General features: G+C 41.2%; 3 protein-coding genes, 1 non-coding gene and 2 pseudogenes across 29 annotated transcripts; 4 read left to right on the top strand and 2 right to left on the bottom strand.

Annotated features, from left to right (window-relative positions):
- Window positions 1-20,366: 20,366 nt before the first annotated feature.
- On the top strand, window positions 20,367-22,128 carry LOC118650516 (annotated as a pseudogene).
- A 10,256-nt stretch (window positions 22,129-32,384) lies between these two features.
- Window positions 32,385-37,012, bottom strand: LOC118650515 (annotated as a pseudogene).
- Window positions 37,013-40,794: 3,782 nt separating this feature from the next.
- On the top strand, window positions 40,795-90,054 carry SUPT20H (SPT20 homolog, SAGA complex component). 22 transcript variants are annotated; one of them, XR_004966105.1, is made up of 26 exons: window positions 40,795-41,158; window positions 43,059-43,150; window positions 45,866-45,901; window positions 46,572-46,630; window positions 46,895-46,961; window positions 51,363-51,492; window positions 53,221-53,324; window positions 55,548-55,664; window positions 55,781-55,834; window positions 60,140-60,279; window positions 62,235-62,388; window positions 62,486-62,542; window positions 66,885-66,956; window positions 71,480-71,628; window positions 72,974-73,000; window positions 73,563-73,595; window positions 74,169-74,286; window positions 78,505-78,604; window positions 78,735-78,893; window positions 80,585-80,891; window positions 81,386-81,540; window positions 84,451-84,506; window positions 86,648-86,767; window positions 87,274-87,379; window positions 88,697-88,846; window positions 89,583-89,722. XR_004966105.1 is itself a non-coding variant. In XM_036299915.1 (26 exons), exons 2-26 carry the CDS (start codon window positions 43,148-43,150, stop codon window positions 89,718-89,720), a joined length of 2,562 nt encoding a protein of 853 aa, XP_036155808.1. In that variant the 5' UTR covers window positions 40,795-41,158; window positions 43,059-43,147; the 3' UTR covers window positions 89,721-90,054. The 22 variants fall into 22 exon arrangements, 17 of the variants coding, with proteins under 17 accessions (XP_036155808.1, XP_036155811.1, XP_036155813.1 ...); XR_004966106.1 differs by having other exon boundaries at window positions 89,586-89,721; XM_036299915.1 differs by having other exon boundaries at window positions 88,743-88,846; window positions 89,586-90,054.
- On the bottom strand, window positions 89,986-99,492 carry EXOSC8 (exosome component 8). 2 transcript variants are annotated; one of them, XM_036299934.1, is made up of 11 exons: window positions 99,330-99,492; window positions 97,714-97,750; window positions 97,418-97,481; window positions 96,753-96,826; window positions 93,582-93,627; window positions 92,611-92,716; window positions 92,486-92,531; window positions 91,121-91,217; window positions 90,732-90,852; window positions 90,531-90,637; window positions 89,986-90,188 (listed from the first exon to the last, which is right to left on the bottom strand). In XM_036299934.1, the coding sequence occupies exons 1-11, from the start codon at window positions 99,452-99,454 to the stop codon at window positions 90,073-90,075; spliced, it is 939 nt and encodes a 312-aa protein (XP_036155827.1). In that variant the 5' UTR covers window positions 99,455-99,492; the 3' UTR covers window positions 89,986-90,072. The 2 variants fall into 2 exon arrangements, with proteins under 2 accessions (XP_036155827.1, XP_036155828.1); XM_036299935.1 differs by lacking the exon at window positions 99,330-99,492 and adding an exon at window positions 98,765-99,032.
- On the top strand, window positions 99,447-222,634 carry ALG5 (ALG5 dolichyl-phosphate beta-glucosyltransferase). 4 transcript variants are annotated; one of them, XM_036299932.1, is made up of 10 exons: window positions 99,447-99,578; window positions 104,040-104,211; window positions 105,475-105,521; window positions 107,109-107,177; window positions 112,307-112,399; window positions 119,040-119,153; window positions 163,930-163,989; window positions 203,132-203,283; window positions 220,386-220,471; window positions 222,432-222,634. In XM_036299932.1, the coding sequence occupies exons 2-10, from the start codon at window positions 104,073-104,075 to the stop codon at window positions 222,545-222,547; spliced, it is 876 nt and encodes a 291-aa protein (XP_036155825.1). In that variant the 5' UTR covers window positions 99,447-99,578; window positions 104,040-104,072; the 3' UTR covers window positions 222,548-222,634. The 4 variants fall into 4 exon arrangements, with proteins under 4 accessions (XP_036155825.1, XP_036155823.1, XP_036155824.1 ...); XM_036299930.1 differs by lacking the exon at window positions 99,447-99,578 and adding an exon at window positions 100,364-100,521; XM_036299933.1 differs by lacking the exon at window positions 99,447-99,578 and adding an exon at window positions 100,568-100,586.
- LOC118652253 lies at window positions 177,590-177,693 on the top strand. The gene has a single exon (XR_004966520.1). It is a non-coding gene; the product is annotated as a U6 spliceosomal RNA (small nuclear RNA).
- Window positions 222,635-225,042: the final 2,408 nt, after the last annotated feature.

Raw genomic sequence — 225,042 nt, 5'->3', positions numbered from 1 at the left:
AGAAAAAAAAAAAGAGCGAAAAGAGAGAATGAAGTGGAAGAGGGGAAGAGACTTTTTTATATGAGGAGAATACTCCTATAGAACAGCCATTAATCCCAACAAATTCCAGCAACAGCTCCCTGGAGATGAATGCAAACTAGAAACAACCAATAATATAACGATGAAAATAGAATGGAGAACACTAATCCCAAAATAAAATAAAGAGAAAATAAAATGGCACTTTAAAAAAAAATGGTAAAATGGTAGCAGTAATAATACTGGTTAAAAATAAGAAGGTAGTAATTAAAAGGGTAAAATCAGGTGATGGAAAAAAGAAGAAGAAAAAGAAAAAAAGAAAAAAAAAGCAGAAGAAAAGAAAAAAAAAGAAAAAAAATTGGTTTCTTAGTTAAAAGGTGAAAAAAGAAAAAAAAATATTGCAGTAGTGAAGGTCCTTCGGTTCTTCTATTCTTCAGTGTGGCTCGCTTTAGACCTGCCAGGTATTCAGGAGAGTGTTGAGTTTCCCTGCGATACACTGTTCCTCTGTGTTGTAAACCACAGTCCTTATTTTAAAGCAAGCCGCATTTGTTTCCCAGACTGCCTTATTTTGTGTTTAGCAAAGAGTCAGTTTGTGGGTCAGCCTCTGGGTGGCAGTGTTCTGGGGTTGGCCTCTGAGGCTATAGGGCCTCTCTGTCCAGTGGAAGTTTACTGCCCAGAGCTGGCTGCGTAAGAGTTACCAGTGCTGTGTTGTTGCTGGGATTGAAAATCCCTCTATAGGCCAGACCCTGTTAACTCCCAGGGACTGATCAGGTTATTTTAATCCTTGATCTCCTACAGGGTGGAATCTGGGTGTGGCTGTGCTCCTTGCCTGGGGGCTGGGGGGAGGAGTCTCACTCTCCGGAGAGAATGGCTGCCTCAGCCCTGGGCTCAGGGGTGTCTCAGCACTCAATTCGCTGCCACCTCTCCCTGCCCCCCTTCTCTCCTCAGTCTCTCCCCAGATTCCACTCCTCCGCACACTCTCCCTCTCTTCAGCACAGGTGAGTGTCTGTATCCGAAATGTCCCATGAACAGGGTTCAGTGAAAACAAACAAACAAATGCTGGCCGCGGAAACGGGGAAGGCTTGGTTTCTGTAAGCTTCTTCTCTTACCGGGACTGCATGGTCTGGTCAGCTCTTCAGGCTGCCCCCTTTAGGCTCAGTCCTCTGTGATCACAGACCGAGCTCTCAATTCCCCCGGCAGCGCCAGGAATCCCGCGGTTCTCCTTTCCCCCGTCAGGGGCTGTGCCTGTCCCAAGGGACGCGGCTGTCTGCCACGCGGTCTCCCTCCGACTCTCTGGGCTCAGAGGTCTGGCGAACTTTCCTGCCCAAATCCCTGGTTTTTTTACCTTTCCAGGGGAGTTCTGCTCTTCCCGGCTGCAAACCGTCTCGCCAGCTGAGGAATTTCGCCAATTCGGGGTGGATGTTACTAGTTTCAGCTGCTCACTCCATTTGCTCAGGGACACGACCTGGGACGCGTCTGCCTATACCGCCGCCATCTTCCCTCTCCACTACATTTTTATTTTTAACCAGTATTATTACTGCTACCATTTTACCATTTTTTAAAGTGCCATTTTATTTTCTCTTTATTTTATCTTGGGACTAGTGTTCTCCATTCTATTTTCATCGTTCCTTTAGCATCATTTTTCTCTACCTCAATTTTGCCTCTGTGCTAAAACCCTCTTCCCCACTTTTACCCCTTTGTTGTCCTGTTTCTCTTACCCTATTCCTGCTTTAGATTTTCCCTATTCTTTTTACCCCCTGTCAAAATTTCACCCTACTTATATATCCTATTTACAATCCCCTGCTCTAAATCCTTATACACCTTTCCCTATCTTTCTTCACTATCCAAATTTGTTTTCTTCTTTTCTCTCTCTATGGTTTTGTTGTTTGCTTGATTGTTGAGTATATTGGGGGTTTTTTAGGATTGTTTGTGAGGTTGTTCTGCTTTTTCTTTTTATTTTTCTGTTTCCCACCCCACCCCCCCACACCCGGGTATTTTTATGCTTCTGTTTTCCCTTGCCTCGCTTGATATTATTGGTTGTTGGTAGTTTGTATTCATCTCCAGGGATCCGTTGCTGGAATTTGTTGGGATTAGTGGCGGTTTTACTGGAGTTTTCTCCTCATATAAATAGGATCCTCCCCTCTTCTAGTTCATTCTCTTTTCTCTCTTACTTTATTTTTGTTTTCTCGTCTATCTTTTTCTCTTCTTTCTTCCTTATTCCCCAACTCTTTTAGCTCGGGTGGCCACCTTTATTTGGGGTTATTAATACCATAAATACATTTGTGTTCAGTGCTTGGTACGTTGTGCCTTGGTGTGTTGTATTTTGTGCCTTTAAATCAATGCAGCAGATCCAAGCAACAGCGGCCTCCTGATCACCACATGCTCTGTCTGAGGAACAGTTGCTGTGTGTGAAGCCTCCCCCCACCAGCCAGAAGAGCCACCACAGCTGTGAACAGCACCCAACAGAGGACCTGCTACCAACGGAGGAGCAGCTGCTACTACAAATGCCCAAGGAGCAACCACAGCCCAAGGAGAAACTGCCACCCAAGGAGCAGCCACTGAATGACTCAACATCTATATATGTTGGTGAGATCAAACATGTGTAGACAAAGAAGCCCCCAAAGGAAAGAAAAGGAGGACTCACCAGAAAAGCAGCTAAGTGATACAGAGGCATGCAACAAGACAGAAAAAGAATTCAGAATAAGGGTTCTAGAGTGCTTAAATCAGATATAGAGAAAAATCAACAACTTATGCAAGAAGCAAGAAGAAACAGATGAAAAAAAAATGAATAACTTATGTAAGACCCAAGAAGAAATGAAGAGCGATATAGCTGCAATAAAAAACACCATTGAAAGTATCAAGAGTAGACTAGGAGAGGCAGAGGAACGAATTAGTGAATTAGAAGACAAGGAAGCAAAACACACCCTAACTGTAATGCAATTGGAGAAAAAAATTAAAAGACAGGAGGAGAGTCTAAGGGAGCTTTGGGACAACATGAAACAAAACAACATATGAATAAAGGGTTGCCAGAACAACAGAAACAGGAACAAGGATTAGAAAACCTATTAGAAGAAATAATATCAGAAAACTTCCCTGAGGTGGGGAAGAAAAAAGTCACACAAGCCCAGAGAGTCCCAAACAAGGTGAACCTGAAAAGACCCACACCAAGCCACATCATAATTACCATGGCAAATGTTCAGAACAAAGAGAATCTTACAGGCTGCAAGAGAGAGACAGAAAGTTACATACAAGGGATCTCCCATTAGATTATCAAATGACTTCTCAACAGAAACACATCAGGCCAGAAAAGAATGGACGGAAATTTACAAAGTGATGCAAAGCAAAGGACTGAATCGAAGAATACTCTATCCAGCAAGGCTATCATTCAAAATTGAAGGGGAAATAAGAAGCTTCACAGACAAAAAAAAAAAGGCCACGGGAGTTTATCACCACTAAGCCAGCCATTCAAGAAATGCTATAGGGACTGGTGTGAAAAGAAGAAACAAAAAGCTCAGAAAGAAAACAGCCACACAAAAAGAGAAGTGGCTACAAACAAGTACCTTTCAATAATAACTTTAAATGTAAATGGACTAAATGCTCCAACCAAAAGACATTGAGTGGCTGAATGGATAAAAAATCATGACCCATACATTTGCTGTCTACAAGAGACCCAACTCATTAGAAGGGACTCACACAGACTGAAAGTGAAGGAATGGAAAAATATCTTTCAGGAAAATGGAATTGAAATGAAAGCTGGGTAGCAATTCATATATCGGACAAAATAGACCTCAAAGTGAAGGCCATAAGAAGAGATAAGGAAGGTCATTTCATAATACTAAAGGGATCAATACAACAAGAAGATATAACCCTGGTGAACATATATGCACCCAATGCAGGAGCACCCAAATACATAAAAAAAAAAACTGCTGGAAGATATCAAAGGAGAGATCGACAACAATACAATCATAGTAGGGGACTTTAATGAACCACTGACATCACTGGATAAATCCTCTAGACAAACAATCAGCAAAGAAACAGCAATCCTAAATAGCTCACTAGATCAGATGACTTAATTGACATCTTCAGAACACTTCACCCCAAAGCCACGAAATATACATTCCACTCAGATGCACATGGGACATATTCAAAAATAGACCACATATTGGGCCACAAGCAAAGTCTCCCCAAAATTCAAGAAGATTGAAATCATACCAAGCATCTTCTCAGACCACAAGGGCATAATATTAGAAATAAACTACAATAAAAACAACCCAAAATACTCAAACACCTGGAAGCTGAATAGCATGTTATTAAATATTGATTGGGTTAACAATGAGATCAAAGAAGAAATTAAAAACATCCTGGAGACAAATGACAATGAAAACACAACAATCCAAAACCTATGGGACCCAATGAAAGCAGTCCTGAGAGGGAAGTTTATAGCTCTACAGGTCTACCTCAAAAAAACAAGAAAAAATGGTAGTAAATCATCTAACTCTACAACTCAAGAATTAGAAAGAGAGCAACAAGAAAACCCCAGAGTGAGCAGAAGGAAGGAGATAATAAAGATTAGAGCAGAAATAAATGACATAGAGACCAAAAAAACAATACAGAAAATCAATGAAACCAAGAGCTGGTTCTTTGAAAGGATAAACAAGATTGACAAACCTCTAGCCAGGCTCACCAAGAAGCAAAGAGAGAGGACCCAAATAAACAAAATCAGAAATGATAGAGTGAAAATAACAACAGACCCCACAGAAATACAAATGATTGTTAAAAAATACTATGGACAACTCTACTCCAACAAACTAGACAACTTGGAGGAAATGGACAAATTCCTAGAAAAATACAACATTCCAAAACTCAATCAGGAAGGATCTAAAAATCTCAATAGGCCAATAACTATGGAAGAAATTGAAGCAGTCATCAAAAATCTTCCAGCAAACAAAAGCCCAGTGTTGGGGTCCAGCCCCAGCAGGTCCAGGGGTTCCCAAAGGTGTGGACGGAGTCGGTGAAGAAGGAATGACACGGAGACAGCGTTCAGTTGATCAGCAGCCTAGCCAGGATCTCTAGCCAGGATCTCCAGCCAAGTTCTGGTCTGGATCTCCAGCGAAGTTCTGTGTCCATGTTCTCTTGCTAGGTTCGCCAGCCAGGTTCTCCAGGTTCTCCAGCCAGGTTCTGTAGCCATGTTCCCTCGCTAGGTTCTCCAGCCAGGTTCTATCCAGGTTCTCCTGCCAAGTTCTGTTGCCAGGTTCTGTTGCCATGTTCTCTCGCTAGGTTTTCCAGCCAGGTTCTGTCCAGGTTCTCCTATCAGGTTCTCTCGCTAGGTTCTGTCTCTAGGTTCTGTGGCCAGTTTCTGTCTAGGATCTTTTGCCATGTTCTCCCGTTAGGTTCTGTCTCTAGGTTCTGTGGCCAGTTTCTGTCCAGGATCTTTTGCCATGTTCTCTCCAGCGAAGTTCTTCTGTCTCTAGGTTCTGTGTAGGCTCTGTGTCTAGGTTCTGTGTGTTGTTGTCTTGTTACATCTGTATTTATACCAGTTGATTCCAATCCTATCAATCTCTATTACAAAGGTTAGGGCGTTTCTTATCTCCATTCCAGGGAGTAAAGATTATGTAGCTTAAGCATGATTGTTCATATTTAAAGTGATTAATTACCCGCCTGGCACTTAGTTAAGGGGTTTTATTCCCTCCCTAACTTCAGGGAAAAATCCCTACCTGGGGAAACCTTTCTCAGAGAGGTGACCTTGGTTAAAACACATAGTGCCAAGAAGGTGAGAAAACATATTAAGAACAGTATGCCCTATATGCCAGGTCCCTTGAAACAGCAAGGATGGACCGGCTCCCGGCAGCCCAGGACCAGACGGCTTCACAGGGGAGTTTTACCAAACATTCAAGGAAGAACTAAAACCTATCCTCCTCAGACTACTACAAAAAATTCAAGAGGAAGGAACACTTCCAAGCTCATTCTTTGAAGCCAGCATCACCCTAATACCAAAACCAGGTAAAGACAACACAATGAAAGAGAATTACAGGCCAATATTCCTCATGAATATAGATGCCAAAATCCTCAACAAGATCTTAGCAAATCGGATCCAGCAGTACATCAGAAAGATCATACACCATGACCAAGTAGGATTTATCCCAGGGATGCAAGGATGGTACAATATCCACAAATCAATAAATGTGATACGTCACATAAACAAATTGAAAGAAAAAAACCACACAGTCATATCAATTGATGCAGAAAAAGCATTTGACAAAATCCAACACCCATTTTTGATAAAAACTCTCAGCAAGGTGGGAATAGAAGGATCATACCTCAACATAATAAAATCCATATATGACAGGCCCACAGCCAACATCATACTCAATGAACAAAAACTAACACCATTTCCCCTAAGAACAGGAACAAGACAGGGATGCCCCCTCTCACCACTCCTGTTCAACATAGTCCTGGAAGTATTAGCCAATGCAATTAGACAAGAAGAAGAAATAAAAGGCATCCAAATTGGAAAAGAAAAAGTAAAACTGTCCTTATTTGCAGATGACATGATATTATAAATAAAAAACCCTAAAGACTCCATCATAAAACTACTAGACTTAATACGTGAATTTGGCAATATAGCAGGATACAAAATTAACCCCAAGAAATCTGAGGCATTTCTATACACCAATACTGAACTTACAAAAGAGAGATTTAAAAAACAATCCCATTTACCACCGCACCAAAAAAATTAAGACACCTAGGAATAAACTTAACTAAAGAGGTAAAAGACCTCTACTCAGAAAACTACAGGATGTCCAAAAAAGAGATAGAGGAAGACATAAACAGATGGAACAACATACCGTGTTCATGGATTGGTAGAATCAACAGCATTAAAATGTCCATAATATCCAAAGCAATCTATAAATTCAACGCACTTCCCATTAAAATACGAACGGCATACTTCACAGATCTAGAACGAACTCTCCATAAATTCATCTGGAATAAAAAAAGACCCCGAATAGCTGCAGCAATCCTGAGAAAGAACAAAGTAGGTGGGATCTCAATACCAGATATCAAGCTGTATTACAAAGAGCCCCTGTTCTCAAACTGCCTGGTACTGGCACAAGAACAGACATATAGATCAATGGAATAGAATAGAAAGCCCAGAAATCGACCCGAACCAATATGCTCAATTAATATTTGACAAAGGAGGCAAGAACATACAATGGAGCCAAGATAGTCTCTTCAATAAATGGTGTTGGGAAAATTGGACAGATATATGCAAGAAAATGAAACTAGACCACCAACTTACACCATACACAAGAATAAACTCAAAATGGATAAAGGACTTAAATGTACAACGGGAAACCATCAAAATTCTAGAAGAATCAAAGGCAACAAAATCTCAGACATATGCCGAAGCAATTTCTTCACTGATACAGCTCCTAGGGCACTTGAAACTAAAGAGAAAATGAACAAATGGGACTACATCAAAGTTAAAAGCTTCTGCACAGCAAAAGAAACCATCAACCAAACAACAAGAAAACCCACTGCGTGGGAAAACATATTTGCCAACGTCATATCTGATAAGGGCCTAATCTCCAAAATTTATAGGGAACTCATACAACTTAACAAAAGGAAGATAAACAATCCAATCAAAAAATGGGCAAAGGACCTAAATAGACACCTTTCAAAAGAGGACATTCAGAAAGCCAAGAGACATATGAAAACATGCTCAAAGTTATAATCATCCGAGAGAAGCAAATCAAAACAACAATGAAGTACCATCTCAACAAATGGTCAGAATGGCTATCATCAACAAATCAACAAACGACAAGTGCTGGAGAGGATGTGGAGAAAAAGGAACACTCCTGCACTGCTGGTGGGAAAGCAGACTGGTGCAGACACTATGGAAGACAGTATGGAGTTTCCTCAAAAACTAAAAATGGAACTCCCATTTGACCCTGTGATCCCACTTCTAGGAATATTTCCCAAGAAACCAGAAGCACCAATCAGAACGGATATGTGCACCCATATGTTCATAGCAGCACAATTCACCATAGCTAAGATCTGGAAACAGCCTAAGTGCCCATCAGTAGATGAATGGATTAGAAAACTCTGGTACATCTACACGATGGAATACTGTGCTGCTGTAAAAAAGAAGGAACTCTTACCATTTGCAATGGCATGGATGGAACTGGAGAGCATTATGCTAAGTGAAATAAGCCAGTCAATGAAGGAAAAATACCACATGATCTCACTCATTCATGGATAATAAAGACCTTTATAAACTTTTGAACAATAATAGATACAGAGGCAGAGCTGCCTCAAACAGATTGTCAAACTACAGCGGGAAGGCTGGGGAGCGTTGGGGGCGGGAGGGAGGGGGATAAGAGATCAACCGTAGGACTTGTATGCATGCATATAAGCATAACCAATGGACATAAGACACTGGGAGGTAGGGGAGGCTAGGGGACTGTCAAGGTCGGGGGGGTGGGAAAGGACACATATGTAATACCCTTTGTAATACTTTAAGCAATAAAACAAAAGACACTGGTGGGTAGGGGAGGCCAGGGGATTGTCAAGGGTGGGGAAAAAAAAGGACACATATGTAATACCCTTTGTAATACTTTAAGCAATAAAACAATAAAAAAAAAACGAAAACCATCCCCACATGTCACAATACTTTTAATTTAATTTAAAAAATAAATTTGCAATGAATATTATAGAAATAAATATATTACAAATCGGGTGTTCTTAAATATTTTAGTTGAAGATAATTTTTAAAGCATCTATAGATGGTTATGGCATACAAAGGGTTAAGGTTTTTATTGATATGTACTTATTTATTGACATTTTAATTCTGTATACCTAGGTTTCTCTCTCTATTTCTTCTTCTCATTACAGCAGTCCCTTTAGCATTTCTTGTAATGCTGGTTTGGTGGTGATGTACTCCTTTAGCCTTCTTTTGTCTGGAAAGCTCTTTATTTGACTATTTTGAATGGTAGCTTTACTGGATATAGTAATCTTGGTTTCATATCATTGCTTTCCATTACCTTGAGTACTTCATGCCATTCCCTCTGGCCTGTAGAGTTTCTGATGAAAACTCAGGTGTCAGCTTTATGGAAGCTCCTTTGTAGGTAACAGTTTGCTTTTCTCTTGCTACCTTTAAAATTCTCTCTTTGTCTTTAATTTTTGGCATTTTAATTATGATGTGTCTGGGTCTGGGCTTGTTTGTGTTCTTCTTGCTTGGAGTTCTCTGTGCCTCCTGAACTTGTGTGACTTTTAGATTTACCAGGTTAGGGAAATTTTCTGCCATTATTGCTTCAAAATTATCTCTTTCTCCCTTTCTGCCTCTTCTGGTACACCTGCTACTAGAATAGTTACATTTCACATTGTCCCACAGCACTCTCAAGCTGTCCTCCTGTTTTTAATTGTTTTTTCTTACTGATTCTCTGATTGAATGATTTTTTAAAAAATTAATCTTTATTGTTGAGATTATTACAGATGTCCCTCTCCCCCACCCCATAGCTCGCCTCCACCTGGTTCCCACCTCACCCCAGGTACTTGCAACCACATCATCTGTGTCCATAGGTAATGCATCCATGCATATAAGATCTTTGTCTAATCTCTTCCCACACCCCCCAAACCCCCTTCCCTCTGAGAATCGTCAGTCTGTTTCATTTCCATGCCCCTGATTCTATTCCATTCACCCATTTATTCTGTTCATCAGATTTTTTATTCATTTGATTTTTAGATTCACTTGTTGATAGATATGTATTTGTTGTCATTTTGTTGTTCATATTTTTTATCTTTACCTTTTTCTTCTTCCTCCTCTTCTTAAAGAATACCCTTTAGCATTTCATTCAATACTGGTTTGGTGGTGATGAACTACTTTAGCTTTTTCTTGTATGTGAAGCTCTTTATCTGACCTTCAATTCTAAATGATAGCTTTGCTGGGTAAAGTAATCTTGATTGTAGGTTCTTGCTACTCATCACTTCGAACATTTCTTGCCACTCCCCTCTGGCCTGCATAGTTTCTGTTGAGAAATCAGCTGACAGTCATATGAATGCTCCCTTGTAGGTAACTAACTGCTTTTCTCTTGCTGCTTTTAAGATTCTCTCTTTGTCTTTTGCCCTTGGCATTTTAATTATGATGTGTCTTGGTGTGGTCCTCTTTGGATTCCTCTTGTTTGAGGTTCTTTGTGCTTCCTGGACTTGTGAGTCTATTTCTTTCACCAAGTAGGGAAAGTTTTCTGTCATTATTTCTTCAAATACGTTTTCAGTATCTTGCTCTCTCTCTTCTTCTGGTACCCCCATAATTCAGATGTTGGTACACTTGAAGTTGCCCCAGAGGCTCCTTACACTATCTTCATATTTTTGGATTCTTTTTTCTTTTTGCTCTTCTGTTGGGTGTTTTTTGCTTCCTCATATTTCAAATCATTGACTTGATTCTCAGGATTCTCTAGTCTACTGTTGAACCCCTGTATATTATTCTTTATTTTAGTCAGTGTATGCTTAATTTCTAACTGGTCCTTTTCCATTTTTTTGACATTCACAAGAGATCCTTGAAAGTCTCACTAAGTTCCTCGGAGGTTTCTAGAAGATTCTTGAGTGACCTTATAACTGTGGTTTTGAACTCCAGCCAGTAGTTTGCTTTCTTCGATTTTTTCATTTGTGACATGTTTCTTTGTCTCCACATTTTGGCTTCTCTGTGTTCGTTTCTATGTATTGGGTAGCTGCTAAATCTCCTCGAGTTGATAGAGTGGCCTTGTGTAGTAGGTGTCCTATTGGGCCAGTGGCTCAGCCTCCCCAATCACCTGAGGTGGGCACTCTTGGTGTACCCCTTTGTGGGCTTTGTGCACAGTTTTGTGTAGTTAAACCTTGATTGCCGTTTGTGTCACTGGGAGGAATTGACCTTCAGACCCATGGGCTGTGGGGACGAGCAGTGACTACATTGGAAGAGCTTCTGTTCAGGAGAAACCCTTATGAAGCAGAACTTGCTTCTGTGGGACTTTGGTGCTCACTGAGTCTGCCCCTTGAGTGTGTCACTTATGGATGTGAAGAGTTGTAATCTGGTATGGTCTCACACTGACCACTGGGTACACTGGCTCTTGGGTCTCAGGGATGTGCAAAGTCAGCCACTGCCTGGGGCCACCCAGCAGGAGCTACAGAGAGATCTTCAGATTCCTCCTCTTTGTATCAGGTTTGGAAGTGCCCAGACGCAGCCCAGCTGTGAAGCAAGGCCTTTTATTGATAGGTTTGGGGCTCCCTGACCCAGCTTCAGCTTGTTTGACAGAGTTTTAGCCAGAGAAAGGACAGATCATTCATATGCAAAAGCCACTGCACAGAGCTTGGATGGGGTTGTAAATTGGGTGGGGTGGGGTCTCAGGGAATCACTAGGGCAGAATAAACAGAAATGGCTGCCAGTCAGCCCTGTACCTGGGAGGTCCCAGCACAGAAACAATGACCACTGCAGGCACCTCAGTCTGGAAGAAAACCACCCCCAGGTTCCTGCCTTGATGCCAGACAGTCCAGTTTCTCCCCATATTTTCCTGGGTCCCCTAGAGCCTCGCCTGACACTGGAGCTCAAAGAAAGTGGGAGCTTGTAAGTTCAGTTCATGATGTTGGCCTTTTAAAAGGAGCAGCTGAGTCTCCAGCAGCCTGTGTGCCACTCAACCCCAGTCTGTGCTGATTTTTACAGTCCTTAGTTCTTACTTCCTATAAGGACTTCTTTCCCCAGCTCTGAAACCCTGGGCTGGGGGGCTGGTGTGGGGCTGGGACCCCTCATTCTCCAGGCAGCCTTCACAGAGGCAATCTCCTCCCAATTAAAAAAGCTGCACACACAGATGCTGGACCAGCCCATTCTGCGCCTCCACACCTCCTACCAGTCTCAATGTACTTCCTTCTTTACCTGTCTAGTTGTAGTATTTCCACTCAGCGAGCTTTCCCATGGTTCTGTATGATAGTTGTTCTGTAATTTAGTTGTAAATTTGATGTGGTTGTGGGAGGCAGCAAGTACGGGCATTTACCTATGCCACCATCTTGATTCTCCCAAGTGATTTTTTAATCCTATCTTCTAATTCACTAATTCAATCCTCAGCTTCCCTTAATCTGCTGTGTATTCCTTCCAGTGTGTTCTTTATTTGTGCTATGTCATTCTCTATTTCTGTTTTCATCATTAGTATATCTTTTCTCATGCTGTTGAGCATCTTTACCATCATTATTCTGAACTCTACATCAGGTAAATTTCTTATCTCCATTTCACTTATCTCTTCTTCTGGAGAATTCTCTTGTTCTTTCTTTGGGGGGTTGTTTCTTTGTCTCCTCATTTTGGCTAACTGTCTGGGTTTGTGACTATGTATTAGGTAGATCTGCTACATCTTTCAATCTCTAGTGCAGGACAGTATCAAATACAGCTTCTTTCTAATTAGATCAGGCAAAGACTCAAAGCCTCTAAAGCAGTGGTTCTCAACCTTGGCTGCACATTAGAATCACCTGGGAATCTTTTTAAAATCCTGATTTCTGGGCCTCATCCTCCAGAAATCCTGTTTCTTTGTTCCTAATGTTGTGACCCCACCCCATAACAAAGAAACAGAATTTCTAGAGGATGAGGCCCAGAAATTAGGATTTTAAAAAGATTCCCAGGTGATTCTAATGTGCAGCCAAGGTTTAGAACCACTGCTCTAAAGACTCCTCTGCCTGCAGACTAATAGGATTGTCTTGAATTGCCCTCAGGCAATTGTTCACAGGTGGGGCACTTGCTTCTGCCTGAAGGCTGATTGTTATTCTCAGTCTCTTATTGAGCCTCAGAAACTCCTCACCTTGGGGCAAGGTATTTTCCAATAGGAAGGGTCAACTATCTTCCCCCCATGCAAAGCTGCCTGTATAGCAAATGTCTGCATGAGAAAGATGACCTCCACAGCATGAGGTAATGACAAGCACAGGAAACCCTGGTGTCGGACTTTTGAGCTCTAACCCCAGAGCCCCCAATCCTTGCTTCTGCTCACACAGCTCCAGTCCACTCTGCCCTCCCTCTGCCGGAGCACAAGGTGAGTGGCTCCATAGGAAATTTTGTGCATTGGCCCTCTTAATGGGTGCCTGAATTTCCAGCCATCTCTCCCTGGCACACAGCAACCCTGCTGCTTTTCACAATCATGTTGTATGGGTACTCTTTTCAGCTCTGGTGCTCTCTGGTGGGGGGCATGGCTTGGGGATTAAACCCCAGAGTTCACAGTGGCGACCCCCACATTGAGATATCTCTCCTGAACTTCAGTTGCTGTCTGTGGGAGCCTGCCAGCCCTTTCTCACCTCCACCCCTCCTACCAGTCTCTATGCAATCTCAATTTGCCATTATCTCCAGGAAGTCTTTCATTGATTATTCAGGAAATTTGGTCCCGAGAGTGTGTCCATGTAGCATGCACTTACTCCGCTGCCATTTTTTGAAATTGTTTTATTGCTTAAAGTATTACAAAGAGTATTACATATGTCTCCTTTTTTTCCCCGCCCTTGACAATCCCCTGGCCTCCCCTACCCACCAGTGTCTTATGTCCATTGGTTATGCTTATATGCATGCATACAAGTCCTTCGGTTGATCTCTTACCCCCCTCCCTCCCGCCCCCCAACCCTCCCCAGTCTTCCCGCTGTAGTTTGACAGTTTGTTCGAGGCAGCTCTGCCTCTGTATCTATTTTTGTTCATAAGTTTATAATGGTCATTATTATCCATAAATGAGTGAGATCATGGGGTATTTTTCCTTCATTGACTGGCTTATTTCACTTAGCATAATGCTCTCCAGTTCCATCCATGCCATTGCAAATGGTAAGAGTTCCTTCTTTTTTACAGCAGCACAGTATTCCATCGTGTAGATGTACCAGAGTTTTCTAATCCATTCATCTACTGATGGGCACTTAGGCTGTTTCCAGATCTTTGCTATGGTAAATTGTGCTGCTATGAACAAAGGGGTGCATATATCCTTTCTGATTGGTGTTTCTGGTTTCTTGGGAAATATTCCTAGAAGTGGGATCACAGGGTCAAATGGGAGTTCCATTTTTAGTTTTTTGAGGAAACTCCATACTGTCTTTCATAGTGTCTGCACCAGTCTGCATTCCCACCAGCAGTGCAGGAGTGTTCCTTTTTCTCCACATCCTCTCCAGCACTTGTCGTTTGTTGATTTGTTGATGATAGCCATTCTGACCATTTGTTGAGATGGTACCTCATTGTTGTTTTGATTTTCTTCTCTCAGATGATTATAACTTTGAGCATGTTTTCATATGTCTCTTGGCTTTCTGAATGTCCTCTTTTGAAAGGTGTCTATTTAGGTCCTTTGCCCATTTTTTGATTGGATTGTTTATCTTCCTTTTGTTAAGTTGTATGAGTTCCCTATAAATGTTGGAGATTAAACCCTTATCGGTGATAACATTGGCAAATATGTTCTCCCATGCAGTGGGCTTTCTTGTTGTTTGGTTGATGGTTTCTTTTGCTGTGCAGAAGCTTTTTATTGTGATGTAGTCCCATTTGTTTATTTTCTCTTTAGTCTCCAATGCCCTAGGAGCTGTATCAGTGAAGAAATTACTTTGGCATATGTCTGAGATTTTGTTGCCTTTGGATTCTTCTAGTATTTTTATGTCCTTTATCCATTTTGAGTTTATTTTTGTGTATGGTGTAAGTTGGTGGTCTAGTTTCATTTTCTTGCATATATCTGTCCAATTTTCCCAACACCATTTATTGAAGAGAGTATCTTGACTCCATTGTATGGTCTTGCCTCCTTTGTCAAATATTAATTGAGCATATTGGTTTCGGCCAATTTCTGGGCTCTCTAATCTATTCCATTCCATTGATCTATATGTCTGTTCTTGTGCCAGTACCAGGCAGTTTTGAGAACAGTGGCTTTGTAATACAGCTTGATATCTGGTATTGAGATCCCACCTACTTTGTTCTTTCTCAGGATCGCTGCAGCTATTCGGGGTCTTTTTTTATTCCAGATGAATTTTTGGAGAGTTCATTCTAGATCTGTGAAGTATGCCGTTCGTATTTTAATGGGAAGTGCATTGAATTTATAGATTGCTTTGGGTAGAATGTACATTTTAATGATGTTGATTCTACCAATCCAAGAACATGGTATGTTCTTCCATCTTTTTATGTCTTCCTCTATCTCTTTTTTCGACATCCTGTAGTTTTCTGAGTAGAGGTCTTTTACCTCTTTAGTTAAGTTTATTCCTAGGTATCTTAATTTTTTTGGTGCGGTGGTAAATGGGATTGTTTTTTAAGTCTCTCTTTCTATATGTTCACTATTGGTGTATAGAAATGCCTCAGATTTCTTGGCGTTAATTTTGTATCCTGCTTCATTGCCAAATTTACTTATTAAGTCTAATAGTTTTATGATGGAGTCTTTAGGGTTTTTTTATTTATAATATGTCGTCTGCAAATAAGGACAGTTTTACTTTTTCTTTTCCAATTTGGATGCCTTTTATTTCTTCTTCTTGTCTAATTGCATTGGCTAATACTTCCAGGACTATGTTGAACAGGAGTGGTGAGAGTGGGCATCCCTGTCTTGTTCCTGTTCTTAGGGGAAATGGTGTTAGTTTTTGTCCATTGAGTCTGATCTTGGCTGTGGGTTTGTCATATATGGCTTTTATTGTGGTGAAGTATGATCCTTCTATTCTCACCTTGCTGATAGTTTTTATCAAAAATGGGTGTTAAATTTTGTCAAACTCTTTTTATGCATCAATTGATATGACTATGTGGTGTGTTTTTTTTTCAGTTTGTTTATGTGATGTATCACGTTTATTGATTTGCGGATATTGTACCATCCTTGCATCCCTGGGATAAATCCTACTTGGTCATGGTGTATGATCTTTCTGATGTACTGCTGGATCCAATTTGCTAAGATCTTGTTGAGGATTTTGGCATCTATGTTCATGAGGGATATTGGCCTGTAATTCTCTTTCATTGTGTTGTCTTTACCTGGTTTTCTGCTGCCATTTTTAATCTCCTCTTATGTGTCACATTTGCTAGGCTATAGTACCCACTTATCTAATTAAACACTAATCTAGGTGTTACTGTGAAGCCATTTTTTAGATGTGTTTGTCATTTAAAACTGGTTGACTCTAAGTAAAAGAGACTACTCTTAATAATGTTGGTAGGCCTTTTTCAATCAGATGAAGGCCTAAAGAGCAAAAACTGAGGTTTCATTGAGAAAAAGAAAATCTGTCTCAAGATTACAGAATCAACTACTGTCTTAGTTTTCAGTCTACCCGCCTTCCCTACCAATTTCAGACTTGCCAGTCTCCACAATTACGTAGGAATTCTTTACAATGAAAAAATTACTCTAACCAGAGTAATTAGGCAAAAGAAATAAATAAAAGGCATCCAAGTTATAAGGCAGAAGTACAAATATCTCAATTAACTGATAACATGATTCTATATACATAGAAACCTAAAGAACACACACAACTATTATGGCTAATAAACAAATTTGGCAAATTTTCAGAGTACAAGATCAACACTCAAAAACAGTTGTTTTTTATATACCAACAATGAATAATCCAAAACAGAATTAAGTAAAAATTTCACTTATAATAGCATTTGCTATTGACTCAATTGTGTTCCTAAAAAATTCATATGTTGAAGTCCCAACCTCCAATATGATTGTTTTTTGAGATAGGTCCTGTAAGGAGGTAATTAATGTTAAATGTGGTCATAAGGCTAAGGCCCTGATCGGATAGGATAGTATCCTATGAGACAGGCAGGCTACTCCCTGGGCCCAGCTGGCAGGAAGCCAGGAACTCATTAATTGCCCTAGTTGTTTTTACCTTCTCCTAACAATCAATTAGCAGCTAGAATGAAGGAAAATGCTGTCTGAAAGATTTACCTTAGTGGGCTTAAATGTTGTTCCTTTCACTCACACATATGTGCTAGCAAGAAAGACTGTCCTGTCCATGAACTTCCCTCATTTAAGTGTTAAAAATCATACTCCTATGTAGACATTTAAAATGCTAATGAAGCATGCAAAACTTGAAGAAGGATGTACTGTACTGTGCAAGCACAAAAGAGTCCCCATCCTATATGATAAAAGGGTAATATGCAAATTGACCCTAACAGCAGAAAGACTGGGAATGACTGGTCACTATGACACACACAGACCACCAGGGGGCAAATAGTCAATGCAGGAGCTGCCCCCTGGTGGTCAGTGTGCTCCCACTGGGGGAGCTCTGCTTAGCCACAAGCCAGCACAACAGTGGTGGTGGGAGCCTCTCCTGCCTCCTCAGCAGCGCTAAGGATGTCGGACTGCATCTTAGGCCTGCTCCCCACTGGCAAGTGGACATCCCCCGAGGGCTCCCAGGCTGCCAGAGGGATGTCTGACTGCCAGCTTAGGCCCAATTCCCCAGGAAGCGGGCCTAAACCAGCAGGTGGTCATCCCCCAAGGAGTCCCAGACTGCGAGAGGGCACAGGCCAGGCTGAGGGACACCCCCCCCCCCCCGAGTGCACAAATTTTTGTGCACCAGGCCTCTAGTCTCTATATATTTAGATATCACACTTAAACATATCTTGCCCACCTCAACTGCTTTAAAACTGTTCCCCAGCTTTTATTTGGAGAACATTTCTCTTTCTCCCTATGCACATGAGCTATATATAATAAACCTCTCACCTGAAGACTACTTTATTATAAAGAACTCTTTTGATTCCTACCTCAGGAGTTCCTAAGATCCCAGGGTGGGTCAATGGTATGATTCTTACCTGCCATGTGGGAAACCTGGGTTCTATTCTTGGCAAATCCAATGCACTAAGCTCTATATTGGACTCTGGTAATCTCTCTTGATTTCTACCTTGAGAGATGGCAAGACTCCCACGGCACCAGTAACACTTATAAGAAGAGACCCTGGAGCTCACTCTTCCCCCTCACTCACTGTTCCTCCCCATTATGTGGAACCTAGTGAGAAGACAGCTGTCTATAAGCCAGGAAAAAAAAAAACTCTCACCAGAAATCAAATCAGCCAAGACCTATCTTGGACCTTTCATTCTCCAGAATAGTAAGACATTTTTGTTGTTTAAGGTACCCAATCTGTGATATTTTGTTTTGGAATCAAGAAGATTAAGATAGCTTTCAAAAATATGAAATAATTAGAAATAAATTTAACGAAGGAGATTAAAGACTTGCACACTGAAAAATATAAAATATTGCTGAAATAAATTAAAGACCTAAATAAATGGAAAGATATCATGCTCATGGATTAGAAGACTGAATATTTTAAGATATCAATAATTTTGAAAGTTACCTATTGATTCAATGTAATCCCCCTCAAAACCCCAATGGCTTTTTTTGCAAATAGAAAAGCTAATCAATATAATAAAATTGCAAGAGGGCCTGAATAGCCAAAACAATATTGGAGGAAAAGAACAAAACTGGAAGACCTCTCAATTTCAAAACTTACTGCAAAGCTACTGTAATCCAAACAGTATGGTAATGGCATAAGATAACCATCTAGACCAGAGGAATAGAATAGTGCAGAAACAAACCAATACATCTATAGCCAATTGATTGTTTTGCAAAAAGGTCAAGATTATTCTTTGAGGAAAAGAATAGTCTGTTCAACAAGTGGTTTGGGACACATACAAAATAATGAAACGGGGTCCTACCACACAACCCATATAAAAATTAACTGCCCTGAAAAACCAAGATGGCGGCGTAGGGAGTGGACCTGTGCGTGCTGCTCTCTCACAGCATCATTGAAACTGCCAACTATGAGGCAAACAACCACCACTCAGAACCATGGGGAAGTTGGCCCAGTGGGAGATCTACAACTGGAAGGAAAGAAAGAAGCGCAGTGAGACTGAGTGGGAGCTATGGAGGCGCCAAAAACAGAGGTACGCAGTCACACGCCAGGCGGGCTGCAACTGGATTCGCGGGGTTTTTTTCAATCAGAAGAGGTTATGAACCCTCGAATCCTCTGGGCTTGCTCGGGGCAGGTCTCTGAGGCCCCAGATCCCACGGGGAGAGGCGGCCACGGCCTTGCAGTGGTTGGAAAGTGAGGGAAGCTCTGACGCGCGGCTGCTTGCCGGCACTGAGGGACGCGAAGTCCTGGTGTCCCGGGGAGGCGAGGGGCACGGAGACGCCACCATTGCTATTTCCTCCATGCTGGTGACTCCCTGAGACCCCGCCCTACTCAATTTACATCCCCATCCGGGCTGTGCCAGAGGCACAAGAGGAAATGTCTGTGCTTTTACAAACTCTCAAATCCACTGAGCTGGTTCGGGCGGGATCATGAGGCACCAGACCCTACAGGGAGAGGCAGCACGGCCTTGCATCCGTCAGAAAGCGAGGGAGGCTCCGTCGCACAGCTGCTCGCCAGCACTGGGGAACGCGAAGCCCCGTTGTCCCGGAGAGGCAAGGGGCCACAGAGACGCAGCCAGTGCTATTTGCTCCGCCCTGGCGACTCCCTGAGACCCAGCCCTAATCAATTTACATCCCCATCCAAGCTGTGCCAGGTGCACAAAAAGACCCACCTGTGCTTTTGCAGCCTAACTGAACAAATTGCAGACTTCAACTACTCGCAGCCATGGGAGACACACTCAAGAAGCAGAACCAGGAGAACCAAGATGGCGGTGTAAGGAAGAGACCTGTGTGTGCTGCCTCACACAACATCGAAACTACCAACTATAGGACAAACAGCTATCATACGGAACCATGGGAAAGTTGGCCCAGTGGAAGCTCTACAACTGGAAGGAAAGAAAGAACATTGAGACTGAATAGGATATGCAGAGACACTAAGTACAGAGCCCAACCCAACAAACTGCAGATTTCAACTCCTCACATAGAAAGAAGAGCATTGAGACTGAGTAGGATGTGCAGAGGCACCAAGTACAGAGCCCAACCCAGCAGGCTGCAGATTTCAGCTCCTCGCATCTGGAGGGATGCAATCGGGGGGGGGGGGGGGGCAGAGTCGGGTCGGGGCAGAGTCGGGTTCGTGGCAGGCCGGGGCTGGGCCCGGCTGGGCTGGCGTTGTGGAACCGCTGTACCAGCAGGTGCACAAACATGCCCACCGGTTCCAGTCTCCCGTGGGGCACTGGGGGACGGCAGACGGGCAGTCTGTGCACTTGGTTGAGGGCGTGGTCCAAGCAGGAGTGCTGGATGTTCAGCCACCAGGAATGTCTGGAGATTTTGTCTGGCGGGGAGCCGCTTGGCAGGGGACAGAGGGCCAAACTTCGTGTTTCCCCGGTGAGGTCAGGACGGCCCCGGTGAGGTTGAAACGGCCCTGGTGAGGTCGGGATGGCCCGGTGAGGTTGAAACGGCCCTGGTGAGGTAGGGAAGGCCCCGGTGAGGCTGAAACGGCCCCGGTGAGGTTGACACGGCCCAGGTGAGGTCGGGATGGCCCTGGTGAGGCTGAAACGACCCCGGTGAGGCCAGGATGACCCTGGTGAGGTTGAAACAGCCCCAGTGAGGTCGGGACAGCTCCGGGCCCCAGTGAGGTTGGGAGGGCCCCGGTGAGTTTGAAACGACCTGGTGAGGTTGAGACGGCCACGGTGAGGTTGAAACGGCCCCGGTTAGGTTGAAACTGCCTCGGTGAGGTCGGGACGGCCCTGGTGAGGTTGAAACTGCCCCGGTGAGGTTGAAACGGCCCCGGTGAGTTCGGGACGGCCCCAGTGAGGTTGAATCGACCCCGGTGAGGTAGGGACGGACCCGGTGAGGTTGAAACGGCCCCAGTGAGGCTGAGACGGCCCCAGTGAGGTTGGGACTGCTCCAGTGAGGTTGGGACAGATAATGGGGACCAGTATAGACTGATGAACAGGGGTAGATGCAGAGGCAGAGCAACATTGAACAGACTGTCAAACTACAGTGGGAAGCCTGGGGCGGGTTTCGGGGGGGATTAAGAGATCAACCAAAGGACTTATATTCATGCATATAAGATTAACCAATGGACACAAGACACCGGCGGGGGGGGGGGGGTAGGGGAATGTCAAGGGGGGGGAAAAAAGGAGACATATGTAATATTCTTTGTAATACTTTAAGAAATAAAAATTATTTTTAAAAAAATTAACTGCCCTAACCAGTTTGGCTCAGTGGATAGAGCGTCAGCCTGCGGACTCAAGGGTCCCAGGTTCTATTCCAGTCAAGGGCATGTACCTTGGTTGCGGGCACATCCCCAGTAGGGAGTGTGCAGGAGGCAGCTGATCGATGTTTCTCTCTCATCGATGTTTCTAACTCTCTATCCCTCTCCCTTCCTCTCTGTAAAAAATCAATGAAATATATATATAAAAAAATTAACTGAAAATGGATCAATTATCCTATATAATAAAAGAGGGATATGCTAATTAGCCCAGATATACTAATTAGTTATGACCAGCCAGGTGCTTAATAGACACGACCTGTCAGGCGCAGCCCAGGAGCAGCCTCCAGTGGAAGTGGCCACCGGTTGGGCGGATGCGTGCTTCCCAGCGCTGCCCAGACCGGAAGCCACCCTGGCCAAAGGTCACGAACAGGCACACCGTGCTGCCTGGCCTAGGAGCGGCCCCTGGCAGAAGTGGCCGCTTGTGAGGCCATCATGATCCTGTGCTCCGGTTCCTGAATGCCAGGCGGAAATGCCGGAACTTCAGCAAACAGGCCACCAAGATCCTAAATGAGTATTTCTATTCCCACCTGAGTAACCCGTATCCCAGTGAGGAGGCTAAGGAGAAGCTCGCCAAGAAGTGTGGCATCACCAGCTCTCAGGTCTCCAACTGGTTTGGCAACAAGCAGATTTTCTATAAGAAAAATATCGGAAAGTTTCAAGAGGAGGCAAACATCTATGCCATCAAGACCGCAGTGTCTGTCAGCCAGGAGGGCCACAGCCGCACCAGCTCCCTGACACCCCCTTCCTCTGCAGGCTCTGGCGGTTCTTTCAATCTTTCAGGATCCGGAGACATGTTTCTGGGGATGCCCGGGCTCAACGGAGATTCCTACCCTGCTTCCCAGATGGAATCACTCGACACTCGATGGGCCCAGGGGGCTACGGAGATAACCTCAGGAAGGCCAGATGAGCAGCCCTCAGGAAATGAGGGCAAATGGCAGCTGGAAGGAGGCTGTGACCCCATCCTCAGTGACGTCCCCAACAGAAGGACCAGGGAGCGTTCATTCTGACACTTCCAACTGATCTCATCTTTCAGGGCCACAGGTGGGGGCTCACGAGGTGACTCCTGATGAAAGGACAAAGGCATCCAGAGGACAAGCCCCAGACACAGGAGAAGCACAAGATGGAAAGGGCAAATGGGGGTCACCCTACCCGAGCCGATTCAGTGCTGGGGTTGCTGACTACATGGCAAGGAGAAAGGGGTCCCCTAAGGGGAAGGTAGAGTCTGTCTCCCCTTTTTCCCCTTCTTTTCAATCTTTTTCTCTCCCCATATCTTACACAGAAACACACCCAGAACCCTATCTTTCAGATCCTCTCTCTCTCTCTCATAGATACATACACAACTATTGTTTCTCTATAGACATATATACATTCTCTCTCTCTCTCTCTCTCTCTTTCTCTCTTCACCCATTCTCTCTCCCCCACCCCTTAACTGCTCTGGGATCTGTGGAGATGCCAGCCTTGCCCTACATACCACAGATGCCAAAAATGGGGACATAACTTCTGGACTCCCAGATTGGAGAGGGTGCAGGTCGGGTTGAGGGATCTGCCCCGACCCCCGCACAAATTTCATGCACCGGGCCTCTAGTTTAAATATAAGAGCTAAGCCCTGACTAGGAAACTCAGTTGGTCAGAGTGTCGTCCCAATTCACCAAGGTTGCTGGTTTGATCCCTGGTCAGGGCACAAACAAGAATCAACCAATGAATGCATAAATAAGTGGAACAAATCAATGCTTCTCTCTCTCTCTCTCTCTCTCTCTCTCTCTCTCTCTCTCTCTCTCTCAAAATCAAACAAGAAATAAATATAAGAGCTAAAACCATAAAATCCTTAGAAGAAAACTTAGGAGTAAATACTGTATAACCAAAACTAAATTGGAGTTTCTTATGTTGGTGACAAAATGGAGTTGACCAAGATAAGCACATTAAAGAAACTTAACCTTGCCTAATGTAAGTTTCAGGATTTATAGCTCTTCTCAAAAATCAGGACAGGATGCCAGCTAAGCCCCACACACCAAGTCTGTTCATGCCATCTTTGGACTTTCTGTTCTTTGAACTCAGCTACCTTGATACAAATAAAGAAGAAGACTACTAGGAAAACAGTAAGTGGAAAAAGCCAAACACCTTCCGCATTTACCCTTTAGTCTATTAGCAACTTGAAAGTTATTGCTCCTTAGTCTTGAGATTCCAGGTTTGTAGGTAAAAACTTGTAATAAACTCCTTTCTGCTTTGTTTTATTCAGTGTGAAGAGTTGGTTTTTGAAAAATTTGGATTTGGGAATGGATTCTTAAGTATGACAAAATAGGACGAGCCACAGGAGAGAGAAAAAATAGATGAATTAGAACATCAAAAATGAAAACGTTTGTGCATCAAAAGGAATTAGCAAGAAAATGAAAAGATAACCTACAGAATTGGGGGCATTGGATATTTGTGAGTCATATATCTGATAAGGATCTAGCATGCATATATGTAAAGAAGTCATAACTTAAAAAAAGACAAACAACCCAATTTAAAAATGGGCAACAGACTTGAGTAGATAGTTCTCCAAAGAAGATATACTAATGCAAACAAGGACATGAAAAGATGTGCAACATTAAGGAAATGCAAATCAAAATCACAATGAAATATTTTATACCTACTATGATGGCAGTGAAAATAATAATTTTAAAAGCAAGTGTTGGGGAGAATGTGGAGAAATTGGAACTGCAGTACAATTCTATTAGCATGTAAAATGTCTCCATCACTGTGGAAAGAGTGTATCGATTCTTCAGATATTTAAGCAATTCCTCCACTTATTAACCAGCAGTCTCTTCTTCACTAAACTTTAGCCATGCTTCTCTAAGCCAGCATCCACCGTGTGGGACCTGCATCAACCAGTGGTAGCAAGAACTGATACCTTGATATCTGTTCACTCTCAACATCTGATCAAATTCTTCATCCCCTCCCCCCACATTCTTGGAATCTGAAAAGCCTGATCTGTGTTGAGTCAGAATTCTGTCAAGTATGTTTATCCAGAATGCCCCCTTACTCCTGATATTTCCTTTTAGGAAATTTCCATCCATTTACCCCACCCTGTTCCTTGGTTCTAAATTCCCCACTTGCCCATGGTGTATTTGGAACTGAGTCCAGTTCTATACTGAGGTCTCTCTTCCCCTAATTGCAATAGTTCCTGAATGAGATAAAGTTTTTACCACTTAAACAACTGGCAGGCTCTAATTTTCTTTCTTTTTTTAAATTATTGTTTAAGGTACTACATGTCTCCTTTTTTCCTGATTGACCCTCCCCCCCAGGCCACTCCCACCCCAGAGGATAAGCCCCCACCGCCCTGGTGTCTGTGTCCATTAGTTACGCTAATATGCATGCAAACAAGTCCATTGGTTGATCTCTAACCCCCCCTCCCCTGTCTTCCCTCTGAGGTTGGACTGTTTGTTCACTGTTACCTTGTCTCTGGATCTATTTTTGTTCATCAGTTTATGTTGCTCATATCCCACATATGAGTGAGATCATGTGATAATTACCTTTCTAAAACTGGTTTATTTCACTTAGCATAATGCTCTCCAGTTCCATCCATGCTGTTGCAACTGGTAAAAGTTCCTTCTTTTTTATAGCAGCGTAGTATTATTCCATTGTGTAGATGTACCACAGTTTTCTAATCCACTCATCTGCTGATGGGCACTTAGGCTGTTTCCAAATCTTAGCTATTGTAAATTGTGCTGCTATGAACATAGGGGTGCATATATCCTTTCTGATTGGTGCTTATGGTTTCTTGGGATATATTCCTAGAAGTGGGATTACTGGAGCAAATGGGATTTGAATTAACTTTCTGAGGAAACTCCATACTGTCTTCCACAGTGGCTGCACCACTCTGCATTCCCACCAGCAGTGCATGAGGGTTCCTTTTTCTCCACATCCTCACCAGTACTTGTTGTTTGTTGATTTGTTGATGAAAGCCATTCTAACAGGTGTGAGATGGTACCTCATTGTTATTTTGATTTGCATCTTTCCGATGATTAGTGACTTTGAGCATGTTTCCATATGTCTCTTGGCCTTCTGTATTTCCTCTTTTGAAAAGTGTTTATTTAGGTCCTTTGCCCATTTTTTATTGGATTGTTTATCTTCCTTTTGTTAAGTTGTATGAGTTCCCTGTAAATGTTGGAGATTAAACCCTTATCTGAAATAGCATTGGCAAATATGTTCTCCCATGCAGTGGGCTTTCTTGTTGTTTTGTTGATGGTTTCTTTTGCTGTGCAGCTTTTTATTTTGCTGTAGTCCCATTTGTTTATTTTCTCCGTAATTTCCATTGTCCTAGGAGCTGTTTTGGTAAAGATATTGCTATGACATATGTCTGACATTTTGCTGCTTATGGAGTCTTCTAAGATTTTTATGGTTTCCTGTCTTACATTTAAATCCTTTAACCATTTTGAGTTTGTTTTTATGTATGGTGTAAGTTGGTGATCTAGGTTCATTTTGTTCCATGTATCTGACAAATTTCATAGCACCATTTATTGAAGTGACTGTCTTGACTCCATCTTATGCTCTTGCCTCCTTTGTCAAATATTAATTGAACATAATGGCTTCGGTCTATTTCTGGGTTTTCTGTTCTGTTCCATTGGTCTATATGTCTGTTGCTGTGCCAGTACCAGGCAGTTTTGAGAACCATGGCTTTGTAGTACAGCCTGATATCTGGTATTGATCCCTCAAACTTTGTTCTTCTTTCTCAGGATTGCTATGGCTATTCAGAGTCTTTGTTCATTGCAGATGAATTTTTGGACAGTTTGTTCTAGGTCTGTGAAATATGCCATTGGTATTTTTTTTTAATTAAATCTTTATTGTTCAGATTATTACAGTTGTTCCTCTTTTTCCCCCCATAGCTCCCCTCCACCTGGTTCCCACCCCACGCTCTGTCCTCCCCCCACTGTCCTCATCCATAGGTGTATGATTTTTGTCCAGTCTCTTCCTGAACCCCCTATACCCCTTTCCCCGTGAGAATTGCCAGTCCACTCCTTTTCTAGGCCCCTGATTCTGTTATATTCACGGGTTTATTCTGTTCATCAGATTTTTTATTCACTTGATTTTTAGATACATTTGTTGATAGATATGTACTTGTTGTTCATAATTTTTCTCTTTACCTTTTTCTTCTTCTTCCTCTTCTTAAAGAATACCTTTCAGCATTTTGTATAATACTGGTTTGGTGGTGATGAACTCCTTTAGCTTTTTTTTTTTAATCTGTGAATCTCTTTATCTGACCTTCAATTCTGAATGATAGCTTTGCTGGGTAAAGTAATCTTGGTTGTAGGTTCTTGCTATTCATCACTTTGAATATTTCTTGCCACTCCATTCTGGCCTGCATATTTTCTGTTGAGAAAACAGCTGACATTCTTATGGGTACTCCCTTGTAGGTAACTGAGTGTCTTTCTCTTGCTGCTTTTAAGATTCTCTCTTTGTCTTTTGCTCTTGGCATTTTAATTATGATGTTTCTTGGTGTGGTCCTCTTTGGATTCCTTTTGTTTGGGGTTCTCTGCACTTCCTGAACTTGTAAGTCTATTTCTGTCACCAGGTAGAGGAAGTTTTCTGTCATTATTTCTTCAAATAGGTTTTCAATATCTTGCTCTCTCTCTTCTGGCACCCCCATAATTCAGATGTTGGTGCGCTTGAAGTTGTCCCAGAGGCTCCTTACACTATCTTCATATTTTTGGATTCTTTTTTCTTTTTGCTTTTCAGGTTGGGTGTTTTTTGCTTCTTCGTATTTCAAATCTTTGAGTTGATTCTTGTGATCCTCTAGTCTGCTGGTGGAACTCTGTATAATATTCTTTATTTCAATCAGTGTATGCTTAATTTCTAGTTGGTCCTTTTTCATATCCTCGAGGGTCTCACTAGATTTATTGAGGGTCTTACTAAATTTATCGTCGGTTTCTAGAAAATTCTTGAAAATCCTTATAACCGTGGTTTTGAACTCTATATCCAGTAGTTTGCTTTCCTCCATTTCTCTCATTTGTGACCTGTTTCTTTGTCTCTGCATTTTGGCTGCTTCCTTGTGTTGATAGGGTGGCTTTCTGTGCTTGGTGTCCCATAGGACCCAGTAGCTCAGCCTTCCCAGTTACCTGAGGAGGACACTCTTGGTGCACCCCTCTGTGGGCTTTGTGCACAGTCTTGTTGTAGTTAAGCCTTGATTGTTGTAGGTATCACAGGGAGGAATTGACCTCCAGGCCAATTGGCTGTGAGAATCAGCTGTGTCTGCAGTGGGAGAACTGTGCTGGAGACACCCTTCTGGGGCAAGACGTGCTTCAGTTGGGCTTTGGTGCTCACTGAGTCTGCCCCCTGAGTGTGTCCCTTATGGATCTGAGGAGTTGTAATCTGGATGGTCCCACTCTGACCACTGGGTACACTGGCACTTGGATCTCTAAGGAGGTGCTAATTTAGCCTCTGCCTGAGGCTACCCAGCAGGAGCTATGGAGAGATCTGCAGATTCCTCTTCCTTGTTTGGGATTTGGAGGTGCCCAGATGAGGCCCAGCTGTGAAGCAATGCAAGCTGCTGTGGGGTCTTGGGCCTTCTTTTTGATGTTCTGTGTCTCTCTGACCCAGCTGCAGTTTGTTAGGTAATTTTCAGATTGCAAAGGGCCAGGGCATTCATATGCAAAAGCCTCTGCACACAGCTTGGGTGGGGTGGGGTCTCAGGGAATCAACAGGGCAGGAAAACAGCTATGGCTGCTCCTCAGTCCTGCCCTAAGAGGCTCCAGTGGGTCTCAGTGTCCCATGGTAATTGCTGCAAGCACCTCTGAGAGAAAACTGCCCTCAAGTTCCGCCCACTGCCAGACAGTTCAGTTTCTCCTCGTATGAGTCTGGGTCCCCAGAGACTCACCCAGAACTGGAGTTCAGAGCGGGAGCGTCTGTCTCCCTCCCGATTGAAAAAGATAGCGTGTCCTCAGTTGCCAGCCCTTTCTGCGTGCGCGCCTCTGTACCTCTGCACTTTACTTCCGCATCTCCTCTGAGTCTCAGTGTGCTTTTCTCTTTCCTCCTAGTTGTAGAATTTCCACTCAGGTAGCCTTCCTGTGGTTCTGGATGATGTCCGTTTTGTCTTTTAGTTGTATTTTTGAAGTGGTTGTGTGAGGCAGCAATTTCTGGTGTTTACCTATGCCGCCATCTTGGTTTCTCCTGCCATTGGTATTTTAATGGGAGTTGCATTGAATCTATAAATTGCTTTGGGTAGTATGGACATTTTAATGATGTTGATTCTAGAAATCCATGAGCACATTATGTTATTCCATTTGTTTATGTCTTCCTCTATCTCTTTTTTCAATGTGTTGTAGTTTTCCAAGTAGAGGTCTTTTACCTCCTTAGTTAAGTTTATTCCTAGATATCTTAAATTTCTTGGTGCAGTGGTAAATGAGATTGTCTTTTCAGTTTCTTTTTCTTGAGTTCATTATTGGCGTATAAAAAGAGCCATAGATTTCTGGGTGTTAATTTTGTATCCTGCTACATTGCCAAATTCATTGATTAAATCTAATAGTTTTTTTATGGAGTCTTTGGGGTTTTCCATGTACAGTATCATGTCATCTGCGAATAATGACAGCTTTACTTATTCTTTTCTAATTGGGATGCCTTTTATTTCTTCTTCTTGTCTGATCACTCTGACTAACATTTCCAGTACTATATCGAACAGGAGTGGTGAAAGTGGGCATCCCTGTCTTGTTCCTGTTCTTAGGGGAAATGAATTAAGTTTTTGCTCATGGAGTATGATGTTGACTGTAGGTTTGTTATATAAGGCTTTTATGTTGTGGTATGATCCCTCTATTCCCACTTTGCTGAGAGTTTTTATCAAGAAGGGGTGTCAGATTTTGTCAAATGTTTTTTCTACATTGATTGATATGATTATGTGATTTTAGTCTCTCAGTTTGTTTATGTGATGTATCATGTTTATTGATTTGCGGATATTGAACCATCCTTGCATCCCCAGAATAAATCCCACTTGATCATGGTGAATGATCTTTCTAATGTAATGCTGGATCTGATTTGCTAGAATTTTGTTGATTTTAGCATCTATGTTCATCAAGGATATTGGCCTGTAGGTTTCTTTCTTTGTGGTGTCTTCATCTAGTTTTGGAATTAGAGTAATTCTGGCTTCACAGAAAGATCTTGGAAGTGTCTTCCTCTTGAATTTTTTGAAATAGTCCAAGGATGATAAGGTTAGTTCTTCTTTGAATGTTTGGTAGAACTCCCTTGTAAAGCTGACTGGACCAGGGCTTTTGTTTGCTGGAAGATTTTTATTACTGCTTCAATTTCTTCAGTAGTTATTGGCCTATTCAGGTTTTTTGATTCTTCCTGATTGAGTTTTGGAAGCTTGTATTTTTCTAAGAATATGTCCATTACATTTAGGTTGTCCAGTTTGTTGTAATAGCATTATTCATAGTAGTATTTTTTCATAATCTCTTGTATCTGTGGGGTCAGTTGTTACTTCACCTCTTTCATTTCTGATTTTTTTAATTTGGGTCCTCTCTCTACTTCTTGGTGAGCCTGGCTGGAGGTTCATCAATTTTCTTTATCCTTTCAAAGAACTAGCTCATGGTTTTATTGATCTTTTGATTTGTTGTTGTTCTTTTGGTTTGTTTGTTTTTGTCTTTATGTCATTTATTTCCACTCTGATCTTTATTATTTCCTTCCTTCTGCTCACTCTGGGGTTTCTTGTTGCTTTCTTTCAAATTCTTTGAGTTGTAGGGGTAGATAATTTATTACCATTTTATTTTTTTTAGGTAGGCCTATAGAGCTATAAACTTCCCTCTCAAGACTGCTTTCTCTGTGTCCCATAGATTTTGGATTGTTGTGTTTTCATTGTCATTTGTTACCAGGATGCTTTTTATTCATATTTTGATCTCTTTGGTAACCCAATCATTATTTAATAGCATGCTATTTAGCCTCTAAGTGTTTGATTTTTTTTCATTGTTTTTATTGTAGTTGATTTCTAGTTTTATGCCATCGTGGTTTGAGAAGATGCTTGATATGATATCTATCTTCTTGAATTTTCCTGTGTCCCAATGTGTGGTCTCCCTTTGAAAATATCCCACGTGCACTTGAGAAGAATGTATATTCTGTAGCTTTGGTGTGAAATGTTCTGAAGATTTTAATTAAGTGCATCTGATCTAGTGTGTCATTTAGGATTGATGTTTCTTTGCTGATTTTTTTTTTAGATTTTTTGTTTATCCAGTTGTGTCAATGGGGTACTAAAGTCCCCTACTATGATTGCATTGCTGTCAATCTCTCCATTGATATCTTCCAGAAGTTTTTTTTTTATGTATTTGGGTGCTCCTATATTAGGTGCATATATGTTTACTAGCGTTATATCCTCTTGTTAAATTATTCCCTTTAGTATTATGAAGTGGCCTTCCTTATCTCCTGTTATGGCCTTCACTTTGAGGTCTAATTTGTCAGATATAAGTATTGCTACCCCAGCTTGTTTTTTTTTGTTTGGTTTTTTTTTTTTCATTTCCATTCACCTGAAATTTTTTTCCATCCCTTCACTATCAGTCTTTGTGATTTTTGTTCTGAGGTAGGTCTCTTGTAGACAGCAGATATTTGGGTCATGTTTTCTTATCCATTCAGCTACCCTATGTCTTTTGATTGGAGCATTTCATCCATTTACATTTAAGGTTATTATTGATAGGTACTTGTTTGGCACCATTTTTATTCTTTATGCCTGTGTTCCTTCTTCCCTTTCTAGTTCTTCTTTTTACAGAAGTTCCTTTAGCATTTCTTGCATTGCTGGCTTGGTGGTAATAAACTCTCTTAGCCCTCTTTTGTCTGTGAAGCTCCTGATTTCACCTTCAATTTTGGATGATACCCTGCTGCGTATAGTATTCTTGGATTCAGTCCCTTGCTTTGCATCACTATGTTTATTTCATCCCATTCCATTCTGGCTTGATGTGTTTCTGTTGAGAAATCAGTTGATAGTGTAATGGGAGATCCCTTGTAGGTAACTTTGTGTTTCTCTGGGAACCTTTAAGATTCTTACTTTGTCGTAGGTGTTTGCCAATTTAATTATTATGTGTCTTGATGTCAGTCTTTTTGGGTTCATGTTGTTTGGGACTCTGTGATCTTCTTGGACTTTTGGGAGGTTTTTCTTCCCAATATCAGGGAAATTTTCTTTCATTATTTCTTCAAACAGTTTTTATATTCTCTGCTCGGTTTTCTCTCCTTCTGGCAACCTTATTATGCAGATGTTGTTCTGTTTTTTGTTGTCCCAAAGCTCCCTTAGGCTCTCCTCCTGTTTTTTAAGTTTTTTTTTTTTCAGTTGCTGCTCTGCTTAGGTGTTTTTTCCTACCTTGTCTTCTAGCTCACTGATGTGGTCCTCAGCTTCTTCTTGTCTACTATTTATGCTTTCTATTGTGTTCTTTATTGCAGCTAAGTCATTCTTAATTTCTTCTTGGTTCTTCATTTCCTCTTGATTCTTACACATGTTGTTGAATTTGTCTTCCATCCTTTTCAGTGTCCTATGACCATTGCTCTGAATTCTTTCTCTGATAAATTGCTTGCCTCCATTTTGTTTACTTCCATTTCTGGTGACTCCTCCTTTTCTTTCATCTAGCAGCTGTTTCTTTGTCTCCCCATTTTCACTCCTTTCAGGGCATCTGGTTATGTGGCTCACTGTCTACCATGTTGACCAAAAGGTATAAAATACAACTCGAGAAGACACAACACAGAGGGAATAAAATACAAGTGTCTTCACAACACCAATAACCCCAAATAAGGGTGACCACCAGAGAAAAGAGAATTAAGGAAGAGAAAAGCGTGCAAAAATGATATTAAGAAAATGAAAAAAGATAAGAGAGAAAAGATAAAGAAGAAAAGAGAAAGGGAAAATTAAAAAAAATAAATAAACATATATGCTGGGAAACCTCCACAAAACCAACAACTAAACCAAAAAATGCAAACAACAAACTCCCAGAAAAAAAGGAGGGGAGCTGAATCTGAAGAGGCAGTGCTTATTTCTAGAATGTAAGGTAAAGGAATTGAATGAATGGGGGAATGGCCAGGATTCAGTATAGAGGAGATAGAAAGGGAATGAGTGTATAAGAAGAAAAATAAAAAGCAAAATACTCAATAAAAAATAATAATTTAAAAATAATAATTAAAAACATATTAAAAATACATATTTATATACATAAAATAACAATAATAATAAATTTTCCCTTTCTTTAATCTATCTATCTATACATTCATCAATTTTTGGAAAAGGAGAATAGAGTAGGGAGCAGATAGGCCTGAGTTGGTGAGTGAAAGTAATTAAGGTATTAGTAGAAGAAGAGAACAAGCTAGGAGAGAAAAAACAAAACCATAAAATAAAAAACAAAAACAAAAACTAACAAATAATCAAAAAACAACACCAATAAGGAAAAAAATTGGCTAGCAAAAAAAGAGAAAAGAGAAGGGTGCATGAACTTGGAGCAGGGGAGAGGAAATTAGATATATGAGTAAGCCAACAGAGATTACTATATAGTAATGCATCAATAGAGCAGATAAAGAATATCAATTTTTAACAAGGAGTAAAAAGAAAGGAGAGCGAAAAACTAAAGCAGTAACATGAAAAGAGAAACAGGATGAAAAAGTGGGAAGTGAGGAAGAAAGGGTTAGCATAAAGGAAAAAATTAGATTAAAATAATGATAAAAATAAAAAATAATAATAAAATAAAAATAGAATGTAGAACACTAATCTAAAAAAAATATATATATATGCCTAAATGACTGGCTGACTGGCTGACTGGCTGGTAGCTATGATGTGCACTGACTACCAGGGAGCAGATGCTCAATGCAGGAGCTGCCAAGCACAACAACTTTGCAGAGTGCTCTCTCACACTCTAGGATCCCTCGGGAGATGTTGGACTGCTGGCCTCTGCCGGATCCTCTGTAGGCCAGGCCAAGGGACCCCACTGGTGCACAAATCTTTTATTATTACCACTGGGCCTCTAATGGTAATAATAAAATAATAATAATAATAATAATAATAATAATAATAATAATAGTGCAGAACCTCTCTGGAGATCCAGAACAGAACTTGGCTGGAGATCCTGGCTGGAGATCCTGGCTGGAGATCCTGGCTAAGCTGCTGATCAACTGAACACTGTCTCCCTGTCCTTCCTTCTTCGCCGACTCCGTCTACGCCTTTGGGAACCCCTGGACCTTGTCTCGGATTCGCAGAAATCATCATCTGGATTATTCTAGGGAAGGTTGACGGTAATACAACTCTCACATCAGGAAATCTGGAGAGAGTGTCTGGCTTCTTCAGAGTGAAGCTCTTAATCCTTTTTATGATGCCGTTCACATTCTGCAGCATCGCTACTGTGGACCCCTGCAACGGATGCTCTGGATCTGAGATGAGATCCCGCAACAACTGCCTGTGATGGAACAGCATGCTCTCAGCCCGAGCAGGTCAGAGAGATCACCCCCCTCCTCTTTCTCCAGCTTTTGTAGCTCCATCTTTTCCTCACGATCGTGGATTCCTCTTAGTTGTTTAAGATCATCCTGGACATATTTTCTCTTCCAAGAAGTTGTCTCTTCTTTGAGGTCAGCTATCTGTATCTCAGTTTCCTTCTGCTCTGCCCTCAATGTATACAGAGCTTCCCGGAGCTCATGCTGGCACAACTGGGCAATGTCCTCCTCGAGGCATATGTGGTGACCATGGTGCTCTCGAGGCGGCTCACAAAGCCAGCACATGACCTTCCCATGCTCCTTGCAGCAGAGCTGGAGTTTCTCTCTGTGATGCTCACAGAGACATCTCCTCTTGTGAGCTCAACTTTGACTTCCCTAAGCACCTTCACGATGTTGGACGCAGGTTCTCAGGCTGGTAACTGATCCGGCACACAGGGCAGCTACTTCCTTTTGGGCTGATCATGGACTCTGTTGTTTGCAGTGATGCAGGCTTGGCAGAAGCTGTGCCCATATTCCAGGATCATGGTGGTATTTTTTGTTTGTTTGTTTGTTTGTTTGTTTGTTTTTAGGAGATCCAAGCAGATGGGGCAGGTCACCTCCTTCTTTATGTTCACCAGGATTCCCAAGCCATCGCAGCTGCTCCCCTTCTCCTTCCTACCTGTTCTGATATGAGACTCCTCTTGCTCACTGATCTCTGCTTATTCTGGAGTTTCAGCATGAGGAGCAGAGGTGGTGAATCCTTGCCTGAGGTCCTCAAAGAGGATCTTCTATAATTATACTTTTATTTCTATAAGTTTTGTCCCTAAATTTCCCATTTCTTTCTGACAGTCTCTTATTGCTATTCTCTGAAATTACATTATTTACTTTTTTAAAGTAGTTCATGCAAAGCTCTTATAGCTACAGATATTCTTATCTGTCAGTTTTAGTATTGGCAACCCATGTGAAGTCCATGTTTGCTGCTTGTTTATGTTTGTTTTGCCTTGCTAACTATCGTTCATAGTTTATTTCTATGTTTGATGCTATTTCATTTTAAGGTCATTAATTCATGGTAGTCATGCCAATATAAATTGGAAAAGTTCTTTTCTCTAAAGCTCAGTTTATTTATTTTAAAAATGAAGTTAATAATAGTACCTATTTTAAAGGTTTGTTGTGATGTTGAAATAAGATAATAACCATAAAGTGCTTAGCACAGTGCTGGGAACATAATAAAGGCTCAATAAATGTTATATTTATTTGTTAAATTTCAAATTTTGGACAATATTTGATTTAAGTGATTGTTTCTGCTTCCTCCATTAGAATGTAAATTACATGAATCACACAAGCTTTGGGTTTCTGTCTACCATTATATTCCCTCAGTGTCTAAAAGAGAGCTTGGTATATTTAGACACTCAGTGAAATACTTGTTGAATGAATGAATGAATGAATGAATGGATGGATGCCATCAACATGAAATACAGTAAATGAAGGGATTATTTCTAAGAGTCTTTCATGTCAACATAATCTACATTCATGAATGGAATAACTATTAAAAATACAGCAATAATTTTGTGAGATAAAAAAAAATAATAATAATAATAGTTAAAATAATACAATAAAGAAAAGAAAAATTTTTTTTAGTTTCTTAAGTAAAAGATAAAAAAAGTGAAGTAGTGAAGTTTGCTTGCTTCAGCTGAGTATTTAATGTCCTGAGGGCCTGGTCTAAGACCCCTCTCCACTGTTCTGTCTGCCACATCTCAGCTTCCTGCTAGATAGCCAGCACCATATTGAAGCTCCCAGCGATCCACTGCTCCTCTGCATCAGATGCCACTGCCTTGGTTTCAGCCAGCCAGGACCAATCTGACCACTTTGTCTGTCTGCCTGCTTTAAGTCGTGTTTACACGTGTCTACTTTGACATGGCCTCTAGGTGGCAGTGTTTCTGTATTAGTTTCCTGGACCAAATGACCCCTCAACTCAGTCCAGGAGGGCTCCCTGGGGGTATTTCAAATCTTTGTTTCCCTACCGAGCTCAAGGCTGGGTGCGGCTGCGCTGCTTGGAGGGGCCTGGTCTTCAGGAGAAAAATGTCTGTTCAGGTTTGGAGGGATCAGACTGTCCCAGAGCTGGCTTCCTGATTGCCTCTCCCTATTTTGTTCCCCAGCTTCCACAAAACCACCTTCTGCTGCACTGCAGCCTAGGTGAATGTTTGTAATCGAAAGATTCTGGGGTAAGCAGGTAAAAGCAAGGAAAATATAAAGACAGAGCAATCGCATCACTGTGCATCTCTCCCCCCGCCACACCCACTCCCACCCAGCACTGCACAGCTGGTGAAGAACTTCAGGCTGCCTTTCTGGGCACAGCCTCCTATGGCTGTGGGCTTAGATCTAGAATCCCCCGCTGCCAGCAGCTCTGTGGACACCCTTCCACAGTCGAACACTACACGTGTCCGCAATGTATGTGGACTTGGTGCAGTGCAGTCTCCCTCTGACACTCTATACCCAGCTGTGCACATTTCTCTCTCTAGCCCAGATCCCCGATCCCCGATCCCACTTCTCTCCAGGTGACCTTTGATCTTTCTATCCATGGATAGATGGGTTTAATTCGCCAATTCCGGGTGGATATTATTCAATTTAGTTGTTTCTCCTATCTGTTCCTTAAGAAGCCACTGGACCTGTCCACCTATTAGGCTGCCATTTTGTCTCCCTCTGGACAAACTTTAGGAGCCTGTGGCCCAGGAGGCTGGAGTCGCGGTGCCTGTGAGTTTGCAGCCAGCAGGTGGTCCCTGGGTGATGTGGCTGTAGGGTCCCAGGAGGTAATTGAGTGCCCTGACCCGCGGGACAACAACGGGGGAACGAAGAGACACCCTAGGAGAATGAAACAAACAAGGGACACGAAAGAATGGAGGCAAGACAAGTTCTGATCAAGCCTCAAACTTTATTCTCACAGCGGCAGGATATATACTGTTTTAGGAACGGGGGGGGGGGGGGGGGGGGCCAAAGGGGTCTATGGGCAGTAACCTATTACTAGAGATTTATTAGACTCCTGATGGCTGTGCTTATCAGTGGAGATGTGTGATTTAGCGGCTGTGTGAGGGTAGTTTATCTTTAACTGCTGGCCAATTTGCAAGACACAGGTGGTTTCTGGTAATTAGGAGTTTTGGAGGAACCAGAAACTTATAGTTCTTAAGATGGCTTTGTCTAAGCCAATATCTCTAATGGCTCCCAACAATTGAGGTCTCCCCAGGTGGAGGTGAAGCTTGGGTCCCAGTCACAGCCACGCTCCCCTTCAAGATGGTGCATTCTCTGCGGCAGAGCCAGCTGCTGTGGGAGAGATTTGCAGTGGTAGTAGAGGCTGCCTGGCTAGGGGAGCCTGGTCTGCCAGTCCCCAACAGTCCTGCGGAATATAACTGTCCCTCACTCACACATATACACATATCCCACATGTCCATGCACTCCCCTTTCGCTCTCTCACTCACTCACATTCTTTCTCAATGCTGTCCTGTTGGGTGCCATCTTCCATCTCCCTCTAGTTTTCTTTAATAGAATATACACAAAAGAATTGACACACTTCCACACAAGCATTCATAGCAACACTATTCACAACAGCTCAAAAGTGTAAATAATCTATATGTCCTTGAATGGATAGATGGATAAAATTGTGGTATATACATATAGTGGAATAGTATATTATCCATAAAAAGGAATGAAATATTGATACTTGCTACATGGTTGATGAATCTGTAAAACATTATGCTGAGTGAGACACAAAAAGGTCACATATTTCATTTATGTGAACTATCCAGATTAGGTAAAACCATAGAGTCTGAGAGTCTGAAAGGAATTGGTATTTGCTGGGCCCTGGAAGAGGAAAGAAAAGAGAATAACTGCTTAATGGGAATGACAAAAATAATCTGGAACTAGGTAGAGTTGATAGTTGTGCAACATTGTGAATGTACTAAATGCTACTGAATTGTATAGTTCAAAATGTTTCATTTTATGTTCTGTGGATTTCACTTCAATAACATTTTTAAAAAGTTTATAACCCAACAACCAAAGTTGTTTAAAGGTGCAGAATTACAAATATTGCAATGTGTGCTTGTTATTCAGTTTCTGAATTTTACAAACTATTCAGTGAGGGTTTTTTTTCCCCCTTCAACATTAAATTCATTGGCGCTTGATATACTATCAAAGGCTACATGGCTTCCTCTAAGACTTCCTTTAAACACCCAGCCTTTAAAACCCTTGACAATGACAGTCCCAGCATGCCCCTCCCATTCCCTTCCCTCTCTCCTTCCCTCACAGCAGGGGTCCTCAAACTTTTTAAACAGGGGGCCAGTTCACTGTCCCTCAGACCGTTGGAGGGCCGGACTATAGTTTAAAAAAAAACTATGAACAAATTCCTATGCACACTGCACATATCTTATTTTGAAGTAAAAAAACAAAACGGGAACAAATACAATATTTGTATTTGCATGTGGCCCGCGGGCCGTAGTTTGAGGACCCCTGCCTCACAGGCAAGTATCTCCTAAACTCCAAGGGAGCCCATGAGACTTGCAACCAGGAGAGCAAGAGATCAACCAAAGGACTTATATGCAAGCATATAGGCCTCACCAATGGACACGGACAACAGGGGGGTGAGGGCATGAGTGGGGGGTATCGGGGATAACATGGGGATAAGGACACATATGTAATAACTTAATCAATTTTTTAAAAAAAGGCTACATGGCTTGGACTGGTAAATGTAGGAATCATATCATTCCCTTTCCATTGGATGGGCTGGGCAACAAAAGCTAGTCCCAAGTTTTTTCACCCTAGAAATTCTACAGGGCACCCTACACCTCAAATAACAGCCATATCCTACTGTTACAGGACAATGAAAAGCTAGCAAAATCCAGGACAAGTGGTATAGGGAAACTGAGGTAGGAAAATTAAACAAAGCTAAAAAGTTTTGCAGGCTGCTTGTTGCAGGACCTTATCTTAAGGACAAAGGGTTAAAACCTCTCCTCACAGAAGAATGCAGGAGAGAAGGGGAAAGGGAAGGAGGAGAGGAGGAGGAATCTTAATTCAACTAGAGAATACATAATTTCTTTATTTTTATTTTTTGTTAATCCTCACCCAAGGATATTTTTCCATTGATTTTTAGATAGAGTGGGAGAGATGGAGGGAAGGAGAGAGAGACAGACAGACAGACAGAGAGATAGAGAGACATCAATGTGAGAGAGCCACATTATTGGTTGCCTCCCGAATGCACTCTGACCTGGGCCTGGGATCAAACCTGCAACTCTGGCACATGCCTTTGACCAAGGATTGAGCATGGGACCCTTCTGTGCACGGGGCCAACATTCTAACCATTAAGCAACATCAGCCAGGGTGAAACACGTAATTTAAATCACTCTAAAACCAACTAAAAGACAGAAGAGAGGAGGGGGGAGGGGGAGGAGTGCAGTCTTTTCTCATCCCACTGTATAAACAGAGAAGCCAACAGTCTCGAGATTTAATTGCCAAGTGCTTCTCATAAATTGAAAAAGCCATAACAAAGAAAAGGGAGACCTTCAGAGTTAATCTGTACCAGGATATCTAACAGGGGAATTAAAAAAACAAACAAACAGGGAATATAGTCAATAATCTATACTAATAATAGAAGAATATGCAAATTGTCCAGGACACTGTCATCATAACAGTAATGACCAGCAGGCTGCCTGGGGCGACAAGGCCGGCAAGGGGGGTTAGTGAGGGACGACCAAATGATTAAACAGCAGGCTGTGTGGGGCAACCAGACTGGCAGGGGGATTAGTGAGGGACAACCAAACGCAGGCTGTGTGGGGCAACCAGGCCGGCAGGGGGAGCAGTTGGGTGTGACCAGGCCTGTGGGAGGGGCAGTTGGGGGTGACCAGGCCAGCAAGGGGGCAGTTGGGGGCTATCAGGCCAGCAAGCAGAGTCAGTTAGGGGTGATCAGGCTGGCAAGGGGGGAAGTTAGGGGCAATCAGGCAGGCAGGCAGGTGAGCAGTTAAGAGCCAGAAGTCCCAGATTGGAGAGGGTGCAGGCTGGGCTGAGGGGACCCCCCTGCCCCCATGCATGAATTTCATGCACTGGGCCTCTAGTCCTATATAATAAAAGGGTAATATGCAAATAGACCAGATGGCAGAACAACCAATCAATCAAAGCGTAATATGCTAATGATATGCTAAGGCTACTCAACTGCTTGCTATGACATGCACTGACCAGCAGGGGGCAGATGCTCCGACTGGTAGGTTAGCTTGCTGCTGGGGTTCAGGCAATCGGGACTGAGCAAGATGGGCCAGCTAAGCCCTGGAGCCCTCTCTTGGTCCCTCCCTGGCCCGATCATGCACCACTGGAGTCCCTCAGCATGGCCTGTGCCCTCTCACAATCTGGGACCCCTCAGGGGATGTTGCAGATCTAGTTTCAGCCAGATCCCACAGGCCACTTCCCTTGGGAGGGCTGCCAGATGCAGGGCTCATGGCTGGTGAGTGCTGCTGCAGCAACGCGAGCCTCTCCCGATAGGGACTGGTTGGGCATGGGTCCATGGTGGGGCCGGGATGAGCAGGAGAGGCAGGTAGGAGCTGCAGGTGGCATTGGACTGCAGGTTTCGATCCAGTTCCTGCAGGCCACCCAGAGGGACACCACCCGTGCATGAATTCGTGCACCAGGCCTCTAGTATTATAATAACTAGGTGTGGTGCTGGATGGGTGCGGGATTTATTGGGATGATCACATAGTAAGTTGTGTAATATCTGGTCACTGGAGTGTACAAAAAATAATAATATCATAAAGTATAAATTACTTTAAAAAGCCTTATAGACATGAGGATATATAAGGCAGAAACCCCACCCCACTTGCTCTTCAGAGGGGTTTATAGCCCATCTGCACTGCATAAGCCAGATGTATAGGTTTGCTTGCCTCGCTTCTTTAATAAACGTGCATGCTTTAATTTTTTTTAAATAAATTCACTTTAAAACAACACAATCAGGGCCTCTCCTTTAAATTCATTTATATGAGCATGACAAGAATTGAGGTGGAGACAGCCCTCTCCCTCTGACTCATGGGACTGCCAGATAACACCTCTCCCAAGTCTGTAAAAGGTGCCTGTAACACTACCTGCATATAAGCCAGGAGACTAGGCTTGCAGGGCTTGGAATCAGGATGAACCAGGACAGTGGGTGGGGGTGGGAGGTGGATAGTGTTAACCAAACCCTGGCGGCCACGCCCCCTGCCACCCACGCTCCCAACCGCCCTGTCCTCTAGCTCCACCTTCTCCTTTCGCTGTCGCCAGCGCCCGCCCCGCAGCAGCCGGACGGAAATGGGGGCGCCGGAACAGGCCCTGGACCGCGCCCACTAGAGGGCGTGCGCGGTGGCGGCAGGGAGCGAATCCCCTCGCCCTCGCGAGTCCCAGCCAAGCGGCGGTCGGCACTAGTGGGCCACAGCCTGCGGGGTAGTCGCGCGAGAGTCGGCGGCCGAGGTCAGAGGTGAGCGAGCCGCTTCCCGAATAGCGTTACGTCGCTTTCCGGAGGCCGGAAAAGGAAGACGGTGTCCCCGGAGACTCGGGCCAAGCTGAGCCAGCCACCGTCCCAGAGGCCACCTTCGTTGACTTTCACGGTGCCACGAAGCACGCTCTTCACTTTAGTTTGACTTTTGGGTTCCAGTTACAGGTATTTTGAAGCGCAGTAATTTCACGTAGCGCTACTTTGGGGGCGGGTTTCTTGGTGTCCATATTGAATAAAGGCTGTTCCTTCGCTTTTGAGTTGCGGCGTATTGCAGGTAAAGCCTAAGTTGTTACAAAAGCTCGAGCAGTTGGAGGAAACTCGGGTCTATCACAGAAATCGATGGAATCGATTGTGATGTGACAATTATATTAATTACTGGTTCTCGCCATGGTTACCGGGAGTTGAGAAACGATCTTGGTGAATAACTGCCCCTGGAAGCCATCCCCCGGAACCACCGTGTGGGAGGGACTGTATTTCTCTGAATACAATACATGAAATACAAAATGTTTAGCATGATTTTCCAAGTTAAATTAAGTACAGTACGGTGGTTTAATAACCATGATGTAAACTTACAGCAAAATTAAGAAAAAAGTTATGTTAATCTGAACAGAATCGGGTCTTTATTTTAAATGCTTTGCTTTTAAAAATCTAAAAACAGAAGCTGGGTTGACTGGTCTGAAGGTTGTAAGATTTAGTAGAAAGAGTCTAAAATTAAAAATTGTTAGTGATCTGAATTCCACTAGTGTGACCTTGGGAAAGTCACTGGTTCTGAGTGCCTTATTCTGTAAAGACGAGAATTACAATGGTTTTCTCAGACTTCTAGTATGTATATCCAGTATAAAGTAAGAATGTTTGGTTTGTAAGTGATAGTAATTGGTTTTTGTCTATAATACTTAAATAATTTAAAGTCATTAAGCCTTCCTCACCCCATTCCCCCAGTTTAGTGACAAGAGATCTAATTTTACACTTGATGTTAGCCAAAAGACTGAGAAGCTATTAGAGATCTAATTTTACATTTTGCCTGTATGTATAGTATTTCATCTTTAGATTCATTGGTCAAATTTTTCATCTTGACCTGAATTCATATTAAATCTCAAACTCTTTAAGAGTAGGATTAATGTCTTAATCATTTTTTAATGATTATTCCTAGTTTGGGTCGTTTTTTCCCTCCACCTCCACTCTACTCGCCCCCCCCCCCCCCCCGCCCCTTTTAATAAACCTAAACTGGCAAAACCTAAGCTTTGGATTCACCAAAACAAGCCAAAAGAATTTTACATGGAAAATACTATTTTCTGAAATTTGAAGATGTGCTTTTAGTTCACCTGTATAGACAGACAGACATGGGTTACAAGGAATTAGGTAAAGAATTTGATTGAAAGTAAGCCTTATTTATTTAGCATCACTCTCAGAGCAGACATACAGCAGTGGACTTTAACTCTGACAGCAACTTTGAATCACTTGGGGAATTCCAAAAATGTTGATCCCTGGGCCCTACTCCAGATCAGTTAATGAAACTCACTGGAGGGTGATACATGGGTATTCCATTTTTTTAAAGCTCCTGAGGTTACTGTGTTTTGCAGCCAGAATGAGAACCCTTGTGTTAAATGCGATTCTTCAGGAGTGTATCCAGTTTGCTTGAGGGACTGTAGCTGCATCTGGAAAATGTAGCCTTTAGGGTATTTGGGGGAATTATCAGCAGATATGATGAAAGTATGATTTGTAAAGTGAACTGTAGAGCAATCAAGGCCAGTGGAAAGGTGGTTACTAGAGAAACCAATGAGACCAGTAACAGTGAACTTTTATTCTTTTCTCTCCTGGGTATTAAATATTTTTGAAGAAAGTAATCATTTTAACTTGCAAACTGTATTTTGCCCTACCTAGTTAAAAGTGTACTTTTCAACCGTGAATGGATAGATTGTGGCACATGAATTTCATTATTGCTGATTATTAAAAAGTGTGTTAGAAAAACACATATCTCAAATAATGTTTCTTATTACTTACTAAATTATATCATTTCTCTTATTAGCTTTATGTTAATATGGGGGTTTTGGTTTTGCTTTTACAGTGCTATATAATTTATATTAAAGGCATGGTTTTCACCCTACTTCATCAACGCAGTTAAATTTTCATTTTGGACCCCTATTTTATACTACAATGGTAAGCTACAGCTCAGTATGTTATTTATGTTTTAGATTGTTCTCTTTCTTTTATTTCCATAAAAATATCTGTATTATAGATATAGAAATCCTCTTGTAATCTGTTCAAGTTCCCTGAGAAATTACTTAGTAATTACATGCAAAATTTTCTCCACAAAATAGGGGGCTCATCTCAATTCTGTGTTAAAATTATTACATCCAGGTTATACAGATAATCCACCTGTCTTTATCTTTATGAAACATTAAATAATATGTACTTCTATTTATCATAGTCCAAATCATTGGCAAGGAAGATGGGTATAAATATGATAGTTGTGGGGGTTTCTCATATTTTAAAGTTTCTCTTAATTTAGATTAAAAAAAATTTTAAACGAGTGTAATGTGCTTACTGTAAATAACATTTAAGAACATCAGTTTTAGTCTTCTAATGGCACATTTCTGTTCACTGACTTACAGTCACTAAACATATGTAGGGCTGGGCATTTAACTTTTGTAACTAAAAATTAAAAACAAAGGGGGGAAAAACACTTTCTAATGTTTAAATAACAGAATAAATAAACACTGACCACCATGTTGAATTAGCCTCAGAAAACATTTGTCTCCCTTCTTCCTTGGGATCTTGCTTCTCTACCCCTGCTCTATTAGAGACAAGAAGAGCAGTTGCAGTGAGGTTCACACCTTGCTTTATATTTTGTATTAGCTAATCATTTCTTTCTAAAGTATTTGAAGAAGGTAGTATATAAATGATGTTTGTATTTAAAGATATAGTTATATCTCACTAAATTTTTTGAAGTTTTGATTTCAGAAGTGAAATATTTACTTGAGAAGATTTACTATTTTAAATTGTCCTAGAGTGTATGTTTGACTATGTTTATTATAATTCTTTTATATAAATTTTAAGGTTTTGTGACCAAATAATTAAAAGAACCTTATGTATTTGTCAAGTATATATATCCAGAATGATGTTTTTGTGCTGGAAAATGTTTTATACTCAGGAATGTCATCTTGCCCAGTTTTGTTGGGAATCTGACCCTCATAAGATTTTTAAAATAAATTGCAAAACATTTATTTTAACTGAATCTTTTGAAAGTATATATTTCACTTATTACATTTTAGGTGTTTGATAATGTGGATTGTTTTTTATTGCAGTCTAAATTAAAAGGCCAGCTATTTTTGTAATCATTTGATTTCTTCATCCTTAGGACTAGGGTGGCAGGATCACTTAAACCTTTCCATGATTTCCAAAGTCTGGCAATATTTATTCTCCCTTTACCCTTTTGGGTTTTGGTGGATGCTGAGAGATTTTACCCCATGCAACTTGGTAGATTGAATTGTTGGAGTCTACAAAATAAAAGAGAACATTTTAGATCCTTGTAAATAAAAAAATGAAAGTTCTGTGCCTCTCAGTCATTAAAAATGACTATCATTGTGAATGAAAAATACAGTAACCCTGTACAGTACCCAAACCACAAAACTAGGAATAGAAATCACTGGCGGTATATTTGCTTAATTTTGTTTAAAACCTAGTACTTTTTTATTTTTTTGTGTCCTTAAAAAGAAACTTTACAGATAGGAAAGATAGAAATTATTTTCTCATTTTTCCCTCTTACCTTAAAATAAGGGTCTCCAAATAACAGATGAAGGATGGGAACCAACTAGTAGATCTTAAATTGTACATGTACTAATAATACTATATTTTATCAACTCTAAGGTACATTCATTCTCTTTTACATTTTAATATTTCTGAATTGAGGATGAATCTACAATCAATGACATCTTACAATTATAACTGATAGCACATTTTTTAAAATGTTACCTACATTAATGATGTGTGCTTATAGTTGATAGTATCTTAAAGTTGTTGAAATATGATAATTAGCCATTATTTATTGAATTCTAGGCACTGACCTAAAAACATGTTAAAGACTCTGCATTAATATATTAGGACTTTCTAAGTTGATGATAGGTATCAACATAGTAAGCACCCCCAATTTTCAGGATTCTTAGAAGATTAGGAGAGTTTAGTCTTTGCTTTACTTGAATTGCATACTTGATGTCCAATATATTTTACTGAATGGTGCTCTTAGAATGTTGAAGAAGCTAAAGTTTATAAAATGGTAGTAGTTACTATATCTAGCCCATTACCCTGTATCAGTCTCATGCAGTGGCCAAAGAAAGCTATTTTAGTATTTATCTAATTTGTTGTCATAATCAGGTGCCTAAGACTGCCATATTTTTTTCTTTATAATATACTAGACACCCAGTGCACAAATTTGTGCGTGGGTGGGGTCCCTCGGCCTGACTGGCCCAATCGGGGCCATTGGGGCCGCAGGAGGTTAACTGGCTGGGGAAAGGACTGCAGGAGGTTAACCAGCCGGCTTGATTGGGGCCGGTTGGCTGGCCAGGGGGAGGGACCGTGGGAGGTTGGCTGTGGGAGCACACTTACACCAGGGAGCAGCTTCTCCATTGAGCGCCTGCCCCTGGTGGTCAGTGTGCATCATAGCGATCGGTCGACTGGTGGTTTGGTCATTCGGTTGCTTAGGCTTTTACATATATAGATATTGAGCATACAGTGGGGGATGTGGGGGAGAGAAAAGGAAATATATTAGACTTATTTTAGAAAATTAAACTTACTTAATTACAAATGTTACATGTATATTATTATTTTTTGTGAAAATAGCTAACATTGCCAAATACACTATTTACTTTTTTACAGCAACAAGCTTTAGAACTAGCTTTGGATCGTGCAGAGGTAAGATGTGACTAAGTTATGTATTGACATAGTATTGACATTAATTGACAAAACTGTTTTAAGAGATTTTTGTCTGATTGTCAAAGGAATACATGAATATCATTTTATGGCAAATATGCACATTTTCTATAAATATGTATAAATATATAAATATATGTAAATATATAAATACTGGGCAATGTTTGAATCAACTGTTACTTGAAGTTCTCAGTTAATGCTATAGAATAAAAATTAAATAATACTTCAGTATAAATATTATTTAAACAGACATAGAATTTCTAAAATCATGTTTTCCTATTTTGACAAGTTTTCTGATTGCTCAATTGAAGGGGGAAATAGCCAAAAATAAAGTCCTTGCAATTGGATATGCTCTGCTTATTCTGAACAACCATAAAATATACTGAGAATATTTCTGAGTTGTGAAATCACATTTGCTTATAGCATTGAAATCTTATGCTAAATTTTAGTGCAGTTTAAATTTTACTTATTTATAACATACTTAAACTATTTAGAAGTTAAATAGGTTTTCTTACAATGTATAATTTAATAGGAATCAGAGACTTGAGTGACTGAATAGCCTTTTTAGCCTTACATGTGTTTTAAACATACTTAAAACAGTGTTCCTTCACTAAGTAAAAGGCAAGCTATTTCATAAACTTTTCTTTTTTAGTATGTCATTGAAAGTGCCCGACAGAGACCTCCTAAAAGGAAATACTTATCTAGTGGAAGGTATGAATACTTCATTAATTGATGACTTTAAATTCATTGAAATGTGATGAGAGCCACCATTTATTGCATTCTAAATAGGCACTACTAGAGATGTTATATTATAGGTACTTTGCATATATTAAAACTTTCTTAGTTGATGTTAGCCATGTCCACTTCACCTCCAATCTTTGGGAATTTGGGGGTGGGGAGGATGAGAAAATTTGATAACATTTATTTTACAATGATTATATTCACATTTTTTATATTGTCTTTATTAAATTTCAGAAAATCTGTATTTCAAAAACTTTATGACTTATATATTGAAGAATGTGAAAAAGAGCCTGAGGTTAAGGTAAGTATACTTTTTTTTATATTATTACGGCTTTTGAAATGTAGAGGGGGAAAAACTGTAGAGGAAGAGGATAATTTGAAAGGGTTACATTTGAAGCAGATATTTATATTTTTGTGAATGAGCTAACATCTTTTCCAGCCAAATTCTAGCCAGTTTTACAGCTGACTCAGAGCTCCGGCTAAAAGGTAGAGATCACATGCTTAGGCTAAAAGGTAGAGATCACCTGCTTAGGTAGGAGATGGGAACAGTGTATACTGAGTAACAGAATATCCCATTGGTAAATCAGAAGAAGTATACTAGTATATTGTGTGGGGCAAAAGGAGGTTTACAGTTCCAAGTAAGTGAAACAGAGTTTATTCTTATACATTATTACTTACTAGCTGTATTATTTTCCATATGAACAATTGTAAATCTATTGCCCTACCCTGTGTATTCTTTATTTATGTGTGTGTGTGTGTGTGTGTATCCTATCTAATAAAAGAGAAACATGGTAATTAGCTGTACCTCTGCTACCCTTCCCATTGGCTAATCAGGGCGATATGCAAATTAATTGCCAGCCAAGATGGCGGCTGGCAGCCAGGCAGCTTGAAGCGAACATGAGGCTTGCTTGCTTCAGTGACGGAGGACTCCAACTTTCCCGCCTGCCTTGCCGGCCTTTGAGCTTGCAGTTTGAAACATTGTAACAAACATAGAAGCTAAACAAAACCCCAGAAACCTGCTTTCAGCCAGCCGGGATCTCAGAGCTGGAGTTGAAACAGTGTTTCGATTATAGAACCCAAACAAACCAGATACCTGCTTTCAGCAGCCAAGGCCTAAGAGCTGGAGCCAAGCCTCAGAGCTAAAGCTGGCCCAGATTAAAAAAAAAAAAAAAGAAAAAAAGGAGTGGTTGGGAGCTTCAGTCACCCACCAGCCTGAAAACAGCCCTCAGCCCCTCACCCAGACTGGCCAGGCACCCCAGTGGGGACCCCCACCCTGATCCAGGACACCCTTCAGGGCAAACCAGCCGGCCCCCACCCGTGCACCAGGCCTCTATCCTATATAGTAAAAGGGTAATATGCCTCCCAGCACTGGGATCAGCGGAGCCGAGAGGCCTCCCTTGCCCGGGATCAGCGTGACAGGGGGCAGCGCCCAAATCCCCTGATCACCCTGCGGCTCTGTGACAGGTGGCGGGCCCACAACTTCCCTATCTGCCCTGCTCTGTTCGTGACAGGGGAAGGTGCCCCAGCCCCCTGATCAGCCCTGCTCTGTGCCTGATACGGGGGAGCTCCCCAACCCCCTGATTGCCCTGCGGCTCTGTGTGTGACAGGGTGCGACGCCCCAACCCCTTGATCAGCCCTGTTCTGTGTGTGATGGTGCAGCGCCCCAACCCCCCCACGGGCCCTGCTCTGTGTGTGACGGGGTAGAGCCATAACCTCCCCATCGGCCCTGCCCTGAGTGTGACAGTGGCGGCGCCCCAACCCCCTGATCGGCCCTGCTCTGTGGGTGATAGAGGGCAGCGCCCCAACCTCCCCCCCCCAACGGGCCCTGCTCTGTGAGTGACAGGGGGTGGCATTGCAACCTCCCCATCGACCCTGCCTTGAGTGTGATAGGGGGCGATGCCCCAGCCCCCCAATCGGCCCTACCCTGAGCGTGACTGAGGGTGGCATCGCAACCTCCCGATCCGCCCTGCTCTGTGCATGACGGGGCCGGCGCCCCAACTCCCCAATTAGCCCTGCTGTGAGCCCGACCAGGGGCTGCACCTAGGGATTTGGCCTGTTCTCTACCACCCAGGAGTGGGCCTAACCCAGCAGGTCGTTATCTCCCGAGGGGTCCCAGACTACGAGAGGGCACAGGCCTGGCTGAGGGACCCCCCCCCCACCCCCCGAGTGAACAAATTTTTGTGCACCGGTCCTCTAGTGTGTGTGTGTGTGTGTGTGTATAAATAAAATTGATATCAGAGAGGAAGGGAGAGGGAGAGAGAGAAACATTAATGATGAGACAGAATCATTGATCAGCTGCCTCCTGCACCCCTCTTACTGGGGATCAAGCCCTACTGCGGATGTGCCCTTCACTGGAATCAAACCTGAGACCATTCAGTCCATAGGTCAACACTCTGTCCACTGAGCCAAACTGGTTAGGCCCCACCCTGTATATTCTTTGTTTCTTTTCCCTTCTGAGAAAGCATTTAATGACTGAAGACAGGAGGAAAGTAACTTGTTTTCCTCATGGTAATTTGTACTGGAAAGTTAGAGCTAATATAGGGCATGTAGAAAATTCAGTTGTAATAAAAGGTGAATTTGGTCACAAAATTAGTTCATGGCCAGGTTAAATTAATTTTTTTTATTTAACATAAAAATATGGGCAGTTGAAATGTAATAAAAATTGATACCTTGATATTTATTGTGCTCTTAAGTTGTAAGGACCTTAAAGGGCTTTGTGAGCTTCTGTTATCTGTCCATTTAAAAATGAGTATCATTTTACCATTTAGGTTAAAAAAAAATCAGTGGAATTCCCAGTGCCTAACCTTTGAAATCTTCACATTAGGAGAAAAATGATTATTAAACTATAAATAAATCTTACAGTAAGTTTTGCATAAGTTTTGTTGAGGTATAATTGATGTATAATAAATTTTACATTAATAAAATAATAAAAATACACATTTTATAATTTTTGACATGTATACACCCATAAAACTATCACGATAATCAATTTAATGAACATTATCTTCACCTCAGAGACAGAACTAAGATAAGAGAGATATATAAAGATTCTATATTAGGATTGGCAACCATTGTCCACCAGCCAAATCTGGTTTACTGTGTATTTTGTAAATAAAGTTGTATTGGAATCCAGCCACCACCTATTGGCTTATGATATCTTTTCTATGGCTGATTTTACAATGCAATGACAGACCTGAGCAACACAGGCCATATGGCCCTCAAGCCTGAAGATACTGCTTGTCCTTTAAGAAATTTTCTGTCCTCTGATATGTATGTTCACTCCAGAACTACATGGGAACCAACTTGTTTTGTTTTTGTTTTTAAATTGAGGCTGGGGTGGGGGTAGGCCGGGGGGGGGGGGGGAGGGAGGGAGGGAGGGAGAGAGAGAGAGAGAGAGAGAGAGAGAGAGAGAGAGAGAGAGAGAGAGAGAGAGAAGGATCAATTGCATCCCACATACACCCTGACCGATGATTGAATCTGCAATCTGGGTATGTGCCCTGCCTGGGAATCAAACCCAGCATGGGATGCCACTCCAGCCAACTTAGCCACACCATTCATGAACCAACCGGTTATCTTGAAGAGTATGCATATTGTCAAAATTTATCTAACTATTCTGTCTAATGTCAGATTGTGAGGTTTTTTTCAACATTTGAAAAGACTTTAAAATTTTAGTAACCTTAGTAGTTATTTTTTATATCAAAGTGGTTAAAACTTATTTTGCCACTTTTTCAAATTTGAAAATGCAGTGTTTTGAGTCTGTGGTGACAACAGATCAAGAATTTATAATTACTTTCTGCATATGACTATAACTTTTTAATATATGATACTCAAAACATGTTTTTTGAGATCATGTAAAAATAAATATTCTATTGACTGATATCTTTCGCAAATAAGATTTCATGGCAGGAATTGTTTATGTGTAATTGGGCTTTATTTTAAGTCATGTACATTTCTAAAATAATGGATTTTGAAATATGCATATTATATTTTCTAATGGATTTTTTCTTTGCTTTTTAAAAATTTTTAAATTTTAATTTTTTTTAGAGAGAAGAAGGGAGAGAGAGAGAGAAACATTGATTTGTTGTTCCACTTATTTGTGCATTCATCGGTTGATTCTTGTATGTGCCCTAACCAGGATCAAACCTGCAACCTTAGTGTATTGGGACAATTTTCTAACCAACTGAGCTAGGTGGCCAGGACTCTGATGGATTTCTCTCTAACAGAGTGGTTTCTAAGGAGTAGTTAAATTGAATTTACAGAAAATTGCTTTAATTGCCCACTTCCTCTTAACAATTAGGTATTTTTTAGTTTAACATTCAATGAATTTGAGCTGTTGAACTTGTATAAATCAATTTAGGCCATAAAATATTTAAGAAATGTGCTCCTGTAACAGTACAACCAAAGAGAATGCCCCAAGTTCTTCATTTGTTTATATAGAATTATTTCACTTTTTTTGTTTTATAGATCACTGTTTTTTTCTTTGTGATATAAATTACTTTGCACAAAACAGCAATAGAAAATTAAGTTTACATAGATGTTATGTACTTGGCAACTATAGTGTTTGTGACTCTTCCCTATGTATTCAGCATCATATTGTGGAATGAGCTCTAAAAGATTAATTCAGGTCTGCTTTTGTTAAATCATAGTATTTTTTGTTAAGATTATGCTGGATTATTTTCATGAGCTCTGCTTATTTTTAAAGCAGAAATTAAGAAGAAATGTGAACTTGTTAGAGAAGCTTGTCATGCAAGAGACATTGTCATGCTTAGTGGTCAACCTATATCCAGGAAATGAGGGATATTCTTTGATGCTCAGGGGAAAAAATGGATCAGGTAAGAACCTCCAGAGGGCAGCAGCCACAAAAGTCCCTCTGCCTGGCAGAATGTGCTTTTTCTTTTAATATATTTTTATTTATTTCAGAGAGGAAGAGAAAGGGAGAGGGAGAGATAGAAACATCAATGAGAGAGAATCATCAATGGGCTGCTTCCTGCACGCCCCTTACTGGGGATCAATCCTGGAACCCGGGCATGTACCCTGACCTGAAATTGAACTGTGACCTCCTGGTTCATAGGTTGATGTTCAACCGCTGAGCCATGCCACCTGGGCAGATGTGCTGTCCTTTAGAAGGATTTTCTTAACCTGGTAAATGGTCTGTCCTTCAGATCAGTGATGACATGATAAAAGAAGACTTTTATCCCAACTTTTCCTCTGTATTTTGTTAGAATATTAGAAATTATCTCTAATATGATTAACCTTCCTGAAATATGCATTTGAGGAGTGTTTTTTTGGCGGGGGGGCGGGGAGAACTTCAGATTTTATTCTTGGTGCAGTGGAAGCCACTGAAAAGTGTTTTTTTTCCCCTATTTTTTAATTGTATTTTATTGTTTAAAGTATTATATATGTCTCCTCCCCCCCACCCCCCCATCGACCCCTCCCCGGCCACTCCCATCCCCCAGGACAATCCCCCGCTACCCCAGTGTCCAGGTCCATTGGTTATGCTAGTATGCATGCATGCAAGTCCTTTAGTTGATCTCTTACCCCTTCCCTCCCCCTGCCTTCCCTCTGAGGTTGGACGGTCTGTTCCGTGTTTGAGGATTGTTCTGATTGAGACAGGTCATTGCAGTTAAATTGTAAAAGATGTAATTTAAAAATGTCAAAACCCTTTCATTCAATTGCTGTTAATATTTTAAGATAGCATAAGGTGTTTTAAGTTATGTTTTTCTTCTACAGTTTGAATATACTGAATCTGAAACTTTAAAAATTAGGCAGACTTATTGCCTTTTGAGTAATTTACATATGTTAACATTTTAATGTGAATATGAAAATAGAGTTTTAAAATATATATAATCTTAGATTTCATTAAAGGGCCATCACAAATTTTGGTATAGTGATATTATGAGTTCTACAAGGAACTCACCTGGTTAAGTGTTGATAATTGTAAAATGTTACACCGAGAGAATTTTGTTCTGTAATGACCATTTTTCACATTAGGTACCAAATTATCACTGATTTCCAGATTAGATTAAGCAGTCTTCAATGACTTTTCAGTTATTAGACATTGGAATTTTGTCATATTCTAATTATTGTACTGCTGGTCATAATTTGTATTTTGATTGTTATGCTAGATGTTTTCCCATGCTAGATGTTATGCTAGGTGGTTTTCTCCTTTTTGATCTAAAGTTCTTTTTTCTTTTAAACTATGTTTTTACTGATTTTAGAGAGAGAGGAAGGGAGAAGGATAGAGAGATAGAAACATCAATTGGCTGCTTCCTGCACACCTGCACTGGGAATGGAGCCAGCAACCTGGCAGGGAATCCAACTGGTGACCTCTTGGTTTTTGTTCAATGCTTAACCACTGAGCCATACTTGCCAGGCACCCTAATCTAAAATTTAAGTCTTTTAGCAATATGTAAAGTGATTCTTTTATAAGACATGCAGAAAGAAGGCCTTTAGGAGAGCCTTTTGGCTTTATTCTCTTTGGATTTCTTTTTTAGAAAACTCATTTAAATTATGCACCCAGCCTCATACTTTTCCGAAACTTTTTTTTTTTTTAAATTAAGATTCTGAGACCATTCGACTGCCTTATGAAGAAGGGGAATTGCTTGAATACTTGGATGCAGAAGAATTGCCTCCTATCTTGGTTGATCTCCTAGAAAAATCTCAGGTGCAAATTTTTTCTTTTAAACATGTCCTTAGATTTGTCAACTATGTTGTTTTATAATAAAGGATATTTATTTGTATTCTCAACAGTGCTTAGGACATGAAATGAAACATCAGAAACAATATGAAAATTGGTTTATTGTGGGTTATGTATCCTTTAGGCTATACTGAAATGTGTAGATTTAGTTGATTCTTTTATAATTGCTATGAAAATTAGCTCATCCCCAGGAAATCTCCCTTTGACTTCAATAAATAAATTATGGAAGAAACCACTTATTTCCTTGGCTTCACCCCAGCCATATTCTGTTCTTTACTGAGGAAAAGGAAGCCATCAGATGAGTGCTAGGAGATGTTTTCTTCCTAGCACTAGTTTACCAGCATCTCCACATCTCTGTCCCCACTTTCTGCCTGCCTTCCTATTGAAATGGATGAAGTAAGCTGTTCCTAAGGCATCTCCTCCTTTTTTTTTTCTGGATCCTCCTCCTTTTCAGTGGCTTGCTACTATGACCTTGCTCCCTCTCTTCTATCATCTGTTCTCTCTCTTTTAGTTAAAAAAAATACGGGCATATTAGTACTATCTCTTAACTTGAAAAATCCTTTTCTGTTTGCATCTGAATTGGTCTCTTTGCAAAACTCAGTGCAGATGACTACTTCCTTCTTGAAATAACTTTCTTTTGGCTTCTGAGACATCACATTTGTGGTTGTCCTCTTTTCTCTGTAATGCTTCAGTCATCTTTGCTGTTAACTCTTCCACCCATAAATATGTGTGATTTTGGGTTCATTCCTAGCCACTGTATTCTTTAGTAACACTCTCTCCCTGGTTGATTTCAACCAGCTTTATGAAATTTAAAATGACATTTAATTTCTTGCTTATCTCTCTCACAGTTACCATTCCAAACACATATTTACTAGGATATGTAATAAGCTCTTTAACTTAACATGACAAAACACAACTTTTTATTTTACCTCCTAAACCAGTTTTGTTGCCAGTATTTTGAATCTTTAAAGGGCTACCCTACTCTTACCTTTTACACCTAGCTCATATGCAAATATCAACTGTATCTTGAAAATATATGGTCATGACCTGCTGTAGTTACTTTGCTAAACTTCCTGCTTTCATTTTAGAACCCGAGAAATAAATTTTCCAGAGATTAAGCTTACAAAACAAAAACAAAAAGAGGTCCCTGCTTGAAGTTCTGTAGTGTCCTCTCAATGCACAAAACCCCTGCCTTCCTCTTCACATTCTGATTCTCATTTCCACTCATTACACTCCAGTCATGTGTGCCTTCTTTCCAAACTAAAACACCAAGCTTATTGATCTGCTATTCTTTCTGTCTGGAGTGATCTATTCCACATACCTGGCATTGTTGCGATTCAGATCTCTGCTGAAACATCACTTCTTCAGAGAGGTGTTTATCTCAGCAAACAATCTAAATTAGCCCCTTCCTGTTTTATTTCCTTTGTAGTATTCATCACTGTCTAAAATTATTTTGTTTATTTTTTTACATGTTTATTACCTGTCTTCCCACACTGGAGAACAAGTATTGTCTCACCACTGTATCTGTGAAGCTTTTTGGATAGTGCCTGGCACATAGTTCATATTGTAGTAACTCAATAAATATTTGTTAAAAAGCATAACAGATAGCATGGAGGTCACAGTTCCCACTTAAAATCTGAATGGGAGAAAAAACAATACTGTGAGTGATTGACAAGTGATAATTAGGAAGATTTAAGCCATAAAGGCTCTTTGGACTTAGAAAAAGGACTAGGAAACTATTTTTAACAGAAGATTATTTTAATTTATAGTTAGCTTTCTTCCTTTTATTAATAAAGACCGCTGGAAATTTTAGCAAATAATAGCAATTTTATCTCTAAGCTGAAACTCTAACAGGGTTGATGGACAATAACTGAAAAAATTAGCAAAGTATAAATGAGCCAATTAACAGCAATTTCAATGATCTGTAATATAAAATACAAATACCAAAAGTCAGTCTATAACTAGAAATCATTTTAAATTGCTTCTTGGGTCAGAGTAATGAACAGGAAATAGTTCCTTTTAAAGGGTTTATGTATGTAGTGGTAAACCCTCCAAGAAAAGCTGTTTAGGAGTATGTTAGGGAACAGAAACACTGCATGAGAGTGTAAAGAATCCGAAACATTCAATATAAACCCACTTATTTAGGCTTTTGAAAAAGGACATTTACTCAAGTATTTTCACTTAAAACAGGTTAATATTTTTCATTGTGGATGTGTCATAGCAGAAATACGTGACTACAGGCAGTCCAGCAATATGAAATCTCCAGGTTACCAAAGTAAGCACATTCTCTTACGTCCAACAATGCAGGTAAGGCATGTTTAAGAAGTATTATTTAGAATTTATTTGAAAAATTTTTATTAAATGTCTTCATATATTTGTATGCCTATACATTAATGTGTTTTTAAATTTTTTATTTGTTCTAGACTTTAATCTGTGATGTACATTCAATAACAAGTGATAACCATAAATGGACCCAGGTTAGTTGTGTTGTTTTTAAATCCCATACAGGCAAAATAGAGGATAAAACGACACTTATCATTAAGTTAAGCGAAGGATACTTTCTGCTCATAATTTTATTCATGTGTAAAGTTTGGGATTTCTTTTTTTTTTTTTTTTAAATATATTTTATTGATTTTTTACAGAGAGGAAGGGAGAGAGATAGAGAGTTAGAAACATCGATGAGAGAGAAACATCGATCAGCCGCCTCCTGCACACCTCCCACTGGGGATGTACCCGCAACCAAGGTACATGCCCTTGACCAGAATCGAACCCGGGACCCCTCAGTCCGCAGGCCGATGCTCTATCCACTGAGCCAAACCAGTCAGGGCAAGTTTGGGATTTCTTTATAAGCTTTAGAAGTTAAGGGTCTCTGTATGTGTAGTAATACCTCAAGGAACTAAAACAGTTTAATCCCATTTGCTTTAGGACATGGTGAAATAGGGTCAGGTTGACTTTATCTGCCCAATGTGAAACTTAGTTTTTTAAACCCCTCTCAAAGAAAAGAAAGATGTTTTGTTTGTACAGTGGTTATAAATAGATACTGATTTTCTATCATCTAGGATTCTAAAACAGGCTTAGTCTGTCTTTACCATTCATAGTGGGATACTCTTGCTCCTGAGAATAGCCAGTACCCCTCCAGTGCTGGCTCAATATATCTGAAAGGCCCACTCACAGGAATGTTCACTTATTTCTCTGCTGCTATAGAGAGAAATAGTTACTAAACCAAAGAAAATATCAATAATTAGAATTACTTAATCTATGAAAATATTATAAAGTAAGATTCAGTTTATCAATAACTATCAAGTGTTGTGTTGTACTTTCGGACTATAATCTTTCTGTTTAAAACAAAATATTAAAAACATTAAAAGAATATTCAAAAACAAACTCGTTGAGTACCACTGAAGGTTGTAAGGGCATTAGTTTCTTACACTGAAAATTGATAAATAAATCGACAAACTATAGTATTTATTCTGTTTTTCTGTAGGATTTATACATTAGATAGCCCAATAGTAACTAAAGGTAATTCTTCTTTAGAACAATTTCAGCTAATAGCTACAAAAGAAATGATAGACTTGAAAATATCATCACTTGGCTATCTCAATGAAATAATGAATTTAGACAGCTGAAATTTTCAGATTTGAAAAAAACCATTAGATTATAGGTTAATAGGAATTTTTATAATGGAGAGATCTGACTAAACCCACTGGTCTAAAAGTAGGATAATCATTGTGTATGTCCTGGTGTGATGCCTGAAAAGGTACACAATAATACCAATGAACTCTTGTCTAAAAATATAGAACCTGAATTAAGTCTCTCCTCTACATCTAACAGTTATAGAGAATTTAGGGAATAAAAGAAATAAATGGCAAGATGAAGCAACCAGCCAGATTCAGTTAAAAATGGTATCATGGGGAAGGAAGTGGTCAAATCCAACAAATCAGTTATGTTAGAAAAGAAAAAATGTTATCATTACAGAATAAAAGAAAGATGTTTAAGAGAGAAAAACTAAAATACAATGTGTAGGTCTTATTTGAGTTCAAATTCAAACAAACCAATTAAAAATACATTTTTGAGATAATGGGAATTTTGTAGACTGGATATTAGTAGTCCTTATCAGTTAACAGTGCATGCTGAAGTGTTTTCGGGTGAAATAATAGTGTCAGAGATGTATTTTAAATTATTCCAGCAAAACAAAAACAAAAAAATTTAGAGGGGCAAGTAGTTAAATAAAATTGGGTGTTGGTACATCCTATATACTCTTTGGAATTATGTATGTAGGGTTTACATAGTATTAGTGTAGTCATCTATACTGATAAAAGGGTAATATGCTAATTAGACTGGGAGACCTTCCGGACAAAGCCATGGTGGCAGGGCCGAAGCAGAGACGGTTAGGGGTGATCAGGCCAGGAGGGGAGGGCAGTTGGGGGCGAGCAGACCAGCAGGGGGGACCAGTTGGGGGTGAGCATGTTGGCGGGAGGGCAGCAGTTGAGGGCGAGCAGGCTGGCAGGCAGAGTGATTAGGGCAATCAAGCAGGCAGGCAGGTGAGCAGTTGGGAGCCAGTGGTCTCGGATTACGAGAGGGCTGGCCAGTCGGACAGCCCCTGAGGGGTCCCAGATAGGAGAGAGTGCAGGCTGGGCTGAAGGACACCCCCAACCCCATGCATGAATTTTGTGTACCGGGCCACTCGTCTATATATACATATATATATATATATATATATATATATATATATATATATATGTATGTATGTATGTATGTATATCCTATCTAATAAAAGAGAAACATGGTAATTAGCCGTACGTCTGCTACCCTTCCCATTGGCTGATCAGGGCAATATGCAAATTAACTGCCAGCCAAGATGGCGGCCGGCAGCCAGGCTACTGACACGAACAGGAGGCTTGCTTGCTTCAGTGACGGAGGACTCCAACATTCCCCGCCTGCCGCTGCTGGGCTTTGAGCTGCTAAGAAACATTGTTACAAATATAGAAGCTAAACAAAACCCCAGAAACCTGTTTTCAGTCAGCCAGGATCTCAGAGCTGGAGTCGCAACAAAGTTTCAAATACAGAAAGTAAACAAAGCCAGAAACCTGCTTTCAGCAGCGAGGTCTCACAGCTAAAGCGGGCTCTCAGCTCCAGTGACAGCCATAAATCCAAGAATTAAAAAAAAAAAGGAAAAAAGGAGCGGTTGGGAGCTTCAGTCACCCACCAGCCTGAAAACGGCCCTCAGCCCCTCACCCAGACAGGCCAGGCACCCCAGTGGGGACCCCCACCATGAAGGGGGTGTGACCAGATGCAAACAGCCATCATCACCTCATCCAGGCTGGCCAGGCACCCAAGCGGAACCCCTACCCTGATACAGGACACTCTTCAGGGCAAACTAGCCGGCCCCCACCCGTGCACCAGGCCTCTATCCTATATAGTAAAAGGGTAATATGCCTCCCAGCACTGGAATCAGCGGAGCCGAGAGGCCTCCTGGCCCCTGGAGCAGCGTGACGGGGCAGCGCCCAAACCCCCTGATCACCCTGTGGCTCTGTGTGTGACGGGGTGGGGCCACAACCTCCCTATCCGCCCTGCTCTGTTCGTGACAGAGGAAGGCGCCCCAACCCCCTGATCGGCCCTGCTCTGTGCCTGATAGGGGGGAGCTCCCCAAGCCCCTGATTGGCCCTGCCCTGAGTGTGACAGTGGCACCGCCCCAACCCCCTGATCGGCCCTGCTCTGTGCGTGACAGGGTGGTGCCACAACCTCCCCATCCACCCTGCCTTGAGTGTGACGGGGCGGTGCCCCAACCCCCCAATCGGCCCTACCCTGAGCCTGACTGAGGGTGGCATTGCAACCTCCCAATCCACCCTCTCTGTGCATGACAGGGGGCGGCGCCCCAACTCCCCAATCAGCCCTGCTCTGAGCCCAACCAGGGGCTGCACCTAGGGATTGGGCCTGCCATCTGCCACCCGGGAGCAGAACTAAGCCAGCAGGTCATTATCTCCTGAGGGGTCCCAGACTATGAGAGGGCACAGGCCGGGCTGAGGGACCCCCCCCACACAAGTTCACAAATTTTTGTGCACCGGGCCTCTAATATATATATGAAAGCCAAGCGACTGGAACAGTGGAATGACCAGAACAACCAGTTGCTATGATGTGCAATATGGTGGCCAATTGCCCCCCGCAACTTCCCATGGCCCCACCCCTAGCTGGCCCCACCCCCAATTAGCTCCCCCAACCCTAATTGGGGGCATTGCCAGCTGGCCAACCACCCACGACCCCTCCCCTCAGCCAGCCTGGCCCCAATGAGCCCCCATTAGGGTGGGCTGGCCGGACCTCACCCGTGCACGAATTTGTGCACTGGGCCTCTAGTTTTTTTATAATGAAATGAAGCTGAGTATATAATTGGGACTATTACTTCCTAGTTATTAAAAATGCTCTGATCCCACCTTGATCACCCTATAAGCCTTGTAGAAGAGGATTTTAACTGTTTTGTTCACTACTTTATCCCCCACTCCTAGAACAACGCCGAACACATAGTAGGTGTTCAGTAAATATTTGCTGGATTAAGGAGAAGCATCCTTACAATTTGACCACTTTGTATACTGTACTGATTACTGAATTTCTATTAGTAGTTTCATTATGATGTCAAGTTTCTGAAGTTTATCCACTGAATTAGAACTTGAAATAATATATTTTCTGTAATCCTTAGCAGAGCTCAGAGGAATATATTCTAGATTAAGTGATATGTTTGATTTGAAAATCTTAAGTTTGGTACTGACATGTGCTCTTACACATTTCAGGAAGACAAACTTTTGCTTGAGAGCCAACTGATCCTAGCTACAACTGAACCACTGTGTCTAGATCCTTCTATAGCTGTAACATGTACTGCAAATAGATTGCTCTATAACAAGCAGAAGATGAACACACACCCAATGAAACGGTAATTACCTTTGTGGAAAGGTAAACCAAAAGATGCTCCTAAATAAGTAGCTCTAAATTTTGCTATTTCTGGTACCTTATCCCTCTCAAAGTATGTAAGTGCTGTGTATTTGTTTTTTAAATAGGATTTTTAATTGCTTTGTATTATTTTCTTTGTGTATTATAAGTTTCTTAATACTTTTGGTTTTGTATTGAAGTGATGCATTCTTTGTATTTTTTTAAAATATATTTTTATTGATTATATTTATTTCAGAGAGGAAGGGAGAGGGGGAGAGAGATAGACACATCAATGATGAGAGAGAATCATTGATCTGCTGCCTCCTGCACACCTCCCACTGGGGATTGAGCCTGCAACCCAGGCAGTGTGCCCTTACTGGGAATCGAACCACGACCTCCTGGTTCATAATGTCGATGTTCAGGCACTGAACCATGCTGGTGAGGATGTATTCTTTTGAAGAACAAAATTTCTATAAGTTTAGAGTCTATTCACCAAAACGATAAAGACATTTATGAACAGAAATAATTACTTTTTTTTTACTTCCTAATCTCCAGTAACCAGTTTAAATTTTGTTAATATTACTTTTAAAGAAATGATAAAAAATTTATTTTGAGATATAGAAAAATACAGTTTTAGAAGTCAGTTTATAACTAAATGCTTTTTTATAACATGGTAATTTATCTTTAAATGTTTTATTTCTTCTTAATAAAACTAATGCATATAAATTTGGACTGCAGTTATAATTGGTTCATCATTAAGTTCTCTTTACATAACTGTTTGAGTTGCCCATTTTGGATCTTCACCAAATTTGAAGGAGCTTAAAACACCTATGCATTTTCTAAATCTTTGACTTATTATTGAAATAAGATATGCTGAGGAAATGATATGTCTTTAGAAATAATGAAATAAAGCTATATTGGATCTGTCAGAAGCCCTAAAGAGTCTCCTTGTATTCTTGTCCACATCTCTTCATGCCCAATGCCATTACGTTGGTCCAGGCCACCATAATCATCATAGCTTCTATAATAAGCTCTTTCCTGATTGATTTTCCTGCTTTCACCTCCGATCCCTTCTGGTCTATTCGTTATGTAAGCAAGCCAGAGTAATCTTAAAACATCAAAGCAGATCATGCTACCACTTGTCTAAATTTACCTAAAAGCATTCCATCACTCATACTAAATCTAAACACATTATCATTGATCTGTAAGGCCTTGTTCTCTGACCTCATCTCCTATGTGGACCCTGATGCACCTATCTTTTCTGCTTTTAAAACAAAATAAGTTTGTTTCTATCTCAGCACCTTTTAAAATTCTTTCTACTTCAAATACTAATATCCTAATTTTGTATAGCTGGTTCCTTGTCATTCATGTCTCCCGTCACATTTCATTTCTTCAGTTTTTTCCTTCTCTAATACTGCCTTTTTTTTTCTTTTTTAATATATTTTATTGATTTTTTACAGAGAGGAAGGGAGAGAGATAGAGAGTCAGAAACATCGATGAGAGAGAAACATCGATCAGCTGCCTCCTGCACATCTCCCACTGGGGATGTGCCCGCAACCCAGGTACATGCCCTTGACCGGAATCGAACCTGGGACCCTTCAGTCCGCAAGCCGACGCTCTATCCACTGAGCCAAACCGGTTTCGGCTAATATTGCCTTTCTTATCTCTTACTGCAATATCCTGTTTTTCTGCTACTGCTTATTGCTATCTGAAATGATTTTACCTGTTTATACCTGAATGTCTGTCTTCCACACTGGACTGTCAGCTCCATGGTTGCAGGAATTTTGTTTGTCTTGTTCATTTTTATTTCACTGGTGCCTAGGACCATGCTTGGCAAGTGGTGATATTCTACAGATACTTGTGATTTCATTACATATTTAATGCTTACTTATTTAAACCCATATTTATTCTGAATTTCTTTTATTAGCTTAGTTTATTTCAAATCTCTTAATATTTCAGGTGTTTCAAGAGGTATTCCAGGTCCTCTCTGAATCGACAGCAGGATCTGTCTCATTGTCCACCTCCTCAGCTAAAGTTACTTGATTTCTTACAAAAAAGAAAGGAAAGAAAAGTAGGTCAGCATTATGACCTCAAAATTTCTAAAGCAGGAAATGTAAGTAGTATATTTTTAAAATGAAGCTTATTATTATGCCAAAATCCTTGCCTTATTTTGAATTTTCAGAATCTTTATACTGTTTTTAATTTTTCAGTGTGTAGATATGTGGAAAAGGAGTCCCTGTAACTTGACTGTACCTTCTGAAGTGGATGTAAGTTGATTCATGAATTTCACTTATTTTTATATAAGGTTCCTAAGTTTAATTAATAGTAGCTTATACTTTGGGCAAACAAAGAATCTTACTTTTTTTATAAAAAAAAAAATAATGAATTGTTCTTTAAACAAGCTGCTCAGTTTTAGAAGGTATATTCTTCTTTTACATTTACTTGTGTAATAAGACTGTAACTCTTATTACTGTGTTTAGAGCAGGAATAATAACCAAAGAATTTTAAATCATGGGAAAAGTTGATACATATTATATAATATGCATAAAATGCCTTTTTTTGTTTTTAATATTTTATCATATTTTCTAGCAATGCTTCTTCCTCAAACTGGGTAAATTTAAAAATTAACAATATTAGAGCAGTGGCCAAGATGAGGAACCTTGGGTGGTATTCTTTGGTGGTCTATAATATGCATGATCAAAGACAGGAAAGGGATCTTCTGATGTCTCTAGTTATTTTATTTTCCTATTCCTTTCTTCTGCATTTTTTATTATTTACTCAACTTTTTATAATTGGTTAGTTATTTTAACAGATGTTTGTTCTTCTGCATTCTTTCCAAGCTAACACATGTACTATTCTTATTATCTACTAGAGGCCTGGTGCATGAAATTTGTGCACTTGGAAGATCCCTCAGCCCGGCCTGTGCCCTCTTGCAGTCCGGGAGCCCTCAGGGGATGTCCGACTCCATGGGGAGCGGGCCTAAACCAGAAGTCAGACATCCTTAGTGCTGCCACGGAGGCAGGAGAAGCTCCTGCCCCTGCCGCTACACTCACCAGCCGTGAGCCCGGCTTCTGGCTGAGCAGTTCTCCCCTGTGGGAACACACTGCCCACCAGGGGGCAGCTCCTGAGTTGAGTGTCTCCTGGTGGTCAGTGCACGTCATAGCAACTGGTCGATTTGCATATTAGCCTTTTATTATATAGGACTAGAGGCCCGGTGCACAAAAATTTGTGCACTCGAGGGGAAGAGGGGGGTACCTCAGCCAGGCCTGTGCCCTCTCGCAGTCTGGGACCCCTCGGGAGATAACAACCTGCTGGCTTAGGCCTGCTCCCGGGTGGCAGAGGGCAGGCCCAATCCCTAGGTGCAGCCCCTGGTTGGGCTCAGAGCAGGGCCGATTGGGGAGTTGGGGCGCCGCCCCCTGTCATGCACAGAGCAGGGCGGATTGGGAGGTTGCGATGCCACCCTCAGTCACGCTCAGGGTAGGGCTGATGGGGAGGTTGGGGCACCGCCCCGTCACACTCAAGGCAGGGTTGATGGGGAGGTTGTGGCGCCACCCTCTGTCACGCACAGAGCAGGGCCAATCAGGGGGTTGGGGCGCTGCACCCTGTCACGTACAGAGCAGGGCCGATCAGGGGGTTGGGGAGCTTCCCCCGTCACGCACAGAGCAGGGCCCATCAGGGGATTGGGGAGCTCCCCCCTGTCACACACAGAGCAGGGCCCATCAGGGGGTTGAGGAGCTCCCCCCTGTCACTCACAGAGTAGGGCCAATAGGGGAGTTGGTGCACCGCCCCCTGTCACACACACAGCAGGGCGGATCAGGGGGTTGGGGCGCCGCCACTGTCACACTCAGGGCAGGGCCGATGGGGAGGTTATGGCTCTACCCCGTCACACAGAGAGCAGGGCCCGTGGGGTGGGGAGGTTGGGGCGCCGCACCCTGTCACACACAGAGCCGCAGGGTGATCAGGGGGTTGGGGAGCTCCCCCCTATCAGGCACAGAGCAGGGCCGATCAGGGGGTTGGGGCGCCTTCCCCTATCACGAACAGAGCAGGGCCGATAGGGAGGTTGTGGCCCCGCCCCCTGTCACACACAGAGCCACAGGGCGATCAGAGGGTTTGGGCGCTGCCCCCTTTCACGCTGATCCCGGTGCCGGGAGGCCTCTCAGCTCCGCTGATCCTGGTGCTGGGAGGCATATTACCTTTTACTATTTAGAATAGAGGCCTGGTGCATGGGTGGGGGCCAGCTGGTTTGCCCTGAAGGTGTCCTGGATCAGGGTGGGGGTCCCCACTGGGGTGCCTGGCCATCCTGGATGAGGAGATGATGGCTGTTTGCAGCTGGTCACACACCCTTCAGGGTGGGGGTCCCCACTGGGGTGCCTGGCCAATCTGGGTGAGGGGCTGAGGGCTGTTTTCAGGCTGGCGGGTGACTGAAGCTTCCAACTGCTCCTTTTTTTCTTTTTTCCTTTTTTTCTTTTTTTAATTCTGGGCCAGCTTTAGCTCTGAGGCTTGGCTCCAGCTCTGAGGCCTCAGCTGCTGAAAGCAGGTATCTGGTTTGTTTCGGTTCTATAATTGAAACTCTGTATCAACTCCAGCTCTGAGATCCCAGCCTTCTGAAAGCTGGTTTCTGGGGTTTTGTTTAGCTTCTATATTTGTTACACTGTTTTTTAAACTGCAAGCTCAGAGGCTGGCAAGGCAGGCGGTGACGTTGCAGTCCTCTGTCACTGAAGCAAGCAAGCCTCATGTTCAGTTTAAGCTGCCTGGCTGCCAGCCGCCATCTTGGCTGGCCGTTAATTTGCATATCGCCCTGATTAGCCAATGGGAAGGCCAATTACCATGTTTCTCTTTTATTAGGATGATTTAAAAAAAAATTGTGAAAAGCACAAAGCCAAAATCATTAAAAGTAGACTGAATATGTAACTCAGAGTAAGCCACATTATCTTTTGGTAATTTATGTACTCCTCTAGGAATGCAGCCTGCGAAAGAGATATTTAGTGTAACTACCAAAGGGTGAAATATAGATTTAGAGGGCAGGCTGGATATCTAAAGCAGTGCTTACCAAACTTTAATGTATATATGAATCACCTGGATTGCTTGCAGATTCCAATTTAGCAAGCTTGGGCTCAGGCCTGAAATGCTGCAGTGCTGACAAGCTCTTAGGTTGTGTTGTACTGAGGTCCACAAACCACACTTTGAGTAACAAAGCCCTAATACACAGTTTCTCGATCTGGCTTGATTAAATGAAATCGTCCAGGATACCAGTTAAACATAGATTTCAAGCTTCACTTCATACCTACTTACTGAATCAGATCTCTAGGATAGGGACATGGAAATCCCAATTTTTACCAGTTACCCAGGTGAGTCTAAGTTACTCTTAAGTTCATAGTTAGCCTTAGCCAGTGGTCGGCAAACTGCGGCTCGCGAGCCACATGCAAATCTTTGGCTCCTTGAGCGTGGCTCTTCCTAAGCCTTAGGAGTACCCTAATTAAGTTAATGACAATGTATCTACCTATATAGTTTAAGTTTAAAAAATTTGGCTCTCAAAAGAAATTTCAATCATTGTACTGTTGATATTTGGCTCTGTTGACTAATGAGTTTGCCGACCACTGCTGCTGGTTTGACTCAGTGGATAGAGTGTTGGAGTAAAGGGTCTTGGGTTTGATTCTGGTCAGGGGCATGTACCTCAGTTTCAGGCTGCTCCCCGGCCTGGGCCCTCTTTAGGGAGTGTGCAGGAGGCAACCAATTGATGTGTTTCTCTCACATCGATATTTCTCTCTGTCTTTCCCTCTCTCTTCCACTCTCTCTAAAAATCAATGGAAAAATATCCTCAGGTGAGGATTAAAAAAAAACATAAACAAGGTCATGGTTATCAGAAATATGAGAGCATTTGACTTGCACAGACTAGTAGGAAATATACAATATATATGGCCCAAGTCTGACTAAAAACTGGGAAAGATTCATATAGATTTGATCAAGTTTAATGTAACTTCCTTAGGTCCCTTCCAGTTTTGTCCCCACTGTTACATGCTAGCTCCTGTTTCGTTAAAAATCCAACCAATGGGAAAGATGCTGATCCTAATCACCTCTCAGACATTCTGATTTTCCTAAAGGACAAATGTGATACAATTTATGGAATAAAAAGAAGAGGCACTGTCTAAGAAAGTACTGTATTTATGGTGTTTGTTTAATGGCAAATAATTTGATTCTAATTTTGTTTTATTTTAAAAACCAGTTAGTGTAATTCAGGGGTCCTCAAACTACGTCCCTCGGGCCACATGCAAATACAAATATTGTATTTGTTCCCGTTTTGTTTTTTTACTTCAAAATAAGATATGTGCAGTGTGCATAGGAATTTGTTCATAATTTTTTTTTAAACTGTAGTCCGGCCCTCCAACGGTCTGAGGGACAGTGAATTGGCTCCCTGTTTAAAAAGTTTGAGGACCCCTGGTGTAATTGAATATATCAGGAAAGTTTTAAACTACTTAAGATGGTAGTCAGTGATATTAGTGACTCAAGAATTCTTGTGCTAAAAAGTATATAGTATTGTTACTTAGATTCTTCTCTTTGGTCTTAATACTGATTTCATTATATCTCGTATCTCTTGATTTGATTGCTTAGGTGGAGAAATATGCTAAAGTGGAAAAGTCTATCAAATCTGATGACTCACAACCAACAGTCTGGCCAGCCCATGTAAGTAACCATTATAGTCTTCATTTCTAATGTTCCTAATCTGGGATCTGAATTTTTTAAACAAAGTGTGGCTTCCAGTTTAAAAGGTAATTTTAATTTTAATGCATAACTGCATTTTTACTTTTGCTTTGGTTGCATATTGATGGTTCTGATTTGTTTTGCTTCAAATTAGTAAGTAGTAAGTTATTTTAAGTATGTTTCCTAAGGAAGTATTCTATGTAAGTTTCCCTATTTGTAATAATAACGGGAGAAATGGGCATAATTTATTAAATAAAGTAAATGTGGAAGTGAAATGTCTTCCTATTGCCAAATCTGTTAGTATGTCATTTATGTCTGATTTTTGTTAATTCTGATTGTGTCTACTAGAGGTGTTTGTCTGGAGTGTAGGAAAGAACGGTTTAAAGAGTTTATCTGAGCCAAAGCTAAAGGCTAGATCCAGAAGCAAAATCTCAAAAGATTGAGAGAATACCCTAAAGAATAAGTTTTATAGCTTACTTTATATGTTTTAATCAAAGGGAAAGACAAGAAGGAAGGTTACATGAAAGCCATTGGTGGTAAATTAAGGAAGCAGGAGATGGTAAAGCAGGGAAATCTCTTGAATTGGATAAAAAGTAAAAGAGTGGTAATTTTTTTTTTCCACTGGTGGCTGCAGGATAGTTAACATAGAATATAACATGGTTTACAGAGGTATGCAGGTGAAAGATAGGAATGATGGGGTTATTTTACCCCAGGCCTTGGGTGTTTATCTCTGGAGGTTTGGGGAAGAGATCATTCTGACATTTTAAGTATGTTATCTTAGACGTGCAAAAACAATGGATAAGGTAAAAGACTAATTTATCATAAATAGGTGCTAGGACCTGACTTTCATTATAACATAATCAGTTAGGAGTTTTTATGATCAGAACATTCCATGTGGTTACCTTCACTTATTGAGTTTGTCAGGTCTGCCAGGTAGTCCCCCCCCTTTTTAAAAACTTTTATTTATTGATTTGTTGTTGTTTTCAGTGAGAGAGGAAGGGGTGGGGAGAGAGAGAGAGAAACATTGATTTGTTGTTCCACTTAATTTTTGCACTCATTGGTTGATTCTCACATGTGCCCTGACCTGGGATCCAACTCACAACCTTAGTGTATCAGGAAGATGCTCTAACCAACTGAGATACCTGGCCAGGGCCAGTCTTTAACCATTAAGTATGTTAGCCATAGATTTCTTTATTTTTTACTTTTGTAGATGCTCTTTCTTGAGAAAGTTTCCTTCTATTTCTATTTTCCCAGTGGTTTTTAGAAATCATGAACAGATGTTGAATTTTCTTGTGCACTTTTCCTGATATCAGCTGATATCTTGAGATTTTTCTTTAAAAAAACCAAAAATCTTTATTTTTGAGAGTATTATAGATGTCTCCCTTTTTATCTCCCCATTGCCCCCCTCCACCCAGTTTCCATCCAACCCCAAGCCTTCATCACCTTATTGTGTGTCCATAGGTAAAGTGTATATGCATATAAATTCTTTAGTCAGTCTCTTCCTGGCTCTACTACCCACTTCCCTCTGAGATTCGTCAGTCCGTTCCATGTTTCCATGCATCTGGTTTTATTTTCATTAGATTCCTTGTTCATTTATTTTGATTTTTAGATTCAACTGTTGATAGATATGCATTTATTGCGATTTTACTGATCATATTTTCTCCTCCTCCTCCTCCTCCTCCTTCTTCTCCTTCTTCTTCCTTCTTCTCTTTCCTTCCCTCCTTCCTTCCTTTCCTTCTTCTCCTCCTTCTCCTTCTCCTTCCCCTTCTCCTTCCCCTTCTCCTTCTCCTTCTCCTTCTCCTTCTTCTTTTTCTTCCTTCTTCTTTCTTCCTCCTTCTTCTTTCTTTCTTTCTTTCTTTCTTTCTTTCTTTCTTTCTTCTTCTTCCCTTCCTCCTCCTCTTCCTCCTCCTCCTCCTCCTCCTCCTCTTCTCCTCCTTCTTCTTCCTTCCTTCTTCCTCCTCTTCTTCCTCTTCCTTTTCTTCTCCTTCTTTCTTCTTTTTTCTTCTTTCTTCTTCTTCTTCCTTCTTCCTTCTTTTCCTTTCTTTTTTTCTTTCCTCCTCCTCCTCCTTCTTCTTTCTTCTTTCTTCTTCTTCTTCTTCTTCTTCTTCTTCTTCTTCTTCTTCTTCTTCCTCTTCTTCCTCTTCTTCCTCTTCTTCCTCTTCTTCCTCTTCCTCCTCTTCCTCCTCCTCCTCCTCCTCCTCTTCCTCCTCTTCCTCCTCTTCTTCTTCTTCTTCATTTCATATGATACTGATTTGATGGTGATGAACTTCTTTAGCTTTTCCTTATCTGGGAAGCTCTTTATCTGACTTTCAATTCTAAATGATAGCTTTGCTGGGTGGAGTAATATTGGTCCTTTCTTTTCATCACTTTGAATATTTCTTGTCACTCCCTTCTGGCCTGAAAAGTTTCTGTTGAGAAACCAGCTGACAGTCTTACAGGTGCTCCCTTGGTAGGTAACTAACTGCTTTTCTCTTGCTGCTTTTAAGATTCTCTCTTTGTCTTTCATGTTTTGCATTTTAATTGTGATGTGCCTTGATGTAGGCTTCTTTGGTTCATCTGTTTGGGACTCTGTGCTTCCTGGACTTATATGTCTATTTCTATCACCAGATAGGGGAATTTTTCTGTCATTATTTTTTCAAATAGGTTATCTTGATCCCTCTCTTCTCCTTCTGGTGCCCCCATGATGTGAATGTTGGTACCCTTGAAGTTGTCCCAGAGGCTCCTTACACTAAGTTCATATTTTTGGATTTTTCATTTTGCTGTTCTAATTGGGTGTTTTTTTGCTTCCTTATATTCCAAATTATTGATTTGACTCAGCATCCTCTACTCTACTGTTGAAGGCCTATAAATTATTCTTTATTTCAGTTAGTGTATGCTGCATTTCTCTCTGGTCCTTTTTTATGTTGTTGATCTCATTAAGTTCCTTAAAGTTCTCATTAAGTTCCTTGAGTATCATTATAACCATTGTTTTGAACTCTGTATCTATTAGTTTTTTGCTTCCATTTCCTTTAGTTCTTTTTCTGGAGATTTCTTTCATTTGTGACATATTTCTTTGTCTCTGCATTTTGGCTGCTTCCCTGTGTTTGTTTCTATGTATTAGGTAGATCTGCTATGTCTCCTAGACTTGGTAAGTATCTTCTAGGGCCCAGTGGCTCAGCCTCACCAGTTTCCTGAGCTAGGCACCCCAGCAGCACCCCTGTATGAACTATGTGCACTGTCATAAGATAGGTGAGCCTTGATTTGTATTGGTATCATTGGGAGGGATTGACCCCCATGCCAATTGGTTGTGGTAATCAGCTGGGACTATAGTTGAAGGGCTGCTGTGCAGGAGCCAACCCTATGGAACTGGACTTGGTTCAGTGGGGCTTTGGTGTTCACTGTGTCCACCCTTTCAGTGTCACTCATGAAAGTGGTAGGGTTGTAATCTCGTGTGGTCGAAGTTGATCACCAGTTGCACTGCCTCTGGGCCCTTCCAGGAGGTGCAAAGTCAGCCTCTGCCTGTGCCCTACCAGGGGCTACCCAGTATGAGCTACAAAGCAGTCTGTAGATGGCTGCTATTTATGTTGAGTTTAGAGGTGCCCAGGAGAGGCCAACCTGTGAACCAAGGCGGGCTGTGGCGAATGCAGGGCCTGGGACCCCTTACTGAGAAGTACGCTGATGTCAGCTGCTACTTGATGAGAGATTTTAGGAAAATCCAAAGAAGAGGCAGGAGAGGCCAGTTATATGGAAAAGCCACTGGAAATGGCTTGGATGAATCTGCAAGTAGGGAGGGTGTCTCGGGGATCACCAGGGTCGGTGAGAAGTGTAAGCCATGTTGAAGGAGATTCAGATATGGCCCAGCCTGTCAGCTCTATGATAGGGAGAGCTCAGCACAGAAACACTGGCCTCTGGCAGCACTTCTGTCTGGGAGAAAGCTACCCCTCCAGCTCTTGCCTTGATTCCAGACAAGTTAGTTCCTCCCCAAATGTCCCAGGTTCCTTTCAAACTGCAGCTCCAGCACTGGAGCTCAGAGGGAGTGAGTCCAAGTAAGTCTATGCGTGGGCCCTATAAGAGGAACTGCCTGGGACTCCCGCCGCCTTCATGTCACTCAACCACACTCCCTGCTCGTTTTTACAGCCAGAAGTTATGGGGACTTCTTTTCCCAGCTCTGGAACCCTAGGCTGGGGGCCTGATGTGGTCCAGCAACCCTGTATTCCTCAGGGAAACCTCCATGGCTAACATATCCCTCCTAATTTTAAACTGCCACACATGGGTGTGGGACCAGCAGGTCCACAATTCCGCCCCTCCTACCAGACTTGATGTGCTTCTTCTTTAATTCCCTAGCTGTAGGACTTTCATTCAGCTAGATTTCAGGTGGTTCTGAATGATGGTTGTTGTGTGTGTTAGTTGTAAATTTCAATGTGGTTGTAGGAGGCGGGGAGTACCACGTTTGCCTTTGCCACCATCTTTACTGGATGTCTCCATAGCCCCCTTTTGTTCATAATGGGATGCTCTATATTTTTCAGGATGTCAAAGATGATTATGTATTTGAATGTGAAGCTGGTAATCAGAAAACAAAGCTGACCATTTTGCAGTCACTTGGTGATCCACTTTACTATGGTAAAATTCAGCCATGTAAAGATGAAGAGATTGACAGCCAGATTTCTCCATCCCAGTGAGTTCTGTTAAATACATGTAATTAACAAAAGCAATCATCAGAATTCATTTAGCAACTACTGATAAACCATTAATGAATAAAACTCCCTTGGGGATTCATTTGTTACTTAAATACATTAATTAGATTTGGCTGCCTAAATTTATGAACTACATATATTTAGTACAAGGTACCAGTATTTAGTTTTGTTTTTATTAGTTTTCTGTTTTAATCAAGTTGATAATGTTTTGAAAATAAGAAATAACAAAAAGGAGAAAAAAGCAGGGACCAGATCTGTGTTGAATTGTTTATAAAGTCTTTATGTACACAAAATACTAATTGAAACTACAGCAGAAAGATGGATTTTAAAGAATAACCTCACAAATATCTAACTCAGCAGTTTTCAACCTGTGGGTCGCGACCCCCAAAGACCCTTTCACAGGGATTGCCAAAGACCATCGGAAAACACATATATAATTACATATTGTTTTTGTGATTAATCACTATGCTTTAATTATGTTCAATTTGTAACAATTGAAAATACATCCTGCATATCAGATATTTACATTACGATTCATAACAGTAGCAAAATTACAGTTATGAAGTAGCAACAAAAATAATTTTATGGTTGGGGTTCACCATAACATGAGGAACTGTATTAAAGGGTCACGGCATTAGGAAGTTTGAGAACCACTGCTCTAAGTAAAAGTCGATGGGAGGAAACAGTAGCGGTCAGGAGTTCTCTGCTAATTTTTTTACATTAGCAGTTTCTATTGTATACTAATTTAGAAGGATCCGATATTTTTATTACCTTTATTTGTATAAATCTTCCCCTTAAAGATATATAGTGGTCATTTTAAATCAATTCATAAACTTTTTTTTTTTTTTTGATTTTTTACAGAGAGGAAGGGAGAGGGATAGAGCACTAGAAACATCAATGAGAGAGAAACGTCGATCAGCCGCCTCCTGCACGCTCCCCACCGGGGATGTGCCCACAACCAAGGCACATGCCCTTGACCCGAATCGAACCCGGGAACCCTCAGTCCGAAGGCCGACGCTCTATCCACTTAGCCAAACCGGTCAGGGCAATTTATGAACTTTTTTTAAACACAAGGGAATAACATATATTCTTATTTTTTAAAATTAGTTAAGAAAGCTACCCAATTAGATTTGGCAAGAAGAAAATAAAATTTTTTTGCCTTTATATTAGGAAGTTGCTGCAAAAATGCTGTATGGTTTATTATCTTTCAGCCATTCTCCATATTCATAAATTATTTGATTTAATAACTATGAAGTTAAAGTTTGAGCTGCATTAACCAGGTTTTTTTTTTTGTTTTGTTTTGTTTTTTTACATTTTGTATTTCAGCTCCTCCACAGAAGATCATTCAAATTGGTAATTAAAAAAAATAAACTCACTATTAAAATCTGTTAAGAAAACACATAAATGTCAAACTCTTTAAAGACGTAGCGAAGACATTTTTTTCTGAGTTGCCAGTAAACTATCTTCCTTGTCTAAAATATATTGTGTTCCTGCTATGTAGACTGATGACTTCTGAAACCATTGGTTGCAATAATCAGCTGGGACTATAGCTGAAGAGCTGCTATAGGTTAAAGCTTGAAAAGAAGGCCTTGCACACAGTTCAGTGAATTTTGTTGTAGAACAGACACTTGTAGGGTTGTATAGCACTTGGTAACTTTCAGCCCAGATTATATTTTGATACTTAAGTTTTGTGGCAAAATAAATCCTCCTTAAATTAAACCAGCCAAATTATTCACAATATTATTTATTTTGCAATGCCAAATTTTGCTATATATTTATTTTAAATTTGTTTCATATCTTGGTGGATTTTAATTTATTAAGTTACTGTCAGTAAAATATGGAAGCCTTCAAAAGTAATCCCAGTGCTCCCTAAGAGAACTCTTATCTAATACTTTTCTTTCTTTAAATATTTTAGGTTCATTATAGGATCAAAGACTGATGCTGAACGGTAAAAATACTAGCTTCTTTATTTTTGATCTAGATAGATATGAAAATCTTCCCTCTTAGCGGATAAAGACTACTTCATTAGGAATCAGAAGTTTGATTTTAGTTATGCCATAGGTTTTAGTAGCATTTAAAAAAATAGAATTAGGTAAGTAACAACAAAAAGAATAATGTTTAAAATAGAGCTTTAGTTTAAATAAAAAAATGTAGACATATCTATGGTAGGTAAGGAAGATGCTTTCTATGTAGCACTTTAATCAGAATGTTAAGTGAAGGGGGTAATTTTTTGACTGCTTATTGATTAAAAAATAACCCATGTAATTTCTGTATTTGAAATAAGATACTGAAAATATATTTTAAGATTGCTAATTTAAGTGCAAAAGATTTTGAGCATTAGCTTGTCATTGAAAAGATTAAAAGAGTACTTTTAACAAAAAGGTAACTGTCAAATTTTAATTTTTGTGTTAACTTGATGCAACTTTTTAATTAACACTTCTTATTTTCTACATAATAAGTTTATGTTTAAAAGAGTTAAGTAATTCTTACCTGTTGTTTTTTTCTTTTTCTAATATTTTAGGGTAGTTAATCAGTACCAGGAATTGGTCCAGAATGAAGCCAAGTGTCCAGTCAAGATGTTGCACAGCTCCAGTGGCTCAGCCAGCATGAGTCAGCTTTCTCCAGGGAAAGAAACAGAAGTGTGTGTTTGTTTTCTTTTTTTTGTTTGTTTGTTTATTTTTTTTATTAATTAAATCTTTAGTATTGTTCAGATTATTACATTTGTTCTTCTTTTTTCACCCCATAACTCCCTTCCACCCAGTTCCCACCCCACCCTTCTCCCTCACACTCCACCCACTGTCCTCATCCATAGGTGCACGATTTTTGTCCAGTCTCTTCCCGCATCCCCCTCACCCCTTTCCCGCCACAAGAATAGTCAGTCCACTCCCTTTCTATGCCCCTGATTCTATTATAATCACCAGTTCATTCTGTTCATCAGATTATTCACTTGATTTTCAGATTCACTTGTTGATAGATGTGTATTTGTTGTTCATAATTTGTATCTTTACCTTTTTCTTCTTCCTCTTCTTAAAGGATACCTTTCAGCATTTCATATAATACTGGTTTGGTGGTGATGAACTCCTTTAGCTTTTTCTTATCTGTGAAGCTCTTTATCTGACCTTCAATTCTGAATGATAGCTTTGCTGGGTAAAGTAATCTTGCTTGTAGATTCTTGGCATTCATCACTTTGAATATTTCTTGCCACTCCCTTCTGGCCTGCAAAGTTTCTGTTGAGAAGTCAGCTGACAGTCGTATGAGTACTCCCTTGTAGGTAACTGACTGTCTTTCTCTTGCTGCTTTTAAGATTTTCTCTTTGTCTTTTGCTCTTGGCATTTTAATTATGATGTGCCTTGGTGTGGTCCTCTTTGGATTCCTTTTGTTTGGGGTTCTCTGCACTTCCTGGACTTGTAAGTCTATTTCTTTCACCAGGTAGGGGAAGTTTTCTGTCATTATTTCTTCAAATAGGTTTTCAATATCTTGCTCTCTCTCTTCTTCTGGCACCCCTGTATTTTGGATGTTGGTACACTTGAAGCTGTCCCAGAGGCTCCTTACACTATCTTCGTATTTTTGGATTCTTTTTTCATTTTGCTTTTCTGGTTGGGTGTTTTTTGCTTCTTCGTATTTCAAATCGTTGACTTGATTCTTGCCATCCTCTAGTCTGCTGTTGGGAGTCTGTATAATATTCTTTCAGTCAGTGTATGCTTAATTTCTAGTTGGTCATTTATCACAACCTCGAGGGTCTCATTAGATTTCTTGTAGATCTCATTAAGTTTATCGGCAGTTTCTAGAAAATTCTTGATAAACCATATAACCGTGGTTTTGAACTCTATATCCAGCAGTTTGCTTTCCTCCATTTCTGTCATTTGTGTCCTTTTTCTTTGTCTCCGCATTTTTTCATGCTTCCCTGTGTTGATAAAGTGGTTTTCTGTGCTAAGTGTCCTCTAGGGCCCAGTGGTTCAGCCTCCCCAGTGACCTGAGGAGGACAGTCTTGGTGCACCCCCTTGTGGTCTTTGTGCACAGTCTTGTTGTAGTTAAGCCTTGATTCTTGTAGGTATCACTGGGAGGAATTGACCTCTAGGCCAATTGGCTGTGAGAATCAGCTGTGTCTGGAGACTTCTGTGCTGGAGACACCCCTCCGGGGCAAGGCTTGCTTCAATGGGGCTTTGGTGCTCACTGAGTCGCCCCCTGAATGTGTCCTTTATGGTTCCATGGACCTGCAAACTGGATCCTCCCACTCTGACCTCTGGGTACACTGGCTCCTGGATCTTTAGGGAGGTGCTAATCTAGCTTCTGCCTGAGGCTATCCAGCAAAAGCCTCCCTGCAGGGCTTGGGCGGGGCAGGTCCCACGGGATCAACAGGACGGGGCTAGCAGTTATGGCTGCTCTCAGAGGCCCAGCTTCTCAGTGTCTCGGCAATCGCTGCAAGACCCTCCGAGAGAAAGCTGCCCCCGAGTTCCGACCGATGCCAGACAGTCCCGCTTCTCCCGTATGAGTCTGGGTCCCCAGAGACTCTCCCAGAACTGGAGCTCGGAGCCTGAGACTCCCTCCCGATTGAAAACGACAACCGTGCCCTCAGCCGCCAGCTCGCTCCCTGTGCTCCTCTGTACCTTAGTATTTTACTTCCGCACTGCGCCTCCTCTGAGTCTTGGTATGCTTTTCTCTTTCCTTCTAGTTGTAGAATTTCCACTCAGCCAGCCTTCCTGTGGTTCTGGATGATGTCCGTTCCATCTTTTAGTTGTATTTTTGAAGTGGCTGTGTGAGGCAGCAAAGTCCGGTGTTTACCTATGCCGCCATCTTGGTTTTTCCTGTTTTCTTTTTTATGCCAAATATTGTTTATGTTGTTTGTTATTTGTGCCTAATTATTTCTCAGGTAATCTGTGATATGTTTTTTTTTTTTTCTTAAATCTTTATTGTTCAGATTATTACATTTGTTCCTATTTTTTCCCACCATAACTCCCCTCCTCCCAGTTCCCGCCCCACCATCCGCCCTCACTCCCCACCCACTGTCCTCATCCATAGGTGCACGATTTTTGTCCAGTCTCTTCCCGCATCTCCCACACCCCGTTCCCCCCCAAGAATAGTCAGTCCATTCCCTTTCTATGTCCCTGATTCTATTATGATCACCAGATTATTTATTCACTTGATTCTTAGATTCACTTGTTGATAGATGCATGTTTGTTGTTCATAATTTGTATCTTTACCTTTTCCTTCTTCTTCCTCTTCTTAAAGGATACCTTTCAGCATTTCATATAATACTGGTTTGGTGGTGATGAACTCCTTTAGCTTTTCCTTATCTGTGAAGCTCTTTATCTGACCTTCAGTTCTGAATGATAGCTTTGCTGGATAAAGTAATCTTGGTTGTAGGTTCTTGCTATTCATCACTTTGAATATTTCTTGCCATCAAAGTTTCTGGCCTGCAAAGTTTCTGTTGAGAAATCAGCTGACAGTCGTATGGGTACTCCCTTGTAGGTAACTGAGTTTCTTTCTCTTGCTGCTCTTAAGAGTCTCTCTTTGTCTTTTGCTCTTGGCATTTTAATTATGATGTGTCTTGGTGTGGTCCTCTTTGGATTCCTTTTGTTTGGGGTTCTCCGTGCTTCCTGGACTTGTAAGTCTATTTCTTTCACCAGGTTAGGGGAAGTTTTCTGTCATTATTTCTTCAAATAGGTTTTCAATATCTTGCTCTCTCTCATCTTCTGGCACCCCTATAATTCTGATGTTGGTACACTTGAAGCTGTCCCAGAGGCTCCTTACACTATCTTCGTGTTTTCGGATTCTTTTTTCATTTTGCTTTTCCGGTTGGGTGTTTTTAGCTTCTTCGCATTTCAAATCTTTGCCTTGATTCTTGTGGTCCTCTGGTCTGCTGTTGGGAGTCTGTATAATATTCGTTATTTCAGTCCGTGTATGTTTAATTTCTAGTTGGTTCTTTATCATAACATTGAGGGTCTCATTAGATTTCTTGTAGATCTCATTAAGTTTATCAGCGGCTTCTAGACAGTTCTTGAGAGACCTTAAAAGTGTGGTTCTGAACTGAATATCCTCCATTGACAGTTTTGTCGTGTTTCTTTGTCTCCGCATTTTTTATGCTTTCTTGGTGCACCCCCTAGTGGTCTTTGTGCGCAGTCTTGTTGTAGTTAAGCCTTGATTGTTGTAGTTAATACTGGGGGGATTTGACCTCTAGGCCAGCTGGCTGTCTGATATATTATTTTTTGAGGGATGTAGCAATTGTTTTTGTTTTTACTTTTAACTTTATATTTAACTTCTTATAATGGAAATTTTCAAATATACACGAAGGTAGAGCAAAAGGTGTAATGAATCACCTGGCTTCAATAGTTACTACTTTTCTGGAAAAGATTTAAGGATTAAGCTTTGTTTCCATCTTACTCCTCTGCCCCTTTCTCACAAACTCTTTCTCCCCATTCTCTTACTTGGAAATTTTTCCTTCATTGTTTCTGCATAAGATGTCCTTATTTGAAATTTATTCTTTTGTAACATCTGTAATATTCAATCTCTATAACCACTGAAAGTACTTTGCAGTTTTAAAATGTTTTTTTTCTGCCCAGCTCAATGGATAGAGCATCAGCCTGCAGACTGAAGGATCCTTGGTTCTATTCCAGTCAAGGGCACATGCCTGGGTTGCGGGCTCTATCCCCAGAAGGGGGCGTGCAGGGGGCAGCCAGTCAATGATTCTTTCTTATCATTGATGTTTTATCTCTCTCTTCCTCTTCCTTCCTCTGAAATAAAAATATTTTTAAAAAATAAAATGTTTTTTCTTCTGGGAATTATAGTGGTATTAATTTATGAGATACTGATTTGACCTTAATTGTAACAAGTATACTTAATGTCATTGTTTTTTACAGCCTGAGACTGTTTCAGTTCAGTCTTCAGTACTAGGGAAAGGAATAAAACATCGACCTCCACCCATCAAACTTCCCTCAAGCTCAGGAAATAGTTCCACAGGTATTACATTCCTTACTTTTCTGTAATCTAGTATAAGAAATAGCATATGGTCATAACTTGTTTTTAAAATTTTACTCATATTTTGATTTTCATAAAATTTTGAATTATAAGAAACAATTTTATATTCTAGGTAACTATTTTACGCCACAACAGGCCAGCAGCTTTCTTAAATCTCCAACTCCTCCTCCAGCTTCTAAGCCACCAAGTCTTTCTCGAAAGTCATCTGTGGATCTCAGTCAAGTTAGCATGCTTTCTCCAGCTGCCCTGTCACCTGCCAGTTCATCACAAAGTGAGTCCTGATTTAAATTCTCACATTAACTTTTCATAAGCTTTAGCAGTAGTGTTTCTTAGATAGCTTTTTTGACCAGTGAAATAGTGAAATCTGGATGAACTGTGTACCCAAAATGTATAAGTTTTGATAATCTTGAGGCAAATCTCTTGTTGATTGTATGTATTATGTGTTTAATATAATTCTATTTGTTTTTCTATATTTATGTATGCACCTTGTGTAAACCTTTCTTATAGACTTACAGCCTATACATCTCCTTTTAAAAAATCTGGTAGTTAGATATGGCAATAAGATTCCAAAATATTTTTTATTTCATTTTATCCTAGGGTCACTTTACATTTTATGTAAACTATGGGGCTAATATGAAAAAAATGTCATAAGAGTTCTTGTTGCAGTCCTGTCTTTGTATATGTAAGAAACCAACTATTTCCAAGGTGGTGATACAATAAACCGAAAGCCAATTTTTCTGAAACACTCTACACTCTTATAAATTGTCAGCTAGTAAAACGTGATGATTATAAAGCATTATTCTGAAGATAACTAAAATGTAATTTTTAGTACTGAATACTTTTTTTATCATTAAGAAGAGTTTTATAAGAATTCTTTTGGGAGAATTTCTTCAAATTAATAAATATCTGAGATATTTCAATCCCAATTTGCAAGAAAGCATTCCAGTTTTTTAAATTTTTTTTTATAGGTAACTAAAGTGTGCTGAAAGTTTTAGTACACTGCACAGTGATAGGGTGGTCTTCTCATTAGATATAAACATCTTCATCTTGATAGCTCAAAAGGTGTAATTTTTCTGCCTTCTTGTTTTGCACAAAGAAAAATATATCAATTTCCTGAAAGTCTTATTCACACTTCTTATGTTGTGGGTATGAATTATGCTAATCTGCACACAGTTGTTACTTTAAGTAAGGGTTGAGTGACAGCTTCTGGACATTCACATTTCTTTCCTTTCTTTCTGCAGGACATGAAAGCTAAAAAAGAAAACACCTCAAGAGCTTTTGGTTTTACTTTTTTGGTTTTTGGTTTTTGTTTTTTCTTAAAAAGTTGATAAACTGTGCATACTTCATTCACAACAGATTTTCTATACATTCTACAATTAAATAGAGTACACAGTTACTGTTAAAGATGCAGTATTATCTATCAAATATTTGCTTTATTGCTGTGTTTTGTAATTTGCTTGTCAGGATAAACGTGATGTGTTAGGACCTAAACATGTATATTTAGGTGCCAAATATGACTGTTAACCATATGTAATTTATTAAATATGTTCAGTGTTTATCTCAGACTGTTACAGAAAATAAGCAATATTTTTAAATGAAGTCCTAAATTAGTGAAATTGTGAATAACAAAAAATTAATTTGAATTCCTTTTAAATTTTTTAGACCAGAGGTAGCATATAGGAAAATAACTTAAATGGGTAATGTGGTAGAATACAAATGTATATTTTTACTATTACTATAATAACATCTGATGGGAGTTTTAGGTGATATACTGCATCCTTAATTGTAATGAGTGTAGTAACACTCATGTATCATGTGTAGAAATTAACACTTGCAGTTAACTGCTTTAAAAAAAAAAACTGAAACAAATTGTCAGTGCTAAGTAAAATTCCATTAACCTTATTTTTAAAAAGACTGGCCATTTATAACAACCTAGCAATTTTTATTTTTCTCAATGAGCAGGATCTGGAACTCCTAAGCCATCTACTCCTACACCAACCCTTTCATCGACCCCATACCCTCCTGATGCTCAGAGCTCAACTCCTATTACCCCTTCAACTACCCCTACTCCCCAAGATTCAGGCTTCACCCCTCAGCCCACTTTGTTAACTCAGTTTGCTCAGCAGCAAAGGTCTCTGAGCCAGGCAATGCCTGTAACGACCATTCCTCTTTCCACCATGGTAACATCTATAACCCCAGGAACCACAGCCACCCAGGTCATGGCAAACTCTGCTGGACTTAACTTCATCAATGTAGTGGGCTCTGTTTGGTAAGTCTTCATTGATGCCCTGATTTTTTCAAAAGATATTCTCACCAATCTGAATGAATTCTCATTGTGAAATTAAGAATAAAATCATGTTACTGAAACTAAAGAAAATACTTTAAATATGGATAGAAGCTATCTCAACCAAGTATGTTTTAATTTTAGGTAATACATCTGTTTATATGCACTGATACAATACTATTACATATTGACAGTAGCTTAGATTTTTCTGTTCGTCTTCTGTTACTATCTTTTAATACTTTACTCTTTGAAATTATATTATAACCTTGATTAATATGCAGTATGTGTACTTAATTTTAGCTAACCTTGCTGTAACTTTCTAGCATAAAAAGGAAACAGCCTTGAAATTAATATTTAGGATAGAATTATCTAATTGGTTTAATAGTGGTGGTGTTTTTTCTTTTTTTAATGTAAGGAATTAAGTCTGATTTTTTTTATATATATATTGTAAGTTTAATGCTTTGTCTATTCTCCTGTAGTGGAGCTCAGGCTTTGATGAATGGTTCAAATTCTATGCTGGGCTGTAACACTGGTGCCATAACTCCTGCTGGAATAAACCTGAGTGGCCTTCTCCCCTCAGGAGGTCTGCTACCAAATGCATTACCTGGTACAATGCAGGCAGCTTCTCAAGCAGGTCAGAATATTGAATATAATAATCTCTTTAAAAAATTAAAATACATGCTGATGTAAAAATGTCATTTTAATGCTGTTATTAAAAATATTAAACATAGTATCATGTCAAAAAGGCTCTTTTTAAAGGAAAGGCTAATGTTGAAAGCCTTTAAAGTTCTGATATTTAAATTAAAAATCATCTAGCAATCAACTTCTGGAAAGAAACTTGATAAGCCTATAAATCTTTGCAAATTATATCTTTGCCTTCTACACATTATAATAAAGTTAACATTGATAGTCTTATTATTATCAGTGTAGTCTTACTCCAGGTAAAAGGAATGTATCTTGAAAACATACATTGTGCAAAAAAGGTGACATAGCGTGACTATTAAAATCCCAGGTTCTAGAGGCAGACGGCCTGAGTTTGAATCCCAGTTGTGTAACTTAACTTTTTGTGTAATCATGGGAAAGTTACCTTTGTGCTTCACTTTTCTCATAAATAAAATAGGGATAATAATAATACCTTATTGCCTCTTAATTATGAGCATTAAATGAGTATATACAGATGAAGTGCTTAAATTATACCTTAGACCTAAGCATTAAAAAATATTCGCTACCATCAATAGTAGTTTTATTGTAGTAGTAACTGTTAATTCATATACTGGAAAACAGCTATAACAGCTTGTGCTATTTTTTAATGCTCCTTAAGAGAATGTAATGTAATATCTTGGCACAATCCAGTTTTCTGCTAAGAAAAAATTTAATAGGAAAAACAAACTTGACATAGTAAGAAAATTAATCAAAAACTTTATATGATTTAAGATAATAATTTTCAACCTTTTTCACTTCATGGCACACATAAACTAATTACTAAAATTCTGTGGCAGGCACACCAAAAAATATATTTTTGCCAATCTGACAAAAAATAGGTATAATTTTGATTGATTTACAAAAAGAAATAATGATAGTAATTACCTACCCTTTTTGCTACAAAGTATCTAGCCCTGGCTGGGTTGCTCAGTTGCGTCACCCCATACATCAAAAAGTTGGGAGCTTATGGGGGAAAAAAAAGGAGAAATATGTACTACTATTTGTAATACTTTAAACAATAAAATAAAATTAAAAAAAAAAAGTTGGGGGTTTGATTCCTGGTCAGGGCACACACAATCCCCAGTTGGGGAACGTACAGGAGTTAACCAATTGATGTTTTGCGCTCTCTCTAAAAAATAAAAACATATTCTTGGGTGAGGATTAAAAAAAAAAAATCAGGTGCCTATACTTGTATATAAGGATTTCTGGTACCAAGAATTGACCAATCAGATGCAACCTTATGATACAACTCTATAATATGACATATATTTATGGTTCAAGACAGAGCATTCACACCAGATGGCTTTTGTTGTGTAGGCTGTTGTCATTTGTTTTATTGAACAATCTAGCGAAAAGAGGTCCGTACCCCTTGCATGTCTTAAATATTCTTGCAGCATATCAATTGAAAATCACTGACTTAAGAGAGCCCAAAGAATATCATACAAGCATGTTAACATATTTCTGTAATTTCCTAATTTTGGCTGATGTTATTTTAATGTACTATAGTGGTGGAAGCACTGGAAATGGAATCAGATATTGAATTTAGAATGTTCATGTTTACATGGCTTCAGATGCTAAAACTGTGGGTCCTGAAAGAAGTCAGTTTTTCTTCCTTAGATTCCATTTCATTTGATGTAAACTATGGGTAAATTTCTCTAACTACAATAGGTATTTCAGATTAATAAATGAAGTGCCTTTGATAAGCAATAAGCATTATATAGTTGTTATTTACCTTTAAAGGGAGTTTTGTCAATTCTTTTCATGAGAATTCCCAAAAGGAAAATCAATAGTGTCATATTTTCATCTGATTATGCTTTTTTTAAGTTTCTTATACAAAAATTTCCTGCCTCTTACCTTTTTATTATTTACTTATTTATCTGTTTATTTATTTACTTATTTAATCTGAGACTGTTTTTTATTGATTTTTAGAGAGAGAGAGGAATGGAAAGAGAAACATCTATGTGAGAGAGAAACATTGATCAGTTTCCTCCCTTATGTGCCCAGACCAGGAATCAAACCTGCAATGCTCCAACCAACTGAACTACCTTGCCAGGGCCTGCCTCTTACCTTTTAAAATAAAATTTGCTTAGCAGACTAGATACATTTTTAATTAGTGTTCAAATTGGTATATATCGTTTGTGAGAAAAATATACATGTACTTTGAGACCAGGGTCAGCAAATAAAAAATCTTACAGTCTAAAGTAGATTTTACATTTTTAAGGATGTGTTTAAAATGTAAAGAAAAATGAAGAGGAAGAATATCCAACAAAACTTAGTCAGTTGGCCTACTGAAAAAGTTTGCCAACCCCGATTTATGATGTGCTCTATGTTGTCACAAAATCAACAGTATTATTTCCTATTAGTTTGACCCTACAAACAAAAATCATTGTACTTTAGTATTATTCATATTAGCATTTGTACTTTAAAATAATTGCATGGAGCACACTGGTTCTCAGAGATATGGTTGTTATGATTATTGTGTACTATATAGTGTATAGCACTTAGGAATGTCAATAGAAGCCAACACCTGAAATGTGTTTGCCATAACTGTGCTAGTTTAATTATATTTATGGCTTCTGCCTATGTCTAGATAACTTTTTCCAGCTAACAGTCAAAATAGTGATAAAGAAGTCTCAGTTTCTCAAATATAGAATAAAATGTACATGTATTGCTCACATCTTTGATCTCAGTATTTGATGGGTATTGTTTTTAAGATCATTTTAAAAGTATAGAAAATAAAGCAAATCTATGCAGAAAGTACTTAAAATGCTATATTAGTATAAAGTGTTTTCATGTTTAATAGTTTTAATTCCCTGTTATAACCAGGAGTTGTATTTAATAGGTGTTCCATTTGGTTTAAAAACTACTTCGAGTCTCAGGCCCTTGAATCTACTTCAGGTAAACCTGAAACACTGCTCTTGATTAAAGTTTTCATACTTTGATTTTTTTGTAACAGTGCATACCTATATATGTCAGCATTTGAAATTTTGAGATGGTTCAGAATCTTCTGAGGATATGATTATAATTGCTACTTTTGTATGGTTGAGAGGGTAGGAAGAAAGAATGGGTATCCTACATATTACACTTTCATTGACCTCTGTCAAATCAAGAACTCAATGTTTTGATGCAGAGAATTGACAACTACAAAGTGAACAGTTGCCTACAATAGCAGTAGTACCTATACTTAAAAAATAATTCCTCTCTCAATAAATATTTTGTGTCTACATATATGTAGTACTTTTTGCTTACAAAAGATTTTGTACTTGAATAGAGGATTTAAAAATAGCTTTGTTCTTTTCCTGAGGAGAATGATTTCTTAACACAGTGCCAGGCACCTAAGAATCATTTGGTAAATATTCGTTAGAGTACAGTTTGTATCTAATGATGAGGCTTTTCTTATAAATGATATCAATGCCAACATAGACAGCATATAAAGAGAGATCAAAAGTGGAGATTTCATACATGTTGAGTGTGAACTTAAAATATTTAGGGTGTTAAGCTCTAGGTCCTTTGTAAGGTTTGGACTCCATTATTATCCCAGGTTGGAAATTTATAGGATTATCTACAGAGAATTTAGAAAAGGTAGACAAGAATATAAAGATTTAGAGTCACAAAATTGGGAAATAACAATAAAAGACAAATCAACTCAATCTGGTATCCTATATAATAAAAGCGTAATATGCAAATTGAACAGCAAAATGCTTGGTCGATATGACACCCGGTTGCTATGACGCGTACTGACCACCAGGGAGCAGACTCTCAATGCAGGAGCTGCCCCCAGCCCACAGGCCCCAATGCGGCCAAGGCGGGTGCCAGTGGGGGGCCCTCAATCACCCCACTGGTCGCCCCACAAATCAGCTCTGAACGCCAGCCAGGCCTAGGGACCCTACCCTGCACGAATTTTGTGCACCAGGCCTCTAGTTCAGAAATAAATCAGGAAATGTGTTTAGATCCAAAACTTAAAACTTCTTGTCCAAGATTCAAACACAGTGTTACTATATACAGACTATAATAACAGAATAATTTACTTGCAATATGGACAAATCACAAATCACATTGGTTTATTCAACTTTCCTACATATTGCTGTTGGAATTTCTGTCAGGGATTAGTCTTAGTGAAAAGAGGAATGGAATTCCTTAATAGAACTGATAATAAAGAATAATGACAAAGCCACCATAAAAATTAATTTTGCTACATTTATTATCTAACTGATTGAGGAAGGAACATCTGACCTGTGCTGTGCCCAAATTTACTTAACAATAAGCTGTGCTGGGTGTAGAGATTTTGACCCAAGGACACCATTTTTATTTTTTTACTTTTTAACTCTACAGATCTCAGAATTCTGTATTTGGTATTTATTTGGACTGTTCTTAAGGACTTCAAAGTGCTTATAATTTAAACCCCTATAGAATAAAAAAGAAAAACCATTTGTTTCCTGATTCACTTGAGATTTCTAGTTTTAATTTTTAACATGAATTTTTCTGAATACTTCTTTTTAAAACCTTTTCTTAATTTAACTTAATTTAGATTCTGAATGACAAAGCTGGTAATGTCTCCAAACTAAATATGGACATCTAATGCACTTTCTTTTCAGCTTTGGAATTTCTCACTATATTATATAAGCATCCATGAAGTCCTGGGATTTGGCAAAGCTAGAACAAATTTTGAGAGATGAGTTTTCATAAGTATGTCTCTGATTTTCACTGGCTTCTTGTTTACTTTCTAATGTACTTAATGCTGTTTTGTATTGAGGTATAAAAAAGTTAAAAGCCATGTGCATATTTGTATATGTCACTAAATTGAAGCAGAATGATTTGATAGTGTTAACATATTTGAGAGCCCTTAGTAATAACACTTAAAAATTGTTTTCAAACCTTTCTTTTAAAGGGCAGAGATGTTTACTTTTATTTTTGCTTACCTCTGTTTCCTCAATATCTAGAAGAGTACTTGACACATAGTGAATGTTCCAAAAATACTTGCGGAATAAAGAAATTTAAACAATGTGAAATTGATTAATTCATGTTTAAATTCTTAATAGCTTCCAGGTGGTTCACTAATTTTCAACACTCTGCAGCAGCAGCAGCAGCAGCTCTCTCAATTTACACCCCAACAACCTCAGGAACCCACAACTTCCAGTCCTCAACAGCCAGTGGAGCAGGTATGTGCTTTACTAGCTTTCCATGTTTTGTATTATGGAATTGTAACTTTATTTCGTACTACAGGCCCGGTGCACAAATTTGTGCACAGGTGGGGTCCCTTGGCCTGGCCGGCGATTGGGCTGATGGTGGGGGCTGGCTGGCCCGGAGGGAGGGACCGCGGGAGGTTGGCCTGCAATGGGAGGTTAGCTGTGGGAGTGCACTGACCACCAGGGGGCAGCTCCTCCATTGACCGTCTGCCCCCTGGTGGTCAGTGCACATCATAGTGAGTGGTTATATTATGCTTTGATTGGTTGAACCCACAACTGGATGACTGGACACTTAGCATATTAGGCTTTTATTATATAGGATTTGTTCTTGCTAATTCTTCTGAAGTCTTTTCCTTATGTTACTGTTTTTATGAGTCTAAAACTGATATTTTTTTTGTCCTGTAAGGAAAATATTAATTTCTTCTTACCAACACAAATGGTTTTTCTTTTTATACAACTCATGTATGATTTTTATTTAGGGTTCTGAACAAGGCTCAACCAGTCAAGAAAAGGCCTTATCTGCTCAGCATGCTGCTGTTATTAATCTTGCTGGAGTAGGAAGTTTTATGCAGTCACAGGCAGCTGGTTGGTATCTTCATGACTTCATATATTGAGTTTACTATTTAATCTAGTTGGGATCTCACCTTTTAAAATTATTTTTCCTTCTCTTGCAAGCATTAAGTAGGAAAAAGTATAGGTATATTTACTTGCGAACTATTAAATCAATTTATTGATAGCCCTCAGTTTTTTCCCATTGACAGTTGATTAATTTAAAGTGATTCTACACTACATATATTAACAGTTGTGTTTTCCTTGTGTTAGTTTGTTGGCAAAATTTTATACAATTATCAACTTACTAAGAAGCTACCAAAGTTGTTAACTCCTTAGTTTTTTATGGGCATTTATATATTGCATAATATTTTTTTCTCATTCTGGTATCTTGTACTTGCATGAATTAAGATATAATGTCAGTAAATGTAACTTCTATAAGCCACTTTTTGTCATTTGTAAGAAAGTGAGATTATACTAAATGACTGCTTACCACTTCCAACAGTAAAATGGTGAACCAGTTATAGTGAACCATAGTCTTTAGTGAAGATTATCTTGTCAATTGAAAATAGTAATTACAGAGTTTGAGGATTAAATAAGTGAGATCATGTCAACATTTTGAATTATCATTGGTGCCTTTATAATCATATACAGGTAACTCCCAGTGTCTGAATTTAGAATAAGCAAGGTCTTACATGTAGAGATTTAGAGCTAGAGAATTTTTGAAAGTTATTTTTATAATCCTTTACCCCCCAAGATATATATTTTCTAAAGTTCTTATATAATTTAGTGGAAAGAACTCTAGACTGAAAAATCCTAAAAATGCTCCATGCTCCAGACCTGCCACTAATTGCCTGAGTCATTCAAGTCATCTACACCTGAAATTTCTTCCTTTTTACAATGAGAGGGTTGAACTAATTATTGTGGTCCCACTCAGCTCAAAAAGTAATAATGCACAGGCTCAGTTCACCATCTCTGTTGCTACTAATATAGGCTGATACTCATTGCAGTATCTTTTAATAGCACTTGTTTACCAGTTATGTCATTATGGTAGCTTGGATTTCTCCCCCCTTTCCTACTTTATTAATTATATTTTAAAATAAGTCATGTATTTTACATTTTACAAGAAAGCCTTCTAAACAAAAAGCACTATTACCAAATTTCAGTGAGATGCATGAAGGGATACAGTGCTTAGCACATTTGCACTTCCTTCCCCTTGTATGTCCAGGAAGTGCCCTCAACTAACAGGAGACTAAATTTATTCTGAAATGTCTGTGATTTGATACTTAAGATTAATCATACTGATAACTCTTCTATTTCATTTTCTGTGTTGTCCTTTTCTAATCCTGGTAGCCTTCAAACTTTTGACTGGCCTGCTTTCCCCTTCTCCTCTCTGTAGTGTTGTCTCAGCTTGGCTCTGCCGAGAACAGACCTGAGCAAAGCCTTCCTCAGCAGAGATTCCAGCTCTCCTCTGCCTTTCAACAGCAGCAGCAACAGATACAAGTAATCCAGCAACTTCACTCTGATTACATTTTAAAGATACTCTGCTCCAAAAGTACCTCAAAAAACCTTAGTTTTATTTTATTGTCTTTTAAGACTATATAGTAATAGATAGTTTAGCAAATTTTATTTAAGTGTGACATTTTAGCCAGTCAGATTGGAGCACTGAATATATTTTGTACATTTAAGCCATACTTAATTTAATATCTTTCCTGAAGTGCTGGTGGCACATTAACATCCCATTTTTGTAGTTTGCATTATATTTTGAAATAGAGAGTTGTCAATGCCAATGGTTAATTTGTACTGCAGAAAAAGACAAGAATGCCAGTGTTCCTATTAGTAAATGTCATACCTGTTTTAGAAAAATGTCATTCCATTATCTCAGGAAGTCAGCATATTGTAGTTGACTATCTTTTATATGCAGGGTGGTTTATATTGCTATAAACTATCGTACAACAAAATGGTAACTGAAGTTGCTGAGTTACTACAATATAGACTGGCAGGGCAAAGTAACATGTATTTTTGAAGTGTACCAAGAACCATTTTAAAAGCCCTCAGCAGGCTTCTGTGCCACTGGTGCTGTTTGATTGTGCATTGTCTGAATGTGGTATAGTCCCCTTTTGTTATCTTAGTGCTTTCTCCCTTTCACTTTTGTTTTCATCTCTCTCAGGAAAAGTACCTTTTTATACCTGCTTACATTTAAAGTACCTTGATTTCCCTCTCCTCCCCCCTTTTGCAGCAGTTGCGATTCTTACAGCATCAAATGGCTATGGCAGCAGCAACAGCACAAACAGCTCAGCTACATCGTCAACGGCATACAGGCAGCCAGTCAAAAAGTAAAATGAAGAGAGGCACACCAACCACTCCAAAATTCTGAGTCTTGCATTATTTTTTTTCTTTTTTAAAAACAAAAGGATTGAGTTTCTACTTCATTTCTGTTTTTTAAAACATAATCAGTATTTTACATTGTTTGATGTACAAACTTTATACAGAAGCACAACCCTATGATTTTTAAATAAAAACAGGGAAATGCTTTAACAAACCATTAGGGTTCATTTGCTTAAGACACTGCTTTTTCAAAATTGTTCCTACACATAAAACATGTTGAAGTGGCCTAAGAAATACTAGAAATGTCCTTCAGAAAAATGTAGTTTGATATTTATTTAGTATGAAAGATTTGTGCACAGTGTAATAAATACAGTTTTTACAAATATGTTTTGAAAACGTAGTTATTTGGCTTTCATACTCTTAATTACTTCATCCATCAGTTTTTTTATTTCTTTGTGCCTTGTAACTGCTCGGCTCAGACAGTCCTGAAGTTTAGCTCCAGTCAGCCCACTTCCACCTGAAAAATTATTGTACCAACACTGTTAATATATGCTATTGTACTTTTAATGATCAACATGTCAAGTTATAGACCTAAACGTTCAGTAATGTAAACCAGGGGGTATGGTTAAGATTGCCAAGTTATGTTTTAAGACCTCCAAGTGATTCCAATGCATGCCATAAGAACCACTGGTAAACAACATAAAAACATAAGGAATTTGAGGTAACAAACTGTCATTTTATACTTGCTGCATTAGGTACATGGTAAAATATCCCATGTTCCATTTGTCCCACTCCTATGTAAAGAAGCTCACATAGAGTTTTCATCCAAATATTTAGGACTGAAATAGAAGGAACATGCCTGGTTTGTGAAGACAACATAGCTTGCCTTCCTCGTCCATTACTACTGTTAGGGTTCCAGTTGCCAGATGTTCCTCCTCTCCAGTAGGGTCCACTATGAGCAGAGTGCTATTTAAAAATTTTTTTGAAGTGTAAATTATCAATCCATGAAACATTTTATTTTAGAAGAATACTTAAAACAGTTTTTATACATTTAACTTACTCATCAAACACCGCAAAGGAGGTAGCAACTGGATGAGTTCTAATGTTCAAATAACGTTTCTTCTTTAAATTAACTTCTGCTAAAGCAGTTTCTTCATTTATAGTAACTTCAGGCAACTGTACTAGAAAGGCAAATATGTTAGTATCTCTAATGTAAGTAACAAACATGGCTTTTACTAAGTTCACTTTTCCAGAAGTAATCTTTTAGAAAGAAAATACCTTAGAACATTAAGATAAATACAGTGTATATAAACATTTTTGTTAATTTAGAAAGACTAAAATGAATGGTGGCTAAATCATAACAAAAGCCTAAAAAGTTTGAGAAAGTTTAACAAAACAGAATATTCTGACACAAGAGGAGGAATATTGCCTTTTATTAAGATTGCTTACCATTTTTTAAAGCTGCCAACAAAGCACATGTACAGGCATCCAAAATATTTCCATCATAGTCAAGGCAAATGAGATCACAGTATAGAACCCAAGCAAGCTAAAATAGAGTTTACACAAAGCAAATTAAAGTCTTCTGATGGGTAGAACATGGGATTTGCTTCAACTTATACACCACAGAACCCTTAAACAAGATAACCTTCAAGGCTCAAAACCTTACAAAGAAAAGAAAAACCTTTACCTTTAAGAAATAAACCAAAAAAAGTGGTTATGGTTGATGAAAGCTGCCTTCTGACTACCAAGCTGACAAGTGACAAACATTTCCATTCTTGTTGCTAAGTCAGATGAGGGAAATACTTTAGAAAGTCCCAAACGAAAATCAAAATATACTTTCCCAAAGAAACCTTAATACATCAAATGCTTAGTAGGGCCTGGCTGGTGTTCCTCAGTGGCTAAGCGTCAACCTACAAACCAGGTCAGTTAGATCCTGGTCATGGCACATGCTGGGATTGCAGTCTCAAACCCCAGTAGGGGGAATGCGGGAGGCAGCCGATTAATGATTCTTGTCATTGATATTTCTATCTCTCCTCCCTTTCTCTCGGGGTGGGGGAGGAAAAAAGGTGGATTCCCTTTAAAAAAAAAAAATGCTTAGTAGGTTTTACAACAGCGGTTCTCAACCTGTGGGTCGCGACCCCTTTGGGGTTGAACGAAACTTTTCACAGGGGTCGCCTAAGACCATCGGAAAACACATATATAATTACATACTATTTTTGTGATTAATCACTATGCTTTAATTATGTTCAATCTGTAACAATGAAAATACATCCTGCATATCAGATATTTACATTACGATTCATAACAGTAGCAAAATTACAGTTATGAAGTAGCAACGAAAATAATTTTAAGGTTGGGGGTCACCACAACATGAGGAACTGTATTAAAGGGTCGCAGCATTAGGAAGGTTGAGAACCACTGTTTTACAAGTAAATATGTAATCAAAGAGAAAAATCCTATAGGTTCTAGTCAACTTAGTTCTAAGTTTTCCAATAGAGTTAGAATTTGTAGTGCCTTAAACGCATTAGCTAATCAGATACCAGTAATCTATAAAGAAAAAAAAAAAAAAGAATGTTTGTGGTAAAAGGGGAAAAGAATTACCCTCAGCTTAATGTAGCTCCAACTCAGGCAATAAATTAGTCAAAATTGGTTGTCTTTATATGAACTACATAGTTACAGAATAAGACATGTTTTTACTGAACTTCATCTAAAAATAAGACATCTGTATTGAAGGCTACTGTGGTTTTGTTAATTTCCCTGTCTACTCTCCACAAAACAATTAATAAAAGCTTATAGCTTCTCTATTATTCTTACCTTCCCTGGAGAAATGCATAAGTCCTCTTTCAGAATTATCTGTGAACTGAATGACAACACAGTAAAGGAAAGGTCAAAACTGTCTGAAAACGAATGATAGTAATACTTTATCCCGATTATCTTACTTTTCAATGACATCTGCAATGAACTGGCTAGCTACTTGGGCCTCTTCTCCAGGAGGTCCAGACCGAAATCTCGACGAACACAGAGGTGGTAGATCCACATTAGGAACTGAAAGAAACACTCTGCAACTATGAAATAAACTTCACTTCTGGTTTATGAAAATGTTAAATGTAAATCCACTGCAGGGGGACTGTCACCATGGATAGCTTTTTCCAAGTGGAAAGGATTATAAGACATCAATTATATTTTTAGTCTTTTTAAGACTATTAAGCTTGGATAAAGTAAAATCTATATTTCTGACTTTTTACCACACATATATATATATATATTTTTAAAAAGCATTTAAGGTTTAAATCCTTCACAAGTTTTCTTTCTTTCGAAATACCTCAATCTGTCGCAGAAGGTAGCCCCTCTACTCATACCCAACTGTTCTGCATTTGAAAAATATTGGTTCCTACCATAAAAGGATAGCCCAAGTCAAGAAAAATGATGGCATAGTGGGCCTTGGCCGGGTGGCTAAGTTAATTAGAGCATTATCCCCATGCACAAAAAGATTGTGGGTTTGATTCCCCAGTCAGGGCACAAACCTAGCTTTCAAGTTTGATACCCGGGTGGGGTGTGCTGGAGGCAACCAATCAATGTCTCTCACATTTATGTTTCTCTCTCAATAAAAACATATCCTTGGGTGAGGATTAAAAAAAAAATCACAAAGTCTCCAATTACAGCCTTTTCCTAGGAGATTCTATTTTCTTGGTTGATGACATCTGAATGTATAAACAAAAACTGATTTGAACGAGTTTGAAAAATTACAAAATTCTCTTATGTTATCTTCCAGTAGAAAACTTCAGGAATGTCTGCTTCATTCCTATATATTTTGATTATGAATAATTTTCTCAACTATTAGTACTTAACTACAATATTTGTATTAAATGTGTTAAAGCATTTGTATTAAAATTACAAAATCGTAACTTACCAACATATCCTTTATCAGGGGCATCTGGTGGTGGTGCTGCAAATTCCTACAGAAGCAAACAAATGTTTCCAATCAAAGAAGCTACTAAATAATTGTGAAGAAAGCCTTAGTTATGGAAGGCTCTACCAAAAAACATATTAACTAGTTTACCACATCATGAGCATCTACTATGCTTAGGGAGTTGTGTCAGGGACTCTAATGGCACCAACACTCACTTTAGCTCTCCAGTAATGAGGCAGTACAGCATAGTTACACTACAGTGCTACTCATCAAAATTAAAAAATATTATTTGGATTTCTCCTCCATCCTCACTTGCACTAATTCAGTAGCCACGAATCTTTAACTTAAACCCCAATGTGATACTGGCACAGCCAGATTTAGGAAATGATGGTAACAGATAAAGGAACTAAGCAAAAGCTCTGGAATCACCTGTTTCATATGTCAGACCCATACTTTTTGGCTGAGAGACTTTGGGTAAGTTACTTAACCTCTTACCATTCAATTTCCTCATCTGCAAAATGGGAAGTTAATGAGATCTACTTTTAAGGACTGTTAATGAGGGTCAAATGAGATAATGCTGTTAAGCCTGTAATATAAAATTTGGCAGTTCAAATCTTATTGTTAGATATCACCCCAGCTTTACCGAGGAAGAATCTGAGCTTGGGTGAAGTAAGGGTGCAGTGTAGTTAGAAGTTCTATTTATTTATGAGCCTTATGTTCCTGGACAAGTTACTGAACCTCATGTAAAACAGGAGACAGAAATTATACCTCAAAAACTGTTCTGAGGATTAAACTTGATTTTGTAAAGTACCTAATATAAGGTGCCTGAAACATAACAGGTACACAACACATGGTAGCTATTATTCCCTCACAATTTTCTTTTGAACAATCTCAATTTTCTACATATTTGCATGAATTAAATACCAGTACTGGATAAAAGGATGTCACCAAAAATCTCTTAATCTCTCAAATTATACCCAAATTCTTAAAAAAATAAAGGTAGTCAAATTTTGAAAATTATTAGATTTCAAAACATTTGATGAATACCCATAAATTATAACTGAGTCATTAAACTTGGGTCGTCTTATCTAATACTCAAAGATGAAAGCTCTCTGGAAATGAAAAATACTAAAAGCTGACACCTGACTGCCTGCCTAGTCAACAGAATTACTAGTGTATATTATAATTTAATCAGTATCTACAATAAAAGAGAAAAATGGTAATTGGCGTACGATGCTACCCTTTTCATTGGCTAATCAGGGCTATATGCAAATTAATTGCCAACAAAGATGGCGGTTAATTTGCATATGTAGACACAATGCAGGGAGGCTAAAGGGAAAGCAGGAAGAAGCCCCCTGCCACTGACAGTGATCGGAAACCCAGGGGGGAGCTAAGAGCTGGGGGGCAGGGCAAAGGCGGCCCCAGGGCTGCCTTTGCCCTGCCCCCCAGCCATGATCAGAGAATCAGGGGCCTTTTCCGCCCTGGCCGGTGATAGCAGCAAGTAGGGGTGGAGCCAGCGATGGGAGCTGGGCATGGTCGAAGCTGGCAGTCCCGGGAGCCAGGGGTCCCTTGCGTGGGCCTAAAGCGAAGCCCACGATCACGGGGCCGCTGCAGCTGCGGGTCCCCGCTGCCCGGCCGGACGCCTCAGCCAGAGGCGTTAGGCCTGGGCAGGAGCGGAGCCTGCAACCGCAGGGAGCTGGGGGTCCCCTGCCCAGGCCTGACGCCTCTGCCGGAGGCCTCAGGCCTGGTCAAGGGGCCGATCCGGTGATTGGTGATCGGAGGGTGATGAGGGTCAACTCCTCTGGCCGAGGATTGGGGGGATATGATGGTCCCCTTGCCAGGCCTGAAGCCTGGGTCAGAGGCGTCAGGCTTGGGCGGGGGGTGGAGCAAGCGATCAGAGGGAGATGGGGGTTCCCTGCCCAGGCATGATTCCTGGGCCAGAGGCCTCAGGCCTGGGCGGGGGCCAGAGCCAGTGATTGGGGGGAGATGGGGGTCCCCTGTCCAAGCCTGACACCTCTGGCGGAGGCGTCAGGCCTGGGCAAGGGGCTGATCAGGCGATCGGAGGGTGATGGGGGTCTACGCCTCTGGCCGAGGCATCAGGCCTGGGCAAGGGGCAGAGCCAGCAATCGGAGGGGTCTGGGGGTCCTCTGCCCAGGCCTGATGCCTGGGCCAGAGGCATCAGGCCTGGGCTGGGGGCAGAACCAGTGATGGGGGGAAATGAGGGTCCCCTCCCCCACCTCTGTCAGAGGCGTCAGGCCTGGGCAAGGGGCCGATCCTGTGATTGGAGGGTGATGGGAGTCAACGCCTGAGGGCTCCCAGTATGTGAGAGGGGGCAGGCTGGGCTGAGGGATACTCCCCCCCACACACACACCCAGTGCACGAATTTCGTGCATCGGGCCCCTAGTCCTATATAATAAAACCCTAATATGCAAATGGACTGAACAGCGGAACGACTAGTCATTATGATGCGCACTGACTGACCGGGCAGCTCCTGCATTGAGAGTCAAATCCCCCCCCCCCGCCCCCTCCTCACACCCCCCCACCCCCACCCCCAGGAAGATGACCTGTGGCGGCGGTGATTGGAGTGGGCAGGGCTGGCCAGTGGGTGGCACCCGGCCGCCAGTCGCCCCACATATCAGTCCTGATAACTGGCCAGGCCTAGGGACCCTTCCCTATATTTTGGGAACAGTCTCTTAGATTTAAAAATTAGAACTGGCAAGGCTACTCTTCAACACTAAAAAAACAGGATGATGCAGCAATGACATGCATGGATTCTGGCTTGCACATTTTGTGGTCGGCCCTGATTCTGACTACAACTGTGTGACAAAGCCAATTACTTAACTTCTCTCTACTTCAGATTTTCCACCCATAAGATGGGGAAAATGGTACTACTGCCCCAGAAGGATCATGTTATGTACTACTTTTGATAATCAGGGCAAAAAAATGTAGCTGCCCATACAACAGCAAGATGCCTTTCACCTGTATGAAAAGTATGGTCACTGGTGCATGCAGCATCCCGGATTGCGAGAGGGATATCCGACTGCCGGTTTAGGCCGGATCGGCAGTCAGACAAGGCTACCCCACCACTCCCCCGCACGAATTTCATGCCCCGGGCCTCTAATATGAAGATAATCTGGTAACTCATTTCAGTAAAACATATATTAAACCTACCGCTTTAATTCCACAAATGACTGCAGTATTTCCCAGCTTCACTAGAGCAGAACCATCTGCAGTACTAACTGAACCTGAAAAGTATTTAAACAAAATGAAAAAGTCCATAAACAGTGTTTTTGTTTTCTACATGATTTTATATTGCTACATAAGCCAGTAGCTTATGAAATTTATTACTAGCTCAAGTTTTTAAAAAGTGGTATAACTACTTAAAACTACTGTTTTAAGAATTATTCACCTTTCCTTGAATTTGAGTCAATCATTTTTTCGTTCAGGCACAGCAGTGCACAGATTAAAAATCTCTTTACACAAAATCACTGGAATCCCTTAAACATGGTAGAATTTGGCCAAAATACTGTTTAAGTGGCTCAGAGGCTAAAATTTGGGAATGCCATAAAGGTAAAATTGGAAAATTACATATTTGCAACAGCAGGTTTAAAACATAACAAATCCATGTCTTGGAGGTATGGAAGGAATGGTGAAAAACTCTTTATAGTTACTTTAAAATTGTAAATAAAGAGCATATAAATTGAGAGAACAGTGAGTTTTAAAAAACCTTTACAAATAAAAATTCTTTACTAGTATTAAAAAAAAACAAGAAAAATTATATTTTCAAGACTGAAGCAACTTCAACATTCTTATTTTAGAACTCAAAATATCCTCACCTATGTTGACAGTTGTGGTTCTGAATTCACCAAGTTCTCTTCCATCAGGACGGCAGTTCTCTTTCTAAATAAATTTATATGAAAGTAAAGCACATCTATGTGTATATTTTATACAGAACCAGGCAAAACATCTTAAGCCTTGTTAGTTGAAATTACTTCTGAATTTTTTTATATAATTGACATAACAATTGTTTCAGTTGTACAATGTAACAATGTTCATTATTTGTATATATGAAATAGTCTTTAAAGCATATACTATCAAAAGGCATAACATCTACATAACCCCTTTTACTCACCAAAAATCTCCTGTAATACTCCAGAGGTTCCACAGTTCTGAAACATATGAAAAATATATGTGAAGTAGTGAACCTTTTTTTATTTTTTTAATATATTTTATTGATTTTTTTACAGAGAGGAGGGGAGAGGGATAGAGTTAGAAACATCAATGAGAAACATTGATCAGCTGCCTCTTGCACGCGCCCTACTGGGGATGTGCCTGCAACCAAGGTACATGCCTTTGACCGGAATCAAACCTGGGACCATTGAGTCTGCAGGCTGATGCTCTATCAGCTGAGCCAAACTGGTTAGGGCATGAAGTAGTGAATCTTAACATAAACCCAGAAACTGGCAAAGATCTTAAAAGTGTAGTGAGACAGAATAAGTCTCCAAAATATGTAAGTTTTTCATAAATTCTGAGGTGTATGTTGCCACATATAACTGTTTACTAAAAGTAGATTCTCTTTCTGTAGCAATCACAGTTATTAACTACTGTCCTTAACTCTGCCTGAAACAATTACAGTATTGGAGCTCAAAGACCTTGGGCATCTTTAAGAGGATTAATTCAGGTGTTACTATCACTCTCTCTCTGAAGAAGGGATTCTTAGCGAGAATGAAAAAAAGTTACATCTTTATTTTTACTATCCAGTAACTGAATTCAGTATATTCTTCAATTATGACTGTGGGCAATAAACTATTATATTAGCTGTACCTGCAACTTTAACAACTACAGACACTGGAAGTTTTCATTTTTATTTAATAATTTGTCGAAGGTATGTGTACTAATAGTTATTTTTAAATTATAGGAGTTATAGAATCCCCACTAGATCTTGCTTAAGAAAGTTAATTTTAGAGCAGGTTTATGTCCAACAGTATATCATACACTTGAGATTTTATACAAATAGGTAACTGTTTTGATAAAATCGATTTCCTTTGGATTCCTATTTATATGCTTAAAAACTTGACTCTAAGAATGAAAATCTATTGGTTTAACCAGAGTGGCACACACACAAAAAAAGGCTTATGTAATAAACTGCCAAACAAGGCACAGTCCTTTTAGGAATAACTTACTGAAGGAGAATGAAGTGGCATGTGGTTCTGATGCAACACTTGCCCACAAGTGCCCAGTCATGTGCCCTAACCAGGAATCGAACCTTGACCTCCGGGTTCATAGGTCGATGCTCAATCACTAAGCCACGCCAGCGGGGCCTGATGCAACACTCTTACAAACATACAACTGTGTCTCCTGGAGCTGCACATCCACTACCGAGCCACAGTGCTCCTGATACCCTTGAAATAATCTAGTTATTAATAACCGGAAAGGAACAAAGGGAAGGCCATACCCCACCCCAAGCACCCAATGAGGAAGAGGCTACCCCACCTACACCGACACTTCCAGCGGGTACTGAACTCTACACACACACACCCGTCCACCTTCCGTCTCACTGGCGGGAAGGAGCCCTCTTTTCCTTTTCCTACGATCACCTTCAGGTCTCCCGGCCCCGTGGCCGGCTTCCGCGGGGATAAGTGGGAACCTGGTGGGGTGGCCTCCAGGTGAGGAAACCCCAGCTAACGGTTAAGGGAAGCCACCCTCTGCCAGGGAACAAACTCGTGCACGCCAGCCGCCAACACTCACTTGAACCCGGCCGCCATCTTCTCGCGAGCCTTTGCTTGCGCGGGGGCGACTTCCGTCTCCAGGACGCGCGCCTGCTCCGCCCCCACACTGTCGACGAGGAACCGAGTGCCCTTCTCCCGTAGCATGAGACGCAGAAGGTGAAACTAGGGTGGTTTTTGACCCGCCTTAGTTTCCACAGTCTCTTGCTAGAAGTCTCTTTTGGTTTCTTTGCCTTCTACAGGTTTTGACGAATCAGCTATTAGATAAGTGGTGAGCGTCTCTCTTTAGAAACAGTCGGGTAGTTCAAGAGTTTGAAAGAAAATGGAATTGATAGCAAATAATACAGTACTGAGTGTGAAGCATTACTGCAAAACTTCTACGCTCTTTCCCGCCTCTGTCAGGCTAGGCCCGCGTTTTAATTCTCCTAAGTAAAGAGCTCGCAGCTCCAGCTCCGGAGATTACGTAAATTTCCTGCGGTGACACTTTGCAAGTTCCCGGGCGGGCTCCAAAGGAGCTGCTGATTTTGTAGGCTGTGTCGTGGCTCAAAGGCTTCCACCTCCCTTCTGGATAGGGTTGCCAGAAAATAAAGTACAGCCAATTAAATTTGAATGTCAGATAAAGTAATTTCCTACTAGGAGTACGCTTCCAGTGGTGTATGTTAGTGGTTGTTACCAAGGGCTGGGGAGCCGGGAAGGTTTTAGAAATGATGGTGATGGTTGCAGAACATTGTTAATTTAATTGATGCCACCGTATTGTATATTTAAAATGGTTAAAATATCAAAAAATTATCACCATTTTAAAAAATTATATGACATACCAAAACTTTTAAATGGGTCGGTTATATGGTTGTGCAATTATATTTTAATAAGGATGTTAAAAATAACACGTTGTTTATCTGAAATTCAAATTAAGTGGACAGCGTGTGTTTTTACATGCGAATTCTGGCAATCCTACTTTGGAACAAGGCGCCGGGCACACAACTACTACGTGTTCTTCGCCTAGCCGCGCGAGGGCGCTGTGGGCGGCAGGTGCCCGGCGCCGCGGCCTCTCTGCGGGCGGGAGGCGGGGCTGTGCGACCCACTTCCGCGTGCGCGTGTGGGTGCCGGATAGGGCGGCTGCAGCCGGTGCTTGAAGGATGGCTTCGCTACCGCTGCAGCTGGTGGTGCTCGGCGCGGTGCTCGGCGTGGCGCTGGCGGCCGCAGCCCTGATACTGGTGAGAAGAGGGGTTGGGGACTAACGCGGGCCTGGGTTCGTTGCTCTTCTGGAGACTAGGCCCAGGTATTCTCTCCGCGCTGCCGGCTCTTCTGTGTCTTCTTCCACCATGCTTATCCCCACCCTTTACCCCAGAATTCCTCTTCTGAATTTCACACCCCCTTTCTTCCTTGTTTATTTTTACTTTGGAGCTCTATGTCCCTACGTACTCAGAGCCTTATACCTTTGTTCACTTTGAGACGTGCCCACCCACTCCTCGCTAGCCCCCTTGTCCCCGGACCCTCTGTCCATCCCAACCTCTCCAAGACTTCCTTCCGGGTCTGTATCCTCTTCAATCTTGCCCCGCCGGGGAGGTCTTAAGCCCCCAGAAGGTGAGTGCTCTCTAGTCCCCCTTTTCCTTATGTGGTTAAGCACGTAGCGGTAACAGAACACTAATAGAAGCTATCTATTACAGATTGAAATAAATTAGTGGATCAAAAAGACCCACTAGGAACACAGGAAGATCAAGATAGGCAAAGCCTGATATTAACATCTGTTTGGGGGGTCATTATGTCCCAGAGTTAAACATCCTAAATTAGCTGCCTCGAAATGATGCAGTACAGTAAGATTCAAACTCATATTTTGCCATTATTCTGGAAACAGATTGTAAATACTTGCTGATCCATAAGTAGTAGAAAGTTTGCCAAGTGAACTTTCTCCCATATGATTTGGAATGAGCCTGCTCTCTAGTTAGTTAATGAAGAGGTTTCAGCTTCCTTGACATTCAGATTAGCAGCCAGGAAGGTCTCTGTCATCTTGCCAGAAAGTCTGTAAACTCACAACTTAGGAGCAGTTTAGCTAGAGAAAAAGCACTTTATCTTGATTTCTTTGGGGTGATTTATGTCTGAGTGAGAGAGGAGTCCTTGCTTTTGGTATATGGAGATTTCGGATTTTTTCCAGGGTTTTGAGCAAGTCAGCTGTGTGCAGGTTAGGGTTTGACGAAAATCCAAAATTGATCTGCCTCATATTGAATCTGTTACAGATTTACATGTGTACATTTTGAGTTTGTACTAGAACTAGTTGACCCCATGGCTTGAAGTGATTATAAGAGCTACCATTTATTGAATACTTCCAATGTATTGTAAGTATTCAATAAATTTGATCTTAGAACAACACTGACAAATACTAGCTTTATTTGGTGCGGAAACTCAGGTTAAAGAGCTCATATGCACAAATGTCACACAGCTCCTGGAACTTTGTTTTTTAAAATGTCAGACAGAGCGGATAATTATTACCAAAAAAAACCCACAAATCTTGTTTTATCTCTCTCTATATATAAAAAACTAAGTGACCAACCTTACGTCCGTCTGACTGCCCAACCGACAGCCGGTACATATGAGCCCACTGGCAATTGAAAAATAAATGTTGACTTGGCACATGCGCGATACATATAAAGTTCTCGCTATAAAGCTCTTATAATTAATTTCAATGTGCATGAATCCATGCACCGGCCACTAGTATGTTATATTTATCTGCACCTTCCATACATACTTTCTCCCACCCCACTTCTTTCTGGATTATTTTGAAGCAAATCCAAGACATAATATTTTACCTGTAAAGCCTTAGCATTTATCTAAAAAGATAGGACCCCTTTGAAAATGTAATGGCAGTAGGATTCTCACAAATTATTTTTTATATTAACCGTTATTTAGTGGTTTTAAATACATATCAGTTCCAATGCCTGATGTATGTCTTAGAACAGTCAGTTTTTACCAGTCAGCATTCACACACACTTAGCACTTCATTGATATGTCTCAAGTCTTTTGATCTATAACAATTTCTCTTCCCTTCCCCGCCCCCCCTTATCTTTAATAAGTAGTCATTTTTTCTGTAGAATTTCTCACAGTCTGCATTTTACTAACTGCACTCATTTGGTGCCTTTTAACATCTCTGACTCCTGAATTTCTTGTAAACTAGTAGTTACATCTAGAGACGTACGAAATAAATGTTTGACTTTTTTAAATCAAGGAAAGTGTGTGAGTGATGCTGAATACTTCCTCTTTTATAACATCAGGAGATTTATAATGTGTGATTTCTTTGGTGTTAAGATGTTATTAGTCTGACCTACCAGTTATAAAATTTGTCATTTACCTAAAGGTTTTAGCAGTCATTGATGATCACTACCTAAATATATTATTTCACTGGGAATATACCTAAATTCATTATTTCACTGGCAAAAGTAGAATATTCTAATTTATCATTCCTTCATATATTACCTAGAAACCTATAATGAAAAATAATTTAATCCTCAGCTACCAGTTAACCTGAAATACTGTTCATATATAAAAGGGAAGATAAAAAGCAAGTTTTCAAAATAATGACATAGTTCCCTGGCATCTTAACAAAGGTGACCAATTAATTTTTTATTTTTAGTATTATGAATACATGATTTAAAATACTTTTCATTTGTTTCAATGGATTTGCAGTAATTTGATGCTCAAATCCTCCCATCATAAGGCAATGAGAGCCCCTCAAGTTGGCTACTTTTTGCATCGTCCTCATTATCATTGATGTGCTATTCCACCATTGCCCATTTCCTGCCCCAACTTGAACCAGACATTCCTCTTAGGAACACTGGTTGCTTCTAGTGGGAGATGGAATTTAGAAAACACAGTCTGGATACCTGAGGTGCAGAGCAATAACTTGGACCCACTAGTCTGGATACTGTCCATGCTCACACCAATCAAATGCGTATGCAATTTCAGTATGTACCCAATGGAATATTATACATGATTGTCAAATTACAAATGATAATATGTAGATTGATTGTTTAGAAATAGAAGGTGTGCCAATAGACGTAGTATTCCAAAGAATAGCTATTTCCAAAGCTAGCTCCTAATCATATGTGGAAGGGAGCTATATAATATTAATAGTGCATGACATTTACCAATATTTGATACATATTCTACAAGTTTGATACTTTACTCCAGAAAATACTGTATTCTGAGTTGAAATCTGGGGTAAGTGCCAAGAATTCTTAAGCATTATTAGTCCCCACTATGGGGATTGGGAGAATCTTCCCTTTATACCCTGGGTCAATCTGGTCCTGGATGCGAGGTCTGCCTTCATCCCACATGTTCCAATTGTTATATGAACTTGTCCTCTGTCACCTGTAGGCTCCAAGTAGGGATAGAACCTCACTCAATGTGTGCCCAGGATTGGGGGTTTGGCACGTCTAAGAGCAGATTGTACTTCTGTAATTTGTTCCCTATTAGATCTGGGATGACAGCCCTAGAGAATGACAAGTGGGAAGAGACAGTCTCTCTTAAGACATTACTAATGGGTAAAAGGACAATCATCATTCTTAAGACTGGTTTGAATTTTGGAGTCACCTCCAGATTATTGTTAATGGACTAAAAACTGAGAATAAATATTCTAACCAAGGGGGGGGGGGGGATTACATAAATCATACAGCGTTCGAACATAACAAATGTAAAACAGGTGAACCTAACAATTTCTTTTTAACATATCTGCTTTTAGATTTCCTTTGTTGCATTTGTAACTGCTACAGAAATGCCACCTCTTCATCGACATGAAGAAGAGAAGTTCTTCTTAAATGCCAGAGGACAGAAGGAAACTCTACCTACCATAAGGGACTCACCTACTAAACAGCTTTCTATTGTTGTACCTTCATACAATGAAGAAAAGCGGTGTAAGCCCTTTTTGATTTTCTAGTAAGGGATGATTTGGGAAGAAAAGGAAATTTATAGTATTGCATTTTATTGCCTTTCCCAGAACATTAGTAGATGTGGGCTATGGTGAGTATCTAGTTAGTTGGTAGTTGCAGCTTAGAAGAGGAAAATAGAATATTAGCTATGAGGCTATGAGCAGCAGCATAAAATAGTGAGACCGAAGTGGACTTGAGGAGTAATGAACAAGTTGTGAACAGAGGACAGGTGCTCCAAATGAAAATGGTTAGTGCAGGAAGGTCCCAGAATAGCTTCTTAGATTATATGGATTTTTTCCAAAAGTAAACTCTGAGTGTGTTAGAACTTGATAAATCATTTTGTTAGAGACACTTCTCATCAACACCAGTGAGGTGTTCCCAGACAGCCTCCTGAGTCTGTGGGAAGGGCTATTCCCAACCTTGATCCTTATCTTCTCATATAAATGAATTTATATGAGAGACCATGATTGCAGTGTGAAAAGCCAGTTTATTAAAGCATGCACCTTTATTGAAAAAGCAAAGCAAGCAAACCTATACATCTGGCTCATGAAGCACAGATGGGTTCTCAACTAATCTGAAGAGCAGGTTGGATGGGGGTCCAGGGTGTTACATACCCTCCTTTCTATAGGCTTTAAAATTCCTTTACTGAATATTTTGGTACAGATTAATTTGAAAGGTCCCCCCCCCCCCCTTTTTTAATTGATTTCAGAGAGGGAGAGGGATAGAGAAATAGAAACATCAATGATGAAAGAGAATCATTGATCAGCTGCCTACTGGGAATCAAGCCCACAACATGGGCATGTGCCCTTGACTGGAAATGAACAACCCAGGACCCTTCAGTCCACAGGCCAGCACTCTATTCATTGAGCCAAACCAGCTAGGGTTCCAGGTCCCCTTTTTTAACTTTGTTGTGACCTTCCCAGAAATCATGAGAAACACCTGGCAACTTTACCTTGCCAAGCCTTGAGACTGCTGGCTTCTCTGCTTAGGGAGTAAAAGTGCCCTTTCTTCCTATCCCCTTTTTCCCTCCTTTTCTGAATTCTCTTACTGAGTTTTTTAACCATTTGCTCTCAAGTGTCCTTGGCTCTGGAAGATAATGGCTTGTTAGTTATAAGCTGGCTGCAAATTATCCACAGTGTTTGGCCTTGATTTAACTTTCCTATCTCAGTTTCCCTATTCCTTCTGCCCTGGAATCCTGTTAACAATTTCAAAAGCAATTTTTAATGTACCTTTTTTTTTTTCTTTAAGTGCCTATAATGATGGATGAAGCTCTGGGCTATCTAGAAGAGAGACAGGTATCATGTTTTCTCTTTCAATATAATGTCTCTAATTAAACTAGACAAGGTTACCAACTTGTGGATCCCAGGTGAGATCCACTGTGAAAGGCAATGTTGGTTCTGCTTGGGCCATCATTATCACTGGCCCCTGTTCTCAGCTTGTTGCTAGGCAACCCCAGCACATAGCTCACTACTTCCAGAGGCAGGTAGTGACCTGAAAGCAAGCTGCAAAGCTGACATTTCTCTTATGTACCCTCCTACCTACATTTTATCCTCTCTTGCCTGATTTTATACATAAAATTGAGTGATAGAATGCCTGTAGACTTTGTATGGTAGCACAATGCTGCTTTCACTTTTGTGATTTTTTTTTTTTTAAATATATTTTATTGATTTTTCACAGAGAGGAAGGGAGAGAGATAGAGAGTCAGAAACATCGATGAGAGAGAAACATCGATCAGCCACCTCCTGCACATCTCCCAGTGAGGATGTGCCCGCAACCCAGGTACATGCCCTTGACCGGAATCGAACCTGGGACCTTTCAGTCCGCAGGCCGACGCTCTATCCACTGAGCCAAACCGGTTTCGGCCACTTTTGTGATTTTTTAATAAATTTATTTGAAATACACAATTAAGGCAAAATTATTTTGTATTTCTTTATTATTCTTAAGAGTCCCCCCTCATTTATTTTCCTCTTCTTTCCCTGCTAAAAAAAGGTAATATGTGCCACTGTTTTATGGCATTAGCTGCTGTTGGAATCTCCTTGAAGAGTTTAAGAAAACAAGTAAGCTTTGTGGCTGATTCTTTTTTTTTTAATATATTTTATTGATTTTTTACAGAGAGGAAGGGAGAGGGATAGAGAGCTAGAAACATTGATCAGCTGCCTCCTGCACACTCCCTACTGGGGATGTGCCCGCAACCAAGGTACATGCCCTTGACCGGAATCGAACCTGGGACCTTTCAGTCCACAGGCCGACGCTCTATCCACTGAGCCAAACCAGTTACGGTGGCTGAATCTCTTTAAAGAAAATTCCTTGTTTTGACTTACTTTGGTTTTTTTGGTGTGTGTAAAGGGAAGATAGAAGAGTCATCGAAAGAGGAGCTCGTATTATATGCTTAAAAATTAAATTTAAAGAAAAGAGAAAGAGAATTGAGATCTTATTGTAGGTGAGGCTACTACCTCTTTTACACCAGCCACATAGACTAGGTTTTTGTTGTTGTTGTTTTTAATGAGAAAATGGGCCAAAAATGTTAACTTGCCTAAGGTCGTAAGGCTAAGAAGTGCCTCCAAATTGGAATCTACACTCTCTAACTTCAAACCTCTTGGGCTTTTTTCTCATACACCTGGTAGCATCTCACAGATGTACTCGGCACCACAAGAACCTGGCTCCTTCACTGACATGCCACAGGAAGAGCAGGATGCTCACAGAGACTTAGTATCCATCCTCTACTCCTACCCAGGGTCTCTCCTGTTTGTTCTGGCCTTTTTATTTTCTGTGGTTTATTCACTAATTTATATACATATTAACACTACAGCTATTTTTTAAATTTTTTTAGTTTTTTATGGCAGTTATGCCAAATCGTGGTATGTTATTTTTGCTTCTTACAGAAACAAGATCCTACTTTTACTTATGAGGTGATAGTAGTAGATGATGGCAGCAAAGACCAGACTTCGAAGGTAAGTAAACTTGCTTTTAGAATTGCCAGTAGATAGAAAATATGGAATAATTTAGCAAGTGTAAAATCTTAGTTTTGCTTCATCAGAGAACCCTAAAGTTTTGCTAAATACTCTCCATTACTATAGTATGGGTAGTAGAAGAAGCAGAGAGATTTTATTTATGGAAAGCTGGAAACTATACCTGCTATTCCACTATTCCATAAAACCAGGAAAGCTTTGAAGATCACCAAATGGGAGAGAACATGCACAACAACAGTTCACCTTGGCCTCTGGGAAACCCTCTTTTCCTGTCAATTTATAGTGCCTCTTTTTTTAAGCATGATTCTGTTCTTTATGCTACACCTTGCCTGACAGATTCTAATGCAGTCATTTAAATAGGAAGATGCCTTCCTATCCCCACTGAGTATCAGATATGTCCTTTGTCATACCCCCATCTAGATTTACCCGTAGGAGGTAACAGTGTTTTTGAGTATTATCTCCTCTCATTCCTCCATTTTTAGACCTGTAGTTGCCAGACCCAGGTCCACCTAGTTTTGCAGTAGTACATTTATTAAATCTTGCAAGTGATCCTGATAAATTAATCTTTAAACATTTAAGTGTTTTTATTATTAATGCTTCACATAAAAGATTCATTTATGGTGCTATTAATATTCTTGTTAAATAGCAACATAATCCTATCTAATAAAAGACAAAAAGGGTAATTAACTGTACCTCCACTACGCTTCCCATTGGCTAATCAGAGTGATATGCAAATTAACTGCCAACCAAGATAGCGGCCAGCAGCCACGCAGCTGAAGCAAACATGAGGTTTGCTTGCTCCAGTGATGGAATAAGCCAAGGCTCCCCGCCTGCCGCGGCCCGGCTGTGAGCTCCAAAAGCAACAATGTTTCAATTATAGAAGCTAAACAAACTCCAGATACCTGCTTTTAGCCGGCAGAGGCCTCAGAGCTGGGAGCACCAGTGATGGTAACAATGTTTCAATTATAGAAGGTAAATAAATCCCAGAATAAAAAGAAAAAAAGGAGAGGCTGGGAGCTTCAGTCACTGGCCAGCCTGAAAAGAGCCCTCAGCACCTCACCCAGACTGGCCAGGCACCCCTGTGGGGACCCCCACCCTGAAGGGTGTGTGACCAGTTGCAAACAGCCATCAGCCCCTCACCCAGGCTGACCAGGCACCCAAGCGGAACCCCCACCCTGATCTGGAACACCCTTTAAGGCAAACCAGCCTGTCCCCTCCCGTGCACCAGGCCTCTGTCCTATATATTAAAAGGGTAATATGCAAACTGACCCTAACAGCAGAAAGACTGGGAATGACTGGTCACTATGACACACACTGACCACCAGGGGGCAGTCGCTCAATGAGGAGCTGCCCTCTGGTGGTCAGTGCGCTCCCACATGGGGGAGCTCTGCTCAGCCACAAGCCAGGCTGCCAGTACAGCAGTGATGGTTGAGCCTCTCCTACCTCCTCAGCAGCACTAAGGATGTCTGCAGCTTCGGTCTGTTCACCGCTGGCAAGTGGACATTCCCCGAGGGCTGCCGGGTTGCCAGAGGGATGTCTGATTGCCATCTTAGGCCCAGTCCCCTGGGGAGCAGGCCTAAGCCAGCAGGTGGTCATCCCCTGAGGGGTCCCAGACTGCAAGAGGGCACAGGCCGGGCTGAGGGACAACCCCCCCCCACCCCCCGAGTGCACAAGTTTTTGTGTACTGGGCCTCTAGTGTACCTTATAATAAGGTTGCCGGGCCAGCACAGCCAAGGGTCCGGTGAGCCTGAGGGGAGGTATCGAAGGATTTAGAAAAGACAAAGAGAATAAGCTGGGTCTAGGTCAGCCGTGGGCAAATTATGGCCTGCGGGCCGGACCTGGCCCGTTTGAAATGAATAAAACTATTGAGAAAAAAGACCGCACCCTTTTATGTAATGATGTTTACTTTGAATTTATATTAGTTCACACAAACACTCCATCCATGCTTTTGTTCCGGCCCTCGGGTCCAGTTTAAGAACCCATTGTGTTGCCGAAACCGGTTTGGCTCAGTGGATAGAGCGTCGGCCTGCGGACTGGAGGGTCCCGGGTTCGATTCCGGTCGGGGGCGTGTGCCTGGGTTGCGGGCACTTCCCCATTGGGGGATGTGCAGGAGGCAGCTGATCGATGTTTCTCGCTCATTGATGTTTCTGACTCTCTGTCCCTCTCCCTTCCTCTCTGTAAAAAATTAATAAAATATAAAAAAAAAAAAAAAAAAAAAGAACCCATTGTGGCCCTCGAGTCAAAAAGTTTGCCCACCCCTGGTCTAGGTGGCTCTCCTGTGCCTGGCTGAGTCCACAGAGAAAGATCCAGACAGCAAGCTGAGCCTTTATTTTGTAGCCATACGTAAACAAGGTAATGGTCACCATAGTTACAACGTCCTTGTGAGTTTCACTTGTTTTGGCAGCACTTGCTGCACCTCCCACAGCCCATTAGCTACCCAGATAAGATCTAGGGAGCATCATAAGGTCAAGCCTAATTATGCTAAGAGGGCTGTGCCCTCTAAGCTGGGACTTGTTTGTGACTTTGCCACCAGGTCAGTCTGAGGCTTAACCCTATAGCCATTCCTTACAATAAGTATACAGGGAAACACCTGTTTACTTGATTATTCTTCAGTAATGATTTTTTGTTAAATACCAAGTATACATGAAGTTCTAGACACTGGAGGAACCATACAAATACATGAGCCCACTCCTTTGTGCAAGAAGCCTTCAGGACAGTTGTTTAACATGCCCATAAATTCTGTATTGCAGGTAAAAAGTGCTGAAAATAAAATATTTTAAAGAATTTGAGAGAAAGAGAAGTGACTTTTGAACTGAACTTTTAAGAATGGTTATGACTAAGAACATGGAGGATAGTATTTTCAGATTGAAAATATAGTGTAAACAAAGGCATTGAGGCCAGTCAGTATTATGGGATCTGCTTTAGGAAGATTAGGTGCTGCACTTTGAATAATGAATGTGACACGAAAAACATAAACACAGACTATTCCAGAAATTTGTTAATTATATGGAAGGAAGGGCATAGAAAATAAACATCATCACTTATTGCTGAGATTGCAGAAGCAGCAGCAGCCCAGCTGAGGAAAAGCAGCTTTTCAATTCTCATATTCTCCCTCATCACAAAATTATCACAGCTCCAATTATCACATGTCCTAAGCTGTAAGAGACAGCCAGAACATTAAGATTTATCTTTGAGTGCCTCTGTCTTTTTTTTTTTTTAAATGTATTTTGATTTTTTTACAGAGAGGAAGGGAGAGAGATAGAGAGCTAGAAACATCGATGAGAGAGAAACATCGATCAGCTGTCTCCTGCACATCTCCCACTGGGGATGTGCCCGCAACCCAGGCACACGCCCCCGACCGGAATCGAACCCGCGACCCTTCAGTCCGCAGACTGATGCTCTATCCACTGAGCCAAACTGGTTTTGGCGCCTCTGTCCTTTTTAATTGGAAATAGAAAGCTTTACCAGAAGCCTTATCCTCCAGCAGACCTGCAGTAGACTTCATGAGCCAGAACTTGGTGACATGACAATCCATACCTGAAAGGAGGACTGGGAAAGTACTTGGCAAAGCAGATTTAGACCAATCATGATTCATTGTCTAGTCCTGTACACACTGTCACTATGTAAGACTGGAGTCATAATAGTAAGGAAGAAGGAGGCATTGTTTGTTGGGTAAGTAGCTAACAGTGCCTACCACAATGCTGTAAAAGGAGTATGTACAAAGGACTGTGGCTGCATTTGTTCATTGAGATTAATCAATTCTAGACTATGTATCAGGCACTAGAAATAGTAAGTTTAGCCTTTAAGTAGCCCACCGCTTGGTGGGCAAGGTCTGCAGTTACATTATGTGATGAGTAAAGTAACAGTTAAATGAGAAAATGCCTTTTGAACCAATTAGAATCACTTTCCTTTTTCCTGGAGGGGAAGGTGAGAATGAGCATAGAAGCTAGGAAAAAGACATGGTGTTTGAGCTGCATCTTAAGCTGGCCTGACAGGAGGGCAAACACCAGAGTAGAATAACTTCACAACTGCCTATGGAATTGAGTGCCAAAAGGAGAGGGTACTGTTGATTAGGAGGTTAAATGGAAACAAGAGAACGTTAAGAGATTTAATGTGGAAAAGCAAAGGATATGAGTCATGCTGCACTGGTTTGAAGACTAAACATGAGGAAGAGATGTAGATGGCAGTATATAGATTTATATATATTATAGATGTAGATCATTATTTTATGACTTTGATTATAAATTAAAGAATATATAAATAGATGTAGATCACTATTTCAAGACTTTGATTATAAATAAAAGAATACTGACAGTTTCTTGAGGTAATAGTGAAATCAAAGGGAAGTTTTTAGTATGCTGGAGTCTTAAGCATGTTTAAAGCTGTGGAGCCAGCAGAGAGGAAGAGATTGAAGATTCAGAAGAGGATAAGTTATGGCATGGATATCTGCTGAGAAAGAGAAATTCAAGTGAGATTTGAGGGAAATGGTCTAGAATACAAACAACCTCTCTGGGGACTGAGATTGGTTGTTGACAAACAAGTCATTGAGCAGTATTGTAGGCTTAGGTCACAAGTGTGTATGTTAGCAAATAGATTTTTTTTTTTTCTGGAAGCTCAGTAGTTTAGGTAGAAGAGTTGAGATAATAAGGGGACAGCAGCTGCCTGTTCAACTGGTTCCTCTGCAGGGAGGTGAAGTCTAACTTCAGCCTAGTGGGTCAATTCCTGGTGTCATATTTTTACATCAAGAATTCAGCAACTCCCCTGGGCCACCAAAATGCATGGTGGGTATAATTGAGTCACAAGAAGAAGGCAACTGGAATAGCAGTGTTTAACCATTTGCCTGCCATAGCATTTATAGACCAACTTTAAAATCATTTTTCGTGAGAATTTTCAACTGAAAATATTCAAGACCACCCGAATTGTAATATTATTTTTTATAATATTTATTGCAAATTTATTTTTTAATTAAATTCAAAATATCGTGGCGTGTGGGGATGGTTTCCATTTTGGACGTGTGGCAGTTAACTGGTTAAGCCAAAATAAGAAACCCACTTTGTATTACTATTTTGTAATCCAAGTTAATTTTTTCTCACTTTTATATAATTTGACAGGTAGCTTTTAAATATTGCCAGAAATATGGAAGTGACAAAATACGAGTGATAACACTGGTGAAGAATCGTGGGAAAGGTGGAGCTATTAAAATGGTAATACATAGTTTCAGTATTTTTATCTAAAATATAAAGATATTTTGGCCTTGTGTTTCAGTGACTAGAGCATCGGAACCAATTCCCAGTCAAGGACACAGGTTGCAGGTTCGATCCCCAACCCTGGTTGGGGCACGTGCAGGAGGCAACCAATTGATGTTTCTCTCTCGTATTGGGGTGTGTGTGTGTGTGTGTGTGTGTGTGTGTGTGTCCCCTTCCTCCTTCCCTCTCTTCCATTCTCTCTAAAAATCAGTGGAGTTAGAGAGTGTGACATCTGGCTTGCAAGTGGGAACCTCTGTGTTGCACGTGACTAACGATCGATTTAAAAATGGGTAATGTCGCCAGAACCGGTTTGGCTCAGTGGATAGAGCGTCGGCCTGTGGACTGAAGGGTCCCAGGTTCGATTCCGGTCAAGGGCATGTACCTGGGTTGCGGGCACATCCCCAGTGGGAGATGTGCAGGAGGCAGCTGATCGATGTTTCTCTCTCATCGATGTTTCTAGCTCTCTATCTCTCTCCCTTCCTCTCTGTAAAAAATCAATAAAATATATTTAAAAAAAAAAAAAATGGGTAATGTTGAAAGGGGCAAGAAGATTTTTGTCGAGAAGTGTGCCCAGTGCCATACTGTGGAAAAGGGAGGCAAACACAAGCCTGGGCCAAATCTCCATGGTCTATTTGGGCAAAAGACAGGTCAGGCCCCTGGATTTTCTTACACAGAAAGAAAGAACAAAGGCCAACAAGAACAAGGTCTCACTTGGGGAGATGCTACACTGATGGAGTGCTGGGGTCCAACCCCAGCAGGTCCAGAGGTTCCCAAAGGTGTTGACGGAGTCAGCGAAGAAGGAATGACACGGAGACAGGGTTCAGTTGATCAGCAGCCTAACCAGGATGTCTAGCCAGGATCTCCAGCCAAGTTCTGTTCAGGATCTCCAGCGAAGTTCTGGTTAGGATCTCCAGCCAGGTTCTGTGTCCATGTTCTCTTGCTAGGTTCTCCAGCCAGGTTCTCCAGGTTCTCCAGCCAGGTTCTGTAGCCATGTTCTGTCGCTAGGTTCTCCAGCCAAGTTCTGTCCAGGTTCTCCAGCCAGGTTCAGTCACCAGGTTCTAGTCAGGTTCTGTAGCCAGGTTCTGTCTCTAGGTTCTTCAGCCATGTTCTCTCTCTCGGTTCTATCTCTAGGTTCTGTGGCCAGTTTCTGTCCAGGATCTTTTGCCATGTTCTCTCGCTAGATTCTGTCTCTAGGTTCTGTGGCCAGTTTCTGTCCAGGATCTTTTGCCATGTTCTCTCCAGCGAAGTTCTTCTGTCTCTAGGTTCTGTGTCTAGGTTCTGTGTCCTGTTGTCTTGTTACATCTGTATTTATACCAGTTGATTCCAATCCTATCAATCTCTATTCCAAAGGTTAGGGCTTTTCTTATCTCCATTCCAGGGAGTAAAGATTATGTAACTTAAGCATGATTGTTCATAGTTAAAGTGATTAATTACCCGCCTGGCACTTAGTTAAGGGGTTTTATTCCCTCCCTAACTTCAGGGGAAAATCCCTACCTGGGGAAACAACTTTTCTCAGAGAGGTGACCTTGGTTAAAACACATAGTGCCAAGAAGGTGAGCAAACATATTAAGAACAGTATGCCATATATGCCAGGTCCCTTGAAACAGCAAGGTTGGACCAGCTCCCGGCAGTGGAGTATTTGGAGAATCCCAAGAAGTACATCCCTAGAATAAAAACAATCTTTGCTGACATTAAGAAGAGTGTAGAAAGGGCAGACTTGATAGCTTATCTCAAGAAAGCTACTAATGAGGAATAGTTGGCCACTGCCTTATTTATTACAAATGTCTCATGATTTTTTTTATGTGTACCATCTTTAAATTGATCTCATACACCACAATTCAGATCATGAATGGCTAATAGAACATTTCTTTGGGGCAGTCCTGATTTAAATAAGATTGGCTTGTGGTTAAATGAATATGGTCAGCTTTTTGAGCTTGGATGGTAATTTTGGTTCAGAAAGCGCTATCACTGCCCTTTTCTAAAAATATGATTGGACTTGATTCATAATGTTTAACTTTTCACAGAGGTGGTGAATGCCATCTCAAAACCTATAGAAGATTGGCTTATATTTAGATTTATATAATTGGTTGTGTTAATACGTTTAAATTCTGAAGAAATCCCTTCACTGTCTCTTAGACCTGCAAGACTTTCTTGTGTTTCAAACTGTGTTCATTAGTCTGTTAAAAGGCAAGGGCTGCGGATAAACTGGTAGTGACCATTTTATCTTTTTGATAAAAACTATGCCAATTTAATAAAATTCCCTGTATCCAAACTATTGCCTTTTATTGAATGAAAGACATTTTAGTGTGGTTTATGTATAACAGGGGTCCTCAAACTACGGCCCGTGGGCCACATGCGGCCCGCTGAAAACATTTATCCGGCCCGCCGGGTGTTTTGCCGCCGCTGTGTGCATAGGAATTTGTTCATAGTTTTTTTTTAAACTATAGTCCAGCCCTCCAACGGTCTGAGGGACAATGAACTGGCCCCCTGTTTAAAAAGTTTGAGGACCCCTGATGTATAATACCAAATAAAGAGTATTTAACACTTCTAAAAAAAGATCAGTGGAGAAAATATCCCCGGCTGAAGATTTAAAAAATACAAAGATACTTTGAATAACCTCTTGCAGACTGTAGTACATGTGAATTCTATAGCTAGCTAGTTGAATACCAGGATTTCAAATTAGTGGGAAATTATTTTTAGTAATAACTTTATATGTATAGGTATATTTGATCAAATCTGAAAATATTTGGTATCTATAACATACTGGGTAATTCACAAAAATACGTTTATCTTAATCAGAGTTTAAAATGTTACCATTTTTCTGTCTCTGTCTTTCCTAGAGTGATTGGATAATAAGATTATGTGGTTTATTTATTTGTTTGTTTATTTATTTATTTTGCAGTTTACAACATGCTTTTGTGTATTAAATTTTACCTATATGAAGGCACTGTGCTAAGCAGGGTGCCATGAACTAAAACCAATCTGATATAGTCTATCATAGTCTAATACAGCAGTTCTCAACCTTTGGGTTGTGACCCCTTTGGCGGTTGAACGACCCTTTCACAGGGGTCACCTAAGAGCATCCTGCAGATCAGATATTTACATTATGATTCATAACAGTAGCAATATTACAGTTATGAAGTAGCAACAAAAATAATTTTATCATTGGGTCACAACATGAGGAACTGCATTTAAAGGGCCAGAAGGTTGAGAACCACTGGTCTAATAGAAAAGGTGATTGTACTTATGAGAGCAAAACAAATGAAGTGCTATAGAAATTCCAAGAAAGAAGAGATTACTTTCACCTGAAGCATATCAGGCAGTAATCAAGATACACTAACAAAAAAGCCAAAAGTCAGTTATGAGAAAAAAAGTTTCCAATAATAATTCCCTAAATGACTTGGAGTTTTATTTATTTATTTAGCACCTCCCCCAACCCTCCATAAAAGCAGTCTATATATATATATAGAGAGAGAGAGAGAGAGAGACAATCCAAGGCTTGTTCAACAACTCCACAATATCAGAAATCTAGCTCCTATTTTTTCACTCCCTTTTCTTCATACATCCAAGATGATGCCTGGAGCACTATTAATTACATCCACATTCCAGAAAGGTGGAAGGACAAAGGGCAGAAGATGCTTGCCAACTGGTTTGCTCCCTTTTAAGGAGCATTCCCAGATGCTCTGCCCAATGACTTAGGTAAATTTCACTAGCCAGAACATTATCACAGGGCCACCTCTACTTCCAAGGAAGGCTAAAAAATGTTTTTTCTAACATACTCATTCTTGACTAAATCAAGGTTCCAAAGAAGGAAAGAAAAGATATTGGCATAAATCAATAACAGTCTCAGGCACATGAGGAAAATAGCCGACTTCACAAAGAAGATGTTGGCTGATACCAGACCTCTAATGATGGTGAATGCTGGCTTTCACTTGCTTACTGATTATTTTGAGCTGGACAGTAAACCACTTCAACATAATTACCACATTTAATCCTCCTAGTGTTGTATCATGAGTTAGGTCCTATTATTTTGATTATAAAAATGAGGAAATTGAGGTATAGATAGGTAGAGTAGATTACTTAGGGTCCCATTGCTATTACATTTGCAGAGGAGGAACATGACCAAAGGCACAATAAAGGAACTATTAGTGGTACTTGTGGTTTGACTCTAGAAATAAGGCCAGAGGGGTAGGTGGGTTCCTATCATGAACTTTAGGCTAGGGGCTTTTAGACTTTTACCATTGACAGAGCAACAGCGGCCAGGGTAGTAGTTTAGGCAAGATAATGAATATTACTTGGATTATGATAGTAATAAAACAGAAGAAGATAAATGTAGGAGGTATTTAAAATTAGGCCACATAGGATCAGGTAATGGAAAAGAATGAGTTACCAATGGCCTTGGGTGACAATGGAGGAGTAGCTGATTTAAAAGATAGTACTGTAGCCCAGCCAGCATGGCTCAGTGGTTGAGTGTTGACCTAAAGACCAGGTCATGGTTCGATTCCCAGTGAGGGCACATGCCCAGGTTGCTGGCTCGATCTCTACAGTATAGGGCATGCAGGAGGCAGCCAATCAATTATTCTCATTATTGATGTTTCTATCTCTCTTTCCTCCATTCCTCTCTGAAATCAATACATATATATATATATATATATGTGTGTGTGTGTGTGTGTGTGTGTGTGTGTGTATATATATATATATATATATATATTTTTTTTTTTTTTAAATAAGTCAGTACTGTATGTTGAGTTAAGCTGGAGCCATATTAAATTTGAGGTACCAAGTAGCGGTATTCAGAATAGCCAGGGCGAAAGGAGATGATGAATGAATCATCCACATATATCAGATGGTAGTCGAAGCCATTAAATTGGCAAGGAAGAGGGAATAAAAAAGGGCCAGGAACCAAGCCTTGGGAAATGAGGCGCCACATAAGGAGGAAGAAAAATCAGTAGTCTGAAAGGATTGGAAGTGACTGAATGACAGTGAAAGCCATCAATAGCAGAAGGAAGAGTAGCAAGCATTAAAGAACCCTCCTTTACAAAATTGATGAGGCAGTGTTAACATGTTAGAGAGCCAAGGGCAGTTTTCCATTAATGATCTCCAGTTCACTGTTATCATGTATCATTGAAATAGTCCTTTATTATTTGTTTTTCCGTATTAAGCAGATTTTGTACCTTGTAATGTTTTTTCTAAAACTTCATATATGTTCAGGTGTTAAATATAACATTTTTGTTTCTTTTTTTACCCATATACTAATTAATGTGTATGATAAACATTACAGACACTAATTAGTGGACCTATTCCATAGAATAAATGATCAAATTTCTATCTACATTTATATATATTTTATCTGCAGTAACACTTTTAAATGATATCAAAGCTGTATTTTACAATATCAAGTCATAAATATATTTGTACTTAAGGAAAAATTAATTCACTCAAGTGCATCATGAAATTAGGAGTTGATGTATATATATGTATATATGTGTATATATATGTGTGTGTGTATATATATATATATATATATATATATATATATATAGTTTATTTCTGTGCCATATTTTGCACAAATGACCAATTCAAAATTGAGTGCATGATTTTGCTAAGTGTCAGCTGCCTAATATAACAGAATATATATGGATATATCCACATTTCCTAAATTTTAGTGATATTCCATATTTCTTTATTCAAGTTTATTTAAAATACTTTAGATTCAAAATAAAGAATAAAAAATTGCTATGCATTTTACAGAAAATTTGTATATATTTGTTCAGTCTTCATAAATATGTTCTTTTTTTATTATTGCTTTCAGAGAGGAAGGGAGAGGGAGAGAGAGAAATAGAAACATCAGTGATGAGGAAGAATCATTGATTGACTGCCTTCTGCATGCCCTGCTGAGGATCAAGCCGCAACTTGGGCATGTGCCCTGACGGGGAATTGAACTGTGACCTCCTGGTTCATAGGTAGATGCTCAACCACTGAGCCACACCAGACGGGCCATAAATATGTTCTTAATATGCTGTGCTAAGCGCCGTGATATATAAACAATGCATACATATTATATATGATGACATTTCACTTTTTTTATATATATATTTTATTGATTTTTTACAGAGAGAAGGGAGAGAGATAGAGAGTTAGAAACATCGATGAGAGAGAAACATCGATCAGCTGCCTCCTGCACATCCCCCACTGGGGAAGTGCCCGCAACCCAGGTACATGCCCTTGACCGGAATCGAACCTGGGACCTTTCATTCCGCAGGCCGACGCTCTATCCACTGAGCCAAACCGGTTTCGGCGACATTTCACATTTTTAATCTTATTAATTCAATATCTTTGATTTATCTAAAAGTATTCTTAGCTTCTAAGGTATTAGTTGTATGACCTCACAAAGTTTTTAAAACTGTGAAATAGGCATTACATACATGTAGGAAGAGCCAATCAATCTAATTTGTTTTAAGTGAACTTTGGCCTCCTGTCATTTTATACCTGTTATTTCACTCTTAGTTATTTTAAGTAAAGCTGAATAGACTGATATGTCATTGAATTTAACCTTAATTTTAAGCAACTTTGTTTTAATTGAAATTTTTAAATACAGGGTATATTCAGTTCTCGAGGAGAAAAGATCCTTATGGCAGATGCTGATGGAGCCACAAAGTTTCCAGATGTTGAGAAATTAGAAAAGGGACTTAAGGATCTACAGCCTTGGCCTGTGAGTATAAGAATCTATATATATATAAAATCCTAATATGCAAATAAACCAAACAGCCAAACAGCCGGTTGCTATGATGTGCGCTGATCACGAGGGGGCGCGCGTGGAACATGGTGGGCGTCAGTAGCAGGTGGCAGTGCGTGGAACATGGTGGGCGTCGGCCATGGCGGGATGGTGGTGCAGGTGAGCAGGGGCGCCAGACCAAGGCAGGGCGCCGATCGCTGTCATTGGGGCAAGCCTCTGGTGGTTACTGAAAATTCTTTGATCCCACACGCCATGGTCCTGCTGGGCACTCACACCTGCTCCCAGTTCCAGCCCCGCTTGCACCCGCTGCTGGCGCCCAGCACTGGCCCCAATCACGCGGCTCCATCAGCGGGTGCGAGTGGTGGCTGCCAGCCTGATAGCCCCTCAGGGCTTCTCTACCTCCCCCTGCATCTGAGGGGCGATCAGGACTGGCAGCCGCTGCTCACACTCACTGCCAGCGCCGACCCCGCTCACACCCACAGTCGGCGCCAGAGCTGTCGCTCACACCCGCTGCTGATGCCTGGTGCCGGTCCCAATTGCTAGGCGTCGTCAGTGGATGCAATCGCTGGCTGCCAGCCCCATTCACCCCTGAGGGCTTCTCCACTTCGCCCTGCTCCTGCGGGGAATCGGGGCAGCAGCCGCCGATCGCACACGCTGCTGGCAGCAGCCCCAGTCCCTCCACGCCATCAGCGTGTGCGAGTGGGGCCAGTACTGTCAGGGTGTGGGAGTGGCGGGAGCGGGACTGCTGGCAGACAGTGGTCCAGGGGCCGTGGCAGGAGGGTCCGGACGGTGCGTGGAGGATGGGCCGAGACCCGCCTCTGTACCCACCGCAGCTTTCCAGCCCACAAATAGAATGGCAGAATGACCGGTCACTATGATACGCAGTGACCACCAGGTGGCAGACAATGCAGGAGCTGCCCCTGGTGGTCAGTGCACTACCACAAGGGGAGCACCTGTTAGCCAAAAGCCAGGCTTAGAGTCTAGTGAGAGCAGCCTCTCCCGCCTCAGTGACAGTGGGAGCCTCTCCCGCCTCTGTAGCAGTGCTAAGGCTGTCCGACTGACTGCTTAGGCCCGATGCCCACGGGGAGCCGTCAGTCAGACATCCCCCAAGGGCTCCTGGACTGCGAGAGGGCGCAGGCCAGTCTAAGAGACACCCCCCGAAGTTTACAAATTACATGCACCGAGCCTCTAGTATAGTTTAAAATTTAAACTTTAAATTATATTCAATCAAGAATAAATGGGATCTAAAGTAAAATGAATATGAAGGTTACCTGTAGGTTAAAAAACTAGGGGTTATTTTGGGTGTAAAATTCTGTACAGTCTCACAGAAGAGCTAATTGTTTTGTTATAAACATTAACTGATGTTCTGAGTTTCACTTGACAATTATTTAATATTCTGGCCATCAATTTTTTATTGCTTAACTCATAAATTGCTTAACTTTAATTGCTTGTCTTATTTAATATGTACATATTAAATTAAAAGCATAGACTGAAACTTCCAGCTAAAGATGTGAAATGAATCTTGTTTGTGATAAAGCAAACGAATACGAGTAGCAACTAATCAAAAAAGATTATGTGCCAATAAAAGGATCCAAGATGGCTACAGAGTAGGTAGAAGCTACACTCATCTTTCAGGACCAAACTGGAATTACAATTAAATTATAGAACAGTCATCTTGGATGACTGACAAGTAGCTGAAGAGAAGCCTTGTAACCAAGGTTTTACAAAGGAAACCACATCAAGACTGTTCCAAACAAGTTACCCAGGGCGAGTCACAAGCATTGTCTGACATTGGCTTGCACCAGAGTTCATTCCAAGAGGCCCAAAACCAGTATGCCCAGTGGTCAGCCATAGATAAAAACAGAGCAGGATCCAATAAGCCTTACAAGAAGCATATCCAAAGGGCGATCGGCAGGCACAAAACCCTGGTTAGGTGAATTCCAGTTCTTGTGGTCAGCAGCTCACACACTCTGGTCAGGGTTGAGACTCACAGTCAGCCAGGCTGAGGGACAATCTCACGCATGAATGGACCAATAGCAATCAAGACTCAGTTACAAGAGGAGGGCCCACATAACCCACACATGGGACACTCATGAAGCGCCTGGCCCAGGTGATCAAAGAAACTGGACCACTGGACCCCACAGAACACCTACTACATAAGGCTACCCCACAAACACTGGGAAACATAGCAAATCTAATAATAGAAACAAACACTAAGAGGCAGCCAAAATGGCAAGACAAAGAAACATATCTCAAATGAAAGAACAGGAGAAATCTCCAGAAAAAGAGCTAAGTGAAATGGAGGCAAACAATTTATCAGATACAGAATTCAAAGTAATTGTTATAAGGATGCTCAACCGCATGAGAAAGGACATAGAAATCATAAAAAGGACCAGTCAGAAATGAAGAATAAACTAGAAGGAATAAACAGTTGGTTAGATGAAGCAGAGGTGCAGGATTTGATGACAGTAGAAAAGAATACCCAATCATAGTAGCAAATAGAATTTTAAAAAATTAGGATACCTTAAGGGACCTTTGGGACAACATGAAGTGTGACAACATCCACATCGTAGGGGTACAAGAAGAAAGAGAGAGGGAGCAAGTAATTGAGACCTATATGAAGAAATGATGACTGAAAATTTCCATAACCAGGTGAACTAAAAAGACATACAAGCCTGGGAGGCAGAGAGAGTACCAAACAAGATGGACAAAAGAAACCGGCACCAAGACACATCATAATAAAGATTAAAGACAAAGATGCTTAAAAGCTGTATGGGAAAGAGTATTAGTTATATACAAAAGGAGCTCCCATTTGAATTGTCAGCTGATTTCTCAACAGAAACATTTCATTACCCAAGGGATTGGCATGAAATATTCAAAGTGATGAAAAGCAAAGACCTATAACCAAGACAACTCTATCCAGCAAGGGTATCATTGAAATTGAAGGACATATAAAGAGGTTCCTAGGACCTTCAGCTACTTGTCAGTCATCCAAGATGACTGTTCTATAATTTAATTGTAATTCCAGTTTGGTCCTGAAAAAAGCTAAAGGAGTTTGTTATCACCAAACCAGTATTACTTGAAATGTTAAAGAGCCTGCTTTAGAAGAAGGAAAAAAAAAAAGAGGAAATAGTTAAAAGAGTAAAATGGCAATAAATACATACCTGTTCATAATCAATTTAAATGTAAATGGTTTAAATGCTCCAATCAAAAGACAAGGGAGCAGAATGGATAGGAAAACAAGACCCATATATGTGCGTTCTACAAGAGACACACCTCAGAACAAAAGATACAAACTAAAATAAAGGGATGGAAAAAGATACTTTGTTCAAATGGAAATTTAAAGTAATTGGGGTAGCAATAAATTTATCTAACAAAGTAGACTTCAAAACAACATAGTAAAAGACAAGGATAGTACAAAATGATAAAAGGAGCAGTGCAACAAGAGGATATAACCTTTGTAACATTTATGCACCCAACATAAGAGCATCTAAGGATGTAAGGCAAGTCTTGATTGAAGGGGATTGAAAGTAATACAGTCCTAGTGGGGGATTTTAACTCCCCATTGACATCAGTGGATAGATCTTCCAGGTAGAAAATTGACGAAGAAGCCAACTTTCCCCACCCACTTCCCTCGCCTGCCCTTCTCTCCCTGGCCCGTGCGCTGCCTAGAAAAACTTGTGCAGGGCCATTTAAAAAAAAAAAAAAAAATTGACAAGGAAACTGCAGCCTTAAATGACATAATAGACCAAATGCATTTAATTGATATTTTCAGAGCATTTCATCCCAAAGCACCAGTAAGTGCACATGGAATATTTTCTAGGTTAGACCACATTATAATACAAAACAAATCTCAATAAATTTAAGAAAGTTCAAATCATATCAAGCATTGTCTCTGTCCATTATGGTCTGAAACGAGAAATCTATCACAAGAAAAAAATTTAAAAAACACACAAAGACATGGAGGCTAAATGATATGTTATTAAACAATGAATGGTTTAACAATGAGATCAAGAAAGAAATCAAAAGATACCTCGAAACAAATGAAAATGAGAACGCAAGTCAAAAATCTATGGAAAACAGTGAAGGCAGTCCTAAGAGGGAAATTCATAGCATTACAATCCTATCTAAAGAAACAGTCTAATTTTACACTTAAAAGAACTTGAAAAAGAAAAAGAACAGCAAACAAAGACTAGGTAAGTAGAGGGAAGGTAAAGATAATCAGAGCAGAAATAAAGAAAATAGAGTCTAAAAAAAAAAATTACAAAGATCAATGAAACCAAAAGTTGGTTCTTTGAAAAGATAAACAAGATTGGCAAACCTTCAACCAGACTTATCAAGAAAGAAAGAGAAGGGGACCCAAGTAAATAAAATCAAGATGAAAGTGGAGAAGTAACAACTGACTGCAAAGAAATAAAAAGAACTATAAGAAAATATTCCAAAGAACTATATGCCTACAAATTGGACACTGGACAAAAACAGATAAATTCCTATGAACATACAATCTTCCAAAACTGAATTAGGAAGAATTAGAGAGTCTGAATAGATCAATTACAACTAATAAAATCAACACAGTAATCAAAAAACTTCCACTAAACAAAATTCCTGGATTGGATGACTTCACAAGTGACTTTTACCAACAATTCACAGAATAACTAACACTGATCCTCCTAAAACTATTTCAAAACTTCAAGAGGAGGGAAGACTCCCACGCACATGTTGCAAGACCAGCATTATCCTAATTTCAAAATCAAATAAACACACTACGAAGAAAGAAAATTATAGGCCAATATCCCTGATGAACATAGGTGCAAAAATCCTCAACAAAATATTATCAAACTGTATCCAGCAATACTTTAAAAAGATCATATACCATGATCAAGTGGGATTTACCCTAGGAATACAAAGTTACTAAATATTCACAAATCAATAAATGTAATACACCACATAAACAAAATGAAGTATAAAACCACATGATCCTATCAATAGGTACAGAAAAAGCAGTTGATAAAATCCAACACACATTTATGATAAAAACTCTCAGCAAAGTGGGAATAGAGGGAACATACCTCAAGCTAAGTAAGGCCATATATTGCAAATATACAGTCAACATCATAATGCACAAAAACTACAAGTGCTTCCCTTGAAATGAGCAATAAGACAGGGATGTTTGTTTTCACCACTCTTACTCAACATAGTACTAGAAGTCATAGGTGTAGCAATCAGACAAGAAGAAATAAAAGGCATGGAAATTTGAAAGGAGGAAGTAAAACTTATTATTTGAAGATAACATGGTACTGTATATAAAGAACCCTAAAGATTCCACTAGATAACTACTAGAACTGATAGATTAAATCATTAAAGTAACAGGATACAAAATAAATATCCAGAAATCCTTATTTTTTAATACACAAATAATGGACTACCAGAGAGGGAAAGTAAGAAAATAATCCTGTTCACAATTGCTGTAAAAAGAATAAAACACCTAGGAATAAATTTAACCAAGCATGCAAAAGACCTGTACTTGGAAAATTATAAGTCGCTAAAGAAATTGAAAAAGACACAAATAAGTGGATGCATATACTGTATTCATGGATACGAAGAATTAACATCATTAAAATGTCACTGATACACAAAGCAGTTTTTAGATTCAACACAATTCCTATCAATATATCAATGGTGTATTTCACAGATCTAGATCAAATATTCCAAATATTTATATGGAAGTACAGAGTACCCCAAATAGCCTCAGGAATTTTTGAGAAAGAGCTAAGTTGGAGGAATTGCTCTACCTAATATCAAACTCTACTACACGGCCATAGTAAACAAAAGAGCATGGTACTGGAATAAAAACAGATAATATACAGCAATGGAACAGAACAGGAGCCCAGAAATAAACCCATGATTTTATAGTTAATTAATATTTAACAAAAAAGGCAAAAACATACAATGGGGTATACATAGTCTACTCAATAGATAGTGTTGAGAATATTAGATCCATACATGTAAAAAATGAAACTGACTACCTTCTTACAGCATATACAAGAATAAACTCAAAACGGATTAAAAATTTAAATGTTGGACTCAAAAACCATAAAAATTCTAGATGAAAACCTAGGCCACGGGTAGACAACCTTTTTGTGAGTGCGTGCCAAAACCAGCAAAATCTCTGACTTAAAATTCTTCTGCGTGCCAACCCTAATTTTTTGAGAACATGTTACGCCTACTTGATATCTCTTAAGTTATACGTATGTGAAGAACCTTGAAGAAATAATAAAATTCGTTCTACTGACAAAAACACAGTATATGATGATGAAAAATACATTTATTTTTAATGTATACATGTACACTGATAGTCCGACAGAAAACTTTATGACTCCGTTTTATATTACCAGTGGGACTTTTGCTGCTGCATCACTGATGACAGATTTTACACCAGGTTTATATTTCGTGACCTTCAGAGATATGTACGAGCTACTACTTTCATCCGTCAGGCTACTCCTATTACGAGACTTAACAAAATTCATCAGTGAGAACAAAGATTCTCAAGCGTATGTGGATGAAACCAAAACACTAGTCAGATCTACGAAGGCAGGGAGAGTTAAGTCAGAGGCATAGAAATTGCTCTTCCCCTCTCTCATCAATCCATGTCTATGGTCTTTAAGATAACTTGTTATGTAAAATTATTTATCTAAGATGCACCTACACTGAATTTGTCTGAAAAATAAAAAAGTTGATATTAAGAAAAAAATTGTAAATGGAAGATTATAAGAGAGGTTTTCGTGCCAGCGAAAGTTAATGGTGTGCCATGTTTGGCACACATGCCAGGGGTTGCCCACCCCTGACCTAGGCAGTAAAATCTTGGACATTTCTCATTGCAGTTTTTTGTCTGATGTATCTCTTCAGTCAAGGGAAACAAAATCCTATATAATAAAAAGCTAATATGCAAACGGGCAGTAGTTTGACCGACCAGGAGTTAGACGTGCACTGACCATCAGGGTGCAGCGTGGGACATGGTGAGCAACGGCGGCACTGGAATCGGGCAGCAGTGGAGGTGCTGCTGGCCCCAATAGGGCCTGACAAGTGTGGGACTGCAGTGGGATGGTGGAGCAGGTGAGTGCACGGCGTCAGGCCAAGGAAGGTGCAAGCAGGGAACCCAATCACCCCACTGGTCACCCCACAGACAGGAACCGGCACCAGCGGGGAGCGGGGCTGGTGAACGAGCAGTGCCAGGCTAAGGCAGGTGGGAGTGGGGGCCGCGATCGCGCCGCCGGTCTCCCAACAGATCAGTCCTGATCGATGGCCAAGCCTAGGGACCCTACCCGTGCACAAATTTCATGCACCAGGCCTCTAATAAAAAATAAACAAATTGGACTGCATCAAACTAAAAATTTTCTGCACAGCAAAGGAAACCATCAACAAAATGAAAATACTCCCCATTGAATGAACATGTTGGTATTCAAAATTTATAAAGAACTTAGAAAACTCAGCACCAAAAAACAATTCAATTTAAAAATGGGCAAAGAACCTGAATAGACACTTCTCCAAAGATACACATGTCCAAGAGACATATGAAGAGATGCTCAACTTTACTCATCATCAGATAAATGTAAATTAAATCACAATTTGATATCACTTCACATCTGTCAGAATGCCTATCATCGATAAGTTAACCAACAAGTGGTGAGGATGTGGAGAAAAGGGAACCCTCATGTACTGTTGCTAGGTCTGTGGATTGGTGCAGACACTGGAAAGCTGTATGGAGTTACCTCAAAAAATTGAAAATGGAACTGCCTTATGACTGAAGCTGCTATTCCACTTCTGAGAATTTAGCTGAAGAAACCTGAAGTACTAATTCAAAAGAATATATGCACCCCTATGTTCATAGCAGCTTTATTTATAGTAGCCAAGAGTTAGAAGCAGCTAAGTGCCCATCAGTAGATGAGTGGATAAGGAAGCTGTGATACATTTACACAATTGAGTACTACTTGGCTGTAAAAAAAAATAAAAAATGAAATTTTACCCTTTGCAACAGTATAGATGGACCTACATAGCATTCTGCTAACTGAAATAGGTCAGTCAGAGAAAGACAAATACTATATGATTTCACTTATATAAGGAATCGAATGAACTAACAAGCAAAATAAAGACAGACTCATAAATGAAAAGCAGGCTGACAGGTTTCAGGAAGGAGGTGTCGGCACTGGTTATGAGGGCTGGAGTGATTGAGTTAAAAGATAAAAGAAATAACTCATTAACAGGGACAAACGTGGTGATTGCCAGGGAGAGCATGTTTTGGGGGGATGTTTGAAGGGTATTGGGGATGAATGGGAATGTTTGAAGACTTGGGGTGGTGAACACAGGATACATTGCACTTATGATGTGTTGTACAATTGTGCATCTGAAACCTATATAATTTTGTTAGCAGTGTCACCCTAATAAAATTTTTTTTTAAGTTTCTGTGCAACTTCATGCCATAACTTCAAAGAGTAAAGGCCTGGATCCCTCTCTCCCTCCTCACCTCTCTCTCTCTTTCTCTCTCACTCTAAAGCTGCCTGTGCCTTCTTCCTTTGGGTGTATCTCTTTGCCTTTCCTCCTAAGCTCCAAGGGCCCTTCTTTTGCCTCTGTAACATGTTTCCTGAGCCCACACAGCCCACATGGCTCCCTTCACAGCTCACTTCTACATCTGTGACTTTCTAAATATACTTTGCTTGTATTTTAGTCTTGGCTCTGAATTCTTTCTTAGCCACAGCTCAAGGACCCAAGTTGCTGAACTGAGTTCCAATCGCCAGTAATGTTCTGGTGCCTTTTGCCACTCACACTTATAAGAAGAGACACGAAAGATAACTCTCTCCTCCATGTGAGGAGTTAGCAAAATGGCGACTATCTATAGGCAGGAAGAGAGCTTTCACCAGGAACCAAGTTAGCCAGCACCTTGATCCTGTACTTCCAGCTTCCAGAACTTTGAGAAATAAATGTCTGTTGTTTGAAAAACTAGAAGTAAAGGTTGACTTTCACTTGGCATAATGCATTTGAGATTTAACGTTACTGCTGTAAATATCAATAATTTGGTCCTTTTAATTGCTAAGTAGTATGCCATTGTATGGGAGCATCTCAGCTTGTTTATTCATTCAACTGTTGAAGGACATTTGGGCTGTTTTTAACATTTGACAACTACAAATAAATTCAGTATTAACATCCATGTTTTAAAAAAAGGTGCAGGATGAGGAAAGGAAGAAAATTTTTGTGCCACTCCTGCCTTTTAAACGCCATATAGAGACCTGGCCCCATTGCTCAGTTGGTTGGAGCATTGTCCCATACACCAAAAAGTTTGCAGATTCAATTCCCAGTAGGGCACAATCCTAGGTTTCAGGTTCAATCCTTGGTCAGGGCAGGAAAGGCAGCCAATCAATGTTTCTCTCTCACATCGATGTTTCTCTTTCTTACACCCTCTCCATTCCTCTCTCTAAAATCAATAAACATATCCTTGGGTGAGAATTTTTTTTAAAAAAAAGCCATTTTGAGAAAGAAGATGAATTGATGAGTTTACCAAATTCTGAGCTTTTTAAAAAATATGTTTTTATTGATTTTTTTGTTTTATAATATAAAGAGAAGGGGAGAGAGAGATAAAAACACCAATGAGAGAGAAACATCTTCAATTGGCTGCCTCCAAAATGACCCCTACTGGGGATCAAGCCTGCAAGCTGGGCATGTGCCCTGACCAGGAATTAAACTAGTGACTTCTTGGTTCCTGAGTTAATGCTCAACCACTGAGCCCCACCAGTTTGGCCAAATTCTGAGCTTTTTATCAAATATTCCCAATCTGGAAATAACCAGAGAATGAATAAGCACCCTTAGACAATATCAAACAGTACACCTTCCTACTATCACACAGCATGTCAAGATTTTAGCAGAAGCAAGAAAAATTGCTTGGTCTTGCCATTTTCAGGGTTTCAAGCTACTTTTGGGGCACAGATCCATGTGATTTTGGCCTATTTCTCGCTGGTGTATACCCTTTTACAGGACACAATGAAATATCACAACAGCAAGTAACCCACAGAACTACATAGACTCATCCCGCCCCCCCCCCCCAACCCCAATTGTTCCTCAGTTACAATACACAGGCCTTGAAACTCCAGTTCTGATGGGAAAAAAGGAACAAGGAAATGTGAATTCGCCTATGCTATATGAGAAATATCCATGTTAATCATGGCACCAACATGAATATATTACTACAAAAAAAGAATTAAAGTTTCATACAAAGAAAGATCAGTCTTGAAATGTAATCCACAGAGAAGAATAAAATACATCAGAATAAAATAAAATCAGTAAGTAGAACATTCCAGGAATGAAATACAGAATTCTAATTAGAACTGATTATTATATATTTGTTAAAAGAACCCCTATTTATTACCAATAACCAAACAATAAAAAATGTAAAACACATATAAAACCTATTAAAGAAAAACCCCCAAAATAAAATTTAATAATTATAAAAACTCACCTCAAATCCTACTTCCTAGACATACATACATATTTACTTTTATGGTTTGTAATGCATTCTGTTTCTACCTCCACCATCATGAACTCTCCCTTTCTTTCCAGCAGTTTTTATTTAAAGATACTAAATGAGTTAACTAATATAATTTGATCAGAAAACATCACTTTTATTTTTTTTTTAATATTTTTTTTAATTAAATCTTTATTGTTCAGATTATTACATTTGTTCCTCTTTTTTCCCCCCCATAACTCCCCTCCTCCCAGTTCCCGCCCCACCCTCCGCCCTCACTCCCCACCCACTGTCCTCATCCATAGGTGCACGATTTTTGTCCAGTCTCTTCCCGCATCTCCCACACCCCTTTCCCCCCTCCCAAGAATAGTCAGTCCATTCCCTTTCTATGTCCCTGATTCTATTATAATCACCAGTTCATTCTGTTCATCAGATTATTTATTCACGTGATTCTTAGATTCACTTGTTGATAGATGCATATTTGTTGTTCATAATTTGTATCTTTACCTTTTTCTTCCTCTTCCTCTTCTTAAAAGATACCTTTCAGCATTTCATATAATCCTGGTTTGGTGGTGATGAACTCCTTTAGCTTTTCCTTATCTGTGAAGCTCTTTATCTGACCTTCAATTCTGAATGATAGCTTTGCTGGATAAAGTAATCTTGGTTGTAGGTTCTTGGTATTCATCACTTTGAATATTTCTTGCCACTCCCTTCTGGCCTGCAAAGTTTCTGTTGAGAAATCAGCTGACAGTCGTATGGGTATTCCCTTGTAGGTAACTGAGTTTCTTTCTCTTGCTGCTTTTAAGATTCTCTCTTTATCTTTTGCTCTTGGCATTTTAATTATGATGTGTCTTGGTGTGGTCCTCTTTGGATTCCTTTTGTTTGGGGTTCTCCGCGCTTCTTGGACCTGTAAGTCCATTTCTTTCACCAGGTGGGGGAAGTTTTCTGTCATTATTTCTTCAAATAGGTTTTCAATATCTTGCTCTCTCTCATCTTCTGGCACCCCTATAATTCTGATGTTGGTACGCTTGAAGCTGTCCCAGAGGCTCCTTACACTATCCTCGCATTTTTGGATTCTTTTTTCATTTTGCTTTTCCGGTTGGGTGTTTTTAGCTTCCTCGCATTTCAAATCATTGACTTGATTCTTGCGCTCCTCTGATCTGCTGTCGGGAGTCTGTATAATATTCGTTATTTCAGTCCGTGTATGCTTAATTTCTAGTTGGTTCCCCAATATAACATCGAGGGTCTCATTAGTTTTCTTGTAGATCTCATTAAGTTTATCGGCGGCTTCTAAACAGTTCTTGAGAGACCTTAAAAGTGTGGTTCTGAACTCTATATCTTCCATTGACAATTTTGTCCTGTTTCTTCATCTCCGCATTTTGTTATGCTTCCTTGGTGCACCCCCTAGTGGTCTTTGTGCGCAGTCTTATAGTTAAACCTTATAGTTAAACCTGTGTCTGCAGTGAGAGAACTTCTGTCCTCTAGGGAGGTGCTAATCTAGCCTTTGCCTGAGGCTATCCGGCAAATGCCTCTGTGCAGGGCTTGGGCGGGGCAGGTCGCACAGGATCAACAGGGTGGGCCGGAGAGAGCAGTTATGGCGGCTCTCAGTCCTGTCCCCAGGGGCTCTGCCTTTCTGAGTGCCAGTACCCGCTGCAAACCTCGGAGAGAAAGCTGCACTCGCTCTGACCGAAGCCAGACAGTCCCGCTTCTCCCGTTTGAGTCTGGGTCCCTAAAGACTCGCCCGGATCTGGAGCTCAGAGTCTGCGACTCCCTCCCGATTGAAAACGCCAACCGCGCCCTCCGCTGCCAGCCTGCTCCACGCACTCCGCACCTCAGAATTTGACTTCAGCACTGCGCCACCTCTGAGTGTCCGTATGCGTTTCTCTTTCCTCCTAGTTGTAGGACTTCCACTAAGCCAGCATTCCTGTGGTTCTGGGTGATGTCCGTTCAGTTTTTTAGTTTCACTTTTGAAGTAGTTGTTCAAGGCAGCAAACTCCGGCGTTAACCTATGCCGCCATCTTGGTTCTCCCAGAAAACATCACTTTTATTAGTGCTATTCAGAACAGTAGCTACTGGCCACATGTGACTATTTAAATTTAAATTTAATAAAATTTTAGTTCCTCCAGCGCACTAGCCACATTTCAAACTAGAGGCCCGGTGCACAAGAATTTGTGCACTCGGGGGGCGGGGGGGGGGCGGGGAGTCCCTAAGCCCGGCCTGCGCCCATTCGCAGTCCAGGACCCCTTGTGGGATGTCCACCTGTCAACTTAGGCCCACTCCCCGGGGGATCAGGCCCAAGGTTGCAGTCAGACTTCCTTCTGGCAGCCAGGGAGCCCTCGGGGGATGTCCAACTAAAGGCTTAGGCCCCCAAGGGATCAGGTCTAAACCATTAGTTGGACATTCTTAGTGGTGCCATGGAGGTGGGAGAGGCTCCTGCCACCACCACTGCGCTGACCAGCCATGAGCCAGCTTCTGGCTGAGTGGCACTCCCTATATGGAAGTGTACTGACTACCAGGGGGCAGCTCCTGCATTGAGTGTCTGCCCCCTGGTGGCTAGTGCACATCATAGCAACCGATCATTCTGCCGTTCAGTCAATGTGCATATTAGCCTTTTATTATTATTATTATATAGGATGTCCCTATTTCCCCCCCCTTTTGCCCCCTCTACCCAGCTCTTGCCCCCCACTTCTCTCTGGCCATCACATTACTGTTGTCTGTGTCCATGGGTTGTGCATATATTTTCTTTGGCTAATCCCTTCTTTAAATTCACTTCTTTAAATTTTTATTTTCAGATAAGTTCTTATAACTGCACTATTGTATATTTTCTATTATGTTATTTTGAATTAAGATATTTTTTAATTGAACCCTTGTAAATTTTAGCACAATTTAATAAATTATGTTAGAAGCAATTAGGAGATTTTTCATGTAATGAAGATACATTTCGATTAATATTTTATTAATTTTTAATTTTTTAATATTTTAATTTGAAATAATCTCATACATGTAAAAAAACTATAAAATACTACAGCATATTATATGTACCTTTCACCCAATTTCTTAGGTGTTAATAATTTAAACATAACCATTACACAGCTAACAAAATTTGGAATATACTTTTCTTATCATCTCTTTAATGTTACTTAATCCATTTACTTTGTTTTTGTTAATCTTCACCCAAGGATATTTTTTCATTGAATTTTAGAGAGAGTTAAGGGAAAGGGAGAGACACATTGATTGGTTGCCTCCTGCACATGCTGTGATCGGGACTGGGGATCAAGCCATCAACTGAGGTACATGCCCTTGACTGCAATCGAACCTGGGACCCTTCAGTCCACGGGCTAATGCTCTATCCAATGAGCAAAACAGGCTGCAGCTTAATTCATTTACTTTTCATCTATATGTGTCTTTATATTTAAAGTGGGTTTTGTTTTTGATTCACCCTCATAATCTGTCTTTTAATTGGTGCATTTATGCCACTGACTTTCAGAGTGCTTACTGATAGAGTTACTACCATATCAGGCGGATTCTGGGGCTTCTTGGGCTGGCCGGCGGCCTGGGATCAGATCCAATCACAGGCGGCAGGCAGGTGGCTTCTGGAGCTTCTGGAGCTGGCCTGCAGCCTGGGATTAGAACCGATCATGGGTGGCAGGCAGGCAGCTTCTGGGGTTGCACACGTGGGCCTGGATGGCGGCTCGCGCTGGTGGCTCGCGCTGTCCTGCCCTGCCAGCATTATGCAAATTAGCCGTCATCTTTGTTGGCGGTTAATTTGCATATCATGCTGATTAGCCAATGGGAGGCGTAGCGAATGTATGTTCAATTACCATGTTTGTCTATTATTAGATAGGATTAGATATGTGTGTCTAGTAGCCTAACTTACTGGCTCACACAATTATGGAGCATTACCATCATTACAGAAATTCTGTTGGACAGTGCCTCCTGATAATCCTGTCTAATAATAGGTAAACATGCAAATTGATGGGTTAATTTGCATACACAGGTGCCCAGCGGCCTACGTGCCGGGAACATTTTAGGGACCCAGGCATCTCAGAGCCTGCAGGCCCCAGCATAGGCCCTGAGCGGGCTCAGTCCCAGAACACCCCTGGCCACTCCTGGCCTTGGCGCCCTGGGGGGCGGGGGAGGTTGCAGCAGGGGCTTCAGCAGGGCCAGAGAAGAGCGGGGCCCTGCCCAAGCCACAGCTGAGGCTTGATCAGAGCCCGGGGGCCCGGCCCAAGCCACAGCGGAGCCTTGATCAGAGCCGTGGGGGCCCTGCCCAAGCCGCAGCAGATGCTTCATCGGCCAGGGCGCCCTGCCCAAGCTGTCGCAGAGGCTTGATTGGAGCCAGGGGGTTCTGTCCAAGCCGCAGCAGAGGCTTGATTGGAGCCGGGGCCCTGCCCAAGCTATGGCAGATGCTTCATCGGAGCCATTGGGCCCTGCCCAAGCCCTGGTAGAGGCTTGATCAGTGGATGGGGGGGCTGCCCAAGCCGCAGCAGAGGCTTGATTGGTGATGGGGGGCCCTGCCCAAGCCGCAGGGGCTTGAGCAGGGCCTGAGTGGAGGAGAGGTAGGTGGCCTTGCCCAAGCCTTGGGCAGAGCTGGTGGGCCCTGTCTGTCGAGTAAGACTCCCTCCACGTTCTGCGTGGAGTAGGGTTCGGTATCTGAAAGAGGAGCCCCACAACAAATGAGAGAAAAAGACACGAGATAATTTTGCAATATTGGGGGACCAGGCGGCAAGTCCCAAAGGACTTCCTCCGTGCTCAGGCCTCACCAAGCTTTTATTGATCTGGGATGCACCCATAGCATAGCCCTTAGGCAGGTGACCCCCTAGTAACAAGCAGACTAGCCCATCAGCAAGGATTTACATAATAATAAATGGGGGAGTAGTTTCAGCTACCACTGTCTGGACAAACAGAGGTGGCCCCTAGTTCCGACCTTTGCTAGGGCTTCAAAGGCACCCAGCCTTCGGGGGGTTCTCTATCTATGCTTATCAGATAGTGAAGGCAATAAACTGTTTCCCACATCTCCCCCGTATTTTTTCCTTAAAAAAACAGAAATAAACATATAAGAACAAAAAATGTTTAAGTCCCAAAATCAATGTCCAACAGTTCTGAGTCCAAGTTTCAATGTCCGACAGTTCATGTGTACATGCCAGCAATGAAATGCTGGTTCTGGATGGTGGACAAATGCAGGTCCGGTCCTCTTTGGTTTGGTCCTGGGCACCCTGCAGCGCCGCACAGTTGCTGACTGCTAGCATGGCAAGGTGTCTTCACCATCTCCATCTCTGAACTGTCTCTCCTGTCTTTGTGGCTGGAGCAATCTTGTCAGTTTTTCTCCGGAATCCCTTGTTGCAGGAATCCACATGGTCTTGGAGTTGTTTTCTGAAAGTATACAAACATATTCTCGACCAAAGGTTAATGAAGGAAATTTAACTTGGGGAATCCTTTTTATATTTGCCCAAATGATTTTCCTTTGGCTTATTTTGACACCACATATGTTTTTCATGGGTGTCTTGCTGTTAGCATTACAAAATGAAAAAAAAATTTTTCTAGGTGTAATTTAGTTACAGGATATTTTTCCTTACATGGTATTCTTCCACTATTCCCCTTTTTTGATTTAATTAGGAGGCTTATGGAAAATTTTTTAATGCAGTCTAGATAACTTTAAATTTTTATTTTTTTTTCTGCACAAAAATATGACTGCTTTAGGTTCATTGCATGTTAAGCAATTTTACCATGAAATGAAAATTTTGGTTACTATATGAATACTTATTTCAAGTTAGCCAAATTTAATTAATTTGAAAACTTGACAACTATTTTACTGTCAAATTTAATATTCTAATAATAATCTTAATTTACACTGTAAATATTAATTGAAAGGATCACTTTCCGTCCTTGAGGAGGCCTGAGCATTCCTGTTGTTAGGCTAGATTTAAATTTAGAGTCTGTTAAACTTAAGCCTTCGTTTTTCTGGGTACCATTTTCAGCTGGACCAAGTCTCTTCTGTTATTTGGTTCCTGATCTGGGCTGGGCATGGGAAGCAAGAAGCAGCCATGGGGACAGGAGACCTTCCTCAGAAGGGGCGAGTGTTCAAGCCCCTGCACCATTGTGGGGGGGGGGGGGGTGAGGATCTGTGCCCCACCTCTGTTGAACCCCAAGTTTTCTCCTACTGGCCCCCAGCTGTGCCTGTCTTAGATCGCCCCCCTCCCCCCCGTGGGGTCTTACCCGTCTTTGACTACCAACCATCTCTGGGCAAAGTAGGGTGATGTGAGGTTCAGTTCTGTCTCCTTGTTAACCTATGTCCCTCTGGCCTCCATGCCCAGCAACTGCCTTTGGATCCCCTCGCCTGCTGGCGGGGTCCCGGCATTGATCATAGGGAACCCAGGTTTCTTCTCCAAAGAGGGCCCAGCTTACGCCATTGGGCAAGAGACAGATCCATGGTACCAGCTTGAATGGAGAGCTCAGGTAACAGCTGTAGGCAATTGGATTCCTCTTGTCAAAAAAAAAATTGAGAGGTCAATACAGAATGCTTAAGTGCCTTCCCAGGAGGGAATAAATCCCTTCATGTCCTTAAATATTAATTGAATTATTTGTAAGTTTGTTTGGGATGAATGCACAATATACTGTTGTAAAGCATCAAAAATTATTAATGAAACTTGTAGAATAATACCATGTAAGAATATTCTTTGTTCTAGCTCATGACAACTTAATTTTCTAAACTGGCTGTCTCAAGGTTTGGAATGAGGAACCTAGTTTTCAAAAAAAAAAGAAATTTACAGAAGCAGAGACAGTATGCTATCTAAATTACAGTTTTGGATGAACACATTATCTAGAGTCCTTGGTATCCTAGGTTAAACTTAGGCATGTTATCTAAATTACAGTTTTGGGTCTAGAACCCTGAGTGACCTGGGTTAAACCTGGGCACTTAGACAGTTTTTGGGTCTCCAGAACACTGAGTTGACATGCTAACTGGAGCCCTCTGAACTTGGGATAGCTGTGCTGTCCTTCCCAGGTAAAGGAAAAATGTGCCTTCTAAGACATATGAAACTTATAGTTTTTACCTGAATTAATTGTTACCATACTTCACTTTACCATGCCCCAGGTGGTCTCTGGGCTGTTCCTTTTATTCTGACACCAATGTAGCTCCATAGGTGTCTTTCCATTAGCATCACAAGTGAAAAAATTTATTAGAGTAATTAAAGCTAGGTGCAGTCTACCTGTAGGTGATTTCTCCATCATCCCCCTTTTTTGTTTTTCAAGTTGGGATTTTTAAAAGCTGATGAGACTCTGAAGCCTCTTTTAATAAAGCAACCAATTGATCAGCATGTGCATTTCCCTTAGTTAATGGGCTAGGTAATATGCTGTGAGCCCTGATGTGGGTGATATAAAAAGGGTATTTTCTCTGCTGCACAATCTGTTGAACTTGCTTAAATAGTAAGAATAAACTTTGGTCACTAAGCCATTTCAACCGGGCAGTTTCAATTCTACTTACTAGGCCCGAAGCCTAAGAGGAATCAGAAATTATGTTAACAGGCTGTTGGAAATCTTGCAGCGCAGCCTTAATACCTTCTAATTCAATTCTTTGCACAGAAGTATGACTGGTCAGTATAACTTGGTCAGAATTTATAGTATGATAGGCAGCTTTCCCATTTGATGATCCATCAGTAAAAACAGTTAAAGCTCCAGGAATTGGTTCCTGCCTAGTATTTTTTGGTATAATGATGGAGGTCTTATATAAAACTTGTAGTAGTTTATATTTTAATAGGTGACGACTAAGTTCCCCTGAATATCCACTTAGCCCAATTTGCCAAATTAAGTCAGTTTGAAATAACATTTATTCTTTTAACTTGTCCTAAGTTATGGACAGTAAATGACATTAATTAAATTTCTGGTATTAGTCTTTAAGTAAATTTATATAAACTTTGTTTAAGGAGGCAAAACACAAATTATTTAATTTAGCTTATGGGGCCCAATATATTGATTTTTAATTTTAGTTAGACATCTGAAGGAAACCTCTTTTTATTTCCTTCCAGACAGCTTTCTTTCTCACACAAGCAACAAATGTAAGGAACATGGTTGCCTTTTGAGATTTTAACAAATACTGTCGCAAAGCTATATATTTCAAGTGATTTTTCATTTATGGTGACTAATTATTGTCAGATTTAGTATTTTAACAACAATCTGTAAATGTTAGCAATTATATTTTTAAAGAGTATACCCTTTGGCTTATTTGCATATACAGAGGAATCATGGGAAGCCTTCAGTAACCTTTTCAGAATTTACTTTACTAGGATTCAATTGCTTACAAGGATAGTAATTTAAGTAAGTATTTTTTAAAAAGCAAAGCAAGTAAATTTAGTATTTAGTAAACTTCTGATTCACAAGGGACAAATGCTGCACCACTTCCAGCCTAATTTAAAATGCAGTAGTGAGGAGCTTTTGTTATTTCAAATTACATCTTAAAATTTCCCTGCTGTATTTTAATAAATATTAAACAAAATAACTTGTTTTGCCCTTTCTCAGAGGCAAAAACTTAAAATATATTCATTAATTTTTATTTGATAAAGCTTTCCATGTGATTTCAAGTGTATTAAATTTAGCTAAATTAAAAAATCCTTTAAAACGAGAGAATAAACTTTTGAAAACATTTCAGGGCCCGTGAAATTTCTCAAAGTCATTCCTTGGTTATAGTTTTGAAATCCAACTTGAAAGACCATCAAATATATATAAATATATATATATGATTTAAAAATTATATACTTATTATAATTATTAAGAGATATCAGTTAAATTTAAACTGGTTTTAAAATTTTGGCTGGGGTCACAGAAATTGGATTACTGTTATCAGTCCCTTTTAATGCTTTGACATAAGCTATTTAACTTTTGTTTAGGGAGGGAACATATAACCTTTAATTGTCCTTATTTTAAGGAAAGCAGGGTTTTCTAGATTTAAGAGATTAGAAACACTTTCTGCCCCATCTGAATTTCTGTAGTGAAATTCCGCCTTAAAGCTCCATCCCTGAAATTCCATCCTGCCTCAGTGAGAAGACATTCCTTTTGTGATTGGCTAAATAAGAGGGCGGGGCCTTTGCTGTTTCAAGATGGCGGCCCCCAGGGGTGCGGTGAGCCATGCGGCCAACATGGCGGCTGCCAAGTCACACAGCTCAACATTTTGGCTGTCTACACTGTTCTCTGACAGAAAAGATGATTTCCTTATTCTCACAATAAACAAGGGAAGAGCAAACCAAAATCCCTAAAAGATAGATGGCCAACATTGTATTGTAGACAAACAGAAATCTCGTTAGCTGTTTATACCCTTTATAATTATCTTAAAGAATATTAATCAAATTTAAACTGGTTTTTGTATTAAAAATTTCAGTTGAGATCTTAAAAATTAATCCTCTTTTTTTAAATCAGACCAAGAAGTAATATATTTTGAATTCCTAATCATTTAAGAGAAAACACATTTTATTTTTTCAAAAACAAGTTATACATTAGATATTTAATTAATTTCTCCCGATTCAATTTGCACCTTAAACTTTCAGAGCTTTAAATCTTAGGTAGCAAATTAAATACTTAGCATTTTTCAAATCAATACTTTTGCATTTAAGGATACATTTCAAATAAAATATAAGGCATTTTCAATTAATAGAGTAACTTCTATCTTCTAGACTTCATACTAGGCATACTCAGATCAACATTTCAGTATTGTAAATCTCAATACTTTTAGATGATTTAAACTTAAAAGTTTTAAGTTTCCAGCCAATAAGCCTGGCATAGCTGCTAAATTTCAAAATGGTCACAATTTTCCTGCTGGGGAAGTCAAGAAGCAAAACCGTACCTATTCACATGTAAACTTGACTATCAACTTTCTGGTGGTACTTGCCTCAGGGCAGGAAATTTCAAAAGTACTACTTTAAATCGCCTTGGGAAACCAGCCTGCATTTCTTTCTCAGGTTCATCTCCGCCATTTTTAAGGCCAAAACAGTCTTGGGTTTTTATTCTGTACACATCAAAAGGTCAAGTTCAGCTCAAAAGTATGTGCACTCGTTTTTAAGCTGGCCTTTTCCCTTTACATGTGCACAGAAATCCCGGATGCATTTATGAATTAGTAAAAGCTATTCAATTACAAGAAGGACTTTAATTTTAGAATACTTGGGGAGGGGGCGTCCACACTGGATCGCCACGTGCTCCTTCTTCCCTTTCCCCACATCCTGCTTTTGGGGGAAGTTTCAGCAAATGACTCAGATGCGTATTTTTCCCAAAGTCATGCTTAATTGAAAAAGACATTTTAAGTTTTTCCCTATTTCGCTTTCTAAAGCAATGGCTAGCACCCAAGGTTATCTTAGCCAAAGTTTGGTTGTCATAAGATGTTCTCCGGTAATTTTTAAATAAAACATTGAGTAATGTCATTGTGGGAGAGCTTATAGCTCTGCCTTTTCCTGCCACCTTTGAATCTCTCCACACCAGAGGCGGATTCGGCAGTGGGATTTCATTTCTTATTACAGATTTTAGATTCCAAACACAAATTAAGATAAGAAAACACATTAAGATGACCATGGCACTATTTTTTCAGCCTGATCTAAAAGAGTACCTTTTTCAAGAAAAACAAAGGTTATGTTCTATAATAACACACAAAGAACTGTAAAAGATTACCTTCTAAAATTTTAATACTTTAAACATGCAAATCAAAAGCCTATAATAAAGTTTCTTAGGTTTTAAAAGCGAAATATACCTTTTTAAAGCCGAATCTACTTTTTTAAAGCCAAATCGTGCCCCGTTTGTTAGCCTGGTTAAGAAAATGTTCCCAGTGTACTTACAGACCCGGGCTTCTGTAGTTGATCCTGGGCATTGCGTGCGGTAGAATCCCCCTCACCTTTTTTCAGTGAGTTTTCCACACCTTTTTGGTGAAAACTTCCTTTTCTCACTCCAGCGAGGCCTGCACTTCCAGATTACCTGTCGGGCGCCAGATGTCGAGTAAGACTCCCTCCACGTTCTGCGTGGAGTAGGGTTCGGTATCTGAAAGAGGAGCCGCACAACAAATGAGAGAAAAAGACACGAGATAATTTTGCAATATTGGGGGACCAGGCGGCAAGTCCCAAAGGACTTCCTCCGTGCTCAGGCCTCACCAAGCTTTTATTGATCTGGGATGCACCCATAGCATAGCCCTTAGGCAGGTGACCCCCTAGTAACAAGCAGACTAGCCCATCAGCAAGGATTTACATAATAATAAATGGGGGAGTAGTTTCAGCTACCACTGTCTGGACAAACAGAGGTGGCCCCTAGTTCCGACCTTTGCTAGGGCTTCAAAGGCACCCAGCCTTCGGGGGGTTCTCTATCTATGCTTATCAGATAGTAAAGGCAATAAACTGTTTCCCACACCTGTCCAATCCACATTGGAGGCTTGAGCAGTCCCGGAGACAGGGGGTTTGCCAGCCTAGGCTTGCCAGCAGTCGTGCCTCTGCAGGTGAGCTGCAGAGTAAACACCTTTTCTGACAGTTCATTGACTAAGCTCCCTGTATGCCACTACTAATGTTCTTGGTAACTTGGGTAACAAGAATTCAAAAAGGTGATCTAGAGTTTTTCTACCTCACTCCTGGAGGAAAAAACAAAGGTACACTGCTGGAGGGCTACGAAATGTCATATCCTGCCCTAGCCGGTTTGGCTTAGTGGATAGAGCCTCGGCCTGCCCACTGCAGGGTCCAGGTTGATTTTGATCAAGGGCATGTACCTAGGTTGCAGGCTCCTCCCTGGTCGGGGCCCAGGTCAGGGCTCATGCAGGTGGCAACCAATCAAAGTGTCCCTCTCGCATTGATGTTTCTCTCTGTCTTTTCCTCTCTCTTCCACACTCTTTAAAAATCAGTGGAAACAAACCTCAGGTTAGGATTAAAAAAAGAAAGAAATGTCATACCCTATGAAAGACACATCTTGAAAATGCCTAAAGAAAGTTGTCATTTTTTTTCATGGTGAAAGGTCTGGAGTCTGTGTTGATTAAAACACCTTGACGGCTGCAGTAGCTGGCAGTGGCTGCAGCAGCAGGATGATGGGACTGGCTCCTTCCCCTGACCAGCCAGGTTGCCTCCCACAGCGGGAGGCCAGACTGCGGCTTAGTCCCTCTTCCAGCAGGCATAGGGCTCCCAGTCTTTGAGAGGGGGCAGACTGAGCTGAGGAACTCCCCCCCTCTCATATATTGTGCACTGGGCCTCTAGTATCCTATATAATAAAAGCCTAATATGCTAAGTGTCCGATTGTCTGGTCAGCCATTCAACCAATCAAAGTGTAATATGCTAATGATGTGCTAAGGCTGTTCAACTGCTTGCTATGATGTGCACTGACCACCAGGGGCTAAACAGTTGACCAGTCAACCAGTCGCTATGACGTGCACTGACCACCAGGGGGCAGACGCTCCAACTCGTAGGTTAGCTTGCTGCTGGGGTCTGGCCAATTGAGACTGAGCGAGATGGGCCAGACATGCCCTGGAGCCCTCCCATGGTCCCTCCCTGGCTGTCCAACCTCCTGCATCCCTCCCTGGCCCCGATTGTACATCGGTGGGGTCCCTTGGACTGGCCTGAGCCCTCTCGCAATCCGGGCTGAGGGATGACCCACCCCGAGTGCATGAATTTCATGCACCGGGCCTCTAGTATCATATAAAATTAATGGATACCTTATAATATTCACTCTTACTAAAATAAATATTTCTTCTTCTACCAGTTAGTAAATCATGATAACCTAAAAGAAAAATTCAGCTGGTAAAGATGTTGGGTGTAAGGGGAGAAAGATCAGTACCTCTGACTCAATAGTTAGGTATTGTATGTTTTAAAATTTCTTGTGGCATACTGGTTGAAAATTGCCGTTTTACAGTATTGTCTTTATAGGTTTTCCATTATGTGATTCATTATATTCTAATGTTTCCTTCTCAGCTGATTTTATTTTGAATTGCAACAAAAGGAAATTTGTTATTCTTACATATTCTGGTCTGGTTATTCTTACATGATGATCTTAGAAAAGTTGCCTGCAATTCCTTCTCTGAAGATAATTGTTCTTTTATAATTTAAGTGTAGCTTTGTATGACAAATAAATAAAATAGGACTTTACATTAGTTCCAGATATTTTATTTGTACTTTTTAAGTGAAAAGCTTTTCTCTAAGGCAGTGGTTCTCAACCTTCTGGCCCTTTAAATACAGTTCCTCATGTTGTGACCCAATCATAAAATTATTTTCGTTGCTACTTCATAACTATAATGTTGCTACTGTTATGAATCGTAATGTAAAAATCTGATCTGCAGGATGGTCTTAGGCGACCCCTGTGAAAGGGTCATTCGACTGCCAAAAGGGTCGCGACCCATAGGTTGAGAACCGCTGCTAAGCTCTTCAGTTTCCTAAACAAAAATTATTCTACTTCTTCTTAAAAAATGTGCTTGATTTTATCGTAATTTTTCTGAAGAAAGCCTTTAGTGATCACTTGTTTAGTGGCTTAATTATTCGAAATAGAATCAGAAATCCCTAAACAGGCAAAATAGATGACAAGAATTCTGTACACCATAATCGTAGAGTAATTCCTCACAGGCCATGACTTGCATCTTAAATTCTCAATTAGATATCATTTCAACAATCTTAGATTTTAGAATTTAAGGCTACAAATGATTAAAGGTAGCTTTTATTAAACAGATATGTAATAAAATTACACACTCAGACACAACTCAGTTTGGAATGATTGCTAGCTAATGACCCTGAATGTTCCTTTGCCTTCAGTATAGTAATCCTTGGCCAACTGTAGTTTTGGTACACCATAGTTTCATATGTATATGCATAGTTTGATTGTCCCTTAAACAAAAGAACATAATAACTACTTCCCTTTTTTGTGGACCATGTGGACAGGTGTAAGAGCCTTGTATATTTGTTTCATCTTCTCAATATGTAGGTATCTGACCAGGCTTCCAAAAGCGATCCCCTTAAACATAATTTTTGCTAACCACAGAAATTTTCATAAATTTAATATCCTCATGTTTTTCAAGAGAGAATACTCTTATAATAGGCAGAAAAACAAGGCACTTCATCAAATAAAACGAAGAAAAATAATGTCATCTTTTTTCTTTATTATAATTTAATTTATTGCTTTGTTACTAAATGTTGAATTTTAAAGAACTAGAACATTTGGCTTGGCTGGTATTGCACAGTGATTGAACATCGACCCTTGAACCAGGAGGTCAAGGTTTGATTGCAGCTTGATCCCCAGTGGGGGGCATGCAGGAGGCAGCCAATCGATTCTCTTTCATCATTGACTAAAGGCCTGGTGCACGAAATTTGTGCACACGGGGCGGGGGGCTCAGTTGGGACCTACACCCTCTCCAATCTGGGAGCCCTTGGGGGATGTCCAACTGCCAGTTGGGCATCCCTCTACCAATCCGGGACCTCTGTCTCCTAACCGCTCACCTGCCTGCCTGCCTGATCCCCCTAACTGCCCTGCCCTGCTGACCTGATCCCCCTGACTGCCCTCCCCTGCCAGCCTGGTCGCCTCTATTAACTTTTTTTTTTCAATCTTATCCCCTTCATACACAATTGTATTTGACTTCCTTATTGGCTTCTCCCTATCACACAATTTTTCTCTCCTTTATGTAACACTTTTTCCTACTGACTCATCATTTATAAACTTTCCTCCATATTTCCTACTTTTGTTCCATCATCCTTCTTCCTATCTTTCTCCTACCCTCCCCCACTCCCCACATTCCTTCTTTCCTTTATCTTTACCCCTGCCCTTCCTCCCCTTTTCCTTCCTTCCCACCTTAATCTTTTTCTTCACTTCCTCGCTTGGACCTGCTTTGCTTCCTAGCCCATTTCTTCCTTCTTCCCACTCTCTTTTTAAGCTCTACTAGCTCCCGTTTAAAACTTTTCTTCCCTCCCTCTTTCTCTCTCATCCACATTCTTCTCTACTTACTTCCACTGTTTTAATATCTATCTGCCTAATTATTCACTATCATTTATCTTTTTCTTTTCTGACTCCTACTTTTAAAATGTGTCCCCAGTACACAACTATACTTGATTTTCATTATAGGTCCTACAGTTCACTTACATATCCTCTTTCCTTCTTTAACTCTGCTTTCTACTGACTGCTTTATAAAGTTCTTCCCTCCCTCCTTCCCTTCTTAAAGCTTCCATTGGGGGGGTGGGGGGGTGCATTAACCCCAGCCCAGGGCTCAGCCCTAGCCAGGTGTTTGCTTCCCCCCTCCCCCTTTCCTGGCCTCCCCTCCTGCTCCCATTCCTTGCCCGGGATGCCGACCCAGCAGGGGTGGCCGAGGCCCGAGTGGTCCAGGCACTACTACCGCGAAGTAGGAGGACCTCTGCCCAGAAGGCCTCAGACCATCCTCCACTCCGTCACGGACCCGCGGGTGCCTCCCAGCCAACAGCCGCCACTTCCCTCCTCCCGCATCTGGGCAGGGATCCCTGCTCCGTGCCTCCTGCACCCTTCCCCTAGCTAGGCGCAACTGCTCCGCCCCCCCTGAGGTTGCCACCCCCTTCCACGTGCAGTTTCCTTCCCCTCCTATTGTACTCTATCCTACCCCAGGCCTTGCAGCTGCCTGAGCAGAGGGCAGGGACACAGCCTGCTGACCTGCTCGTGACGTGATGCTGTAATGGACAAATTTACATATTCCTCTATTATTAGATGTTTCTCTCTTTTCTGAAGTCAATAAAAATATATATTTTAAAAAAACTAAAATATTTGATTATGATTAAGCATATTTGCATTGTTAATACACAGCGTTGGTTGAGTTTGGGCAGATTGATACAATATTTTTTTAGAACAAGTTGGAAATACGAATCAAGCTTTAGTTAACTCACATCCATTGACCCCAAAATACATATCCATTGACACAGCTTTGAGAAATTTATCTTAAGGAAATAATTGTAAATGTGTGTAATACATTTTTAACACATTTTGTACCGCTCAGGAGTTTTCTTGTGTTTCGCGTGCCATCTGTTAAGGACCGCTCACGAGTGTTCTCATTTTTCATGCCCATGGAAAAAGGAGCGTATCTAGATACTTATGTAAATTTTGTTTGGTCCCTCTTCATAGAGGAAAATGTTTTACGCACTACCATACGTTAAAAAAGTACTAGGAACTTTAATTGTTTAATTGTTTTTGTAAATAAAAATGTTATAATTATTGAAAAAAAACACTTAAAGTGCATTATGATGATTTAAATAACGTGTAGTTTGCCCAAAAACGTGCGGTCCCTGGCGTATGTCTTAGAGATTTCTATGCGGTACGCAATGTGTTAAGGAGTTCTGCTTATTTTTTATATAGTAGTGTTTTTTAATAAAAAGAAACAACTAGAAACAATTTAAAATGTCCAATATTAAGTTATACTGGTTAAGTTTATTATATAGGATGACTATTGTACATAATTAAGTGGGGGAAAAAAGCAAATTTTAAGCATCTGAAGATATATGTATATATATATATGTAAAATGATGAGTTAACATCAATTATCTCTGGATAGTGGGATAGTGGGTATCTTTTCAAAGTTTTTTTTATATTAATTGTATTATTTGTTTTGAAAAGTGAACGTGTATTGCATCTAAGGGGAAAGGATTTTTTTGCTTTTTAATATATTTTTATTGATTTCAGAGAGTGAAAGAAAAATAGAAACATCAGTGATGAGAGAATAATTGATTGGCTGCCTCCTGCACTCCCCCACTGGGGGCTGAGCCTACAACCTGCGCCTGTGCCCTGACAGGGAATCGAACCATGAACTCTTGGTTCATAGTTCAACACTCAACCACTGAGCCATGCCTGTGAGGCTAAAGAAACCTCTATGTATGTAATAAATAAAACTTTTTCTTAACTCAGTACTTTGCTTCATATACCATGTTTTTTATTCCTGTCCATATTGGATAAATATGATTAATCTTACTATTTGACTTTTTTAAAATTAATTTCTAAATCATTTCAACTTCATTTTTGGATCTTGATCACATTTAGAGTCAGTTTTGTCTTTTCAAGTTCCTTTGCCAATTTCCATTTCCATTTCAGTATCTTTCTTAACTTTGGATGTGTAGTCAAATAAACCTAAGTTCAAATTTTATGGAAGCTTGGGCAATTTAATCTGTCTACCTCACTTTCCTCATCTATGATACATAGACAGTGAGCCCAAGTTCATAATCCTGAGGTAATGCTTAAAATTTTTTGAATGATTTTCTATTGTTTAACATATATTCACTAGTTACTTACTGTTACCTCTAAATTATTAACATTAACTCTTTGTGCTTGGTTTTCAGAATTCTGATGTTACCATTTATAATCATTAACACAAATTGTCTTTACCTAGTCTTTTAGTCAATTTCTTTCTCCATGAATGGTGAGAAAAGACTTAACAAAAGAAGTACTAGGAAAGAGATTCTGATTAAACATTTCTTCATAGTATACGATACAACACCACTTTTTACCACTTCAAAAACCCAGCTGTCATAGTAACTGAAATATTTTGTTTAATATTTATTTTTTTAGGCCATAAATTCAGTGATACTCTGAAAGAGGCTTAAAAGAAAGAGACTCCATGTTTATATACATTTCGTAATGTGAGATACAAACTCCCCATGTCCGCACGCCCAGACTCCAGGCCCACAAGGTTAGCTGTGCCACCTGACTTTGATTCTGGATGAGCGCACACGGGAATCTGTTTCCCACAGCCTAGGAGTGCACTTCCTGCCGACACAGAGCGGCTGTGCAACCCAATACCCCAAGCAGACCTGCACACTGATTCTCCGTATGAGAGACAGCACTGAGCACCAGTTATGTGACACTGTTTCTCACTGCGCCCACACGGGATCCATGATTCCCAGTGCAAGCACACTAAAAACCAGTTACTCTAATTCTCGGAACATGTGCAAACAGGGTTCGTAATTATCATCGTGAGGCCACAACAAGCGACAGAGACTCCAATGCTCGATTCTCGGCGCAGGCACAGGGACACTGACTCCTCGCGTGTGCTAAGGGACTCTGATTTTCGGTACACTCCAGCGGAGTCTCTTTTTTAGCATGGCGCAGGCGGTGTCCCTGATTCTAGGTGCACGCATGAGGCTGCAGTGAGCACTGGTGACTCTAATCCTGGGCGAGTGTGGCTCCCATTGATCCACAGCAGCCATGTGTCTTGGTGTCGCAGCTCTTCAGTGACAATTATTTGGCGCGAAGCTCCCACTGCACATGCCCAGGTTCCCGCAACTCGGAGACTAGACCTTCTGGTGATAGTTACAATGGGGAGACAATGAAATAATCCCCAGAGGAAAGAAAAATTGAAATTGCCAAGAAAGGAAATAAGTGAAACGGAGGCATGCAACATGACAGAAAAAGAATTCAGAGTTCATAAACCGGATAGATGAGAAAATCAACAATCTATGCAAAAATCAGGAAGAAATCAAAAGTGATATAGCTACAATAAAAAAACACCATGGAAGGGTTCAACATAAAACTAGAAGAAGCAGAAGTCCAAATTAGTGAGTGAGAAGATAAGGTAGAGAAACAAGACCAACCTGAACAGCAACTGGAGAAAAGAATTAAAAAGCAGGAGGAGAGCCTAAGAGAGCTTTGGGAAAACATAAAACGAAGTGACATGCGTATAATAGGGCTGCCAGAAGGACAAGAAGAGCAGCAAGGATGAGAGAATCTATTTGAAGAAATGACAGAAAACTTCCCTGATATGGGGAAGAAAAAAGTTACACATATACAGAGAGTCCCAAGCAAGATGAATCCAAAAAGACCCACACCAAGACGTCGTAATTACAATGGGAAATTTTAACGACAGAGAGAATCTTAAAGGCTGCAAGAGAGAGAGACAGAAAGTTACCTACAAAGGATCCCCCATCAGATTATCAAACAATTTCTCAACAAAAACACATCAAGCTATAAGCGAATGGAATAAAGTATACAAAGTGATGCAAAGCAAAGGAATGAATCCGAGAATACTCTATCCAGCAAGACTATCAATCAAAATTGAAGGGGAAATCAGGAGTTTGCAGACAAAAAAAGGTGAAGGGAGTTTATCACTACCAAGTTAGCTTTGCAAGAAATGCTAAAGGAATGCTGTAAAAAGCAGATTAGAAAGGGAGGAAGGAACACAGGCATAAAGTACAGAATGGCTACAAACAAGTGCCTGTCAATAATAACATTAAAGGTAAATGGACTGAATGCTCCAATCAAAAGACATCGAGTGACTGAATGGATAAGAAAACATGACCCATATATTTGCTGTTTACAGGAGACCCACCTCAGAACAAGGGACTCGCACAGACTGAAAGTGAAGGGATGGAAAAATATCTATTAGGCAAATGGAAGTGCAAACAAAACCTTTTGTAGCAATACTTTCATCTGACAAAATAGACCTCAAAGCCCCACCTCAACACCTGGCTGGAGGGTGCAGAGACCACAGGGGCTTGTCCAGGCCCAGAGCTTCTCCTGGCCGCTTCAGTTTTAGTTTCAGGGAGCACACTGACATCATCATTCCTTGTGGGTGATTGTGTAGCTTACCCAGGTTCCGTACCTGCTACACTGACAGCAATGGCACCTCCCCTATTTCACCTCAGTCATGTCGTGCTCTGCCCTCATGAGATCCCTGGCTTCTGGTCACCACGGGGTCTCTGTGCTGTGCTGGTGTTCACATGGGTGTGGACTGACTGGGTGAATAAAACAAATGTATTGATTTTATTGACCTAGAAAAATGGGGAGAGTGGGAGAAAGATCAATTTGCTGTTCCACCAATTTTATACATTCTTTGCTTTATTATTGTTATTGCCCTGACCTGGGATGGATCATGCAACCTAGGCATTATAGAGATGAGGCTCTGACCCACTGCTATCTGTGCATGGCCACATATATCTGGAATTTTATGTTAAATAACCCACTAACATCTACGGGAATAGAGAGATACAGGAACCACCATAATAATAGGTAAGATGGAAGGCAAGAATAGGATTCATGTGGTTTTGTAAATGTTTTCTTTATATGGGTATATTTCAGATAACCAATTACAAAGACAGAATATGTTCTTGCAGCAGTTATTCCATATGCTGAGGAAGAAGCAATGAGAAATAGAGGAGGAACTTGATTTCAGGGATGCATGCATGTACGGACCACCAAAAGCATATGTTTAAAAAAATGTACATTTAGCCCTAACCGGTTTGGCTCAGTGGATAGAGCGTCAGACTGTGGACTCAAGGGTCCCAGGTTTGATTCCACTCAAGGGCATGTACCTTGGTTGGGGGCACATCCCCAGTAGGGAGTGTGCAGGAGGCAGCTGATGGATGTTTCTCTCTCATCGATGTATCTAACTCTCTGTCCCTCTCCCTTCCTCTCTGTAAAAAATCAATAAAATATATTTTTTAAAAATGTACACTTAAATCAATTGTACTTTAAAAAAATTGTTGATAATGTATAAAAATTGCCACTTCCCAATTATTTTACTAAAGTTCTTGAGCATATTTGTTGCTACTGTATCAGTATGTTGGAAATAAAATATATAATGTTCTACTGGAAAAAAAAATAGACCTCACAGTGAACACGATAACAAGAGACAAGGAAGGTCACTTCAGAATTCTAAAGAGATCAATACAACAAGATGATAAAACTCAGGTAAACATTTATGCACCTAATGCACAAGCACCCAAATACATAAAAACTTCTCAAAGATACCAGAGAGGAGAATGACAACAACACAAACATAGTAGGAAACTTTAATACCCCATTAACAACACTGGATAAATCCTCTAGACAAAAAATTAGCAAAGAAATTTCAATCCTACATGACTCACTTGATGAGATGAACTTAATCGACATCTTCAGAACATTCCACCCCAACACTACAGAATATACATTCTTCTCAAGCGCGTATCAGACATTTTCAAAGATAGACCACATATTGGGACACAGGCAAAGTCTCTCCAAATTCAAGACCATTGAAATCATATCAAGCATCTTCTCAGATCACAATGGCATAAAATTAGAAATCAACTACAATAAAAATCACAAAAATTCAAAAAACTTGGAGGCCGAATCACATACTATTAAACAATGAGTGAGTGGATTAGCAAAGATATCAAGGAAAAATTTTAAAAAATCCTGGAAACAAATGGCAATGAAGGCACAACAATGCAAAATCTTTGGACACAGTGAAAGCAATACTGAGAGGGAAGCTCATAGCATTACAGGCCTACCTCAAGAAACAAGAAAAACTGATGATAAACCATCTAACTCTGCAATTTGAAGAATTAGAAAGAGGGCAACAAGAAAAGCACAGTTTTAGCAGACAGAAGGAAATAATAAAGAACAGGGCAGAAATAAATGATGTAGAGACAAAAAACAAAAAAAACAATACAAAAGATCAAGAAAACTAGAGCTGGTTCTTTGAAAGTTTAAACAAAATTGATAAACCTCTAGCCAGTCTCACCAAGAACCAAAGAGAGAGGACCCAAATAAAGTCAGAAACAAAAAGGTGAAATAACAGAACCCACAGAAATACAAAGAATCATAAAAAATACTATGAGCAACTCTACTCCAACAAACTGATCAACCTAGAAGAAATGCACATATTCCAAGAAAAATACAACCTTGCAAAACTCAACCAAGAGAAATCAAAAAGTCTCAATAGTCCGATAACTATGGAGGAAATTGAAGCAGTAATTAAAAAAAACTTTTAACAAACGAAAGCCTTGGATCAGATGGGTTCACAGGCGAGTTTTATCAAACATTCAAAGAAGGAATGAAACCTGTCTTTCTCAGACTGTTCCAAAAAATGCAAGATGAAGGAGCACTTACAAGTTCTTTCTACAAAGCCAGCATTACCCTTATCCCGAAAACAGATAAAGACAATACAAAGAAAGAGAATTACAGGCCAATATCCCTCATGAACATAGACGCCAAAATTCTCAACAAAATTCTAGAAATTTGAATACAGTATTATATTAGAAAGATCACACACCATGACCAAGTATGGTACAATATCCGTAAATCAATAAATGTGATACACCACATAAACAAACTGAGAGATAAAAGTCATTTAATCTTATCCATTGATGCAAAAAAAGCATTTGACACAACCCAACACCCTTGATAAAAACTCTCAGCGAGGTGGGAGTAAATGGATCATATCTCAACATAATAAAAGCCATATATGACACACCCACAGCCAACATCATACTCAATGGACAAAAACTAAAACCATTCCCCTAAAAACAGGAACAAGACAGATGCCCACCCTCACCACTCCTGTTCGACATAGTACTGGAAGTACTAGCCACTGCGATCAGACAAGAAGAAATAAAAGGCCTCCAAATTGGAAAAGAAGTAAAACTGTCCTTATTTGCAGAGTCCATCAAAAACTCCTATACTTAATAAAAGAATCCGGCAATGTAGCAGGATACAAAATTAACACCGAGATGTGTATGGCTTTTCTATACTCCAGTAATGAACTCATAGAAATAGAAATTAAAACAGCAATCCCATTTACCATTGCAGCAAAAAAATTGAGAAACCTAGAAATAAACTTATCCAAGGAGATAAAGGACATGTACTCTGAAAATTTCAGGATGCTGAGAAAAGAGATAGAGGAAGACATAAACAAATAGAAGAATTACCATGTTCATGGATTGGTAGAATCAACACCATTTAAATGTCCATACTACCGAAAGCAATCTAAATTCAATGCAATCCCCCATTAAAATACCAACAGCATACTTCAAAGACCTACAACAAATTCTCCAAAAATTCTTCTGGAATTAAAAAGACCCAAATAGCTGCAGAAATCTTGAGATAGATGAACAATGTTAGAGGGATCACAATACCAGATATCAAGCTATACTACAAGGCCACTCTTCTCAATACTGCCTGGTACTGGCACAAGAAGAGACATATAGACCAGTGGAACAGAACAGAGAACCTAAAAATCGACACAAGCCATTGTGCTTAATTAATTATGGCAAAAGGAGGCAAGAGCATACAATGCAGTCAAGATAGTCTTTTTAATAAATGATGTTGGGAAAACTGGACATGCAAAAAAATGAAACTAGACCACCAACTTACACCATACACAAAAATAAACTCAAAATGGATAAAGGACTTAATCATAAGATGGAAAGCCATAAAAATCTTAGAAGAAGCCATAGGCAGAAAAATAGCAGATATTTGCCATAGCAATATCTTTACCGATACAGCTCCCAGGGCAATGGAAACTAAGGAAAAAATAAACAAATGGGACTACCTGAAAATAAAAAGCTTCTTCACAGCAAAAGAAACCATCAACAAAACAACAAGAAAGCCCACTGCATGGGAGAACATATTTGCCAATGTTATCTCCAATAAGGGTTTAATCTCAAAAACTTACAGTGAACTCATACAACTTAACAAAAGGCAGATCAACAATCCAATCAAAATGGGCAAAGGACCTAAATAGACACTTTTGAAAGAGGACATTCAGAAAGCCAAGAGACACATGAAAACATGCTCAAAGTCACTAATCATCCAAGAAATGCAAATCAAAATGACAATGAGGTACCACCTCACACCTTTCAGAATGGTTCTCATCAACAAAGCAATAAATGGCAAGTGCTGGAGAGGATGTAGAGAAAAAGGAACACTCGTGCACTGCTTGTGGGAATGCAGACTGATGCAGCCACTATGGAAGACAGTATGGAGTTTCCTCAAAAAGTTTGAAATGGAACTCCCATTTGACCCCGTGATCCCACTTCTAGGAATATATCCCAAGAAAACAGAAACACCAGTCAGAAAGGATATATGCACCCCTATGTTCATAGCAGCACAATTTACCATAGCTAAGATCTGGAAACAGCCTAACTGCTGATCAGCAGATGAATGGATTAGAAAACTGTGGTACATCTACACGATGGAATACTGTGCTGCTGTAAAAAAGAAGGAATTCTTACCATTTGCGACAGCATGGATGGAACTGGAGAGCATTATGCTAAGTGAAATAAGCCAGAGGGTGAAAGAAAAACACCACATGATCTCACTCATCCTATCTAATAAAAGAGAAACATGGTAATTGGCGGATGACCGCTACCCTTCCCATTGGCTAATCAGCGAGATATGCAAATTAACTGCCATCAAGATGGCGGCTGGCAGCCAGGCAGCTTAAAGCGAACATGAATGAGGCTTGCTTGCTTCTGTGATGGAGGACTCCAACGTTCCCTGCCTGCCTTGCTGGCCTCTGAGCAGGCAGTTTGAAACATTGTAACAAATATAGAAGCTAAACAAAACCCCAGAAACCTGCTTTCAGCGAGCCGGGGATCTCAAAGCTGGAGTTGATACAGAGTTTCGATTATAGAACACAAACAAACCACATACCTGCTTTCAGCAGCAGAGGCCTCAGAGCTGGATCCTCATAGCTAAAGCTGGCCCAGAATAAAAAAAGGAAAAAGAAAAAAAGGAGCAGTTGGGAGCTTCAGTCACCCGACAGCCTGAAAACAGCCCTCAGCCCCTCACCCAGACTGGCCAGGAACCCCAGTTGGGGACCCCCACCCTGATCCAGGACACCCTTCAAGGCAAACCAGCTGACCCCCACCTGTGCTCCAGGCCTCTCTGCTGTATAGTAAAAGGGTAATATGCCTCCCAGCACCGGGATCAGCGGAGCCGCGAGGCCTCGCGGCACTGGGATCAGCGTCACAGGGGGCAGCGCCCAAACCCACTGATCGGCCCTGCTCTGTGTGTGACAGGTTGCGGCGCCCAAACCCCTCCCCCCCACCACCCCCCGCACGGGCCCTGCTCTTTGTGTGACGGGGTAGAGCCATAACCTCCCCATCGGCTCTGCCCTGAGTGTGACAGTGGCGGCGCCCCCACACCCCACCACCCCCTCACGGGCCCTGCTCTGTGTGTGACAGGATAGAGCCATAACCTCCCCATCGGCCCTGCCCTGAGTGTGACAGTGGCGGCGCCCCAACCCCCTGATTGGCCCTGCTCTGTGCGTGATAGAGAGCGGCACCCCAACCCCCTGATCCACCCTGCTCTGTGTGTGACAGGGGGTGGTGCCCCAACTGCCCAATCGGCCCTACTCTGAGTGACAGGGTGGAGCTCCTCAGCCCCCTTATGGGCCCTGCTCTGTGCATGACAGGGGGGAGCTCCCCAACCCCCTGATGGGCCCTGCTCTGTGCGTGACAGGGGGGAGCTCCCCAACCCCCTGATGGGCCCTGCTCTGTGCATGACAGTTTACGGAGCCCCAACCCCCCTGATGGGCCCTGCTCTGTGCGTGACAGTGGGAAGCTCCCCAACCCCCTGATGGGCCCTCTTCTGTGCATGACAGGGTACGGAGCCCCAACCCCCCTGATTGGCCCTGCTCTGTGCGTGACAGGGGGTAGCGCCGCAACCTCCTCATCGACCCTGCCTTGAGTGTGACAGGGGGCGGTGCCCCAACCCCCCAATTGGCCCTACCCTGAGCGTGACAGGGTGGCATCGCAACCTCCCGATCCGCCCTGCTCTGTGCATGACAGGGGGTGGCGCCCCAACTCCCCAATCAGCCCTGCTCTGAGCCCGACCAGCGGCTGCACCTAGGAATTGGGCCTGTCCTCTGCCACCCAGGAACACGCCTAAGCCAGCAGGTCGTTATCTCCCGAGGGGTCCCAGACTGCGAGAGGGCACAGGCCAGGCTGAGGGACCCCCCTTCCCCCCCTCCCGAGTGCACAAGTTTTTGTGCCTTGGGCCTCTAGTTTATGTATAATAAAGAACATTACAAACTGATGAACAATAATAGATAGAGGTAGAGAAGCATCTAACAGACTGTCAAACTACAGGAGGAAGGCTGGGGAGGGTTACGAGTGCGAGGCAAGAGATCAACCAAAGGACTTGTATGCATGCATATAAGCATAACCAGTGAACGCAATACACTGGGTTGTGGGGTGAGGGCATGTACTGGTGGGTAGGAGAGGCTGGAGGAAGGTCATTGGGGAAAAAAAAGAGACATAATGTACTACTATTTGTAAGACTTTAAACAATAAAATTAAAAAATAAAAGCTATTGATGAATTCCACCTGATGTTAAAATGAGTATTAGGGATTCAGTTCTTATGTCAGAACTTCAAGTATACAAAACTCTTAAAAGCTTTTATAGATTTATGGTGAAAGGAAAGGATATTTTAAATGAGAGCTTTTGGTTTTGATTTTTTTTTTTTTTGGCTTAATTAAATGATATTTTTACTCTACCTAGTCTCTGAAAGCTGGAAGGATATCCTTTTCTATCTATTGCCAATAATGTTACTGGTCTTTTTGGATTAAAAGTATTTCAAAAAAAAAAACAAGGAAATGAGATCATGTGTGGTTAGCAAATTTAAAATGAGAATAGTTATCCTTGGCCAGAAGGTTGTGGTTTCAGTCACTGGTTAGGGCACGTACAAAGAATCAACCAATGAATGCATATATATGTGGACCAACAATTCTCTCCCACCAACCCCTTTTTTCTCAAATAAATAAAAATTTGTAAAACACACACACAAATAAAATGAAAATAATTAGTATTGACAAGAATTTGATGAAATAGTGAATCTGCCCTGGTCAGTATCGCTCAGTTTAGTTGGGCATTGTCCATGCACCAAAAGGTTCAATTCCTGCCCTAACCCGTTTGTCTCAGTGGATAGGGTGTCATCCTGCGGACTGAAGGGTCCCAAGTTTGATTCCAGTCAAGGGCATGTACCTTGGTTGCGGGCACATCCCTAATAGGGGGTGAGCAAGAGGCAGCTGATCGATGTTTCTCCCTTCCTCTCTGTAGAAAATCAATAAAATATATTTAAAACAACAAACAAACAAACAAAAAGGTTCAATTCCCTGTCAGGGCACATGCCTGGTTGTGGGCTCAATCCCTATTAGGGGGACCTGCAGGAGGCAACAGATCAATGTTTCACTCTCACGTCACTGTTTCTCTCTCCCACTATCCCTTCCTTTCTAAATATCAATTTTTAAAAAACTAAAAAAAAAAAAAAAATTATATCCAGTTAGTGGGAATATAAGGAGCCTTTAAAAAAATAATTTGTCCGTATACATTACAAAGCATCCATACTTTTAACTTGGTAGTATTCTACCTGTATGACTCTCCAAAAAAAGAAAACCAAAATGCAACTAGAGTTTTATATTAAAAAAATGTTCTTTTAGGCATCATTGTAATAATATCAAATTCAAAATGGTCAGCACATAGACAAATAGTGAAGGTATGGTAATCTAAATAGTGAAATACTATGTTGCACTTATTGACACAAAAAAGAGAGACAGAAACATAATGCTACTATGATAAATTCTTGTAAAATAAACCTAAATCTTATCAAGCCCCTTTTAACAACCAGTTTACAGAATGTGCAGAAGACAGAGGAACATGTTAGATGTAATCAGAAAAATCTAAAATGTAGGAAACACTACAGAAAAATTACATGGTTTCTTCAACAAATAGATTACACACCTCAGTTCATGAACATCCCCCATCTGTAGCAATTCACTTCGTGACCTCACAACTCTTTCTTGTTGATGCCAGTATGATCAGTCACGAGTCTCTCAGTGACAAACCAAAGAATGCCCTAGTATAAGTGAACTTACCAGTACACATTGTTTACATCTCAGGAAATTGTGCTATGAATATTTTCATGTGTTTTGATGGTTTTCTTTTGCTTTAATTGCTGCTTACTATTATTAAATACATGCATTAAGTCACCATGAGTCATAAGAAAGTTAGTGATAGCAAAGTGAAAAAGAAAAGCTGTGAGAACAACAATATAGCTTTAAAAAGAATTAATTATAAAGTATGGTAGAGTGTTCACATGTGTAATCTATACATTTCATTTCCTTCTTGTTAAATTTTCATTTACATTTCATGTTCTTTTGTTTTTTAAAGTATTTATAGATTAAACAGTATATGAGATATATACTGTATATAAGAAAGGTTAAAACAGCAAATCATGTGGGGGTCTGGAATGGATTAATTCAATTTTCATTATTTCTATGAGAAAAAAATGATTCAGTTTTCAAAAAACTCTAAACAGCCTACCTGAATGAATTAAGTTCAAGAACTGAAAAAAAAAAAAAAAAAAAGTTAAGAGGTAAGAGGAACTCATGGGTAAAAGAAATGCCAAACAATTTGAATGAATTTTATTTGACTCAATTCAAACACACTAGAAATATTTATAATTGGGCAAATTAGAAAACTATATCTGATGGTGGTTAAGGAATTATTATTAATGTTTTCAATATGATGTTGGTATTGGTATTGAACTACATATACTATATAATCCTATATAATAAAAGGCTAATATGCAAATCGACTGAATGGGGAAACTACCATTCACTATGATGCACACTGACCATCAGGGGGCAGACACTCAATGCAGGAGCTGTCCCCTGGTGGTCAGTGCGGTCCCACAGGGAGAGTGCTGCTCAGACAGAAGCTGCGCTCACAGCTGGCGAGCGCAGCAGCGGTGGTGGGAGCCTCTCCCGCCTCCACAGCAGCACTGAGGATGTCTGCGAGCAGGCCTAAGCTGTTAGTTGGACATTCCCCGAGGTCTCCAGTACTGCCAAAGGGCACAGGCCTGGCTGAGGAACCCCACCGCCCCGAGTGCATCAATATCATGCACCAAGCCTCTAGTCAATTCATAATATGCCTAGAATTTTTTTCAATATAATCCTAGTTTGGGTAGGGTGGTAGTGAGGGCCTTTAGAGGAAGCAAGATTGCCAGGTAGTGGGTACATAGGGCTTCATTTTCTTTTCTCTCTACTTTTGTGTATGTTTGAAAATACCTACAAGAAAATGTCCAAAAGCAATGAACTTGCATATATGAAATTTTAAGGTTATTGAAATTAGAAAGAGCATGATATACATGGGTAAATTTCAGCTATGGTTTTTTTTTAAAATACCTAGGAGAAATATACAAAACGTTAGCAGTGGCTGGCTTTTCTTTTTCAATTTTTATTTTTTTATTTTTTTATTGCTTAAAGTATTACAAAGAGTATTATATATGTCTCCTTTTTTTTTCTCCCCTTGACCCTCCCCTAGCCTCCCATGCCGCCCAGTGTCTTGTGTCCATTGGTTATGCTCGTATGCATGCATACAAGTCCTTCGGTTGATCTCTTACCCCCCGCCCCCACCCCCAACCCTCCCCAGCCTTCCCACTGTCGTTTGGCAATCTGTTCGATGTTGCTCTGCCTCTGTATCTATTTTTGCTCATCAGTTTATAATGGTCTTAATTATCCATAAATGAGTGAGATCATGTGGTATTTTTCTTTCACTCTCTGGCTTATTTACTTAGCATAATGCGCTCTAGTTCCATCCATGCTGTCGCAAATGGTAAGAATTCCTTCTTTTTTACAGCAGCATAGTATTCCATTGTGTAGATGTACCACAGTTTTCTAATCCACTCATCTGCTGATGGGCACTTAGGCTGTTTCCAGATCTTACCTATGGTGAAATGTGCTGCTATGAACATAGGGGTGCATATATCCTTTCTGATTGGTGTTTCTGATTTCTTGGGATTTATTCCTAGAAGTGGGATCATGGGGTCAAATGGGAGTTCCATTTCGAACTTTTTGAGGAAACTCCATACTGTCTTCCATAGTGGCTGCACCAGTCTGCATTCCCACAAGCAGTGCACGAGTGTTCCTTTTTCTCCACATCCTCTCCAGCACTTGTCGTTTGTTGATTTGTTGACGATAGCCATTCTGATAGGTGTGAGATGGTACCTCATTGTTGTTTTGATTTGCATTTCTCCGATGATTAGTGACTTTGTTCACTAATGTTTTTAAGTAGTGACATTATGCATGACTTTTCATAATAAAGTTTTATTGTATATATATAAATTTACAAGTTTGCCATATTTTTTACAATGAGCACTTTTAAATTTTATTTTAGTGAATAGTTTCAAATTCGAATGGTACATACAGCAAAACTACTCATTTTTCAATCACCAGTTACTCCCAGAAGTTACCAGTTGCCCATTTTTTTGTATACCCATTTAAAAGATGTGCATACGTATTCTTTTTTAAAAAAATATTTTTATCAATTTCAGAAAGGAAAGAACAGAAAGAGAGAGAGAGAGAAACATCAATGATGAGAGAATCATTGATCAGCTACCTTCCACACACCCCCACTGGGGATCGAGCCCGCAATCTAGGCATGTGCCCTTGAGCGGAATGGAACCCGGGATCCTTCAAGTCCACAAGCCAACACTTTATCCACTAAGCCAAACCAGCTAGGGCTGTATTCTTTTTAAACATGCAAATTATAATGCACTATACACTGTTTTGTTGTTTCTATTTAACAATATATTTTGTAGATTGAACCATATGTTTACATCAAAGCACTTTATTTTTTCACAGCTTCTTAGCTAGTCCCTTTGGATTGACATATAGGTTTCCTGCTTCAAACAGTACTGAAATGATTAATCTTGCATGAGTATCAATTTACACATATGCAAGTTTATTTAATAGGAAGAATTAGCCGAACCGGTTTGGCTCAGTGAATAGACCGTCGGCCTGCGGACTGAATGGTCCCAGGTTCGAGTCCGGTCAAGGGCATGTATCTTGGTTGCGGGCACATCCCCACTGGGTTGGTGTGCAGGAGGCAACTGATCGATCTGCCTCATCGATATTTCTAACTCTCTATCCCTCTCCCTTCTTCTCTGTAAAAAATCAATAAAACATATATATAAAAAAACAATACGAATAATCGAAGAATTAGTTTTGGGATTACCGGGTCCAATTGTATGTATATAATTTTGGTAACAGTTTTCAGATTGCTCTCTGTATAGTGTAAAAACTGAAAGATTTTATTTGCATTGCTCTCAGTATAAATGTGATTGAGGATCTTTTCATTTTTTTAAGAGCTATTTTCACTTCCTCTTGTGAATTCTATTCCTAGGCCATGCCTGTATTCCAACTCAGTTATTGAGTAACATTCTTAATAATTTGTAGGAGCTCATTATGCATTTAGGAAATTAGCATTTTGTCTATAATATAAATTACAAATATTTTCCACCAATTTATTTGTCTCTTAATGTTTAATGTGGATGAATTTTGGTGGTCCTACCACACATGTTTTTATTATTAAACTAGAGGCCCGGTGCACGAAATTCATGCACTGGGAGTGGGTGCAGTGTCCCTCAGCGCAGCCTGCACCCTCTCCAATCTGGGATCCCTTGAGGCATGTCCGACTGCCTGTTTAGGCCTGATCCCACAGGATCAGGCCTAAACGGGCAGTCAGACATCCCTCTTACAATCCAGGACTCCTGGCTCCCAACCGCTCTCCTGCCTGCCTGATTACCCCTAACCGCTTCTGCCTGCTAGCCTGATCACTCCCTAACCACTCCCCTGCCAACCTGATCAACGCCTAGCTGCTCCCCTGCCGGCCCAATCGCCCCTGATTGCCTCCCCTGCTGACCCGATCGCCCACAACTGCCCTACCCTGCTGGCCTGGTTACCCACAACTGCCCTCCCCTGCAGGCCTGGTCCCCCCCCCCCTGCAACTTCCCTCCCCTGCAGGCCCAGTCCCCACTAACTGCCTTCCCCTGCCAGCCTGTTCCCCCCAACTGCCCTCCCCTGCAGGCCTGGTCCTCCCAAACTGCCCTCTCCTGCAGACCTGGTCGCCCCCAACTGCCCTCCCCTACAGGCCATCTTGTGGCCACATGGGGGGCCATCTTGTGTGTGGAGTGATGGTTAATTTGCATGTTACCTCTTTATTATATAGGATTAATTGATCTAGATTTTATGTGCTTTTGTCTTCCTTGAAATTTTAATTTTTATTCATATTTTACATTTGAATATTGGATGTATCTGGAAATACTACTATCCTAGTCAGTATGAGGCTCAGGTCCACTTTAACACATTGTTTGCGGGTAGTTTTTATCGCACGCTAACAGGTGGCACGGGCCATTTTTGCTAATTTTTTGCACAATGGCAACGTTCAGTAAAATTACGATAACTTTAGTTTACGTATTTATATGTTACCCGCATTCTACCGCTTGTCTATAAAAAACGTATTAATACGTGTCCCGCGCTCTACTACACTGGTAGAACGTATAAATACATAAAACGTATAAATACGTTTCACGCATACAATGTGTTAATTTTGTTTTCAAATTGCCACTAAGATGCCTCACGATATTTTTTCCCCCTGATTGAAAGTGTCATCTTTATCATATTTTAAGTTTAAGTACCCATGTGTTTTGTGTATGTGTATTACTGGCCTCTTCATTCTGTTCTGTGGATATTTACATTGTAGTATCTTAGTTTTAATCATTGTATCTTTTTAACATATTTTTTCATCCTCTGGAAGTAGTCCTTCCTCACTCTTACAATTTTTTTGGCTCTTCTTGGTTGTTTATTTTTCAGCATTAACTATCGGATCCACTTGTCTAATTTAAAGAAAAATTATTTTGGTATTTCTATTTTTATGGCCTTCAATTTAAAGATAAACTTAGGGAACATTGACTTTTTAAAGCTGTCGTCACATCCTCTTATCCAGGATCATCGTATGCTCTTTTATGTGTTGGATTAATTTATTTCCTTTGGTAGCATTTACATGTTTCCTTTATACAGGTCTTGTTACATATCTTGTAAAATTTATTTCTAGATTTTTTTAATGATGTTATGAATGCCATTTTTTGTCCTCCATTGTAACTTGATTATTGTCTATATATCTGAAGGCTAAAATATTGCGTATAGGTATATATTCATTTTATACCTACTCATTGTTTTAAATTTATTTATTCTAATAGTTTTTAAGTTGATATTCTTGGATTCTTCAGAATGTAATGATTTTATATAAAACTAGAGGCCCAGTGCACGAGTAGGGTGCCTAGGCAATCAGGGCTGATCTGTGGAGTGACAGGCGTGGGGGGACCCCGGCTGGCACCCACCTTGGCTGGCCTGGGACCTGAGGGCTGGGGGCAGCTCTTGCATTGAGCGTCTGCCCCCTGGTGGTCAGTGCACATCATAGCAACTGGTCATTACACTGGTCCTTCTGCTGTTAGGTCGATTTGCATATTAGGCTTTTATTATGTAGGACTAGCGGCCCGGTGCACAGGATTCGTGCACTGGTGGGGGTCATGGCCTGCGGGGATTGGCCTGCTGTGGGAGTGCCGCTCATCCCAGTCAGCCAAGTGGCGCTCCCACTGTGGGAGTGCACTGACCACCAGGAGACAGCTCCTGCATTGAGTGTCTGCCCCCTGGTGGTCAGTGTGTGTCATAGCGACTGGTCATTCTACCATTTGCTCATTGAGATTTTATTATATATAGAATAGGTTGATCACATTTGTAGAAAACTCTTTTCCTTCTAATACCACTGATTCTTCTTTATAATTATATTAACACTAGAGGCCTAGTGCACAAAATTCATGTACTGGGGGAGGGTGTCCCTCAGTCCAGCCTGCACCCTCTCCAATCTGGGACCCCTTGGGGGATGTCCGACAGCCCTCTCACAATCCGGGACTGCTGGCTCCTAACCACTTGCCTGCCTGCTTTCATGATTGCCTGTAACTGCTTCTGCCTGCCAGCCTGATCACCCCCTAACTGCTCCCCTTCTGGCCCAGTTGCCCCCAACTGCCCTCCCCTGCCAGCTCAATCTCCTCAACTGCCCTCCCCTGCCAGCCCGATAGCCACGAGCTGCCCTCCTGTCCTGGCCCGATCACCCCCAACTACCCTCCCCTGCCGGACTGGTCACCCTGCTGGAAACCGCACAGAGCAGCAGCCAGGACCCGCCCCCCGGCATTGCCAAGGGAATTCCAGGGAAGCCACACACCTGCAGCTTGGCCCCGCCCGGTGGTTCGGCCACGGGAACCCCAGCATCAGGTTCGCTGAGCAGCCACTGGGCCTCCTGCCTTCCCACAGGGCTGCAAGAACTGTGGCAGCAGGTGCACAGAGCAGCCAGCCCTGCCCTTGCTGTGTGCACTTCCATCTTGTGATGGTGTTATGGTGTGAGTTAATTTGCATATTACCTGTTTATTATATAGGATGGTATTTTTAATCAGAAAAAGTTTTTTATGAATTTTGAAGTAATACATGCCCCTAAGTAATCTTTAGCCCTTAATAGTATCCTCTTAGTAAGTTTCATTAGGCTTCTTGACACTGTACATATTCTAAACTCCTCAATACACTTCTTTAATGATGTTTAATGTTACTTTCTCAAAAAGTTAGTTTCTAAAAAATTCACTTTTCAAAATATTCACTTTGGAAATAAATATTTTTATTACTGATATTTAAATACTGAAACATATAATTGCTTTTTCTTCAGGATCAAATGGCTATTGCATGTGGATCTCGAGCTCATTTGCAAACAGAATCAATTGCTCAGGTAAGGCTTTCATTAACTGAATAGATCAGTAGTTCTTTCTTCTTTTACATATACAGTAGCACAAAACAAACTTTTATACTTAATACCACAAAAATTAAGTTCCTCAAAAAAAGAAAATTTTTATTTTGTAGAGTATATGAAGGACTTGCACTTTTAGGAATGATTTTTCATTTAATGAGTACAAGAAAAATTCACTTTAAAAGCAACGTTCTTTGATTTTTATTTTAAAGACACAAAAGAGGGGTCCCCATTCAATTATAATATAAGACAAATTTTCCTAAATGATGCATTTTGAACGTATCAGCTTGCTTTTAGTTTTTCCATATTGGCATACTTAAATACTATATTTTGAGTTTCATGCAAAGTTTAAATTTTGTTTAACTTTATTCCTCTTAGAGAAACACTATAGGAATGACTTGAAAGAATAAATAAGGAATCATCCTATGCAATATTTTGGTGATTTTTAATTTTTTTTTAATTTTTCAGTTACTGTTAACATACAATATTATTAGTTTCAGGTGTACAATGTAGTATTAGGCAATTTTTGGAATTGTTTCACTTAAAAAAATGCAGGCAGAGTATATTAAGTCCAGTAATTGTCCATTATATTCTTAATGGCTCATCTCTTAGAATGGTCAAGTGGATTAAAAATCAAGTTATATTTTTTATTGCAAGGTCAAAATTATCTGGGGAGTTTCTTTTTTAAATGCATATTTCTAGGCCAATCCCAGACACTCTAAATAAGACTCTAGCCATGGGGCTAGGCGTTTGCATTTTAAACAATTTCCCAGATTACTCTTATGCATACCAAAGTTTGAGAACCACCAGAATAAAAGTTTGAAACTTTCCCTCAATGATTATGAAATAAGAAATTCTAGACACAGAAACCAGGGGTGTGATGGCACAAACGGAAGTGGTCTGGGAGGGCAGTGGGGGGATAAGGACACATATGTAATACCTTAATAAAGAAAAAATCAATTCTAATTTCATTTTTCAAGTTAAACTGATGGCAAAGTTATAGAGCCTCTTAAGGACTATGTTTAAATGTAGAAACCTAGACTCTCCTTTTTTAAGAAAGAAATTTCTCTAACATCTTCCCCATGTAGTATTCAGTATTTTATATTCCTACTACAGGCCCGGTGCACAAAAATTTGTGCACTCGGGGGAAGGGGGGGGGGGTCCCTCAGCCCGGCCTGTGCCCTTTCGCACTCTGGGACCCCTCGGGAGATAATGACCTGCTGCCTTAGGTCTGCTCCCGGGTGGCAGAGGGCAGGCCCAATCCCTAGGTGCAGCCCCTGGTCAGGCTCAGAGCAGGGCCGATTGGGGAGTTGGGGCGCCACCCCCTGTCACACTCAAGGCAGGGTCGATGGGGAGGTTGCGGCGCCACCCCCTGTCACGCACAGAGCAGGGCCAATTGGGGTTGGGGCGCTGCCCCCGTCACGCACAGAGAAGGGCCCATCAGGGGGGTTGGGGCTCCTTGCCCTGTCACGCAAAGAGTAGGGTCGATCAGGGGATTGGGGAGCTCCCCCCGTCACGCACAGAGCAGGGCCCATCAGGGGGTTGAGGAGCTCCCCCGTGTCACTCACAGAGTAGGGCCGATAAGGGAGTTGGGGCACCGCCCCCTGTCACACACAGAGCAGGGCGGACCAGGGGCTTGGGGCGGCGCCCCCTGTCACACACAGAGCACAGCCGATCGGGGGGTTGGGGCGCCGCCACTCTCACACTCAGGGCAGGGCTGATGGGGAGGTTATGGCTCTACCCTGTCATACACAGAGCAGGGCCGATCAGGGGGTTGGGGCACCGCAGCCTGTCACACACAGAGCCGCAGGGCAATCGGGGTTGGGGAGCTCCCCCGTATCAGGCACAGAGCAGGGCTGATCAGGAGGTTGGGGCGCCTTCCCCTGTCACGAACAGAGTAGGGCGGATAGGGAGGTTGTGGCCCTGCCCCCTGTCACACACAGAGCCGCAGGGCGATTAGCGGGTTTGGGCGCTGCCCCCTGTCACGCCGATCCCGGTGCTGGGAGGCCTCTCGCCTCCGCTGATCCCAGTGCTGGGAGGCATATTACCCTTTTACTATATAGGATAGAGGCCTGGTGCATGGGTGGGGCTGGCTGGTTTGCCCTGAAGGGTGTCCTGGATTATGGTGGGGGTCCCCACTGGGGTGCCTGGCCAGCCTGGGTGAGGGGATGATGGCTGTTTGCAGCTGGTCACACACCCTTCAGGGTAGGGTCCCCACTGGGGTGCCTGGCCAGTCTGGGTGAGGGGCTGAGGGCTGTTTTCACGCTGGCGGGTGACTGAAGCTCCCAACTGCTCCTTTTTTTCTTTTCTTTTTTTTCTCTGGGCCAGCTTTAGCTCTGGCTCCAGCTCTGAGGCCTCTGCTGCTGAAAGTAGGTATCTGGTTTGTTTGGGTTCTATAATCGAAACAATGTATAACTTCAGCTCTGACATCCCGGCTCACTGAAAGCAGATTTCTGGGGTTTTGTTTAGATTCTATATTTGTTACAATGTTTTAAACTGCAGGCTCAGAGGCCGGCAAGGCAGGAGGGGAACGTTGGAGTCCTCCGTCACAGAAGCAAGCAAGCCTCATGTTAGTTTCAGTCTGCCTGGCTGCCAGCCGCCATCTTGGCTGGCAGTTAATTTGCATATCGCCCTGCTTACCCAATGCGAAGAGTTGCGGTTGTACGCTAATTACCATGTTTCTCTTTTATTAGATAGGATGGATTTCCATTGGTGTTTCAAAAAGGTTAATCTATTAATTATAGAAAATATATTTTTAGAAGTTTAAAACTGAAAGAGTTTAGAGATGGGCTAGTCCAACTTTTTCACTTTACAGATATGTGTAGGATAAAGACAGGAAAATACATAAGATATTCAGCACATTAGTTATAATTATAAAATACTAGAAGCTATAAAATACTAAATTCCAACACTAGAAAATATAGGTGTTTACCCTGGGTGAAATGTCATGCAAACAATAAAATAGATTTAAATGGAGACTATACAACATGGGAAAATACCTAAAATATGAAGTTGTATAAAAAAATAGTATTATCTTCTCTATATATAACAGCCTAAGTGACGGTTACAACCGGAACGACCTGTCACCAGTCGCTATAATGTGCACTGATCACTAGGGGGCAGATGCTCGACGCAGGTGCTGACCCCTGGTGATCAGTGCACTACCACAGCCAACCTCTGCGGCCGGCCAGCCTGCAATCCATTTTCCCATGGTCCCTCCCCGCCACTGGCAGGCCCCTATCGGCCCCTTCTCCCACCAGCGGGCCCCGATTGCTCCTCCCCTTTCCCTTCCCCCTGCCAGCCTTTTATTGCCCATCCCCCTGGCCGTCCAATTTCTTACAACTCCTCCCACCAGCCAGCTGGCAAACCTCCCGTGGCTCATCCTTACAGCCAACCAACCTCCCGTGGTCCCTCACCCCGTCCCGGCCACCTAGGGGAGAGGGGCCACAGGAGGTTGGCTGCCGGCCCCAATCAGAACTGGGTGAGGAACCCCACCCATGCACGAATTCATGCACCGGGCCTGTAATACAGTATAATTGCTTATATAAAAATCTCAATGGAAACTAAAACACTTAATGAAAATAGACCAATATTGAGGAACCATGATGGCAGCATAGGTAAATACCTGAACTTGCTGCCTCGCACAACCAAATCAAAACTATAACTAAAAGACAAAGTGGATATCATCCATAATCATGGGATGTCTGGCTGAGTGGAAGTTTGACAACTAGAGGGAAAGAGAAAAGCGCATCTAGACTGGTAGGAGGTGTGAAAGAGAGGAGGTACGGAGGTGCGCAAAAAAGCTGGCAACTGGGTGTGTTGTGGTCTTTTTCAATTGGGAGGGAGATACAAACTCCCAGCTGCTCTGAACTCCAGTTCCGGGCAAGAACCTGGGGACCCAGACTCATACAGGGAGAAACTGGACTGTCTGGCATCCGGCTGGAACACGAGGGTGGCTTTATCTCAGAGGTGCTCGCAGCATTCATCATTCCTGCACAGGGCCACTTTACACAGAGACCCAGGGACCTATCCGGCACAGGGCCGATGGGCAACCATTGCTGTTGGCACCGCCCCATGATTCCCTGAGACCCTGCCCCACCCAATTTACAACCCCACCCAACCTAGGTGCAGAGGCTTTTGCATATGAATGGCCTGGCCTTTTGCAATCGAAAACCTAACAAACTGCAGCTGGGTCAAAGAACCCCAGAGCTTCCAAAAGAAGGCCTAACGCTCCTCAGCAGCCTGCATTGCTTCATAGCTGTGCCTCTTCTCGGCCCCTCCAAACCCCAAAGAGGTGGAATCTGCAGATCTCTCTGTAGTTCCTGCTGTGTGGCCTCAAGCAGTGGCTGACTTTGCACCTCCTTGGAGATCCAAGAGCCACTGAACCCAGTGTTCAGAGTGAGACCACACCAGATTACAACTTCTCAGATCCATAAGAGACATACTCAGGGAGCAGACTCAGTGAGCACCAAACCTCCACTGAAGCAAATCCTGCCCATAAGGGTGTTTCCAGCACAGGAGTTCTCTCATTGTAGACACAACTGGTCCTCAAAGCCAGTTGGCCTGGAGTTCAATTCCTCCCAGTGATACCAACAGCAATCAAGGCTTAACTACAACAAGACTGGACACAGCCCACAAAGGGGTGCACCAAGAGTTTCCACTTCAGGTAATTATGGAGGCTGAGCCACTGGGCCCTATAGGACACCTAGCACAGAAAGCCACTCTACCAATACAGAGAAGCAACCAAAATGCAGAGACAAAGAAATATGTCACAAACAAAATTAATGGAGGGAAGCAAACTACTGGATATAGAGTTCAGAACCACAGTTATAAGGTAACTCAAGAATCTTCTAAAGGAAAAACCAAGATGGCGGCATAGGTAAACACCGACATTGCTGCCTCACACAACCACTTCAAGAATACAACTAAAAGATACCGGAAAATGGCGACCAGCAGGAAGGTAGGGAGGGAGAGAGTGTGAGAGCGCAAGGAAGTGATAGAGGAGTGTGTGGACATGTGTCATGTCTATGTATGAGCTAGGGACAGTTAGATTCTGCAGGTCTTCTAAGGGCCTGCTAAACCGGGCAGTCTTAGGCGACGGAGTCCCGCTCCCTGCGTGGACACTCCTGGGCGGCCAGCACAGTCACGGTGACCACGCCATCTTGGGAAACAGAGTTGCTTGAGACTAGGATCCTGGCCTCAGCACCACCCAGTCTGATCTCAGACGCATACCAGAACCCTGCAGCCACTGGGGACAGAGACCTGTGACCACAGCTACAGACCTGCAGACACCAAAAGTTCAGAAATCCCCACGGCAAATCCGTGAGTAACAGAGCCCATCCCCCCTTCCCACAGGCTTGCAGGCAGTGCCAGAGTAACTAACTGATAGACCCACCCCTTGCTGGGGCCTCAGCGCTCCAGGAACTTTACCCTGGAAGTGTGCGAGCACCTTGGAACTAATCCGACGTAGGGCCAGGTTCAGGAGTTCTGGGCTGGTAGCAAACACGCGAACACTGGGAACGGGTCCTACATGCACTGCTGGCTTCGGCTTCGGAGGCCTTGGCACCGGGAATTTGTCTGGCGTAGCACAGGCCCAGGGACCCTGATTCTCTGGGCAGGAGGCAGCACAAAGCACCAGTGACTTGACTGTGTTTCTTATCACCTGCGCCTGAGATCCTGATTCCCTGTGCATTCATACTAAGAGCCAGTGACTCCAATTCCTGGTGGAAGGGCACACAAGGACCCTGATTCTCAAGGCAAGGTCGTGTGAAGCAACAGAGACTCTGATACTGAATTCTTGGGGAACTCTGACTCCTGGCGCACGCTAGGGGGCTCTGGTTTTCAACATGCTTCAGGGGGGTCTCTGTTTCAGCATGGTGCAGAAAGGGTCCCTGATTCTAAGGACGCATACGAGGACACATTGAGCGCTGACAACACTGACTCTGAGCGAGCCTGGTTCCCACCAACCCACAACAACCATACATCTTCGTATCAGAGCTCTTCAGTGACACTAGGGCGGTGGGAGGCTCCCACTGCACACGTCCCAGGCCCACGCAACTCGACGTTTGAACCATCAGGAGATAATCAGAATGAAGAGACGACACAACACCCAGAGGAAAGACAATGAGGAGTCACCAAGAATGGAAATTAATGAAGCTGAAGCATGCAACATGACAGAAAAAGAATTCAGAATAATGGTTGTACAGTTCCTTCACCGGATGGATGAGAAAATCAACAACCTATGCAAGAATCAGGAAGAAATGAAAAGTGATATAGCTAAAATTAAAAACACCATAGAAGGTTTCAACAGCAGACTAGAAGAAGCAGAGGACCAAATTAGTGAATTAGAAGATAAGGCAGAGAAACAAGCTCAATCTGAACAGCAACTGGAGAAAAAAATTAAAAAGCAGGAGTAGACCCTAAGGGAGCTTTGGGACAACATGAAATGAAGTAAGATACGCATAATAGGGCTGCAAGAAGGACAAGAAGAGCAGCAAGGATTAGAAAATCTATTTGAAGAAATAATATCAGAAAACTTCCCTGAGGTGGGGAAGAAAAAAGTTACACAAGTTCAAAGAGTCCCAGGCAAGATGAACCCCAAAAGACCCACACCAAGACACGTCACAATAACGATGGCAAATGTACAAGACAAAGAGAGAATCTTAAAGGCTGCAAGAGAGAGACAGAGAGTTACCTACAAAGGATCCCCCATCAGAATATCAAATGATTTCTCAACAGAAACACATCAGGCCAGAAAAGAATGGACAGGAATTTACAAAGTGATGCAAAGCAAAGGACTGAATCCAAGAATACTCTATCCAGCAAGGCTATCATTCAAAATTGAAGGGGAAATAAGAAGCTTCACAGACAAAAAAAGGCTAAGGGAGTTTATCACCACCAAGCCAGCAATGCAAGAAATGCTAAAGGGACTGGTGTAAAAAGAAGAACTAAAAAGCCCAGAAAGAAAACGGCCACAAAAAAATAGAAATGGCTACAAACAAGTACCTTTCAATAATAACTTTAAACGTAAATGGACTAAATGCTCCAATCAAAAGACATCGAATGGCTGAATGGATAAAAAACCATGACCCATATATTTGCTGTCTACAAGAGACCCACCTCATTAGAAGGGACTTACACAGACTGAAAGTGAAGGGATGGAAAGATATCTTTCAGGCAACTGGAAATGAAAAGAAAGCTGGGGTAGCAATACTTATATCAGACAAAATAGACCTCAAAGTGAAGGCCATAACAAGAGATAAGGAAGGCCACTTCATAATACTAAAGGGATCAATACCACAAGAGGATATAACACTGATAAACATATATGCACCCAATGCAGGAGCACCCACATACAAAAGAAAACTCCTGGAAGATATCAGGGGAGAGATCGACAACAATACAATCATAGTAGGGGACTTTAATACACCACTGACAGCACTGGATAAATCCACTAGACAAACAATCAGCAAAGAAACAGCAATCCTAAATGGCTCACTAGATCAGATGGACTTAATTGACATCTTCAGAACACTTCACCCCAAAGCCACAAAATATACGTTCTTCTCAAGTGCTCACGGGACATCTTCAAAAATAGACCACATATTGGGTCACAAACAAAGTCTCCCCAAATTCAAGAAGATTGAAATCATACCAAACATCTTCTCAGACCACAAGGGCATAATATTAGAAATAAACTACAATAAAAATAACTCAAAATACTCAAACACTTGGAAACTGAATAGCATGTTATTAAATATTGATTGGGTTACCAATGAGATCAAAGAAGAAATTAAAAACATCCTGGAAACTAATGACAATGAAAACAGAACAATCCAAAACCTTTGGGACACAATGAAAGCAGTCCTGAGAGGGAAGTTTATAGCTCTTCAGGCCTATCTCAAGAAACAAGAAAAAATGGTAGTAAATCATCTAACTCTATAGCTCAAAGAATTAGAAAGAGAGCAACAAGAAAAGCCCAGAGTGAGCAGAAGGAATGAGATAATAAAGATTAGAGCAGAAATAAATGACATAGAAACCAAAAAAGTAATACATAAAATCAATGAAACCGTAAGCTGGTTCTTTGAAAGGATAAACTAGATTGACAAACCTCTAGCCAGGCTCACCAAGAAGCAAAGAGAGAGGACCCAAATAAACAAAATCAGAAATGACAGAGGCAAAATAACAACAGATCCCACAGAAATACAAATGATTGTTCAAAAATACTATGGACAACTCTACTCCAACAAACTAGACAACCTGGAGGAAATGGACATATTCCTAGAGAAATACAACATTCCAAAACTCAATCAGGAAGAATCTAAAAACCTCAATAGGCCAATAACTATGGAAGAAATTGAAGCAGTAATCAAAACGCTTCCAGCAAACAAAAGCCTAGGACCAGACGGCTTCACAGGGGAGTTTTACCGAACATTTAAGGAAGAACTAAAACCTATCCTCAGACTGCTACAAAAATTCAAGAGGAAGGAACACTTCCAAGCCCATTCCATGAAGCCAGCATCACCCTAATACAAAAACCAGGTAAAGACAACACAATGAAAGAGAATTACAGGCCAATATCCCTCATGAACATAGATGCCAAAATCCTCAACAAAATCTGAGCAAATGGGATCCAGCAGTACATCAGAAAGATCATACACCAAGACCAAGTAGGATTTATCCCAGGGATGCAAGGATGGTACAATATCCTCAAATCAATAAACCTGATACATCATATAAACAAATTGAAAGTAGAAAACCACATAGTCATATCAATTGATGCAGAAAAATTGTTTGACAAATTCAACACCCATTTTTGATAAAAACTCTCGGCAAGGTGGGAATTGAAGGATCATACCTCAACATAATAAAAGCCATATATGACAGCCCCACAGCCAACATTATACTCAATGGACAAAAACTAACACCATTTCCCCTAAGAACAGGAACAGGACAGGGATGCCCACTCTCACCACTCCTGTTCAACGTAGTACTGGATGTATTAGCCATTGCTATTAGACAAGAAGAAGAAATAAAAGGCATCCAAATTGGAAAAGAAAAAGTAAAACTGTCCTTATTTGCAGACCACAAGATATTATACATACAAAACCCTAGAGACTCCATAAAAAAACTACTAGACTTAATACATGAATTTGGCAATGTAGCAGGATACAAAATTAACCCCGAGAAATCTGAGGCATTTCTATACACCAATAGTGAATTTACAGAAAGAGAGACTAAAAAAGCAATCCCATTTATCATTGCACCAAAAAAAAATTAAGCTACCTAAGAATAAACTTAACTAAAGAGGTAAAAGACCTCTACTCAGAAAAGTACAGGACGTTGAAAAAAGAGATAGAGGAAGACATAAACAGATGGAAGAACATACCGTGTTCTTGGATTGGTAGAATCAACATCATTATAACGTCCATACTACCCAAAGCAATCTATAAATTCAACGCACTTCCCATTAAAATACCAATGGCATACTTCACAGATCTAGAATGAACTCTAAAAATTCATCTGGAATAAAAAAAAAGACCCCAAATAGCTGCAGTGATCCTGAGAAAGAACAAAGTCGGTGGGATCTCAATACCAGATATCAAGCTGTATTACAAAGCCACTGTTCTCAAAACTGCCTGGTACTGGCACAAGAACAGACATATAGATCAATGGAATAGAATAGAGAGCCCAGAAATCAGCCCCAACCAATATGCTCAATTAATATTTGACAAAGGAGGCAAGAACATACAATGGAGTCAAGATAGTCTCTTCAATAAATGGTGTTGGGAAAATTGGACACATACATGCAAGAAAATGAAAGTAGACTACCAACTTACACCGTACACAAAAATAAACTCAAAATGGATAAAGGACTTAAATATACGACGGAAACCATAAAAATACTAGAAGAATCAGAAGGCAACAAAATCTCAGACATATGCCGAAGCAATTTCTTCACCGATACAGATCCTAGGGCATTGGAAACTAAAGAGAAAATAAACAAATGGGACTACATCGAAATAAAAAGTTTCTGCACAGCAAAAGAAACCATCAACAAAACAACAAGAAAGCCCACTACATGGGAGAACATATTTGCCAATGCTATCACCGATAAGGGTTTAATCTCCAACATTTATAGGGAACTCATACAACTTAACAAAAGGAAGATAAACAATCCAATCAAAAAATGGGCAAAGGACCTAAATAGGCACCTTTTAAAAGAGGACATTCAGAAAGCCAAGAGACATATGAAAACATGCTCAAAGTCACTAATCATCCAAGAGATGCAAATCAAAACAACAATGAGGTACCATCTCACACCTGTCAGAATGGCTATCATCAACAATTCAACAAACGACAAGTGCTGGAGAGGATGTGGAGAAAAAGGAACACTTGTGCACTGCTGGTTGGAATGCAGACTGGTGCAGCCACTATGGAAGACAGTATGGAGTTTCCTCAAAAAACTAAAAATGGAACTCCCATTTGACCCTGTGAACCCACTTCTAGGAATATATCCCAAGAAACCAGTCAGAAAGGATATATGCACCCCTATGTTCATAGCAGCACAATTCACTATAGCTAAGTGCCCATCAGTAGATGAATGGATTAGAAAACTGTGGTACATCTACATGATGGAATACTATGCTGCTGTAAAAAAGAAGGAACTCCTACCATTTGCAACTGCATGGATGGAACTGGAGAGCATTATGCTAAGTGAAATAAGCCAGTCAATGAAGGAAAAATACCACATGATCTCACTCATATTTGGATAATAAAGACCATTATAAACTTATGAACAAATATAGATACAGAGGCAGAGCTGCCTCCAACAGACTGTCAAACTACAGCAGGAAGGCCGGGGAGGATGTGAGGGCAGGAGGGTGGTGGGCAAGAGATCAACCGAAGGACTTGTATGCATACATATAAGCATAACCAATGGACATAAGACACTGGGGGGTCGGGGAGGCCAGAGGATTGTCAAGGGCGGGGGGGAAAAAAAAGGAGACATATGTAATACTCTTTGTAATACTTTAAGCAATAAAAAAATGGAATACAACTAAAAGACAAAACCGGCCTCATCTAGACCCACAGGAAGGCTGGCTGAGTTGAAATTCTACAACTAGAAGGAAAGAGAAAAGCATACCGGGAGTCAGAGGAGATGTGGTGTGGAAGTTAAGTGCACAGGTACGGAGGCGGACTCGGAAAAGGCTGGCGCCTGAGGACAGGGTTGGCTTTTTGATCAGAAGGGGGTCTCAAACTCCTGACTGCTCTGAACTCCAGTTCTGGGCGAGTCTCTGGGGACCCTGACTGATAGGGGGAGAGGCTAGACCAGCGGTGGGCAAACTACGGCCCGCGGGCCGTATCCGCCCTGTTTGAAATGAATAAAACAAACAAACAAAATACCGTACCCTTTTATGTAATTATGTTTACTTTGAATTTATATTAGTTCACACAAACACTCCATCCATGCTTTTGTTCCGGCCTTCCAGTCCAGTTTAAGAACCCATTGTGGCCATCGAGTCAAAAAGTTTGCCCACCCCTGGGCTAGACTGTCTGGCATCGTTCGCATCTCGAGGGCAGCTTTCTCTCAGAGGTGTTTGCAGCGATTACCCGGACACTGAGACTCGGGGCCTCTTAGGGAAGGACTGACAATCAGCCATTGCTGTTTGCTCCGCCCTATTGATCCCCTGGGACCCCGCCCTGCCCAAGCTGTGCACGGAGGCTTTTACAATCTGAAAATTACCTAACAAATTTGAAGCTGGCCCAAGGCCCCAGGTCAACTTGCATTCCTTCACAGCGAACCTCCTGCTGAGTAGCCTCAGGCAAAGGCTAGATTAACACCTCCCTAGAGATCCAGGAGCCAGTATACCCGATGGTCACAGAGGGACCATCCAGATTACAACCCCTCGGACACATAAGGGACACACTCAGGGGGCAGACTCATTGAGCACCAAAGCCCCATTGAAGCACGTCTTGCCCCGGAGGGGTGTCTCCAGCACAGAAGTTCTCCCACTGCAGACACAGCTGATTCTCACAGCCAATTGGTCAATTCCTCCCAGTGATACCTACAACAATCAAGGCTTAACTACAACAAGACTGTGCACACAGCCCACAAGGGGGTGCACCAAGAGTGTCCACCTCAGGTAATTGGGGAGGCTGAGCCACTGGGCCCTATAAGACACCTAGCATAGAAAGCCACTCCCTCAACACAGGGAAGCACAAAAAATGCGGAGACAAAGAAACAGGTCACAAATGACAGAAATGGAGGAAAGCCAATGACTGGATATAGAGTTCAAAACCAAACTTTTAAGGTTTTCCAAGAACTTTCTAGAAGCCGCCGATAAACTTAGTAAAACCCTCAAAAAGTCTGGTGAGACCACTGATAAATGTAGTAAGAGCCTCAACAAATCTAGTGAGATCCTCGATAATATGATAAAGGACCAACTAGAAATTAAGCATTCACTGACTGAAATGGAGGATATTACATAGACTCCCAAGAGCAGACTAGATGATCGCAAGAATCAAGTCAACGATTTGAAATGCGAAGAAGCAAAAAACACCCAACCAGAAAAGCTAAATGAAAAAAGAATCCAAAAATATGAAGATAGTGTAAGGAGCCTCTGGGACAGCTTCAAGCGTACCAACATCAGAATTATAGGGGTGCCAGAAGATGAGAGAGAGCAAGATATTGAAAACCTATTTGAAGAAATAATGACAGAAAACTTCCCCTACCTGGTGAAAGTAATAGACTTAAAAGCCCTGGAAGCACAGAGAACCCCAAACAAAGGAATCCAACAAGGACCACACTAAGTCACATAATTAAAATACCAAGAGCAAAAGACAAAGAGAGAATCTTAAAAGCAGCAAGAGAAATAAAGTCAATTACCTACAAGGGAGTACCCATACGACTGTCAGCTGATTTCTCAACAGAAACTTTGCAGGCCAGAAGGGAGTGGCAAGAAATATTAAAAGTAATGAGTAGCAAGAACCTACAACCAAGATTACTTTATCCAGCATAGCTATCATTCAGAATTGAAGGTCAGATAAAGAGCCTTACAGATAAGGAAAAGCTAAAGGAGTTCATCACCACCAAACCAGTATTATATGGAATGCTGAAAGGCATTCTTTAAGAAGAGGAAGATGAAGAAAAAGGTAATGATACAAATTATGAACAACAAATACACATCTATCAAGAAGTAAATCTAAAAATCAAGTGAATAATCTGATGAACGGAATGAACTGGTGATTACAATAGAATCAGGGGCATAGAAAGGGAGTGGACTGACTATTCTTGAGGGGGAAAGGGGTGAGGGGGATGCAGGAAGAGACTGGACAAAAATCGTGCACCTATGGAAGGACAATGGGTGGGGAGTGAGGGTGGAGGGTGCAGTGGGAACTGGGTGGAGGGGAGGTATGGGGGAAAAAAGAGGAACAAATGTAATAATCTGAACAATAAAGATTTAATTTAAAAAAATCTTCTAGAAACCTCTGAGAAATATAGTGAGATCCTCAAGCTTATGAAAAAGGACCAATCAGAAATTAAGCATACACTAATGAAATAAAGAATAATATACAGAATGTGCTCGCTTTGGCAGCACTTATACTAAAATTGGAACGATACAGAAATTAGCATGGCCCCTGCGGAAGGATGACATGTAAATTCATGAAGCGTTACGTATTTAAAAAAAAAAAAAGAATAACATACATAGATCCAACAGCAGACTAGAGGATCCAAGAATCAAGTCAAAGATTTGAAATACGAAGAAGCAAAAAACACCCAACCAGAAAAGCAAAATGAAAAAAGAATCAAAAAATATGAAGATAGTGTAAGGAGCCCCTGGGACAGCTTCACGCGTACCAACATCCGAATTATAGGGTTGCCAGAAGAAGAGAGAGAGCAACATATTGAAAACCTATATGAAGAAATAATAACAAAATTTCTCCTATCTTGTGAAAGAAATAGACTTACAAGTCCAGGAAGCGCAGAGAACCCCAAACAAAAGGAATCCAAAGAGGACCACACCAAGACACATCATAATTAAAATGCTAAGAGCAAAAGACAAAGAGAGAATCTTAAAAGCAGCAGGAGAAAAACAGTTATCTACAAGGGAGTACCCATACGACTGTCAGCTGATTTCTCAATAGAAATGATGCAGGTCTACGGCCATTCCACCCTGAACGCGCCCGATCTCGTCTGATCTCGGAAGCTAAGCAGGGTCGGCCCTGGTTAGTACTTGGATGGGAGAAATGATGCAGGCCAGAAGGGAGTGGCAAGAAGCATTCAAAGTGATGAATAGCAAGAAGCTACAACCGAGATTACTCTACCCAGCAAAGCTATGATTTAGAATTGAAGGTCAAATAAAGAGCTCAGATAAGAACAAGCTAAAGTAGTTCATCACTGCCAAACCAGTATTATATGAAATGCTGAAGGGTATTCTTTCAAAAGAGGAAGAAGAAAAAGGTAAATATAAAAATTATGAAAAACAAATACATATCTATCAACAAGTGAATCTAAAAAAATCAATTGAATAAAAATTTTGATGAACAGAATAAACTGGTGAATATAATAGAATCAGGGTCATAAAAAGGGAGTGGACTGACAATTCTCGGGGGGAAGAGGGTATGGGCGGTGCAGGAATAGACTGGACAAAATTCGTACACCTGTGGATGAGGACAATGGAGGGGTGGTAAGGGCATGGGTTGGGGTGGGAACTGAGTGAAGGGGAGCTATGGGGAGAAAAAAGGATCAGCTGTAATAATCTGAACAATAAAGACTTAAAAAAAGGAAATAGACTAATAATAATTTAGAGGCCCTGTGCACGAATTCGTGCACAGGTGGCGTTCCTCGGGTTGATCTGCGGGGATTGGCTGGAAACCTCCAGTCCAATGCTGCCTGTTGCTCCTGCCTGCCACTCTTGCCTACCACTTCCATTCATCGCAGTCAGTCACAATTAGGAGAGGCTCCTGCTGCCACAGCGGCTGTTCCCAGCCGTGAGCCCCGCGTCTGCTGCCTGTCTTCAGGAGGATTGAGGGTTCCAGGACATAATTGGCTTTCCGGGAAGGCGGTGGGATGCCTTGCCACCCTGGGATCCAGATCCATCCCGCTAATGTTGGCGCCTTTTGTCGGGAGACACCTGGCTGCCCCTTTTATATCATTTCTTCCTTTCGGAGCGTCTAGGGAGGGGAAGCAGTTGCAGTGCCCAAGGCCGACTTCCAGGAGCCTGGCGGCTCTGTCGGGATCATGCCAGTTGCACAGGTCCGTCGATCCCTGGGTCGTCCTCTGGAGATTGTACCTGCAGAACTACTGAGGGAATGAGTGTCTGCTGCCCAACTGGTTGGCTGCTGGTATTGGTTGGTCAGCTGAGCTCCTCTCCCACTGTGGGAGCACACTGACCACCAGGGGGCAGCTCCTGCATTGAGCATCTGCCCCCTGGTGATCAGTGTGCATCATAATGACAGGTCGACTGGTTGTTCAGTCACTTAGGCTTTTATATATATACTAGAGGCCCAGTGCACAAAAATTTGTGCACTCGGGGGAAGGGGGGGTCCCTCAGACCGGCCTGTGCCCTCTCGCAGTCTGGGACCCCTCGGGAGATAACAGCCTGCTGACTTAGGCCAGCTCCCGGGTGGCAGAGGGCAGGCCCAATCCCTAGGTGCAGCCCTTGGTCGGGCTCAGAGCAGGGCCAATTGGGGAGTTGGGGCGCCTTCCCCTGTCATGCACAGAGCAGGGCAGATTGGAAGGTTGCGATGCCACCCTCAGTCACGCTCAGGGTAGGGCCGATTGGGGGGTTGGGGCACCGCCCCCTGTCACACTCAAGGCAGGGTCAATTGGGAGGTTGCGGTGCCACCCCCTGTCACGCACAGAGCAGGGCCCATCAGGGAGGTTGGGGCTCCATACCCTGTCATGCACAGAGCAGGGTCAATCAGGGGGTTGGGGAGCTCCCCCTTGTCATGCACAGAGCAGGGCCGATCAGGAGGTTGAGGAGCTCCCCCCTGTCACTCACAGAGTAGGGCCGATAGGGGAGTTGGGGCACCCCCCCCCCCCCGTCACACTCAGGGCAGGGCGGATCAGGGGGTTGGGGCGCTGCCCTCTATCACCCACAGAGCAGGGCTGTTCAGGGGGTTGGTGCGCCGCTCTCTATCACCCACAGAGCAGGGCCGATCAGGTGGTTGGGGCGCCGCCACTGTCACACTCATGGCAGGGCCAATGGGGAGGTTATGGCTCTACCCCATCACACACAGAGCAGGGCCGGGGGGGGGGGGGGGCGGTTGGGGCGCCACCCTCTAATACCCACAGAGCAGGGCCGATCAGGTGGTTGGGGCGCCGCCACTCTCATACTCAGGGCAGGGCCAATGGGGAGGTTATGGCTCTACCCCGTCACACACAGAGCAGGGCCCGTGGGGAGCGGGGGGGTTGGGGCCTCGCCCCCTGTCACACACAGAGCCACAGGGCGATCAAGGGATTTGGGCGCTTCCCCCTGTCACGCTGACCCCGGTGCCGGGAGGCTTCGCGGCTCCGCTGATCCTGGTGCTGGGAGGCATATTACCCTTTTACTATATAGGGTAGAGGCCTGGTGCATGGGTGGGGCTGGCTAGTTTGCCCTGAAGGGTGTCACGGATCAGGGTGGGGGTCCCCACTGGGGTGCCTGGCCAGCATGGGTGAGGGGATGATGGCTGTTTGCAGCTGGTCACACACCCTTCAGGGTGGGGGTCCCCACTGGGGTGCCTGGCCAGCATGGGTGAGGGGCTGAGGGCTGTTTTCAGGCTGGGACTGAAGCTCCCAACTGCTCCTTTTTTTCTTTTTTTATTCTGGGCCAGCTTTAGGTCTGAGGCCTCAGCTGCTGAAAACAGGTTTCTGGCCTTTGTTTACCGTCTGTATTTGATACAATGTTGTGGTCCAGCTGGCTGAAGCCCCGCTGAGTAAAGCAGGTTTCTGGGTTTTTTTAGCTTCTATATTCGCAGCATAGGTGCTTAGAGTTGCAGCTGAGAGGCTGGCAAGTCAGGCGGGGAACGTTGGAGTCCTCCGTCACTGAAGCAAGCAAGCCTCCCTGTTCGCCTCAGCTGCCTGGCTGCCGGCCGCCATCTTGGCTGCCAGTTAATTTGCATATCTCAGCCCTACTCTGTGAGTGACAGGGGGATTAGCCAATGGGAAGGGTAGCGGTCGTACGCCAATTACCATGTTTCTCTTTTCTTAGTGTAGACTAGTGGCCCGGTGCACAAAAATTTGTGCAATCGAGGGGCATCCCTCAGCCCAGCCTGCCCCCTCTAACGGTCCGGGAGCCCTCACAGGGTGTCCTACTGATGTCCCTGTGAGGAGCAGGCCTAAGCTGCAGTCTGGCCTCCCTGTGAAAGGTAACTGGCCCATTAGGCATATAGATACTTTCTGAAGGCATCACAGACTCCTTCCTTATTTCTTTCCTCTGTGATTGGAGAATAGGGGACTATAAGGTGGACACAGAACTGTGGCTGGGCCTGGGGCTCTTGTAGGCAGCAGAAAGGAGAGGGCTGGGGAAAGTCTAGACATGGTTTTCTTCAATTATCCTCCCTTCCTCCGGGCCCCACGCTCTGTTCTCTCCTTGTCGTGGTGGACGCTTGGGCCTTGGACTAACAGGACCCCAGCAACGGTGGAGTTCAGGCCCGTTACTTCTCAGCTGAACATAAAACCACCTGACATTCCAAGTGGAGCTGTTTTCAAGTGGCTACAGTGCTGGCAATTCATGCCTCCCGGCTTTCCCCTCTCAGGTTTCCTCCTTGGGTCAGTTGCAAACTTCACCGAGATACCGAAGCAACTGTGCCCTGGTACTTCTGCATCGACCCTTGCCCAGGTCCACACCAGGAGGATCCCAGCTGAGGTCCCCTCCCTGCACCCACCGCTCTCTTCCCTGTTCTACCACTGGGGGAAGGGAACAGCTCACCTTCTCTGGACCCTGCCAACCTGGCAGGCTGAGGCACAGGCCTGGCAGTGCAGCCTAGGGTGCTGGTGGCTGCGAGCTTTCTCCCCCTCCCTGAAGCGTGGGGTGGGGTTGCAGCAGCTCACAGCCACCCCTGCGCACCATGCATGGAGATACCACTCTCCACTGAGCCACCCTCTGCCCAGGACCTGTGGGGATTGGAGTGGCCTCGGGCTCCCACTGACCCCACTGTAGCCAGACTCGGCTTGGCTGGCCACCCCCACTGCCGGAGGGCTGTGTATGCTCCATGGGCCTCATCGCCCTCATGAATCCCTGTGGTCTGGCCATCCTATCCCAGGAAGTGGCCATCCTGATTGCCATAGCTCACTCTCTGGTGCAGTTGGGCCTGCCCAGCAAGCATGTAGGCAGGAGCTGGGCCTCTGAGGGGAAGGAGGCGGGATGTGGGCCAGGGCAGAAGTGGGGAACTTGGTGGTGTAAACACAGCACCCCCCACCTTGTGCAGGCCCCTCGCTGCGCTGCATTCCCGAACCACTGGGTGCCTCTGCCCAGCACTGTGCTCTAGGGCCTGGGGTGGGGATGACGGACCTGGAGCTGCAGCCTGAAGGCAGCCCTCGCTGGCCTGAATCACAGTGGTTGATCAGGGAGAGATGCGGGGTGCCAAATCCGCCTCTCTCTCTCTCTCTCTCTCTCTCTCTCTCTCTCTCTCTCTCTCTCTCTCTCACTTTCTCTCTCTCTCTCTCAGAGGGCCCTGTGTCCGGGCGTGCGGGCGGGGCTCAGGCACCACTCACCATTGTATTGCTGCCCCCTGTGTTGCTGCTGAGCTGCTCACCATTGTATTGCTGCCCACTCTATTGCTGCTGAGGCGGCGGCGGGGGCTGCTGACCTGGCCCAGGCCCCTGGCCAGCCTCCTGCGCCTGGACCCCAAGCAGCAGCAGAGCTTCCAGCAGCCAAAGCAGCAGCAGTAGCCAGCGCGCCAAGTGCCCAGAGCCAGCTGGGGGGCGGCGGTAGTGGTGGCCAGAGTCCCAGCTCCCCTCTGCCACGGCCCCTCCAGGAGCGCCCCAGCACAAAGTTCCCAGCTCCTGGCGCCAGTGGCTGGGGACTTCTTAGGTGCCTCCTCCTCCCCACCGCCCTCGCTTCATGAATCGCAAGTTTCCCTAGAGGCAGCAGCTGCAGGATGCAGAGCAGGAGACAGGGGAGCAGGCTGAGTGCGGCTCGGGCTGGACAGAGGGCACTGGCGCAGAGGAGATCTCCCCGGCGGCAGGGGGAGTCGCTGCCCATTGGGGAGATCTCCTCCACGCCGGTGCCTTCCATCCAGCCAGAGCCAGAGCCACTCTTGGCCTGCTCCCCTGTCTCCCGCTCTGCGTCCTGCAGCCGTCACCTCCACGGAAAATTGGGATTCATGAAGCACGGACAGCTGGGAGAGCCGGGTGGCTTCAGCGCTCCAGGGTTGCCTCCTGCCTTCCTGGCCCTGGGCTGGATGGCTCCCTGCGGGCGGGGCTCATGCTAAGGCAAGCAATGCCGCTGATCCCCCGCCCACGCCCGGGTTGCACACAGAAGTGGGCCCCCGGTCTCTGGTAGGCGGTCGAAGCGATCGCCACCGCTTGCCTTGGCCCCAGCCCTCACCCACCCACCAGATCACACATGGGAGTGGGCCCCGTGTCTCTGGTAGGCGGGCTAAGCAATCGGCACTGCTTGCCGTGGCCCCAGCCCCCACCCACCCTCCCGGATCACACACAGGAGTGGGCCCCGTGTCTCTGGTAGGCAGGCGAAGCAATCAGCACCGCTTGCCTTGGCCCCAGCCCCCACCCACCCCCCAGATCACACATGGAGTGGGCCCCATGTCTCTGGTAGGCGGGGGAAGCGATCGGCACCACTTGCCTTGGCCCCAACCCCCGCCGGCCCGCCAATCGCACACGAGAGTGGGCCCCTGTGTCTCTCGTAGGTGGGCGAAGCAATCGCCACCGCTTACCTTGGCCCAGCCCCCGCCCACCCCCGCCGATACACACGGGAGTGGGCCCCCTGTCTCTGGTAGGCGGGCGAAGCAATCGGCACCACTTGCCTTGGCCCCAGCCCCCGCCCACCCTCCCAGATCACACACGGGAGTGGGCCCTGTGTCTTCGGTGGGCAGGGGAGGGCTCCGGTGTAGTGATCAGCACCACTTGCCTTAGCCCCAGCCCCAGCCCCCGCCCCGATGGCACATGGGGGCCTGGATGGCGGCTTGCCCTGTCCTACCCTGCCTTCAGTATGCAAATTAGCCGCCATCTTTGTTAGTGGTTAACCGCCATCTTAGTTGGCAGTTAATTTGCATATCGCCCTGATTAGCCAATGGGAAGGGTAACGGAGGTACGGCTAATTACCATGTTTCTCTTTTATTAGATAGGATATAGACTAGTGGCCCGGTGCACGAATTCGTGCATATTGAAAGGAAATTAATTAGAAGCAATATTTTAATATCCCTATTCGCCCTTTCTCTATAATAGAAGTGTTAACCAAATTCATGATCGACAATGACAGATGGAAACATACGCGTGCAATTAGTGCCAGCAAGAGCTTTATGTGTATCACACATGTGCCAGTCAACTTAGCCTTTTATAGATATAGATCAGACTGGCTTTCTGATTTAGCTAAACTTTTTCCAGCCCAGTGAAACACCCCAACTTCTCTTTCAGGTAATTGTCAGCAACACAGCAGTAAATATCAACACGACGCACATTATTATTGTAGATCATGCAGGGAGAAAAAAGGGTAAAATATTTTAACTGTAGCAGTGTTTCACTCAATATTCTGCGCAGTGAGAAAACCAGAAGTTATTTTCAAGGTCCACCACTTCTTACTTCTTTTCAGTCGGGTCAATTTTCTAAGCTTTCTAAATCTCCGTTTTCTGGCTAATGAGAGAATATAGGATTCCACTGAGTCTCCTATCTATCTACTCCAGGACTTCTGTGAGGATCAAATCAGATGAGGCACAGGAAAATGCTTCATGACATTCGGTTACAGTGTAAAGTGTTTCCACCTGGCTATGAAGCAAGTCGTTTTCCTGGGCTGAAGAAACTCCAAGGAGGCTATTCATCGCTAGGGAGAGGAAGCCAGGTGCTGCTACTTGACATCATTACCCAGACAGAGGGAAGGACACTTAGCATATTAGCCTTTTATACAGATAGACTATAGGCCTGGTGCATGAAAATTCGTGCACTCGTGGGGGTGTCTCTCAGCCTGGCCTGCGCCCTTTCGCAATCCAGGACCCCTCGGGGTATGTCCAACTGACCACTTAGGCCCACTTCCCAGGGGAGTGGGCCTAAGCTGGCAGTCAGACATCCCTCTGGCAGCCTAGTAGCCCTCAGGGGATGTCCAACTAATGGTTCATGCCTGCTCCCCGCCAGACATCCTTAATGCTGCCGTGGAGGCAGGAGAGGCTTCTGCCACCACCACTGCGCTAGCCAGCTGTGAGCCGTCTTCTGGCTGAATAGCGCTCCTCCTGTGGAAGCACACTGACCACCAGGTGAAGCTCCTGCGCTGAGTGTCTGCCCCCTGGTGGTCAGTGCACGTCATAGCAACCGGTTGTTCCGCCATTGAGGTCAATTTGCATATTACCCTTCTGTTATATAGGATGGTTTTGTGAATAAATTTTTTCCTTTAAAAAACTATATCAATGTAGGAAAAAAGGATATTCTACTTGGTAAAAGATAAAGATAGATGAGAGAAATAGGAAGCAATAATTAGGAAGCTATTGAAGTGATCAAAGCAAGAGATAGTTGCAACCTATATTTTTGACAATATAAAGGGGACTGTTTTTTGGTTTTGGTTTTAATGCTCTAAATTCTTTTCACTTAGAACCCCCATTAGTTGAAAATTCTTTCAGTTTTTATTAGAATAGGATTTAAATGCGACTGTGTAAGGTCTAAATCTTATTTTACCCAATTCTGGTTTTAGGCAGACATCAAGGGCTCTGTCTCATGATCTGTATGCTTATAATTTATCTTATGTTCCATCCATCCCTCCAACTCTAAAACTAACTGATTTACCCAAGTCAGGTAGATCAGTTGATTAGAGCATCATCCATATACACCAAGGTTGTGGGTTCAATCTCCAGTAAGGTTATATACAAAAAGCAACCAATGAATGCATGGGTGGAACAACAAATAGATGTCTAAACAAACAAATAATTTGAAAACTTAACTGATTGACTTATTGCTTTTGGACCCAACAGAATTGGCTGCTACTCTATAGAATGAAAGGATAAATTTATCCACTAAGGATTTGCTATTGTCTACTGCAGATGCTATGCATAACTGCTATTCAGAAGGCTTGTAGTTCAATTCCACATGATCTCATAGAACTATACCTGTCTTTTTTTCCATTTTTAAATCATTTTTTCCTTTTTTTATTGTTTAAAGTATTATATATGTATCCTTTTCCGCAATTAATCACCCAACCCCCCCCCCCCCGCCCCCCGCCACTTCTACCCTCCAGGACAAGCCCCTACCACCACTGTGTCTGTGTCCATTGGTTATGCTAATATTCATGCATACAAGTCCTTTGGTTGATCTCTACCCCTCTCCCCTCCCCTGCCTTCTCCCTTAGGTTGGACAGTCTGTTCAGTGTTACCTTGTCTCTGGATCTTGCCGGGGTCCAACCCCAGCAGGTCCAGGGGTTCCCAAAGGCGTAGACGGAGTCGGCGAAGAAGGAAGGACACGGAGACAGTGTTCAGTTGATCAGCAGCCTAGCCAGGATCTCCAGCCAGGTTCTGTGTCCATGTTCTCTTGGTAGGTTCTCCAGCCAGGTTCTGTCCAGGTTCTCCAGCCAGGTTCAGTCACCAGGTTCTAGTCAGGTTCTCTTGCCAATTTCTGTAGTCAGGTTCAGTCCTGGATCTTTTGCCATGTTCTCTCCAGCGAAGTTCTTCTGTCTCTAGGTTCTGTGTGTTCTGTCTTCTTGGTTCTGTCTTCTTAGTTCTGTGTTCTAAGTTCTGTCTTCTAAGTTCTGTGTCTTGCTGTCTTATTACATCTGTATTTATACCAGTTGATTCCAGTCCTATCAATCTCTATTACAAAGGTTAGGGCGTTTCTTATCTCCATTCCAGGGAGTAAAGATTATGTAGCTTAAGCATGATTGTTCGTAGTTAAAGTGATTAATTACCCGCCTGGCACTTAGTTAAGAGGTTTTATTCCCTCCCTAACTTCAGGGGAAAATCCCTACCTGGGGAAACAACCTTTCTCAGAGAGGAGACCTTGGTTAAAACACATAGTGCCAAGAAGGTGAACAAACATATTAAGAACAGTGAGCAAACATATTAAGAACCATATATGCCAGGTCCCTTGAAACAGCAAGCATGGACCGGCTCCCGGCAGGATCTATTTTTCATTAGTTTATGTTGATCGTTATATCCCACATATGAGTGACATCATGTGATACTTATCTTTCTCCTACTGGCTTATTTTGCTTAGCATTAATGCTCTCCAGTTCCATCTATGCTGTTGCAAATGGTAAAAGTTCCTTTTTTTTCATAGCATCGTAGTATTCCATTGTGTAGAGGTACCACATGTTTTTAATCCACTCATTTTCATTTTTGTTCTTTTAATTACAGTTGACATACATTATTATATTAGTTTTAGGTTTACACCCAGTTATTAGATATTGCATAACTTATTCGTCAGTCATCCCAATAAATTTTTCACCCATCTGACAACATGCATAGTTATTAGAATATTATTAACTGCATTCCCTGTGCTGTACTTTACATCTCCATGACTATTCTATACTTGTTAATCCCTTCAGCTTTTTCACCCATCTTGCTAATCTCCTGCCCATCTGGCCACTGTCAAAATGTTCTCTGCATTTATGAGTCTGTTTCTGTTCTGCTTGTTTGTTTATTTTTGTATTTAGATTCAATTATTGATATGTATATATTTATTGCCATTTTATCATTCATATTTTTTTATCTTTTCTTTTTTTTCCTTCTTAAGAAGACCCTTTAACATTTCATATAATATTGGTTTGGTAGTGATTAATTCCTCCAGCTTGTTCTTGCTGGGAAGCTATATCTGTCCTTTGATTCTAAATGATAACTTTGCTGAATAGAGAAATCTTGGTTGTAGGTCCTTGCTTTTCATCACTTTGAATATTTCTTGCCACAGCCTTCTGGCCTGCACAGTTTCTGTTGAGAATCAGTTGACAGTCTTATGGGAGGACTCCCTTGTAGGTAACTAACTGTTTTTCTCTTGCTGCTTTTAAGATTCTCTCTTTGTCTTTAACATTTTGTATTTTAATTATGGTTTGTCTTGGTGTAGGCCTCTTTGGTTTCATCTTGTTTGGGACTCTGTGCTTCCTGGACTTTTATGTCTGTTTCCTCAACCAAGTTAGGGAAGCTTTCTGTCATATTTTCAAACAGGTTTTCAATTTCTTGCTCCCTCTCTTCTCCTTCCAGCACCTCCATGTTGTGAGTGTTAGTACACTTGAAGTAGTCCCTGAGGCTCCTTAAACTATCCTAATTTTTTATTATTATTATTTTTAATTGTTTTATTGCTTAAAGTATTACAAAGAGTATTACATATGTTTCCTTTTTTCCCCGCCCTTGACAATCCCCTGGCCTCCCCTACCCCACAGTGTCTTATGTCCATTGGATATGCTTATATGCATGCATACAAGTCCTTCGGTTGATCTCTTACCCTCCCTCCTGCCCCCCAACCCTCCCCAGCCTTCCCACTGTAGTTTGACAGTCTGTTGGAGGCTGCTCTGCCTCTGTATCTATTTTTGTTCATAAGTTTATAATGGTCTTTATTATCCATAAATGAGTGAGGTCATGTGGTATTTTTTCCTCATTGACTGGCTTATTTCACTTAGCATAATGCTCTCCAGTTTCATCCATGCTGTTGAAAATGGTAAGAATTCCTTCTTTTTTACAGCAGCATAGTATTCCATCGTGTAGATGTACCACAGTTTTCTAATCCATTCATCTACTGATGGGCACTTAGGCTGTTTCCAGATCTTAGCTATGGTGAATTGTGCTGCTATGAACATAGGGGTGCATATATCCTTTCTGATTGGTGTTTCTGATTTCTTGGGATATATTCCTAGAAGTGGGTTCACAGGGTCAAATGGGAGTTCCATTTTTAGTTTTTTGAGGAAACTCCATACTGTCTTTCATAGTGGCTGCACCAGTCTGCATTCCCACCAGCAGTGCAGGAGTGTTCCTTTTTCTCCACATCTTCTCCAGCACTTATCGTTTGTTGATTTGTTGATGATAGCCATTCTGACAGGTGTGAGATGGTACCTCATTGTTGTTTTTATTTGCATTTCTTGGATGATTAGTGACTTTGAGCATGTTTTCATATGTCTCTTGGCTTTCTGAATGTCCTCTTTTGAAAAGTGTCTAGTTAGGTCCTTTGCCCATTTTTTGATTAGGTTGTTTCTCTTCCTTTTGTTAAGTTGTATGAGTTCCCTATAAATGTTGGAGATTAAACCCGTATTGGTGATAACATTGGCAAATATGTTCTCCCATGCAGTGGGTTTTCTTGTTGTTTTGTTGATGGTTTCTTTTGCTGTGCAGAAGCTTTTTATTTTGATGTAGTCCCATTTGTTCATTTTCTCGTTAGTTTCCAATGCCCTAGGAGCTGTATTGGTGAAGAAATTGCTTCGGCATATGTCTGAGATTTTGTTGCCTTTGGATTCTTCTAGAATTTTTATGGTTTCTCATTGTACATTTAAGGTCTTTATCCATTTTGAGTTTATTTTTGTGCATGGTGTAAGTTGGTGGTCTAGTTTCATTTTCTTGCATGTATCTGTCCAATTTTCCCAACACCATTTATTGAAGAGACTATCTTGACTCCATTGTATGTTCTTGCCTCCTTTGTCAAATATTAATTGACCATATTGGTTCGGGCCGATTTCTGGGCTCTCTATTCTATTCCATTGATCTATATGTCTGTTCTTGTGCCAGTACCAGGCAGTTTTGAGAACGGTGGCTTTGTAATACAGCATGATATCTGGTATTGAGATCCCACCGACTTTGTTCTTTCTCAGGATTGCTACAGGTACTCAGGGTCAGATGAATTTTTGGAGAGTTTGTTCTAGGTCTGTGAAATATGCCGTTGGTATTTTAATGGGAAGTGCGTTGAATTTATAGATTGCTTTGGGTAGTATGGACATTTAAATGATGTTGATTCTACCAATCCAAGAACATGGTATGTTCTTCCATCTGTTTATGTCTTCTTCTATCTCATTTTTCAACGTCCTGTAGTTTTCTGAGTAGAAGTCTTTTACCTCTTCAGTTAAGTTTATTCCTAGGTATCTTAATTTTTTTGGTGCGATGATAAATGGGATTTTTTTTTAGTCTCTCTTTCTGTAAGTTCACTATTGGTGTATAGAACTGCCATGGATTTCTTGGTGTTAATTTTGTATCCTGCTACATTGCCAAATTCATTTATTAAGTCTAATAGTTTTTTGATGGAGTCTTTAGGGTTTTGTTTGTATAATATCATGTCATCTGCAAATAAGGACAGTTTTACTTCTTCTTTTCCAAATTTGATGCCTTTTATTTCTTCTTGTCTAATTGCAATGGCTAATACTTCCAGTACTATGTCAAACAGGAGTGGTGAGAGTGGGCATCCCTGTCTTGTTCCTGTTCTTAGGGGAAATGGTGTTAGTTTTTGTCCATTGAGTATGATGCTGGCTGTGGGTTTGTCATATATAGCTTTTATTATGCTGAGGTATGATCCTTCTATTCCCACCTTGCTGAGAGTTTTTATCAAAAATGGGTGTTGGATTTTGTCAAATGCTTTTTCTGCATCAATTGATATGACTATGTGGTTTTTTTCTTTCAATTTGTTTATGTGATGTATCACGTTTATGGATTTGCGGATATTTTACCATCCTTGCATCCCTGGGATAAATCCAACTTTGTCATGGTGTATGATCTTTCTGATGTACTGCTGGATCCAATTTGCTCAGATTTTGTTGAGGATTTTGGCATCTATGTTCATGAGGGATATTGGTCTGTAATTCTCTTTCTTTTTATCTTTTTTTTCATTGTTAAGTAATTATTTATTAAAGACATCTATTTCATATATATTGTTGATCAATTAACGTTGAATTCATAGCCAGTAGCACTATAATTTATGCCTGTATGGAGCTTATCTAACAAACACATTTGGTTTTCCCAGCATATCTTTTTCTATCCCTTCACACTTAAACTTCCTGTGTCCTGATAGCTAAAGGCTGTCTCTTATAAGCAGCACATATTTGAATTTTAAAAATTTTGACTGACAGTAGTATTCGTTTTCATGGAATATTTAGACCATTTACATTTAATATACTTACTGACATAGTTGTATTTATATCTACCATTTTATTACTTGCTTTTTATTTGACCCACCTGCCTTATTTTCCTTTCTTCTCTTTTCATGACTTATGTATTAATCAAATATTTGCATCATTTTATTTTTCCTATATTTACATGTTGGATTATTTCACTTAGCATAATAATCCCAGGTCTATCCATGCTGTTGCAAAGGGTATGACATCCTTTATTTTTATGATAGAGTGGTATTTCATTATATAAATCTATCACAGCTAACCTTACACCTAAAACAACTAGAAAAAGAATAACAAATGAAGCACAATGTAAGTAGAAGAAAGAAAAATAAAAACCAGAGCAGTAATAAATGACATAGATTCTAAAAATACAATACAAAAGATCAATAAAATCAAGAGATAAATTAGATTGATGGACCTCTAACTAGACTCATCAAGAAACAAAGAGTACCCAAATAAGTAAAATCAGAAATGAAAGAGAAGTAATAACTGACACCACAGAAGTACAAAAGATAGAAAACACTATAAACAACTATCTGTCAACAAATCGGACAACCTGAGTGAGATGGACAAATTCTTAGAAACATACAATCTTCCAAAACTGAATTAGAAAGAAGCAGAAACTCTGAATAAACTGATTACAACACTAATGAAATTGAAGCAGTAATACCCGCCCTCCCCCCAAAAAAGTCCTGCACTGGCTTCACAGGCAAATTTTACCAAACATTCAAATAAGGACAAACACATATCCTTCCCCAAACTATTTTAAAAAATTCAAGAGGAGGGAAGATACCCAAGCTCATTTTATGAGCCCAGCATTATCCTAATTCCAAAAGCAATTAAATACATTACCAAGAAAGAAAATTATGGCAAATATCCCTGATGTTAAAATCTCCAACAAAATATTAACAAACAAGATCCAGCAATACATTAAAAACACCATATACCATGATCAAGTGGGATTTGTTCTGGACATGCACGATTGGTACGATATTCGTAGATCAATAAGTATGATACATCACATAAAGAAAATGAAGGATAAAAATCACATAATCACATCAATGGATGCAGAAAAAACATTTGATGAAATCCAGCACCCATTTATGATAGATAACAAACTCTTAGCAAAGTGGGAATAGAGGGATCACACCTCAACATAATAAAGGCCATATATGACAAACCCACAACCAACATCAAACCCACTGGTCAAAAAGTAAAAATGTTCCCTGTTGGGGTCCAGCCCCAGCAGGTCCAGGGGTTCCCAAAGGTATGGACAGAGGTGGTGAAGAGGGAATAACACATAGGCAGTGTTTAGTTGATCAGCATAGTTGGGTTCTCCAGCCAGGTTCTGTGTCCTGTTGTCTTGTTACATCTGTATTTATACCAGTTGGTTTTAATCCTATCAATTTCTATTCCAAAGGTTAGGGCGTTTCTTATCTCCATTCCAGGGAGTAAAGATTATGTAGCTTAAGCGTGATTGTTTGTAGTTAAAGTGATTAACTACCCACCTGGCACTTAGTTAAGGGGTTTTATTCCCTCCCTAACTTCAGGGGAAAATCCCTACCTGGGGAAACAACCTTTCTCAGAGAGGTGACCTTGGTTAAAACACATAGCGCCAAGAAGGGGAGCAAACATATGCCAGATACGCCAGGTCCCTTGAAACATATTCTGTGCAGATGTTTCTTCCCTGAAGCAACTGTGTCAAGCAGCAAGGATGGACTGGCTTCCGGCAAATTCCCCCTTTTTTATTTTTGAAATGATAGCGCATGTAAATCAGCGGCCACCTCTCGGATTGGCTTAAGACTCGGAAGAAGACTGACAAACAGTGATAGCGAGCATAGCTATAAACATAGTGGATGCAGTTCACAAGGAGCCTTGTTTCTTTAGAAGGTTGCTGGCCTCTTCAGTCAAGGGATTTCAGCTGGCCTCAAGTCGGGGGTTTGGTTGTCCTTGTTGATCTGGCTAGCGGGCAGCGTCATGGGCAATGGGCTTCCCAAAGCGTCAGCGAGTTGAAGGGCTGCATCAAAGGGTCCATCAGGGCCGTGCTTGATGGTGGTGTCGGTGTCCGTGGAGGAGTCAGCTGTGCCCTCTGGGTCGGCCGATATGGAGGACATATGGACAGACAAAAAGGAGGCACCTGTGATCCTCCCAATGGACAAATGGGTCCAGCTCAGGGCTGCACATCTGCTGCACACGGGCACTAGTCAGGTGTGCTAGGGTGAGGGCTAGATGGAGGGCAGTGAGACGTAAGGTCGGCCTGTGGAAAATATACAAGCATATCCTCTCCCCCAGGTTAAAAGTACATCAGGTCCCTTCCAGGCTCCTGTAAGCAAGTCTCTGTAATTCTCTTTCATTGTGTTGTCTTTATCTGGTTTGGGTATTAGGGTGATGCCGGCTTCATAGAATGATCTTGGAAGTGTTCCTTCCTCTTGAACTTTTTGTAGTAGTCTCAGGAGGATACGTTTTAGTTCTTCCTTGAATGTTTGGTAAAACTCCGCTATGAAGCCGTCCGGTCCTGGGCTTTTGTTTGCTGGAAGCTTTTTGATGACCACTTCAATGTCTTCCATAGTTATTGGCCTATTGAGATTTTTAGATTCTTCCTGATTGAGTTTTGGAATGTTGTATTTTTCTAGGAATTTGTCCATTTCCTCCAGGTTGTCTAGTTTGTTGGAGTAGAGTTGTCCATAGTATTGTTTAACAATCATTTGTATTTCTGTGGGATCTGTTGTTATTTTGCCTCTATCATTTCTGATTTTGTTTATTTGGGTCCTCTCTCTTTTCTTCGTGAGTCTGGCTAGAGCAGGGGTGGGCAAACTTTTTGACTAGAGGGACACAATGGGTTCTTAAACTGGACCGGAGGGCCGGAACAAAAGCATGGATGGAGTGTTTGTGTGAACTAATATAAATTCAAAGTAAACATCATTACACAAAATGGTACGGTCTTTTTTTTTTTTTAGTCTTATTCATTTCAAACAGGCAGGATCAGGCCAGCGGGCCGTAGTTTTCCCACGGCTGGGCTAGAGGCTCATCAATCTTGTTTATCCTTTCAAAGAACCAGCTCTTGGTTTCATTGATTTTTATGTATTGTTTTTTTGGGTCTATGTCATTTACTTCTGCTCTAGTCTTTATTATCTCCCTCCTTCTGCTCACCCTGGGCTTTTCTTGCTGCTCTCTTTCTAGTTCTTTGAGTTGTAGAGTTAGATGATTTACTACCATTTTTTCTTGTTTTTTGAGGTAGGCCTGTAGAGTTATAAACTTCCCTCTCAGGACCGTTTTCATTGTGTCCCATAGATTTTGAATTGTTGTGTCTTTATTGTCATTAGTTTCCAGGATGTTTTTAACTTGTTGATCTCATTTGTAACCCAATCAATATTTAATAACATGCTATTCAGTTTCCAAGTGTTTGAGTATTTTGGGTTGTTTTTATTGTAGTTTATTTCTAATATTATGCCCTTGTGGTCTGAGAAGATGCTTGGTATGATTTCAATCTTCTTGAATTTATGGAGACTTTGTTTGTGACCCAATATGTGGTCTATTTTTGAATCTGTCCCATGAGCACTTGAGTAGAATGTATATTCCGTGGCTTTGGGGTGAAGTGTTCTGAATATGTCAATTAAGTCCATCTGATCTAGTGAGTCATTTAGGATTGCTGTTTCTTTGCTGATTGTGTGTCTAGAGGATTTATCCAGTGATGTCAGTGGTGTATTAAAGTCCCCAACTATGATTGTATTGTTGTCGATCTCTCCCTTGATATCTTCCAGGAGTTTTTTTATGTATTTGGGTGCTCCTGCATTGGGTGCATATATGTTTATCAGTGTTATATCCTCTTGTGGTATTGATCCCTTTAGTATTATGAAGTGGCCTTCCTTATCTCTTGTTACGGCCTTCACTTTGAGGTCTATTTTGTCTGATATAAGTATTGCTATCCCAGCTTTCTTTTCATTTCCATTTGCCTGGAAGATATTTTTCCATCCCTTCACTTTCGGTCTGTGTGAGTCCCTTATTCTGAGGTGGGTCTCTTGTAGACAGCAAATATATGGGTCATGGTTTTTTATCCATTCAGCCACTCGATGTCTTTTGATTGGAGCATTTAGTCCATTTACGTTTAAAGTTATTATTGAAAGGTACTTGTTTGTAGCCATTTCTATTTTTTGTGCCTGTTTTCTTTCTTAGCTTTTTATTTCTTCTTTTTACACCAGTCCCTTTAGCATTTCTTGCATGGCTGGCTTGGTGGTGATAAACTCCCTTAGCCTTTTTTTGTCTGTGAAGCTTCTTATTTCCTCTTCAATTTTGAATGATAGCCTTGCTGGATAGAGTATTCTTGGATTTATTCCTTTGCTTTGCATCACTTTGTAAATTTCCATCCATTCTTTTCTGGCCTGATGTGTTTCTGTTGAGAAATCATTTGATAATCTAATGGGAGATCCCTTGTATGTAACTTTCCGTCTCTCTCTTGCAGCCTGTAAGATTCTCTGTTTGTCCTGAACATTTGCCATGGTAATTATGATGTGTCTTGGTGTGGGTCTTTTGGGGTTCACCTTGTTTGGGACTCTGTGCTTGTGTGACTTTTTTCTTCCCCACCTCAGGGAAGTTTTCTGATATTATTTCTTCAAATAGGTTTTCTAACCCTTGTTCATCTTTCTGTTGTTCTGGCACCCCTATTATTCGTATGTTGTTTCGTTTCATGTTGTCCCATAGCTCCCTTAGGCTCTCCTCTGGTCTTTTAATTTTTTTCTCTAATTGCAGTTCAGTTTGGGTGTGTTTTGCTTCCCTGTTTTCTAATTCGCTAATTCGGACCTCCGCTTCTCCTAGTCTACTGTTGAAACTTTCCATGGTGTTTTTTATTGCAGCTATATCACTTTTCATTTCTTCTTGGTTCTTACATAAGTTGTTGATTTTTTTCATCCGTTTCCTCTTGCTTCTTGCATAAGTTGTTGATTTTTTTCCTTCATCTGGTTTATGCATTCTACAACCCTTAATTTGAATTCTTTTTCTGTCTTGCCCAATGCTTCTGTTTCACTTAGCTGCTTTTCTGGTGAGTCCTCCTTTTCTTTCCTTTGGGGTTTTCTTTGTCTACCCATGTTTGAACTCACCAACATATCTAGATATTGAGTCATTCAGGGGCTGCTCCTTGGGTGGCAGTGGCTACTCGGGCTGGGGTTGCTCCTCGGGCGGTTGTGGTAGCAGCTGCTCCTCAGTTGGCAGTAACTCCTCTGGTGGGTGCTGTTCACAGCTGTGGTGGCTCCTCTGGCTGGTAGGGGGAGGCTTCACACACAGCTGCTGTTCCTCAGACAGAGAGTGTGCTGATTACGAGGCTGCTGTTCCTTTGATGGAGGCGGGCTACACACGCAGCTGCTACTCCTTGAACTGGGGCAGACTGCTCACGTGGCTGCTGATCCTTGGATGGGGGCTGGCTGCACGCTGCTGTTGTTCCTCTGATGTGGTGAGCTGCTTGTGGGGCTACTGCTCCTAGGACTTGGACAGGTTGATTGCAAGTCTGTTTGCTCTTCAGATGGGGGTGGGCTGCTTGCGAGGCTGCTGCTCTTTGGACAGGAGTGAGCTGCATGCATGGCTGCTCCTCCTTTGACGGGGATGTGCCACTCACCTGGCGTCTGCTCGTCGGACAAGTGCAGGCTGTTGTGGCTCTACTCCTCGGACCGGCGCGTGCTGCGGAGGGCTGCCGCTCCTCGGATGTGGGAGGTCTACTCGTGTGGCTGCTGCTCCTCGGACTGGCTGGGCTGCTGCTTCTCCTCAAATAGGGGCGGGCCGCTTGCAGAACTTCTGCTCCTCGAATTCGGCAGGCTGCTTGTGCAGCTGCTGCTCCTCGGACTAGTGCAGGGTGTGCGCAGCTGCTGCTCCTCGGATGAGGTCAGGCTGCACAGAACTGCCGCTCCTCAAACATAGGAAGACTGCTCGTGTGGCTGCTGCTCCTCGGAGAGGTCAGACTGCTCGCGTGGTTACTTCTCCTTGGACGGGGAAGCGGGCCACTCACACAGCTGCTGCTCCTTGGACAGGGCCAGGCCACATGAGGCTGCTGCTCTTAGGCTCGAGGCAGGCTGCTCACAGGGCTGATGCTCCCTGCACAAGAGCGCGCCACTCACGTGTCTGCTGTTCACATGGTTGAAAAAGTAATGTGAAAAGAAGTAGGAAATAAAGGAACAAACAAACAAAAAACAAAGAAAAAAGCAAAAAAAACAAACACAAAACCTAACAAAATAATAATGAAAAAATAAAAATGAAAAATTGAAATGTCATTCCTTTGGCTGGCTTAAGTTCCCAGTTTTCTGGAATGTCTGTGATTTTGTTGTCGTCGTCGTCATTGTCGTCGTCGTCGTCGTCGTCGTCGTCACCGCCGCCGCCAGGACTGAAAGCCTCTCTGTAGGCCAGACCCTGTTAACTCCCAGGGACTAATCAGATTATTTTAATCCTTCATCTCATTCAGGGTGGAATCTGGGTGTGGCTGTATTCCTTGCCTGGGGGCTGGAGGGAGGGGTGGGATTATAACTTTAGGAGAAAATGGCTGCCCAGGTCCTGGGCTCAGGGGTGACTCAGCACTTGATTTGCTGCCACTTCTCCTGCCCCCCCTCCCCCTACCCCCCCCCCACCCCCGCTCTCCCCAGATTCTACTCGTCCGCACCTTCTCCCACTCTTCAGCACAGGTGAGTGTCTGTATCCAAAATGTCCTGTGAACAGGGTTCAGTGAAAACACACAAACAAACGCTGGCCACAGAAACGGGGAAGGCTGAGTCTCTGTGAGCTCCTCTCTTACTGGCACTGCATGGTCTGGTCGGCGCTTCAGGCTGCCCCTTTTAGGCTCAGTCCTCCGTAATTTCGGAATACAGATCTCAAATCCCCCGGCGCCAACAGTCCCTCGGATCTCTTTTCCACAGTCAGGGGCTGTGCCTGTCCCAAGAGACGTGGCTGTGTGCCACTCGGTCTCCCTCTGACCCTCTGGGCTCAGAGGTCTGGCAAACTTTCCTGCCCAGATCCCTGGTTTTTATCTCTCCAGGAGAACTCTGCCCTTCTCGGCTGCAAACTGTCTCACCAGCTGAGTATACTTTGCCAATTCGGGGTGGGTGTTATTAGTTTCAGCTACTCACTCCATTTGCTCCAGGACAACCCCTGGGACATGTCTGCCTATTCCGCCGCCATCTTGTCTCCTCAGTCTTATTATTATTTTTTATTTTTTCTGTTCTGATTGGGTGTTTTTTGCCTCCTTATATTCCAAATAGCTGATTTGATTTTTGGTTTCATCTACTCAGTATTGATTCTCTGTAAATTATTTTTCACTTCTGTTAGTTTATCCTTAATTTCTGACTAGTATTTTTTTATGCTGTTGAGGTTTTCACTCAATACATTAAGCATCCTTATAGCAGTGTTTTAAACTCTGCATCTAGTATATTGCTTGTCTCCATTTTGTTTAGTTTTTTTGTTCTGTTCTTTCATTTGGGACATTTCTTTGTCTCCTCATTTTGGCAGCCTCCTTGTGTTTGTTTCTATGTATTAAGTAGAGCTGCTACATCTCCCAACTTGGTAGAGTGGCCTAATATAGTAGGTGTTCTATAGGTTACAGTGGCACAACCTCCCTGATCACCCAAGCAGAGCCCTCAAGGGGCATCTCCCATGTGGGCTATGTACTCCCTCCTCTTATAGTTTAACTTTGATTGCTGTTGGCTTATCAGTAGGTGGCATTTACCCCCAGGTCAATCAGCTGGAAGGACTGGCTATGACCACCAACCACTGACCTTTGACCACTGTGGATAATCAACTGTGTAGGGGCCCACCTCATAGAGCAGGACTTACTTCAGTGGGGCTATAGTGCTTGCTGAATCTGATCCTTGAGTGTGTTGCCTATGAGGTGGTTGAGCCATGATGCTTTCACATAGTCTAAAGCTGTCCACTGAGTTACTGTCTGTGAGGCTTCCCAGAGGTACAGGCCAAGATCAACCATTGCTTTTGTTCTGCCTGGGGCCACCCAGCATGAGCTACAAAGCAGTCTGCAGATGGCTGCTACTTGTGCTGGGTTTGGAGTGCCCAGGGGAGGCCCAAGGCCTGCTGCTGTGGGGCCACTTAGCGAGAGGTACGGGGCATGCTGAGGCCAGCTGCTGCTCGTTTGAGAGATTTTAGGAGAATCTGAAGTATACAGGCCATTTGTATGGAAAAGCTGGTGGAAACAGCTTAGGTGAGCCCGAAAGTTGTGAAGTTGTATGTCATGGGGCCTCAAGGAATCACTGTGGGGGAGGGGAGTGTGTGTGCAAGGACAAACAGTGTGAGCCATGTTGATGGAGACTTGGATATGACTCCCACATGCCAGCTCTGTGAGGGAAGGCTCATCCAAGGAACAATGGACTCTGCCAGCACTTCTGTCTGGGAGAAGGTTGTTTGCCCAACTCTTGCCCTGATGCCAGACGATTTTGTTCCTCCCCATATGTCTCTGTTGCTTTTCACGCTGCAGTCCCAGCACTAAAGCTCAGAGGGAGTGAGTCTGAGTAAGTCCCTTCATGGGCCCTTTAAGAGGAATTGCCTGGGATTCCAGCAGCCTTTGTCTTCCTCCGCTTCAATCCCTTCTGGTTTTACAACCTGAAATCATGAGGACTTCTCTTCCTAGCACTAAAACCCAGGTTTGGGGGGCTGGGGACGCTGGTGTAAGGCTGGGACTCCTTGCTCCTCAAGGTGCGGCTCCACAGCTGAGATATCCCTTCCAATTTTTATCTGCCACATTTTGGTGTGGTACCAGCCTGTTCCACATCTTCACCTCCCTTAACAGTCTGGATATGGCTTCTTCTTTAATTTCCTAGTTGTAGGACTTCCCTTCAGCCAGATTCAATTGGTTCTGAATGATGGTTAGTCTGTAATTTAGTTGTAATTTTGATGTGATTGTGGGAGGAGGTGAGTACCACTCTTACTTATGCCACCATGTTGTTCAGAAGTGAGAGTTTCCAGAACTAAATCTTGGTGAATGTCCTTTCTAAGAAACAACACATCCTTCTGCCACATGTCCAAGAAACTGCAGCATGGCCTCCCATTTGTGAGCACTCAGGTTTTTTCTGAATGTGCTGTAGCTAACATAAACCCCTGTATTGTGGATAGTGAAAAAGTTACAAAAGAATTAATAATAAAGCCCTGACCAGTTTGGCTCAGTGGATAGAGCGTCAGCCTGCGGACTGGGGGGTCCCGGGTTCGATTCCGGTCAAAGGCATGTGCCTTGGTTGCGGGCACATCCCCAGTGGGAGGTGTGCGGGAGGCAGCTGATCGATGTTTCTCTCCCTTTGATGTTTCTAATTCTCTATCCCTCTCCCTTCCTCTATGTAAAAAATCAATAAAATAAAAAAAGAATTAAAAATAATAAACTGTGACTTCAATAGCTTAATTGCATAGATTTCAGACTTATCTTTTCTAAATACATTTATACATATTCTCAGTTAACGCTACCATGTGTTCTGCTCCCTTAGAAGTGAAACCTGATACAGCACTGATGGAGTCTTTTAGCACCCTTAAATGTATTCATATTTCCATTTGTTCTGTGTAACAGTTATAATAATAATGTTTATATTGTGTGGGTATTCTTGAATTTATCCTTTAAAAGATTCAAAATAGAATCTATTACTATGTGATGTCTTTAGATTTTCTTTGAAGACATCTTGGGACTTCTTTGAACTTCTTATTTTAAGATAATGAAATTCCTTTAAACTTTACCTGAATTCCTTGTTTATATTTCATAACATTAGAAAGATTATTTTTAATATTGAAGTAGTGAATGTCTTTTTCCTTGATGTTTTTAGATGTCTACCAGAAGTTCATATAATGCTATTCTATGACTTTGTTAGCTTTATTTTACTAAGTTTATCCTATAATATATCTTCAGTTGTCTTTTAAATTTAAGATATTTTGCCAGGTTTTTAAAATTAAAGGAAGATCTTCTTTGTAGTTTATTGTTATACATTTAAATATGCTACACATCAAATTTAAGGTATTCATGTGAACTTCACGTTTCTAGATTTAAAAAATAGCCATTATCCTAAAACAAACAAAAATCTTGTATTCACATCGAAGCAAAAACAATCTTGAGTATTTTTATTTATAACTAGTAAGGTCACCTAAATCACATTCAAGAAAAATAATTTATAGCTATTGTTTTTCTACCTTTTAGGTTTTATTTTTCTATCTTTGAATTTCTACTTGTTCCTTTCCTAAGCATAAATGCTCTTTTGGAGGATTAATCAGTCAACCAGTATTTACTGGAAATATTTTATATGGAAGGCAAGGTGTTATGAAATTCCCAGAGTATTTTAAGATTAGGTTTCTGCCCTATCTACTTAGAGAAGTAGGACATAATTATATCAAAACATAACTAGAGATTCTAGGTGATAAATGAGAAGTGCTAGATCCTTTCAAAAAGCTTATTTGTAAATATTTTAATACCTTATAAATATTTTATTCTTCCTTCCTTTCTTGGCCTATTTACATGAGTGAAATTATGGTGAAAAGGTTAAAATGAGCTTTCACGTTTTCCTTATTAAAATTATTTATTGAGTTCCTATTACTTTCTGTGCCAAATACTTGGCTAAAGGCTTTAATATTATCTCATTTAATTCTTGTAAAAACATCTGAAAGTAGGCATTTTCATTCCCATTTTCAGAAGAGGAAAGTGAGACAGAGAGTGTAAGTAACTTGCTCATGGTTACCCTAATTATTAATGAATTTGAATATAGGTCTCTTAGTTCAGTGGATTTTTTTCTACTTATGTTATCAGTGAGTTGTGGTTCTGTTCAATGATAGAAAAAGCTATGCGAATAAAGAATGATACTAAAGATTACAATTATAAAAGAACAAAAGGAGGAACGGACCTTTATCTACTGGTATGCGATATTCAATAGTTTACATAGACTCATAATAGGTTGTTTATATAAATATCTAATGTATCATTTCATAGGTCTATTAACCCATGTTGAGATCCTATCTTTTATAATTCCAAATATGAAAGTCTTAAATATAGAGATAATTAATGATCTATTATTCTTATGTTTTAAAGTTTTCAGTGTTTAATGAATAATAGAATATTATGTCCTGTTGCTACTAATAATGAAATTAATTACTAATAACAATAATTAATAAACAGGAGTAAAGATTACTTAAGTTTAGTATCTAAAGTATTAAAGAACTTGTTAAAATATATTTAATCAGATATGTCATGCCTAATTAGACATACTGGGTTTTTGTTTCAAATTCCTTTCTAGTCTGAAACTTTTGTGATATTATGCCGAACCTCTTTTATCATTATTTTTATTAGCTAGGTATTGAACTTCAGGTTCAAATTTTACTGTTTGCTTTTTCAAGATATTCTGGTAACTGTCACCTTTTTTGAAACTGAAGTATATTTGGGACAAAGAGACACAAGATAGGTGAATGAGATGTTCTCTTTGCTTATAGCACAGTGGTTCTCAACCTTGGCTGCACATTAGAATCACCTGGGAATCTTTGTTACTAATGTTGTGGCCCCACCCCATAACAAAGAAACAGAATTTCCGGAGGATGAGGCCCAGAAATCAGGATTTTAAAAAGATTCCCAGGTGATTCTAATGTGCACCCAAGGTTGAGAACCACTGTTATAGCAGCTCAAACTGCTATGCTATGCTTCTGATAAATTCAGGCTCTGATCTCTCACAGCTACTGTGATTCTTCTTGTCTAACTCAACTTCCAGAGTGCCTCTGCCCTGCTTTAAGCAGACAGTATCTTCACAGTTTCTATGATACACTTTGCCAGTAAAGCTAATGGAACAATGGAGTTCACATGTAAGATCTTCCCAGCCAATTACATATTAATTGCAGTTGTCTACAACAGGTGTTTTCACTGTCTCCTTTATAGGTAAATGGAAAAGTCATTTTTATTGTCTTTGTTTCAGCGTTCTTACTTCCGTACTCTGCTCATGTATGGATTCCACTTCCTGGTGTGGTTCCTTTGTGTCAAAGGAATCAGGGACACACAGTGTGGGTTCAAATTATTAACTCGAGAAGCAGCTTTACGGACGTTTTCATCTCTACACATTGAACGATGGTAGGTTCCTAACTGGAATGTATCTGGTATATCCTATTATACAGTGTTATGTCAGGTAATGAGAAGCAGGCCTGTATTCTCATAATGAACATCCAGGTTTAAACAGAATTGACACTTTTATATGTAATCTGTTCCTTTATACTTCTACTGGTTGGATATAAAGTTATGAATTCATTTTAATTATTGACAGTATAAATTGGGAAGACTGAAAAATCCTGTGTCCTTAAGCTTTCTTTTTTTTTTTTTCTTTCCTTTTACAGGAGTTAAGTTCTCTCTCCTGCCTAAAACCAATCTTCTGCATCTCCTTCCACCTTCTAAGAACCTAATCTTGTTTGCTTTCCTCTGTTATACATTTAGCCTTTTCCCCCCAACCATATCTTTCCCATCAGTTTTTAAAACAAGTTTAAATTTCTCTTGCCATTAAAAAAAATTCTATTGACTCTGCCCCCTCCCAGCATCCCTTCAGCTCTAGCCCTGTATGCTTTCATATATGACCTTTTCTTGAAAGAGTGGTCTGTATTCACTCTCACCATTTTCTCATTTCCCACTCACTCTTCACCCAACCTTAATATGAATTTTCCCTCATCCTTACCTTCATGTTGTTAAATTCAGTGGTCAAGTTTTATATGACCATTTATTGTCTTAATTAACCCAGCAGCAGCTCTGAATACTTCTGAACTCTCTGTCTTGAAATATGCTGTTCCCTCAGCATATCTTTATTCCCCATTGCTCAATTCTTAACCTGTTTAGTGACTAACACTGTCACACAGAAGCTTGAAACCTTGGATTCAGCCCCAACACTTCCCATGGCACTTCAACATATCCAATGCATGATCAAGGCCTGGGGATTTTAGTTTTATGTTCCTCCATTCCTTTTCATGTTCACCATGGCGGTTAACTGCCAACAAAGATGGCGGTTAATTTGCATACGCACAATGATGGGAGGCGAAAGGGGAAAGATGGAAGAGCGGTGATCGGAAACCCAGGTGGCAGGCAAGAGCTGGGGGGCGGGCAAAGGCTGCCTTTGCCCACCCTGCAGCCAGTGATCGCCATCGGAAAGCCAAGCAGCAGGCCAGGTGACACCCCCTGACCAGGAGTGCCTGCTGCCTGCGACCCCGTGATCCCCATGGCGATCGGAGGGAGAAAGAGCCTGCGGCCCGTGAGCCCCATGGCGATTGGAGGGAGAGAGAGCCGGGGCGCAGGCCAGGCGGCAACCCCAGACCTCCGGGGGCCGGGTTGCCGGCTGGCCTGCAGCCCCGTGATCCCCATGGCAATCGGAGGGAGAGAGAGCCAGGGCGCAGGCCAGGCGGCACCCAGGCACCCCAGCACCTGACATGCAAAGGTCAGGGATGAAATGACTTTTCCCAACCACATCTGCAAATATCCCGGGGAAGGCATCACTGAAGAGTTCACAACTCTCTTACTTGGCAAGGAATCAAAAAGTTGGCAACGGAAACAATCCCTTACATCAAAGTTAAGGCCCCTCTGGGTAAAAAAGAATTTATCCAACGTAAAGGAGGGAGCAGGCAAAAATAATAGGTTCTCATGACTTCCACTGAAGATTGAGCATATGACAGACACAAAACGAACGTACAAATTAAAACAGACAGTGGACATTCAAATGACCTGAATCAATTGTCACTGTTTGTCCCAATAGCAGCAATGCTTATGTGATAATATAGTTTAACAAACATACAAAACAAGTCACATAAGAGAGGTTCAGCTCCTAAAGTAAATTGAATATATTCTTTTAAAATTCTAATGTCCTTCCTTCTGACTGTAATTCTTAATTTTCCAATCAGAAAATTACCCCAGGTGATCCAGTAACATGTAGAACTTTAGTAACCTAACTTATTTTAAAAAACAAACATCCCAACCATTTTTAAAATATTTAAATTGATATTTTAGGATTAAAATTATAGAAGATATTTAGATCCAAATATGTTTTCTGAATAGAAAATATTTGTTTTTGATTTAAAAAAAATAAAAATAAAAAAATATATAAGTGATACATTTTCCCAAGGAACTCTGACTTAGTACCTTTCCCTCTAACTTTCTTCAAATTAAGTGAATCTATGGAGTTCCCTATACTGCACAAGTTTTAATGAAAGAAAATAAGACTTTCTAAGAGCATCAAATACATGTTTTCTTATTTACAAACATATATACACTTCTCTCTATCTATCTCTCTCTCTCTTTAAAATACCTTCTTACTGATTGAGAGAGGAAGGGAGAGGGAGAGAGATAGAAACATCAATGATGAGAGAGAATCATTGATCGGCTGCCTCTACACACCCCTTACTGGGGATCAGGCCAAAACCTGGGCATGTGGCCTGATCTGGAATCAAACTGTGACTTCCTGGTTCATAGGTCAATGCTAAACCACTGAGTCACACCCGCCGGGCTCAATTCTTATTTATAAATTCATTCCAAGGACATATACAGCTTGAAAAGCTTTGGAAGCAGTTTCAAACAAACAACATCTAGCTTTTAAGTAACAAGAAAACAGTTATAGAAGAAAGTTTAAATTGAAAGAAAAAAAGTGTTTTAATTTATTCAAGAGTGGGAACATCCTCCATGAAAATGTGTACCTCGACTGTGGATGGCTGGGTGGCCTTATCACACCTGAGGAATTCAAATGCTTTTTACAATAAGAAAGAGAGTTTCATCTCATTTCTCTCCCAGGGTAGATATCTGTCAACAGAAGGTGGACATCAATAAAAGGAAGGGCTTGCACAATCAATCCAGAAAGTCAGCAATCTATGAATAATCCAGAACCTAGTATTTATCTCCTCTGCCACACACCCTCCCTCCCAGCCATTGAGCAAGATAATAACTCTCAAGTCAAGCTAAGTGCCCCCCAGTCACAGTGGCCCAATGCTGACATACAAAGCATACAAATAATTCTCACTCTGGCATAAAAGTGACAACTTTCTTGAAAGAAAAGTAGATACTATAAATTTCTCAAAGACTTCCTGAAACATTTTTTAAAGTAATTTTTACTTCTTTAGAAAAAATGCATACATGGAAAACCATCTGTAATAAAAGGCCCATTCTATAAAATTTTACCTGGTCCTACTCATATCTGCAATCATAATCATATTTACAGACAAATATATCTATACTAATAAAAGATTAATATGCTAATTAGAGTCGGAGACCTTCTAGGAGACCTTCCAGATGTTCTGGACGAAGCCATGGTGGCAAGGCTGAGGTAGAGGAGGTTAGAGGCCAAGAGGGGAGGGCAGTTGTGGGTGATCAGGCTGGTGGGGGGCGGGGCTGTTTGGGGTAAGCAGACCAGCAGGGGGGCCAGTTGGGGGGCAAGCAGGCCATCAGTGGGGGTCACTTGGAGGTGATCAGGACAGAGGGGGGGGCAGTTTGGAGTGAGCAGGCCAGCAGGGGGACAGTTGGGGATGAGCAGGCCAGTGGGGAGGGAAGGTAGGGGCGAGCAGGCCACCAGGGGGGCCAGTTTGGGGTGATCAGGATGGCGGGGGGGGGCATTTGGGGGCAAGCAGGCCGGCAGCGGGGGGGAGGGGAGAGTTGGGGGCGAGCAGGCCGGCAGGCAGAGTGGTTAGAGGCAATCAGGCAGGCAGGCAGGCAGGCAGGTGAGCGGCTAGGAGCCAGAGTCCTGGATTACGAGAGGGATGTCCAACTGCTGGTTTAGACCCGATCCCTGTAAACTGGCAGGACATTTTTCGAGGGGTCCCAAATTGGAGAGGGTGCAGGACAGGCTGAGGAACACACCCTCCCCCATGCATGAATTTCATGCACCGGGCCACTAGTTCTATATAATAAAAGCCCAGCGACCATAATGGCAGAATGACCAGAGACCAGAACAACCGCGGCCCCACACCCCAGCCGGCCCCGCCCCACAATGGGGACACCCACCCCCATCAGGGGCATGGCCAGCCTGCAAACCATCCACGGCCCCTCATCCCGGCTGGCCCCAACTCCCAGTGGGCACCCCCACCCCGATCTGGGGATCCCATCAGGGCAGGCTGGTCAGCCCCCACCCATGCAGTGGGCCTCTCTCCTATATAATAAAAGGGTAATATGCAAATTGACCCTAACAGCAGAATGACCGGAACAACCCCACAACCAGTCACTATGAGGTACACTGACCACTCAATGGTGAACGGGGAACCGGGGTTGCGTGGTGACTGGGAGCGGGGCCTCTAGTAAATATATATGTATAGAATCCATCCTCACATGTACCTCAGCTAAATTCTTTCTATTTAATGTTAAGGTGTAATTTGACCCAATTTATGAGTAAGTTTAAAAATGAACTCTTTTGAAATGTACTTTCTTCTGATAAATACTTTCTATTTTTAATAAATGTTATACATGTTTCTAATTTAAAGTCAGCCCCATAAGGATTATAACCAAAATAAAACAGTTGTCCCTAAAGCCATTTTCCACCATCCCCAATTCATACTCTCTAACTACAGCCACTTTCAACACTGTACTGTTTTTTGTAGTATTTGTTTTCATATTCAGAATGGATCTGCATAGCTATGTGTCCATTTTTCAATTTTAGATATTGCTTTTCAAAATAGAAAATTAATGGATACCTATTTAGTTCTCTTAAATTTCTGTGCACCCTCCACACTTATTCTCCCAGTATAGTTTAAAATAATTTTTGGTTATATCAGTATTGATGTAATTGTTACAGCTATGTAAAGATAATTTACATTTACCTCAGGGAGGGGGCAGTTAGGAGCTGAGAGGAGGTGGTAAAGGGGGGGAAATGGGAGATATCTGTAATACTATCAGCAATGAAAAATATATTTTAAAAAACCACAGGGTGCAATATGAATATTACCTTTCTTGTAATACTTTTTGTTTTTCTACAAATAATAACTATTGCCTCAGCCAGGTGACTCAGTTGGAGCATCATCCCATGCACCAAAAAGGTTGCAGATTCAATTCCCAGTCAGGGACATATCTAGGTTGTGGGTTTAATCCCTGGTTGGGGCATGTATGGGAGGCAGCTGAATGATGTGTCTCACATTGATATTTCTCTCCCTTTCTCTCAAATCAATAAGCATATCCTCAGGTGAGGATTAAAAAATTATTTAAAAAGATAATAGCTATCTTACGTTTTTGATAATTATATTATATTATATTACACTAGAGGCCTGTTGCACAAAAAGATTCGTGCAATAGGCCTTCCCTTCCCCTGGCTGCCAGCACCAGTTTTCCTCCAGCACCCAGGACCCAGGCCTTTGCTCCGGCCAGAGCCGCCTTCAGTCTTCGCCACTCCGGCCGGAGCCGCCTTCAAGCCTTCGCCGCTCCGGCCAGAGCTGCCTTCAGTCTTCGCTCCGCCGCTTCGCACCTACGTATGCAAATTAACCGCCACCTTTGTTGGCGGTTATTTTGCATATCTCGCTGATTAGCCAGTGGGAGGCGTAGCGAAGGTACGGTCAATTACAATGTTTGTCTATTATTAGATAGGATAATCCGTCAGGAGTACAAATTCTCTTCCTTGGCTGTTACTTTCTAGTTCTCTGGCCTCCTATACAGTTCCTATTCTCCCTCTCCTTTTCCTTGGTTTACACTCTTATTGTAATGGAGCACATCCTCTATTCAATTCCCTATATTTTGAGAAGGCAACTTTGAGATGTTGCATGGGAAGAGGTATCTTTATTCTCAAATTTACTTAATAGTTAGCTGGAGAAAAAATTAGGTTGGAAATAAGTGTTTTTATGTAGTTCAGTTCTGTAGATGATGTGAATCTTGATACGGTACTATGGTATGTTGTCTCCAAATACCCCCATCTTCACCCATCACCTTTGGAAGTATTCAGGAACTTAATATGTCCATTTTTTAAAAGACTTTTTTTACTGGTTTTTAGAGAGGGGAAGAGAGAAACACCTTTGTGGGAGGGAAATGCCATTAGGCTACCTCCTGTATGTCCGCTTCTGGGATCCAGCCTGAAACATAGGTATGGGACCTGACCAGGAATCGTACCAGTAGCCTTCCAGTGCATGGGACAACACCTAACCAACTGAACCACACCTCCAGGGCTTAACATGGTTATTTTTTTTTAATTAACTTTATTGTTGAAAGTACAACAGATGTCAGCTTTTTATTGTTATTTTCCCCAATGACCCCCTTCTCTCCAGACCTACCCCTCCCAAGCCTTTGCCACATAATTGTCTATGTCCATGGACTATGCATGTATGCGTATAAGTTCCCCCGTTAATCTTTCCCTCTCCCACATCTCCCACCCCCACCTTCCCTCACAAATTCATCAGTCTGTTCCTAGTTCTATGTCTCTGGATCTCTTTTGTTCATCAGTTTATTTTGTTCATTAGATTCCACATGTAAGTGAGATCATGTGGCACATATCTTTCTCTTACTGGCTTATTTGACTTAGCATCATACTCTCCAGGTCCATCCATGCTGTTAGAAATGGTAAGAGTTCCTTTTTTACCACTGCATAGTATTCTATTGTGTAAATGTACCACAGTTTTTTATCCACTCATCTGCTGATGGACACTTGGGCTGTTTCCAAATCTAAGCTATTGTAAATTGTGCTGCTATGAACATAGGGGTGCATATATCCTTTCTGATTGGTGTTTCTGATTTCTTGGGATATATTCCTAGAAGTGGGATCACTGGATCAAATGGGAGTTTCACTTTTAATTTTGTGAGGAAACTCCATACTGTTTTCCATAATGGTTGAATCAGTCTGCATTCCCACCAGCAGTGCACTAGGGGTGTCCTCTTCTACGCACCCTTGCCAACACTTGTGATTTGTTGATGATAGCCATTCTGATAAGTGTGAAGTGAAACCTCATTGTCAGTTTTAATTTGCATCTCTCTGATGATTAGTGACTTTGAGTATTTTTTCATGTCTTCTGTATGTTTGCTTTGGAGAAGTGTCTATTTAGGTCCTATGCCCATTTTTAAAATTGGATTATTTGTCTTCCTTTTGTTAAGTTATATGAGTTTCTTACATATTTTGTTATTTAACCCCTTATCGGATGTATCCTTGGCAAATATGTACTACTATGCAGTGGGTTCTGTTTTCATTTTGTTGATGGTTTCTTTTGTTGTACAGAGCTTTTTCTTTTTCTTTTTCTTTTTTTTTTAAATATATTTTATTGATTTTTTACAGAGGGGAAGGGAGAGAGATAGAGAGTTAGAAACATCGATGAGAGAGAAACATCGATCAGCTACCTCCAGCACATCTCCTACTGGGGATGTGCCCGCAACCCAGGTACATGCCCTTGACTGGAATCGAACCTGGGACCTTTCAGTCCGCAGGCCGATGCTCTATCCACTGAGCCAAACAGGTTTTGGCCAGAGCTTTTTCTTTTGATGTAGTCTCATTCGTTTAATTTCTCTACAGTTTCCTTTGCCGTAAGAGATGTATCCATAAACAAATTGCTACGAGAGATGTCAGAAATTTTTTTGCCTATGGTTTCTTCTAAGATGTTTAGGGTTTCACGACTTACATTTAGGTCTTTTATCTATTTTGGTTTATTCTTCTGTATGTTGTAAATTAGTGGTCTAGTTTCATTTTTTTACATGTACTAGTACCTGTTCAGCTTTACCAACACCAATTATTGAAGAGACTGTCTTGACTCCATTGTATGCTCTTGCCTCCTTAGTCAAATATTAATTGAGCATAATGGATTGGGTTGATTTCTGGGGTCTCTGTTTTGTTCCATTGATCTATATGCCTGTTCTTGTGCCAATACCAGGCTGTTGTGATTACGGTGGCTTTATAGTATACATTGATATCTGGTATTGTGATTTCTCCAACTTTGTTCTTCTTTCTCAAGATTGCTGCACCTATATGGGGTCTTTCTGGTTCCATATAAGTTTTTGGAGTATTTGTTCTAGATCTGTGAAATATTCTGTTGGAATTTTAATAGGGATTACATTGAATCTACAAGTTGCTTTGGGTAGTATGGACATTTTAATGATGTTGATTCTACCAGTCCATGTGTACAGTATTTTCTTCTACTTGTCCTGTAAGTTTTCTAACTACGGGTCTTTTATCTCCTTAAGTTTACTTCTACTTAGCTTAATTTTTTGTTGCCATGGTAAATGTGAGTATTTTTTAGTTTCTTTTTCTGTGAGTTCGTTATCCTATCTAATAATAGAGAAACGTGGTAATTAACCGTAACTTCGCTACCCTTCCCATTGGCTAATCAGCAAGATATGCAGATTAACTGCCAGCCAAGATGGCGGCCGGCAGACACGCAGCTGAAGCGAACATGAGGCTTGCTTGCTCCAGTGACAGAGGAAGCCAAGGTTCCCCGCCTGTCACAGCCCAGCTCTGAGCTCCAGATGCAACAATGTTGCAATTATAGAACCTAAACAAACCCCATGTACCTGTTTTCAGCCAGCGGGGCCTCAGAGCTTAGAGCGGCCAGTGATGGCAACAGAGTTTCAATTATAGAATCTAAACAAACCCAGATACCTGCTTTCAGCCGGCAACGACCTCAGAGCTGGAGCCGGCTCTCAGCTCCAGTGACAGCCATAGAAGGTAAATAAATCCCAGAATAAAAAAAAAGAAAAAAAGGAGAGGCTGGGAGCTTCAGTCACCCATCAGCCTGAAAACAGCCCTCAGCCCCTCCCCCAGACTGGCCAGGCACCCCAGTGGGGACCCCCACCCTGAAGGGGGTGTGACCAGCTGCAAACAGCCATCAGCCTGTCATCCAGGCTGTCCAGGCACCCCAGTGGGGACCCTCACCCGGAAGGTGGTATGACCAGCTGCAAACAGCCATCATCCCATCATCCAGGCTGTCCAGGCACCCCAGTGGGGACCCCATCCTGAAGGGGGTGTGACCAGTTGCAAACAGCCATCATCTCCTCATCCAGGCTGGCCAGGTACCCAAGTGGAACCTCCACCCTGATCCGGGACACCCTTCAGGGCAAACCAGCCGGGCCCCACCCATGCACCAGGCCTCTATCCTATATAGTAAACAGGTAATATGCAAATTAACCCTAACAGCAGAACGACTGGGAATGACTGATCACTATGACACAAACTGACCATAAGGGGGCAGACACTCAATGCAGAAGCTGCCCTCTGGTGGTCAGGGTGCTCTCACATGGGAGGAGCTCTTCTCAGCCTCAAGCCAGGCTGATGGCTGCCAGTACAGCGGTGGTGGTGGGAGCCTCTCCTGCCTCCTCAGCAGCAATAAGGATGTCCTACTGCAGTTTAGGCCTGCTCCCCGCTGGCAAGTGGACATCCCCCAAGGGCTGCCAGGCTGCCAGAGGGATGTCTTATTGCCATCTTAGGCCCAATCCCCTGGGGAGCAGGCCTAAGCCAGCAGGTGGTCATCCCCTGAGGGGTTCCAGACTGCGAGAGGGCACAGGCCGGGCTGAGGGACCCCCCCCCCCAACCCCCCCCACAAGTGCACAAATTTTTGTGCACTGGGCCTCTAGTCTATAATAATAAAAGCATAATATGCTAATTAGACTGGACAGCCGAACGATCTTCTGGACATCATTCAGACGTCCTTCTGGATGAAGCTGCGTCGGCGGGGACCAAGGCAGTTGCGGTTAGGGACAGTCAGACAGGCAGGCAGAGACGGTTATGGGTGATGAGGCAAGCAGGTGAGCAGTTAGGGGCAATGAGGCAGACAGGCAGAGTGGTTAGGGGAGATCTGGCATGTAGGCAGGTCAGCAATTAGGAGCCAGCAATCCCAGATTGTGAGAGGGTGCAGGCCAGGCTGAGGGAATCCCCTACCCCTCACCCCCTGTGCATGAATTTTGTGCACCTGGCCTCTACTTAGTGTATAAAAGTGCCATCGATTTCTGAGTGTTAATTTTGTATCATGCTACATTGCCAAAATCTTTTATTAAATCTAGTAGTTTTTTGTGGAATCCTTAGGGTTTTCAATATACAATATCTCATCATCTGCAACTAATGACAGTTTTACTTTCTCCTCTCCAATTTGGATGGCTTTATTTCTTCTTCTCTAATAACAGGCTAGTACTTCCAGTACTATATTGAATAATAGTGAAAGCAGACATCCCTGTCTTATTCCTATTCTTAGGAGAAATGGTTTTAGTTTTTGCTCATTGAGTATCATGTTGGCTGTAGGTTTGTTATATGGCCTTTATTATGTTGAGTTATGATCCCTATATTTCCATTTGCTGAGAGTTTTTGTCAAAAAAGATGGTTGGATTTTGTCAAATGCTTTTTCGGCATCAATTGATATGATCATGTGGTTTTTGTTTTCCAAGTTTTTTATGTGATGTATCTCATTTATTGCTTTGAGAATACTGTACCAGCCTTGCATCCCCAGAATAAATCCCACTTGGTCATGGTGTATGATCTTGTCAATGTATTCCTGGATTTGATTTGCTAATATTTTGTTGAGAATTTTAGCCTCTATGTTCATGAGGGATATTGGCCTGTAATTCTTTTTCTTTGTGGTGTTTTTGTCCGGTTTTGGAATTAAGTTAATGATATTCTCGTAAAAAAGAGCTTGGAAGTGTTCCTTCCTCTTGGATTTTTTGATAATAGTTTGAGGAGGCTACATGTTAGTTCTTTTAATGTTTGGTAAAAATCCCCTTGAAGCCATCTGGATTGGGGCTTTTGTTTACTGGAGGTTTTTTTTAATTATTATTACTGCTTCAATTTCATCAGTAGTTATGGGCCTATTCAAGTTTTGTGATTGTTCCTGATTGAGTTTTAGACGATTTTATTTTTCTTGGATTATGTTCATTTTGCCCAGGTTGACCAACTTGTTGTTATATAGTTGTTCATAGTATTTTTTTTCCACAATCCTTTGTATTTCTGTGGGGTCAGTTGTTACTTCACCTCTTTCATTTCTGATTTTGTTTATTTGGGTCCTCTTTTTGTTTCTTGATGAGTCTAACAGTTCATCAATCTTATTTATCTTTTCAGAGAACCAGCTCTTGGTTTCATTGATTTTTTTGTTTTATTAATTCTTCTTGTTCTTGGAGGTAGGCCTGTAGGGCTATTAACTTCCCTTTCAGGACTGCTTTTGCTGTGTTCCAGAGATTTGGGGTTGTTTTGTGATCATTTTCCTTTGTTTCCAGGAAGTTTTTTGTTCGTTTGTCTTGATTTTTTTTAAATTAAATCTTTATTGTTCAGATTATTACAGTTGTTCCTCTTTTTTCCACCCATAGCTCCCCTCCACCCAGTTCCCACCCCACCCTCTGCCCTCACCCCGCCCCCCAAATGTTGTCATCCATAGGTGCACGATTTTTGTCCAGTCTCCTCCCGCATTCCTCACACCCCTTTCCCCCCCAAGAATAGTCAGTCCATTCCCTTTCTATGCCCCTGATTCTATTGTAATCACCAGTTCATTCTGTTCATCAGATTATTTATTCACTTGATTTTTAGATTCACTTGTTGATAGATGTGTATTTGTTGTTCATAATTTGTATCATTACCTTTTTCTTCTTCTTCCTCTTCTTAAAGGATACCTTTCAGCATTTCATATAATACTGGTTTGGTGGTGATGAACTCCTTTAGCTTTTCCTTATCTGTAAGGCTCTTTATCTGACCTTCAATTCTGAATGATAGCTATGCTGGATAAAGTAATCTTGGTTGTAGGTTCTTGCTATTCATCACTTTGAATATTTCTTGCTACTCCCTTTTTGCCTGCAAAGTTTCTGTTGAGAAATCAGCTGACAGTCGTATGGGTACTCCCTTGTAGGTAACTGACTGTCTTTCTCTTGCTGCTTTTAAGATTCTCTCTTTGTCTTTTGTTCTTGGCATTTTAATGATGATGTGTCTTGGTGTGGTCCTCTTTGGATTCCTTTTGTTTGGGGTTCTCTGTGCTTCCTGGACTTGTAAGTCTATTTCTTTCACCAGGTAGGGGAAGTTTTCTGTCATTATTTCTTCAAATAGGTTTTCAATATCTTGCTCTCTCTCTTCTTCTGGCACCCCTATAATTCGGATGTTGGTATGCTTGAAGCTGTCCCAGAGGCTCCTTACACTATCTTTGTATTATTGGATTCTTTTTTCATTTTGCTTTTCCAGTTGGGTGTTTTTTTTTTTTTTTTTTTGCTTCTTCGTATTTCAAATCTTTGACTTGATTCTTGCGATCCTCTAGTCTGCTGTTGGAACTCTGCATAATATCCTTTATTTCAGTCAGTGTATGCTTAATTTCTAGTTGATCCTTTATCATAACCTCGAGGGTCTCACTAGATTTCTTGAAGGTCTAACTACATTTATCGGCAGTTTCTAGAAAGTTCTTGAAAAACCTTAAAAGTGTGGTTTTGAACTCTATGTCCAGTCGTTTTCTTTCCTCCATTTCTGTCATTTGTGACCTGTTTCTTTGTCTCCGCATTTTTTATGCTTCCCTGTGGTGGTAGAGTGGCTTTTTGTGTTAAGTGTCCTATAGGGCCCAGTGGCTCAGCCTCCCCAATTACCTGAGGTGGACACTCTTGGTGCACCCCTTTGTGGGCTTTGTGCACAGTCTTGTTGTAGTTAAGCCTTGATTGTTGTTGGTATCACTGGGAGGAATTGACCTCCAGGCCAATTGACTGTGAGAATCAGCTGTGTCTATGGTGGGAGAACTTCTGTGCTGAAGACACCGTTATGAGGCAAGACTTGCTTCAGTGGGGCTTTGGTGCTCACTGAGTCTGCCCCCTGAGTGTGTCCCTTATGGATCTGAGGAGTTGTACTTGGATGGTCCCACTCTGACCACTGGATACACTGGCTCTTGGATCTAAGGAGGTGCTAATTTAGCCTCTGCCTGAGGCTACCCAGCAGGAGCTACGAAGAGATCTGCAGATTCCCCTTCCTTGTTTGGGGTTTGGAGGTGCCCAGATGATGCCCAGCTGTGAAGCAATGCAAGCTGCTGTGGGGCCTTGGGCCTTCTCTTGGAAGTTCTGGGTCTGTCTGGCCCAGCTGCAGTTTGTTAGGTAATTTTCAGATTGCAAAGGGCCAGGGCATTCATATGCAAAAGCCTCTGCCGCCGCTTGGGTGGTGCACGGTCTCAGAGAATCAACAGGGCGGAGCAAGCAGCTATGGCTGATTCTCAGCCCTGCCCTAAGGGACCCTGGGTCTCAGTGTCCCGGTAATCGTTGCAAGCACCTCTGAGAGGAAGCCGCCCTTGAGTTCCAACCGATGTCAGACAGTCCAGTTTCTCCCTGTATGAGTCTGGGTCCCCAGAGACTCACCCAGAACTGGAGTTCAGAGCAGTCAGGGGCTTTTGACTCCCTCCCGATTCAAAAAGACAGCCGCGTCCTCAGTTGCCAGCCTCTGCTGCGTGCGCCTCTGTACCTCTGCATTTTTCTTCCGCACCTCCTCTGAGTCTGTGTGCTTTTCTCTTTCCTTCTAGTTGTAGAATTTCCACTCAGCCAGCCTTCCTGTGGTTCTGGATGATGTCCATTTTGTCTTTTAGTTGTGTTTTTTAATTTGTTGTGGGAGGCAGCAATTTCTGGTGTTTACCTATGCGGCCATCTTGGTTTCTCCCCTCCAGGAAGTTTTTGATTTCTTTCTTGATCTCTTTGGTAATCCCTTCATTGTTTAATGACATGCTATTTCACCACCATGTGTTTGAATATTTCTGAGTGCTTTTATTTTAGTTGGTTTCTAATTTCTTGCCATTATGATCTATCAAGATACTTGATATTATTTCAGTCTTCTTAAACTTATAAAGACTCCTTTGTTTCCTAACATGTGGTCTGTCTTTGAAAAAATCCCATGTGCACTTGAGTAGAATGTATGTTCTGTAGCTTTGGAATGAAATGTTCTGAAAATGTAATTCCTTCTCGTCTAGTGTGTTATTTTGGATTACTGTTTCCTTGTTGATTATTTGTCTAGAACATCCATCTAGCAATGTAAATGCATTGTTGAAGTCCTCTACTGTGATTGAATTGCTGTCCATCTCTCCTTTCAAATCCTCCAGAAGTTTTTTTATATATTTGTATTTGGTGCTGTATTGATTTCTTTAGTATTGTAAAGTGGACTTCATTGTCTCTTGTTATGGCCATTACTTTGATGTCTATTTTGTCAGATATTATTGTTACTAGCCCAGCTTTTTTTTTTTTTCAATTTCATTTGCCTGGAAAATTTTTTCCATCCCTTCACTTTCATTCTCTGTGAGTCTTTTGATCTGAGGTTAGAGAGCTTAGGCTCATATTTTCTTATTCATTCAGCTACTCTGTACCTTTTGAATGGAGCATTTATGCCATTTACATTTAAGGTTATTATTGATAGGTACTTATTTGTTGCCATTCTTACTCTTTATGCCTATGTTCTTCTCTTTCTTCTTCTTAAACCATTTCCTTTAGCATGTACTGCACTGCTGGTTTGGTGGGAATAAACCCTTTTAGACTTGTTTTGTCTGCGAAGCCTCTTTATTTCACCTTCAATTTTGAATGATAGCCTTGCTGATTAGATTAGTCTGGGTTCATTCCCTTGGTTTTCATTACTTGCTATACTTCATGCCACTCCCTTCTGGCCTGAAGTGTTTCTATTGAGAAATCAGCTGACAATCTAATGGGAGCTCCCTTGTAGATAACTTTCTGTCTCTCTCTTACAGACTTTAAGATTCTTTGTCTTTAATGTTTGCCATTTTAATTATTATGTGTCTAGGTGTGGGTCTTTTGAGGTTCATCTTGGCTGGGACTCTCTGTGTTTCCTGAACTTGGGTGACTTTTTCCTTTACCAGGTTAAGGAAGTTTTCTGCCATTGTTTCTCCAGTTTCTGTATTAGTTGCTTGGATTCTTCTCTTTCTGGTACTCTTATAATGAGAATGTTGTTTCATTTCATGCTATCTCACAGCTTCCTTAAACACTCATCCTGCTTTTTAATTTTTTTTCCCACTTGCTGCTCTGAATGTGTTTTTTTCAACCCTAACTCCTAATTCATGGGTTTGGTCCTCAACTTCTTCTAGTCTACTGTTGAATCCTTCCAGGGTGTTCCCTATTTCAGCTATTGTTCCTCATTTCCAATTGATTCTTATTTATTCTTCCAAACTCTGTTTTCATACTGGTGTAGCTCTCAATAAATTCCATAAATATTCTCCTTAATTTCCTTATAATTCTCGTTACCTTGCTGGTACTTCTCACTGAATTATTTGAGCACCCTTATTGCATTACTCTGAATTCTTTAACATATTGCTTGCCTCCATTTCATTTAATTACTTTTCTGGCTACTCCTCCTTTTCTTTCATTTGGGGTTGTTTCTTTGTCTCCCCATTTTGCTGCTCTTTTGTTTCTGTTTCTATGTAGTAGATCAAACTGCTATGCCTCCCAGACTTTGTGAGGTGGTCTTATGTAGTAAGTGTTTTGTGGGACCCAGTGGTGCAATTTCTTAGATCTCCTGAGCTGGTTGCTTTAGGAATGTCTCTTGCTTGAGTTATTTGGGTTCTCCTGTTGTAGTTGTGTCTTGAATGTTATTGTTCCGTTTGTGGATGGAATCTCCTCTCAGGCTGGCTGACTATGTGGTTCACCCCTGACCATGTGAAGGGAGCAGTTGTGGAGGTGTGGTCTCCAGGTGTTTTCTCTCCTCTCTTGATATATCTCCTCCTCAGCTGGAATTCAGTTGGTAATTCCAGGTGAATGTTCTCCAATTTAGTTATATTTCCAGTCTGGCCCTGGGAGGAGGTACATGACAGGTCTGCCTATTCAGCTGCCATAATATTCAAAGTATTTCCTTCTTTCATGAGTGTCACAATTTTAGTTTACAGGAGTTTTACATAATTCTTTTACAAACACACAGAACACTTTTATAGATTATTTTATCCTCTCAAGTAGATATTTTACTATGATGAGAAAAAGAGTAAGTGTTTTAAAAAATTGTTTTCACCATAGCTTGTTTGGCTCAGTGAATAGAACATCGGCCTGTGGACTGAAGGGTCCCGGTTTTGATTCCAGTCAAGGGTACATGCCCAGATTGCAAGCCCAATCCCCTTTGGGAGAGGAGGGGACATGTGGGAGGCAGCCGATCAATGATTCTCTCTCATCACTGATGTTTCTCTCTCTCCCTCTCCCTTCTCTGAAATCAATAAAAACATATTTTTTTAAATTGTTTTCATATTGAATTATCCAAATATTTGGGATTTAAACTAGTTGCATATTGGATGGTGGTGTTAGTATTGTCAAGAAAAAAAACTCAAAATTCTGGTTGTCTGGGATCAGGGAAATCAGATAGAAGTGGGTTTTGAGCACTGGAAGTTTGAAGTGTGTTCCATGCAGTCTGGAAAGTAGGGTCATAATGACTCAAGGATGAACATCTATGCTGTAGAGACGGTTAAAAGAGTGTGGAGAAGTATAGCACAGGTAGGCATGCTTCTCTTTTTTATCTTAGTGCCAGTGAAAGGAAGCATCTGGTTGAGAGAAATTTTTAAGTAGATTTCAGAAAAACTGAGTCAGGATTCAAAAACTGTAAGAACAGATTTTACCTATACCAAGGGGCTGATTGAAGCGGAGCTTTAAGAAAGAACCTATCTCATGAATAGAAGGAAGGATAAACTGGGAATTCAGACAAGAGATGATTTTAACATTGTATGTAAAAACAAGACTTTATTTAATTCCTATGCATGTATTTAATTATATGCAAAGGGCATTCAGTTTATACTGGCTTTTCACTTTTAGTAATAATTGATACTGTTATTGTCCAGGATGGCCTGGGGAAGGGAAAAAGAAAAGACAGACCCTAAGGACCCTGTATTTAGTAAAGAAACCTTGATCCTTTGGTAAGAGAATTGTGTAATCAAGCAACTCTAAAGTCATTGAGGACATTCTGTCCAAAAGCTTCTCAGAGTTCTGTTTTATTAGCTCTCTAAATCAGTTGAAAATGCTCTCGATTCTGTACCTTGAGTTAGTTAAAACTGGGACTGAAAACCATCAGTCATGACTTTCCAAAATTAAATGTTTTCTTAGGGCCAACAGGCTGTTTTTATCTCTGGGAGTTTTGGAGTTGTGGTAGAGATATTTCTCATTTAAGTGTTATACAGTGAGACCAAATTATTTTATTTGCCTTAAAGCTCCTGAACTGCTTAGCTTTTATTTGATCTATGTCAATCCGACCATCAGTTTGATGATAGAAGCTTTACATTTGCCATGCAAGTTTTTTTAAAACATGCCAAGATAGAGATTTAGTTACACTCTTTTTAAAAATAAATACCAATATATTTGTATTTCAGGGCATTTGATGTAGAACTGCTTTACATAGCACAGTTCTTTAAAATTCCAATAGCAGAAATTGCTGTCAATTGGACTGAAATTGAAGGTGAGTACTATATATTTAACTGATCTTAAGAGGGGTGGGGAAAACATGAGAAAATACAGTTGCCCAGTAAAGTCAGCTGGCTCTAATGTTCCTCCTTCCTCCATCAGGGCCTCCTCAGCTGTCTTAACTCTGAGCAGCAGTTCCACAGAGCACACTGCCTATTGCCTTACTGCTTTCTATGTTTTTTCAGTCTTGGGTCTTCGGTAGGCCTACCGTCCTGCCCAAGAAATTCAGTAAAACTAGCAACAAAAGACAAGATCTGAGGTTAGAAGCGAGGTGTTTTTTTTTTTCTTTTTCTTTCTTTCTTTTTTTTTTTTTTTTGACTACAGAAATTTATTTTTCACAGTTCTGGAGGCTAGGAAGTTTGAAACCAAGGTCTGGCAAGAAAGGTTTCACTCTGAGGCCTCTCTTCTTTTTTTTTTTTTTTTTTTTTTTAATATATTTTATTGATTTTTTACAGAGAGGAAGGGAGAGGGATAGAGAGAAACATCGATGAGAAACATCGATCAGCTGCCTCCTGCACACTCCCTACTGGGTATGTGCCTGCAACCAAGGTACATGCCCTTGACCGGAATTGAACCTGGGACCTTTCAGTCCGCAGGCTGACACTCTATCCACTGAGCCAAACCAGTTAGGGCTGAGGCCTCTCTTCTTGACTTGTAGGCAGCTGCCATCTTGCTGTGCTCACATGATTTATTTCTTGTGCACACACAGGGAGCTTGATTGTCTTTTGAGATAAACTATTATTTTTATCACCATTTTTTTAGTATTGTATTATGTCATCACTCAGTGATGGCCATATTGCAGGGCCATCTGAAATTTTCTCTTTAGATCAGTGATGGCGAACCTATGACACGCGTGTCAGAGGTGACATGCAAACTAATTTTTTTGGTTGATTTTTCTTTGTTAAATGTCATTTAAATATGTAAAATAAATATCAAAAATATAAATCTTTGTTTTACTATGGTTGCAAATATCAAAAAAGTTCTATATGTGACACGGCACCAGAGTTAAGTTAGGGTTTTTCAAAATGCTAACACGCCGAGCTCAAAAAGTTCGCCATCACTGCTTTAGATCCTCCCAAATTTCAGTTCACTTCAGGATGTTTAGATTTTCTTGTTTTTCATAGAAAATACTTTAACATTGAAGATGTTTAATTCTTATGTCCATCACTTATAAATAAGGTGGGTGTGTTCATTAACTTGATTTTGGTAATCATTTCACAATATATATATGTATGAAATGATTACATGGTACACTTTAAATATATTTCCATTTTATTTGTCAGTTACACCTCAGTAAAGCTAGGAAAAAATAAAGAGAAAGAAGCCAGAGCATTTGGCCTTAAATCTGAAAATTGTCAGTTTTATTAGTATTGTGATTGATCTTGGCCATGTCACCTTACCACCCAGTATCCATGACCTAATCTGTAAAATTGCAGGGGTGACAGGGAGGCTCTATTCCTGATATACTAAAAAGACAGTGAAATCAAGAAATGTAAAATATTAAAACATGCTCAGATGTGTATTTTATATAATTAGCTGGGCTTGGCACATTGCCATTTGGATATTACAGGACAAGAAGATGGCCTAGCTAGGGTGGCATTTATTTTAGCTGATTTTAGCCTTTGGAAGAATTAGGACAAAAATTAGGTTTTTGTCTTAGATTTCATATTGCAGATTATTAATCTAGACTTGTATTATTTGTGGAGGTATACTTGATTCTCTGTAGTACATATGAGCCTGAAAAATGGTGTTTAAAACATGAAAATTTCTCCCCCCAAAATCACTTTTAAATGAACAGATGGACATAAGTGTTTAACATACATGCATAATATAAATAAAATTAAGGTGCCTAGAAGCTCCCAAAAGTCATGTAGACTGACTTCTAAAATATAATTGTAAATGTATATATTTTTTGAGTTTAAATAAATTTATTTTTAATTGTTATTTAATCGCAGGTTCTAAATTAATTCCATTTTGGAGCTGGCTACAAATGGGCAAGGACCTACTTTTTATACGACTCCGATATTTGACTGGTGCCTGGAGGCTTGAACGAACCAGGAAAATGAATTAGGTTATTTGCTATTTTTTATTGTATTATGTATTATTGTAACATTATTTCATTTGAATTAAAATTTTAAATAAAGCTGAGATAAGCCTATGCCATTGTCTGCCTTTTGATAATTTTCAAGAATTCACTGCCATAAGTAAAAATTTTTATACATCTTTTGGACCAAAACAAATTTTAAGGTATTTGTAACAAAAGTCAGATTTTCTTTTGCTTTAGCAATTCTGTTTATTTAGATTATCACTGTGAATCTGAGAAATATAATTTTTAAGCAAGATAGAAGCAGTTATTTCTGCTCGAAGGTACCTTGCATAATTCTCACAAACTTAAATATAAACCACAACCATGTAACGGTGTTTAGAGATTTAAAAATAAAGTTAACAGCTCTGGCCAGGTGGCTCAGTTGGTTGAAGCATGGTCCCATGCACCAAAAAAGTTTGCTGGTTTGATTCCCAGTCAGGGCACATATATAGGTTGCAGGTTCGATGCCTGATTGGGGTGCATACAGTAGGCAACCAGTCGATGTTTCTCACATTGATGTTTTTCTCTCTTTTTCTTCTTTCCTCTCTAAAATCAATAACAACATATCCTCAGGTGAGGATTTAAAACAATAACAAAATAAAGTTAATATATATTTATTTTATTTTTTAAAGGCATGGAAATATGTGATTTTTTTTTTTTTAAATATATTTTTATTGATTTTTTTTTACAGAGAGGAAGGGAGAGAGATAGAGAGTTAGAAACATCGATGAGAGAGAAACATCGATCAGCCGCCTCCTGCACACCCCCTACTGGGGATGTGCCCGCAACCCAGGTACATGCCCTTGACCGGAATCGAACCTGGGACCCTTCAGTCCGCAGGCCGATGCTCTATCCACTGAGCCAAACCGGTTTCGGCGTGATTTATTTTTTAAATCATTATTTTTCAATTACAGTTGATATACAAAATTATATTAGTTTAAGGTACACACATTAGACAACTTACTGAGTGATCATCCAATAAATCTCATCCCATCTAACACCATACATAGTCATTAGAATATTATTGATTATATTCCCTATGCTATACTTTACATCCCCATGACTATTCTGTAACAACTAATTTGTACCTTTTAATCCCTTTTTCATCCATCCTCCCTAACTCCTCCCATCTGGCAACCTTCGAAATGTTTTTTGTATCTACAAGTCTGTTTCTATTCTGCTTCATTTGTTTTGTTTTGTTTTGTTTTAGATTAAAGTGTTGATAGATATGTACTGTCATTTTACTGTTCATATTTTTCTGTCTATATTTTCTTTTATTATTGTCATTTTTATCCTTTTTTCTTCTTCTTTCATAATACCCTTTAACATTTCATGTAATACTGGTTTGGTGATGATGACCTTTACTTTTTAATTGTCTGGAAAGCTCTTTATATATTGTTCAATTCTAAATGATAGCTTTGCTGGGTAGAGAAATCTTGGTTGTAGGGTTCTTGCTTTCATAACTGAATATTTCTTGCCACTCCCTTCTGGCCTGCAAAGTTTCTATTGAGAAATCAGCTGACAGTCTTATGGGAGGACTCCCTTGTAGGTAAGTAACTGCTTTTCTCTTGCTGCTTTTAAGATTCTGTGTCTTTAACCTTTTGTATTTTAATTATGATGTGTCTTGGTGTAGGCCTCTTTGGGCTCATCTTATTTGGGGCTCTCTTTACTTCCTGGACTTGTATGTCTGTTTTTTTTTACTAGATTAGGGGAGTTTTCTGTCATTTTTTCAAAAGGGTTTTTAATTTCTTGCTCTCTCTCTTCTTTCAGCACTCCCATAATGCAAATGTTGGTACCTTTGAAGTTGTTCTAGAGCACTGGTTCTCAACCTTCCTAATGCCGCGACCCTTTAATACAGTTCCTCATGTTGTGGTGACCCCAACCATAAAATTATTTTCGTTGCTACTTCATAACTGTAATTTTGCTACTGTTATGAATTGTAATGTAAATATCTGACATGCAGGATGTATTTTCATTGTTACAAATTGAACATAATTAAACCATAGTGATTAATCACAAAAGCAATATGTAATTATATATGTGTTTTCCGATGGACTTAGGCGATCCCTGTGAAAGGGTCGTTCGACCCCCAAAGGGGTCATGACCCACAGGTTGAGAAGCGCTGTTCTAGAGGCTTATACACTATCCTCATTATGGGGCGGGGTGGGGAGGGGGAGAGAAGGGGGCTTTTTTTTTTTTTTTTTGCTGTTCTGATTGAGTTTTTTGATTCCTTATATTCCAAATGGCTGATTTGATTCTCCACTTTATTTACTGTTGATTCCCTGTGAGTTATCTTCATTTCAGTTAGCATATCCATCATTTTTGACTGCTTCTTTTTTATGATTTCCATGTCCCTTTTTATGCTTTTGAAGCTCTCACTGATTTCATTGAGCATCCTTATAACCCAGCGGTTCTCAACCTGTGGGTCAAACGACCCTTTCACAGGGGTTGCCTAAACACATATATAATTACATATTGTT

The sequence above is a fragment of the Myotis myotis genome, unplaced genomic scaffold (assembly GCF_014108235.1).
Source record: "Myotis myotis isolate mMyoMyo1 unplaced genomic scaffold, mMyoMyo1.p scaffold_m19_p_3, whole genome shotgun sequence".
Lineage (NCBI taxonomy): Eukaryota > Metazoa > Chordata > Mammalia > Chiroptera > Vespertilionidae > Myotis > Myotis myotis.
Note: the sequence above shows the minus strand (reverse complement) of the source record. Positions and strands in the feature narration are given on the sequence as shown.

What these genes read in the sequence shown, in the direction of transcription:
- EXOSC8 (XM_036299934.1), bottom strand. Translation starts at nt 99,454, where the DNA reads ATGCTACGGGAGAAGGGCACTCGGTTCCTCGTCGACAGTGTGGGGGCG. An exon ending in AGTATTACAGGAGATTTTTG is followed by an intron (nt 97,482 to 97,713) that starts GTGAGTAAAAGG and finishes AAATTTATTTAG; the next exon opens with AAAGAGAACTGCCGTCCTGA. An exon ending in AACCACAACTGTCAACATAG is followed by an intron (nt 96,827 to 97,417) that starts GTGAGGATATTT and finishes AATACTTTTCAG; the next exon opens with GTTCAGTTAGTACTGCAGAT.
- ALG5 (XM_036299930.1), top strand. Translation starts at nt 100,444, where the DNA reads ATGGCTTCGCTACCGCTGCAGCTGGTGGTGCTCGGCGCGGTGCTCGGC. An exon ending in CGGCCGCAGCCCTGATACTG is followed by an intron (nt 100,522 to 104,039) that starts GTGAGAAGAGGG and finishes ATCTGCTTTTAG; the next exon opens with ATTTCCTTTGTTGCATTTGT. An exon ending in AAGGTGGAGCTATTAAAATG is followed by an intron (nt 112,400 to 119,039) that starts GTAATACATAGT and finishes TTTTAAATACAG; the next exon opens with GGTATATTCAGTTCTCGAGG.
- SUPT20H (XM_036299913.1), top strand. An exon ending in AAAAAGAGCCTGAGGTTAAG is followed by an intron (nt 46,962 to 51,362) that starts GTAAGTATACTT and finishes TTATTTTTAAAG; the next exon opens with CAGAAATTAAGAAGAAATGT. An exon ending in AATGTAGTGGGCTCTGTTTG is followed by an intron (nt 80,892 to 81,385) that starts GTAAGTCTTCAT and finishes ATTCTCCTGTAG; the next exon opens with TGGAGCTCAGGCTTTGATGA.